At 43.2% G+C, this 288,358-nt stretch overlaps 1 protein-coding gene and 2 long non-coding RNA genes across 5 annotated transcripts; all 3 read left to right on the forward strand.

Annotated features, from left to right (window-relative positions):
* Positions 1–264: 264 nt before the first annotated feature.
* PLCL1 (phospholipase C like 1 (inactive)) lies at positions 265–202,713 on the forward strand. The gene is made up of 6 exons (XM_065670000.1): positions 265–794; positions 160,303–162,774; positions 164,926–165,129; positions 175,162–175,237; positions 178,977–179,086; positions 200,987–202,713. Exons 1-6 carry the CDS (start codon positions 522–524, stop codon positions 201,167–201,169), a joined length of 3,318 nt encoding a protein of 1,105 aa, XP_065526072.1. The 5' UTR covers positions 265–521; the 3' UTR covers positions 201,170–202,713.
* A 1,821-nt stretch (positions 202,714–204,534) lies between these two features.
* LOC136011070 (uncharacterized) lies at positions 204,535–206,405 on the forward strand. The gene is made up of 3 exons (XR_010611181.1): positions 204,535–204,815; positions 205,918–206,136; positions 206,240–206,405. It is a non-coding gene; the product is annotated as an uncharacterized LOC136011070 (long non-coding RNA).
* A 29,709-nt stretch (positions 206,406–236,114) lies between these two features.
* On the forward strand, positions 236,115–243,029 carry LOC136011071 (uncharacterized). 3 transcript variants are annotated; one of them, XR_010611183.1, is made up of 4 exons: positions 236,115–236,209; positions 239,204–239,341; positions 239,415–239,705; positions 240,221–243,029. It is a non-coding gene; the product is annotated as an uncharacterized LOC136011071 (long non-coding RNA). The 3 variants fall into 3 exon arrangements; XR_010611182.1 differs by having other exon boundaries at positions 239,415–243,029; XR_010611184.1 differs by having other exon boundaries at positions 239,438–243,029.
* Positions 243,030–288,358: the final 45,329 nt, after the last annotated feature.

A 288,358-nucleotide genomic window follows, 5' to 3' on the forward strand; every position in this document is an offset into this window, starting at 1 on the left:
CTCTCCCGCACCCTTCCGCACGGCGCCGCGGCGGATGCCATCAAGCCGCGCAGCTCGCCCTGCTCCCTCACCCCCAGCCCTACCTGCCCCTCAGACGCTCGCCGCCGCGCACCGCCCAGAACGCCCATCCAGGCGTCCCGCGGACACGCCCCCCGCGAAGCCCATTGGCCGGCACGGCGCCCCTCGGCGGGCCGCGGCAGCGCTGAGTGGCTCAGCGCCCCGTCCGTCACCGCCGCCTGTCAAAACACGCCCGGCCGCTGTCACAACACAGCGGTGCCGCCGCCGCGGCGGCATTTCCTGCGCTCGCCGCCCGCGTGGCGCTTCCCCGCGGCCGCCCCGCTCCCCGTGTCCCCTGCACTGGGGGTGCTGCGGAGTCTGTGGGGGACGGGCATGGCTCCACCGGAGAAAGTTGCCGCCGCTGTCGTGCCGTGAGGGGAGCGCCGCGGGACGCCGTCCGTGTGCGTGTCCTCCCACCCCGCCCTCTCAGCGCCCCGGAGAAGTTGACACCGCTCGGCGGGGCGATGGCAGAGGCTGCCGGCAGCAGAGAGCAAGCGGCTCCCGGCCGGGCTCTCCCCGACGCCGCTCATCGTGCCGAGGAGGAGTCCGAGTCCGCTTCGCTGGACGCCCCGGCGGCAGCCGCAGGCAGGAGGCGGGAGCGCCGCAGCGGTGTCTCGGCCGTCGGTACCGCCGAGCGCTTCCCCGGCGGCAGCCTGGGGCCGCCGGCAGCATCCGACCCCGATACCTCCCTGCTGGAAGCGGCCAAGGCCACCCCACGGAGGAGCAGCATCATCAAGGTGAGGGTGGGGCGCCCCGGCCGCGAAGTTTCCTCTGGTCCCGTCGCCTGGGCTGAGGTCGCTCTCCGGGCACCACGGTGCGGCTGTGGCCGGCAGGGCGGGAGCCGGGCTGGGCGGAGGTGTGGAGGGAGCCCGCCGGGGCGGGGCGGTGCGCAGCTGCCTTGCCGGCACAGAGCACGGGCGACGGGGCTGCGGCGTTGCCTCCTCGGAGCCCTTCGGGAGAAAGGGGCGTCTCCTGATCGAGTGGCTGCTGGAGGGGGTCGGGGAGTGGGTCCTGGAGGACACACTGTGGCGGGGACCTGCGCCTGCCGCCGCTGAGGGGTGCCGAGGTTCCTCCCGCATCTCTGATTGCCCCGTGAATTTCGCAGCGGGGCAGTTCCCCGCAGAGTTGTGAAGTTTTTGTGTAGCAGCTCGTAGCTGCTCTTACTTAAAATTCATGAGGCACCTGGAGGCAGAACGAATTGCTTCTACTGTGATGGTTTTCTTTGCTCTGGAGTTGCAAAATATGCAGTGTCACAAATTAACAGAAGGCGTGTTTGGAGGCTGACTGTAGTACAGATTGCTATGGAGCAGCACCGTGTGCTTAACACCCTTTATGTGAAATTAACAGGTCGGGCGTGATCTTAAAAGCCTGTGCCTTTGTTATAAACTGGTGAAGAAAATGGCCTTATGATTATATTTATCTGTGGGCTTTTTGTTTGTTTGCTTGTTTGTTGTTTGCTTGGTTCTTCCTCCAGTTTAATTTTTAAGAATAAACTATGTGGTTTACAATTAAATTGCATCTCCTTGCAAGTACCGTAGGCTAATTACTAGTATCTGGGGAGATGATGAATGAAGTCTCCTGGGCAAACTTGATTTAGCATATGGTCACACGTGATCCTCGTGTAGTGATTTGCACTTGGAAGGCACCGGGAGAGCTGTGGAAAAGAAGCCTTCACTTCTGCAAATGTGTGAAGGTACTGGGCAGAGCTCTAGCTCAAAGCAAAAAGCAAAGAACACACACTTACTTCCCAGAGCTTAGTATCTCCATTCAAAGGAGGAATAAATAAAATATTTGCGTTTTGCATTTTAAAGCTTTAACATTCAGAGGAGACCGAGGTAGTTAAGTGCAAAAGAGCCTTCAGGATCCTTCCTAAGTTTCACCTTGAGATATTAACCCGTTAAGCCCAACAAAGCATTGAATTGTCGTTTTAGTCTCCTAAGGGCATCCATTGGGTGTGATGGGAGTACTTCCAATCTGAAGTTACCTAAATGCATAAATGCTTTACTGAATCAGGACCAAAGTTCTGTAAGTGTCCTGGTACAGAATGGTATTTTTCTCTTGGAATTGTGTGAAGGTTTCAAAAATTGAAAATACACTATCTCGGATTTAAATTAAAGAACATTATTTTTGCAGATTATGCCAGTTTTAAGTTGTAATGACTGGGTAGCATTTTTACTGCAGGTTGATGATTTAGCAATACTGCTGAGAGTGATAATGATCTGTCTTACAAGTGGAGGAAATTTCTTGAGATGTTCTGGGATGGTGTTTCTCAGCAGAGAGATTTCTGATAGAGATAAGAAAGTATTTATGTTATATAAGGAACTGGCCTTATCTGAAATACTGGGTAAACTCAGTTTCCTGTGCTTAGGAATGGTGTATTCAAACTGGAGCGCATTCGAAGAAGGGTAACTAGGATGGGCTTGTAAGGTCAATGAATTGAATACTGTATGAGGGAAAATTTGATTTCTAGGACAGCATTGCCTTTAGAATTAAGGATGCCTATGAAGACATCCAGTCTGGAAACTAGAACATTATTCTGATCACTGTAAGGATCTAGAATGGTTTTATGATAGAAATGGAATGAAAAATACTATAATTCATCTTAAATCTAGTTGCTAAACTGATGAATTAGATTAGATAACATGGTTGTGTCTGATATCAGGTATCTAAACTTGAGGATTTGCAGGCTGCACATCTCTAAGACATGCTGTTGGGACCCCATGCAGAGCACTATGTTTATTTTCCCACAAGGTTGTCTGGGTGGTGTATAAAAGTCTTCTGAATCACAGTTCTCCTCTGGCATTATTCCAATGGAATGGAAATACTTTTAACTTGGAATAGGAATTAAATAATTTGTCTGCATTTTTCAGGAACTTCTGATGTCCTGGGAAATGTTCATCAGGAGTTGAATGCAAATTTCGGATGGAATTAAGGTTAACCCCCCCCCGCCCCCAACTTATTTTACCTTATTTTTTCCAGGACTTTTATGTTGCAGGAGTTCTGTTTAAGCGTTGTATGCTTTTCAGGGGAATGAATTTTACAGTGTTTATTTTACTGTAAAGGTCTATATGTTCATATAAATCTATAGTCAGAATAGTAGTCCATTGCTTTCTTTAAACTGATCTTAGCAGCTGAAACAGGGTGTTTGGAAAAGCAAATTAAGTTGTTCAGTGAGGGCAGGCTCTTATTCTGCAGGAATTGAGTGCTCTTGCCCTATTTTCCCATTTCTCTACCAGTTATTTAAAGGTGTCCTTTAAGCATGAGTGGTCTCACTGAATTAGCAAAAATCTAAAACTCTGTAGATTTGGATGTTCAAAGGAAACTTTTAACAGCATTTTTTCCTAGCTGTCTTCTAGAACTCTGCAAGTTTCAAGGTTAGCATCTGAGAAGGCAATTCCAGTGGAAGCCAGACTTGCTTACGTTGGAGTGTTTTGGCATTCACAGTATAACTGGGAAGTATAAAGGATTGAACAGGGACTTACTTTAAAAACCTTTCCTGCAGCAAATTACATTTGGCGTACACAGCAAGTAAAATATGAACCCTCCTAGATAATCTTCAGTGCATTCATGTGCTCTATATTTGGCTTTAGAAACAAGAGAACTCATTTATGTAAAAAGAACAAAATGTAGCTGGAATATTTTTATTCCCCTTTTGCTTTGCTAATGTTCCCAGCTTTGTAGATTGAGGTAAACTTGAAATAGCATTAATGAGAAATAGTTGTAGCTGCCTTTCTGCTTTACAGAATTCCTCTAATATGTGTGCTTTAGTTTTTAGGGGGTGTTTTGGTTTTGTTTTGTTTTATTGCTCTTTTTTTTTTTTAATGCAAGGGAAGAGCTAAGTTGTTTTACTAGAGAACTGGAGCAAGAAAAGGGTTTTGCCATGAGGAGCTTGAAGTCAGTGAAGTACAATGGCTGGGAGACAAAGTTAAAGGTCAAGAGAGTGTAGAACCTGACCCATTTTTGAAGGAGCCTAAAGGTAGACAATGCATTGGGTAAATTATTTGCCAAGTGTTTCCATTTTCTCTTCTTGTGAACAATCCAGGGCCAGTTGTTTGCAAATAAAGTGTTGATTCCAACCACTTTTAGGGCAGGAAAACTGAAGACAGTACTCAAAGAACTGGTTTTCCTTTTTTACATGTAGTGCAATTCAAGCCTTCCTGTGTGGCGTTCTAAACAGAGTTGACTGCTGTTGTCCTTCTGGCATGTTCCTTTTGACATTGCCGTGTAGAAGCGTTTTAATGAAGGGGTAGGAAGGCTGTGTAATTCGTTATGTAATGCCTACTGAAATATTTTGTAACTTTTAACCAGAATATTTCCCTGTCAGTTGTTCCCAGGCTCCTCTCTCTGCTTTGTTTGCATGTAATACAAACTTTTGGTACCATGTTGGCTTTTCCTTCCTGGATCTTTGTGTCAAGATACTGTAGCAGATGACACAGCTCTGCATTATGTCAGTAGGAGCAGGTCATGCCCATGAAGTGAACTTGAACTGCAGAGTCAGACTTTAACGTCAGTCACTGTAGAGCTGTGAGACCGTTCACTGAAGTTCTTGCAAAGACTGTTTGCTTCTGTTTCATGCACAGATTTTTATCTTTCAAAGCCAGCTGAGTTGTCCTCGCTTGTCATATACTACTAGTCTAAGAACTGCAAGAATTAGGGTTTTACAGTTGCATTCATCAGTGTAAGCGTATCAAGAGAGCCTGCTGTCTTGTTGCAGGAATTCATATTTATCCTACAGACATTTTTAGCTTTGAAAAACCCAGACCTACAATAAAAAAGAATGTGACTTAGTTTCTTTCAGCTTGTGTTCTGCAGTGTGGTGACAGAATTTAAGTGTTTTTAATAGATGATACATCTTTCTGTGCAACATGACTATTTAAGACTTTTTTTTTTTTCAGAAGACAATAGTTTTTCATGACTGTAATCATTCTTCAGTAACTCTTACTTAGCTTTTTCCTATGAAAGCTTGCATTTAGATACTTGCTGCTTAATAATCTAAACCTATGACTATCTAAGATTCATTAAAGCTGACTAGTTGTTAGCCTAATGGTGATTTTACCACAACTGCATTCTTTGGCATATTCATAAGTACCCTAGGAAAAGGAAAATATTTAGGTAGAGAAGACGTGAAAGAACACAATAGAGCCTAAAAAGTTATAGAGAAAGGCAAGAATTACATGCTTAGCTATGGAAAGACTGCTGCAACATGAGGTATCGTCACATTGGTCTGGAAAAAGGAATCTAGCAGGTGATATATTAATGTATGTAAATTCCAAACATTGTGGAGAGAGAAACAGGGAACTGATACTCTGTTTCACAGAGTGTGAAGTGGGAAAACCCAGGGATAGTTATATAGCAGCAGGTTTAAAATAAATGAAAGCATCTTCTTACGCAGCATGTGATTGAATCATGCACTTAAGAGCTACCGAAAGCTGTGGCAGTCAGAAATGCAAATGGGATCAAGCAGGTTCAAAATGACAGATTGGTGGAGGAGAGTTTCACAATGCACCGAAAGCATCTGGCTTAGAAAGCTGCTGAACTACAAGTGGTAGATCACTGGGAAACTACAGTGGAGGATTGATCGCTTTGTACTTTGCTGCTTATGTGCTCCCTGTGCATATATGCTCCTGTAGCTGGGATACCAGTGTAGGTTGGCCTTTATTTAACCTGGTATCTATCTGTTACGCAAAACTTAATACACTGTTAAGAGACAGAGCAGACTGTTCTCCATTCTTGCTAGTGTAAAAATTTCTCAGAAATGAGAACAATCTTCTGTGTTAGTTACCTAGATCATTTTTTTTTTGCCAACTTTACCTAAGAGAAGCATTTTAGATTGCTGTGGCATAGCTGTTTGTAGTCTTTATGATATTTTTGTCACACTGCAGGATATTCCATACACTGCTTTTGCAAATGAATTCTATCCAGTAGTTAGTATTGCTGAAGATGGACAGTTTTTCTATGGAACTGTTGTGTTTAGCACTAAGATACTTTCTCCTGGAGGGCAGTAAGCATTTTGGACTGGGGTTTCACCCCCATCTGCTCACTGAAAACAACTCTAACATTGGAAGGTCCAGTGTGGCTGTGTTTAAGATGATAACATTGTAGTGGGGAGGATTTAGGTCTTGTGGAATTTTTTGTGTCAAGCTATCAATAATAATAGTCTGTAGTAATGCAGACCACAATCCACTGAAGACCTGCGTGTATAAAATGGGATTCAGCTGCAGTTTTTAGGCATATAGATGCTATGAAGTTGTCCTGAAGGCTCGCCTAGCTTCTTACGCCTTTCAGAGATGTAAGTTTTGCTGGAAAAGCTTCTTACAGAGATTTTTCTCTTGTGCAGGTCCAGAGTCACTTACACTTGCTGCTGAGCATTCTAATATGCACGCCCCACACAAGTCAATCTATAAATAATAGGTGAAGGTTTTTCCCATTCATTTTCTTGGTATTTTTCATCTTTAATTTACACTTTTTGTTTTTGATGGTTGGATTTATCACAAAATACAGTAATTATGACTTCTAGCCATTGCTGCACTCAAGTAGAAGGTTTAAGTTAATATCTGCTCAAGGAGAACTTGAGGCCTGGCTGAAAGTGTCTTAAAAATCAGTGGGAGCCATTACACTGACTTCTGTAAACTTTAATTAGTACTTCCAAAAACCACCCCACCCCAAAGCAACAACCCCCAACAACCTATTTCCGGGACAAACCGCTTCTATTAAAGTTTATAGCAAATTTGTTTGCTATGCTGACTGCTAACTCTGGAGTAATTTTCTTGTCGATTGGTTCCATAGAGCATATAATGTAACACATGACTAGTGGTTTCATTATCCATCTCTACCCACAGGCTTAATAGCATTGTGTTTGTGGTATCTTTCCCTACAGGACCATAATTGTAAAGATTATTTGAATATATTCCACTGACATTACCTAAACGTGACCTCTTTCAAACTGGTGAGGCAATATCCTCTCTGTAGGTTACCAGCAAGCCCTGTCATCTGCAAACAAGTTCTGGCAGGTCTTTTCAGGAAGTTATTTGATGTTTTTTTAAGTAAGAGGTAGGAGCTGTTATGGTCAGTAATAAAGAGATGAAGTTGGTGATACAGGTTGATTTGTTCTTCAATTTGTTATGTGTACAAAGACTACTGTACAGAAGTACAAAACAATTAAAAATCATGTTCTTTTGGAGTGGTGGTGCTGTTGGGTGGAGCAGTGGTGGAGGAATGCTTTCTACTGTTTTCCACATATGTTAAGCAGCTGTTAATAAAACTTAAGTTTTCATATCTGTACAGAGCTGCAAATCTTGTTTCTTATGATACTATTTTATTAATATTGTAGTTCCACTGATATCAATGCCATCTGTAACAAAAATGTTTTATTTGAGTTACTACTATGGGCTGTTTTTTTTTCTGACCTTCCCCACAGTAGATGCGAAAATGCAGCAGTTACTGTAGAACTAGCAGTGCATCCTCTGTGGTGAAACTTTTAGTGATCATGCTGGTAAACCTTATCAGCATAGTCTTTTTTTCTTTCCAGGATGCACCTGGTAGGTGTACTTTTTAGTAATACCTTGGTGATTTCTCTAAGAAATTGGGAATGACGATTAAAGTAACTTTTCATTACCATGTATTCTAACCTATTTGTTTTTCCTTTAGCCAATGTAACTTGGAGTCTTTGACATATGTAACAGTTTAGGAGCTACTCAAACTTGATTAAAAAGTTCAGTTCTGCAAAAGGTGAAATGCCTTTGCCAAATACTAACAAAATTGATATCTTTGTATGTACTGGTGTAGAAGTGTATTTACAATCAAAGTTTTATTCTTAAATCCTTGTGTTATAAACATTTTTGGGTTTGAAGCCTATTTATATAGAATACTGTCTACTATGAGAATCTTTTTATGTCAAATTTGCAGGTTTAGTGATTATTGAGCCCCTTCATGAAGCACGTTTAAATTACTGAGATTATCTGGGTTGGAACTAGATGATCCTTTCCAACCCTAACTATTCTATGATTATTGTAATGACTGCATTTGGTCATGGTTCAATGTTAACATGAGTATTTATCAAGTTGGAAGAGTCTGACCATTAAGATTATGTGCAAGCCCTAATTTAAAAAAAAAAACCCAAACAACAAAACAAAAGTGGGATCAAACTGAGATAAAATATTCCTGTTCCAGAGCCACTGATCTCAACAAAATTGCTTTGGGGATTATTTTGGGCAGTATGTGTCAAGTAATGTCATTGTGACGTGCCTATTTAAAGGTACGTCAAAGTCTAAAAGGTAGCCGACACTAAAGTGTTACTGCTTTGCTACTGTACTGGGAGGATCTTGAAAAGCATCCCAGCTGGAAATGTGTACTGTAAAGGTTCGATTCTCCTCCTGAGTTGCAATACTCAGGGGAGTACTAACACTCACACCATGTCTTGGGTAATCCTAGCAAAAACAGCTACAGAAAATGTTAATTATATTAATACTGTTACCCTCAGAGGTTCTCCATCCTGCTGGACCTCACCCCTCCTGGTTGACCTATGTCATGCTGCTTTGGTACTTTTTCAAGTAGCAAAAGGAGTGTGTCTTTGCTGCCCAGTACTTTGTTCAGAGGTTCATACAAAGTGAGAATGAGTTTTACTACTGCAAAGTTGTTATGTATTGATTTACATGGGTGTAAATGACTACGGAAGCAGCAGGGTGGTGGATCATTAGAACTCCAAAATCGTCATTCTTCACTGGAAGTTTGTTTCGGTAACTTAGATACAGCTCGTGAATGGACAATAAGAATCTGTTTGATATCTATTCAGTATGAAGCAGGCTAATTAATTACATACCTCTCAAATAAGTCTATAACTGGATGAACAGTAATGCTTATGGTTTATTATTTTATAGACCCAAAGTCTTTTGGGTTATGTTGAGCACTGATCTTGCAGCACAACTTGGATCAAATTTCCTGTATTGCAGTACTGGTAAGCATAGAATGTTTTTAATGCATTAAACAGTTTTGATGGATTGCTGATCTGTTTTGGTTGTAAGCTACAAAAAGTTTTTATCTTGCTTAGCTTTTCAGATAGTTTGGGAGGCAAACACAACAAAAAAAAGGAGTTGCTTAAATAAAATGCGGGGTGCATTTGTGTTTTAAGAGAAGCCTGCTGCTTATGCAAGTGTGGCCATGTCCATCTTCTTTCTGTGCACACTGCTGCACAAAACACTGTTTTGTGGTGTTGTCCTAGAAAGCGTATCTGCTTAAAAAAACCCAAACCAGCCAAAACCAAAAGAGCAACCAACAAAAGAAAAACTTCTGCCAGGAGTATTGATGAGAGAGACCCCATGAATTTAAGAAATGCTTTAACAGTGGATACTACTGCAAAGTCATTACATTTGAAGGAGTATGCGTGCTTTAGTGACTGCACAAGAATGTGCTTGTGAGAAAAAGATAGGAAGTAAATAGCAATAAGAAGTAAAACTCCTTGATCAGGAATCAGATGCTGCAGCTCAAGTAATTGGGAAAGCCACGGGGTAGAGCAGGGTGAGAACATGTCTAGAAGCAAAAATGAAATTCAGAAAATTGGATTATCCATAACCCAAACACTGCTGTGAGGAGAGGCTGCCATGGGGAGCCGGTGAAGCTGAATAAAACCGGGGAGCCTGGCTGGGAGCAGCAGAATCAGGAGTCAGCTGAGAGTGCGCAGGCAGGATGGGGTCTTGGCAAAGGGCAGTGACCAGGGCTCATTAAGAGCATGGAGCACAGCCATGGGGGTCTATTTGCAGACCCAGAGCTGAGCTCCCTGATGGGAAAACTCCTTCGAAGCAGAAAAACAACAGGTTGTTGCAGGAGCTGAACTGCTGTGATAAAGTGGCCTTTTGGGCATGTACAGGCATAGAGGTGGGTGGGTATTTAAGGGGTGGGGAGGCTGAATGATAAAACATTTTGGGAAGGGGGAAGGTGCCTGCAGGAGGGTGCAGGGTGGCTGCTAGGAGGCAAACAGGTTGGTGGTTTTTTTTTGCCTCAAGCACTTACAGCAGCTCTGGTAGAAGGATCAAGAGGAAGATAAGTGAAGGCTGCCTTGGTCCTCCTCTTGCCAGCTTGGTGATTGACTCTTATTTCTTGCATCCCTCTCTTCCTGAGTGAAGCTTGCCACCCATTCTGGGGCAACTCCAAAGCCATTTGTGCATCTTCTACTGAGCTTTCCACATTCCCATGGTGTTTAGACAAATTTTACCATTTTAAGTTAATGTCAAACTGTTCTAATTACATTTTTACTGTGAGGATAGTTTTTTTCAGAGAATAGCTATTTGTGGTGGATTCTGTCAGTTTTAGCCTGCTATTGCTATTTGCATAACAGAATAAAAAGCCTTCCATTTTACTTAACATGAGATTTTTCTCTCAAGACACTTAAAAAATACAGTATGGGCAACTCACTGTAAATGTAGATGAGTTCTGGTTTCTTGCATTAAATTGTTTTATGAGCTGTACTTTGGTTTGGAAGAGCCATGTGATTTCATTTTTTTGTTCTTTTAATTTTATAACAGTTTTCATAAGTACCTGGTTAGAAATTGCCGTTTGCTCAGCTCAGGTGACTGCTGATCTCTTCAAGGCCAGGGCTATCAGAAGAGAGTGCTATGAATGATTTCCTGTAAGATCCATTTTTCCAAATGAGATTATGTAGGAGCTTATTAAATTAACAAATGTAATAGTTTAATAGAAGAATGATATTCTGTTGGAATATGACACATCTCCAGGCTACCTCATATAAATACTGCAATAAAAAATTCTATGAGCACTGGCTAAAAAATAGGCAGTGGAATTCATCCAAGATATGGAAAAAAGACTTTGTGGAAATGCTTTGTGTTCTGCAGTAGATGGAGCCCAGTCCAGAGACTACCTTCAGCGGGAATGCTGCGCATGAGATCTGAGGTCTGTCCTCACACCCAAGCCTTGACACTGGGCTAAAGACAGATTTGTTCCAGGAAATAATGTATGGATGTATCCTGAAGGAAGTCTTGTCTTCCAGTGTTATGTAAAATTCGTTGTACTTGCCTATGATTTGGACATGCAAGTCATAGTATTCCCATATCTTGTGAATTTCCTTCTCAGAGTGTTATAATTCACAATGGCAGTTGCTCCCTCAAGCAATGCAGATTTTGAGCGTAAACATAGTATCTGCAGCCTCTGAAATCAATGGCATTTCTCCCATTGCCATCAGTGGAGGAAGGGTTGGGTTGAACACAAATAGCCAATCACTGAACCCTGTTATTTTCCTTCAAGATTTTCTTTTCCAGGCTGCGGAAGACTTAAAATGTTGTTAATTTTGTTATGCTGATCCTACTTTGAGTTAGGTGAGGTTTGTTTGGCAAAAATGTATTGCTTTAAACCTGAACAGTAGTGATGAAGAATGAATTTTAGGGGATTGTTTTCAGATAACAGTTGCTTTTATTAAAAACACAAAAAGAGTAAGTTGCTATTAGGCCTGAGGGGGAAAATAAAAGATAGAGACATCTTAATAAACGATGCACTTTCTGTGAGTTATTTGCTTGGCAGTGCTGCCATGGGGTCTGTGTTCTGAATGTTTGTTAAAAGTTCTATTCAGATTCAATAGGTTTTATTTTTTGCTGCATCTTTACAGATGAGAGGGAAGCACCTTGATGCACAGTGGCAAGGTAAACAAATCTGATGGACAGGAATAGTGCTTTGAAGTAGTTAATTTCAATGGACTGATCCAAATCTCATTGAGATCAGAGCCTGTTCGTAGACTTGAGAACATTCTCCCAGTATCCTTGGTCACCATGGAGGAGTGTTCCCTGCAGCAATACCTCCTGACTTTGAAGTCTTGCCTTTTTTTTTAACCATTATAATTACTTACTTTATGGTATATTCTTGTTCTGAGCAAAATTACACAGAGCAGTCCAAGGACTGAGGAGTCTTTCTGAAGAGCAGCTAGGTTGCAGTAGTACAGAGGAGGGCAAGTAAGTTTTTTTTTGCCTGGGAGGCTGAAATGTGATTGTGTTAAGCAACATGCTTTGCCCAGGCTCAGTAGCTGGGCTGGGAAGGCATGGGGAGCAGGTAAAGTTTAAGTGATAGGGGAAAAACCCCACTTAATTTAATGAAAATTATTCAAGGCCAGGTTAGACAGAGCCTTGGGTGGCATGGTTTAGTGTGAGATGTCCCTGCCTATGGCAGGGGGTTGGAACTAGATGATCTTAAGGTCCTTTCCAACCTAAACCATTCTATGATTCTATGAAAGCTGGGGCTGTTCAGCCTGGAGAAGGGAAGGCTGCTTGGAGAGCTCAGAGCAGCCTTCCAGTATCTGAAGGGGTCTACAAGGATACCAGAGATGGGCTCTTCATCAGGGACGGGGTTAATGGGTTAAAACTTAAACAGGGGAAACTCAGGTTATATATAAGGAAGAAGTTATTTACTGTGAGAATGGTGAGGCCCTGGAACAGGCTGCCCAAAGAAGTGGTAAATGCTCCAACCCTGGCTATGTTCAGGGCCAGGCTGGACAGAGCCTTGGGTGGCATGGTCTAGTGTGAGACATTCCTGCCTGTAGCAGGGAGATTAGAACTAGGTTATCTTAAGGTCCTTTCCAACCCAAGCCATTCTGTGATTCTATGAAATGGGGTTAATACCCTCATTTGGTCAGTGTAAGGTTTGTAAGTATCTTTCACTGTAACAATGTCCCATGTGCTGTGAAATACTGACATACAAGCACTAGTGATGAAATCCCGTGGCTGTTGGAGAGTCAGTAGAAGGATTCCCCCTTTGCCTGAAGAACTCGCCTTCCTGAGGGCTAATGGCCAGGCTCCTGTTTGGACATGACCTGATGCTGGATGGATGATCCCATTTACCAAGAAGAGTATGACTGAAAGTGTGTTAAGCAGAGCAGCAGTGTTAAACAGGTGCTGGGAAGCTACACCTTTTTGGTGCATACTTGTGGCAATGCATATGATGTCTTGAGAAGAGGGCAATTTTGTTGCTTTTCAAAGAATCAGGAGTTATTTTGTATAAAGTAAAAACCCTGCAGCTTAAAAGTACACTCATATCCTGTAGCTTCCAAACAGGAGAGGATCACACGTTTTTCTTCACTTTCTTAAGAAAATTGGCATATAGCTGGTGCCTGGCTTCCATATATCACTTCTCTGCAAAGAAGGAATTGCGCATTTCCTTCAGACCAGCTTTTAACTTCTCCAAAGATACCCAGCTCTCAGCTCGAATAAGCTGTGCTGTATCCTCCTGCAAGTGCATTTGGCATCGTTTTTAGAAATTTGAGGGCTTGAAAGGAACAGTGTGGGCACATTGTTCCATTCACTGCGTGAGGATAGATCCGCTTTCTAACATCAAAAGGTTGCAGCATTTTCTGTCTTATTTGAAGAGTCACGAGGCAAAAGACATGACCCTGCTGAAATGTACCATTTAAGTAGTGTAGATCTGGTATAATCCAGACCTTACTTTGAAATGCCATTTACTTTGTTTATGTATCTGTACACCTACTCAGGGACTGCAGAAGGTCTCTGACTTGTGTTGTGGCATATTGGAGCCAGGAATCCATATTGCACAGTCCTCCAAATAACACTTGAGGAAAACACCAAAGTGTTTATAAGTCTGGATATCTGCATGTTCTAAAGAACATAGTGCTGCTTGCTCAGTTTATTATCTTCCCATCTATATACTCATGTATGTATCACACATACTTTGCATGCCAATAGAAATTTAAAGAACATGTTAAATAGACGTTTTAGGCTAAATCTTGTATTATTACACAATTTTAACAGTTGCAAATGGTGATGTTGTTTTCTTTAGTAAACCCAAGAGCTAAATTTGGTAATTATTGCAAAATACAACTTCTTTGCAAAAGGAAAAAAATACTATTTTAATTCAGCATTACAACAGAGATATATGTATAAGAAGGCAAAGTGTGGTTTATACTGCCACATAACTTGCCTACATTGCAAGTACTTTTTAGTTATCTCCTACTCTTTTTGGCCTTTTGTAAGTACAAGTTGCAATGGTTTATCCAAAAGAGTTTTTCTAAATAAATTATTTTTAGACAAGTCTTGATTTTTTTTAAAACTGACAGTCATGAGGAGTTACCTGAAACTCAAGCTGGTACTGGGTTGTTGGTGGCAATTTGCATTATTCTTAATTAAAATAAGTTTCTGTGTGAAGAAAGACCATCAAGACGGATGAAAACAAGTGTCAGAATGATCAGAGAATGCAAAAGAGCCAGCACTGCATCCAGGGGGTAGTGGGTTTGTTGGAAAACTGGTCTGCTTACCCTCAGCCTGAGCTGGGGGTGTCAGAAAAAAATCTGCTGTTTGCGTTTCTAAGGACAGAGATGTGAATTGTCTTGTGCTGCTGTGGCAAACTGCAATACAGAGCACTGCCTTGTGCCAACAGAATTGGTTGCACAGAGGTGTTGTAGGCTGGAGATTTCATTTGTTCTTATTTAGGTCTGTTGCATCAAAGTAGGATTTGATTCATACTGTAGTTGGGTAGAGAAGAATATTCACGAGCCTTTGGCAAAACTCTTGGTATCAGAAGTGAATGTTATCTTCATGAATGCTGAACATTGGCAGTTGTAGATAAATGGCACGTGTCAGGATAGGACCAGTGAGTGCACCTGCGGAAAAATATCTGTTCCTTGCAGTTTGGACAGTGGCAATTGTTGTTTAATCTTCTTGACTGTGTACATACAATGTCAACTATACTGCTGAATTAGTAAACCAGTGCATGACTCTTGGGGTGTGTGTGTGTGAATTTTGTTTGGTTTTAGTGGTTGCTTGTCATGCCTGTCTGAATTTTAATGGCTGTTCAAAGTGCATTTTCTCTTCAAGAACTTTATACCTTCCTAGTAATGAGTTGATATCTGACTCCATGGGCAGTGTTTGGGTATAACATTGCTTTACCCCTTTGGGTTTACTCCAATAAAGTACTTAATGGATGAATGCAAATATGGAGGTAAATGATACCTAAGAGTAATATTGTAGAAAAGATGTAAACATGCTGTGTGTTTGTATAACTTCATATCACCAGTTATATCTTAGTTAGGGGTCTTGCCTGCTCACAGATCTGTACACCAGATTTAGCTCTGTTATAAAACTTGAAAGTTTCCTCCCTCTTCCATGTTCTTGAAAATACTGTGGGGTTTGTTTGTTCTGAGTTTGTGTGGTTGGTTTTGTTGGTTGACTGTTTTTGTTAGGGTTTTGCCACTGAATGTATAATGTGTGCTTTGGTCGCTGTATGAAAAGTTTCACTACATCAAGAAAGTATTTGGGGCGCTCAGCTGTATTGGTACTGGCAGTTCAACTGCAATTATGATTTTAAATCCCTTCTAGAAAAGCTAACTTTATGAGCATTTAAGACTCCAGACATCAGGGAAGGGATTAAGCATCCTTCTGGAAGGACATGAGATGGCCAGACTATTACAGAGCTCTTAAATGAACTTCTAATGATGTTATATGAGCCACTAACAACCAAAGAATGACAAGCTTTTCCCTTTTCCTGTGATGATTTAGTGATCAATAGCAGTAAAATAATCCAAGCAATGCACTAGGGAGAACTGCTGTTCTTCTCAAGTGGTTGTTTAACTTTTAAGATAAGCTTAGTGGTGTTTCTACTGATAGTCATGATTAATGATTCCTTTGCTGTTGACTGCACTAGGGGTTTTTTCTTCCTAGTTCCTATACTACATGAGAAGTTTGCCACTGCCTTTTCCAGCCATGCTGAGCTGCTTAATTAAGTGACTCATTGTGATGATGGATTTGTATTCGGTTTTACAAATGTGCTTTCTTCCCTGAGGACTTTACTGTGTTTTGTTCTGAGAGGTGTGAAAAGCAAGAAGAAAAGTTGAACTGACAAATGACTGCACCTAGAAGCAAAGTGTTGAAGGAGAACCGCATAGGAAATAATGTCCTTCTCCTGCTCCTGTATGTTGTGTCATTGTGCGCTTTCTGTGGAAGGGCTGTTTGGCCAGAGAAGAAAGCAGGGCTTGCCCAGAGTTAGCTGCAGGGACCTTTCCCTTGTAATCCTATATAAACATTCTGCTAGAAAAGATGCTGCCTGTATAATTACTGTAATGTGTGCTTGGAGCCAAAACACAGGGAGATACAGGATACTATTAGAGTGTCTATTAATATAGACTACAGAGGTTGTGATGGACATGTAAAATCTTTCTCTTGGACTGGAGCACAGGAAGGGGGAAACATGTCATGGATCCAGTTCAAATTTTTTAATAACATTTCTTCTGTATTTTGCTTTTTATTGTATGCAAGGATAATCTGTGTGTGCAAGATCCAGCCTGTTTAGCCATGCTTTGTCCATTGTGTGAAGCCAATGTCTGGCGTTCAAAGTCAGGAATAGGTCACTGAATGTGTCTGCCAGCCCAGGGGAACAGGCTGGATGTGTAGGGCAGGGAAGCAGTGGAGAAACTTGCAGTGTGACTTAGTGGGGCCTTGACACTAAGTATTTCTAACCTTTGCCAGAGGTTGCCGGCCGTTTTAAAATAGCTGCTTCACCTCATTTTGTGGCCAAATACTTCTGCTCTTTCCTTTTTTTTTCAATCTTATCTTACCACTTAAAAATAGAACATTTTATTTTATTGCAAAGCAAATGGTCATCAGTTAGTGGTGAAGATCATTAATTGCATTGTCAAGTTAAAAAACAGACATCTGCAACCTTTTGCCCACATAATATTTTTTTTTTTGCCCCCGTATGTTAGAATTAAATCAGTGCCGCTTTGAAACTAATGGGAATGTGCTGCCTGTCTTCCAAATAGCTGATGAAGCCACAGCAGTGCTGATCAACCTGTGAATTTTGACTAGGATTCTTTTATTTCTTTTTTCATTCACTATCTACCATAACCTTGTTACTGCGAACTCTGCACCTTAATTTTGATCCACAGCCTTGCCTACACTGGGAAATACTTGGGAAATGGAACACAAATTGGCTAAAGGTGTAAAAACAACACATAAAAGTTCAGATTAAATTCTGTTTGATGACTGTCAGAAAAACCAGTGCTTTTAGTTTACCATTACTGCAGTCCTATGCTAGTGCAGGTTCAGTTCTCAGTAACGTCTGTTTTGACTTCATGCATTCAGCTGGTAGGTCTTATTTCTGTGCTGTGCCTGAGTAGTTCAAAGCTAAGTATTGTTCTTCCTAAGTATTGAACTCCTAAGTTCTTCCAGTGCTTTTGGGGTTCTGCCTGAGACCACCTTGCCCCACAGTTACAATATCAGGGTTTGCCAAAACTCATGGGAAGGATTCACTGTGGTGCTAGTGAGAGCAGCAATATTAGGTTGTCAACAGACTTGTTGCAGTATTGGTCTGGTTTGGGTTTTTTTAATCATACTATTTAAAATTTGTGTTTATTTGACAAAAGTAGGGAGCTATTATTACTCTTTCTGTAGTAGGCTCGCCCAGACCGATGTTCCCAAGATTTCAGAATATGGAATGATAGCTTCTGCATGAAAACCAACTGTGTCATCAATTCCTTTTACCCTCATAGTACTGTTTAAACCTGTATTATTTTTCTTGCCATAATAATGTAGTGTTGAGTCTTTAGTTCAAGTGTGTAACAATAATTTCAGAGATGTAAACCCCTTGCTCTGCCTTTTTGGGAAGAAATACCAGGTGTTGGACAAAGAAGGTAAAATGCTTTGTGTGCATTTAACTTTAAGATTGATGGTAAAAGAAATACAGGCAGACACTCTAATTTTAACATTTACAAGGCCATGAAGCAGCACAAAGAAAGTGTTTTGGTTTGGTTTTTTTTAATAAACTTCTTCCCAAAAGGCAGCATGGTTACAACACTGAAGAAGGTTGGAGAAAGAAATAAGAAGGCACAGAAAAGACAGCAAAGAGATTCTTTTATAGGATGAGAAAGGAGTGTCTGTGATGAAGGGGCATCACTCTCCAGAAGGATGAGACTTTTAAGCACCTGTATTAGAAGATAAATTGAATTCTCGTTTTCTTCTCCATCCAGCATCACATTTTTCTCTCTTGTATTTGCCAATAGTGAGGTTAAAGAGGATGCAGTGTCTCTTGTGCTGGCCTGCTTGGCTGCAGCCCCAGCCTGTAATGGCCAATCTCCCTGCCGGCCATGGCTGTCCAATCCGTGTGACTGGAGGGGGAAGTGCATTGCTCCCTTCAGAATTGCTTTTACTGAAACTGATGTTAACACCTTTGTCAGAAATATGACAAATATTGCTTGTGTGACACATTGTTACTCTTACAGCAAGAGTTGGTTTTAAATCTTAGTGTATTTAGTGTCTTGTATCTTTCTGTAAGTGATTCTTCCTCTCAGAATATAAGGGTGGTGGTTATATATCTATATCTGTCTATCTATCTATCTATCATCTATCTATATATCCACCTCTCTCCCAACTAACATGAAAAGCTGAGGAGTCTTGGATACTGATCCTCAATATTCATATTTTTCTGGTCTGTGTCCTGAAGCTATTTAGGTTTCTTACTTTTCCAGACTGAATCCCTTTAGCCCCAGAAGTTTCCTTTTTCAGTGGAATAATGACATTTTCTCAGCTTCTTTGTTCTCCACTGTTTCTGTGAAGTCAGTTACTGGAAATACCTTTGGCAAGGCTGAAGCAATTTCACCTTGGGATTTGGTCAGCTCTGCTGGAATCTGTATGTTCTTGCCAGGTTGGATACCTTCCCTTTGGGCTTCCTCCCTCACTTCTGGAGCTGCTGGCTACAGTGTGGCAGTGTGACAATCCAGGCAGGTCATAAATAACTCTTGACAGAGGCCTTGCTACAACCTTAATTTCTTGGCATTTTGGGAATCCTTTACATGGGGAACCAATCCTCTTCCTGTCCCATGGTTTTGATTCTTTCTCCAGTCTTAACTGCTGAGTTTGTTGCTTTTAAAGGAAGCCTCCCCCTCCTCTTTACTTTTTTAGTTATTATAATGCCAGTGTGAAATCCCCCTGTCTGTGATGGAAGACGGCTTCTGTGGATGTGCTTAAAACCACCCAAGGAAAGGATCGAACTGAGGGGAAAAAGACATTTCACACACACAGTCTTGACTGGCAGTTTCTTAAATGAAGACCTCCTGCTGCAGTGTAGGGAATCAGAAATGCAGCAGTTCCATTCTTTTCTGCTCTACCCTGTGGAGTAGTATCAAAGATGAATTTATCTTCCTCCGTTCCCTTTGGAATTTGCCAGCACTGTTACTACTCCATTATTTTGGAAAGAAGCCTCCAAATTGTGTTATATTTTATGGGTCCCATAAATTGTAATTTCTGGCTATTAAGAAAAATACTGGGTTGAAAATATTTTCAGATTTAAGTTACCCATACTTAAACAGATGAGGAGAATAAGAAGTGAAGGGTACAGGTAGTGTGATGCTCATGCGTTTTGTAGGAAAAACAGTGACAAGAGCTGCAGCGATTTGAACAGTGTAATGGGTTATTTGAATAATGTGTTTGACAAGTGATAAAAAAATCTCAACCCTCAGTTTTTAGGAGGAGAAGTAAACTTTCGTAAGAGGTTTGCTTTGGATACAGATTGAAAGGGATTTCAGAATGATCTCTTCTGCAGCCAAGCAAAAATAGTGTTCCTTAGAGGCTACTGTTACCAAAAGTCAGCAAGTTACTACTCTACTTAAAATTTGTGTAGTTCTGTTTCATTTTTCATATATATCTTGTTTTATAAGCTTACAATCATGGGAATGGAAATCTGCTGTCTATGACATAGCTGTTCCTGATGCTTTTACAAAATACTTTGACATATGTGCTTCTATAGAAAAGGTGGATTGCTTTCTCAAAACTCTTGAGACTTGCAGGGTGGTGAAACCTCCTTCTCCCATAAGAGACCATCAAGAGAAATATCCTTGGTGTATGGCAACAATCGGCTGTTATTGTGGATGCTGTGTATTATGTATTGGATATAAATTTATATATTGGCAGAATATACAGATTATGAATTGGTAACCTCTATGAGAGGACCTGATCAACTGAAAAACCTTTATTTTAGGGGGTTGTCACATCTAAGTAAGATCTCATTGAAAAATAATCTCATTAAAAGTTGTAATTGCCAGGTGTATGAAAAGCACTGGGAAGACTCTGGGTTAGTGTAGTCCAGGTTTCAGTGGGGTTTGAGTGCTGAAGTGACACTTCCATTGCATGAACTGCTTGATGAAATAAGTGTAGAAATAACTATGAATTGTATTATTTCATGGATGTAAGTTTACTTCAGACCCATTACTGCTGTGATCCTGTCAACCCACCATTTTCCTGCCATGTTACCAGCAAGACCCTTAATGATGGCAAGTGAAGCATACATGTAATTAATTACAGGACAGCGGTTGAACATTGCTATGAGCCAGATTGTGCATGGGCCTCCTGGAGAGAGGAAGGATTTAGTACAGTGTTTTCCCTTGTATTGCTCCTTCCCACAGCATATATGGGAGAAATACAGAGTCTGGCTGCTCTGCCTGAAGCCACTAGGACGTACAAAAGGGGGAATGAAGTGCCACACAATGCACTGTGCTTACCTTATCTTCTCATCTCTGGACTTGTTTGGAGCAGAAGCATTGATCAGGGCCAGTAGAACCAAGCACTGAAACATTTTTGCTTAACAACCTAATTATCTGTATTTATCACCTTGCTTTGCAGGTTTATTTCAGGTATAAATGGCCTTCAGTAGCAAGTCATCCTTTGTACGTAGGCAGTAAATCAGCACACAGAGATGTTTAAGCCTACATGCATTTGCAACACATGTTCTGTTTTCCTACATAAATCAAACCCCAGGTCTGGAGGCTATAGTTTGGTGTGACTAGTAGTGAGAATTGAAAATTCTGCAGTTGAGCCTGGTTTAATTTCTTTCTCACACTCATTCTCCTGAATGTTTTTGCATGTAAAAGCTCTGATTTCTTTTTTAAAAGGTGAAGAAATACCAGCAAAAATAGCTGCCTCCCCAAAACACTCCCCCAAGTCTATTCCAGTAGTGACATATAACTAGTAAAAATACAAGTAGATCTCCCAGTTCCTTTTTCCTTTGAAGATGCAAATGGTGTAGGTTTGAGTTTAGAGCATATAAAAAAGTTTTAGCTGCTAGTTTAATTTGACAGAGCCATAACTGTGTCACTTCTTATGAAGATGAGTTATTCATAACTAACTTCCTATTACTATTTTTTTGCCATCAGTGCATTCTTTAAGACCAAGAAATGTTCAAGTCCTCTATGTAATTTCTGATTACCAATTGATTATTTTTCTTTTTAGGTGGCCACTAAAACAATTCAGGCGATTTTTCTGGAGGCTTTCATTTTGGGAACTGTGTTTTCTCATTTCTAATTACTATACTTGGATCGTGTAAGGAAAAAGCTGTGCAAGATGTGTATTGCTTAACATTCTAAGCAGGACTTGCTTGCCAAAGTCCAGTTGCTAACGCTCTGACTGCCCTTGTGAACTCGCTGCTGATGCACAGAGGCGAATGCTGGGGAGCTTGTAACTTCTGGCAGAGTCCCTGTGGCTCCCCACTTGGGTGGGGATGCTGTCTAGGGAGCTGTGCTCTCCCTCCTGTAGCTGGGTAGTCAGCCCTGCTGGGTGGGAGGGGATGTGGCAGGGAGTTGAGGGTAACTGAGGAGCAAGTTGGGCTTCTCAGGCAAAGGCAGTTGCGGTTGTAAGCAAAGAAGGATGTGGACGCTGAGGATGTTGCTGTGGGGTATGAGACAAGGCATACAGGACACTCGGTGGTGTGCATTCCTCAAAGTTTTTGTTCTGCACAATGACTTAAGTGACTTCCACCTCTAATTTTTGGAGGATGTTTATTCAAAAGTGTCACTTCTTATCTTTCTCACACTAATTGTAGTGCCTGATAATGACCATCCCAATTGCCTTCATTTTTTTCTTGCTATGGAGTTGCTATGTTTGGCCTCTCCACAGTTTATGTGCTGAAGAGGCCTTTTACTCGCTGTCCCTTCAGATGCTCTGTTTTATGATAGCTATTTTCTGATGATCCAAGCCTTGTAATAGTTGAATCTGTAAATATTTTTATTACATCTTTGTTAAGCAACATATTACTGCAGAACATTTTATGACAGTCTTGGAATTCTAACTAAAGGAAGCTAGCATGCTTTCCCTTTTACCCTGGGAGCTACAAAATTTTGGATGTCAAATTTAATTCCTACTGTAAAGCAGTATCAGAAAGCAATGCACTGCTTTCCTGACTAGTGTGACCATTAAATTAACCAAGGGGGATGGTTCAGAATAAACATTGTCCCTTGGGTTAGTTTGTTGGTAATTCCTTTCCTGTCCAAGAGAAACCATTGGGTCATATTAAGTTTAGATGCAACTAATAGTTCTCTTATACAGTTACAATTTGGGTAAAATGTATTTTAGCTTAGTATTTCCTAATAAGATATTTTAAAAATCTGAGTAACTGAAAACACAGAATGTTTTATTTCCCTGTTTACCTTGTAAAAATCAGTGGAAACTAAGGGCTTCGTTTTATTCAGCTCTGCTTTTAGAGGGGTTGAAGAGGCGAGCTTTTCTTGTGCTGGGTGGGAGCTTCCTCTAAATGCTGTCACAGTGGTGATTCTTCCAAGGTCTAGAGAAGTCTCAAAGCTGATGGATGAATTATTATTTCCTTTTCCTGTCTTCATTTTGTCAATTTTATTCTGGAAGTAGGAAGTAGAGATAACAGCAGGCTTGGTTACAAATTAAATCCTTCAGGCTTTTCATAGGTGGTGTTAGTATTAAAATACTCATATTTAGCAAAACCTTGGTTTTGGGCTCTTAATCCAAGAAAGATGTTTAAATAATTAGTTGGGCCTTATGTGAGTGCTTTAACAAAATGTTTGTGTGCTTTGATCAAGATATAGTAGAGATTTGTTTTAAAGGATTAGTTTCTCTGGCATCAGTGAAGGATAACTTCTAACTATAATAACCTATAGCAGATCTATAGGTAACTAGCTGCGGGAGAAACTGCTGGAACCTCTTACTGTAATATACTTCTGATGGACTTTTAGTCTCCTTCTCACTCTCTCAATAATGATAAAGCTAACAGCTTAAAGGTGTGAAACGAGTAATATAAGGCAGCAAAGAACTCACTGCATTGCAGATAATTGTAGGCCCTTCTGTAGTAGCAATGTCTAGCCTTGGAAAGAAAGCTAAGCCTGGGCTATTAAATTGTGTTGTTATTACGTAAGTTTCTATAAGAGTCAATCTGAAGGATGAATTTGGACCAGATAAACCTTTTTGGGGAGGCAGCTATGTTATAAAAAGAAGGTGATACATTCTCCCAAATGGTACTTCTCTGCTGAAAAATGTTGGTCCCACATAGATGTAGAATTTGTCGCAGCTGTGCATGTGAAGAAGAAAACATTGTCATTGAGACACAGAGGTGTTTGTAAATACAAAAATAGCTCATAAATACTTTTATTCCTACCCAAGCAATTCATGTAACATAAACAGAAGCTTAGTGTGTTCTGATATGGAGTGATACAATACAGACTAGAGCACTTTGAGAAATGAGAGGCTTATCTCTTGGATTATTCATTCTAATCATGGCAATGGTCTTTAAAAGCACCACTTTTGTATGTGTGGGTCTGTTCTTTGCTCAGTGTCAACCAGACAACCTCCGACTGAATCTGTGATGTAAATTGCTTGGAAGAGGACTGAGCCAGATATTGCCTTCCTTTATCCACTGCAAACTTGTGCATGGGGCTTCACAGATATTAACAGAGGCAGCTTTTAAGATAACAGTGAGACAGGGCATTGGAACATGCCCACACGGACACTTAATGTCATCTTTAGGTTGCTTACATCTCAAATCTCTTTGGGCAGTTTGACTGATGGATTCTAATGTTGGATTAGAAACAGTTGGTAAGCCTGTGGCTCTTGTGTCATGATGGCTCTTGTTGAAAGGAGAGTCCTCTCTGTCAGTGTTGGAAAAAAAAAGGTCTTTGCAGAATCTGCACACTCAGTGGTGTTTGAATACAGATCTTATTCTTGTGTGCTGCATCCTCTGTTAACGTTTGCAAAGATTGTGTTTGCATATGTCACCTTGGAAAATCTTGTGTCACTGTTGCTAGAGGCTAGTGAAGTCAACTTTGATGTATGCCATCAGTAGTGAACACTATGGATTCAGTAAAGCTGGTTTATGCTGACCTGTTACAGCGTTCCCTGTGATTTAAAGCCTTTGTATATATAAAAAAGAAGTGAAAGGACTGCCCCTGTTGTGTGCAGTTCCTTTCGGAAAGGGGAAATAGACGAGATGGGACCAACTTCTTTTCTATTTGTCATAGTGGGAATGATAAATCTTTGCACTTTTTTTATAAAACTATATTGCAATTCTAATATATTATTACAGTATTATTACAGTCGGACTCGATGATCTTAAAGGTCTTGTCCAACCCAAGTGATTCTATGGCTCTATTTAGACGTATCTTTATGAAACTATTTTTTTGAGTTGGCAGTTTTCTTGATTGGTTGAAAAAGTAACTGTATGTGGAGAAATACGTACAGAAAATGCCATGGAAAGGATAAAGATATACATGCTTTCATGCAGGCTTATAATCTTGATCTTGCATGTATTTGGCAAGAAGCCTGTTTTTCTAGAGGTTAAAAGTACATTATATGCTCCATCAGATTATGAGTTATTCTCAGAATAAAAAACACAACACTTTGTGTGAATTTAGCTACATACAGCAGACATTCAGCAGCGAAGCCGTTCTGTAAGTGTGGTGAGTATTTGAGATGTGCAATAAGTAAAGAAAGGGTGTGAGGCTGATCTGCCCTACACAAACATTCATTTAAAGCCCAATGTATTTAGATGTAAACCCGAGCAGCTGCATTTGTTTAGCCCTTTCCTGATATTGACACAAACAAGTGATATAACAGAAAACAGAAATGTGAAATGTTGTATGATCTAAAATTGTCTTTGACATCACTTGGGTCAGGACTTTGCTTGGAGCCTCTGTGTTGCGAGCCCATGTGTAGCAGCTCATCTGTTTGTGATTCTTCACACATCTGAAGTCAAATGGCTCCTCAGTACGAGACTAAATGAATGAATGTGAAGAGACTTGATCAGCGCTGCAGAAATTATTGGTGCTCTGGGTACACAGACTGCATAAGTACCTTGGGCCCAGCTTTCAGGGTGTACTTGGGCCTCCTGCTCTTTCACTGAATGAAAGACAAGCAGAAGACATTCATTGTAATTTTGGGTGGCAGTGGAAGGGTGTGTTTTCTTTAGCCTTTTAATGAGGCTTTGCAACAGGCAAGAGATGTAAGAGAAGTAACTTTTTCTTTACAAATAAATGGAATTATTGCTTCAGTCTTAGCTGTTTTCCACTGAGTGTTAGTGGTCTGAAGTGTGGAATAGGGTTGGTAAGGATATTCAGGCTTATGAAAAGTTACTTTGCTCGTTGAAAAGAAAAAGTTTCTAAATCTGTTTCACGGCACACTCTGTAGCCTGCAGACATCTTTTAAGCTCACGATTTAGTATTGCATTTGAAAAATTCAGAGTCATTCATGGTAAAGGAGTGTAATTTTGTGGGCAATAACTTGATTTTGTGAAGAAGTGGTATAGCTTTTAACAATAAGCAGCAGGTTGGAATTTGAATTAAAGCAAAATCTATTTGAGGACTGAACTATTTTGCTCATCTCCATATCAATTGCCATTGCACGTCTTTGTCCAATTTTCATACAAATAGGATAAAAAGGGTGAAGTACTGCAAGAGCAGCAGTTCGGCAGCTCATCAGAAAATGGGAGTACTAGGCAGATGTGAGTGGTTTCACAAAGTAGACTTTTTCTTTAGTCTCAAATCTGGGGCTTCATCACAATACAGAAGCTGTACCTGAGTGCATGCTTCAGCACCTGACCTTCAGCATTGCTGAGGTCACCGACTAGCACAGGTGTCAAAACCTGAATGGTAACCCACCACAGCAGATGCACTGCTCATAAGGATATTGCAAAACACTTAGAGAAAACTATTTTCATCAATGTTAATAATTATGGTAATAGGAAAATTGTTGACTAGAGTTTAGCAGTAGCTGCCAGCAAACATGATTTGTAGCTTTCTCTCCATTTGTGGACACTGTAAAATAAACTGGCTTGTATGCAAGGCTTGTGGTTCAGCAGCTAACTTACTGTAGTGCTAGCAGGGAAGGCCTGCTAGAAACTGCCAGTAGCTCTTGAGAAAGTTCAAGGTTTTGCATACGTTGCGAAGCTAAGGAGAGATGCCCATAAAACTCTTATTTATGGAACACCCAGTTGATTCTAATACTTCTGTTCCTCAGGCTGTCCTCCAGCCATACCAGTAGGGGAGCAAATCATCCTTGTCTCTTACAGGGCAAGGAGAACGTGCTGGGCTGTACCCCGCTGAGAAGAATGGTGGCTTGACTTTCTGTTACCCTCCAGCTCAGTCTGTAATGCTCCAAGAGAGAAAAGTCAGTGGAGCTTAAGACTGCTCAGAAAGAGCCACGTCTGAATTTGAGAAGAATCTCTGGCTTTGCTCACATAGTTTCTGTGTTACCCTCCTGCTCTTTTTCGTGGACCTCCCAGCTCAGGAGGTGAGCCTGTGGCTGTCCTAATGCAGAGGAGTATTCTATGTGAACAGTTTCTGCCACAGCGCAAACCTGGTCTGGAATAAGACATGGAGTGACCACAGTATTGATAATAATTCCAGGCTTTGCCTGCCTGCTCGCTCCATGCACATTTGCAAATAGTTCACTTCTGCAGCAGGATTTGGATGGGTCCAAAGAGAGGCGATTTGTTTTTAACAACATAAACACAAAGAGCTGAACACCTTTTGCACTTATAACAGCTTTAAGTCTACAATCAATTATGGAAAGTTTATTTGCTACCTTTATGATGCTTCCGGAGAAAACTGACAATTAAAATTAAAGCTGACACAGTAAATCCTGCTCTGTGACAAGCTTGCAAAATTCCACTCTCCCACTCAGCAACAGTGAGTAATGGGTTTTGGTAGGTGTGTGATATATCATTAGGGATTTTTTTTCCCCCCTTTACTATCACTGTAGGGGTGTGCTCTGAGCTTGGATCAGTAAGGTTTTCTACCTTTCAGTAGATGTTGCTTTACTGTTAGTTATAATTCTTACTTAAGAGAACCTGCTTTTTTATGGCATTAATTACAGGAGTCGGGGCCCCTTTGTTTTGTGTTATTGATTTCCACTGGGAAAGACTTTATTTCCCTTGTCTGATCTTAGAGATGCTTTTTGCTATCACGGGTATATGAACCAGTTCAAAGTTACAGTCTCTGAAGAGTGCTTTGCTTTGCCTCTGGGTAAGTTAGTACAGGTGGTGCACAGCCTCAGACAACCTGTTCAGTGCTTCATCCTCAAGTATTAGGAAGCCCTATCTTTATCTTGTTTTGGATGAAAGGAAGAGTTCAGTGGCTGCCATGCCGGCCTGAACCTCTTGAAGCTTTGTTTGAAGAAAATGCCTAATGTATTGAACTTTTGCAGAGATCCTACTGCAGTGGGTGTGCAACTGTTCCTGTAGGCAGATATTTATGGTCTGCAGCTGTAGGACCAGATTGCAGCAGGCACCCTTGACTGCAGAGCTACCTCTTCATGTGGGAAATGTGCTGAGGTAGGCACCATGTATGCTGGGCACTATTTGGCAAAGTCTTGTGCTGTGTTCTTTCACTGAGTATGGTATGCCATGTTCTGCCCTACTCTTTTTCTTCTGGTCACCCAGGTGCAGATGCTTTCCCACACTTGATCCTGTTTTATTTGGTTAACCTAGTTGCTGTATATTGCTAATGTAGCCAGCAGTGGAGCTTGTGAGATGCTGCCATGGCAGGGGACAGAGCGAAGAGAACTTTTACAGACGCTCTCATTTGTTTTGGGGTTATGGGAAGTGATTTTTCATTGGGATTTTACAACAAGGAGCCCTTTTTGCAGTACTGTATGTTACAATGAAGGCTATCTCCAGAAAAGCATTTTCATTAATTCTATTGCATTTACAGCACATACCAAAGATTAAGTAACAGGAGTGGTGGAATGTGGTTATTCCAACATGATACTAGCCTTTAATGATAAGTCAGAAGGATATTATTATGATAGAGGCTACAGCTATGATTAAGAGTCCGTGGAAACCACTTCGATAACACTGTCAGCAGTTGCTGGTGCTGCTGGATGAGAGCTTGGTGCAGACTGCATAGTGAAGGAGAAATGGTAGGGGAGTTGCTTCTCATTTGCCATTAGATTCATTCAGCCGAAAAGCTCTTACCATTTTATTTTAGATCTGGAAGCAGATGTATCTGCAACAGATTTCATGCAAGGGCCCTTGCTTTCATTAGGCTTTTGTGCAATATTTCCTTTTACATGTGTATGTGCAGACTGTTTCGTTGAACATCATGGCAAGAGTTTAGGAATCAAAATTTATAGTACAAATTAAATACATTTTGGGAAGCTGACACTTGAAATGGAAATAGTGGAGGAAAATGAGCATATTGAACCGCCCACTTACTGCTTACTCACTCTGTTTCTTGACACACTCAGCTTCTGCTGGGTTTGCTACAGCTCAAGGATTAAGAGAGCTGATTCTTCCCTTCCTCGTCCCTTGCATTGCTGTTCGTGCTTGGAGAGAATATTGTTTCATGCTGATGATCTTGGAAGACTGCAGGGAAGGGTGATTGTTGGAGGTGGACTCTGCTTTGTGTTTTCTGGCCGTGGGTAGGTATCGGCTGTGTAACATAAACAACCAGGGAGTTCTTTAGCTCTTGGCTGTATGGCTAATAAACTTTTTTCCAATAGAAACAAATGCCAGAAAGAGAAGAAAGCTCCAGGGCCTGATTCTCACAAAGTTTGTATAAGTGTCTGCCCCCACGTCCACTAATTTGGGAAAAGACAACTTTCTAGAACAGCCACGTACACTTTTCACATTGAAACAAGTTGAGGTGAGCTAAACTGGTACATCACTCCCCATCTAATAGTACATTACACATAAAAACCTCTTTCAAATGCACTTTGGGTAAAGTTGCAAAGTCAGGCACTCGAAGTGTAGATCCTTGGGTGCAATTAGGTCTTTTAAAGATTCTCCTGGCCTCTCCTCAAATACTGGCAAGGCAACATTTTTTTCCCTAGCTTTGATCTTGGAGTTGCTGTATTATTTTGATACTTTCAAATTTTTCTCTTCTTTAAAGGCAGACACCTGATATGGAAAACTTGAGCTCAAAGAGTTGAGAGCTGGCAAGCAACTGAGAAAAGGCAGGCTCTTGTTGATGAGTAAAATTAGCAATAGAGGGTTTCATCAGTTTGGCCTTCGATGTGCATGACTTCTGAACATACAGCTCAAAGAGAGCTAAAAACATTTCCTCAACACTATATTTAGGCAGCATTTGCCTAACAGCAGTCTAATCTGCTAAAAAAATCTATATGACAGTTTCAAGAAAGTCAGCATCCGTTTGCTTTCTCTTTCATTTTGCTCACAGCCTGTGTAGGTCAGGCTGATACCCTTCGATTCTCACTTTCATGAGTAATGTAATTGCATTAATATCATAAAGCTTTTACATAATGAAAAGAGTAGGAAATAAAAGGCATCTAAATCCCACTGTGAAAAGCCCCTCCATCATCTCAGCATTAGGAAGTAACTGGCTCCATTCAGTCCTGTTTTCTCTGAAAAACTCTGTTTTCTACTGAAGTTTTAGGGGTGAGCAGTGTAGTAATTTGGCTTGCATGCATGTGTGATTTTGCTATTTGATTCCTATTCTGTCAGCAGCAAATTGGAGAAAACTTCTCTGTGTGAAAGAAAACCTGCTGTCACTGCTGTAAAGTCATCTTGGTCTTCTGGCCCTTTTCTGGGAACTGTGGCTCTGCCACCAACAAGCTCTAGTTTACTGGGTCAAATGAATGTAGGGCCGCAAAGGTAGCATCACTGAGAAGCTAGGTGGCTCTGGTGGCAGTGAGAATCAGAATGATACGTAGGCACAGTTAAGTTCTCTGTTCACAGCAGAGATTGTCACTCTGCGAATGGAATGGTCTTCCCCTTAAAGATAGAGTTGTTTCTTTTTATGGTTTGGTAGCAAAAATAAGACTCTTACACAGTTCCTCGTCCCTACACACTCAGCATACCCCGAGGGTAATGTATTTTCATAAGTACGTATTGTTCAGGTGAAAGAGGTAAAGTTCTTAGAGACTTTTTAGAACCTATAGCAAAGATAACTAACATGGAGACAATGCATCTTCTTTGCATTAACACCTTTCCACAAATTTAAGCAACTTGGAATAAAAAATAAAGGAGACTGCATTAACTTTTTCCCTTTTCTCAAAGTCCTAATGGTTTGGTTAAAAACCCTGACAACTTTGGCCAATATTTCTTCACACAGATAAATGTTGTGCTTTGTTGTACTTGCATGAAACAATTAACAGCTTCCTATGGGTGCATCAGTGTTAGCATTTCAGCTCAAGGCAGGAGTGAGTGTGCTCTTGAATATGGCCTTCTCATTGGCTGTGGCCTGTTACTGAGCCTTGGATCTCACTGCAGAGTGGTTTGAGGGAGTACCGCTTTGTCTGGAGAGGCTGGGGGTGCACAGGATGTTGTGCTCCCTGTTGAGTGTCCAGCCTGGGGCCAGGTTAGAGCTAGTCCCAGCAAAGCCCTTGCTGTGTGTATGTGGGGTGTGAGGTCAAGGCCTCAAAACCAGCTGTTTTGCTCTTCAGGCCCATTCCAGTTGGGCTGTGCTGCTTTGCTGATGTACAGACAGCTTATGTTTGCATGTTTAAAGGGTTTTAAAGATTGGCAGAACTAAGAGAGACTAGTGTGTATAATACATAAAGGAAAATGTTCAAATGATGCTTGTGGTAGTGTTTTGGTCTTATATGTATAATTATTTGCAAGAAGCTATTTTTGCTTTTCAGCATAGGTGCTTTGTAATAATCGCTGGTGTTTTAAAGAATTAAATTGCAGTTTTCTCTAGTAATAAAAATCAAGTAATTTTGCCAGAGTGCTGCCAAACAGCTCATTTTTCAGACTTAGTCATTTAAGTGTAATGTAGCTATTACTTCTTCAGTTATGTAGAAGTTTTATTAAGAAGCCCGAGTTATGCGGAGTTTTGTTTTAAAATGGTGTTTATTAATAGATTGGCTTGCTGTCTTTGGCTTAATGCAACTGATTAGGCTGGTTTTAGGCTGCTAACATAGAAGACAAAACTATCCTGGATTGCAGTACTGCTTGAGGAGATCTGAAATAAGTCATGCATACAAAGGTTAGGGTACCTTGGGGACTTCAGTGCTTTGCAGGATATGGCTGTTGTGTAGTAGTGTCTTGAAAAGAAACACCACCAGGAAACCCAAAATACTGGGAGCTTTACTCCATACTGAAGTTCAGTAGGGAAGGGATAATCAGGTTTTGAACTTTCCTGGCTTGGGAATTGGTCCCTGTGTCCTGGGCAGTCACCAAGGTCTGAGCTGGAGCAACTGTGTGAGCTTAGTTTGACTACGAAGACTTCCACATCAGAAGTGTTTTGTTTGCTGTCCTCACTGCAGGAGCTCTGGGGAAATACATGCCCCCCTCTCCTCTGCTGAGACATCAGTAGGATTTTGCATGGTCAGTTGTGTCAATATCAGACTGTCTTGCTGTAACTGAGGCCGGGCAGCCAGGTATGTCAAAGCAGCTGCTGAGACAGTGCTTCAGCATAAACCCTGTCCCTTTGCTGTACCTTGCAAGGCAGCTGGGAGCACTGAGAGCCTCTCTTTTACGGGCTGTAGTTCTGCCCACCCCAACAAGCCTTGAAGACAGAGTAGTAGGGTGTTGCCTTGTCTGGATATGTGCCTTCTCCACTGGCCTTTTCTTTCCTGATAAGAGGGGAAAAAAACCCCGATAATTCCACTCTTCTGCTGCTCTTCCTTTTAAAACTTAGTTATACTCCTACCTCCATGCTCCATGTCTTCAGACTGTTTCTTAGGTAGTGACTAGCTAACTGATTAAGAGATTCATGTGGTGGCTGCAATAATCTATTTTGTGGTATATAAGAAATGTATTTTCAGTGTCAGGGGACTCCTGCATGTCCCCAAGTCCATCTGCCAAAGGAGAAAGAGGTGGATGGTGAAGTGAGAAAAACTATCCCAAAAATCTAAATGAAGAGAGCTTGATTTTTCTTGTGTGTAAGGGGGAGGTAACTAACTGCTTTGTGCAGATAGCAGATGGTCTGTTAGATACTTTTGTTCATTCTGCAGTGCTTCATGATCACAGTAGATTTTAAATAAGAATTTGTTATAGTGGCTTAAGTGCTAATGTGGCATAAACCTGTCTTTTGGTAGTATTCATTCTGCGGAGTTACTCGCACATGCTGGCAAGAAAGCTTTATTGTCAAGTCCTTTCTGAGTGACCTTGATGGAGCAGAAAAGGAGCCTTTAAGAGACCTCTTTACTTTTATTATTCTTGGCCTGTCTTACTACTTTCTTACCCTTTAAAAGTGCTGGGATAGAAACAAATTGGCATATTGCAGTGTATTGTCAGGGGACGTACATAGCCAAAAAGAAATAAAAAGGTAAAACATCTAAGTTATTCCCTGTGATTCTTGTGGCTTTTCTTGCAATCACTTTATCTCATTTGAAAATATTTTTCCTGCCTGCAAGCTGTGTGAAAAATCCATACAGAGCAATGGAAATTGATTAATGCTCCTCAGGGGAGCAGTTCTGGCTACGAACCTACGAACTAACTATTGTCAAATGTAGAATGTAAACAAACTGCAAATTTAAGCTTTCCAACTGCCTAATCGTTCTTTGATGGTAGTATTGGAAGAAAATGTGATAATCACTGAGAGAGCATTCCCAAAAGAGGTAGGAGTTTCAAGTCGATACAGCACTATCTCCTATCAGTGCTGCGCTAGAATCCTGTTTTCTTACTCCGTGAGGTTATGTATTACACCTTGGTTATTATAAAGTTCATACAATGCTGCATGTCCTGGGAGAATTTACTGGGGTAGTGCTGCTGCTTTCTCCTGTGAACAGTGGAGTTCAGCTCTTCCTATCTTCCTACCATTTTCTTTCTCATAAGAAGAGTGTCCCCCACATCTCCATAAGGACTTGGTAGTGGTTAGTAGGCTGGGTGTACTCCAGGGATCTAAAATGTAATGTAGTTATACTTCAGTGGTGTTTGGAGGGAGAGTGATCTTTGCTCCATCCTTACGGCAATGTGGAGTTGTGGACAGGCCACCAGAGCTCTATGCAAATATGTTCCTTGTCTGGCACCAGCTCTGCCAGCTTTTGGACCTGGTGAGGGCTTCCTAACACAGCAGCACACCTGCTCTGGCTTGATTTCTGGATTCTTCTCAGCTGTGGAGGCTGAAGTATTAGTATTTTGTTTGTTTGCAGCCTGGCAGAGGGAGCGTGGATATTAAAGCATGGTGATTTAGGACTGGCTCCAAACCTGAGTGCAATAACTGTCTTTAATAGTTTTCTGTGGTTTTGTTCAGGATGTTGGAGGTAAGACCATGGTTAACCCCAGTCAAAGATCCATAGAAAGCATTTCCAGCTCCGTTTGTCAAATCAGTTCTGTTCCCTTTCAGTTCTAGTTTTGCTTCCTTTATTGAGGGCGGCAAACACAACAAAGAAGAATGATGAACAGTCCTTCCCTGGAGCTGCTATTTTCTTTCTTGGGTCATTTGGCAGAGAAGATGTATTGACCAAATGGTGGATACTTGCAGAAGTGCCTTGAAGCCAGTGGGGCTCAGGAAGCAGAGCAGCTGTGAGATGGTGTTGGCTTCTGAGCTTCTGCCTACCTGACTGTCTACTCCAGGTACTGTATTGGCTCTAGCACAAGGATTAAACTTCGAGTGGAGACTGTTGGGCTGATGGTGGAAGCACCACAGCGTTTGGATGTGCAGAAGCACTGCCACATGAAGATCCACAGCATGGTACTGATGTGCCCACTGGGTGAACCTGTATTGTCAGTTAAGTTGTTTACTGAAAATATCTGTTAAAGCAACTCTTAAGATAAAATCTCTTCCTCAGAAGAAGCATCTGGAGCTGTCATGTGTGTATTCCTAAGGAGCAAAGTAATCACTGTATGCTTATGAGGTGCTGTTTCTCTCTTCAATTGAACTTGAACTGTGAAGGACGAAGAAAGCTTTTGCTTGGGGTGTGATTGTTTTCTTTAGTGCTTTTTTCATCTTGGGTAAAGGAAATACCATTTGTAAACATTTCATTTTTGTTCCATTAAAAACTACAAATACAAAAGAAACAGCACGGCACTGTCACCTCTGCACTCGTGACTTCATCCCGTATGTGCAAAGGACGTTTATTGCTTCATTAATTACAGTGGAGGCAATCAGCAGGAACTGATCTGGACTGTTCTTAGTGGTGAGGAAGATGAATGGAAACTGAGAATCCTTCTGTGGTTTCTTTGCTCCTCAGAATTGTAGAGGCTGTTTGAATACTGCGTGCTTCCTAATGACTTCTGCCTTTCCCATTCCTCCTCCCCAACCCCTAGGATTTAAAATATTTAACTTGCTGAAAGACTTTGGTTTGAAATCCTCTAAGTGGGAAAGCACTGATTGTTGAGTGAGTTCAAGTGTAAAATTGGTTGTAAGTACTCGTGGGGGACCAGTGCAATGGAGCTGAACATTCACTGAAAATGAGAGTATTCAGAATACATTTGGTGTTTGATATTCACTGCTGGTTTCTAAGAGCACAGCCAGTAAATATTGAATCCAAAGGCCATTTAAGTCAATCAAAACGATCTCCTTGTGATTAATTTGGGCTGGATTTTGAATGAATTTCTTCTTCCAAGGTACTTTACCTGAAATTTCTATTGTAAGATGCAGATCACTTTTGCTTGGCTGTTTTATGAACATGATTGTATAGTGGTTTTACATGGCTGAGGTGAATCAGACTCAGATATGTATCTTAACCACTAATTAATATAAGCTATGAGAATCTGTAATTAAGTAATTTTGATTCTTAGGAAAGAACAGGTAAAAGTGCATTCTTTTTCTTTTTTTTTTCTTCATTTACACATATTTTAAATAACTTTCTAAGAAGCTTAAAAAGAGGGATTAAACCCAATGTTTTGGGAAAGCTAAAAGTAAAGTTAATATTGCTGCTTAGGGCTTGCTTTTGCCTGCTGAGGATTACCAGATGCTCAAAGTAATTTCATTTATTGCCTAAGCTTTGTCTGACCCCTCTTTAGAGGTGAGGGTTAATCCCCAGAAAAAATGACTCTCTTCTGTATTGTGTGCCATTAAAACTTGCAGAACTTGTTTGGGTCATTGGTTATATTCCATCATTCCTGTTACATTAATTAAAGAAAAGCAGTATTTGAGGTAGGTAGTGGAGCTGTCTGATGCTGTGCCCCACGTACATCATACTGTACAGCATCGAGGCATTTTGCTGTTTACTTAAGAGTTGTGCTGGGAGCGCTGTCTCACAGTGCTGGAAGCTTGTGCAAGTGCTGCTGCTTCGTCCACCCCATGAGCAGGTCCACTGCTTGGCCTGGCTTGGGGGGGATGCTGTGCTGGGCAGGGTCCTCCAGGGCTGGTGTATGGCTGCAGAGCAAGCACGATCATTGTTCCTGTTTGCTCAGGGAGGCAGTTAGCTTCAAGGAGGGCTTGGACGTGGGGAATTTTGCTGTGTGTGGTTATTTTCTTTAAAACTCTCCTAAAAAAATGAGGACTGATGTGTTTTCCTTAGTCTCATAAACATACAGCCTTCCCTGTTTCAAAAGACAATCAGTAGGGTGATAAAGTCAGCTTTCAAAAGAGAGAAAATAGCAGATTTAAGGTTGCCCAGGTAGTCACATTGTGGCTTACCATGTGCATACATTTTAATGCTCTCCTTTATGGTCACATTGCCCATGTGCAGTGTTTTCTCTGAGACTCTTACTTCTTCAGCATTCAGGAGGGACTATTTGCCTAATGATCAGCTCGTCACTATTTTGTTTTGTCGTTATTGTGCGTGTACCCCGGGCTATATTTACTACATGCAGTTGAAGTGATGCTTTCAGGAGAGGATTATTAACTAACTCATGAGCTTTTTCCTTGGTTCTCATTAGTATAATAGCTTGGCATTGCTCAGGCAATAATTACCTTGCTTTCCTCACCTGCAAACTGAGGGCGTATCTTTAATTTTATAGACAGACTGAGACATGGAGAAAAAAGTTACTAGGAATGTTACTAGGAATGCCTAATTTAACAGTCTTTTTTTTTTTTTTTTTTGCAGAGTCCTTAGTATTACTTATAAGTAATGATAGTATATATAATGTAAGTTATATATACATAATGTAAGTATATGATAATATATAAATGATAAATGTAAGATATATATTATGTATATATAACTTACATTATATATATATATATATAACTTACATTATATATATATAATGTATAACTTACAAGGACAGGGATTTTTTTCCTTCTAAAGTCATTCTTGTAAGTTGCAGACCTGTCTGATTTGAAATTCAGCTGGTGAAAGATGGTATTTAATTTAAAAAAGGTCAGTGTGGAGAGTGTTAAGTAACCTGAAAAATAATCCGTCTCATCAGCGATTAAGTCTTTGTTTTATCAGGAAGATGTCTGCCCTTTCTCTGCTGTTTGTCTGCTCTGAGCCAGTCATGTTCTGTGTGCTCACTTGAGGCTGTGGAAGGAGATCGTTGCTACCTCCTCTATGCTAACTCCGGCCAGTATTCCAGTCACTGCAGCAATGAAGTCCAAGAAGTGTCATCCCACCTTTCCCTCCTCCAGACTTTGTGGGAGCTCCTGTGGCTTTTTGGATGCACAGCACCAAGCAAGGCTGGCTCAGCCTGTGGTGTGGGAGTGGATGCCCAGGACACATCTTGGGCAGCCTGGGGCTCCCAGAGTGTGATGCAGGATGGCCCCATGAGCCGGTGTTCCTCTGAGCCGCACTGCAGCAGGAATTACATTACTGTCTTGTTCCATGAGATCTCATACTGATTTTTCGTCTTAGTCAATCAACATTAGTGGTTTTGCATTGTTTTCGTGGGACCTAAAGTAAAATGGTAATAGCTACATTTTAGTCTGGGGTTTTTCCTTATTTTATTTTATTTTAAAGGTCATAAGGACTCAGTGGTGTATGGCTGTCTTGGTCCAGCCTGGTGACTGTGATGCTGTCAAAATGGATGTTTACATATGGATATAAAGCAGTTAGTTGGGGACCAGTTAGATTTACAGTTGCTTTAATTTTTCTTTTTAGTGCCAGAAGAATGTAAAAGGCTTTAGTTTTAAGGAGAGCCAGGGCCAAAGTCATCTCTCTTGCCTGATTGTGAATGCTTTCTGACTACAGTACAATACCCATCCAATGCAGAAACATAAATCATGGTCCCCCTCAGTGAGCCATGTTGTGAAGGCCAGTGGATATATGACAGTATTAGTGTATGTCCTTGTGAGTAAATTGAGAGATGTTTGTTGCCATCATGTAAGGAATGACTTTTTGTGTGTTTTAATGTATTCATCTTTCATATTAATTGGGCAGGTAAGGAAGGCTGCTTGCAGGGCAAAACAAATAATGTATATTTGTTTTGTTCTTCAATTTCCTTGCCTATATTCTTGGTATTTGTGTCTTGTCAAGATTTCACAGCACCTGTATCTATGCAACTGTGTTGGATGTATACTTAGCATCTGTTTAGTCAGTGCCAGTTTTTGTAACTCTGACGTTTACTCTTTCTGTTCCTTTTTAAGCGATGAATATTGAAAAATAAATTGAAAGACTACAAATGTCAAGGAAAAGCACAAAACTCGAAGGAAAGAGGCTCTAAAGTAAAAATGGAAGCAAAAAAGAGGAATCAATGAAGAAAGGGAGTAATGAGTGATGTTTTTTCACTATACTATACTCTGTTATGGCCCATCCACTGTTTGAGAAGAAATAGCTTAAACCAAGTGTGAACTCGATGTATCTTGGTTTGTTGTCAGTGGCAAGGCTGGCCCTGATGGATATGTAGTAGTCTTTTAACACCATAGATTTGGATTTGTTGTTCTGTTATTCTGCTCCTGCCTGCATGGGTATCTCAGTGTCAGCTTCTAGTACAGGATACTGAAATTGGGGTATAGAGGAAAACCTTTATTGGAGCACAGTCGCATGGTAACTATTTCACATGGCAGAAAGTGGGAAAGACATGAACTACTTACCTACAGATTTCTGTATCAGCAAAACATGGTATTTCCTGTAAATGCATGATTTTTTGGCACAAAAAAATTACTTCTCAAGTGCTGTGGAGGGTGAGATACGGGTGTATTAAAGTATGACCTTGTCTGGTGTTTCCTCTAAGCTTTTTGTGCACTGTAAGTGGCCTTTCTATTCAGCGTTGCAAAAGTTATGCTGACCTTGACAAGGAAACCCAAGGAAAGAAAACCAAAATGTGTTAATGCAAAATGTAGGCTCTCTGGCCTGACAGGTAGAGTGAGTAACAGAATACAGGGAGTTTAAAAGATCATGAACGAGTCAGCTGTGCAGTGTTAGTGGGGCTTAAAAGAAAGGAAGTTTTCCTCTGGGTTTTAGTAGGAGTTGTGTATGTAGAATTCAGGTGTAGCTCTGTGTGTAGCATTTGTAAAACCTCACCAGAGAGCCATATTCAAGTTCTGCATAGGATGGGTTAAGAAAGAAGCAGATTGGTTGAAAAATGGATTCTTGAGAGGACTGGAAGACTGGATTGTGAGAAAAATGGGAAAATCACTGGGTTTGAGTTGTCTTTGTCTTGAGCCTGTTTGCTTTTGGCATCCAGTGACCTGGGAGCTGGAAGGCTGCTGCTTTGTCGCCAAGGGTTACATTTCCCTGGCCTTTGTAAAGATGCTTGTGGGAGGTCAAGCCACCTTTTCTGCCTGAGGAGCTGTCTGGAGAGCTGAGGCACTCCTCCACCTTTATACCTGGGAGGCCTCTCTGTGAGTCACTGAATTTTTAAGGTATTGAACCTTTGGTAAGAGCAGTGTTTCTGCAGTCACAGGCACCTTGCCGTGAAGCATTTAGGAGGCCCCGTTTGGTGTCTTTCTTCATGGCGCTGCTCAATGTCACTCACTGCAGTGTATCTTAGCAGGCAGGATTAAAGCTCTTCACTGAATCACATCACTCATCTGCATAAATGCATCTCCTCTTGGTGATCACAAAAGACAAATAAATTGCAAATCTAAGTACCAAAATGAAACAAAATTCATGAATACTCTCCTGTGGCTGCTGATCTTAATTGTAATTTACAATTGGTTTTTTAAGTTCCCACTCCACCTGCCCAGTCCTCAGGGTTACAGTTCCCTCGTGGCCCCAGCTCAAAAAAGCAGTTTAATATTGGTCTTAAGGATATTGTTATTCAAGACAAGCCTTTTAATATTTTCCTAGTGTTAAACCCCACGAGAACGGGACTTAATCCTCTGTTTGAACTTTAGCATGTCCTTTTCTATTCTGAATATGGATGCGCTTTAAATTGAAGCCTGACTGGATAACTGTCTGGGGCAAAAATACTTCTTTAGACCTCATCTGACATTTTCTTGTATAAAGAGGGGAAAAAGTAACCTTTAACAAGAAGGCCATTTTCCCCATTTCCCGATTTTACTGCTTTATTACTCACGATATTGATCTGTTGAGTACCGGAGATCTTTGCAGTACAGGCGGAGGTTCCAACGCTAAAAGCACAAAGCACACAGATGAGTATGCTTTATCCTTCTCCCAAGGAATCCCTTCTGATCCCCAGGTCTGGGCAGAGGTGGAAGGCAGCAGGGCCAGCTTGGTAGGTGCACAGGGGAGGCGGATGGCAGGAGCTGCTGCCCCACTCCAGCCATGCACCCCCAGCCAGTCCGTGCTCCCCCCAGCTCCCCAGGGCTTCCCTCTCCTTGGGGCAGGGGGGCTGCTGTAGGCCAAGATCACCACATTTCCCACCTTCTTTACATCTGCTCTGCCCTGTTAGTATTCAAGTCACTAGCTGCTCTGACTGGTTTTCTCATTTGAATAGAAGCCTTCTGTGAATTAAGTGGAGACCCTTGGTTTCCAGTGCAGCTTAAGCTAGGTCCTCTATTGGTTACTGGGAAGGATGCTCTGTTGTACCAACTGGCTCCCAAATAACTGTTTGTTAATTAGGTGGGTTAACAGCTGATCCTGTTGCAAATGCTCTCTGGTCCTTCTGCCTGCTCTGTGTTTTTTACAATGAAGATAGAAGTATTTGCAATACTTTTTCTTTTCCAAAGTTACTGATTATACAGTAGGGCTGCAGACAGTTCTGTTAGTTTGTGCACCCAATCAAGTGAACTAAAAGCATGTAGCTACACCATTTTGTTACTATTCATTGCCATTAGTGTCTAAAGATGTTGCACACCGGTAAGCAATTGCTGTGCAGTTGCTGGTATTTTGATTAATGTAGATATCTGGCTGGAATGATTTTGCTGCCTTGTTTTTGCACTGCTTCCCTTTTATGCTAGACTCAAATACCCAAATCACAGAAGATGCACTGGAGTTCCTGTGACTCCTGTGCCATGTGTTGTGTATTTCAAGTGTGGAAGAGTGATGAGGATAGACTATGTTTTACTCTGCTGCTGTCACCCCCTCAGGCATGCTGTGTGGGCAGAAGGAAACTGTCCCTGCAGATTTTAAGCACCCTTATGTTTCATTTGTAATTCTCATTGGTTCTATTTCTCAGAAGAAGGGGCAAGAAATATCAAGGAAGAGGTGAGAGGGTGTTGAAAACACAGGGGAAGGGGGGCAAACTGATGAAGCATTTGTTCTGTTAACATACTAAGAAGGCCTGTCAGAATGGCACATGGAGGTTTTGCTGAGGGTGGAGAGCTCCGTGTCTTACTGTAGGCATCCTGTCATCTGAAATAAGGAGGTGCTCAGCTGGGTGCTGGTAGCGTAAAACTGCTTGCAATATGGATAGAATCAGTGCGAGAGAGGAGCTTTGGAGAGAGATCTGAGTACAAAGGTGAAATAAGGCCAATATCCTGAAACCTAACTTGAGCTGCTGCTGTCCAAAGAAGAGAGGAGACTGTAGCAAGGAAGGGGTATGCAGAAAGGTACGTGACAGCGATAGACTGGAGGGATGAAAATAACATGGGAAATACAGCTATGGGAATTAGATCTTGGAGATTTGGTACGTGTGGGTGAAGGAAAGCATTACAAAAAGACTCAACTTGGATTTATGGATTGGCAAATTTTTGCCTCATGTCCCTTTAAGTTCTACAAGTCTTGCAAGAAGGAAATCTAGAGGCAAATTGACTTGTTGTAAGGAAGAGCATGAATGAACGCACCTCACCCTCTCAAAACAATTTGCTTTTCGAAGGGAAAAATGCAAGATGCATTTGATTTGTAATCTTCAGAGAAGGCGGTTGTCAGTGAAGACCTTGATAATGCTCTCACTAGTGTAATAGGCAAACTATGTATTCATCATCCAGGGAATCAATGCCTAGAATCTACACTAAATGAGGCTTTTGCTCACTTTAGAGACTACTAAGGCTGTGACAAACTGGCAATTAATGTCATTAATGATTAATGTTTGATTGTGTTAGAAGCTGTATTTAATGATTAATAGCAACATCAGTGTCTATTTATAAAAGAAGTTAATGGCTGTAGAACAATTTACTGGCTGAGGAGAAAATTGGTTGCTTCCTGTTAAATACCAAGTTAATGCTGCTTTAGTCAGAGATGCATTTGTAAGTAGGCAGCATTGTTTACTTGTAAGATCAACATAACTTTGAGAAATTGCCATAAACACATTTCACAAAGTTAAAGCCAGATAAATGGAGCTGAAAGAGAACCTGAAATTTTTGTATTGTTTCTCGGTATCTGTGAGTGAACTTTTTGTACTGATGTTTTTCTCATCCTTATCATGGCTCAATGAAAATGAGCATTAAACAGTTCAGTAAGAGGGGAAAACTGCTTTTAAGTCAAACACTCCCAAGTGTTTTGCTGATCTGTAGTGAAGACAAACACTCTGATCTGTGCTTTCTCAGCCCATGCAATTGCACACTAGTTTCTTTCACACAACTTAAACCATAGATATGCAACCCAGATTCTCTTTTATTCAGATAAAGTTTATTCACCTGAGTATTAGTCTTTGATTGTGCAATACAAAATGAATGAAGTCATCCATGTTTTGAGCTGATTTCCCAAAGCTGTCATTCCAATAATCAGAATAGGACTGCTGCCCAAGGGACCCTGAATTTTGTTTAAATGAAAATACCTAAGAAGCACAACTCTGTACAACAGCAGAAGGTCCCATGATGAAGACAATATTGTGTTTGCATATTTGTTTAGCTTTTCAATACACACTCTTATCCCAGACAAAAGTAGTGTCTCCAGACACGTCTGCCTTGTTTAGCTTGGAAGGACAGGGCTTGTATTACAGGCACTCTAAAAACTAGATGGAGAGATCCCCTTTTTGTTATTTAGCTTTAAGCAAGATGCAACAGTCTGTAAGACTTGAGTGTTATGATGGGTTTGAGACTGTATAGGAAGCTGCTGTCGGTACAGTGACTGCCTCTGGTTGTAATTATTCTGAGCTGCGTAAGAGCAGCTCTTCTCTGCATCACTCTCCCTTGTTGGCAACCGAATATTGCATTGCAGCAGTGCCAGTGGAAGGGGCCAGTTGATTTTTCTCTAAATTTATTGGATATAGTCTTAGCAGCTGACATATTTCTCCAGGAACAGCTTCCCAGGGAAGGCTTTTAGGCTCAACACAGGCTAGTGCATGGGAAGCACAATGCATAGTCTTTGTCTAGGGCTCTTCCAGTAAGTTCAGGTAACCCTGGATAAGTTCTTCAGTATCTTCATGCTTTTGTTTCTTCTCCTGCTCTTTGCTCTTGTTGTTTGTTTAGTTGGGATGATATCTTTTACTGAGCACAATGGAAAGCTCATGGTCATCAAAGTATTATCTTTATGCAAATGAAAAAGAGCAATTTTTTCCTCTTTAGTTGTAGAACATTGACCATGAAAGGCACTTGCATTTTTAGTTTTCCCTGTTAGTTTTTTATCTACTAATCTTTCTTTTGTTGGGGTTTTGTCTTTACTTTGGATCAGAAAGCATCTACTTTATGCAAATGCCTGATTATTTCCAGTCATTGATCAAACTGGGAGAAGGAAAAAGTGAGGCTGGGTTTCTCTGATTCATGTTCAAAGATAGTCTTTTACTGAAATGAAAGGAAGCAAAATTTTTCGTTTTAGGTTAAATGCAGCGTTTGTGATGTGTCAAAATAGTTTATTCTGATGTATCTGAAGCTAATTGTGTTAATGTGCAAAAATGCGTTGGTTTCTCTTTCCAAGGGAAAGTGAAGGTCTTGGAACAGGGCCAGGAGCTACGTTCTACTTTGCAAGAGGGCTGAGTTAGCTTCAGTTGAGGGCACTGTTTGGGGTTATCATTCCTGTTGCAGGGGCTGTAAAGCCAGCTCCCAGTGCTCAGGTGCAGCCCACTGAGCAGCCACCATCCTTATCTGTCTCAGAGCAGGATTTCAAAGATTCCTCATGTGGGAGGTGAGAGCAGTGTGAGCTGGACAGAGTGGATCCTCCACAGTTGGTGAGGGGCCACGGTCACTGTGTAAAAGGGAACAGTGGTTTGCAAATCTAACATGAATTTGGGGGTGGGCAGGTGTTTACTACAGCTTGAAACATTTATGTTGTGGAAATGTCAGTATAGTTTATTCTGGAACTGCTGGAATAAACTGTTTTAGTTTTTCTTTTGTAATGTTTTGCTGATCCTGAACCAAATAAGCCCAACGTTTTGGACACATTATTTCTTATGTTGCAGGCAAAGATGTTGGGCAGAATTCACTGGAATATACCTGTTGCTTCAGTTACCCGGTCAGTTAAAGTACCAGCCCTGACAAAATGAACTGTCTAAAAAGAAAGCTAAAAAATGTTGTCTGGTCTCATAGGCAAATGTCCTTTCTACAGGCTATGCATTTTATGAATAAATTCAGTGGTTACAGGAATTAAAAATAAGACTGACTGTTAGCATAAAGCTTGGCGATAATATAAAAACCACCTTTTCATCCTCATTGCATTTCTTTGGTTGTAGTACACACAGCACAGTAGTCATTGAACAGTAACCAGTAGTGTGCTGGTTATCATTCACAAAGTAGTTGAAACTGGAAAGTTAGAAATATGGAGTGGGAATGACATTTATAGTGTTGGCTGTGAAATGCATGGAAATCCAATTCTTTCATAAATATTAATTTGACATTGGTTTACCATTTAGTAAGAGGAATTGCTCAAGATGATAAAGATTCTTTATTACATCTGGGTAGCCTTAGGAAAGGCTTCTGTCTGCCATTTAAAAAAAAGGTATGAAAAAGATATGAAAAGGTTTTAAGTTATGAAAAGCAAAAGAGGGTTGAATGTCAAGTTAATTGGGGCTAGAGTCTATAGCGTAGGGCCAAATTCTTCTCTCCATTTACAAAAATGGAATCAAACCCCACTCTGAATGAAAAGGGAATGCAGCTTGATTGCTTTCTAAGTTTGTCAAATGTCTTCAAGGCATCATTGCCCTGAGTTTGAAAATGCCCATGTGGAAGTACAGGCTTTATTTTACTGTAGCACACATAAAAATATGTTAATTGAGAGACCAAAATGTTTTAGGGGTAACCTTTTCATTCCTTGACTGCTTTAAAGGCAAGTTACGGAATCATGCAATTGTCTAGGTTGGACAAGACCTTTAAGGTTATTGAGTCCCACCCTTAACCTAGCACTGCCAAGTCCACCACTAAACCATGTCTCTTAATTGCCCCATCTACACATCTTTTAAACACCTCCAGGGATGGTGACTCCACCACTTCCCTGTGCAGCCTGTTCCAATGCCTGATAACCCTTTTGGTGAAGAAACTTCTCCTAGTATCTAATCTAAACCTCCACTGGTACAGCTTGAGGCAATTTTTTCTTGTCTTATAGCTTGTTATCTGGGAGAAAAGACTGACCCCCCCCCACCTCACTACAGCCTCCCTTCAGGTAGCTGTAGAGAGCGGTAAGGTCCCCCATGAGCCTTCTTCTCCAGACTAAACAGCTCCAGTTCCCTCAGCTGTTCCTCACAAGACTTGTGCTCCAGACCCCTCACCAGCTTCCTGTCCCTTCTCTGGACACAGTCTATCACCTCAGTGTCTCTCTTTTAGTGAGGGGCCCAAAACTGAACACCGAATTCCAGGTGCAGCCTCACCAGTGCCGAGTAGAGGGGGATGATGGCTTCCCATGTCCCAATACAAGCCAGGATGCCACTGGCTTTCTTGGCTGCCTGGGCATAAGCTGGCTCATGTTCAATGGCTGTCAACCAACACCCTCATGTCTTTTTCTGCCAGGCAGCTTTCCAGCCACTCTTCCCCAAGCCTGGAGCATTGCATGGGGTTGTTGTGACCCAAGTTCAGGACCTGGCACTGAGCCTTGTGAACCTTATACAACTGTCCTCAACCCATCAATCCAGCATGTCCAGATCCCTCTGCGGAGCCTTCCTACCCTCAAGCAGTATCAACACTCTTGCTCATCTCCATATTGGATGCTGCAGTAAGCAGCCAAAACTGTTGGTTATTTGTGTTGCTGTTAACAGTTCTCATTATAAGGTAGACTACAATAGTAAGTGATACTATTTTGTTTTATGCTTAAGAGTGAAACAGTTACCACCACTAATGGGCTGCTGAGAGAGAGGGCCTAAGAGCATTTAAGAAATGTTAAACTGAGTTACGTGTGTGTCTTTAATCATTCTTGTGCGCAGAATAATCATAGTACATGAGTGGTGCAAGCATAAGGGTCTTAGGCCAAGAAAAAAGACAAAACCAAGAAAGAACATTAAGGGCAGAGTAATAATATATAACCTTATTACTGTAGTTTTCAATACTCACAGCATTCCAGAAACGTTGATCTTTGTAAGGTCCAGGGATACAGCTTGAAGTAATGCTTTCCCCGTTTTCAAAGGAAGGGGATATTTTGACTGACACTCTGTCCTACCTGATGGGTCCCTTGTTCTGAGCAGCAGCACAAAGTAGTGTGAGCTTCCTTTGGTGACTTATCTGCATACATGGCTTCCCTCCCTGTTCCAGCAGAATCAGAAGTGCTCTTTCAGAGGTTTTGCTTGCACTGTTGAGAAGTGCAAGCCTGGTCTGGGGTGAAGTCTTGGTCTGTACTTGGAGTCTCTCTGTGAACTTTAATGAAGTCTCTTCTTGTTTGTTTCCTTGTTAAGTGAATCTACAGATTTCCTGAAGAAGGAATATTTCCAGAGAGAGGAATGCTTCCAGAATAGTTCTTCATTGTTTCCTTTTGTTGTTCTTTCTTGCCACATTACTTTATGGTATTCTCCAGGTCATGGGTTTGTTGTCATAGTGATGATACTAATCTTTGTAAAATAATAAAATGATTTAATTTTTTGACAGCAGGAAGAGAAAATAGATCAAGTTGTTGATATGCAGTATCATGAACGTTCTTGGCAGGAAATCTGTACAGATGAGAGGTCTAACAAAAACCAGACTTTTATCTTCATGGGGAGATTTTAATCAAGTTTTTGACTAATAAAGGTTAAGGCTGTTTAAAGCTGTTTTTTATTTGTCTATCCTAAAGCCATGCCTCCTTTTTTAAGGCACATGGTACTACATTTCCTTCGAAGTAAAAAAGCCCAACAAATCAAACCACAGCAAACCAAACAAACAATCCTTAAAAATCAGAAGTTAAAAAATGTTCCTGCAGTGTTCCTCGGTTGCTATTTTGGTTTGACTTTTTAATGATAGCCCAAAGGCCTCAAGGTCACTTTAAACCTGGTACCTCTCTATAGTGGAGGATTGTCTTGACTCCCAAAAGCTTGTGGTTAAAGAAAACAAAGAAAATGCTTAAAGCAAAGGCTGGGGACCCTCCAGCTGAACCTGCACACTTAAAGCTCCAGTACTGGCTTGTTTCACAACTTCCTACTAGTGCAGGGTGCAGTTGGTCCTGTTACAGACACCGTGGTTTCATACGAGTAGTCTGTTCACTGTACAAGGCAGACAAAGCTGGCTCCACCAGGAGACAAATTTGTCTCAAAATTCATTACTTTCTTCTTGTCTTTTAGTTGTATAGATTTGCTTTTGTCTAAACTGTAACCTCTTGTGTTCAGTTTCTTCTTGCTGGGCTCATATTGAAGGCCAGAGACATTTAGGAAAAGAATTTACTAAAAGTCCCAAGTCAAATAGCTCAATCTTGTGAGAATGCACAGGAGAGGTAACAGCTGCAGATTGCTCCATGAGAAAGATCCTTCCAGCTATCCCAGGACACTTCTAGTAGGATGGGAATGCCTAGACAGGCATTCTACAAAGAGAGTCCTTTTTGGCTTGTTAATTTATAGTCCCCTGTCGCTTCTGACGTATAACAGCTGGAAAAGTTGATTTTCTGTAAAACCCTGGGGAGATTCCTCTAACAAGGTAAGAAATGTAATGATGGGAGCCTCACTGTGAAATTGCAATTAAAGGCAAACCATTTACATCACCATGGAAGGCAGCTACTAAGTTAGTCCTGAACACTCTCCTTAATCTACCTTGAAGTAAAACTAGCGTGATTTGTCTCCACAAACATCACCTTGCAGGAAAACATACATTTGTGGTCAGTGAGTAACAGCGGTCATTTCCTCTTCCACTGCAGAGCGAGGGTGTGCTGGAGTGCAACACCCAGGTCATTGCACTGACTTCTCCCTGAAAGCTTTTAACCAGTGAGTTCCAGTTGCTGTTGCCTCTTTACCCTTGAGGATAGTATTTATTGTTACTATAACAGTAGTTCTAGTTATAGGATAGGGGATTAGATGGTTTCTGTTTTATTCTGAAGTTTAATAATCTTTTATTTAAGGAAAAAAAGTTTTAGAATTAGCTGTATATATTCTTTGGTTGGTTGTGTTTTTTTGGTTTTTATTTTCCTGGTTTTCCTACCCCTTCTTCCTCACTGAAATATCGATTTAGATACATTTGAATTTAGCTATTTAGGTAACTTAATTCTCTCAGAACATTATCTTGGCATGAAAATGAAAGTAGAAGCTGTTTAGGGGTAAATGTGGCCAAACTATAGTTCAACTAAGCTTGATTATATGCCCTTGAAAAGATAAGAGTTGTCAACTACACATTCTTTTCATACCATTGCTATTCAAATGTTAATGTGCTACCATGATTTTGAGTGGGAGAGAAAATATTCATATTCCTCTCAGATTGTCAGAGACTGCTACATATAATTAATGGTTTTCTTTTGTTGGGTTGTGAACAGGAGGTGGCAACAGGTGGGTAATTCCTTGCTTGGGCAAGGTATAAAAATAACCACAACTGCTTGTTCTCCTGGTTTAAATACATTGTCAAATGATGTACTTATTGTCCTTTTCATGATCCACTTAAGATACGCACGACTGAATTATTTACAAGAGGAAGACCCCAGGGACAGTGTGGCTCAGAAGTAGGCCTTTTATCTCTAGGTTGAAAGTTTAAATTCAAACCAGTTTGGAAGGCTGTTTTAGCATATGGTAAACTGGATAGTTAATGCTCTTATATAGCTAAAGCTTAGACTTCCAGCAGGGTTCCCAGGCATCCAAGAGAGAGCTACGGGTGGTTGGGGCACTGAATGCTTTGCTTCTCTTTTTACTTCGGGTATATTTCCCTGGAAATGAGACTGGGATAGTATCTTGGACAATTCCATCTGCTGTAGCGGTGTGTATTGATTATCAGTCCAGTCAGAGCCCAGCAGCTGGAGGAGAAAGAGGGGATCTAGCTGTGATCACGTTCACCCAATCCTTGTTTTCATAAAGTAGCAAAAGGGTGCTTTAACCATAACTGAAGGTAGGTTTTGCATTCCCAGTTGTACTGCTCTACTTTCCAGGCTGCAGGTTAATCTTAAAAGTGAATATGAAAATCTTAAAAGTGAATCTTAAAATTGAATATGAAACTACCTTTCAAGGGCCTCCCTCTTCAGGTAACTTGGTTGAGTACTATGTTCATGCAGGATGCTTTTAGTTTTGTCCCAGATAAGGCTGCTTTGTTTGTTTGGGGTTTTTTGCTGGTGTGGTTGTCTTTGTGGAGGTAAAGTATATTGAGAGGTGGCAGAAAGTGACTGTTTAGTATTAATCTTCTGGTTAATAGCTAAAATAATAGGGAGAACCAGTTGAAATAAAAACTTACTTTTCTTCCAGTTATGACTAGATAAAACTTTCAGCAGTATCAAGCAGTAAACTACAGCATTCAGACCTTAACCACTCATCAAGATAAGGCTTTATTATTACTCATACTGATTTGCCATCTGCTAGATTTTAATCTCTAGGTGCTCACGAGCCATCAAAAATTTGGCAGTACACTTGTGATTACAGGGTTAGGTCTCTCTTTTCCCCTTTTTGTTGCAAATTTAGCTCCTTCAAAATAAAACCTAATTAAAGTAATGCTGGGGTGCTAATCCAGTAATATCTTGTGACACTTCACTATCAGATTAAAATATAGTAATGGATTAATTAAGTTATTTGGATTTTATAGTCAATAGAACACATACTGGTTTCCATTCATGCATGCTTTATGAATTTGATGCTGTGCTTGTTAATGGGTTCATATCATTGTCCCTCGTGTTCAGATCAGGAAAGCTAGGATTTTGCTACATTGGAAGGACAACTGACTTAAAATTAAGGCTCAATAAATCAACAATTTAATTAAAAAAAAAAAGACAAATGCATTATAATTGCATTTAAACTTTAAAAAATGTGAAGTGCCAGATTTTGATAAAAAGTGTTTTCTTCATTCTTCTTGTTCTGCTTTTAAAGGAAGTAGGCAAGAAAGTGGACTAAAACATTCACTCAGCTCTTAAAACAAACAAAACCCAACCAAACACATGCCCTTTGCCCCCTTTTCTCTTCTCCTCCAAACAAAGACCCCAAATCTTTTGCAGACTTTCTGGAGACTGCTGCTGTTTGTGGTTGGAGACCACAGAAGAGCTAAGTACCTGGTAACACATCTCAGACGACCCATATCTTGAACTTGAATTAAAATGTTAGTCTTGAGATCTTGTGCATTTTGAAATCACATTAGTGGAAAAAAGAAGTGCCCTGAGTCATGCACACAGTTTGTAGGCTTGTGTGATTTCAAATTCCATGTGCCTGTTAAAATAACTGAGAATGAAGAGGCAGGGATTTACACAGGCCAAAAGGGCCACTAAGTAGAAAAGCTCTGGCTTTCCTTACTGCAGAGCTGGAAAATGGTAGTTTAGAGTTAAAAGGAGTTTACCTACTGCTGGTTTTGCAATGGAAGGTTTATTGACTTTTCACAGACATCAAATAAGCATTCATTTGCTTTTTAATTTATTGTCCCGCTGGAGCTGAAGGGGCCTTTATGTCTCATTGTGGAGCTCAGGCAGCTGAGTGCCCAGCAGTGCTAGGCTGGGCTGATTCAAAGCCCAGCTATTCAAAATACAGCAATGGGCCTGTGCTCCAGAACCTGCAGACTGCTCCAGGAAGGGCAGTTAAGCTGGGGACAGGTCTCAGGTGGTCAGTGGAACTCTGGACTTGCGAAAGGGATTGGCATTTGTACTCACCACGTGTATGGGCTTTGAGATCAGTAAGCACTTGGATGCTTTTGCTATTGAAATATTTTTGCATTTCTCAATACCAGTAGATTACTAATGCTCTTAATCATAGAATCAACTAGGTTGTAAAAGACCTTTAAGAGCAAGTCCAACTGTTACACCAGGACTGCGAAGTCCACCACTAAACTGTGTCACTGAGGACCTCATCTACATGGTTTTTGAACACTTACAGTGATGGTGATTCCATGACTGTCCTGGGCAGCCTGTTCCAATGCCTGAGCACCCTCTCCATGAAGAAAGTTTTCCTAATATTCAATCTAAACCTCCTCTGGTGCAGCTTGAGGCTGTTACGTCTTGTCCTGTCACTTGTTACTTGGGAGAGGAGACCAGCCACCTCCTCTTGTTTTGTTTAGGAAGGTAATTCATTAACATCCCTTAGATAAGTCTGTCTAAGCAAAAAATGATATTAGGAAGGTATTGTTTCTAACAGTTCTTTTACCCATTTGAAAGGAGACCGAGGCAGTCTCCTTGGCACAATGATGGCCTTACTTTTGCAGCTACAGTGATCTGGTCCCATGAGCTACCTCTTTTGGTGAAGCCACACACTGTGCTGGCACTTGCCCAGCTTTTTGCATCTAGTATAAACCATGCATAGAGGAGGGCTTTAGACAGAAACATTGCAAGTAATCTTACTGCTGCTCTTTATCTGCAAACTTACCTTGTGTGGAACTGACCCTGATGGTTCTGGGAGAATGAAAAGCTGAGACATTTCTCAGAAATGTGTGTGCATTCACTTGTGTATATGGAGACTTCTATCAAATGGGTTTTCAATGTCTGGTGGTGGAGTTTCTGCCAGACCATTTGGCACACGTTTAATCAGGGATCTGAACAGAAAGGAGCTGTCCTTGAAAAAACTTAAGCAGTTAGAAAAGACTTTGAAGTTACATTGCTGTTGCTTTTCTTCTTTGATCTCCAGATGTACCAGTCATTTTTATTCCCATGCATGCAATTATTAATTGGTTTAATATTTAATGTTTTACAGGGGAACACTGTTTTACCTGTAATCAGCAATAAAAGTGCTGTGATCCCATCAGTTCGCTCTGGAGCAATAGAACTTACTCTGGTAATAAGATAATGAGCTTTAGGTTTTTCCTAGAGGATTGTGGCCCTTTAGCTGTCACTTGTAATAGTGAATCCTCAGCTTACGTCCTGTTCCTTTTCCAAGGTTTTAACCTTAAGATTGTACATTACACTACCTCACTGTAAAATATTACATTTGTATTTCTTTTATCTATGGCAGGGACTTTCCCACAGCAAAAGAAAGCTGTGGAAATGGCCAGATTATCCATGTACAGTTCAAAAGAGATGTGTATGCACAAGTTGTTATTCATGCCCTCTGCTACAGTGATTTGTTTCCTGGATCCATACTTGCAGTGTAATTCTAAAGTATTTGTCGTGTAAAAGGATTTACACAAAGAGTTTAGCACGAAGGCCCAGCGTTATAACCAGTTCTAGAAACCAGACCACCAAAGTGAAATCTAATTACTGTTTCAGTCTGAGCACTGTGTTCTGTAGAAACCAGCCCATCTGGAGAAGGAAATGGAGCTGCCATCCAACCCCGTAAAATCATTGAGAGGCTCATGTTTTGCAAGACTCCGCCACTGTCATCCAGAATACTGACTCAAGGAAATACTGATAGATACAAATACACAGTGCCCTTTACTCTACCTGGGAACCACTTTGGAGCGTTTGTGGACCCAGGCACATGTTGCTGTAGGGATTACACCTGGGTCACACCCGCAAATCTGCTAGTTTGGGGGCTACAACATCATTTTTATAACTAAACACTGAGATCTTTTTATCGTCTTTCAAGTCATCACATCACTTAATGAGCTGGGCTTAGATTTGGGCCTCTTCTTCTCAGTTTATACTCTTTGAAGTAATTCCTCTCCTATGTGGAATAAAAGTGAAGTGGTCTAAGAATATTTTTAGTAACATTTTTTATGCAAGCAATGCAATTCACTTTGGATGTGGAGCTTTAAAGCCAGTGGCTTTTCTTCATGACTGCAGAATGCAGCAGTCGGGGCTGTTTGCCCTGAATTATAACACAGACTGCATGACTCGATAAGAAGGCACCATGTGGGAGTAAGATAGAATTATATCCTTGGGATTATGCTAAAAATACATTTGTGAAAAGAAGTGGTTTTGTGGCACAATTTGATTTAACCTGTCCGTGAAGACAACACACCTCTTGTTGCCTGGTACTGGTTTATCTTGCTTCACAGACGGCATATGGGGAAAATAAAGCACAGTAATAATGGTCAGTGTCCTGTGTATCTGAAGCTTTGCAAGCAGCAGTTGCACACTGTGTTTATAACCTCAGGCGCTGCATGATTTTTATACTTATCCCTGCTTGTCAGACCAGCATTCCCACTGGTACAAGGGCTTGTTTGGGCTTCTCTCGTTGGAGCAGTAGAGGAAATTATGTCTGTTTTTCAGAGCGCCTTGCTGGAGCATTGCATCTGTATCTGCAGTCTAGAAATGCTCAAAATTAAGATAATGTTATGAAAGCAAACAGATACAGGAGCACTCCAAAATAAACATGGCTTTCGTTTTGCATTTAAAAAGTTTGAGAATATTTGCTGCTTGAAGCGTCATGTAAAAATATTAGTATGAAAGATTTGACTTCTTTTCTTCATAAATCAAGGTGCAAAGACTGTTTACTCTCTTGTATTCACCGTAATGCTCAGGCTGTTGAGTCCTGTGTATCTTAAGTTTTTCCCCGGGTCTTTGGGCTTCTGTGAATTTGCTTATGAACATGGAGCTATAAGATCCATCTAGTATGGGAGGGGGAGAAGTCAACACATGTTGCTCTGGTTTTACATCCCTGGAACATCTTGTATATCCAGATTGCATTGTTTTCCTTGGTTAGAAAGGAATCATATTCTTGTTTTAAAAGTATCCAAATTCAGTTCAGTGCCTGGAACTGACTTACTCTCAGTCGAGCAAAGGGCTCAGACCCCTAAATGTGGTTTGTCATTGCAGTCACAACCCAGACTACCTGAAAGCAGGAAAAAAGCACCAGAAATGGTTATGTTTCCAAGGGTGTGCTGAAGCGTGTTTGTGGTAAAGATGCTGCTGCTTCTGGTTATACTGTTGTTTCATGTTTGTCTCTTCAAGGCGTCATGTAACCCACTCTGTGAGCTGACAAACTGGGGACACTTCATGTTTTACTGCAAAACTCTCTTTTTGTAGGATGGTATTTGACTTTATTTTCTTGTCAGCTAATAACATTGTTTGCGTTTTTTGTGAGTGAAGCTCTGTTGCTGTTTAAATACTTCTGCAATGCGAATAGGAAAGAACAGGATTTGGTGGTGAATCCCTTTTCCAGTTTGATTTTCAGTTATTCCCTGTTTGTATTCATCATCCTTTCACTTCTGCCAGTAACCATGAAACAGTCTTCTATGAAATGAAAATTAAAGATTAGAGAGATCAGTAGGCAACAATTATTCAAAGCCTTTCTATGAGAGCTGTAATAAAACTGAAAGTCTTTTATGTAATGTTCTGTATCCACTGAAGTTATTCTTTTAAGTAAGGAAGTGGGGTATTACTGTCAGCATTTGTTGTGCATGATGAGATGCTGTGAATTTGGATGAGTCCAAATGGCAAGTCTGTGATGCACAGCTACTCTCAGGGCTATAAAACTCATGAGAATTGTGTAGAACAGATCCCTAAATGTTGTCCCAGAGTAAGTAGAGCACATATTCATTAGGTGGAGATGGAAACAGACCTTTCAAACATTTAGGGTAAACTATTTAAGAAGCAAATATTCGTGGCTTTGCCACCTCCAGAGTACCCTGGGTTGCAAGTTGTGGTGGCAGTAGCCATGTGGAATGAAGGGGCTGAGGGGCTGCAGTGATCAGGCTTGAGCAGGGCAAGGTGTTGGAGAGATAGTGGCAGGCTGGGAGCTACCTTCAGCTTTTCCAAAAGGGCAGAACAAATTTGGGGTAAGGGACAGTCCATCTTTTTGTTGCCTCCTTCCAGCTTTTTCTCTTTGCTGCTGTAGGTGAATGAGTTGCTTAGAGTGATGACCTGATTTCAGCCAGGACAGCTTATGGTTCATGGACTGCTTCTAAGGGACCTATTGAAAGGAAAAGCAAGTTTCCTACTTAGATATAAATACGCTTCAGAGCACTTCACACTGCCACTAGAAAAAGTCTAGGAGTGTAGACATTAAACAAAAGTTTGAAACCCACTGTTTATACACAGCTGTTTCACCTGGTGCTTTCCTATCAACATCCTACAAGTTCCCTTTTCCACTTCAATAAGATGCGTGTCTGGGGGAGAGGAGTGACTGTGCCATTTCTCATGTTCCCTGCTACTTGTCATCTGAATAAATCCATTCCTCTTGCTGAGGGGCTGAGTGAGGCACATGCCAAGCTGCAGTCTGATTTTGCTGCTTGGGAATAAAAGATCAATCTGACTCAGCATTTTTGTTTCTAATGATATGCTGGCTCTCTTCATTCCCCCCAGGCATCTGGTTTATGCTCTAAGGAATGTGATAGCTCATATTTAGGTTCAATTTTTGTGCTACTTAATACAGCATTTAAGATGTTTTTGAGCACCGATGCCAAACATGAACGTGTTCCACAGGCTAAAATTGACTGAATTGTGGATGTGGTTGTAGCTGCTGGCACTGCCTTTGCTTCCCTGCAGAAAGGTCATTCAAATGCTACAGTAAACGGTGAGAAGAGGCCTGAACTTTAATTCCTGATAGATTTGTTCCTCCTACATTCCATGCCTTTTGAGATTCCAGTTTTGCTAGAAGGTATGGTTGTTTAAAAGCTACTTGTATTCACACCAGGAAGCAGCAGGTGAACTGAAGTTGGAACGTGGTTGCATTCAGAGCTCTGCCCTGATCCTCCAGAGTCAGATCCTAGCACAGCTTGTCACGTTGGAGGCAGTACCTGGCTCCTCATGCTGCCAGATGGGAATCGCTCAGGAGCTCTGAAGTGTGCAGTGTTCCTGAGAAACAGGTTGCTTGCCCAGGATCCTATTTTAAGTTTTTAAAACATCCTCTCCTTATCCTAAATGATGTTACTGAATCCTGGGATGCAGGTGAATTTCCCTCAATATCTTCTCTGCACTGTAACAGAAGAGCCAAAGGCATTTGTAAGTGGCCAGCAGTTTTGTCTTTTGTTGGTATTGTTGGTTAACTTCAAGCAAGCTGAGCCTTTTCAGAGAAGGTTCAAAATTAATGTAGGTGGTTAGTTTATAGTGTGTGTATATATACACATATATATATGTGTGTATGTGTGTATATATATATACACAGTAGTTTACAGTGGTGCAACTTTTACTTTCTACTTGTCTGACTTCCTCATTGTCTTGCCGGGTTGGTTGTCATGTTTTTTGTAGTTTCACAATACAGGAACCTAGAATGATGCCATTCAATGTTTACTTGGTTATAACAACAGTTTGTCTTTCATTCCAAAATCCCCATTGTACCATAATATGCAACAGAGTGTCTGCAGAAGAATTAATCATGACAAGAGGGAGGCAAAACCAAAAGCCCTGGAGTACGCAACAGGCCTAATCAATCCATGGTGTGGGTTTTCTTTGCTAATTTTTTTTTTCTACATTTATTTCCTCTTTGCTTTCATTATTTTCTGCTTGTGGTTTGTCAGACGATGCTAGAATGGGAAGGATCCAGTTTTGACAGAGGTCTATTTAATAGCCTCCTCTGAATTGTTGCCAAGGCAGTTGTAAGGATAGTTGTGGCCAGCACTTGTGGTATACTTTACACAAACGCAGTACCAGCTGTGTCTTTGTTAGTGTACTAGCCCTTGGTTTTTGGTCTGCCTGCTTTCCTGGCACTGCTGATTTCATTTCACAGGCTTTATTAAAACCCTTTTTTGTTTAGAGATATCTTAAGGGCTTAAAATATTTCTGTGTTATAATTCTACTATACATCTTCTGAATAATGCATCTCTGACACAGGGTTGTCCAGATTTGTCTTTGGAAGCAATCAAAAAGCCACATTTCTTTTTTAAGAGCCCTTCTAGTCTAGTTTAAACAGCATACATAGCAATTTAGCATCTCACAGAATTATGTGCAATCATGTAGGTGAAGCTGTTTCTCTTGTGTGTATTTTCCACAGCCCTCTGGATTTTTTTTTCCTTAGAAAATCTGCCTCATTGTTCATTTGCAATTGCAAATAGCTCCACTGCAATAGCACCCAGAGGTGCTTTAATAAAACCAATAGCAGCTTATTAAAAGATGACCATAAATCAGTAGGTCTCCAGAGTAGATTTAGTGGTTTGGATATATTCCAACTGAAATTAAAATCACAGTATTGCCATTAAGTTTATTAGGAAAAGAAGGAAAAAAAAAAAAAGAAAAAGAGGAATACATAAAATGTAGCCGAGATATGAGAAACTGCTATTATTAAAACATAAATGCTTTTCATCCTACTTTGGTAAGTAATTATTCCCCAAAAATGAAGTGCCAGAGGCTTCTACTAAATGCATCTACTAAATGCACATAGGGGCTTTCCTAGTATTGATTTTTGCATGATACTCATCTGCTGCAGTAAGGAGTGACTGTAGGAAAGAGGGAGGAAAAGTAATGCAGGTATTGTGTGACGTGGATTGCTGAGCATTTGGGAGTATAATACAAGAGGCACCGCTGTTGGCAGCACTCTGCTTCAACCCAAGCCTTGGGTGCACATGCTGCTGGGCTGGACTAATAAATTTCCTTACCAATCTATTACCATTTTGAGGAGCAGATCCTCAGCTGCTTGGTCCACTGGCGTCTAGATAGGATTCTGAAAGAAGTGCAGGAATAGTGATGGTGGCAGACACAAGGTATTGTTCAGCACAGGCAGTGGAGACCTCTGTGTCCTGCGCCTTTGCAGTGATTAAATGTGGGTGCTCCCCTCAACAGTCTGAGCGAACACAGCTGTGTGCTGAGCAGCAATGAAACCCAGGCATCGTATATTCCTTGGTGCTAGCTTGCACTGGCAGAACTATGCAGAGTGATGCATGCTGCTGATGTGGGCTGAAATTCACAGCACTGGTAAACGAGGAAGTCTGGAAAAGCACAGCAAAATCATTGTGGAGGATTTAATGTTCTAGTGTTGTAAAGAATTCATCTACTTGCACTTCGGCAGCAGATGAATTCTACTGAGCTCACTGTAATAATACAAGTGCCTCAGGAGGAGGGCAGGAGAATCCAAATTGTTGGAACTATTGTCCTTGGGATATATCATACAGACACCACTGAGCAGGTGTTACTGTAGTACAGGACTTCTGCAGAAGTCAGGCTGGAGAAGAGGTGACCTACTGGTGGTGACAGCAAGAGGAATGTTCTAAGTTGAGAATGACTCCCAGCCTCCATATGTGATGCTTGATCTGTGCTGGAAGGAAATTAAGATATCTAGAGTGGGAAGAAGCTGTTGAGTACCTTCTCCAGGCCCTCAGTCTGGCTGAGGTTTCCCACAAAGTCTCAAGCATGGAGACTTGTCTTTCAGGCTGGTGCATGAGAAACAAGAGGGCTTGCAGACTGTAGCATATTGAGTTGCCAGTGTGTTTAAAGATGGATAAAACAGCAAAATAGGGCAGCTTGTGATATGAGAAACATGACTAAGAAACAATGAAATTCAGCCTCATATGTAAGCAAGCATATTGGGTGGAAATAAACCAAAGCAGACATTTAACTGGGGCAGGACACCTGGCAAGCAACGGGCATGAAGGAGACTTAGGTGGCAGTTAAATGAATCTGCCTGTAGGTTACAGACTGCTTTGTAACGCCGTGGTGCTTACATTTAAAATGCTGTTTTACTTCTGTGCTTTTTCAGTGTCAGAATGACACAGACTAACTGGAAGGACTTTAGATAAGACAGCAATAAATAAAATGCTGGAGGGGAGCCTGAAGAAAGAAGCAAGTAGAGATTAAGTTTGGCAAAGTGTAGACTATAGAAAGCTATAAATCTACACTCCTCTGAGAGTAATAGCAAGGAAGAGAGTACATTGCTGTTGGGTGTGAGTGGATTCTTCTGGCCGTTGGGTATGGTGAAGCTCTCTAAGCCTGGGTCTGCAGGGCTCTGCCTAAACAGGCCTAACCAGGGGCAAAGCTCAGGGGATACCAGCTGCTGGAGAGTAAAATGATTCCACTGGTTTAGCTTAGAATTAGGCTAGTTTGGAGCAAACTACAAACATTAAATCTTGAATCATGTGGAGGCGATGAAGATGAAATAGAAAAAACCCCTAGAAACCGGGAAATCCAGGAGGTGCACTGTAGCCTTCCTTTTTACTCTTCTGCTTGGAGACATGGCAGATATAGCCCCTGGTACTATAAGAAATGTTTTGGGGTATAAGGGATGTTTTGGCTTTTGTGGTTTTTTTTTTTTTTCTTTTGGTTTTCTGTTTTTTACAAGCTGGAAAATAGAGCTAGATTGAATGTACAGAGCTGCAGTTTCATTACTGAAATGTGTTGTGCTCCCGCAGATTGAATGGGCTTTTCCTTAGGAAAGTAATTAAGCAAAGAAGCAGACTTGATAAAATGGCACTGATTTAAGTCTGCTTTTAAAAACTATTATGTAGCAGTAAATCTTGATTGAAATTAGCAATGTAAGTAATTCTGATGTTAAAACTCATTCTGCTGTGGAGGCTCTGCGTCTCGAGGCAGTCTAAGAGGTTTCCTCTGTTTTGTATGAAGTTTGCCACTAGTAATGTTTTTACTTGTTTCCTAACAAAACAAAGAAATTAGAAATCCAGATCCAGAGCAAACAAGCTTCCCTGCCAGCTCCAAAGACGTGTGTTGGCTGCACTGATGCCTGCCTAGGGTAGAGCCAAAGGCTGCCTGTGCCTTGCCTGGGGAATCCTCAGGGCTCTGCCTGCAGCCAACTGCCTGCAGCCCCTGCCTTTCATGGAGCTGGGTGACAGCCACATCATGCCTCCTTCCTGCAAGGCATGGGGCTGGCAAGGTCCTGAACATGGTACTCACATGGCAAAGGCACTCACGGCTTCAGTAGGAGGGAAAGCAAGATCTCCTCCTCCATGATCTTCATTATAACCTCTGGTCGTTCATTGTGTGCATGGATGGTGCTACCCTGCTCTTACTTATTATCTGATTGTAAGGAGAAACAAAACCAATGCAATAATCTTTGGCGTGGTAATACCAAACAGGGCTTGAGTAATGCTGCCTCCCTGTAGACTCCTGCACAGCTTTCCAGAAGGATATCCTGAGCTCAAAGAACTCACCTCTCTCCTGCAGTCGGGGCTGTCCTAGGCTGGGATGGAGCTGGTGAAAGCAGGGCTTGAAGTGTGTTTTCTTACCTGAGGCACTGACCCTGGGCTGAGCTACCACACAAGATAAGGTTGAGCCAAATCCTGTCCATTTTTTGAGCAACTGCAACACTGGTCAGTCAGTGTGTCTGCCACAGCCCCTGTACTGTTAGCATCAATAAACAATAAAAGGAAACAGAAGAAGAAAGCATCATTTTGGTAAAACTGAGAGAAGCTGTGTGAATCTAAACACCCACACTGAGTGCTGTGCAGCCTGAGATTCTGTACCTACCTTCTGTCAGCTGTATGTAGAAATGAGACTTAATATTGTGTATTTACCACTTCAACTAAAAGGCGTGCAGTCACTGCTACTTGGGTACTTGGCTGGGTGAAGAAGGAGCAGAATTACTGACTTTGATCAGTGTCCCTTTGCTGAGGCTGTGAAGGAGGTGCTGGTTTTTCTAGTCTTGACCTATATGAACTGAAGTAGTATTACCACTGCCCTAGGGTAGCAGTGCTTTTGGGATTAATCTGGTGGCAGTGTGAATGGGATGTTTAAAACTGATGGTACCTCAACACCCACCCTCCTGGAAAGGCTTCCCAGGGAGTATCACGAACTAATACACCCCCTCTTCAGACCTAAAATGGGGCTGGCCCGAAAATGCTGCATTGTTTTAATGCTATTAGCCACTGGGGACTAATGTTCTGTGTGTTTTGGGTCTGGAGGGAGCCTGGTGGGAAACAACCTCTAGGTGACCCATGGATGTCTTCTGTGTCTGTGATGAGTGCAGTGAACGACAGGGTAAGAGTGAAGGGAAGGGCACCTTGAGCACAGTGGGACGCAGCTGCTGTAAATCTCAAGCACCTCAGCATATTTGTGGAAAGACTGGCAAAATCTGAAGAACATTTCTTGCTGCTAGTGATTCACAAGAGAGTCATTGCTTCTGAGTTAGGTTGAATCAGATCCTCATGACTTATAAACCAACACAACTCTTGGCTATAGCACAATATGCGAATCCAGTAGTCCACAAAGTTCACTTATCTTTTATGCATAGAGGAGAACTCCATTGTCCTTTTCTGAAAGTTGCTTGTTTTTCTGACCTCCAGATCTAACAGTTTTCCACTTTTCTTTGCTTATTTTGAAATACCAGTAGCAGTAATGATTGTGCACATAGAGATCCAACAATGGGGGTCTTACAGAACTGTGTATCATTTATGCTGATAAATGCTGCCTCATCAATGTCTTGGGTTAGAAGAGTTTGTGTTGCTGGTTTTTCCCACTTTTTAAGACAAGTAGCATGTGTGGTGTACTGGAGGTACTCCTGCTGTTTGTTCATACATTTTCTTCACATTCCTCAAAAATGGAGCAGTTACATGACCTCAGGATGTTATTTCACCCAGAAAAACTCAGCTGAGACTTACAAGTGTGTATTGCTATTTGGCAAGCTCTGACTTGTCTAGTGGGTGTAAAAAGTTCAAACTGATGAAACTGCCAAGAATAAACTCAAGATCCTGAACGTTTTTGTTTACTGTAACTTCCCATGTTGGGATCAGCTTTGTTCAATTTGGTTTGCTGCATATTGCCAAGGAGAAATCTAGGGATGTTGGAGTGTGTGTGCAATGTGTATTTGGAGGAGTTGTGTTCAGAAAGGTTAGGTATTTATAACAGATGCGTGTGTTTCAGAGCATAAAAGGATTACGATGCTTTTCATTTAAATACTTTCTTCAGTGGAAGCAAAATAACAAAGGAAGATAATGTTGGCATAGACCAGAAGTGGACAGGGTTGTATCACATCAGCTGGATTTGCTGCCTAAACAAATATTTGGAATGAAAAAAAATCTTGTGCCTTTTAGAACAGTGTCTGTTCAGGCCAATTTTGGATTTGCAAGGTGATTGGGGGGGAGCAGGAAGAAATGGTTGTGTGCTTGATTTTACAGTTGCTTCTGCAGTTATTGGAGAGCACAGGAAAAAAACTTCAATCAAAAGCTTAGGAATTTTGCCCGAAGCAAGTCCCACAGGAAATATTCCATGTGTGTAGAGGCATAGGCATAGATATTCATGCCTTGATCCAATAAACTGAGCATATGCAGAGTTTCAAAACTGTTGTAGAGTGTTTTAAAATCATGTGTATGCTGAAGGAATCTGCTGGACGGGGGATTTCTGCAAACACAGTATTGACGGAGGCCGCATGGAGTGCAGCCCACCCACTGCTCTGCATTTGTGTAAGGGGAGCCACAATCCAAATACTTGCATGTGTGGCTGCAGACCCCCCAAAAGTCTGAAGAAAAGGCTCTCTAATGAGAGCAAGTTATGAGAACAAGCTTGCCATGACATTTGCAGGATCCCAGTATATTGCACACAGCCAGGGCTGTTCACCGTGGCTGAATGCTCTGAAGCTGTTGGAGGCTGTCTCCTTGGAGAACAGCTCCAAGGCTTGCTCAAGGATTAGCCCTTTCTGTCCTTCAGCTAGGGCTGTTAGCATTAAAAATCACAGCAAATCTCTTGCTCATAGTGCCAGGTTGGAAAGGATAATTTATTAGCACTCATTATTCTTTAATAAATGGAATGTATTAGTTCACACTCTGAATTTGAATAATTCAAATTCTGCTTGTTGCTGAGATATTTCTTCTGATGTAGGTTTGTTTTAATTAGCGGTATTAAGTCAGGGCTCAATGGCCTGAAGGCAGGAGCAGTTACCGCATTTATTTGTTGCTTTGGAAATGTCAAGCAGAAATGATGGCTGTTTAACTTCATGAGTGTGGTTTGGGTTTTTCTTTTTTCTCTTCCTGAAGCAGTAAGATTTTGTAGTTGTTGTAGGAATTCATAGGGATGCATATGATTTCCTGTGAGTCTCTTAAAATAGTGTAGTCACCAGAATTTTTTATATAGGCACTTCTTCCCTTACAGTGGATGTAACTTTTAAGTGTAATGTTCAAGTTATCATTAACGGGCTACAGGGAAATGAGTAGTGATGCATTATTAAAAGAAACACAAGTGTTTCTTTGTAGGTGAACATATAATTAGTTAACTGCAAGCCCTTGCTTCAGTTACTTACTGCTGGAAAAGGTAATAAAGATGCTCATTAGCACTGAACCTTTAAAAAGATTCACGTGGCTGAAATTTATGTCTCTGGGATGGTTTACAGAGATGCTCTTCCTTGTTTGACCCTAGAGAAAAGCTATGCCGGGGGGTAGTAAAGCTGTCCCAAACACCACAGCTTAGGGGTCAGGATAACTCCTTCCACAAGACAGCTGTGAAATGTAAAATTATTGTTTCAAAAGGAAATGTGAGTGATTTCCATCACATAAAGGATCGGTGCTAAGTAAAAATACACAGGAGCCTTTACTCCCTCAGCTAACTATAACTCGGCAAACAAAAGTCCCTTTTCATCCAAGACAATGCTATGGGTAGATGTTACTTTGTTAATATTGTGGTTAAAATTAAGTCCTCTGTCTCGGAGAAATATTGGTTTTGTATAATAAGGCTTAATTTTTCTAGCCTAGCTTGCAGCTCCAAGCCTGGCTACTGGACAGTGACAGAGTAGATGCTTCAAGGTGGAATAAGGTGCAGCTGAACCCATGCGAGAGCTGTGGTTATGTTGCTGAAGCTGTGCAGGGAGCTGCAGTGCTGCACTGCAGGAGCACTGCTGGCTCATGGCTGCTTGGCCTCTGGGCGCTCCCTGCTCTGTTAGGCAACAGATATCCAGGTGAAGCAAAGCTGACAGAGGATCCGAATAGGTTTCAGCACAGAGTGTGATGTGTTAGCTGGATTTTCAGTCCCAAAATTAGCATGAAAGAAAGTAATGCATGGCAATGAAATAATTTTTTTCCCAGACTGCATAGGTTTGAGAAGGCATTTGACAGTTTCTATTGCAATTTGCTCTGGCACATTTCAATGTGTTAGGGTATGCCAAGAAAAAATAATTAACAACCTGAGGCTTTAAATCAGGTTGTAACTTCCCCATTTAAATAAGTCACTCAAATCTGTGTTTACTTTAACATAAACACTGGTGTCAAAAAATAAAAGAAGCAGCCTCCTTTCACCCTCCTGTTTAATACTGCTCTTGACTCTATTGTTGAAAATCCTAGACAGACACAGCACATTTGTCACATAGCTTAAAAACGGTGCTAGAAGATACCTGTTTTGCTGATGGCACAGTCCTCTTACGGGGCAACGCAAGCAGTGTGAAAGACACGCTTCCCAGTGGGCATGGGGAAGGGCAACAGCTCCTAGAGGTTAGAAGAAGTGTAAAGTAAGACATGTTTCTGTCTTCCTGCAGCATTGGGATTCTCTAAGCTAAACATTGTGTCTTCCCCATTGTGTTTGATATCTTCTGTGAATGTGTCTGAACACTTTTGAATCCTTTTATGCTTGGTGATCTAAAGCACCCAGGCAGGGTTACTGAAAAGCAGGGAGACAGGAGCTGACTCATGCTTTCCAAACGGCTTTTCAACAACAGGAGGTAGTTATAAGAAATGATACCACTGCCTGGCACTTACTGATTGGGCAGCAATCCATCTGTGATGCTGTTTTCATTCTAAGATATGAATGAGTGAAAAATGAAAGTCTCCCAAAAGGAGGAGGTAATGCTTAGATCTGTCAGAGCTGAGACCTCAGTTATACAAGGTAGAAGGTGAATTGGCTTATGTTTTTGGAAAGAAGAACGTTTCTAGGATGCTTGGGTAAAAGGTAGAATGTTATCTTAATAATAATCCTTCACATTTCCAAAGGTAAGTCTGCTCTTAAAAACAGAGGACACTGGACGAGATTTTAGGAAAATGCTGCTTTCCACACATACCCCCCTGCAACAGAACAGCTCAGCAGTGGTGAGGTATAGTAGGTATAGAAAGGTTTCTTCTAGAAGCTGATGGTGCTTACTTTTAGCTTTCTTGAACTTTGAAAAAGACATAAGTTACAAATGTTTTCAGGAAGTTAAAGAATCTTTAAAACCAATGGATGCTGAACGAATTTCATGCTGAAGCACAGAGCCACTGTGATGCTGCCTGTAGGGCAAACAGCTCATTCAATTTTAGAAGCTTTAGGTATGTATACAACTGTCTTGTTCATAGGATTTTCCCTATAACTTCTTGGCTGTGGAAACCTGATTATTGAAAAGTCTTTTTATGCATGTTTTCAGCTATTTTTAAACAGCTAAGCAACTGCATCCAAGTAGTTCCGTTTGTGGAAAAGTTTATACAAGTGAAGCTGTTGCTATTGTTATATGGTAAATCCAGTACAGGGCTTAACTTAAAAATGGGTTCTCTGGCCCTGAAGCCCCCAACATTGCCTTATGGTGACTGCAGAGGAGTTGCAGAGTGTGGAGTGGAGGTGTCTCCTCCTCACTGTGCCAGACCTGAAGGTGTACTCGTGCACTGAAAACCAAAGTGCACTGCTACCCCCTGGCCCAGGGATCAAGCCTGGGTCTCCTGGAGCACCACATGTCCTGCTGGCTGGGCTGCATTCCCTGGATTTGATGGGGTTAGCAAGCCGCCTTCTCTCCAATGCCCCATGCTGTTCAGTGGGCCCTCTGGGAGATGAGTAAAAAAACCAATTAGGCTTCAATAATGTCTAAGAGACCTGCTATCAATGCTGTTGCTTGCTGGATTAAAAAGCAAGTTAATAAATACAATAGCAAAACTGATGTGATTACCAAATATATTCTGCCCAGTTTATCTGATGAAGTATTTGAAATATTTGTTTAGTTATTCTTCCTTAGCAGTTATTTATGGCATACCGCATAGCGCCATAATAAAGGTTAGCTCATTCTTTGATAGCTTCAATAAAGCAGACAAACAAACTGTGAGAGTTTATCAAAGCTGTGAATGCAGCAAAGTGGCTGCTATCTCCATTTAGATGAATCCCAGAACAGAAAACCCTGCAGAACGAGGTCTCTGAGAGGTATTTTGTCGTCTTCTCCTTCCCCTAGTTCAGCCTTGCCCGGTGTCATTCCCGTGCTCGAATGGCTGAGAGTTGCCTCTCCTTTCTGCCAGCGCAGGGCTGTGCCAGCAACCCAGCTCTCTGTGACCTGTCTGGAAGGCCCATCACATAGAGCTGGATACCATGATAACCAGCTCAAAGTGGTAGCATGAGTTTAACACTGTGCCATGTGGACTGGCTTTTGAGACTCTCTTAGTTTCAGCATGCCCTGTAGACTTTATCTGTGAGTGCCTCTTAACTAGCAAAGCATGGGTTAATGCAATAGCTATTACTGAAATTCATGTTGTGATCTTGCTGAGGTTCTACAAGCATACACAGGTACTTGGCTATTCCTGCTCAAGAGCTTACTACTTTGTTCTCCTTTAAGCATTTATTATATAAAACACGGAGAAAGATGCTTACCTTGGTAGTAGTTTTCTGAACAGCGTTTGAATTGAAATGCCCCGAAGGCAAAACGATAAAGTTTGAAGAAGAAAATCCAGGTCAGCATATGTGCGCTGAATGCATCGCTAGAGCAGATTGGGCTCTTGTATGGTACACTCGACACTGTAAGCATAGACTATTCATGCAGTGCTGTTTCTGTATTTTAAAAAACGGAAAAAAGGAAATAGAATGCTGCTGTAGTGCCATAAATAACTTTGTATTTGTATTGACAGTATTTAAAAGTGCATTTGAAACTGAGCCTAACTGTTCACATTTTTGTTACTTTCTGATTTGTGGTCCTTATGGGTACTTGTTGATTTCTTCTCTGTGCTCCCAGTGATTTTGATTTATGCATGAAACTGCAATTACTTATGCTAGTGTTCACAGGGCAGAGCTTGGCTTACAGGAGAAGTGCAAAAATTAGCTCCATTTTATTTTTAAAGGCTTTCAGGTTCATTTCTTCTTCAAGTTGCAAGTGTTAAACATGGAATGCAGCCATTGAAATAAAGAAAAACAGTTTCTTCTAGCTTTGCCTTTACCCTACACATTTTACTTGTAGACTCCCCGAATAATTACTTATCCAATTGATATGTGGTATCTAATGCCAGTGACATTGTTTAAAGTTGTGAACTCTTGTTTATGGGCTATTTCATTCTGACAGGAGTTCACAGAGACTTCTTATAGATATTTGTCAGGAAATATTGACATACAGAGGTGAAACAGCTTCTGTCAGCAATTCTTTGCCCCACTGAGTATTATGCATTGTTCTAGTTGTTCCTTGCTTATAAAATTGCGTGCTGTACTGTATCAGAAGCGTGATGCATTTCTGGGGTCTGTGGTTTGGTGGCTGTTCCCCTGACAATAGGGTTTTTCATCATCCTCTTTTTGCCCCATTCCAGCAGGCTGTTTTATAAAGGATGAACTGGGGAGGAGAGGTTCTCCACACCCATGTGGCCCTTCCTTTTTTCCTTGCCTCCTGGGAAGATGACCCTATTGCCTCTGATGCACTAACAGCTAATGACAGGCCCTGACGCTGACAGAAGCAGCATGATTTCCAGACTGCAGTGCCAGCTGCTTTGGAGTTGGGAAAAAATCCAGTTGCTCAGAGCAGCCTGTTTTGCAACAGCAGCAGTAGTATGGGGTTATTTTGAGGTCTGTGTGCAATAGAGGCTCTACTTCTCTTCTGGAGAAGAGAAGGCTGCGTGGAGACCTCATAGCAGCCTTCCAGTATCTGAAGGGGGCCTATAGGGATGCTGGGGAGGGACTCTTAGTTAGGGACTGTAGTGACAGGACAAGGGGTAACGGGTTAAAACTTAAACAGGGGAAGTTTAAATTGGATATAAGGAGGAAATTCTTTCCTGTTAGGGTGGTGAGACACTGGAATGGGTTGCCCAGGGAGGTTGTGAATGTTCCATCCCAGGCAGTGTTCAAGGCCAGGTTGGACAAAGCCTTGGGTGGGGTGGTTTAGTGTGAGGTGTCCCTGCCCATGGCAGGGGGGTTGGAACTAGATGATCTTGAGGTCCTTTCCAACCCTAACTATTCTATGATTTTATTCTATGATTCTACTATGTTGTTGGGTTAATCTTAAATGTCTAGAGATAAGAGAGCCAACTTGTCCATTCCCATCTCTCTGGCTTGTCAGCGGTTGTTTGAATGTGGCAGGTGGTCTTAAGATAACTGGACATGGATAAAATTCAGTTTTCCACATTTCAGTTTCTAATTCAGAGCGCCCCAGAACTGCAGGTTGCTTATTCAACGTGCAGCCTTCAGAGGCAAACTGGCTCTCCAGTTCCTCCCAGGTGCACATGGAACCAGCTCTGGAAACCAGCATCCAAAGTAAGAAGGTATCAGGCTGGCATGCTGAAATGCTCTGCTCCTGTGTTGATGATGACTGTGGCTGAGGGGTTACTAAGTTAATGAAAAACTACCCAAGAATTGGGTGAGAATCAGGGGACCGTGTTCGTTAAGATTATTCGTGTGATCAGAAGTTTCCTGGCACACAGGTTGGATTCCTGCATTGTGTAGTGTCTATCACAGGGTAGTAGGCAAGAGACCCTCTTCACAGAGAAGCAGGGTAAGGGAAGGTTGCTCACAGCCTCTCAGTAGGGTTGTCAGGTGGCAAGGTGGTGACAAATTATGTTTTGTTACCTTGTGCTGACTCATGTCACGCATATCACATCATACTGCAATAGTGAAGGGCACAGAGGGGCATGCTGTACATCATTGCTTTGCCTTCTGTACTGAACTGGATGTGAGTTCACCTTTGGTAGTCCAAAAGGTTCTCTTAAAGGGGTCAAAAATGTTCCCTTTATTTGAGGGTGGTGAGAGCAGCTCTGTAGCTCGGTATGTGTTTGATAGCTGCGAGATGATGATGTAGCTTATGGGTGAGAAACAGAGGTAATAGGTTACGCATGGGGATGTCTGAATTCCACGTGGCTGTGATTGTAGGTTTTGTGTACCCCTAAACTGTCACCTCCACTGACTTTCATATTTTTCCAAGAGATGACATCATGTTATAATACATCTTACTGCCAAGTGAAACAGTTGAGACTAATGAAGTGATTGCATAATGTCATTGAGAATGTGCTGCACATACTTGGAAGACATGCCAAAAAATGAGCAGTCCATTGTGACTAACTCGTGGAGCAAGAGGATTGGTTATTTAAAACAAATCAACAAACCCACAAACCAAAAAGAAGGCAACCCCACATAACTTCCTTTGAGTTAATAAAAAATACACACAAAACAATAAGGAATCCAAACAACTAAAAGCTTAAGGGGCTTTTGAAAGCTGTTAAACTCCAGCAGCCTGCAGGAGGATAGAGTAATTGGAAAAGTGATGGTTGTAGCTCTGCCAAGAAGGGCATATACAAGTTTAGGTTTAAATCTATTTGAAAACATACATGATTGCCATGGTATTGGTTTTGAGGTGGAGAAGAGATTGTATCTTTCTCATCTTCAACTAGCTTTAACTGCAAACAACACACTTGAACAAGAGCTTCTGTTTCCTACCAGAACCCAGGTGCTTCTATGAAGATGAATTTAGATCATATGTCAGCTTGTGTCTGGAAGAGCAGCAGTGCTGAGTGCTTCTGGAGCAAGACAGAAAGGCAGAACCTGCAAGCAAATGATCGCTGAAGAGGAGTGGGTTTTGCTTTGCCACACTGCAGTGCTGTGTGTTTCAGCTTGCTTTGTGAACAGGCAGAAGCACTGCCTCAGGCTGGCATTTGTCAACATGGGGTTTATCCTCTAGCAGAGCTATGGGAAAGTTTAAAGGAGTTCACAAAGTGGTTAAATGGATGAGGACAGAGCAGATTGTTGTTAATTGGCTTCATCTGCTCCTTCTGGTCAGAGCTGGAGAGAACCTGCACTTGCAGCTCATAATTACAGGTGGCTTCTAGTTCCCTGCTCTGGAGGAACTGAGCTGCTGCCAGCTTTTCTGAGCCAAGGGAAAGGAAAAAGTGGTTGCACAGGGCAAGGAGTGGCTCAGGGGCAGAAGAGCATGTGATCACACAGTTATTTGGAGTGATGTTTAGTGTCGGGGCAGGCATTTACAACAACCATTGGATTGTAAGGGTTTTTTTGGGCTTGCCTCCGTAGTTGCATTTATCCCTTGGGGCAAAGGTGTATGTGCTTGGTTTGGTTCCTTCCTTTTAAAAGCTGTTCTTACTCCCTGTCAGTAAGCTTGTCTGACAAGATAAACAGATAGTAGGTGGAATGAATTTATGGATGGTTTACTGAGCATCTGAAGAGAGTAACTAGTCATGAGATCATTAGTAATTATACTGGCTTTGCTGAAATAATTCCTTTCCAAGTTAGCTACTATCAGCAGCCATAAATTGTTAGATTGAATCTTGTGATTCAGATAAGTGTGGATTAGAAAAAGTTAATATTCCAGGGAAAAGATGGAGCAACTGTATTTATATGGAAATGGCAGCATTTCATTTGATCCACTTCACTGTACAGCATAAGCCAACAAATGTAGTTTTCATATGTTTGTAGAAGAAAATGACCGTAACAGATGCTGTGAGTTAACTCTGAGAAAGCTATATGATCAATAGAGCTATGTGAGAGGATTGAGATGATTAGGACATGTGATTCATTTCAACAGTGATAACGCATTTCTCCATCCTGTTTTGGTGTGATTAATCCAAAGCAATACCCAGTAACAGCTAAAATATATAGCACAGCTAATGTGGGAATTCTAGGTGGAGTTGAGCTGTATAGCTCCATTGGTTTTTCCTGGGGATATGCCAGCTTTCTGCACTCGAGTGTGTGGCCAGTGATTTTCTCAGAAACAAAATAGAGCTCCCTAAAGACGACTTTTGTGAGGAAAATACATATTCTGTACTAGTTTTGGTCTGAAAGGTGCTACAAGGTAACCGTGGAAAATTGCCTGGCTATTTGTTGACTAGTAGTCCAGCTACTAGTTCAAAAAACTTTTGTTTGAAATTACATTATTGTTTACTTAAACTGATAAATGAGTCTTGGCAAGAGGAGACATTGAGGGCTGAGCTTAGAGACATGCAAACGGTTCTGGTTTTCAGCAGAGCCGCAACCGGCAAGGCAAGAATGGCATGGTGCAACCTGCGGTTAACACAAAGCATTACTGGCGTTGAGCAGTCTTTCATGACCTTGTTAATCAGGAAAGATGAAAATGTGACAGAGAGATCCTACTAGCCTCATACTGACCTGACGGAATGAGATACACTGAATTAGTATGCAAGTTTGGGGAGTATTTTGTGACATTACTGCTGGAATTGTCCTTTGCAGGGTTTGTAATTTCTCTTACTGGTTGAGTGTCTTTTTTGGCTTAGAGAACACTTTTAACCCTCTAAACAAGGTCGCTTTTCCTTTAACTACATGAACAATAGCACTCATTGTCCTCAGGAGGATTTATGTGCACACTGAGTATAAAAGTTTACATTTTAGAGTCTTTCCCACACACAAAGAAAGTTTTAACCAGCCTTAAAAAAGTAAAGCAAGAATCCCCAGCGCAGTGGAAAGTAGTAAAAGTCATCACTGTCTCCCAATGTAGTTACACTGTGAACTGAGCTCAGAAAAACTGTACCAGAAGGCCTTCTTTTGCCAACAGTATGAGCCAGGTTTTAAGTAATATGCACTATTTGGGAAGAAGGCTCTGGTCTATTTCACCAGCAACACAAAGGAAATTTGGCCTACCTATAGAAAATTACCTATAAAAATCATTAGCTTCCAGTGGTGCGCTGCCTGGAGGGACAGAGATGTTGTGTGAGGCAGATCCAGAGGTATCGTGTCCTCCCGGGAGGCATGGGTGTAGGGAACGGGGGAGTGCAGGCAGCTTTCATGAGCCCCAGTTTCCTACTGCTGGGCTGGGGTTGAAGAGCAGTCTTGAGGGAGGGCATAGCTCGGCAATGTCTTAGCAGTTAGCTCCAATGAGCTAGGGGTGACATCTATTTTCTCACTCTTCACACAGGCCAAGGGGCAGTTTTGTGCCTTAAATGCAGCAGCTTCAAAGCAGCTGTTAACAGGCCCTCGAATGATCTATAACCTGATAACATTAACAGACTGAAGAACCCCTCCTTTAAAAACATGGGAAAAATTGCATTAAGGAGCTATGTCTCAGAAATGAGGTTAAATGACACTTAATATGTAGATCCAGATGAGAGCTGGGTGAGAAGAAGGAAGAGATGCTCAGAAAGGAGGATCTTGGAAGGGGGAAATAAAATCAACAGGCCTCACAGTCATGGGATAACGTATAGCTCTGTAGCAGCGAGACGGTTTCTTGGCTCTGAGCTCGGAGGGGAAGTCTGGAGAAGATCAGGGAGCAATAAACAGGAACAGTTTATAAAGGACATATTCTGCCAGGCAGATTTAATCTAAAACTTTAGATCAAATTACACAAGTAAGCTTGAAGTACTTGCTCTCTCTTAGAAAAGGATGCAAGTGCATTGTAATGAAGGGATAGCCTTGCAGAAGCTCGTTGCTATAGCCTTCAGGTTGGGTTGTATGTGGGTGTATGTATTACCTCGAGCTGTGAGGTGAATGGGGCCAAGGGGCAGCTCAAGGGAAGGAGTGGGGAAGAGCAATAAGCAGGACTGGGAGGAGTGTTCCAGGAATCAGGTTTTACATAAGGGCTCAGCTGGGGAAAATAAAAGTTAATTCTGCAGTTGATTCTGCACTGAGGCTGTCAGACATGTAGACTGAGGATCCTCCTTCCCAGGGTGACCAGCCTGTGTTGTGTGCCAAGTCCTGACCTGGACTAATGGTGGTTTCATAAAATGCCATGTGCTGTTTAACACTGTCACTCTATGAAGGCAGAGGTGAGCTGCAGAGGTGCTTAAACTCAGCAGTGGAATTAATATGCTCACACTGCTTGGCAAGTCAGAGGAATAATGTAGATGGGAGAAAGTTTCTGGAGGACTTAAAAATACACTCGAGAAATAAAATGAGATTCAAAGTGGAAAAATAGAAGCTGGCACATTTTGGGGGGAAATAATCCAAAATGCAGATACTCCATGAACACAAAAGAGCCTTGGAAAGCAGCAGTGCTGGAAAGAACCTGGAGTTGATCATGGAGATTAATAGGAGTTTGTTGTGTGACAGGAAAGACAAGCCAGCATTGCTGTCACATTGCCTGCAGGACTCTGGATGACTCTGCTGTAAGCTGGACACCTTGCCCAAGGTTGGCAAAGAAGTATGATTTTAAAAATTAGGATTTTGCATATTTGAAACTGTTTTTTAATGAGTGGGCTGTTGGTAGAAAAGTTATATTGGCTCTGTTAAAAACACGTTTTATTAACAAGTTGGTTTGTTTTGTGGCTTTATTTATTTTTGTTTTTTAATGACAGCTTCTAGGCTGTAGAATCAGAATGTCAGGAGTGGAAGAGTAAGATTTTGCCTTAAAACTAGCCTAACTGAGGCAACTGAAATATACAGGTCTTAAGGCAGCTCTTTCGGTACTGTGGTTGGCGCGTGGCAGTCCAACCTCAGCATTCTTAAGTAGGCTGGTATGTGTGAGGAGCTGTGTGGGTAAAGGTCCCTAAAGTTCAGCTACTGATCCATTTGCAGACTAAGTAAAGAACGCTTTCTAAGTTCTTATTTTTATAATAGATCTTATTTCTTTTAGAGACGTGTCTGGTGTACAGTGTGTGCTGTCTTTGAGGAAAGGGCCTCAGCTATGTTAAGCATAGCAAAAAAAAAAAATAGTGGGTACTTAGTGTTTTTGCATCCAAATTGCATATTATGTGGTTAGCGTGAAACAGGCATTAAACTAAAAGCATCAAGTAGTTAAAAACTTCAGAAGCTTCCGCTTGAAAGACTTGTTATTTTTAAAGCTGTAGCAATTCTAATTAGCAGACTTGTCCTTCACAGAGAAGAATATATCCAAAGGGCATGGCTGCAATCCAGCTGTAATTGCAAATGTTTCTTATATTCAGCAATCACAACTGTTGCCATTGGGAAGCAGAGAATGCTTTCAACATTCAGGGAAGGGTAATTTCAGTGAACCTAGCCCTCTAATGAACACCTCTCTAAGTAAGTAATTTTACTACCCAGTGTTAAGCAACCTGTGCACATGCATTTCCAAGGATCGGGCCCTTAGCAGCAGGAGGCAGGGGTGGTCCTGACCTTCCCCCAGCATCTCTGTGCAGAAAACAGTGTTCTGCCTCAGTGGTCCCCCATATTCTAGTGAAGTTTATGAAGGAAGACGCATCATCGAATGACAATTATTGTACTTTATAGTGTTTGGGGGAATTCCCAGTGTAGTGGATTTCCTTCCCAACATACTGGTATGATTGTTTCAGCGTTGCAGTTGATCATGATGGGGACTTCTGTTCAGCAGCCCAAAGCCAAATATTTGCACCGGTAACTGCATGCTGTTTTTCTGCTGAGTGAGTGGAGGGTCTTCCACATGCAAATTGGGGAATGCCACTGCTGGATACAACAGCCTCCCAGAGACTGCTCTTGCTGAGCACAATCATTTGGGAATAGAGAGGGAAAGATAATCTGCATTTTCTTTTTCCACTGCTGTTGCTTTCTCACAGTGAAGAATGTCTGCTGCCCATGATCTGCTTTTGGAAATGAAGTGGCTCAGTCCAAGCAGGATAATCTCTGCATTTTTTTGGAGTGTCACTTAGAACAGTTTCATCATGTTCCAGCAGCTTTTATGAGTGTGCGTACAGTTGGAGAGTGTTTTCAGAGGAACATGATGCAAACATGCAACTCAAGGTATAAAACATCTTCAAGCCAAATTTTTAGACATGGCAATAAAAGAATGTAGTTTTTCTTTTTGGGGGCCTAAACGTGGCTTGAGAACACAGGACAGGAAAGTCTATCGTCAGTATGAACAGGTGTCTAAGTTTAGAAACCCAAACCGATGATCTGCAATATAGCAGGATGGGGGTTGCTGTATACTGAGGCAGGTGTTTCAACTACTTTCACTTTGGACTTGGTGCTGAGAGGAAGGAAATTGCTTTAAAGTATTGATGAAAGATGCTCTTGCCAGCCAGTGTGCTGATGCTGGAAATCTGTTGCGACTTTACTCCTTGTAGTGAACTTGCAGACTTACGTAACCGTGGAACTGAACTATACCCACAGTGCAGGTACTGCTGCAGTGTGTTTGCTGACTATCTTGAACTGTATTAGATAAAAGAGTTTGTGGAAATCACAGTATTAGGTCACCCAGAGCTCTCCTTTGGTATCTGTGTATTCGGCACACACAGGTTTTGTAGTGACGCTTCTGTTCCTAGAGGCCTGTAGCTCCTCTTGTTTTATATCCACAGATTTTAGATTCTAGTGTCTGCCTAGGCACTAGAAGGGCTTCACCTTGACACAGTTGGTGGACCCTAGTGTGATTAGAACAGGATAAATACAGGCAAAATATTTCAGGTTGGTACTTGTGATCAAGCTTAGTTCTGCAAGGCTTTTGAGCAAAGAAATTAATGATGATGGACTTGGTATGTACTACATGGAAAATGTTGATAATATTGAGATGGAGACTAACAATTCCCATAAGTATGGTAATAATCCTACCCAAGGTAACAACAACTCAAACGCCTGCTAAGGAGCCTCTCAAAATATGGAGGAAATATCTCAGGTTTTTCAGGTTTATACTTCTAATAAAATCAAAGAGAACATCCTGTATTTCTCTTCAATCCTCAAAACTCAGTCTGTGTTTTCCTGCTCACATGTATTACAAGTGATTGCCTTTTCAGGCAAATGTTTTACATCTGTCATCTAGGGCTGATGGTTTAAATTACATGAAATGGAAAAAGAATAATTCCATCTATTGACTCTGTGCAGCATTTTATCACACTCATTGGAACTGAATTCACCATCTGTGCCTTTTTGTCAGGGTCATTAATAGCGCTTCCTAAGCATTTAGTTGTTAGAGGGCTCTATCTTCTCAGCAAGGTAAGTAACCTTAATACATGTGCCAGTGTTCAGTTTGAGCAAAATTAGGGGGTAGTTGCTGTGTTTTTTAAAAGGCAGGTTTACTTTTTGTTTCTAGCTCTGTCTTTGCAAAGAAGTTAAACTGATTTTGTGAACGAGTGACTCTCATCTCATCTAACCATCTTTTCTTTGCTTCTGTGCTATCTGAGAGAGATTATTCCCTTGTGCATTGTGAGGTTTTCTTTAATAGACTTTGTTAAAACCAGTAAACCAGAAATGTCACTTACAAGTTAGATTGTGGGCTAGAGACACCTTTAATTGGAGCACCACGTCTCGTGTTTACATCAGAAATAGGATACAGCTCTCTTGTGGAGTACTAGAAAAGACAACTTCAGATTGTGTTGTGCATTAATTTACCCCTGCTTGAATTTTGCAGTCTTAAAAAAGGCATCAGCTACTTTTGGTCCCTACCAAAATAGCTCCCTCCGGCTTTGCGGGTAGCATTTAGCCCTAGCTGTACCTGTCAATGTTACACTTTCTCCTTCACTGCCTCTTTTAAAACTCTTCTTACTGTAATCTCTTTGATGGACTTCCCGCTGCCCCTTTCCTTCTCTTTCTCACAGTTTTGGGACAGATCTGGATCATCTTGAGGAGCAGATGCTTCTGATGAACTTCAGGAAAAAGAATTTCTCCGGTCAAGCTCCTCCTCCCCAGCTCCAGCCAGATCTGGCTGCTGCGCTTGCTCATTAGAGCAAGGATGCAAACAGCAGCAGATGCCTGTTGGTGGTAATTAGATAAAAGAAATGAGTACTGTGAATGCTGCAGTGAGAGGGGAGGTGCTTCCCAGACAGGTTGAAGAGAGATCATTCTGACTTTGAAAGGCTTTTGTTAGACTTCCCATAGCCCTGCTTTTCTGACTGCTTGGCTTATTAAACAAATGCACCTTCTATGTTGTCCTTCTAATTTCTTTCTGCCTCTTTCTGACTTTTACACGTCCTTCATTCTGTTTTCACTTCACATGGCTCTACTAGTTGTTAGTTTTGGTTATTGGTAATCTGTTAGTTTTGGTTATTGGTAATCTGCACTCCTGTGTAGTGACAGTCACTGGGAAACACTGATTTCTGCCTAGTTTTTATTTCCCAGAGTGTGGCCTCAGCTGCCTGGGGACACAGAGGAGTAAGTGACCTTTACTGCAGCTTGGGCTGCGGTAGCTGTGTATCAGAGTGGTTCAGCTGAAAGCTTGTGGACTGGCCCTGGCTTTACAGACAGGTTGTCTCTTCCTGTGACTGGAGGAGAGGTGGGAGATCACTGGACAGAGCAGCGTGGGGTAGAGAGCTAGGATGGGGAAGTTGCTGGTTAAGAAGCACCAGAGGATGAGCTGCTTTACAGTAGTTGCTGTGCTTGGCTCAGGGAGGGCAATGGGCCTGGGTATTCTCCTCTTTACATCCTCAGCCACAGAAAAGTCATACTTGGATGTAGAGGGGCAGTGGACAAGTGAACCTGGGAAGGAGAAGGTCATGATGACATCTTGTTTTCCAGGCCAGTGCTTTGAGCGACCTGGTAGGCTGAAAATAGGCAGGAAGACTGTTCCAGTAGGGCCCAGCAAGAGGTGCCACAAACACAGGGGAGCCTCAAAAGCATCCTCTTGTGCTTTATCCAAACTGCCACTTAAGGTGCTGGCAGGCTTCAACCCTACTGTATTCCTGTCTCAGGATGAGATGTGAATAGTTTGCAGTTAAGATGCTTTATGTCTTCGGGCTTTTTTAACAACAAGCTGCAAGTAAGTGCTCCATTGTGTATTAACACCCACAGTTCTTTGAAAACTGTGAATATGGTGCAAACTGCTTTTATGCTTAGCAGAGTGTGTGAACCTTCTAGCCAGCTGGCTTTGTGTTTCGCTATTACTTAGTGAGGTTCTTGGCTGGGAAGTGGACATTATCAGCAGCTATGTGTGATTGCAGTGTTTCATTCCAGGTGTGGCAAGCTCTCCTAGTAAGAATTTTTGCATGGTGTTCAATCTAGGGTTTTCCTCTCGTTCCCTCTTGCTGTACAGGTTGGACATCTACACAATCAGTTTCCTAGTCCAGTAGCCAGAAGGAAATATTTATGAAGTTTCAGGGGGACAACACTTTTAAAGGGAGGGATAAACAGAAATCAGAAAGTCTGCACAACAATCTTGTTACCTACTTTTCTATTTGGGTTAGCTCTCGGGGCTCCTCCTTGCAGCATGTTCGAGGCTTCCTGGTGGAGGCTTTTATGTTCCTTATTTTCATCCAGGCATTGTGCTTGCAGAAGGTGATCTGGATCAGGGGACCCTTGGCTCCTTTCTAGGCTTCCAGCCCAGATGCAAAACCTTCCCTCAGGAATGTCTTAATCCTTACTTTGATTGGGAAGATATTTTGGTGTGCCTCACATAGTTAATTGGTTGTCTTTCTTTGCTTTTGGAAATTAGGAAGTCCCTCGGACATGGCTGGATGAGATAAGAGACTGCCTAGACAGTTGAATTGAGTCCGTTCAGTGTTCAGCCAAGCAGAAGAGCCCTTCTTAGCAAATGAAGCAGAATGACAATAACTCTTTCTTTCCAGGCTGTATGGTGACCAACTCTCAGAGTATATTGGGTACGGTGACCAACTCTTAGAGTATATTGGGTACGGTGACCAATTCTCAGAGTATATTGGGTTTGTGTTATGAATCCTTTGGCCCCTGTAAACACTTCACCTGCTAATGACATTTTAGGCAGTTCTGGTAACTGAGCTGAACACGGGCAGCTTGCTCTTATCTGGGGAAAAAACAGTAGAAATCAGTATGTCGTGAGCTCTCAGAAAATCAGTTACATCTTTCAAGGAGACTAATTTAGAAACACTGTTAGGTGGTTGATTGGTCTGGTGTGTTTGATGTACAGTTTAGTAAAGAAAGATGCTAAGTAGGGTGGCGTATCATTTACAGTGATAATAATAAACCAGTCCAGTGAATTCTTTCTGTGCTCTAATGCTGTACTTGGTTTGCAATGCCCTTCCCTCATGTTATTTCCTTACTTTCCACAATAAAGCACAAAGCGCTGCTTATCATGGTGGAGTTAGATCTTCCCACAAACTGGCTTAGGGGAATGTTTTAATACATCTGTGGCTGTATCCTTGACTGGCTCTCCTGATGCTGTCATTTGAAAGCAGATGACAGCTGCAGATAAAACGTATGACATAGCGTATGATTCGCGTGGGAATGGAAGCAGAACCTCTGGGAAATATACTCCCTCTTCAGAGAGAAACATCAACATGTACAGTTGAGTATGTCACTTAATGAGCTTCCTTGGTCTGCAGGTCAGACCTGACATTAACCAAAGTGACTTGGAATAATTTTGCTCGGATGGCTTAAAAGGTCACATGTAAATTGAGTTTTGTGGTCGCAGATGACTTTCTAATGGATTACAAGCTTTATCATGAAAGCATCGGGTACAATCAGTTTATACTTACAAGGGGCTCTGACTAAGACTGATTAGGTAAAATTAAAAAGAGCAGAAAGCCAGGTTGAATTTCGCTTAGGGTTCACGGGGCTTGTTTCTTCTTAGACACTGAGACCCCCTCTGTTTGGGGATTATCTCCCAAGCAAAATAATCACATTCCATCTAGGGGCATCTGAAACTAAACTGGATGAAGTACTGGAAAAAAACCTGTCAAGAGCAATCCAGCACTAGTAGTAAAATGGGCTGAATAACCTCAGACTGTTTGAAAAGGCCATGTTTACCATGTCAGCAGAGAGTACACTGCAAAATCTGGCATATCATAATTATTTTGCTCCTAGTGTACAAAAATACTGCAATGCCTCAGATAGCTCCTGAGAAAAGCTGATAATGGCAGTCTACATTTCTGTCCCTTGGACTTCGTATTAATGTAGAGGGAGACCATTCTTGCCCTGTATTTTTACCTTCCAGCTACCTCAGCGCTAGTTGTACAGCCAGTTGTACAGCTGAGGAGGACATGGGGGCTTGTTTTCTTTGAGCAGAAAGCAACACTCTTTTTCATGTTTGAAACCCATTTTACTAGGATATGCACAAATCTCTTCCTTCTCACCACTAACACAATTAAGGGAAGTGTTTAGACAGACAAGTGCAGTATTGAAAGTGTAATAAAGGACATGCAATAAAATTCTGTGGAAGGGCTGCAGAACTTAATGGATGGTCATAAACATTTTATATGCATGTTAATCCCACAGATGCTGCTGGCTGGTTAGCTGCTCATATCTTTGAAACTGGATGCTTGTGGAGGGAGTGACTGTGGTGCTGTAGTGGATTTGCAGGCAGTTGTTTTATGAAAGCTCATATGTGGGAATGTAGCTGCTCTTGAGGATCCAGTTGATGTTTTCTTATAGACCATGGAATGAATGTAGCACCAACTTGAGTGGAAACTGTGTTCTTGAAAGTCAAACCCGAGTCTGGTTCCCTTTGAAGCTGTTGTAAATTTGTATTTTCAGATTCCAATGTTGACAGTCCTTGTTCAGTTGCCTTATTTGAGCCTGTAGATCCTCCTGGATTGGCAGGCTATGTAAAAGCGCAGATGTTCACTCAGAGTTTAGTCTGCAACTGCTGAAATAATTGCTCAATGTATGTATTTCATGTATTTATTCAGATATGGTGTTTTTATTTACTCTTCCTGCAGCATATAGATGTGAATTAAAATGACTTCATAATTGGCTTACATTACTAGACAGTGATGAGATGTGGGAACAGCTATGTTTCAATCTAGAGAATATTTGTGTAATGTCATTCTAAGAGCAAACATTTCTTATCTCTTTTGGAACAAAAGAGCTAACTCATGTTCATTTGAAAGTGATTTTCATTTCTAATGGTAGGTCATGATGAATAGTGTGACAGTATGACTCAAGGTTTTATAAATGACATCTATATGGCTGGCTTGTTTTGAGAAACAGTTTGAAAAATACTATGGGCCAAAGCATAAGTCTGTGTTGTTCCTTTTCTCATCTTATGCAGAGGAGAGAGCTTGTTTCTGGAATGCCTTTAATTGTAACTTAGAATCAAATGTGCAAAAGGCTGTGTGTTGTTTATGCATTGTAATGGGGGTGAGTATTGAGAAGTGTGAACCAGACACTGAAAGCAAGCTGTTTATGTAGAGGCTGATCATGGATGGTGAGCCTGCATTAAGAAACCCATTTGACCTTAGAGAATAATTGCAGGATAGTCAGTTAATGTTCCAGTCTTCCCATGTGGAGTACTCATAGGTCTGGCTGCTGGATATTTACTGAGAGTGTTGGGATAATAGAGCATAGCAAATGGGGAGATTAATTAGGCAGATGATCCAATGAAACTGTAAAAAAATTATGATGAGAAAAACAAACATCTTTCTAATACACTTTTCACACTCAATAGACATCTGCTTTTGACTCCCTGGACCACTGTTATCATAAAGCTGAGGAGCTGCAAAGCGCTGCCTGGGGCATGGGGTGGGGAAGATGGTTGGCAGTCTTTGGGTGAGCATCTTTGGAAGTAAAGTAACTTTTTGCTTGAGTAGATGTTCTTGGGTGGAAAAGCCCATCTGTGACAAAACACGGGGGATGTTCTTTGTTATGTTTTTATCACCACCAAGTTTATTTAAGAGATGAATTCTCTGTAGCCCGAGAGCCAGACTGTTAAGCATTTGGTCATCAAGGGCTGAAAAACTTTATCCATGAAAATCTGTGTGATTCTGCCAAGCAAGCATTCAGCATGAAAGATTCATTTCTAGATTCTTTGAAATTCACTACTCAGTAGTGAATGCATAGTGGATATAGTAGCTGTCCAGCCATACCTAGGCGTGAGCATGGAATAACATGTATGAACCTGGGGGGTGCTTTAACCACTGGAGAGACATGCTGAGGGAAGACCCATCAATGGCAGCTGTAAGCAGGAGATTGGGAATTGAGTGCCAGCCTTTGGGGCCTGGAGAGCAGCAGCCTTGCCATCCTAGGTCTGGACACTTGGCATGCTGCTACATAGAGTAAGGGTCTTAACCTAACTGCTTTGCTTTGGGCTTTGTGTTAGGGTTGAAATGTAGAACAGTTTGGCGCTTTCCTGTTGCATGTAACTCTTAAAAGCAGGCTTTAAGATCTTTTTACTGTTCTCTTTTAAAAGTAAAGGAGACTGCAGGAGATAGAATACAGCAGTACCAGAGCTTCCTATAGGCAAATATGTTTGCCAGTCTGACCTTCAGTCACAGGATTCATTTATCATGTTAGTGGGAGGGCTGGTTTCACATCACCTTGTGGGATCCTTCAGACATTCATCTTACTGCAGGTACTGCAAGCCATAATAAATGCTTCTGGGTTACAGGCCCAATAGTAATTGCTCATAATCTGCATATGGTATGAAAGTCAAGATGCCTTCCTGAGCTGACAAGCAGTGAGGGAGAAAACAAAGCACAGTAGCAAACAAAGGTTGAAGAGAGTCAGCAAGCACAGCCTGCAGATGGATCTGTACTGGTGACTCCCCTGTTGGGCTGCATGTCAGTTTGACCTGGTTTAGGGCTGGATCACAGCCGACCACGTGGAGAACGTATGACCATTTTCAGGTTGTGGTGTTGCCCATCTCCTGCTGTAGAAATCTCCTGTGTTAAAAAAGAGACAACACGAAAATAGCAGGGACATTATAATGAAATCGTTATAAAGATTGACAAGCAGACTTTCCATCAATTAGGTGACCTCTCTTACACACTTTAGCTTGTCTGTCCATTACCTTGCATTAGTTAGTCCATGGTCTGTTAGACTGGACTGTGGGGAAATTGAAATCTATGTTTATTACACTTGAAAACAGCTAAACTAGGCCAATAAGGTAGAGGCTGACTCCAGTAAAACCTGCAATTTTATGTGATGTCAGCAGTGGAAAACAATTCCCTTTTAATTGCAGACTAAAGAAACATTCTTATTTCTGTCTTTTCGAGTATGTGAAATAATGTCCCAATTTTCCGTGTCACAAATGTGACAAAGTGTGGGAACTTGGAATATTTTATGCATGTAGCAAGGTTGGTTTGTTTTACATGGAAAAAAATCACCATTTCTTTTATATTCCTGGAAGACTGCTGTTTAGATGAGGAATCACAGTTTTGCTTGGAAGTGGAAGCAGGGTCTTGAACTGCTGGAACATATTCTTTGTATTACTTTTATGTTTGATTTATCTGTAATACCACATTTAGGCGTTTAGGCACAATGTAGATCTAACAAGGGCTTCAGTAAGGATGTGGAGTCTAATCCATTAAGAGTTTCATATAAGGCTTCCATTATGTTTATGGTGTTTCCATATATAACAAGCAGAGGGGAACGAGGATGTAGGGATCTGGTCATTTGGCAGTTCAGTTGTATCCCCCCCAGGATGAGGCATTGAATCTCTGGGGAGCAATTTTGTTAGCCGAGGCTGGAGGCAACATGGGGAATGGGTCTTGGTCTTTTTCTGCCCCATTCCTTCCTGTGAAACAGGCAGGACTGAGATATTCAAGGCCCGCCTGGACAAGTTCCTGTGTGATGTACTGTAGGTTACCCTGCTCTTGCAGGGGGGTTGGACTAGATGATCTTTTGAGGTCCCTTCCAACCCTTGGGATTCTGTGATTCTGTGATTCTGTGACTTGTGAGTTCGGGCTTCTTGTGTGCCTCTTTGCCACGGCTGGGCTGGGGAGCTGAAGCGAAAAGGTGCTGAACGGATGGCTAATTTTGCTACTGCTAGGGGTGAGGGAGACATTAATGCCAGTTTTAATTCTTGAAAGGAGGGGTGTGCATCCAGGAACAAAAGCCTTCCTTGTGCAGGGCCGAGGTGGTACAACCAGGCTGTCTCCTGTAGTGCATTTGCTAAGTTTTTAAAGGATGTTATTTTCCTTCTAAAATAAAATTATCCAGAAAAACTTGTGTGAGGAAGAGGGACTCAAACTGCCTTTGCAGATATGACTCAGTAACCAATTTAAAGCCTAGTGCTGTCCCTCAACAACTGGATTTAGTATTAACAGAGAGAGAAAATATGGTTTCTGATTTACTGTGCTTTCAGCTGAGACTGAGCAGTAAGGGGGAGCTGATTTACAGTGGTGAATTTTGAGGAGAACTCTTATGCTGTGTAGGAGACAGCCCTTTGTGTGCAGAGAAAGTGCTGTGTGACTTGTGCTTGTTTGGGGGAGCAGCCGTAAATGGGGATGACATTTATAAAGATATATGAAAAGTGAATTGTTGTTTCAAATTAAACTGTGGGGGAAGGGAGTGAATGGCTGATTAAAATGATAGCTTAAAAAAGCTGGATTTGGGGAAACCAAATCCCCTTGAACTGAAATAAACACTGTTTTAGTAAAGAATCGTATTATAGTGGGAGGAAAAAAAATGACTTACCGTATGTAATTGTCCAATTAAGTCTCCTCACTTCATAATTCTTTAAGATTGGTTGGCCCACTAGGAAAACTCTTCTTCAATATTCTCTCTTTTGGATAGGCTGTTATGTCTTTCAAATAAGAGAAATGGGCAATTTAAGGTAGAAGTAAGAGAAATAAATTAGTGGTGTGAGTATATTAATCAGTCTCAGTACAGATGGCACAAAAAGGTATCATTAAATTGATCCCAGTGAGTAAACCACTTCTGTTTTAGCGCATCTTTCAATATCTGGCAATGTTGTGAGCACTGAGGCTGTATTGCTCTCTAGTTGCTGGTGTTTATTCATCCGTGTTGCTGCTGTTGGGTACATGAGGACTGTTGGGATACCTGCTGTTGCTGGAGGGCCTGGCTGTTGTTCAAGAGGGCGCTCAGTATGTGGCAAAATTTCAGATGCCAAATTGGAATTTGGCACCTGGAATTTGGAATAGGCTTCCAAATTCTCACCCCCCCCCCCCCCCCCGCCATCCCCAACCCCAGTGTTTTAAGGTAAGCAGCAAGTGCTCAGGTTTTGCCATTAAGTCCATGGAAAAATATTAAAGGGGTTAAAACCAGCCCTTTTTCTCCCTTGATAATACAGTCATGAGCAGGAAAAATAAAGATGAGACTGGTTCAAAGAAGTTCCTGACCTCTGTCCTTATGAGCATGCAAGGCCATTGTGTAACCTCTCTAAACAAGGTAACAGTCTAAACATCTGTTAGTGTGGTTAAGAGGCTAATGTGGTGGAAACATTTTGGAGCTACAGTTGTGTGCTGGAGGTTTACATCAGGATGTGTACAAAGGCAAACCTCATTTGAAGTAAGTGTTACTTCCTCCTTCAATTTAAAAGTGCTGTCTGTTGCAAAAATGCTCTTTTCTCAAAAAAAAAAACTCTTTTCCTTTAATGTTAGAGCATCTCCTTTCTGTTCTTCCTCGTTCCCCTCTCTCCCCCCTTTAGCTGTGCAGTGGGTTGCACAGCTGGCCAAGCGTAAGGAAGAAGGAAAATAAGGACGATGCTTTCTGGTGGATTTATTTGTATACCAGTCCCAGCGGACCTAAGTATTAAATTGCTTCCATGTTTTTTAAGTTGTCGTGAGTATCCAGAAGACTGGGCACACGTCACAAAAGCTGGATTTAGGGATTCTTTTAGTAGATAAAGTGGATTTTGGTCTTAAAGTGGATTTTAGTAGGTGCTTGTAAATGACTGAACTTGAGATTCTGATAAGTGTAACATATTGAGGGGGGAAAAAGCAAATGTTGGTCAAGTAGGAAATAACGTTTAAAAATAAATCTTGGAGCTGCCATTGAGACTAGCAGATACAAATTGTCTCTACCTATTAGTTTTTACACATAGAAGTGTTTGAACAGATGATACAAAGTACTGTTACCTATAAAACCTGCCTGTCTTGTGAACAAGTGAAAGTTGATGTACTAGATCCCTGATAGTTAATACCCCTCTGAAAATCATTTCTCTGCTAACCCTCCAGTATAAGCTTTGTCTGCTAAACGTCAGGAGGAACAGACTGGTCAGAAAGAGGTCAAAGAGGTCACCTCACACCAACATAGGTTTTTACACTTTGATTTTTCACTTCTTGTTTTGTTTCCATTGGTGGCAACTGCTCAGCTATTGTAGGGAGAGAGGAAGGTGTCTTCATCTCCAGTTGCTTACAGCTCCATTTAAAATGAAGTCACTGTTTATATGCATTCTAATACAAAGATGTCTCTGCTGAAAACTTGGCTGAAAGCAGTATGTTTGCATGCAGAACACTGGAGATGGGCCCTGAACCTTTAAATGTTAAGAGCTGCTCAGTATTTCTGGCATTTTTACAGTTAATGAATTACCTTTGTCAGTGAGTGACTGTTTAAGATGCTGTGAAATTGAAGCTACATGCGAGGAATGGCATGTGTTAGGTAAGCGTGGGTGCCCTGGGGTTGCAATTTAGGTGTTTTAACTTCCTCCTTCAGCTATTGGAGAAGAGGAGAAATGATCCCTCTTTTCTCTGCTTTTACTCATTGACCTTGTAGCCTCCATCCATAGTAACTTGTTGTGTGTTTGGGTTATTTCCTGCTCATTGTACAGTTACATAAATGCTTGTGCAGGGAGTGGGAACAGGTTGCTAGAGGGCTGGGAGCAAACCAGAGGTCCTTTCCTTCTTCCCCTCTTGGCAGCAGTGCCAACTTCAGTCAGAGTTGGTTTGAGTCCTAGAGTCTGGGAAAAGGTGCTACTCTTCCTGCTCTTCCTAACTTTTCCTTTTGGAGTGCTTCATCTGCCCTCATCTACTGCATGGTGTTCTTGCAAGCAGTGGGTTAAAGTTGATGGGTTCTCTGTTTATTTCTGTCTTCCCTGCCCTCCCCCCACCCCAGTATTGCTGGAACCTGACAAATCTGAATTGTAACCATCCCAATTTTAGTCTGTTGACAAGGTGACAGGCAGCACTGGAGGTACCAGACACACCAACCGTCACCGGAAGGATCCCAGTATTCATTAACATTTGGAAATTGTCTGCCTTTTGCCCACCAAAATTATTAGCTCATGTTTTGCAGAGAGAGTTTAGATTCTGCAGAAATAAACAAAGAGGCTGGCTTGCTAAAGGAAGCTTACCAGGCATAGGTAATTGAGAAAGTGGGTTTTTTCCATGCTTAAGGAATGCTTCTATTCAAAGGGAACTTCCTTGAAGATGTGGCCTTTCTTTGTAGTCCACTTTGTGTATTTTTCTGTGTGAGATACTTTTACAGTTTAATCTCAAACTGATGCTTGACAGAGTAAATTACTGTAATTGAAATCACCTGTCAGTAACTTAAAGAAGACACTGCAGTCTTGTCTTTCTGGGCATCTTCATGAACTGAGGCATGAAAGCATCATCTAGTGGTGTCTAAATATAGAAAATAACTTCTTTAGAACTGCAGATGCTGATATCCTCTGGAGATGCGCTTGGTTACTGTCAAGTTGTTCTACGCATGTACGAGCATATAGGCAACTTGGTTTCTGTATTGCATCTACAGTGTTCTCTCATATTCTTCTAGTTCAAAACAGAGGTGTATACACAGAGGAAACTGGAAACAATGGTAGATAGATTTTTGCCTTCTTGTGGCAGAAAAAGTCTGATTTGGAGCAGGGAGAATGAAAAGACTTCCTGAAAAATCAACAGGGCAGGTAGCATAGTATGCTATATGTGGGAAGTTAAAGTGCTTTGAACATAGAAGAGGAAGTGTTAAATTCCTGGTGATGCCCAGACGGAAAGGAATTGGTCCCGCAGGTTTGCAGGTGGGTTAATGTCTTTGGGCATCGATTCAAGGAAATTGCTCAGCCCTTTAAGAAATGGGGAATGAGCAGTGTGGTGGGACTGAAGGTGGAGTATGTGAGAGGCAAGTGACCAGCCCCAGCTCCAGAAAAGCATTGTGTGGATTCAGTGCCTGTGAGAATGAAGGTGGATTTTGTGGTCGCCTGAATAGCAAACTACAAAAAAACCCTGCAGGCCACTGAGGATGGAAAACGGTTGTAAAGGATGTGCTGATCTTTGTTTACAAATATATGCAAGTACATTCTATTCAAACTTTAATTTTAAGACATGCTGATAAAAATGAAATAAGTCATGAAATAATGTGGAAAATATTTCTATCTGTAACTGAATCTTCTTTTTATTATGTGTGTGTTTCCATATGTGTGCATGACACGTACTGGTAAGTATGATCTGTTTGCATGTATGCCTTATGCTGTTAAAAATCACAGCGATTTGTGACTTAAAGAAAAGTGATTCACTACATAAACGAGCCTTTTGTCCCGGGAACTACTGGTTTGAAGTTTAGAAGGGTTGTTTATTCTAACAGAGCATCTTGATTCAGAATGATCATTTTGCACAGCTAAAGTGTAAGTATGCTTAGACCTTGGCTACTAATTAGCTCCTCTTATTATCAGATAGGAAACTTGCCTGGGGACCCGGGGCACTAAATTGACATAATTGCCCTGTGGTATGGTAATAGATATGTATTTGTTTTTCCACAGACTTACCTTTCATGTTGTTTAAAATTATTGATCTATTTCCAGAGAAAGAACACTAGAAAGAGCAGAGAAATCAGACGGCATGGGCCTCTGCAACCAGATGATAAAAGGTCAGGTCAAGGAGTCTGAACTCTCAATACCGTTCATTTTCACTGAGTGACTCCCAGGGTCATGATGCAGGATAGTGGCAAGGCAAGAGGAAGAAAGAATAAGACACTATGTAGAAGTTGCAGTGATGTATGTTTGTATTTAGTGAAAGCAATTGAAGCCAACAGGGCTGTAAAGCTACAGTGTATGTGGCCTTTACGTTTTACTGAGAGACAGCAGCAGAGCTCCCATACAGAAGACTCTGAAATGATTAAAATTCTCACATGGTGGTTAATATGCTTGTCATTGGTGTCCTTATTTGAGCTTCATGACTGTTAATCACCAGAGGCTGCATCATGGTTAAGCCTACCGTATTGGTCATGAATGGCTCTCCTGCATGAAATGGGAGGAGACAAAAAGGCGTAAGAGGATAGCTGGCTGGAAAACATAGCCGGCAGAGTGATGAGGTGACAACTGAAGAGTCAAACTCTCGGTTAATCCAGGCAGGCACAGAATTAGATTGTAGTCCTGGGGAAAGTCAAGTGAATTGTTAGCATGGCTGAGTGCCAGGCTGCTTCTTTTCTCCTTGCTTCTAAAACCATGGTGAACTTGGAAACATGAGTGAAATGTTAAGACCCGTGAATAAAATCTCATTATTTCAGCCCCTATGTAGCTGGAATTTCTCATCTGGAATCAGAATGAATGGGTGAATGGTTATTAATATGTAATGAGATCTTATGGAAACAATAGCAATGCAAACTAAGGAAAAGAGGGATTTAGAGAAGGGAACCATTCATGCGAAAGTTAGTCTTGCCAGGCTGGCGTGTTAGTGATAGTAGGGCAGGCATGGTCCTGAAGGCTTGTGCCAGTGTTTTGAAAGATGGAAATAGCAGGATTCTTGGACCATGAAGGCAGCCACCCTCCTAACATTATGCTGTATCAATTCCCTTGTTCCACTTCCCTGACTTTACCATGTTTTCTCATTCCACTATAAACTGCTTGGGGCAGGGGTCATGTCTTTTATTTGTCTATAAAGTGCTGCTACTTGTGAGGAGCATGTTTAGTTGATTGCTGGAGGAACAAGAGCACCAATAACAGGTCCTTCCATGCAAGATTCTTTTAAGCCTCTGCAAAGATGCCTTTTTCCCAATCTGTGTGGGAGCCTGTAACCCCTCCATTTCTGAAAGCTGAGTACACTAGAGAAGGGTTCAGTCTATGTTCAGAGCTATGTAGCTGTGTCTGGGCTGGACGGGTGTTGCGTTTGACCCATTCACTGTCCTTGTGCTTTGTCACATTGTCACAGCAACCCCATTAGAGCTCGAGTTCCTCCTGAGTGAGAGAAATGCTCCTCACTCCATGGGACAGCACTTTTCAGTTATTACAGTGTTCTACTCTACATAGCTCCACAACTTTGGCTTGGCCACCAAGGAATTTAGAGGCTGGCTGTTTCCAATGGAGCTCACACTTACTGTAGCAACATGCACCTTGCGCTTCAGTGCACAGGTAACAGTACATTGTGGCTTTTCTTATTGGAAGATGGAGAATGAATATTTTGTAGTTTAACACCCTTTTTCCCAAGCTTTTATCAGAGGGACTGTACTGTGATGGAACCCGAACCTGCTGTGCCCAGTCTTAAAAGGGTACTGTTCCCTAACAGCAGCTGACCAAAATCAAAACAGCCATCAAAAGAAATAATAAATCAAGTGAGAAAATCTAAAAAGTGCATCATGTAAAAACAAATATTAGGCTATCAGTGCATGTAGTTCTAGGTTGGTATTTACACAGAGCAGCAAAACAATGCATCTGGTCACACTGGGTTTTCAAGTCAGGGTGAAAACAGTAGAGACACCACAGCAAGACATGGAGTGATATTGTGGGCCTGCCCTTACTGGGGTGTGAAGAGGTCCAGAGATGATGTTTTGTCACAAAACTGAGACTTTTGAGGCCCTCTCACTAGCCCTTGTGCAGGGATCCATAACAAGTCATGAGTAATGCTCTGAGGAAAACACCCAAGAGTTTTTGCAACCTCTTTTCATGTGTGTTGGCATTTGTTGGTGTGCCACAGTGCTGGCTTGACTTAGAGATTGTCCAAGTGAAAATCTTGTCTGAGGAAGATGCAAAGGGTAAGCAAATGGAGACAGGCAATTTAAGTTGTTAGGCATTAAGCTTAGGATATAAAATGGGTAGGGTCACTTCTTAGTTTGCCAGGCTTGCTTAGATGATTTTGCCATACAAGCTTTTTCAGTGCTATTTCATCAGCAGCATCAGGCATCATATGGGCTATTTGCAGACTGTGTTATATTTGGTTTCTAAACACCATTTGCTGGTCCAGTATGGACACAAATAACCAACTAGTATATACCTGGGAGAATATGTTGATGGTACTCTTAATTGCCTCGTACAATATGTTGCTGCTTTACGTGCAGGACACCTTTAATTCTTCCAACACCTTTCACGGTGTCTGCCTTGTTCCCAGTTTGCAGGGTGGCACTTGCCCACCCAAACCATGTGTGTGAGGGGGGTACTGGAGGCTGAGCAGAGCAGCAGGTAGCCAGGAGCTCTAAATCCATGTCCAAAGAGAAAGGGTAGAAAAAAGGCACAAATATGCACAAAACCAAGCATTTCTTTGATACAGCTCTTAGATTTCAGCTTCCCTGCCCTTCACCTATCAATGTGTTACCTTTCAAGTTTGCATGAGCTTCCAGGGTCATTTCTACTTCTAAGATCAAAAGACTTTTCATGGTTGCTGAGGTGAAGCTGTGGCGGATTTCAGGTATTTCAGGAAAGCTTTATGAAAGGAATTTCAAGAGCTGGATCATAAATATAACTGAACAGAACACATATGAAGGTTGTAGGCTGGCTCTTCAAAGTGTTGATGTGTGTGTCTCGCACCCAAAACGGCATGTGAAACAGATTCGTGAATTAAAATGCACAATGTATGCTCAGAAGTGGAGGAAATCTAGCTGTATAACTGTGTAATGAGGACTGCTTCATGGAAACCGTGCGGCATGAGGGCAGAGCTGCTAATTCAGCATGCAAATTGAATTTGCAAGGATTTCAGAGCAGGGAAGACCTGAAAGCATGATTTTTCAAGAAGATAACATGAATGACTTGCCTTTATTAGCTATCAGGATGCCTTTAGGAGTTTAGATTTAGGAGAGTTCAGAGTGTTTTAGGGTCAGAAGGGGATGTGCTAGAGGCAAAGTGACAGGCTGAACCCGGGACACAGGCTCTTAGTCCTTTCTGAAAGGGCAGATCTGTCCTACATACTCTTGAGTTTAAAAAAGCAAAAGCATTTTAAAAAACTCTGTTTTTTCGAATCTATTTTTTAATTCAAATGAAACACTTATGACTTAGTTGGTGATTGACCTTCTAGTTCTCACTCTGATCAGTGCTTTGCCAGACTGTTAAAGGATCTTTGCTCATCTGATAGTTCCTTGTGTGAAGCTGTAATTGTGAGCTCTAACTAAAGCCAGGGATGCTGACACACCCCACCTGTGTATTAAAGAAATCACAGCACTTACAGCTTTATGAAGGCTGTCGGCAAGTAGGAGAGTCTCAGCCACAGTGATCTGTCATTGCTGTTATCTTCCCATTGGTACAGAGCTGTGAGAGAGGGCTATTAATCATCCTGCCAAAGGCCTGGGAGCATGTGGAAATGCACTGAGAATTTCCATAGCTTCTAAACACTGGCAGGCTCTGACAGTTGCTCCCTGCTTTAGGTCTAAAGTAATGATGAATTCCTCAAAGTCTCTGTGTTTTCTTTCTCTGGCCCCTTTTTTTCCTTCTAGCCTGGTGTCAGAGCTGCCACATTTTTTCCCCTTGAGAAGATGACAATCAATTTCTTGCTGAATTCCCTCCAGGAGCACTTAGTGTGGCACCAGAGCTAGCTCTGGCAGGAGGGACTTCAGGGTATTAGGTTTGTTGTAGATGTGGGCATTGAGGCAGTGGTGGTGAGGAAGGAGCAGGTGGGATGAGAGCTGTTACTGAAGTGCCAGTTTACCTTCAGCATAGCTGCTGGTGATCTGAGTACCTTAAGGCTGGAGTTAGAGTTTGTTAAGGTTAAGTTTGGAAAACAGAAGAGTGAGATTTTGTGTTTCTTGCTACATTTTCTGTGGTTCTCATCTTTAGGTTACAGGTTGAATTAGGAAGAAGAAATGTGTTAAATTGTCTTAATGAAATAAGCAACAATTAGTGTTTTGGGCATTTATTACATTTGGCATTATTGCTAGTGCTAGGGCTTGTTAAAAGAGGATGAGCAAGTGTAAAAGTAGCAGATCTCAGAGCTGTGGTGTGGGCTGGCTTTGGCATATTCCAATAAGCTTTATTTCAGGGTGTTTTTTTTTTTTCAGGTAATAATCACTTGATTGTGTTTAATGTCAGAAGACTTTTTTGTACCATTTTGGGTGAGAGAATTGTTCGGTTTCTGTTCAAGTCTTACATTGTATGCTAGGGTGGGTGAGGCAGCCATCAATATCACCTATATATGTGAATGGCATTTGTTTTCTTATTCCAGACAAGATTTGGAGCTGTAGTTGAGAAGATGAGGGTTTGTAGGATATAAAAGGATAAGCAGTTCAGTGTAATTTTGAATCTTGTATGGATCACATTGGTAATGTGAACGCTGATGGCATCAAATAGAAATGCCTTAAGTATCGTTTTGCAGACGTATTGGTGATTTAAGTATAGTTAGGAGTAAGATTCACAATCAAGGAAAAGTTGTGATAAAAGAAGCAAGGTGAAGTTTATGGTTTGGGATAAACTTCTGATTTGCAGGGCCAGGTCTGGGGATGCTGTTGGCAGTGTTGAATTTGCTCGTGCACAGGCCTGATGTTGGGTGTGACCTGCACAGAGACAGCTGGGGTTAGGGTTAGGGTCAGGATTAGGATTGTATGAAAAGACAGGTTATCACAAAGTGCTGAGGGGGTGATGGAGTTGGGATGATTAAATCTAGTGCAGATCTCACTGAGATTATAGAATCATAGAATAGTTAGGGTTGGAGAGGACCTTAAGATCATCAAGTTCCAACCCTCTGCCATGGGCAGGGACACCTCACACTAGACTGTGTCACCCAAGGCTCTGTCCAACCTGGCCTTAAACACCACCAGGGATGGAGCATTCTCAACTTCTTTGGGCAACCCGTTACAGTGTCTCACCACCCTAACAGTAAAGAACTTCTTCCTTATATCTAACCTGAACTTCCCCTGTTTAGGAGAAGAGAGACATATGAGCCCATGTTCTTGATAAATCCTGAATTAAGAAAACCGCTTTTTGTTGTCAAAGACATGTAGATTACGATTAATTTTGTTGCGGGTTTTGTATCACCTATTTGATGGGAAGGCAATAAAGTCCATAGTGAAGTCCCAGTTTTTAAAACATAGAACTGCATACTGTCAGTTGCGCATTATGAACAGGATTTCACCAGCCTTGGAAGAATTGAAAAGATATAAACTACTATAAAACAGCAGAATCACAGAATCACAGAATCACAGAATCCCAAGGGTTGGAAGGGACCTCAAAAGATCATCTAGTCCAACCCCCCTGCAAGAGCAGGGTAACCTACAGTACATCACACAGGAACTGGTCCAGGCGGGCCTTGAATATCTCCAGTGTAGCAGAAACTGTAATACAAATATAAGCTTTACAAACTGTAGATTAAAGGTCCCAGGAATATGAGGAATTATTACTAAACTTCAGCATATTTATGTTTCTGTCTTTTCTGAATTGTTCATATGGTTGATATCATGAAGATCTATATTTCATATAAACTTTTGCTGTAAATTACTTTTTCATAAACAGTTTTCATTCCTGGCAACCAAGGATACATCAGAAGCTTTCTCATAAAACCAAATTTATTACTTCTCATACTGTAGTATTGGCTTAAAGAGATTAAAAGTGACTACATGACATGATTTCACAATTTAAGTGCGTGTTATAGGAAACCTGATGCTTTCTAGGTCCCAGCTTCATTTCTGCTTGTTCTTGTGCTTTACAGGCTTTTTAGTTAGTATTGTAAAGATCAAATCATACTATTGTTTCAGCAATATCCATTAATTTTGCTTGTATGAAAGCTTAAAAAAATGAAGTCTTAATGAATGTGTTGAAGTGAAATACCGTGGACTGCTTTTAGGTCAGTACTCAAAGAATTACTCATGCTGTTTTTTTAATATAGCAGACTTTTGCAGCATTAGTGCACAAGTATTTGTGCTTTGTTTATGTAGATATGGTATTTGTCTGTATGTGGTGTCTTACTTCCATCAGGCAGCATAGACAAATGTCTACTTTGAAGGCCATGACTTTAATATGTACAAATCGGAGGACAATATCCCTCTTGTGGTGCAGGGTTTCAGAAAAGGAATAACCAGACTTCGCCCTATCCTTTCATGTCCTTCAGAAAGTCTCCTTCAGTGCCAACTAGGCTCCTTCTCCAGTTTGCCTGAAAAATTCATGTTGATTTGCTGTTAATGAAATAAACTTTAAGCACTAGAAATTTTTGGAACACTTTTCCAACTTTTCTGTACCTGATGAGCTGGGAGCTCCAGTCTTCTTCCCTCATTTTAGGGAAGTCTGCTCCAGCATTAAACTGGGCTGCAATACCCAAACTTCCTCAGGGTGTTCAGTAAGCTGTTCTTAAACCCACAAATGTGAGAAACTACGTTTGAGCTAGGCTGTAGTGAAACCTGCCCATGCACATGCTTGGGCATTCTCGTGTGTTTTTCTGCAGGGAGGGACAGCATCGCACCTTGAGGTTGCTAGAACTACAGTTTTCTCTTTCTCACACAACATAATTTGGTGCGATTCAAGACCTTGGTCTGCTCTGTAATGTAAACATGTAAAATGACCTTTCTGGCATTTCTGTCTTACAGCATGATATACAGCACAGCACAGAATAAGAGAAGCTTTGTCTCTATAGAGCCTTTGGCCCTTTTCTGTAGTGTAACAGAATCTATGTGCTGAATGTGAAAACTGCTAAGAATTATGGCAGTTCTTCCTCTGGCTCTGAGCCATGCCTTTTGGCACCTTCATTGTTAAGGGATATGCAAGTGCTGGCTGGAAATGCAGAAAAATCATCACCACTTATCATCTTTACAAAATGTGTGAAGCCTTACACTTGGCTGGTTGATTCCAGCTGCAGAGTTGAAAGTTCACATATCCATGCAGGGTGCACAGGTAGTGCTGAAGGTATAAGTTCAGTGGTATGGGTTCCAGGTTTAAGGGGTGTGGGCCATAAGGCAACAGCACAGGAGGGGAGGTGGGTGTGTTGTACGTGTATTACTACAGCACACTGGATCATGACTGCAGAGAGGTAAGTTGGATTACTTTGCATCTTCCATTGAAGAAGCAGTTGATTTTATTCTCTTGAACACAAATATTTCATGGTGTTTCTGGTTGATATGTCCCAATTTTTGTCTTATGGGAGACGAAGGAACCCAAAAGGTATCTGCTTTGGTTACAGGCAAGGCAGAAAAGCTTTATTCTAACAAGACACTGGTTTTCACCATTGGAGATTTCTGGGCACAGTGAGCACGACCCTTCACACTCTGCTACCTACTAAAGCACTGATGGCAGATGAACATCTGCTGTTTGTTCAGCAGCCCTTGCAGGTTAGTGTGAGGCAGAGGGGGAAAGATAGTTATGGGTAAGTGTTTTCTTGAAAAGGCCTCAGCTTTCTCTAGTAAAAGGTGTTAGGTATTCAGCTCTGTGCATGCAGTACCCAGGGCTTCCGCAACACCTTCTGCAAAGCCTACTCATTACTTCCAGACAAGCGCTAACTGATATTTGGTCATTGCTAGTCTGCAAAACAGTAGTTGGCAGACAGAGCTTTTGAAAAGGAGGCTTTGGAAGGTCCTTTTCCTGTTAAACCAGCCTAGGTTCCAACGTGGGATCATGTTGAAATGCAGTGTGGTGTGAGTTGACACGTCTTTCTATGCTGTAGCTCTCTATAGCAAATCCTCCTCCACAGAGTGGCTTAAATGTTATGTTTGTGAGTCTGTTTTGTAAATCTGGTAGAGTATGGTATCTTTCTGGAGCTATTCTGCTCTGCTACTGTATGTATATTTTGGTTTTGTTTTTAATGAGGGTTGTGGATTTGGAAATCTATGGTGCCAGAGTAATTTCTACTTAACCGAAGTTAAGGCAGGGTATTGGTATATCTGATGATTTCCTTATAGCATTGCAAATACTAGGCTGCAATTGCTTTGTAAGATTTCTTCAGCTGGTGTCAGTCCTGATGGAAATGGTTGTCGTAGGTGTTCCTGACTTGTATTTTAGCTAAATCAAGGGGTAATGGGTTCAAACTTAAACAGGGGAAGTTTAGATTAGATATAAGGAAGAAGTTCCTTACTGTGAGGATCAGGAAAAGCACTGGAACAGATTGCCCAAGGAAGTGGCAAATGCTTCAAGACCAGGCTGGATGGAGTCCTGGGTGACACAGTTTAGTGTGAGGTGTTCCCTGCCCATGGAGGGGGGTTGGAACTAGATGATCTTAAGGTCCTTTCCAGCCCTAACTATTCTATGATTAAACCATAGGTTTAATCGAGGAAAACAGCTGTGTAAGTGTCCTGGGTTCAGTAAGCAACTGGAAATTGGAAGGGGTCTGAGCAGTTTGGAAAGTGAAAATATTTGAGTACTGGATTCTGCTTTGTTACAGGCAAATCATGTAATTTCGCTGGTATTTCCTAGCTTATGAAGACAAAATGCAGTGGAGGAGCTAATCGATATTTTCTGACTACCCACGTATAAGAATGTTTATTGAGTGAATGTGAGTGAAGTTACTGAGATGGAAACCGTATGGAAGTGACTGCGTTATTAGGGTTGTCATTATTAATCAGACTGCTGACTAGAACTGCCCTTTCTGATGATCTGCTCCTTATCCAAAGAGAAAGTTTTAACTGGGAAGCATGAAAAGAATTGGAATTTATATCCACAGAAGTGTAATACCAGCAACGTTGAAGAAATATTGTCAAATTCTGTGCAGGCAGCATTGTGTGTATACGCAGGCTGTTTGGGGAACATAAGGCCATTAAATTCTGCAATTACTCCAGAGATCGTGTTGTAGAGGCAATGTTCAGCCTCCACAAGGCATCTATCATGGTTACAATTGGAAAAAAAGCAAAAGAAGTCTTGCTGTCTCTGAGTTATTATGGAAATTAGGGAAGGGGAGGCACTGTTCTGCTGACAAGAGAGTACTAGCTCTTCCTGGACCAAATCCTGCAGTACTCAGGCAAAGATCCCTCCTAAAAAAGGATGAAATAATGATCCCATTGGAGTCAAGGGCAGATTTCCCACCAGAACATTGCGGGAGGCAAGATTTCACCTTGTGGCTGTAGAAATACTTGAAATGTCCGTAGGGAAATGTAGGAAGGAACAAGGGAAGGAGCAGTGCTTGTAATTAGGAAGTTGTACTGTATGGAAGATAGTAATACCTACCTTTTCTCTGTGCAGAAAGTCTGTATTACCAATAGATGTGACTGTAATGGAGGGCTTTTTCTTGCTGTTTTCTATGCTGGAGGACCTACCTTTTCCCAGGTAATGCGAGTGACAGTGTACTGGGCAGTATTATGCTGCTTCAGCTCTAGGTGACTTCATGGAGACACCCTAAAACATGAGACAGGTTCTCAATCCTTTTCAGTTTGCAGACATACAACATCTCTGCAGTGGAGAGGCAGATGTGGCTAGTGCTGATGAGCTCCCTGCAGGTTCACTTGTCCTGTAGCCTCTACCGGACTCACAAGAAGTAGCCCATGAGGTCTGTGGAGGATGCATGGAGAGGCACATTGAGCTTCCATGGCTAGTTCCTCATGTGCCAAGCATGCCCCTGAAATGGATTGTCAGACATGTTATGGCCCAAAGCTGTAACACCAAATCTAAATAAAGGAGCGTTAAATTATGTTAGCATTGCCACTTTTAAGACAGAATTATCAATTACTTCTATGCGGTTCCTCGATTCAGGTTTTCCTTCATTTGTGCAAGCAGGAAACTTTAAATAAACTGCTAAATTGGACATGTATGCTATTCAGTGTGTACATGATTTAGCCATGTTAGTATGCCATCAAGTAACTGAAGTGTAAAAGAATGATTTTTATGCCACTCTGAATATTTGCAGGTTGAACAGGAATATATTATTTTGAAAGAGAGAACCTTGTATCTTCCAAAACATAATAGCCTTTTGTAATAGCCTTACATAACTTGGCTATGAAAGAGGAAATAGGCTGGTGATAAAGTTACGTTCACAGTGCATGAACACACTAAGCAGTCGCCTGTCTTCCTAGTGTGTCTTCTTTTATCAGTAATAACGCAAAAGCCCCACAGAAATTATCATTTTAAGTGGTTCATCTCTGCTATGGAAGGCATGACTTAATTTTGGTTCTTAAATGGAGGGTTTTGTCAGTGTCAGTGCCTGGTGGAAGGTGACTAGACTGAGATTTTGATTGTGGATACTGTTACAGAAGTATTGGTGGTAGCCACGTGTCTTGCACATCACCATGTAAATGTTGTCTGCAGGGATAAGCAGGAATAATGCAAATGTAGCTCAGGTGGATTGGAGGAATCAAAGGTCCTTATTCAAGGACCTTGGTGTTTCATGCTTGGATGTGCAACTTCTTTTTCTGAACACAGTCACCATTCACAGGTCCTGCCAAGGAGAACTGCACACTTGAGGAGTGTTTTCCTTGGCCAGTTTTTCCAGCATGACACCTCATCACAGCATTGAATTTATCACATTATAATGGTTAGATCTGTTTTATCCAGTGGAAATTCCAAGGGAAAGCTAAGAACTGCAGTTGTTCCACCCCACAAACATCTGTTGTGAAGCCCGAAATGGTGGATTTGGCTGAGTTTTCTTTATGCTTGCTGGGTCAAATCCTCAGCTGTTGTTTAAATTTTAAACGCAGTTGTCTAAAACCAGAACTGTGCCTTCTGCGTAGGTGCCACCAGCTTTAATTCACTCCAAATGTGCTTTAATGTGCTCCAAGGTTCATTAGTATTAATTGCAGAACATTTACTACCCTGCAAGAGCTATTATAAAGCTCTTTATTATTTACTATTACAAAACTCCTGTTGATTTTCATGGGAATATCACTAGGCCCAGATGATTGAAGTCCTCATTCAAGACTCACACAGCAGAACTTCATGTATCTGGACCACTCTCCTCATCCTGAATATATCTGAAATGAGGAAGGCTATTGTCATGCGTACTTTTTTGTATATTGGTGTCTCAGTATTTTTTTGTTTTGTTTTAAATCCAGCAAAAACTCCCAGTGGATTGAAGTGAATGAGAATTACTGGGTGTTGCTCAAGAACGCCGGGGCACCACCCTGAGGAGGTGATAGGGATGGAGGTGGTTGGCTCCACAGGGTCAGGCTGCAACAGAACCCATTGTGTGTGTCGACAGGAGTTTCTGTTTTAAATCTGGTGGAAGGGTTTCACTTATGGGAATGAAATAGTGTTCTAAAAAGCTGCTTTAAAGCCTTCCAGTGTTTGATGGCTGACAGAGCAACACTCTCCATCGAGTGCAGTGCCGTAGAGCTCTGCTGGCTGGCTTAGGCTTTCTTTAAGCCTTTTTTAGAAGGCTGTCATGCACTGTTAAATTCTGTGGGGTTTTTCAGTTCTGGGAGGACTGCAAATTCTGATCCAGTCTTCATTAAAAGGAAGCGTGTTAGTTCATGACTTGGAACTGGTCTTGCATTTCCCCAGAAGTAATTTCAGTTGCGCGTTATTTGGATCCTTGTAAAAGCCATGGAAGGACAAGTTAAACAAACTTATTTTCCTGAACATATTTGGAAAGCAGAGAGAAGTGATCTATGAATTTTTGAATTTGAAACAATATGAAAAGAATCCTGAACTTTCAACAAATCAGGCATGTAATTAAGTTTCTCCCAGCTCCATAATTTTCTATTGTACACTTGTTACCTTTTTTGTCATATCTGTTTGCATCTTCACAAATCCAAAGTACCACCATTTGAATAAAACAGAAGCCTATTCATGCTTGTACTATTCATGTGGTTTAATTGGTTTACAAAATACAAATGTTCTTTGAAAGAAACTGATTTGATTTTGAGGGGCTCGTAGCTGTCCACAATATGTGGTCCTTCTGCTCACAAAAACAAAGGAACAGAACTTAGACATAAATGGGCTTGCTTGAACTCGCTTTGGTTTTACTCCTGTTTTGGCAGGGCTCTCACTGTTGCTCAGTGAATACAGTAGGAAAATATTCTTAAGGTTGTAGCTAATTGCACTAATGAAAATAGTTTTCCACATGTGGAGTTTTAAATGGAGAACTGAAAATACTTTTGAAATGCTCCACTTTCCCATTCTAGGTAATATCAGAATGACCTGAAGGACTGCAAAATTCATTATGCTCTTGGAACATCTGAGTGGACTGTATTAACAGCGGTAGAGGTAACAGTGACGTATACTGATGTCAGTTGGGGTTAAAATGAGGTTTCAGATTAGTTTGATGTTTGTGATATGTAAGAGAGAGCAAGTAGCTGGGAAAAGATAGTATGTTCTTGCATTCCATATTAATTACATTAATTAAATTTTATTTTAATTAGAAGTAAGAATTAGTTGAAAATAATTTCTGGTATGTTGTAAAGAATTATCTGTTAAGTAATGATTTGTAAATGTGGACCAAGATTTTTCACCCCACAGGTCTTAGTAAAGGCCATATGGAGCGGGTGATACAGGTGAGTAGTGGGAGGCACTCCTGTCTCCACAATGTGGTCTTGGAGTACTACAGTGCTTGAGCACAGAGGTAGGAGCTGTGCTGGGTGACTGGTGGAGTAGCAAAGACTTAGCAGGAATAAACTTCAATAGGGCTGATGGAAACTGAGTTTGAAAATCTGGCCAGATAATAACTCCTTGTCTAGGTGTAGGTTTCTGTTATGGAAAATCAGTATCTTGGTGTGTCTGAGTATCATCATTGTGATCATCGTTTAGTGATGCCGTTGCAGATGTGTTTCTGGTTGAGGGTAACACTTAGCCCTCAGGATACATTACTTGGCCAGCCCCAGGGCATCCTATCATATGGTGGTCCTGTAAGCAGGGCCTGAGCCTCTGCATCAGTTCCCAGGCGTTGTATCTGAACACTCAGCCTCCTCTGGAAGCTGGGAAGATATTCCTCTTACTGTGTTTGCCCTGGTTATTATCTGGCACAGATCTCTGCAGTATCATTTCTGCACATGCAGGAGGAACAGCCCTCATTGTCTTTCTGTAACTCCTCTTCCTCAGCCAGAAGAGGAAAATGTTCTTTCTCTTGATCTCCACTCCTAGCTGAACAGTCAGTCCTTGGGCACCTGGCAAAAGGAGGAAAGGGAGGCAGCCCAGCAGGCTTTTCCCTCAAGGGTGGCACCTTCTAGCAGTAGCTGTATACCAACAACAGGCTGAACACCTCAGTGTGCTGGATGTCTGGTACGATTAGCATACAAAAAACGGAGTTAATGTAGAAAAATATTAGTCAACTAATGAAATGGTCCAGGGGATTATCTGGAGAATTATATATTCTTCTGCAGGAAGAGCAGCATTTTATGGTATGACTAGTTACTAGTCCTTTTTACATCTGTTGTGTGTTCTCCAATGCAACCATGCAGGGACCGTCGGCTGAATAGTCTTCATATGGTACCTGGGGCTCATCTGAGAGTGTGGGAATATATGCAGAGTATTTCAGGAGGCTGCCTGCCACTGCAGCATCTTTAGTGGTGTCAGCTCCTCATCTGTGTGCCTTCATGAGACTACACCCAACATTCACAGGCTGAACTCAGGAAGGGAAACATGGGGAGCTGTCAGTCAAGTCTCTCTAGCTGTCAGTATAGTTTATGTTTAAGCACAGACCGAAAGGCACAGAAGGGGCATTACTGGCAAAATAAATCAAATCATGGTTGGCAACAGGTTGAAGTGGAGGAGAGAACAGAGAATGGATGGGCAAGGGAATTATAAAGCAGAGGGAAGCCTCTGAAGGATACAGAGATCATAAAAATGGAAAACACTGGTTACTGGCAGCGATAATCTGAACCCATACTGTGTTACTTCAATGGGAAAGTATTTACATGTCAAAAGGAAGTTTTATGTGCAGCCTAATGTGGTGATAATAGGAAAAAGAAGAAAAATATGGTTGCACTGTCAGTTGTTGCTCTGTATCTGCCTGAGTTCTGAGGCTGCTTTAAAGAAAATACTACCTCTCCTGAACGGCAGATTAATTAGTCAAGCTAATAAATAAACAAAGTCTTGAATTTACCCAAAAATCTTTACCATCTTCTCGGTTTAGATGCTTTGCTAATAGGAAAAGTGAAGACCAGCTTCTTGTTGCAATTTGAAGTTTTTCAAAGCAAAAGCCTCACTTTAGGCTTTGCTAAGATGAACTAGACCAGTAATTCATGGTAATGAATTTAGCAACCTGCTGAATAGGCAGCCATTTACCATGTAGTGCTTTTGTCGTACGAGAGATTCATTAGCTGAACCTCGTTTAAGTTGTTTATCTCTGGATTTTCACAGAAGAAAAAAGATGTAACAACAGTTATTTTTCACTTTTTCTTTCAGTTCTATTTGTCATGTAAAGCAGCTTACTTTATCTTTTCTCTTCTTATACAAAGCAGGAACCAGCCTGGAATACTTGATTAGTGTAGGTTATTTTACAGTGATAGAAGTAGAGTCACTTACTTGATATTTACTGATGGTAGGAAGAGCTGGTCAGCTGCCTTGGTGTAATAAATACTGCACATGCTGATGGAAGAAGTGGAAGGGAGCAGGTTTGCGCCCAACCGAGCCAGCTGAGAAGGCTCTGCATTACTCAGCTGCTGTCAGCTGCTGATAATCTCTGAGCACCTTTGTGTCTTTTTTCCCTTCACATGCTGCTAACTCACATGAGCGTAAGAGACAGTGAGTCAGGGGTTCGGTGCTTTCAGTGAGTCAGTGGCCTGTCTACCCTTGAGGGCTGACCTTGGGACATGTCCCTGTCCTTGATATATGTCCCGGTCAGCACACTTCAGTAGGTGGTGAAGAAGGGGCTCTAGGTCCTTTTCTTGTGGTTGTGAGTGAGGCTGCTATGCCTTTTGAGGGGAAAAAGAAATGGGCCAGCTAGGTGGGAAAAAAAGATCAGAATCAGCTCAAATACCCTGGCTGCTGAATAGCACATCTAGGGCTTTGTTGATCCATGGAGGCTTTGATGACTTGAACCTCTGGTTATCTTCTGAGAGAGGTAATGAGTGTAATCAGTAATTCATGCGATCAAATAATTCTGTCCCTGGACCATTTCTGTGCCATCTCTTCTGCAGAACGAGAAACCTCAGAGCTCACTGTGTGGCTGGACCCAGCTACTGCGCAAGTTTATCCTGCAATAGATGGAGATGGCTGGCACTGATCGGATTACTTTAAAGTATTGATCTGGAGGGTAAATCTTGCTTCTCAAAAGCTGGTAACCACGCTGGCGTCAATGATAACTTGGTGAGCACTGCTTTTTGGCGGGTGAGGAGAGGACTTTGGTGGATGGAATGGGCTGATGAAAAACTCTCTGCCACTTCTCTGAATGCAGCTTGTACAGAGTAGTGCTCTGCAGAGCAGAAAGGAGTTGGCTTTATACATCTGAATTGGGTTTGACCAGTGAAAAATGGTTAATAATAGTATCACTGCTCAGTCTTCTGTAAGACCATTCAGAGCCATCTTTCAGACATCTTCCAAAAGCCCTTTCCTGATGCAGGCAGATTTGCAGGAACATAAGATATTCTTGTTTCCTAGAGGTTTACCTCCACCTGCTTAGGTATAGTCCTCTGATGTTATACAGTTGCTATGGAAATAAATGACATCACTGTCTGGGGAACATGGCTTCATATGAGAAATCAATAAACTAGGGCAAATGAATTGTCAGACAGCTGTGTTTCCTCCCTGTCATATTAACATGGAAAAAGGGAGGTGGATGGATAATGAGAAAGTGATAAGCTTTTTTTTCCTGAGGAAGTATGTGTTTTCTAAGCCAAATATGTGTCAGTTCTTTCAGGCTTCAGAAGAGCTATCAGTAATCCCCTGAAAGATGTACAGGGATTTCAAGTCAGGGTGTTAGTAATTTCCCATAGTTACAGCATATCTTGTGTTCCGGATATTTCCATTTCATTTTCTGTTTTGGGTACTAGTTGAACAGTAGAATACCGTTAAAAGGAGCTGGGAGAGATGCAGTCAACTGACCATGCGAGATAATCGGGACTCCTGTAAATAGATCATCACCTCCATGTTTCAGCCTGCCTCCCATTCCCTTACTCGCTATCTTCCCCTCATTAGATGCCTCTGTCACTGCCTCTGCCATCAGAGTGCAGGCAACACGGGGAGGGTATGCACAGAACCTGCCTGCAGGAATCCAGGTACCACTGTGCTACCCTCTTAACCAGGGAATTCAGTACAGCCCCAACTGAACCTGGGGTGTGGGAGGTATGTGATGCTTGGCAGCCCCAAGAGAGCCCAGCTCAGTTATTGTGGTCGTTTTACACATGAGGTATCTCCTCCTAGAAATGAGTGGGCCTCGCCTGTTCCAGGAGTAATTATGAGTGGATTGCAGGATAGTCCTCAGGAAGAACACAACCAAGTGAAGGTCCTAACAAAAGCATGTGGCCTGAATAGCTATTTCTGACAAACTTCAAAAATTAAAGAAATTTAATTGCAAGTGCTTTAACTACCAGAAAAAAGCCTCTAGAGTAAATGTTGACTTCTGTAGTTAAAATAAAACTCCAAACTGCTTAAAATGCTAGAAAAATTCTTGTCTATGTGGTATATCAAAACAGCAGTTATCATCAGAAGTAAAGCAACTAACATTTTACCAGTGACATTTTTCATTGTAACGGCACTGGTCCTGACTAGCCAACATGTGGAGGAGAGTCTTAAAAGGATTAGCAGCAAATTCACTCCTTCCCAGGAAGGTTGAACAGGGCTGTTTAGTGGATTTGCTGTCACTTTCTGAGGAATTAGCCAGCTCTTGTGACTGGAGTGCATTTGAATCCTTGGATAATTTCTGAATGAATCAGCTGTGCAAGGACAGCACTTTAAGAGGTGGAGTATACCCATGTTGCATGTACCCATCTGTGCAGCAGTGGGCTGTTTTCCAATATTTACTTACACAAAAAAGCAGGTCTGAACTAAACCATAAGTAGAGAGGGAGCCCAGCTCCAACAGGATGTGGCATTTCAACTGAGTTGTCAGTGTTGTGGTTTATGGCTGAAAGGAGCAGTTCAGCACTGGCTATTCTGTGGTTAATCTCTTTGTAAGCATTAGGTTTATCACTTATCACTTGTACAAATGCAAAGGAAGCAGTAAGAATATTACCCAAGCACATCCATTGCGGCATCCTGAGCTGGCTGTAGAAAGGAGATGTTGCGTATATGTAGTTTTGAACTAAGACGTTTGAAAAACCGCCCTGTGTTACTTTTATGTATGAAGTCATGCGTGTGTGCAAGGCACAGTGGCAGGAGGGGTTGGTGTAAAACCTGTTTCTTGTAACACCCCTTAAGGGAGTGCATGTTTGACAGCTGGTGTGGTGAGGCTCACTTTGCAGTTACCCTTTTGCATTCACTTTCCACACAGTGTCCCAGCACAGCAATGACTGCTGTTCACTAGCCTCAAACTGGTAGCAGCAGCCCAACATGAGAAGGTTGAATTTGTAGTTTTCTCCTATTTTAAGCATTGGGAAGAAAAACAACATTGGAAGAAATTTATCCGCACAGAACAGGTGCTGATATGTGATAGAAGCATTTTGGTAAGAAAAAAGTCTTACTGTCTGTTCTCTTCTGGCTCTCTTTCTTTAGAGTTGTATAAGATAGGAGGAACAGGGGTTCTTTTACTGTCTTTCTGCTTACACTACTAGCACTTTGGTGCGTGAGATCACCAAAGTATCAAAAGCAGCCTGCAGGGACATGGCATGTAGTTATTGGCAGAGGTCAAGTCCTGTCTGCTTCACACAAATAGTTCTGTTGAAGCCAATAAAACTGTTTATGTGACCAAGGCAAGCAAGATTCGGCTCACTTGGGAGATAGCTTTTAATAGCAGATGTTCGCTTAAGAAGCAATGATCCTGTTGTCTACAGATGTCCGTAGTAATAAAGAAGAGAACAGAAGCAGAGGAAAGGTCTTGAGGCACAGAATGGCTCCCAAAGTATATGTTTTTAATGAAACATCAATTATTTATGAGGGTGTTTGTAGCATCCAGCTAGTCCAGATGAGGAGCACTCATGCAAATACGATCAGTGAGTTCAGAGAAACTGCCTAAATAAATAAAACAAGCACAGTTTTGTTTATTAAATGCTGTCTGGTTTTCAGCTTTACTCCAGCACATCAGGGAGTTGTAGTGTGAGAAGGAAAATAACAGATAAGGGTGGAAAGTGAGAAGTATCAGAAGCCACAGATTTAGCTAATGATAGCAGTAGGTGCAGGCTGCTTGCCATCTTGGAAATGACACATACAAATATCCCTATGTTTGCAGGCTAGTGCAATGATTTAGAGAGTTTGTGTTGCCACTCTTGAAATTTAATTGTATGCTCCTGGCTATTTTGGAGCGTGGAAGAGAGACTGGAAACTCTCTGGAACAAGAAAGGAGTCTTGTTACTTACATAATGCAAAAGATGGGTCTGAAGTATAATACATTATATACTGTATTTGTTCCTGGGCTTCTGTAAAACTAACAGGAAGTCATCTGTCGCCCCTTCTAGATGCCTTTTAATGCCTTTTAAACACTTTTTTTAGACCACAGATGACCATTAAAGACATCAGGCAACAACATCTGTGAGCATATATAGTCGTAGCTAGTGCAGCTGTACCCAGGGGAGGTGACAGAAGCAGCTCCAAATAGTTGGGCAGTCAGCTCCCACTTAGCTGGGCAAGGTCCCTCATCATCCAGGACAGATCAGTCCCCAGTCTTGTGCGGGGTCAGCTTTGCTGTGATACCCCAGCCAAGGCAAGCCAGCACAAAAAGACCTGGCAAAGGTGCAGTGATTGCAGTGCAGTGATTTGATGTCCTTTACTGAGTTACCTGATAATGCATGCAAATTCTTCTGTAGGGTACGTGTGTATATACACGCACACCCAGTTAGAGATTCAAGCTATCTTGTGCGGAGAGTAGCTTTTGGATGTGATGGCAAGAGGAAGTGATGTGTGGAAGGGATGTTAATTAAATGTCACGTTTTGGAAAAATTAGATGTCAGGTCATGGTGTTAAAATACTGGTGCTGTGCAAAACAGAAAACAGGAGTCTCAGTTATTTCTAGAAACATTATCTTTATAATTTGTTTATATTCTGGTAGTTTCTGGAAGCCCCAATCAGGATGCAAACTGCATTATGCTAAGTATGTTTGTAAGTACTTCAAAGCGGTCCCTTATTTAATGAGTGTTGAGTTAATCTCTCTTCCATATCCATATGTGAGAAGCCACAATTATGCGTTCATGTATGCATAGAACTATATATGCACTCACATATTTATGTGCCTACACAAGAAGATAATGTACCAGTACACAAGTAGCTGTTTCTGTGAGGTAGGGTTTATAAAAGTTACATATTGAAAACTATTTTGCCTGCTGCATATATAAGTGAACACAAGATGGAGATGAGGATTTGTTACAGGCCTCTCAATATCAGGTGAGAACAGGCTAAATGGCAATTTCCAGAAAGCTAACCAACATGTGGAGGGAGATGCTTGGTATAATTATACAATAATAGCGATGGTGCAGAAGCAGCAGTGATGTTCTGGGGCTGGGCACACATGCTGAGGAGAGGGATGTCTCCCCTTGTTGTGTGTGGAAAGGGAAGGTGGTTTTGTGTGGGAGCAGAGGTGGCGAGGCAGTATCTGCTCACGTGTTTTGAAGGCCTCCACTGCTGAGCAGTAGCTCCCAGGAGAGCTCAGGAAGCTGGCTGCAGCGCTCTCTGAAACAATAATGTTGGTTTTTAACAAAACTTGGAAAACGGGGTTGATTCTGTAAGGCTTCTTGGACTTTCAGCCCCTTCCAGTGTTTAAAAAAGGCCCAAAAAGCATAGCCCTAGTTAGTTGACCTGATGCCCTAGGTCAGGTTGTTTTGATGTTAGCTATAGGCTGACAGGGGACAATTTGTTTGGGGCTTTGTATTAAGTTAATACTTGAAAGTATTAAAGGCTAAAAATATAATTCCTACTTAGTATGGTTTAACCACTGGTAAATTTGTCAGCTTGGGCTTTTTGTTTTGATACGGTTATATGCTTTCATGATACGAAACCCCCCAACACCAACCCCCCAATTATATAATATGCTTGGATTTCTCTAAATCATTTGAACTAGTAATTTGTTTCTTTTTGATTAAAAGCAAAATCCAGAGAACTCGCATTGTAGTGAATTAACCTGCTAAGTGGATCTAAAATCTGACATTTTGAAATGAATTGGTTAACATGTACGTATGAACAATGAGACCTGTTCCTGTCTTCCCCTACCTATTGTTGATAGTGCAGGGTTTTGTTGGTAGAGTTTGCATATGGAAGTGCAGACAAGTAATGAGGATCTCAGCTTACAGAATGATGTAAATCACTTTTGTTTTTATTCAGCCAAAAGTAAGGTAATATTATAAGGAAGTAAGATCCCCACTTACATAAATAAGTCAAGAAACCCTGTAATTGTTCTGTAGTGATATTCACCAAGCAGGTTTTAGGTCTAGCTTGAGCTATTGTAGAAAATCTGCTCCAACCTATCCGGCAAGTGAAGCCAGAAGTGCAAACCTACATGGAGGGAGAGAGGTACTGAGGTACCATGTGGAAATGCAACAGTATAGAGAACTGTGCAAGCCAATCCTAATGTGTAAGGGGTTCAATTTTTATCCTCTCCTTAGAGCAGCAACTGAATCGTGAAGACCACAGCAGCACAAGCAGCATGGTCTCACACTGTGTAGAAAATAGCGGTTGGCAGTGCAGTAGTTAAGGATTGCTTCACCTCCCCACCATGGCTCCAAATGGATGCTGACCATCAGGCTGTGTTTTGTGAATAAAATAGCTGTGAGAAAGCACAAAACACATTGTTCTTTAGGTCAACAGACTCAGCTTCTGTGGGTTGAAATGCTTCACTTTGTGCACAAACTCTGGGGAAAGTGTTTTGGGGTGGATTTTGTAAATCTGCTGGCTGGGGACACATGTGAAGAGTGTGTGTCAGTGCCTGCTCCAGAACAGCTATGTGCACCAGTCAGCAGTGCAGTGAGGAGATGTTTGGGAGGCTCTTCCCATCCCATCCACCTGGTTTGGCAGCTGTATGACACCATGAACAGCAATGGGGTTTCAGTCTTGGGAAGCCACTTTAAGAGAATGCAGGGCACAGCATGGTGGGCCGTTTTGGATACAATTGCAGCTCAGGGGGTGCCTGGCTGTCAAATTGAATCTGCAATTCCTGGGCTCAGTGATATCAAAACTAAAAATTAAGTAGAGAGAGAGTGAAGAAAAAAGTGATCATTTCACCCTGTCATTACAACTGCATTGGGCACTGAAGTAATAAGATGTGCAAACGCTCTGATTCTGCACCCTCTTTGCAGGAATGAAGCTTTAGTCAGTAGCTCTCTAAGAAATCACTAAACAGATTTCAAAGGGTGGGTTATTGTGGGTGTCATTAATTGAGGGGAAACTTTAGATTGGAAGGGGAATGTGGCCCTCAGGTGCTGGTGGATGCTGATGACTTCCAGCTATTGGTAATGGCCATAAGGCATTTGCTAAATGTTGCTTTGAGGGATGTGAAGTGAGTTTTCAACCCTCATTGTGCTTTAAAGTCTTCATAAGCAGTGACTCAGCCTGTGCCCATAGCTGGCCACCTCATCTTAGCCAGGTTGGTCTTGTCTTAGTGGTTTTGGAAGGGCACAGTGTGAGGTGACAGAAACAGCCCCAGGTATGGGATGACTTCTAAACAACTACAGACTTACAAGGGGAAGGTTCTTCATCCTGGAAAAGAGACTACAAATGAGAAGCTCTACGTACTGTGAGCATCATGAACGAAGTACATTGGAAACAACCACTTACTTTTGCTCATAATAAAGCTAAGGTACCTCAGGTGGCAGTTTCAGGACCAAGGAGAATACTTTTTTATTCATACAAGAAGTATTTAAGCAATAATACATTGCCAAATATATTTTGGTAGGAGTTTCAAAAGTGGAGCTCATTCCAAAACAGCAAAATCCTATAAAAACTGATTTGGAGCTATTAAACACAAAAATGCTGCTGCTGCCCCAGCAGCAGAGTCTCTGTCACACGTATCTGTAAGTTGTCTAGAGAGCCTGTAGCAGAATGTCACTGGCCACTGCCTGATGCTCTCCTGTAAGTCTCCTGTGTTAGTTAGCAGCTATCAAAGAAAGCATAGCAGGTACATGGACCTTTTGTTTAACCTGCTTTGGCCACTGTGTTGTGATCATGCAGAGGTTTATGAGTACTTGAAAAGCTGAGGTAGGACTTCTTTTTCTTTGCTATTGACTTTTCCCTCCTGGATGTGCATTGTTATTAGAGAAGGACATATTCTATTTGCTTGTGTGGGCCTACACAGACATGAAAAACGAAATTCATCCTGAGGTGTAAGCATCCTGCTCTCTGGAGAAATCCTTCTCTCTTGTGAGGCCTCCCACTGACTTCAGTGTGATGATTGTCATGACTAATGACTTAAAAGCAAACTGAGCAATACACAGATATTGGAGGTTGAAGAGGATGCATCTGAACAAAGCACATTGTGTTTTTTGCCTTACCATTACAAATGTTTTGGTCACTATAAGTGGCCTGAAAAAAAAGACTCAATCCTGGGAGGGGAGCATTTAGTTCATTGAAGGGAGAAAACAGAAAGCGTGACACCGGAGAAACTTGGTATGGTGGTTCTTCTTTTAACATTGACTCAGGTTTGTTATGTTTTTTCCTGGCTGCATGCTTTTAGAGAGGAATATTTCCTCCCCTGTTGTGGAGCTGTATTAGTTTCTCAACAAAAGGCACAAGGGGCCTGACAGTGCGCAGATAAAATCATACTGAGCTGTGCTTCCTGGAATGTGGCTCATCAAACAGGGCTTTGCGGGGTGGTTGAAGAGCCTGTTTGGTTCGGATGCTATTTTAACAGAATGCATTGTTTTCAAAGACCCTGGGAATTATGCCCGTAAAATGCATTCAGCAGTTACATTTATGACGCTCAGTTCAGCATTGGTACGGATTTTGTCTGGGGACCTTTAAAGGCCAGACATGAAAGCAGCACCGTAATCCTGACATTGAATCTCATCTGTTGTACTGGGCTGTCTCTTTTGGTGCAGCACGTCCACTGCTGTGCATAGAGGCCTGGGGGTGGGCAGAGATGCAGGAAGCCCCCATCACCTGCCTCTTGCTGCTGAAGGGAGGGAGCCTGTGCTCTGTTTGGCAGGTTGGCTGGGAGCTGAGGGGTGGTGGGTTGTGCTGGACCCAGCCAGAGGAGAGGCTGCAGTGGTGGGGAGGGATAGAGTCTGCCCCCCCCCCGAACAGGGTAAGCTGACATTGTAAGGCACCAGCCAGCACTGCAGCCCCCTGTTTTAGCTGGTGCTCCAGGCACAGTGCCTGGAACCTGCAGCTAAAGGCAGTAGGTCTTTCTAAAGCTGTCAGCCAGTTAAAGACAGGTGGCTGTGTGTAGTGTTAGGGGGATGGTGGTAAACCAGATGAGCAGGGCCAGCTCCTGGGCAGAGAAGGGGAAGAAAGTCTTACATGTGATTCAGAGTAGGTTCTGCCTTTATGGATGGCATTTTCCATAGAAATCCTCTCTGCTGTCCTCACTGCCTTCTTCCCTAGCCTGTGATGGGGTTTGGTTGAGGGTACCAATGTAATGTTTCTATAGAGCACTTTATAACAATATTTATAATTAAGCCATATATAGTTGTGCAGCATGACATAACTATTATGTAGTGTTACACATGGTCTATGTTGTAACAATGCAGATCTTCTTCCTTTACTTTGCCTACAGGCTGTGGTGAAATGAAAGACACAGCTCCAAGTGCTGTGCAGAATCACTTTTCTAGTCCTTAGCACCATTCCTGAAAGATGACAATAACAATATTTGGCCGCTTTAGGGATGGAGTGTATTGATAAATACTGGCAATGTGTTTCGTGAGTCTGCATAAGCAGGAAGATAATTCAAATACAGATAAACAATTTGTGTAACTCCTAAAGCAGTTTTGTTGGTCTTTGGGGTAAAGTGTCCCCTGATACTTCTTCAGGGATGTTGCTGACTCTTATGTACAAGTTTGCAGCATCAATAATTACATATATTTTAGCACACACTAAACTGCCAAAGACGAACTTTCAGCTGGATCGGTCCCCTACTTCACTGTATTGCTGTAGGATTGCACTGGATCGGTTCCCTGCTTCACTGTATTGCTGTAGGATTGCACTGGTGACACAAGAGTGGGGCTGGGGAGATACAAGCATGCGAACACCCTATGCGGGAGGAGTTTGGGCTCAGTTCCAATTTAAGTTAGCCCTGGAATTGCACCCTCTGCCTCTATGCTGTGACCTCTCCTGTCAGGCATCACCATCTGTTCAGAGCTTGAGGAGAATAAAGCCTTTCCTTCTTCTCTCCCAGCATTTCAGAGCCTCCGAAATCTGGGGAAGCTCAGAACTGAAGAGTATTGCAGGCCTCTGAAATTAATTACAGTTTCCTGGGTTATGAGTGAAATAGAAAACTAGCAGTAGGTTCTAATGTATTTCTTACAACAGTTTGAGTATATGGGTCTGGTTGTGTAGTAAATGTACAAACCCTTGCTGTACTGAATTTGCTGTATTGCAGCTGTTGGTTACGTATGTAATAATTTTCTTTTTTATGTATTTTGACTGGTAAAACTAACAACTGAAAAGTTTAGCTAGAGTGGAGCTATGATTTCATGTTAAAAACAAAGTTATCTTGGTCCTGGCGTAGATTTCTTCATTACCTGAACTGATACAAGCCACACTAGCTTGCAGCTGACTGCTCCAGCCAGAAGTGCTTTAATGGTGCCCCTGCCCAAAGGTGTTTCCCTGGTGTACACAGCGTATAAGTTATCCTTATCTCTCTCTGTCTGTGCAGTCTGCCCACATGATTTGACTAAAGTACGTGTCTTCCTCCTTACATTTCTTATGACTGTTTTTGGAGGTGTTTATTGTAGGCAGGTGATGTAGTATAAAACCTTAGTGTTTCAAATCTATACAGTCAATTCCTTTAGCAGTGGTGAGAAGTATATTTTTGGGAGGGTGAGAGCTCTTTGAGCTCTGATACCTGGAGCTGCTCTGTGTCAGGGCGTAGTTTTCCTATGAGGTGTAGCTCATGTGAAAGGCTGCAGCAGCCTTTGGTGGATGCTAATTTAGTACCTGTGCTCAGCAAAAAGAGGAGGATAGCTCTCTGGATGCCACGCTCTAGAGCACAAGGTAGGCTTGTCGTATGGTACCTCAAGCTAGCTTCCATGCTCAGAACCACACAGTTGAGAAGGAAACAAGCTGATTGGGGTTTGAAGATGAGCACATGGTGCTTGGCATAGTGCATCCCATGCTCTCCAGTGTGACCCGCGGCTCTGGCTGGCTGTTTTGAGTCATGGCAGGAAGGGATCTCCTGGAGAGATGGAATGTCATGAAAATCAGGCCCACCCAGGGTGTGGCAGGGAGGGTATCTTAAAATGAACCCCAACTTGCCTGTTACTTTTGAAGTTAAGAAACTTTAATCAACTTATGTTAATTTGACCCACTTTTTTAAATGTGTAAGGATGTGCATAAGCACATTCTTATGAGAAGCCTTAAAGCTAAAACTAGGCACAGTGTCATGTAGTGCTAATTGGCGAATGGTACATGGAAGAGCTGTGTCTTGTCACATCTTAATTCTGGTTTTACAGTAGACTCTCCAGCCTTTTCTGCTGGTTGCCTTCCTATGGTGGGGGGGGAAATACTTCCTTCTCCCATTGGACTTTGTGGTCTGATGGATTTGACATCAAGCTTGAGATAGGCCAACTTTGGGTGTGAATCATGTCTGGGAGCTGCCTGGAGGTGCTAAGCACTGTTATAACTCTTGGCCTATCGTGACATGAACACAGGCTGAAATACTGAAGTCCTTCTAACTGGTTCCTCATGGCACTGTTGTTAGCACTACCACACTAAATGACATCTCTTACATAGGAATCTTGTAAAATAACTAGCTCCAAAATACTTGGAAACTTTACAGTCTCCTCACTGCCGGTGGCCCAACATGGTGCTTCTGTCTGTTTGTTTTGAGCTGGGAAGTAAAAAGCTATATAGTAAGATGGAATCCTGTAAACTATAGCAAGTAGGTGTTAGGGAGAATGAGTAAAGTCTGTAGAAATCCTGAATGAAAGCAGTGGAAGAGTGTATTTACCACTGAAACTGTACGGGGCCAAGTGGATTAAACATCAGGTTAATAACTTGCTTTCCAGAGGACCTTAGTCTCAGGGCTGTTTGTTCAGGGGTTTTGTTTCAGTGCTGTACTCAGGTTCAGTGTTGCTTCATGTTAAGTGTGTAATTTTAGACCTTCTCAGCAGTTTGTTCTGTCCTTTTGGCTAATAGAAACAAAATGAATCATCTTTATCTATTTTAGCGCTGCTTTCTCTATCTCAGCTAATGAGGTTTCCGGGTAGCTAATTCTTTAATTAGTTAGTAGTGTTTACAAACCACAGACCTGGGTTGGACACCTGAGAAGATAATGAGAGGAAAACGAGAAGACCAATGTACTGAAAGGGAGATTAAACAGCTCAGTATGTTTTGCAACACATGCATAAAATGGTCTTTACAGCAAAGCAACTTATGGGTGTAAGGAGGGCCTGTCACACAGGCCCTCTGCAGCTATACATTGTGGTACTGTCATTTTTTTCAGTAGAAATCTCACTTTTTCTTTCCTGCATCTTGTAGTTTTATGCTGATTCTTGTTGTTTTAATACTTTACTGTCTGCTGTGGTGCTAATGATGGTACAAGCAGTGATTATGTGACTTTAGATAAGCAAATTAATTTCTCTCTGGCACAGAGAAGTTAATCATGTTTCTCAGCAATGTGATGGAGTTTACTTGAAAGAGTGCTCTCGGAGGGATTGCCACAAGCGTACTGTCACCTGTGAGTGGAATGTGGACATCTGGAGCAGCATGAGGCACTAGTCTGTGCACTAAACCTCCCAGGTTTGCTGTGGAGAAGTGAGAGGTGGACCCTGGTCTGATTTGCTTTGCCGGAGGATCTTCAGTTGCATAAGGAGATGGTGGCGTCTTGTGCCTTGCATGCAACAGACTTTCTTAATTAGAAGTAGAATCTATTAGCATAGGGATGCCAGGAGAAAACAAAGTTATTTTTAAAGCTTCCTTCCATTCAGAAACTATTTTTGAAATGCTAATGGTGGTGTATTTGCCTTGTGCTGCTGTATCGTAAGCAACATTTGCAAATGCTTAAATGCTATCCCTATTTTGACACTTGGCAACTTCAGCTGAAATTCTGCTGACATGTTTTTACAGCTTGTTACTACACGCATTGAAGCTCCAGCCTGGTTAAATACTTAACATCATGAATGCACAGGCATTTAGTATATGAAGCGTCTTTTTAGAGCCCAACAGAATGGTTCAGTTGTCACTGATGCAAGATGCCTGTGGAGCATCTGTGGTTGGACTTTTAGCAGAGGACCACTGGGCTGTGCCCTGTGGTGTTTGTTCTGAGAGCAATTCAAAGGCCTTATGCTGAATTTTAGCCTGGAAGAAGACTTATAAAGATGCAGTGATTATTTTAAGAGGGTTTTGTGCATTGCTGAATTTGGGCTGAGTACAGAAGTCACTTTGAATTAGAACAACGAAAGTCTCTCTGGACTTATGCATGCTTTGAAGTGAGCACCTTTACCAAGGTGGTGACTTCTGCACCAGGGAGTGTGAAGAAGTCCTCAAAAGGGAAGTTCTGCTGCCTCTTTTAGTGTCTTTATTGGAGAATCTTTCCCTGATAAAACCAGGAAGTTTTTGGTCTCTGTGGAGGTGGGTGAACAGGAGATTTGCTCCCCCTTTGCTCTGGAAGTTAGAGGCTGTTTCTGGGGAAGCACTAACTTTTTAGGAGAGCAAGCAGCCTACTGAATTGCAGGATGTTAAGTGCACAAGTACTTTACTGAGTTTGGGCTTACAGAGCCCTGACTTGGAAACCAAAGTACATTGACTCTCTTACCTGCAGTTGCTACAGTCTGCTGATTTTGAATTTGCACAGTTGAGGCTTCCATATGAATGGCAAGAAAATGATGAGCTTTCAGCATCCTATTAACCTCTGAACACTGGCACATAAATACGTCTTTTGTTTTGAACTGTCCTGTGCTCAGTCCCTGGTACTTTTTATGACATTACTGCCAGCATTTAAGCTTTTTTCTCCAGGAAAATGCACAGACAGATGTGTTGTAAGCCACTTCATGTTATCCCAGCTCTCACAGCCTTCTCTATCACAGAGCTGAAGTCTTTGGAAGAGGATAAGCAGAAGAATAGCTAAAAATGATGGTAATCTGATGATAATAAGTCAGCCTGTAGTTCAATTTGTTTGTGCAAATCAGTTACCCCAAGGATGTATCTAGCCTGATCTGTCTAATATCAACAGGAAGCTTTAGCAGAGGAAAAAAAAATAGCATTTTTGCCATGTCTATCTGTTGTGAGTGGTGCAGGCACTTCCAGTGAACAGATACACATCTGGCCTGCAGTCTTACCTTTACCTGGCAACTCAGATACCTACCATCTTTGGCTATAGTTGGGTTCTGCCAGTTAATTCAATAACAGTAATGCAGTAAAAATTGCATGTGGAGTTGAGGGATGACATGGTGATGGGGAGCCCAAGTGATGGGAGATCCATCTCTTCATGGCTTAGCTGATAGAGCAGTGCTATAGTTACAGGGGCTTTTATTGTATAAATCAGTGGCGTTGTCTTCATGCTCTTTAAGGAGCAGCTGCTGAACGCCTTCTGTATCTGTCCCAGAGATCTGGGCCGTGAGGTGTTTGTATCCCATCCCTGGGTCTTTCCAGCTCCCCTCTCACTGTAGTAACAGCTTAAAACTCTGTGAAATTATAAAATCACAGAATGGTTTTGGTTGGAAGGGATCTTAAAGCTCATCCAGTTCCAACCCCCTGCCATGGGCAGGGACACCTTCCACTAGAGCAGGTTGCTCCAAGCCCCATCCAACCTGGCCTTGAGCACTGCCAGGGATGGGGCAGCCACAGCTTCTCTGGAAGTCGCACCATCCTTATAATAAGGAATTTCTTCCTAATGTCTGATCTGTAAATGTTTAACTGTGCAATGCTTATGCACATAAGCAATTGTTGAGCATTTTGCAGACATAAAAAACTCAAGTAGGTGGGGGAATGGTCTGAGCATTCCTGAGCTGAGGTTGAAAAGGGCCCACAGGAGATTTTGTATGCTAAACTGCAGTTAACTTTTGTGGAAACCTGGGAGGGCCAGGCTGTGTAGCTGTGTGCCAATGGAGGTGGGAAAGGCAGAGGAGTATCAAGTGGGCCGGGTAGAGGAACAAAGAGAATTAAATGCTTGCTGTATTTCCTAATGTGTGTAAGATCTAAGGAAAAGTGTGGTACAAATGAAGTGAAGGGGAGGCAAAGGAAGATACAAAAACCTCTCAAGCCTTTGTTGAGATGATAGCACTCTGTGGAAAACCAAAGGTTTCTTATCTTCTTAGTTAAAATATGTAATTGTTCAAAATTCAGACTGCCACTAGAAGGTGAGTCATAATTGCGGTTGATCCGTGGGGTAGCTAACATTTTAATATAAGCAAAGGATCCTGCCACCCTTTACTGCTTTCCAGTGCAGTGAAATGTACAACCTGTGCAGTCTGACCAGCCTTTCCAGCTGTAATAAGGAATACATACTTCTCATATGAACACCATTGAAAGGCAGGGGTCCTTTGGCATTGCATCTTCCCAGATACGCTCCCTGCGCTGTGCTCCCAAGGAGTGAGGGGCTCCTTCTGTCTGAGCAGCAGAGAGGAGCAAAATATCCTATAGTGTCTACTTGTTCTGAAAGCCTTTGCCTGCTTGCGTGCTGAAATAAAAATAGCTCTCACTTGTATGAGCACAGTAGCATCTGCCTGCCACAGACAGACAGAGCCAGCATCCGAATTGCTGTGAGCGCTCATTTGTTGGGCTGGAAGAATAACTTCAAATGCTCTTAATGTACGTAATGTAAATACAGAGGAAGGTTTGTGGATGGTCAAGAGAGCACAGGGCTGCTAGGGATGACAGTTTGAAAAATGGGGGTTTGGAGGAGTGGGGGTGTGAGGTTCTGGAGCCAAGTTCTGTTTGTAATAAACTGCAAAGTGAAAAGCTCAGGAAAAGATGAATGAGAAGGATTTAGCATCAGGATGCTTTGTCAGTGATTAATGGAACTTGGCTACTTTTGCTACTTGGCAGTTTTACCTCTGTGCAGTGCCTGTTTCCCTGTGGACCATCTATAATTGCATTGTCTGTAGCTGTTTGGACCCACAGCACAAACCAAGACAGAACAAACAATTCTGGTGTCCCGCTGGTTGGTCAACTTTCTAGTCAAGTACGTACTCGCATTTTTCAGGGTTTTTTTGACTTAAAAAGGCATCCTTTGGGAGGTACAGCATCCTTTTGGGCTGTTATTAATCACTTGTCATAATGTCATTATCTTGGATGAAATGAGTTTTGGAGTTCAGCTTCATCTCCCTGAAGGACACTGTTATCGTTACCCTGAAGCTTACCTCCAGTTTTAGCCTGGTGTCAGTCCTGGTTAAATAGTGGGGACTGCAATGGCTTCACTCAAGTTGGGCAAACTTCCAGAGAAGCATTTTGAAGAAGCCTGCAGCAGGATGTGTGAACCATCGGGGTACTTGTCATGGGCTCCAGTGTACCGGAGAGGCACTGTGGCTGGTGCCTGGGTGCAGGCTGAAAGTGCCAAGAAAACCTGAGGTGCCTGAAAGCTTGGTTGTAGCTTTCCCACAGCTTCCTTGTGGGAAGGGTGCAGACTGTCCATGCTGCTGGACCTGCCTGCTCTCACTTCTGCTAGGGGAGGAGTGGTGCTGGCTACCAGCTGGTTGGGGGAAGCTTGGGGTGTGATAGCATCAGCTATCAGAAGGAGCCACAGCAACATCATCTGCCAGAAATAATTTTCCTGGGACATAGGGATTCCCCAGTAATGATGATGGGGTAACCCCATGCTTCTGCATCCCCACCTGGTTGTGGGGCTTTCCTGAGTTTTGTTGTTCTCACTTAGTCCTTGCCAGTCATGACTGTTAAGTGTACAGACGAAGCCTGGTGTTGGCATCATTTCTTGACAAACTTTTCCAGGTCATAAAAGAATCACTCTTTTCTCAAGATTTCTGGCCTTAGCTACCAAAAGCAGTGGCAGCGTGTGAAGGAACAGTTGGATTTCGCCTGGTCTAAAACAAAAGCAGCATTTTTGCATGCGTGCATCTGTGGAACCAGCTATATTTGTGCTAGGAGAAAGCGTTTTTCCTCCTTGTCTGCTGCCCCCAGCAAAGCTCTCTGTAGTTCTGCCAGCCCTTGGCAGGCTGCTTCCAGAGGTTGCAGGTATGCTCCTGATACCTTGGTAGGGTGGCTGGAAACCAGACTGGGCATTGCTGGTTGTTCCTGGTATGTGCCAGAATAAGTCTCTCTGCAAGTTTGGGGGTTGCATGGTCTCCATGGCTTTAAAAATGTTACGGTTTCTGTGGACTACAGAAAATGTGTATCGTGAGGAAAACCAGAGGAGAAAAAAGTAACTGCCTGCCGTAGTGCCTTGCAGGGTGCTTCACAAGTCATGCTTATGTTAAGAGAGCGCCTGGAATTGGAGGGGATAAGCACCCACATCCGCCAACACACCTCAGCACCAGTCAGGAAACCAAAATGGATCAGCATTGCATTGTCCTTGCCATACACGAGTGTTTTGTCCAAACGCTGGAGCTGGTGTCTTAGGCATTGCAGTCCTTTAGGGGAAGTTTGTGTCTTTCACGATCCCTGTGTCTTATATGCCTGGGAGCTACATTTTGCATTCTCCTTATTCAACATGTATAATGACAGGGTTTAAACAGTGTATCAGATAATTAGCTCCAAATGCATAATTTAGCTCCACCACTCTGAGTATGGGAAAGTGCCTTGCCCTTGCTTAATTTAATAGGTGAAATGCAATGTGTTAAATTCAGCATGGTGAAATAGATGTCTTAGTTCAGGATCACACAAATGTTCCTTAGAGCTTGCTCTGCTGTTACTGCCAGTATGTACCATGCTGGTTAGAATAGATTTTGCTGCAAAAGGTGCTGTACAAAAGGAATAGCAGATCAAAGTCCTGGTCAGGGCTCAGTGGTTCCAGTTGCTGCCTGTAGTAGTCTGAATGGCAGTAATGGCAGTAGATCTATCAGCGTGCATGAATTACTAAGAGCCATCATGCAATATTGAATGGTTTGTCTAGGAGTGGGTGCTGGCATAGGGTCAAGTGTATGAGGTGTGTCTGTGCCTGAGGCACTGGTGTGGTGGAGCCTAAATGTGACGCTACCGGCTCTAGACAGGCTGAGGAGTAGCTTGGTGATAATTTCCTCCCATTGCCCTGGTGACTGAGTAGTTTCCTGTAACATCATTTGTTTCGGGATGAAAGTGCTACTGTTTGTTCAGTGATGCAAGACAGTGAGAAAATACTCCTCTGCTTTGTTTCTAAGCTTATTAAAGACATAGGGGAGAGGCTATTCCCGTCTGGTTTTGGCAGTTCCAGAAGTAACCCTGGTTGAAATCTGCATGACTTTCATGTTGACTCTTTGAGGTTGAGTTGAGAGAAATAAAAACGGTGCCAGGGAGTAAGCCTGGCTGAATATGAATAGCTGTTCTTCCTAGCCGTGGTGGCACACGTCTCCTTTCTGATGAGACATGCAGCTATCGTACAACATGGAGCTTCGCTCATGTTTTTTTCAAGCCAGGTTGATGTTTTTGGGGGGTTTCTTTTTACTCCTAAAGCTCTGGACACAACAGATCCTCTTGCCTGGTTTACCAGCTTAGAGGTGGCAGAGTTTAATTTGCTGCCATTTGAGTCAAAAGCTGTCCTGACCTCTGTGAGAAGAGGATCCTGTTCTATACAGCTTTGCACTTCAGTGAGATAAATACATCATTCAGGCACTTGCGGAACATACAAATCCTATCACTTTTCTTTGTGAATGAACAACATGCTGGTTCTTTGTTTCAGAGTAGCTAAAATAGCATTTATTGTATTTACAAAGGGGCTCTGCTATCTTCATCAGCAATGATAAGTTACCCTTTACTGCTCTAGGCAATTTTCTCATCCGGTGTTTTAATGAACACAGAGAGGTTTAAATTTATTCTTACTCCTAGCATTCTTGTGTTAAAAGCCGCTCCTAGATATAGAGGAACCATGGCTTCCAGAGCTGGTTTTGGTTTTGAATGTAGGCTGCATTAATGAGTATAGGAATTACAATACCAGACTCATCAGTTAAACTAAAATACCATGTACTAAATGGAAAAGGTCTTTATTTCTAAAGCTTCTTAAAACAAAACCAAATAAGAGTTGTGTATCTAAGGGATGTCATAGGGATTTGTGGTTAACAGGGTGATTACAGTATAGGAACAGGCTTGGCATCTGCTCTGCTGCCATGCTGAAAAAAGGCTGCTGCTTCCCTGTGCCTGGGGGACAGATCTTTAAGGGGTGTGCTTTGGGTTACAGGGAAGATCCCCTCCTATTGTTTTCTCAAATTAAGTTCCTTTCCATTAAAAGAAGGTTTTTGCTGTCTCCCATGTTTCTTTTTAAAACATGTTTCTTCTTTTCCCTGTTCAGTTATCCCCCATGTTCCGTATTGGAATTGGAACCAAAGTTTTCTGGGGCAAATGAATGGAAATCCCATAAATGTTGAGATTTTTCTGAGGAATAAATTGCTGTCTTCCAACCCCTTGGTGGTTTCCATGCCTCTGAGCCAAAGGAAAGAATTGAGATTCTCCAGATGACAACATCAGAAGGAGCTAATGGGAGGAACCTCCACAGCATTATCTCTTCGCCTGTGGTTTATTTTTTGTTTACAGGGAGATTATTGTGTCTTTTAATGCAATTAGTGTTTGGTTGTCCTTTCTCTGTGCTCACTCTCCTTCCATACACTCCTTTCGGTGTCCTCTAATGTCATTGCGATTCTTCTTCCACTCTTCCAGTTCTGCCTTCTCTGCTCTCACTGCTGCTCTTTCACTTCCCTCCCACTACTCTAGGACTTGCGCACTGCTGGGGTGGATGTGGGAAGGTGGAGGTGTTAGGGTTAAATACCCGGTGTCCTGATGTGTTGTAGCAGGGAATGGGATTTCATGACCCAAGAGAACCTGTCAAACCCTGTGTTCTTAGCTTCACCCAAGGTATGGGGAGAAACACTCAGGAAAGTGCCCTGAAGGTGAATTTCTTACACCATGTTAATGTGGGTTTTTTTTCAGGGAAAAACTAAGCTACATTGTGTTGGCTGGAAAGTAACTCTGATGTTTGGTACATGTTAGTCCTAGCGCAGTCTCCATTTGTGGTCTGTTCCAGTACTGTTGGCTGTGCTGCACTACACAATGGGACTAGTGGCGTTTAATCATGTTGGTTCTCCCAACTGAAACACAAGTGCTCTTTCTTAGTGTTCATTTAAACACCTCAGTGCCTAATGCAACTTACTGTTAAACACCTGGCTTCATTAATTTACTCTTAATCCAACTCAAATGCTTTTGAAGACTGCAATTTCACTTAATTTCTGCAGGAGATGAGCAGCTTGCTCTTACTTCTTGTCAGCTGGGTAAGCTGAAAAGATAGATCATGTCAACCCTCTGCACTCCACTGAGAGTTTCCTTGCCTTTCAGTACAGCATCAAACTTGGTCTGGTTTGTAAAGGTATGTGTGAGTTCGTTCTGTCCTACCCCTGCACTACCTTGTCTGCTCACTTACCTCCTTGGTGCTGCTGTCATCATCCACCAAAGCAAGAGCCATCCCTGTGCCACTTCTGCCAGCAGCAGAAGGGATTTCTGTTTCACAGACAACTTGATTGCGAACTGTGTTGTCCAAACAGCAGTGCTTCACCATAATGTGCTGACTTTGCTGCTGCACCAAGAATTGCCTGATCTGTCCCTGGGTGATGTCTGCTTGGCTGCATGGGCTGTGATCAGCCTTTGTCCTTGTGTGATCTTCACTGCTGAGACTAAAGTCAGCAGCAGTTTGGCAAAATTAGGTTTGGAACTTGATTGCTGAACCTCGTGCCTGGGCAAGGCTTTCTTTCAGTGCAGAGTGTCAGGGCATTGCAGGTTGATTGGGGAAGGGAATTGATTCTTCCTGCGTTTAGTGTCTTCAGTTTTTCATGTGTATCAGATGAAAGTTAAGGTTGCTGACAGTGAAGGGGGGTTGACCAGTAAAGAGGAGAATGATGTCTTTATTGCCATTTCTCATCCTTTCTTTTGCTGCATTCCTGATGGTGGAGAGAAGGGGAGGTTGCATGGCTCTATTTCTGCTGAAGAGTGATAACAACATTGCAGGTGATGGCTGCTAAACACAAAAGTTACATCTCAGAGATAAACTTGGTACTTTTGCATCACTAAGGATTTTCCTGTAGCAATTTCAACATACAATATATATAGAATTAGTAATGTATGTTCATTTCATCTTCATTTTAACAGAATATATTTCTGCTACTGTACTTCTGAAGTGGTAGGACAAGAGGAAATGGCCTCAAGTTGCACCAAAGATTTAGATCAGATATTAGGAAAAATTTCTGCCCCAAAAGGGTGGTCAGGCATTGGAAGAGGCTGCCCAGGGCAGTGGTGGAATCACCGTCCCTGGGAGTGTTCACAAACTGTGTAGACAAGGCCCTCAGTGACGTGGTTTAGTGGTGGACTTGGTAGCCCGAGGGTAAAGGTTGGACTTGATGATCTTAAAGGTTGTTTCCAACCTACTTAATTTCGTGATGATGATTTGAATACAGCACCATGAGAAGGTGTGGCTGTCCCTTCTGTTGTCACTTACAGTGTCTGGGGGATCACTTAATCAGCATTGCTTGGGCACTTCATGGTGTAATGAACCTTCAAGGCTCATATTATCATTATTTATTCTACCTTTTTGCGCTGTTTTTAGCAGGGGGAGGTGATGTTCAGTGAACAGGAGCCTCATTATGCCCCTGGTAATAAAGACACAGAGGTTTTTAGAAGAGATGCAGACAATGAGAGTTCACTTTTTTAAGACGCAACATCAGAAATAAAGTCAGTGCCCCCACTGTTGCCTCACAGGTCCTGTTGAAGAGTTACCTCCTGCACATCCTGGACTCCACTGCGAATCTTCCACTGGTTTCAGTGAGGTCAGAGCTGCACCTCAGTACTAATAGGAATTTCTGCCATAATCAGGCATGTGATGTGTGAGTCATCTGAAGGCCCAGTCTTAGCTTTTTGTCACACTTTCTGCCTTTGCTGTGATTGTAGAAGGTGGTTGGAGCAGAACTGAGCTCTATAGATTGAGGTGATTTCTGTTTCCAGCTTATTGGTCTTGTTAACGTAGTAAAAAAGTCTTTTCTTTAGGCCAGAAGAAACCATCAGGTACCTGTCAACTGCTGAATTACTTACTGGTAGCTCTTTCATGGCACACTTTCGTTTACCAAGTGGTGCTAAGAGTATATTGCTATAAAAAGTGAGTACATTTTAAATCATGGATCTCTATTGACAGGGGCTTTTGTTTCCTTCCACCACCAGAGGCTGGATGCCCAGCCTTGGTGGCTGGTTAGGACTGCAAATTTCAATTGTCTTCATGCCATCCCCATAAGAAATGGCTTTGCACGTTACTGTTGGGAGATACCTGAAAAGCCTCCTTACCATGAATGCGTAAGGTGCCACCCTGGTTTGTGGGCAGATGTGTGGCTTGAATGGGTTATTAAAAGTGGTTTAAAAGGCTTCCACTGAGGGAGGGAAAGGTAAAACATGAGAGCAACATCCTGAGGCTGGAGAGGTTGCTGGAGCATGATACCTTCCTGGTGGTGTGCAGAGGGCAAAGGGAATTGGCAACGTTAACCCTCCCTTTTTTTCCTTATGTAGCACTCCTTTAGCTGAATGTATTAACTGATGCTCCTATAGATAAAGCCTCTGTGAGGCTCTAATAAGTGAGGGTTTGCATAGGTAGCTGCAGGGAGGAGCAAAGATGTTTGTTACATGGTGAGCTTAAACTATGCAGTAAGCTGGGATAACAGCGAATACAGAACAAGAGGTATGAGCCTGGTGTGTCCCCATGCACCAAACTCTGTCTCTGCAACAAGGTTTATTTCAGGAGGGTCTTGCTGCTGCTGACAGTGAATACATAGCATAGTAGCCATTCATTTTCAGAAGATTTCTACGTTAAGTTCAATTTTCACTATGAACTTACATACTTGATGTACCTGAATTATGGTGTTTCTTGGCTCTTCTCAAAGGTTTTGTCAGGGTGTTTTTCTAGAACCTAAAACCACTTTTAAATACCTATATCTTTTTGTCCTATTTTACGATACCTATGCACTGCTTTCAACCTGTTCTTATGAACAGAACTTAAGAAGACAGTTCTTACGGCTCCTATGTAGCAGTCAGTTTAGGTATCAGAGAGGCTTGGGGATTGCTGTGCTGGAGGGGATGACTCCCACTATTTCAACACAGTGACATGAAAATTTAGGAATGCTGACGGAAGCAAAGAAATATTGTCTGTCTTTTCCCTGGAAAAATTAGAGATCAGTCAGCCGGCATTTTGGAAATGTCAGCTTCATGTTACAACTAGATTATTTCCTTTTGTGTATGTTGAAAATCAGGTATTTAACCTCAAATGAAATTTGGAAGAAATCCCTCACTAGAGCATCAATCACCGTGCTACCTCAGATAAGGCTCGTAAGTTGGCCTTACGTTTTATGCTAGAGTGTAATCATTCCATGCTTCTAGACGGATTGGCTATGGGATGGACAGAGTTTAAATTGTTCTCTATTAGGTTTGTGAGCAGAGATTGGAGTAAGATCTAATCTTGTCTGAAACAGTATTTTAAAACACTCTGAAGTGCTGTGCAGCTTTGGTAAACCACTTTAAAAGGGGGTTTATAACATGAAAATGTGAAAATTTAGCTGTGTGACTAAGTGACCTGATTTCTTAAGGCTCTTACTATTTGCAGCTCCAGTTGTAGACTGTGGTTTTAATATGGACATGCAGGGTGGACTAGAATGCATGGGTTTGGCTTTCAAATGTGAGAATGTCCATCTTAACTCTTTGTGCATTTGTGTAAAGGTCACATGAATGAGCAGGGGAGAACAGGCATTTTCTAGTCTTCCTTTTTTCCCTGTGTGTGTGTTAATCTGGTCTAGAAGCAGCCCAGTAACAGCCCATTTTAATTCTTACCTGCTCAAGATAGAAGCTGCAGATGTCCAGGAGGTCCCATTCACCCCAGTCAGGGTGGGGAGCCTGGTGCGGCCAGCAGCCTATCTGCGAGTGTGGCTGGCTGGATCCTGGTGACCCTGAAGACACGAATTTTACATACAAGAGCTGCATGTGCCTTGTGTTTAGTCTGTGTGCTGCCACATCTGCATTCGCCTGCATCCAAGCCCTCCATGGTGGCTGATGCTTGTGACCATTTGTCTATATTTTGTAGCAAATGCTTGGCTTATTTTATACAAATGTTTATTATGCATCCATTAACATATAGGAAGTTCCTACAGATCCAAAATAGGAAAAAAGATCATGCAGAATGAGCAGCATGTATCTAATCAAGGATTCTGTGCAGGGTTTTACAAAAAGCACATTTTTTCCCAAAATAATATATTTGCAAATAATGAAATTCTTGGGAGGAAATATTAACAGGGAAGCTCTGTGTATACGTGCTTTGCAGAAGTGAGAAAAGTCCTTCTAAATCTTCCTTTCCTTGGAAATCAAAACCATTTCAATGCCTCACAACTCGAGCTCAAGCAGAATTGAAGTAGGTGAATGTGTCTCAGAGTCAGCAGTTGTGAGAAGGAATAAAAGAGCAAGAGAGAGAAACCTGTGAAGTGTAGTTCTGAGCTAGTGCTGACGTGACGAAAGGATGCCAACCCCCAGCCCCCCCCTTCACATGAAGAAAAGCTTTTCTTTCTCTCTCCTACAGATGCATCCTGGAGGGTGCTTGCAGTGAGCAAGGGGAACCTGCAGCATTAATAGCACACAGGGAAACAATTCTGGCACACAGAAAATGCTAGGTGGTTGCTGTTTCCTGTAAAGATAAAAATGGAGGGATAATGTCCAAGAAGAGTAGGGAGGAAAACACCCAAACCACATTAAACCACATTTTGTGTGTTCACACACACACAAAAAAACTAGTTTTCATGGTTTGTGTTCAGGAGTGTTTTAATACTTCATATTCTCCTGTCTTTGAGAACTTGCTAGTGGAGCAAGTTCATTCTAATCAGCGAGCATCTGGAAAATGATCCTATGAATATATAGCTTAAGGGTAGTATGATGGCATCTTGCAGTGTAGATATTGGCAAGAATTAGATAAAATTATTCTAAAAGCTTACACTACTTGGAAGTATTAGGTGTCTTTGTCTGCCATATGGGTGTGCAGTAACAGGGCACAAATGTGGTACAAGATTCATACATCTGAGTGACCTTTGCCTTCATCCTACCATGGCAGCAGCACGAGAAGAAGGGGAGCAGCAGTAGCCCCTGAGGCCACGATGCAGTGCTTCCAAGGTGAGAGGGTGGGAGAAGGGGCCTCCTTCCAGGCAGCTGGAGCAGCAACATGAGCAAGCTCAGCTCTGACCGGAGCCACAGCTTCTTCTTTCTGGCTCTGAAGAAGGTTTCTTTGAGATGGGGGCTGAAGATAGGCATAGGAAAGGAAAACGTGATCCTAAGCAGAAATCCCTTGAATCTTGATTTTCTGTGAGATATTGAGTACAGGTCAGAGGTTCTGGGAAGAAATGTCCAGTGTTTGACCAGGGACTGAAATACAGTTTGTTTGTGGCTTTCGTTTCATTTCCTGTTTTTGAGATTACGAAGGGATTTGCAGTTAGGAGGTGCATGTTCCAGCTCACTGCGTGACTTTAGGCCCGTGGTGCTCGAGGTAGGCTGTTTACACAACTGCAGTTGACCTCTTTTGGATAAACTAAGAGGACTGGAAATATATTTCTGCCTTGCAGAGTTCGGGATGAACCCACCTATAACATGCAGTCACTTGAGCAGCCCAACAGCTGCGGCAATAGCCGTTGTTTTCCAGTAGACATGTTCTTTTGAACAGGGTTTTTGAGGGAAGTTGGACCTGCAGAACCTGCTCTTGCAACAAAAACCCAATGAAAACAGCAGCAAACCATTACTTCCAAAGTTTATGCCTCAAACCCAAGTGTCCCAAGTTTGAAGTGGTTGGGGACAGATGTCAGTTTTGTGTTCTCTTGTCAGCCTGTGTGCGTGTGTCCAGGACCTACAGGTCTCAGCTGTGGGCTGAGACCACCCTTCTTCTCACAAGGCTATAGAAGTGGGGTGGATGTAGCCAGCCTGCGTGTTTCATGTCTTACCCCTTTGCAAAATGAGGACCTAGAGTAAGGCCCTTGACAGCATGTGCTGCCTCTGCCTTGTGTGTTAAAAACTGCATCTAGAGATAGAGGCAGCCATGTCTCAGCAGAGTTTGCATGTGTGCGCTGTGAATGCTGAAGACGCCTGCTGTGTTTTGAGCTAAAGGGGCCACGGCAGAGAGGGAGATGTGTCCTAGAGCATCTCTGTGTGGTGAAAGCTTATGGTCGTGATAACCAAAGCAGACCCTTTGGCAGGTAGGGGAATGGCCCATGGGAAGCTGCAGGGTCACTGGTGGCATTTCAGTGGCTCCCATCCGCCTGCATGTGCTGCACAGGCTGTAGGAGGAATGCATTGAGCAGTGTTGAGGTGTGAGCCCCGTTTCACAGAGTGCCCTTAGGCCTCCTTTCCCCGGCCCAGGTGGAGCTTGAGGTAGCAGATCTTGTTTGATGTTGGCTCCATGGTTTTCCTTCTCTTTCAGTGAAATTCTTCGAATGAAGTTTCAATGAAGTCCTCCTTATTCTGTAGCTTTTCCTTTGTGAGTAGCCTGTGTCAGAAAGTAGCTTGTGGTTAAGGAAGCTTCCTGTTTTGCTTGATGTTGGCTTCCCAGGTCTCCCGTTCCCTCTGTGCTGGTCAGAGATGCAGAAAACATTAGATTTAAAAGAGCTTTCAGAGAATGGACTTTATTTTTCCATAACTGGTAGGAGTTACCTCTTTAGCAGACTATTAGGAAGTAGATGTGTAGTTTATTGAGGTAATTGTTGAGTGCCCCCTCCATTAAGTGTTTCCAGATGAAAAATGAATTTGTATAAAGTTGTAAAAATATTAGTAAGTCACCTGACAGGAATTACTTGTTAGAAAAATGTAAGTGGTGGGTTTTATTTTGCTAGAAGCAAACCGAATAACTCAATTTTGAGTGCCGTTGGCTTTCTGAGGCTGCTGCCACCCTTGCATCTTGGGGTTTGGGGTTATTTTTAGCAAAACCCCTGAGAGTTTGGTGCAAGAAGATTAAATCTGCCCCAAATCTTGAAATAAGAGACTTGAAGATGTATTTTTACCTGACTCCCACTGACAAGTGAAACATGAAACTTTTCCTGTGTGTTGGTCTGTTAAAAGCAGCAGAACTATGAAGATTCGCACCAGCTTAGAAACGGAGCATTTTCTCAGTGCCTTTTTAATTGCCAACTCTTATAATTGTATGTACTTTTTTATTGGAAGGGAACCTTTCATTTCAAGGTGTATGCAAAGACTTTGTGTGGACAGACAAATAATCTAAAGTCACCTTGTATTTCTCCTAGTGACATTTTACTTAACAGCTTCCTACATTAGAGAGAAAAATGGTGTGTTGCCTGCAGATGAACAATTTCTTTCCACTCCCATTAAATTCTGTGCAGAGGTGTGAATATATATAATTAGATACTTGGGACAGGCTATGAAACAGAATGAGAGAGGAAAACTTCTCCATTTCTGAAACCATTTCAATGTTACCCGCTAATTAAAGCGGCCTCCTTGTACATGGGATGCTTTGCAGCTGTGGAAGCGTGGCAGCAGCTCCACATAACCATGGAATAGAGTTTCTGCTTTTAGCTCTCACAGGAATGGAGTGCCGGAGGATGCACGATTCAGGAGTTGCTATGGCTGGTTTCCTATATTTAGTAAGTATATTAATAACATTATAGCTCTTCCCAGAGGGTGCAGCTGAGGTGAAGTGCATGCCAGAAGATGATGGTGTTAAGCAGCCCATTATTGTTGTGGGGTGAGGCTATATCTGTTGTGTCACACCTGTGCAGTTCAACAAATAGCTGATTACCTTTTATGAGAGTATATTTGTCTGCAAACTGTGTTGAGATCTTCCTTTCAAACCAGCAGAAATACGCTTAACAAACTAAATAAAACATGAACAGCTACCTGACAGCTAAGAAAGGCTCCTCTGCTCTGTGTTTAATTGTTATGTAGGCTTCTGGTGGAAGCTGATGCTTTCTGTTGTGCGTGATCTTGAAGTAAATTTACTAACCTGACTTTAGGGCTCAGATGTTGTACTTAACTGTCACGTGGCAGAAGTTTGAACCAGATTGAGAGGTTAAAGTTTCTATACAGGGAACAAAGTTAAGAATTAAGATCTGTAAAGAACTTGCAGTAGATGCAACCCCAGGTGTAAACATGTTGAGGCACCGCGCAGGGGTATACTGAGCAGCAATTACAGTACAGATGCTGTAGATAGGAGAACATAGATTATCTTGCTGTTCCCTTGAGACTCTTGGTGCAGTAACAGAAACCTCAGACTGTGCTAAAGGAAGTAGAGATTCTGGGGGACTATACAGCAGATATTTTCAATGCATTAGAGATGGTAACCTGACAGTTACTCAGCTTGGAAAGGCAAACTGAATGCTTTGGAAGAGAATCTTGTTTTTCATGATTACACTGCTTATCCCTAGAAATGTCAACTAACACCCACAAAATCTTAACTCATTAAGAAGCTGGTTAACTGGAGTGATAGTGTTTCTGTCCTGCTGTGGTTACTGGTATGAAGCACAACATGGATGTTAGGCACATGGGCATGAGAGCGGGTGTGTATGCTTTTGCAGACTTCTATCCTCTAAAAATTCTTCTGCAGATCCATACCTGGGGCTCAGTCAGTGGGTTCCCTTTGCCAGGCAGCCAAGTGCTTATTGTTGATGTAGGGTGGTTGGTTGGTGGTGCTCTGCAAATCTTAGGGAAAAGCACAGCCGGTATGGTCTTCGTGTACAGTAAGGAATCAGATAGCTGCTATACAGTGTTGCTTTATCACTTTGTTGTTCTCTTTTGTCTCTGAGGGAGAGGTTTAAGAGATATTGAGCCTTGGGGTGCTAGCTTTGCCCTTGTTTGAGAAGATGGGGATGCTGACATGATAGCTGACCATCCCTGGAGCTTGCGTGTGTCGTGGCTGTCCTTGGAGGAAAGGAGCATTATCTTGCAGAATCTCCATCTATTGTTCTCACATCTCAGCTGCATCTTCTGGCTTCCATGTTGCTTTATCAACAAAGTTTAAAGCACGTTGCTAATGCTTGTCTTATGCTCCCTCATCAAAGCCACTTTTGCAAGGAGCAGAGAGTATCTCCCGTTCTTATGGACCTCCACAATCAGCCTGGATAGATTCTCTAAATGCCATAGACATGATTGTTCAGTTGTGTGACAACTAAATGTTTTTTTTATTACCTTTGTAATCACTCATTTACATTTGCATTGCAGCCTATGTGTCTGTGTCTGCCTCAGCAGGAAACACACTCATCCAGTAGGAATGGTCCGGTGCCAGGAGGGTGAGCCCAGAGGAGGGATGCGTGGCCTCCCTGGCTGTGCCCTCTCCATTCTGTCTGCGGCTTTCCCATGCCTCCCAATAAGGCCAATTTACAGCCTCCTCCGGTGAGTGGAGGAAGGCAGAAATTAATCTGGAGGGGAAATTGTTCTGCCTGAGCGGGCAAATAGAAGGAAACTGTCTCATTGACTGTGTTGCTTTAATCTCTTTTTATGAGCTACCTGGAGCGCAGAGCTCTTTATCTGACCCACCATCAGAGCTGGCAGGAACCCAGCAGGATCTCAGCTAGCTCGAGCTGAAGGATTTACTAGCTCTTGCCAGCTGCCTTCCCCTTGGCAAATCTCCCCTTGAGCAGAACCAGGAGCAGGGTGTCTTGGTGCGTGCAGCAGCTGTGACCAGCATGCTGCACTGAGGCAGGATCCTGCTTTTCCTTCTGGTCTTGAAGACCCTGTGTGCTCCATGGCAGATGGGTGGGAGCGATGCCCACCTTTCCCAAAGGTGCGATCCTGCAGACCCTTCTGTGGGCCAGGTGCTGCCTTCCGCTTACTGCACACTGGCAACATGCCTGGTGGAACTGCTTTGCATGTGGGCTGTGTTTAATCCCATATGAGGGGAAATGATGCATCCTCATCTACATTTCACCTCCTTCTGTCCTCCTGAAATTGCTCCCTCATCACTGTTGACCTGCACAGCCCTTTGGCTGGGACTTGCCATTGGTCTAGCAGGGGGTGTACCTGCTGCAGCACAAGCTATCAAGGTCCTTCCCTTTCTTAGCCTCACTGGATTTGTAGGTTTCCTACTCCTTCCCTTGTCTTTTCAAGGCATGGGGAAGAGGCCTGGATGTCTTTTCTTAAAATAGCCACCTTATCATCCTTGACTATAACCACTGATTTATAGTGTGCGCCTAAGCTGTGCTGTTTAATGCACCTCCGTGTGTGCCTGGGTGAAGATTTTCTGACTACCTGAGAGACTGATTGGGCACACTTGGCTTGCTGAAGAGAATGAGTTTTAGTCTGTAATGTCTTCTCCTAAGAAGATAGACTGAGAGAGCTGGCTTCTTCAGCCTGGAGAAGGCTCAGGGGAGACCTAGTAACAGTCTTCCAGTTCATAAAGGAGGCCTACAATAAATCTGGAGAGGGACTTCTTACGAGGACTTGTAGGAGGAGGGAGAATGGTTTTAAACTGAAAGACGGGAGATTTAGATTAGATATTAGGAAGAAGCTCTTCCCTGTGAGGGTGGTGAGGCTGGCACAGGTTTCCCAGAGAAGCTGGGAGACGCACCCATCATGGAGTCCTGGTGGGTTTGTTACTCTTCCTGCTGAAACCTTGAACCTTTTGTTCAGAGTACATCAGTGGGAAGCTTAGAAGCACTTGAAACAGCTCCTTGCCCGCTTTCCATTTTTGTTGCTGGTGAGAATGACAGATGAAGGGAGCCTGATAAGATTAGTCGACTCAATGCATGTCTTGAGTCCATTTTGCAATTAAATGTACTTTCATTTTTCACAGGCTCTTTTCCAGTTCAGTTTAAAAATTACTCTTGGATAACATGGGAAATGTCTTAAACCTTTCACCCCACCCGACAAGCAGTGCATGTAGTAGTATGGACAAGAAAACCACTGCAATTATTAGGCTTTTTCTCGTGCAGTATAATTTACTATTATTGCTGTAAGTTTTATTTATTAATAAGATAGCATTTATTTTTAGTTGTTATTAACACAGTTATTCTGTGTTAATAGCCTAACTGACGAGACAATTTATTCTGAGTGCCCTTTGAAATCTCCTTCTGAGTAAAAAGTGAGAATAATACAAGCAATATTAACAGTCAACCTTTTAGGCCAGCTGTTGTCATTTGTTACATACCCAGTGCTGTCCAACATCCTGTTGTGGCATCTAGTTGCTGCTATCACACAAGTATTTACCAACCACTAATTGTAACAGTAAGCAATAGGAAAGGAAAGTGCTAAGTGTGCTGTGTTGGTGTTTTGAAGGGTAACTAGCTGGTTTTGTTTCCTTCTACTCCTGTAGTTGTATCTTTGCTAACTTGCACCCCAGTGTGTTCTGCCCAAGGTTGTTTATTTCTCCCATGCTGGTGTCTTGTCATGCTGTGGTTAATGTTATTTGTCTGAAGACAGGGCTGTAAATTCATTTGGAGTTGGACAGCTCTAGGAGACAAACCTCCCACATGTAAATAGTGGTCCATAAATAGATGAAGATTTGGGTTGGAACACCAACCATTATTTGATTGTGGTTTTGTTTTTGAACATGGAAATCAATGAAACTTTAGTTGTAAATTTTGCTACTGTCAGTTTTTGTAGCAGCCAAGAGCTCCTTAACAACAGAATGCTCCCTCCCCACACAGCATCCCCCAAATCCCTTGGGGGCTCAGTAACATAAAGATGGGATTTGCACTTGACTTGTTAAACATCAACTTGACTTACACAGTACAAAGAGATGTTCATGTGCTGGCACAGCTGATTTGGGAGTTGCTTGATAGGTGAGTTTTCCTTTCTGCCATATGTAAGCAGCCAAGATAATGTGTATCATGGAAATTGCAGAGGAGTTGTGCAGGTGCCTATACGAGTCCAGGTGTGAGTGCAGGACTTTCTGGTAGTGATCTGTTGATTGCTATCACACTGTTTACTGCATAAGCACATGCTGTGGTTAAAACATGCCTGTGAGGCAACAGCAACCCAGCTGTGAACCCCAGAGGAGTAGCAGATCAACCATGGTTTCTAGCAGTGGCAGCTACAACGATGTTAAGCTACATTGGTGCATCCAACCATGTAGCTGTAGACATGGAGTGAATCTTCCTGTGGAAGCTGAAGGGCACAGGACTGTGTTTACCAGGAGCCGTTTTGCTCCTTCTTAGTAACTGGTGCAAGCTCTGCGTTTTGACTTCCAGCCTGGGCAGAGAGCTGATAACACCGATTGGTTTTAATTGTTGTTAAGTAATGTTTATTCTGGCCAAGGACTTTGTGAGTCTCATGCTCTGCTGGGGATGAGGGGAGGCCGGGAGGAAGCAGAGACAGGACACCTGACCCAAACTAGCCACAGAGGTATTCCATACCACAGCACGTCATGCCCAGGATGTAACTGGGAGTTACCCAGAAGGGCTGGGAGGACTGCAGGGTTGCATGAGGTATCAGTCGGTGCTCAGCTGGGGGGAGTGGGGCGAGTTATTGGTCGGCTGGTGTTGAGGTGTTGTATTCTTTCCTCTTGTTATTTCCTTTAGCATTATTATTACTGGTGGTAGCAGTGGTGGTTTGTGTTATACCTTAGTTACTGCACTGTTCTTATCTCAACCCGTGGGAGTTGCATTCTTTTCGATTGTCCTCTCCGTCCCTCCAGGAGCAGGGAGAGGGCAAGAAAGGTGGGGGAGTGAGTGCACGAGCTGTGTGGATCGGTTTAAACCACAACACTTCCATCTTTCTTCTTAGTATTTTTATAGGAGAGAAGGACTTGCCAGAAACATTTTCCTTACAAAGAGGACTGATGAGAAACATCATGTGGTTTCAAATGGGCCATAAGATATACTCACTGATCAATTTTATGTCCTTATCAAGTCTCTCAGAGGTGAGTTAGAGGGGGGGGGAAAAGACGGAAAGACCTTGGAAACAAATTCTCTTTATTTACAACAACAAAAAACATAAGAATACTGAGAAAGGCTGAAACTCAGTGGCTTGAGAGGTGGAGGACAGGCTCATTTACCATAATGTTGTGCAGCTGCACTCCACATGTATTATTTTCACTTTACTGTCAGATATGTAATGTCTGTGGGTAGCCAGTGTTCTCTTTTCACTTGTTCTAAATATTTCATGTAATTGCAGTATAAGATGTAGTTCCTAGTTATTACAACAGAGCAGAGATTGATAGAGCTAAAAACCACCCATCAGTGTTTGCACACACTACAAATTTAATGACAGATGCAGACTAATGCTAGAAAATGTATTCCTGTGATAAAGAAAAGCAACCAAACTCGTACCTTGAAGCTGGAATTACAGTTTAAGAAAAAAAATAGCCTCATAATGGCAATCCACTTGAATTAATTAGTTGGCTGGACTTTTAGACCAAATTTGCATGAAATGCACAAGGTGAATCATTTGCTCTTGCTCCTGGATACACACAAGGTTATTTCTGTGTTGTTTCTTGAGATTACAGGGTGCCCAAAAAAGCATCTTTCTGGCTTGCAGCCAGCAAGTTCCTGGCTCTTCTTGTCTCCCAGAGGTTCAGAGATGAAGCTCTGAAACTCATTTTTTCACCATACAGGGTACTCTGGGGGGCCAGGGTATTGCATGAGTTTAGGAGCTTGAAGGGAGGTTCATCTATATTGCTCCCTGTTTGAGGTGAAGCTTGGTTTTCGGATTTGAGCTCATGGTGAGACAAGCAGAAAGAATGTCAATGCACAGCTGTATATTATCGGTATGTTTCCCATTTACCTGACAGATGAAGCTATGCTGGTGAAGTTTAATGAATGAATGAATTAATCATGCATTATCTGTGGTGTGATCCTAGTGAGAGAGAGAGGACATCAATCTACAAACTGCATCAAAGAGGGCGGGTGAAGGAAAGCACTCAGATACTTCTGCTGGTTTTCCACAGTGCTGTACTATTTGCTGTTTTATTCTTCCATAGTATTAAAGATACAACCTTTGTTAAAACATTTCTTTGTCTATCAGCAGTTTCTTATGTTTGCTGGTATCTCAGAAATCATGTAAGATAATGATAAATGTTGAGTTTAGGGAAGAACAGCTCGCTTTCCTGCAGTCTGTTTACCTGTATTTTGACAGACATAGCAGACATTCATTTCACTCCTCCTTCTTGTTAAGGATTTTCACAGAACAAGAGGGGAAAAACAAACAATGGGATAAAGCATCCTTTATAATGTTTGCTGTTAGGGAAGGATAAAAGGGTTCAGTATGAAAAGCCCCGATTAGATGCGCACTATTGCATGAGCTATTTAGTTTCAGTTGATTGTTTCCATCAGGAAGTACTTTCACTATTCTTAATTTGCAGTGTGAAGAGGCTTCTTGGGTTCTGCTGGAAGAAGGCAGCAGCCACACACCAGTCCTCCGGGCATGGGAAGCAGGACAGGAGGCCCATGCTCTGCTTTTCATCCAGTCTGCTGGCTGCACAGGCCTTTGGAGATGAATTTAGGTTGCCTGAGACTGTCTCAATCATGGCAGGGATGAGAACAAGCCCTGTCCATCTCTGGCACCCAGGAAGATGCGTTTAAGACCCATTTAGGAAGAAGCGCAGTCATCTTTGCTCATTTCTTTGCTTTTTATCAAGTTCAGGTCTCCCTAATCTTGACAATGGCACCTCAAAATACAGGTTACATGTTAGGCCCACTCAGTGATCATGTCAACAAGCTAAGGGGTAACCAGATTGATCCTTAGGCTCTACGTGCAGTGAAAGGTCTACACCTTCCCTTGTCTTCTTCCTCTCAGTAGGCCTGTGGAGATCAGTGACTATATCAGGGAGGAGTAGGACTTTCTGTGTCAGAAGAGTCGGTGGTGTTATAGCACAGTGGGAAGGTGAATGCCATCTTAACAGCTAGCTCCTTGCTGCATGTTCTTTGTTAGGAGCTAGCAGTTCGATCTGTGGGATGTTTACATGCAACTTACACATCTGAAGGTGCACACAGGAAGCCATTTGAATTGGGAAGACAAGTACAAGTTGAACACATTCATTTCTCCATGTGCTTCATTGTGCATATGCACAGAATAACACTGCTTTCAGATATGCTGCTTTTTGATTACAGTAAGTATCTCCATGTTTGTTGGAGCTCAGAAACAAGGTAATTCTAAACAGTGATTAAAATCAGAAATAGCTGAAGCAATTTAACATGTAGATTGTGATTTGGCTCTCTAGTCTCTGTCTTCTCACCCAGTTCTATCCATTGCAGCTGATAAGGGCTGTATGGTGCACTGTGCACTCTGTGTCTAGGCCCTGAAGATGCTGACTTCCTCCGTTTGTCATTAGTGCTGATGAAATTAGAGGTTTATAACTTCAGGTCCAAGTCATTATTCCTAATTTAATCAATGCATTTGAAAATCTTTCCTCTAATAAAATTGTAACGACTTTACGTGATTTGTCATGCTTATCAAAAACATGGTTTTAACATTTTCATATTTAAAGGCACTGAGCTTCTGGAGAGGAGTATACATTAATACATCATTGCTGGGCTTATTTCCTGCCTCTCCATCTCTCTAGCCAGTAAATCAGAATAACCCAGTCAGTGTAATCACAGTGATGTACAGCCAGCGCGGCACTGGAGTCAGGCTTTGCAAACATCTTACAGTCCTGGGAGAGGTCCCTTGTGCCAGCAGGATTGCTTCTCTGCCGCCACCTTCATCATTCAGCTGTGTGCTTTGCCTCTGTATGAAATAGACTATTAGCAGGCTTATGATAAAGGAGAAAATAACGCTCTATAATGTAGAGGTTTGACTGGAGAAATGGCTTTTATGTTGTAAAGGGAATAAGATAAATAGCCCCCCACAGTGGGAACTGATTTACTAAGGCGAGGCGAATGCAGCAGTGTAGCAGCAGAGCTGGGTGTTTGTTCAGAGGCTTTTGAATCAAATTAATCCAAATGTTTGGTTTTCAGGAATGTTCTTGAAATGTGTCAAGACTACTGTTTAGTTCAAATTAGCTCTGTTTTTAAACAGTCTGCTGTATGCATTCGGGTTCAGGCAGGTGAGGAAGGACCAGGGGACATGAATTTACTGGTACCAGGTGTATTTTGCCCCCTGTCTGAACACAGAGCCCCTGTCTGAGCACAGAGCTGATGCTGTTTCATGCGCTGCTCCCTCTGCTTGGCTTCTGCAGGGCTAAGCAGGGGTGGGAATCATGGGTGTGATTTTGATCTTGCAGGTGATGAACTGATGCAAGGAGGGAGAATTTGACTGTGCCTAAGATCAGATGGGTGGTCTGCAGGAGGACTGACATTTTTACTAGCTCACGGGGGCATTGCTTAGTGTCCAAAAAGCTGGGTGGAGGAGATGCAGGGGTGGATGCAGTGATGATGGAGGGGCTGGTGCCAGGCAGAGGGATGCCAACTCACTGGGATTCCCCACTTGGACTTTGTGGGGGGGGGGTGTTGGTGCTTCTCGTTGCTCCAAAGGGGAAGAACCTACCTATATGGCAGTGCTTGGGATATAAATGACTGAGTCCTCCTGCCCTCTGCCTCTAGCCCTAAGCCACTCGTTCCTCCTCAGGCAACAGCCCAAAACCCGTGTGGGTGAATACACCAAGAGGTTTTTGTCTGCATTATAGTAGCGCAGCGGCAGCAGCATGGTGGCTAGTGATACAGCAGCGTAACTGGCAAACTGCAGTAGGCAGATGGCAGGTCTCGCGCTAAAAGAGGATGTGTAAACGACCAAAGATAGGTTTTTACAGTCTTTCTCAAAGCCAGAAGTTTGTCACTGTGTGAGCTCTCAGTCTAAACATCCCTGTGAAATTTCAAGCCTGAAGTCTACTACTGGTTTATTAAATAATTCTGGCATCTGAAATGGATGCTGTGAATCACTGTGTGTGCCTGAGTGCGGGGTGTCTTGGATGTGTCACACATTTGCTGTGCAGCACAGGCCAGCCGGGCTCTGCTACCCTCTACACTGGCTGCTGGGCTCCCTTCAGCTGGCCAACCCGCGTTGCGTCTGCAAAGGATGAGTGGCAGGAGAACCAAGCTGGGAAACAGTCATATGCAACATGCTTGGATTTGTTGTCGGGTTAAGGCAGAGCCATTGCTTGCGAAGTAGTGGCATGTAGGGTGTCACTGTGCTGCCTGGCTGTGCTGTCAGGTCTCTGCCTTTGGGGGTCTGCTGGGACCACGTACCTCTGCCACTCCTGGAGGCATTGGTTCAGTTTGGCCTTTGGTCTCACTGGTGAGAACTGCTGGTGGCCTTCTGCATCCCCGATGTTAGATCCCTCATGTTACATCCCCTCAGGTTAGATATAAGGAAGAAGTTCTTTACTATGAGGGTGGTGAGACACTGGCACAGGTTGCCCAAAAAAGCTGTGGCTGCCCCATCTCTGGCAGTGTTCAAGGCCAGATTGGATGGGGCTTGGAGCAACCTGCTCTAGTGGAAGGTGTCCCTGCCCATGGCAGGGGGTTGGAACTGGATGAGCTTTAAGGTCTCTTCCAACCCAAACCATTCCATGATTCTGTCTTCGCTGAGCACAGTTGCATGGTGCATACCGCAGCCCACCGACTGGAGGGGTTAGTGGGCATGTGCAGGCACTCTGAAGACAGCTGAGAAGATCAGGCTGGCCTTCCTTCCACTCCAACCTTTCTTTTTGCTTGCTGATCTGTTTTAACAGGGAGACTCAGTTAAGGAGAACAGTATTTCCTGTGCAGCGCAAACTGTGTGCAAATAAGTAATGTAAGTCAGCTCTGTGGAACTGCCATATCCTGTGTGAACAGCATGCCAGAGTTGCCCATTAGTAATACCCATTTTCTTTTTTCAGCCTTTTTAATACTGAAGAGAGATAATTTTCAGTCCCCAGCACCTGGCAGATCGAGTAACGTCGGATACCTCAGCAGCGAGGAAAGGGAGATAAATGCAGTCACTGAGAACGCAGAGACAATTTATCAGAAAATGAGGCTCAAACCGTTAGCAGCTTGAGCAGTAGATCCTCATCATATCAGCGGCAGCCCAAAACTAGCTCTAATGATTAAACTACGCTCCTTTGTAGCCATCAGTAGTGCAACTCTCGGTAACATTTGTTGAGAAGTAAATGTGCTCCTTAGAGGATGGAGGTTTCCTTTTTCAGGTGTTCTTATAATGAAGATGGAAAGCTGAACTGAGCAAGGTCTCACAGAATCATAGAATAGTTAGGGTTGTAAATGACCTTAAGATCATCTAGCTCCAACCCCTCTGCCATGGGCAGGGACACCTCTCAAAAAAAGCTCTATAGCTTGGCGCCTTCTGAAGTGTGCTGCCCATGCCTGAGAGCCACTTCTGCATGGACCTCTGTTTATGACTTTTCCCTCGGTCTATAATTTCTTCACCCCGTCCATGTATCAGTATCCTTTCTCCTTTTTCTTAATCTGACTTGCTCTCTGTGACTCATGCTTTAATTTTTGTTTATGTTCCCACTCTGCCTAAGGGCTCCCCATTCACTGGAAGAGTACATTGCAGTATGCAACGTTTTATTGACTTGCTTATTTAATTTGTAGCCAGAAAATGAAGTTAAGCCATGGAATGGGCTTTATTTGTGGAATCAGAGAAAGTGTTTCTGCAAATGGCCAGGAGCATCAGCAGGCCAGGTTGCATATGATGCCGGGCCCAGCCAAACCACGTGTGATCTTTGAAATTCAGGAAGAACCTAGTTGGAGATGGATGAACAAAGTTTGTATCTATCATCTCAGCACTGTGTGGCTCTTCAGTTATCACTTTGCCCAGTGAAACTCACTGGCGAATGTTTCTGGAGAGGTGGAAGGCGGTGCTCACTGCATTTATATTTCACCTAGTTGCGGGTCTGCAGTGCCTCGGCTGGGGGGAAGCTGAGGCACAGCAGTGTGTGTCTGCTGGGGTGGTGTACCAGTGGTGGAGTGCAAGGATTTGGCTTTGCTAAGGGGCCTTCTTTTGTCTTATGAGCGAAGAAGTTTGGCATTTCCAAAGTCATGCATCAGATACATCCCGTGCTGATACGCTGCATTTAGGAACTATTTGCTTTTCTATTCCCCTGCTATTTAAATAATAGAGGTTAGCTGAGTAGTCCCTGATTCTGCAAGCATGTAACTGGGAGTATGAGGTATGTTTAGAAAGAAGATACAACCACCCTGGGACTTAATTCAGTGGTGCTCAGTCCCTGGTGCTGGCTGAGCAGAGTACCACTTGAAACTCTCACTCTCAGGTATTTCCTCATTTTTTAGTTTACTTTAGGGAGAAGATAAATCTCTTCAGCAACATCTGTGCATCACCACTGACATTTTAATTTTTGGATCAAAGATTTTAATTAAAATCTGACATAATTTGTGGTAAAAAATGAGAATGAATTGGAATTATATATGCAGACTGAACTAATGTCAATTTATGTATCAGTTTCAAGAATGGCTGTATCCGATTAATCCAAGCAGTAGCACTGTATGCTTGATGGGGCTTTTGTTGCTCCTTTTGTATAATACAGCCATTATTCTTCCAAGATAATGACAAGAAGAGAAGTTTTGTGCTGGTTTTCCCAGTTTCTCTCTGCTGGAGTTCCTCTCTCATTCTGCCTCTCTTCCCCTTCTGGATGCTGTGTGATCATCCTGGCAAGGCATGATTGCTCTCTGCACTTCATCTAGATATTTGTGAGGAAGAAAATGTTTGCTGTCATAATGGCTCAGAGTTTTACAGCTTGCACTTGGAAAGGGGGTGGTGAAATCCCTTCACAGCTCCATCTCAGGTGTGTGTCGGTGCTGCACGGCTGTTCCCATGCCTGTCCATGTGCTCATGCCCATGTGTCCTGTCTCAATTCACAGCTTAATGCAGCTTTATTCTCAATTCCCTTTTTATTCACAAGTGGAGTATAAACATGTCCAGGATGTGTATTTAAAATGCGGTTATTTGCCAGACATTGTCTGTCTCTCTGCATAGGCTTCAATGGGAAAACAAGGAAAGATTTTCCAGGCCTTCTAGTCTCATTCTTCCCTGTAGCATAAACACCTGCATATCATAGACTTAAGAGACATTTTCTGTCTCTGAGAATTCTAGTTAAACTGTAGGCAGTGTGTCATTTTCTTAGTGAGACTGTGCATATGGACTACTCATGACCCTGGTTTTGCTTTTGCATTGGACTGTCTCTGCACAAAACTCTGCTGAGGTAAACATTTTTCATGTCATCACTGTTTAAGTGTATAGAAAGGAAATGGCAGAGGTAATGGGGCACTTCTGTGTATTTTCTCTGCTATTGCATGAACAAGAACACTCAAACACGAAAGAAGAAAAACAATTATGCTATAATTTGTAAGACACCAACATTTGGTATTACCCAAACTGAGCCATTTATTGCATCTTGCTTAATTACTGGGGAACTCATGGTTAAAGTGATATGGCTTACATTAAGAGATTTCAAGTTCATTTCTCCTACCTGCCTTCCAATGCTGTTTATGGTCAGAAATAAGAAGGATTATCTTTCAGATTTGTAGTGTGTGTTTTCTGAAGATATCCCAGGCACTCTAGTTGAAAAAACATTCAGGGATGGTGCGCAGTGTCTTTTCTGCACTTACAAAGAAACACCTTAGTTAACTAAGACAACTCTTTAACTTATTTTTACTGCATGCTGATATATTCCTACCAAATGTGATTCATCAAACATGTAGGTTTAACACAGAGCAATGTCTGAAAGCAGAGGGGTAGTTTTGTGGCTCAGTATAACAGCCTGTCAGCAGTGTTCACAGCTCCTCTGTCCTCTCTTGCATGACTATGGGTGAGTCTGAGATCAGCCAAGCGCTGAAGTGTCTTTTAAGTTTCACTGAATACAGTAGATCTGTGTTTGAACATTTCACTGACTCAGCAGAAGCTGGGGATGTATCATCAGCTCTATGCTTCATGCAAAGCGAAGTAATGAACTTCTGCTTAAGTAAATGTTGCCCTGGAGTCAGATCTGTTCCTTCAGTGGTTGATATATAAGTACCTCTAACCAAACATAACAATGATATGTGATATCTGTACTTGAGCTTTTCAGAAATGTAAGGAAAGTCTTGTATGTTCTTCTACTTGGATTTCAGAATTCAGTTTCAAGCCCTGTGTTTTCAGGCAGTAGAGAAAGGAAAGACTCTCCAAGTTTAGCATCAAGGTACCCAGACTGAGTGTGCCACCAAAAGTAAGCTATAAACCCTGGAAGGTAACAGCCCAGCTCAGTTAATATTCTATGAACGTTCTACCCTTCAGTTCTTCACAGGGTTAGTTACTTCCCTTCTAACACTTCCAATAGCCATGTTGACCCTGAAACCTAAGGATTTATTTAGACCCGTCCCAAATGTATCCTTTGTGATTTAGTATCTTGGCTGATTTCTGGATGGTGTAGTTTTCATAGTTTCATATCCTTTCTGCTGTTGCATGTGAGTTTATTCTGGGGCATGCTGTTATTGATAGGAGAAAATTATGCTTTCTGTCAGGGTTTAGGAAGGAACCGATGCCTGAGGTTGGGTTGTGCCAGCCTTTTAACACAGAAACAGCACAACCAAAATCTCTCCATGTCAGTGTGGTAGTGCACAGTGCTTGCCAAATAACTGCACTTCACTTGGAGTGCTTAGGCTGGTGTTTGCATTTTCAGATCCCAGCAAATGGTTGCAGGATGAAGCATTCATTTTTCATGAGGGCAATAATGCCTTTGCAGTTTGCTGAGCTAAAACAGTGTGCTTTGATCAATAGAGAACATTTAGCCATTAGAATCTCTGACATGCCTCAATTTACCTAGGCACTGAAGAACTCATTGACAGATAATTTAATTGGCTTTGGAAAATGACTTAGAAACGTGTTATTTTCCAGAGGACATAGTTAAAATATGTTTGCCACTTTACAGCATATGGAGAGTTGATTATTTTTTCTTCTCTCAGTTAATAATGACCCCAGGTGAAAACTCCGCCTGGAAAAAAAACACTTTAATTCATTGTGTTCATATATAGGCAGAAAGAGGAAAATATAAGCTTCGATATTGATTCAGAATCAAAAAACAGCAGAGGCAAAACCCTATGAAATTAATGAGCTGTGGAGTTTGCTGTCTGTGGTGATTCGAATAGATTTCATCTGTTTTTAATCTTCCTGTAAATTATCTAGTGCTATTTACAGTGTTTTGTACTGTTCTCCTGACTCCAAATATTACCTTTAAAGAATGTAGCCAGAAAATATGGTACAATTAAGAATGGGATTTCCATGAACCTCATACATTGCTCCTGTGGGCTAGATTCTGCTTTCATTACATCCAGGTAAGTAAAGAACAGTTGTGTTGTGTGAACTAAGAGAATTAAATCTGATTCAGATTAATAATAGCATCAGGGCATTTGTATTTTACTGCTGTCCTCCTTGCTGAGCTACAAGACTGAAGCATGTGCATACAGTTCAGTCTATACAATGACATTGTCCAGACTGTTTTCCATGTTTTCTATATTTTTACTTTAAGAAGCATCATGATGGTGTTAGAAACTGCACTGAAAAGCAGTGTATGCCATATGCAATAAGTAGAGCTGTTATGCAATTACATAAGGTAGTTCAGATGAAAGAGTCACTATGTTCAGAGTCTGAGAGAGGAGACTTAATTAAGACAGACAAAGTCTCGTGGGTACAGCAAAGCAGTTCTCTGGATACAGCCCTGATTATACTGTAGTTCTTTTAAATGCATTACCAAAGTCTTAATTATTATAATTAAACAGATAGAAAATGTCTGTCCTTCATTGCATAAAGCTTTGCTTTAGGGTTAAAACTGAAAATTTCCCAAAGAGCTTTAAAATTGAAAGTTAACAGGCAAAGCAAATGAACTCTACAATTTTCTGGAAACTATCATTTTTAATTATCATTCTTTTTAGTCTTCCATTAAAAGGCAGACACATTGCAAATAAAAAAGCTAAATGGCATATTTACAGCAATGTGATTTCCCTGCAGCCACCAGCTAGAAAAAAAGTAGTGTTGGGTAAAAACAGAGCTCAAAAGTTGGCTTGTCCTAGATGTGCTGGATTTGGAGCAGTCGAGCCTGAGAATGACTGTGTCCCCTCTTCCCCTGGCTGTGGGGCACTCACTGCTGACAGCTCCTTGCCAGGGCACTTTCTAAATGAGGGTGTATTCTCTTACCTTAGAGCAACATGCTGGGGAGTGTTCATTGCTCATATGCCCACTTAAAGGAACTGATGAAAAATATCAAGAAAGAAGAAAAGAGGGAGCTAATTCCTTTAGAGCAAGAAAAAGGCTTTTCCTTAACAATTATCTTTTCATTATGTCTGCTTATGTAAAAACCACACTGATAAAAGTAGAATCTCTGTTTCCTTGGTGGGAGGGAATAGCTCTACAAGTCTTGGAATCATAGAACGGTTAAGGTTGGAAAGCCAAAAAGGCCTTGAGGAGATGCTGGATGAACAAATGCATGAGCACACCTGTGTTATGCTGAGTAGGATGAATGGTGTGATCGTGGGCACTAAATGGGTGTGTAAGTGTTCATAAGATTAAATCTTAAAATGCGCATCTGCTAAATCACACAGTTGTTGCAAATCATAATCTATTTCAAAGGGCCCATTGAATGGGCTGTGAGTTCTGAACTGATTTTTGTCCGTGGAAAAGTGGCTCCTAGCGGTTAGCAGCATTTTCCCATGAATACCTTTCTTTCAGGGTTTTTATTCTTCTTGTAAATAGCTTCCATCCTTGTTGTGACTCTGAAGTAATGTACAAAGTGTCATGTTTGCTTGGCAGGCATGGCTTCTGCTTAATTGTCCGCAGCATAATTGTAAATCACACATTTTTGCCCTGGCTTTTGAGCCATGGCTCACTTATGCCGTGCTCCTGCCACCATTTGTTTGTGCACACTTGTAAAATTAAACGTTGCCAGTATTTAACAGATGTTCTTTAGGTCCTTCTTGACTTCCTTTGGGGAGCATGCCTGCTGCTGCTAATGATAACTGTGCAAGATGATACAGGGAGCTTGTAGTTTAGCAATGGGGCCTGTTGCTTTCCATCCTCAAGAGGGTAGATACAAAACTTTGACTTCCCAAAACAAAAAGCTACCCAAAGCCAGTGGCCCATCTGATGCCGTCCCTGCTACTAGATTCCCCCTTTTCTGTCATGCATATGACCCCCAGGCGAGAGAAAAGATGGAGACCCTGGCAGTGGCTGTCTTGCATTTGAACGTACTGAGATTTGTGCTCCAGAAACGTGTTTGAGTCTTATGGAAATCATGAGTCCAAATCCAGAGCAGACAGGGTTTCCTAAGGGGCTTCTCCAGGGTCATGAGCAGAACTAGAATCCAGGGGGATTCTCACTTTTCTGGTTGCAAACCCAATGTTTTTCTACTTGCTCAGTGTTTTCTAAACATTGAAGTGTACTAATCTATTGGAGATTTGAGGTATGATTTTCTTCTCACAAAATACAAAGTTATATTGCAGTTACAGTATAATAGTACTGTGGTTAGATTGTTTATTTTTCTTTAATACCTCTGTTGCTGCTAATTCATAATGTTTAAATATTAGGTGGATGGAAGCAATTATACCAGGTTGGTGATACACTTACGCTGTAAAAATGCATGTGCCATATGAAATTCAGGAGACTGTAATATTCAGGCATGCAGCTGATTTAATTGTGAGAAAAAGGAATTATAATTATTTAGCAAAATACATGACCAGAATAAAATTGCATTACAATTGAAGCCATGCATTTATTAACAAACGACTGCTTTTCTCTCCCCAGAACTTGAGCTCTAGGAAGTAGAGGAGCTGTGCCCTTGAAGGTGAATAGTTTTGAAGAAATGTGATAAAAATTATCATCGCCATAGCAAGTCAGTTATTCCTTAAATAGGTTGTTTATGATGCTGCATTTTGTGACCTGCATCATTTACTCCTGATTTTGATGACTAATGCAAATACTCAGTGTCTGCATTGGTAAAAATTTGGCATATGCCTACTTATTAGATTCACATAATATGATTTAATGAGGGTTCTGCAGCTGTCTCTTGAGTACATATTTCCTTTGTATTAATGGGGAAATCTGTGTTTTGCTTTTAAAAGAGACATTGAGACATTTAATTTGTTGTACTGTTGCTAAGCAGACCGTTGAAATCAGTGTTTCACTTGTATGTTGCTTTTAGCCTTGTCAACTCCTTTATCAGTGCAGCAGCATGTTTCATGGCTTGATGCAGTCTGTTCTTATATCAGCATCGTAATTTATAGCTACAACCTAGTTTTTCAGCCTAAGAATGTTGAAGGTGGGTAGTTGAAGGTGAATACACTGTATGCACTGTGTGCATAGTTGCAAAGCTAAAAAGCTGTAGTTGGGAGTAAAATGCATCAGAAATTTCGGGTATGTGTACACATACAAACAGGCCTTGATACCCGTTTGTACACTTTGTAGAGGAGCAGTTGGAAAGCTTTCCCTCATCCTGTTTTTGTGATGAAACTTCTTGGCAAGGGACAGTAAAGCACAAATAGGTCAGCCCAAGTCCATGGGCACGCCACATGCGTAGGGAGGTGGACCGCACACCCACTGTGCCTGGGGAGTGCTGGGCTGCTGCATGGATGGCTTGTGGGTTCCCATGGAGGTGGTGCCTGTACCACTGCAGAGAGCCTGCACACCAGCTGTACAAACTCCTACTCCTCAAGGATGCTTTCCTAAACTGACAAACAACTTCCATGGAGGAGTGAATGTATTTGTTGGGTATGCTGAAAGTTGCTTTTCTCTCTGACACAAAGCTGTGGCCCTCAGAGAGCACGCTTGAGGCAAAATTTTACCCCAAGAGCTAAAACAATTCTGCTATCTTGCCCACATAGTTCGTATTTGGCTTTATGTATTCTATCTCAACCTATTTGATAATTCAATTATGTGAAAATCAGAATTCAAAAAATTTCCCATTAAACTAGTTTCACTGCTTCAATAATTTTCATAACTTCTCCCTAAATTTAAGGATTGGGGTTGATCTGAATGAGCATAAATGTGATTAATGAAGAAACAATTTGATTAAAAAGGGCTTAAGATAATGTGATTAGACTATGGAGATTTCAGTGGTTTATTGGATTACACACTGTATTCCTGGAGGATTGTTGAAAGATTCAGAATGAAATTAAACTGGTCATCCTATCTGGGGCCCAATGCTTGTAATCTCCAGTGCCATACAGGCCAAGGGCACAGTCATGTTCAGCGGTTTTCTCTGGCAAAATGTGGGATTGAATTTTTGAGCTAATACCTAAATAATCTGTCCAGAAAATACCTCTGGAATCTGGTCCACTCTCCATTACGTAAGGCTTGAATGAAATGACATTTGATCTCATAGGGCATCCTTTTGGAAGGAATGTGATGCTGCTTGAATGCCTTTTGTGATGGAGACTTCTCTGCCATTCTTGGGAGGTTGTGACCATTGTCAACTGGGCAGGTTTTGTTTTGGGGATTTTTTGGTGGGTTTTTAGGTTTTGTCTTTTTTTTTTTTTTGTTTGTTTTCTTAATGCCTTAGCTTTACTTTGACTTCCAGGTATTGAAAGTATCCAGCAGCTCTGATCTTTATATAATAATCTGTAACCTGTGACAGTGTCAGTCTGCATCTTGAGTTTCTGTGGGGTCCATAAGGAAACTTAATTTGAAGGACTTCTTAAAATACATTGATTTATTCCTTAATTAAACTACACAAGTGAAACCATTACATTCTGAATAAAAGTGCCCGGATATGCCTTTATTAGGGCATAAGAAGTCTCCTATAAAGGAGATTTATATTAATTTGGGCTTCTGCAATTGTTCATGGCCAGACTTTGTCTTCTAAAACCATCTGGAAACTATGAAATATGTTTTCCAAAATCTTCCAGATTCTCATGACTCTTGTGAACTCTCTCCAGTTTTCAAGGTAATTTCTAACCTGAGGTTGTCACACGATGGGTAAATATAAAGATATTTGAGCTTTTCTATCCTGGGTAGATCCTATGTTTATACGACCAAGAATTCTGCTGTAATCTTTTTGTTATATTCTATGCTGATCATCTGCGATGATAAAATTGGATTTTTTCCCAAAATGATTGTTTCCTGGATGAGAGTCCTGTAAATAAGGCCTCTCCTTTGTGTTTCTAGATTTATGACCTCATATTTTCGTCCTCATTGGAATATGTTTGGGAGTTTTTGAATGCATTGCTTGTCAGTCTTTGACTTTAATCATTGACCCCTATTCTTTGTTATTCATTGCTATTCATATCTTGGCTTTGTGTCATCTCCAGACTCCATGTATATTGATTTTATGCTTTCTTCCAGGTCACTCTAAAAATGCTAAATAGCATTGGACTATGAACGGGTCCCTGTAGGATCCAATTTGAAGCATATCTACATTATGAGTGTTTCATATTCACTGTTGCGTTTGAAACATATCATTTATCTTATGTTTGATCCATTTAATGTCTTCTGAGTTTCTTTTTATTGCTGTATCTTCTTAATCAAAATCTCATTCAGTGCCAAGTGAAATGCATTGCAGAAACCATAATATATTACAGCATCTTAAGTATATTTCATTGACTTTATTGTGCTTCAACTAAACTTTTAATCTCGTAAAAGAAGAGATACCAGGTTAGTCTGACAAGCTCTGTTTTCCACAAAGTTGGAAATCGTTAATGCTAGTCATCTTTTTATCCTTTCTTAATCAAACATCTTTTCAGCTTTTCCCTTATTTTGACAATGAAAAGTACCCACTCACGGGTATAATGCAAATCCAGCATTTAGAGATGTAATGAAGGGGAGTACCAGTGGGGCAAACTCTTTCCTTAGCCATGTCTTTCTAAACATAGTTTTTCCTCCTGAGTTACTGCTGGAATTCTCTTACTATCGTTTAGTCAATAAATGCTCTTTTGTACATTAACACCATCAGTTCTCCTGCTGGTGGGATTCACCCTCTGCCTTACATTTTCAGGCAACCTGTCTGAACCTTCTCTGCTGAGACTGAAACCTGAGACCAAGCCCTTCTCCTGCTTGTATGAACTCCTCTGCTTGCTGTTTCCTCCTCTGGCTATTTTCTTCTTTTACTAATTTTCTCATTTTATTTATAACATATACCAACAACTTATTTTCGGTTTGTAATGTATTGCTTTCTTGTGGCTCATTTTCTTTCCCATTTAAGAGACAATGTTTTTAACCAGCATAACCTTCTTTCTGGCTTGCCTGGCTCAGGTAGTGTATTCCATTCACTGATGAAAGCTTAGATTGTTTAACTACAGGTCATCCTCTTCTGTCAGGTTTTAAGGAGGACTTCCCACAGACAAAATGGAGGTCTCTTTAAAAAGACCCCAAACAGCAAAACAACCAAAAACCATCTGACCTTTCAAGTTCAGATAGGTCAGATTCTTGCAATTCCCTCTCAGTGAAATTCCTCAACCTTAATTGTGGGTTTAATTGTTTGTTTTGTTGTGTTTTTTTTTTTTTTCTCCAAACAAGGGATGCAGAGAAGGTCTTACTCTGATTTCATGTCTGTGTCTGAATAACTAATTTCTTCAGAATACTTAAAGTGTATGGTGTTTTGAAGACATGCAGAAGAAAACAAAATCATTGCTGCTGAAAGCCCATAGGAAGGTGTGTGTATAATGTGTTCGGGTTTGAATTCTTCTGTCATGGGATGTGGTGCATGATGCTGTTTACCCAGCAAATATGGAAATAGAAAGTTCATCTTCTATAGTTTAAAGGCTTCAAGCCCAGTAGGTTCTTTCTGTTTTGAATGCTAGCATCACTGGGGTTACTGCCATGGTTTATTCTGCAGAGGGAGTACAGCCGCAATCACACTGGCACCTGGGTATCATGAGGAGTGTGGCCATGGCAGCGTGCACAGCAAGCTAGGGTTTTCCTACTAGCAGGACCATGGGTGAGGACCCTGAAGCTGGGTCAGGTATCTCTGCCCTAGCTCTCAGGCGTAGGTGTGACTGCATGCTAATGTATGGAGCAGCTTCTAAATCTTGTTAAACTGGGGACAGTGGGAAGCTGCTCCAGTCTCTGTGTTTTGGAAGGATGTTGTAGCAGTGTCCTCTGCACTCGCTGCGGAGCTGTCATATCTCTAACCAGCAGAAGAGATGAACATTAATGTTATGCTGAGATGTGTAGATATTGCACTGCTCATTTTCCCATTCCCTGGGGCCATGGCAGCCCTTATGTCAGGGTAATGCTGTAACTCTCAGTGAGCCTGCACAGCATTTGATAGCAGTATTTTAGAGTCCTCTTGGTCACGGTGTTCAGAGCTGTCAGGAATATGCTGAGACACCAGATCTTTAGTTTTGTCAGCTCTTGATCCTGTATTTTCTTCATTTTTCTTCTACTGCAGGTTCAGGCTGGTTACATGACTTGTGCGTATGTAATGGCTTTGCAGCACGTCTGTATACAGAGCGGATGGAGCACGGCTTCCCGTCTATCCTTCTGTGTGGTATCTGGCTTTTTTCTCCAGATGTAGCTCTCCACCATGATCCGTGCCTTGGTCAGTACAAGGCCCAGTTGTTGCAGTCACCTTTGTAACCCTGAAATCAATGCAGAAGTTTTAAGTTTCAATAAATGAGGTGAATTCATGTTGCTTGAACTTCAATTGCTCTTAGTGCTGCCTTGTCTTGACGGTTGGATTTAAGGCACACATTTCATCTATTACGTCTAAGTAACTTGGGACTTTCCAACCTGAGAGACTCTTCTGCTGTGCCACATAGTAGGAGTGGTGATCAGCTCAAATACTCAAAACGGGTACATAGTAAAGACCCCTGGTTTGGTTACTTGCCTTTCCTCCCTGGGCTGAAACAGCACTATCTGCTGGACTCTTGTACAGGCTCCTCAGTACAGCTTCCTTATCTGCAGATGAGGGCTGACAGGAGCAGTGGTTGCTTTGCGTTGAAAGAAAGGCTGTGTACGGCAGGTCTGTGATTGCTGTAGGATTAGTTGCTTTAAGTACACACCTCTCTTAATTTGAGTGCTGCAGCCAAGATCTCATTTCCCCATGGCTTGCTGCTGCTTCTGCTTGAAGACACAAAGTGTCTTTCTCAGGTTTATATTCCCTAGAGTACAGGGATAAATTCAATCCGTGTCGAAGGTACCCTGGGAGACTCATAAGCGTTACAGCCTGCAGGCAACCAAGTACTTGGAAATAACAGAGCATTTGGGAGTAGCAGTGGTTGGAAACATTGGTGGGCTGTGAGTCCCTTCGAAACTAAAAGCCTTCTCCCAGCTGGAAGTAGATCTGGCACTTGGAGTGTCGTAAGTAAAGGTTTTGTTCCTCAGGAAGAGTTAAGAGGATCCATGAAAAATCTTATGCATTGATGAGGTCTTCCATAGGGTTATGTTGAGGTGCTGCATGTATGTGTTGAAATGTCAAACAGGAATTTATTTTTCACTGTAGATGGTGCTTAATAATAATAGGATTGTTTAATAATAAAATAATAATAGGTTGCTTAACAATAAAGGGATAGGTACTTGCACCTTTATTTAAGGACTGTTCTTGTGGAAACCAGTTGGATGTTGAAGTGTAAAGAGAAAAGGAACAATGATGGCAGAAGGAGCTGTGAAGTGGTAGCCTCATTACAGGCTTTCATGTTCTTGTGCTCTTGGAAGCTACTTGAATTTGGCTTCATGGCCCAAATTATAAAGCACAGTAGAAGCAGTGACTTCAGTTCTGTACCATGCCAGAAAATAAACCCTTATTGCATTGCGTGGTTTCCATTTCCAAAGTGTTTTCAGATGGAGTCTTTATGTGCTGCCACTTTTTATTTTTGCTCTTATTTGTCATTTGAACAGCAACGGTAAATTTTCTTCAAGGTATAATTGAATAAATTTGGCAATCCTAGTATTAAAAAAAGAAAAGAAAAAAGCAAACACACAACAAAGCATTCCTTGAGCAGCAAATCATTTTGGTTCAGATGCTTCTCTCAAAGATCTCCTCCAGACCTTCTTATCTATCTCTCTCCAGCCTTACACTAGTATTTGAAAGGGATTTTTACTACTGGAAGGAAAGAGGAAAGCAGACAAGCCATTGTAATCTTGCCTCCTGCTGAACTTCTCTAGTGGGGACTAGCAGTATCCTAGCATAATTAAGCCATTGTCTTCACTCTGTTTTCCTGCCCTTGGGGTGTCTATTTTGTGGGGTGACATTTTGATGAGAAGCTGACTGTCAAGTCATTCTTGTAGGTCTTGGTGACAGTCCCCTGCCCATACCTGATGTCTGGGAAATCCCATGGAGTTGATAAAAGCCCGCTATAAATGCTGATGTTACTGTTCCCCATGGCACTTTTCTTCCACCTGTGTCTGAGATCCCTTAGTCACTGCTTTCTCGTGAATGACAATAGTGCTTAGGCTTCTGAGTGAAGCTTGAGCCTGACTTAAACTGCTAGTTAGTGACAACTAACTGAATGTGCGGACATGCCGGCGTGACTATTTTGGTATTTGGAAAATTGCTGGACGCTGAGTTCTGAAGCTATTTCTTGTGTATCGTATCTGTCCATGTTGTATTTTTGGTCTGCCTTAATTTTTCTGTTTATTCCATTACGTGTGTATCCCAAGATCTTAAGAGCACATGTGTTAAACTTTGGATCCAGTCTTTATTCCACATGTGCTCAAATCCCTGAATTAGGAGGAGTTTTGCCTTGAAGGGGATACTGAGGTTGATTATATGCCATTAACATCTGCTCTCACAATCTGTTAGCTGTGTGGTTAGCCCAAGTGTGATGGGCAGCATCCCTGTGGCTACCTGCACCAGCGATGAGGTTCAGCCCCTGTGCAAAGGTAGCTGCCACGGGTTGTCAGCCTGGATGAATTTTGAGTAGGTAACCTTTCCCTTGTTGTTCTGTGGGTTGTCACAGTGGAGATCTGATACTTATACCCTGCAGGCCTTGCCAAGACACATTAGAGGGAGTTCAGCTCATTAATTTGTTGTGATAGCACAGGCTGTGAGAACCAATAAAATCCGCAAAATAGGCAGTCCTGGGATGCTCTCTGAGGATGGCCAAGAACATGGCTGAGATTCACAGAAGAAAGTTGTGTGCTTTTAGTAATCATATGCAGTCACTGTGGGTTCAAGCTTTGAGACACATCTCTGATCAGATGGACTAAGTGTGTAACATCTGGTTGCAGCCCTGGCCCCAGCATTGGCTTTCTGTATTCTCTTGGTTAGTTTACATAAACCTTCCCTGCTCTGACTTAATTTGTTAAAGAAAGATTCCACCATCATTTGTCAACCTGCTGCCTGGTGCTTTGAGTGCCACTAGTGACTCACTGACTTCTTTATTTAACGTTTAAAGGGACATCTTCCCACCACAAGTTCTGTAAAGCTCAAAGATTTTCAAGGATTGGGATTCTGTCTGTGTATAACTGAAATATTTAGAAGCATCGCAGAAAAACTCACCCACTAGAGCTAATTATTTTCTCTTGGAAAAAAATCTCAGGTAATCATTGGCCAATTAAGTGGATCATCTGGAGTTTCCAGAGCAGATAGCTTTTAGGATGTACTGTTTATCACAATCTATTTGTGAGGACAGACGAAGCTGCCTGCTATTGATTTCTTAGTGCTAGGTTCATGGAAATGGCAAAGATCAGAATAAAGCTTCTCTTTTAGCAACGGTGATGCTCACTGTTGAAAATGTGAATTGGTTTTGAGGAAATGGCTCTTAGCTGCGCTTAACAAGTTTAGCTCTCAGCATCGTTACTGAATTTGACATCCTTTCACAGAAGCCCTGCAGCTCTTTAAGGGCTTTTGGTGTCTTGGCATAGGTGATGCTTTTTGCCCTTCTTATCCTCCTTAGCAGAATCCTAGAAGACCGTCAATGCTTTAGAAGCCCTTCAGATAACTGTTTCAGACAAATAACTCCCGATCTTGGCCTCTGTGTGCAGGGCTGCTATACAATTCTTATTACTGCCCTGTTTCTTAACTTCAGATCAACAATCTATGTCCTGTAGTTTTGACTAAGGGGATGGGTTGAGGTGGAGAACATGTTTATTCGTACTCCTTTAATCCCATGTATTTATTTCTGTTAGCTCTTTGATTTAAACAGCAGAAGATGGAGTGGTCAAAGGTCAGGATGGATGGGGTGGAGTTTTCCCACAACTGCTGATGGCTTACTGATCCCACTGTTTACACATCCAGTCCCTCTGACGAGGATGATGTGTTCAACAGGAGAGCTTCTCCTATTTTGGGATCGTGCTTAGGCTGGCGTTCTGAATCCCTCCTTTAGAAACCTTTAGAAAATGTTAGGATGCAGTCAGACCAGCACTTTGTCTCCTCTGTGTTAACCGGTTTCAGAGCAGCTCTGTGTACACTGAAAGCTAAGCACTGAAAGCTAAGCACATGTTGGAGTGGTTTTCCGGTTAAGATCTCGAGGTATTTTTGCATAATGGATATTATTCAGGCTCAGGAGCAGGAGATGGAGTCAGCCAGTTACATCACCTTATAGGTGATGTCCAAAGAAATGAGGGGAAGCCATAGGCTGAGGCACTTTGAAAGAAGGGTCTTGCCTTGGAAAGCACAGGTTTTCCCATATAAGTAGGGATTTTCTTTTCGTACGTGCACACTGCAGGCAAACTGGTTGTGTTTGTTTCCAACAGCAGTGTTTGGTATAGAGCTAGGGGATCACTGGCAGAGAAGGTCTTAGGGTGGTAAGCCTCCAAGTTAGTTGCTTGTTTTCACATTGTTGTAGGGTTTTTTTTGGCAAACATCATCCTTCTTTCATTGCCGCAATAAATTCAGTGTCATCAGTACAAGTGACTGAGGACAAAGGGCAGTCCTGGGCCAGTTACTGTGTGGTAAGCTCAATTTTGATGGACCTAGTATCTTGGAGAAAGGTAGACTTTTCACCTCCAAGATTCACGGATACATCTCATTGTGCTTTGTGATTGCTTTGGCTAATGAAAGGGGGAACAAGTGCTATTGTGTGGGTGAATACCATAGAGAGGGTTTTTAATTTGTGTGCCTGTTTTTGGCAGGTAGCACAAGAGAGCAAGTTTGCTATTTATTCACAGAAGATGTTGGCAGCTTTTAGTTTGCTAGGTGACTGTAGTTTTTCCTGTTCTTAGTATCCATGTAAAGATAAAAGGGAGCAGGAATTTAGCCACTGGAGACACTGCAGCACAGAAGTATTTTTAGCTGGATGTCTTTTCTTCGGAGAACAATGTGTCACAATTGGATTAAGGTAGAGACTTAAAGAAAGACAATAGCTAAACTAAAATTAGCAACCTAAGTCTGTAGGCTCAGTTGAACTAAGCTCAGCATAAGATCAGTGAGGAGGCAAAGTGTATTTAAATCGTCTTCTCCAGGCTCTGATGTGAGTGGACCCCAGTGGAGGTAGGACACTTCTTCAGGAAAACACTGCTCTGCTCCCAGGATGATAGCTTGGACCTGGAAGTGTGTGGCATGGCTAAACCATGGTGTCAGGATCTAGAGATGCTTGTTCAAGCAAGGTAGAACAAAGACGAGTACCTGGCTTGTCAGGCTGGTAAGACAGCATTTGAGCTTACAGAAACACATTTGAGTTTTTTGCAACACTAGAATAAACAGCTTCTTGATACTTATGGATGAAAACTGTCATGTTAAATCTAAATTAGAAGCTCTCCCTTTGAGAGACTGAGATGTTTCTATTACGTAGAGACCGAGAGGGGAATAACTGATGCAGTTATAAGCTCAGGCAGCAATTGCAGTTTTGCTGGGTTTGTGTGTATTATACAGTAGATTGCGGAGACTGTTAGTTAACTAATCCTATTAATGTCAGTAATACTCAAATCTTGTTAGTTTTAGATAATTAGTCCATGGATTAGGCTTCCATTCAATTGATTAAAAGATGTGGGGAAATCCTATTCAGAGATGAAAAACTGCTGTGGTACAATTCCAATGTTCCTTACATACCACTAAGTATGAAACCAGAAGTATCCATCAAAAATAAAAGCAGGGAACTGTTGGAACAAGTCCAGAGGAGGGCCACGAGGATGATCAGGGGTCTGGAGCACCTCCTGTATGAAGACAGGCTGAGGAAGTTGGGGCTGTTCAGCCTGGAGAAGAGAAGGCTGCGTGGGGACCTCATAGCAGCCTTCCAGTATTTGAAGGGGGCCTATAGGGATGCTGGGGAGGGACTCTTCATTAGGGACTGCAATGACAGGACAAGGGGTAATGGGTTAAAACTTAAACAGGGGAAGTTTAGATTGGTTATAAGGAAGAAGTTCTTTACTGTAAGGGTGGTGAGGCACTGGAATGGGCTGCCCAGGGAGGCTGAGAATGCTCCATCCCTGGCAGTGTTCAAGGCCAGGGTGACATGGTTTAGTATGAGGTACCCCTGCCCATGGCAGGGGGGTTGGACCTAGATGATCTTAAGGTCCTTTCCAACCCTAGCTATTCTATGAGTATAATTCTATGAAAGAGGACACAGAGGATAACCTAATTCCCTCCAAATCCCTCAGAGGTTAAGACTTAAAAGACAACTTCATTGATTCTCCATGAGGCAAATTAGGGGTTTACCCACCTTAATACCCCCAAAGTGACTGATTAATTCTGTGGCTTATTTTCATCAAAAAGCACTGGCATCTTGGAACTAAAAATAAATGGCTTTTATTTTTCTGCAGAAAAAAATAGTCACAAAACAATTCCCACCTCCCTAGCAAAGACAAAATGGGGTAGACATGTAGCTAAATCAGTTATGCTGCTCTGATGAGCTTTCCAGGTCTGGCCCTGAGGAACCACTCACTGTGAATCAACGAATCACTGCAGATTCAAAGGCCATTAATACATCTTCCCATATGAGAAAAATAATCTTAATACATCATCAATCTTAAATCCAAATATTGCTGCTGTAAACCTAAAGAAATAAGATAAAGCTCTCCTAGAACCTATAGGGTGACCAGCTACATTCATTTGCATTCATTAGCATCTGTTGCTTGAAGATTTTCATGGCCATAGCTGTGTATTAAAACACAGGATCTTAATGTAGGAACAGAATATTTTAGCAGAAAATTAGTTTAAAACGTAGCTGACCAGAGGCACTTGCTTCATTGACTTTTTTCCTGTTTTTTTTCAAGACCAATTCTCATGTACTTATGTATTAGAATAAATGGCTAGAGTAATTATTCTTGTCAGTAGAAGTCTCTGTATCAGTTTAATGGGAAATCTTTAGCGTAAGAAGCTTAGGAGTTTATTTCTTTTCCAGCAGATCTCATGCCTTTAAACTCAGTTGTTGAGTAGCTGGGGTTTTGGAAGTACGTTGTACGTTATTGAATGGAGTGAATGACAATAGCAATTTTGTAGCAACATTTATACTAATTTGCTGAAAGTATATATGCAACCATGCAAACAGTGAGGGGAGATGTTCCTACAAGCACCAAGAGTCATGCTCTGTGTCTGGGACAGCTACACAGGGTCCTGCTCAAATACAGACAACACAGAGCAGGGGTTGCATTTAGGATTTTCAGGAAAATATGACTTGAGGAAGGATGGATAGCACAACACATGAATGGGCACTGCAGGGAATCAGCTCCTGGGGCAGTGGAGGGCAGTCCAAGCTGGAAAGGGTTTGGGAGTCAGGGGTTTTAGTGTCTCAAAAGAGGTCTCCAGGGGCTGCAGGGACGCTGGTCCCTGGTGCGCATCTCACGGCTGGGCCTGAGGGCAGCAGGGTGGGGGGATGTGTGCCTAAACCAAACATTTCCTCACCTTGGGACTCCTCTTCTACTCAAAAGCCAGGCAGCGAAAGTCCCTCCAACAGCAGAAGGCAAAGAAGTGGGAAAGTATTGCTGGTGGCTAGGGAAATAGGAGGGAAAGCAATTTCAACAGGTGTTCCACTATTAATTACAACCTTGAATGATGTTTTAAAACTATTTTTGATAGCTGATGGATAATTTATATACCAAGGGAGTAGGTGAAAATCGTGCAAAGCAAGAAGAATGATGTGCAATTTATAATTGTTGTGAAATGGTTTGAATTGATAATATGGGGGGAAAGATTTAAATTTAGTTGCTGTGCTAAAATTACAAAAAGCTTTGCAGGCAGCTGGGTTTACATCCAGCAGCAAGTAGGTAGTTGGTACTGAAAAGACAGTCACATGTCTGGCTTAGTATTTTCTGAAGAGAAGTTGAAATAGATGCCCTAAAGAAAAAGGCTTTGGGTTTCTTGGCTGGTTGTCCATTTTCCTCCAGTGCTTTGTGGTTCTGGTACACAGAAATTACCAGAATAGCTACTTTTCAAAGCAAATGGGGATGCAAGGGAGTGTAAAGTAGGTTAGGGTTGAGCAGAGGGATAGTTGGAGCTCCCACAAGAACAGCTATGAGGTTCATGCAGTTGTACATGCAATAGAGATGGCCTTCTCAGCCTAATGAGAATGTCCTTTGCCAAAGGACACTGGAACATACAAATAAGAAAGCCCAGACTCTCCTGGGTGTGTATCTCAGAGGTCTGACTCATTACTGTTGCTTGGTTTTGTTTTAGTTTTGCTTGAGGTGTCCAAGGTTGCAAAAAGAGGCAGAATTGAGGCAGGACACTCATCTGCTGAGCACCAAGCTGTCACGTGTGCCCCATGGGCATGCTGACCCATCCCAGGCTCTCCTCCCAGCGCTGCTTAGGAGACTTCTTTCCCTTCTCCTCCCACATAGGCTTACTCCTTTCTCATGCCTTTTTATCCCGAAGTTCTTCCTTTATTCTCTATCTTAAATCCTGGTGAGATCCTCTCCAGTTGTAATTTAGACAGACCTTAACCAGGTGCTGGAGCTTCCCATGAAACCCCTCTTCCACATATATCTGCTTTGAAAATGTACATTACACAACTGGATAGCACCTACTCACAGCTGGAGCGAGTTGCTCAAATCTGGAAGGCAGTTTAATAGCTGCAAATGTCACTCATGAAAACTTGGTATCTAGTGCTGCAATCAATCAAGTCGCTGTATATCTCAGTGTATTTTATAGCTCTGTAGGGAACTGAATTGTGGGAAGGGATAATATGTTTTATTTTGAAGAACATGGATTATCTTTACATAAACATATCTGTTCTATTATTTATGTGCTTGTGGGATGGCCAAAGAAAACTTACTCATTCTTTTTTTTTATGCAATTATTCCACAGGATCCTTCAAACCAAAAATGTGGAAGAAAGAAAACCGTGTCCTTCAGCAGCATGCCATCAGAGAAGAAAATAAGCAGCGCTAGCGACTGTATCAGCTTTATGCAGGCTGGGTGTGAATTGAAGAAAGTTCGTCCAAATTCCCGGATTTATAATCGTTTTTTTACTCTGGATCCTGACCTGCAGGCTCTTCGCTGGGAGCCTTCCAAGAAGGACCTTGAGAAAGCCAAGCTTGATATTTCTGCTATAAAAGAAATCAGACTAGGGAAGAACACAGAAACGTTCAGAAATAATGGGCTTGCAGACCAGATTTCTGAGGACTGTGCGCTGTCAATAATTCATGGTGAGAACTACGAGTCCCTTGACTTGGTTGCCAATTCAGCTGATGTGGCCAATATTTGGGTATCAGGATTAAGGTACTTGGTTTCTCGTAGCAAACAACCCCTGGATTTGATGGAAAGCAGCCATAATACCCCACGGTTTGCCTGGCTAAAAACTGTATTCGAAGCAGCAGATGTTGATGGTAACGGCATAATGTTAGAAGATACATCTGTGGAGCTAATAAAGAAACTCAACCCCACCTTAAAGGAATCAAAGATTAGATTAAAATTCAAGGAAATCCAGAAGAGCAAAGAGAAACTTACAACGCGTGTAACAAAAGAAGAATTTTGTGAAGCATTCAGTGAACTTTGCACAAGACCTGAAGTTTATTTCTTACTTGTGCAGATATCTAAAAATAAAGAGTATCTAGATGCCAATGACCTCATGCTGTTTTTAGAGGCTGAGCAAGGAGTGACCCACATAACAGAAGAAATGTGTCTGGATATCATACGCAGGTATGAGCTTTCTCAAGAAGGGCGGTTGAAAGGGTTTCTTGCAATTGATGGATTTACTCAATACTTGTTGTCCCCAGAATGTGATATTTTTGACCCAGAGCACAAAAAAATTGTCCAAGACATGACACAGCCTTTATCACATTACTACATCAATGCATCCCACAATACATATCTAATAGAAGACCAGCTGAGAGGGCCAGCTGATATCAATGGGTATGTCAGAGCTTTAAAGATGAGTTGTCGGAGTATTGAACTAGACGTCTGTGACGGCCCAGATAATGAACCCATTATTTGTAACCGTAACAACATGACATCCCCACTTGCCTTTCGAAATGTTATTGAGGTAATAAATAAATTGGCCTTCTTTGCTTCAGAATACCCCCTTATCCTCTGCTTGGGGAACCACTGCTCAGTCCAACAGCAGAAGGTAGTAGTACAACACATGAGAAGGATCTTTGGAAACAAGCTGTACACAGAGACACCCTTATCCTCAGAAGCCTACCTCCCATCACCGGAGAAACTGAAAATGAAGATCATCGTGAAGGGGAAGAAGCTGCCCTGTGACCAGGATATATTAGAAGGAGAAGTCACAGATGAAGATGAAGAGGCTGAAATATCCCGGAGACTGTCAGAGAATTTCTCAAGGGAACCAAAGCTGATCTGGCTCTGCAGGGAATTGTCTGACTTGGTGTCCCTGTGCAAATCTGTCCAGTACAAGGACTTTGAGACATCCATGAAAGCTCAAAATTACTGGGAAATGTGCTCCTTCAGTGAGGCAGAAGCCAGTCGAATTGCAAATGAATACCCTGAAGACTTTGTCAACTACAACAAAAAGTTCCTGTCCAGGGTGTACCCAAGTGCTATGAGAATAGACTCCAGTAACTTAAATCCTCAAGATTTTTGGAATTGTGGTTGCCAGATAGTGGCCATGAACTATCAGACCCCGGGGCCCATGATGGACCTACACACTGGCTGGTTTCTACAGAACGGGGGATGTGGGTATGTTCTCAGGCCTTCAGTGATGCGTGATGAAGTGTCTTACTTCAGTGCTAATACCAAGGGCATTGTTCCGGGGGTCTCTCCCCAAGTCCTCCATGTCAAAATAATAAGTGGTCAGAACTTTCCAAAGCCCAAGGGTGCATGTGCGAAGGGGGATGTCATAGACCCCTATGTCTGCATAGAAATACATGGGATTCCTGCAGACTGCACTGAGCAAAGAACTAAAACTGTGCAGCAAAACAGTGATAACCCCATTTTTGATGAAAGCTTTGAGTTCCAGATCAATCTACCGGAGCTGGCCATGATCCGTTTTGTTGTTTTGGATGATGACTACATTGGGGATGAGTTCATAGGGCAATACACCATCCCACTGGAGTGCTTACAGCCTGGATATAGGCACATACCACTGAGGTCTTTTGTTGGTGATATCATGGAGCATGTTACCCTCTTTGTTCACATTGCAATAACCAACCGAAGTGGAGGTGGGAAGGCCCAAAAGCGCAGCCTCTCGGTGAGGATAGGAAAGAAAGCAAGGGAGTACACCATGCTGAGGAACACCGGGCTCAAGACTATTGATGACATCTTTAAGCTGGCAGTGCATCCATTACGAGAAGCTACTGACATGAGAGAAAATATGCAGGTATGACACTTGTGTGTGTTGGTATGTCCTGAATGTGGAAGGGAAGGTCCTGATGTGAGCTGCTGGTAGGGCAAACGTGTTGTAGCCAGTGGAAGCTGGTGAAGTTTCAGGCTGCATGGCTGTTATTAACCTTTAACTGTGTATCAGAAGGCTGATAATTACAGGTGCTAACTAGAAAGTGAATGTGGGATTAGGCAGAAATGTTTTAAATATCACTGGGCCCTCTCCAGATGCATGCTTTACTGGTTGTCTTTGAGAAAGCAGAACTGAGGGTACAGTTGTGTCTCCAGGGCTCGCGTCTCAAAAACTTCATTTCCTCACTGGTCCTGAACAAGTCAGCAAGCTTTTGTTTTGCTAACTGAGCGAGGGTTATGCTCTTCACTTTCTTTGTTTGGGTGAGCATACCACACAGTGCATGTGTCATTGAAGTCTTGTCTACACCAGGAAAACCCGCTGTGCAAAGAGAGCACATTTCCCGGAGCGCGTGTTGCCACCATTCGCCCAAGGGTACATTCAGTGTCGGCACTGAATGCCGCTTGGATTGAAGCTTCCTCCCTGCTGAAGAGCAGCGTTGTCTCTGCTGGCTGAGTGCCTTTTGGCTCAGGGGGTCTCCTGGCAGCGTGGCCTTCTGCCCACGCTGCTCTGAAAGCAGCCGGAGCCCGCTGCGGCCGGTGGTACTGGTGCCCAGGTACCCAGCACCATCACAGCTGCCCATGTTGGACCTTCCTGGTTGGCAGGAGGTGAAGTGGCAGCAAGGGCAAACAAGAACCAGGCCGTCTGGTGCTCTTCTCTGCCGGCTGATTAAGAGGCAGCTCAATTCAGAGGTCCAAGCGCTGCCTAGAAACAAAACTGAGTAGCATTAAACAATGAGTTTTCTTTAACAGCTGAAATCAGCCATAGCTATCTCCTTGGTAAAGAGGCAGAAACAATTCATTTTTCTCTCTTGAAAACAGGAGAAAAACGCATAGCGCTTCATTGACCCTGCTCTGCTGGACAGAGTCTAAAGCAAATGAAATGTTGGCAGCTGGAAGTTTACAGAATGACATAAGTTTTAAATCACTCCCAAAGGAATAGTCTAAGCATATTTTTAAGAATGGGAAACTCTTCCCAGCCTTTCCTTTCCTGCAGGCCTTGAAAAAGTAGCTAAACTGCTGACTCCACCTTCTGTCTAGGTCAGGCACTATATGTGAGCTATGTAAAAGAAAATGCTCAGAACTTGACTCAGAAACAGCATTAAGGGGCCTTCCAAGCAAAATTTCAGTACAAGATCTTGTTTTGGAGAATGCTTTGTAAACACACGGTCGTTAGCTTTAACTGCATGCTAATGTATTTGATTAATGAGAAAAAGCCTCTTTTAATTAACTGGGCATTTTCTGATGACTGTTTTTTTCAGCAAGATGGGGAGGGGGGGGCGGAACATTCACAAGGTATGGATTGTTAAAATACTCTCTAAATTAAGTTTTGTGCATCTTGGTCACTATTGTGCAACTCAGGAAGCTAAATGGCGGGGGCATGTCAGCTGTACATCCCCTGACTCGATAAATAGATAAACCCTGACATGTCAGTTTGGGTTGACCTGTATATCCAGTATTGATTTTCTTACATGTGGCCTGTGAAGGGGAAAGAGTGTTTGGGCTTTTTTTTATGATGTGGTAATACAAGGCTGAAAACAAAGTGGATTTTTTCCTGCTTGCCTTTCCCATGGGAAATAACAGGTCTGTCGAACTTGTTCTTGTTGGAGGAGGATAATGATGGGAGAAGAGGTGATTACAGCATCAAAAGCAATTTGAGTCTGTGCAGTTGGGAAGAGAAATAGCATTTTAAGCTGATAGTTTAATATGCTGGGGACCAGAGCTTGTCCCTGTTGGGGCTTGATTTGCAATGCAAAGTAGCTGCAGAGCTGGCAACTGGGATACCTGGGCCTGGAGGAAAGCTGGAGCTGGCAGTAGGCTTGGGGAGTCAAGAACAGGGCTGGCTGGGAGCTCCTGTGCGCTGGCACCCCATGGGGTGCCCAGGGATGGCAAGCAGCAGGGTAGCACTGCCCTACATCAAGGAGGAGAAGCAGGCAGGAACTGACGAGGTGCTGGAAGGCAGGAGGGACCGAGTGGAAAGGGGCAACATGCACTCAAGTGTTTGTTTTCCTTCCTCCAGAATGCCATGGTGTCTGTCAAGGAGCTGTGCGGGCTGCCGCCCATCGCCAGCCTGAAGCAGTGCATTCTGACCCTGTCCTCGCGGCTCGTGAGCAGCGACAACGCACCCTCCGTCACCCTCTCCATAAAGGACGCGTTTCCTTACCTAGAGCCTCTGGGGACCATGCCGGATGTGCAGAAAAAGGTCTTGGCAGCATATGACCTGGTAGGTGCTTACCACTGCTACCTCTGTCTTTTCTCCCTATTGGGAACGCATCAGGCGATGCTCACTGTTCTTCACATGCCCAAACAGCTGAGTTAAATGAACAACGCTTTTCAAATGGCTCAGGCTTAGCAGAATTGCCCTTTAATCACCAAAATACACACTGGGCTTTTTGTTGTTGTTTCTTTCTTTTTAAGCACAGTTGTGACTATCACAGGTTGGCACTTGAAGAGGACTTTGTTTACAAAAATAGCAGAAATTCAGCATGTACTGGGGACTGTTAGTGTTGTCCTTGGGAAGGGGCAAGATTTGTGTGCTGCCCTTCGCTTGCCTCCCCACAGCACAGCGCAAGGCCATCAAAGAGGGAGCTGCGGAGTGAGAATTCCTAGGCAAAGCTGAGCCATCCCCTTCCCAACACCTTTCGGTAGCACTGTTAAATAGTGCCCATGTCCCTGCCAGACCAAGTCAGTGTTGGCTCCTGGGGGGAGGGCATGTCAGAGCTGGAAGTTTAAAAGTGCCCATTTTTCTCTTGTGTAGGGAAAGAAAGGTCAGTGTGGTACAGGAATGCTTATAGTACTTATAAAAAGGTAGAGAGACAAACTGAAGGTGTTCCAGGTGAATGCTGCTGCTCACCCTTGTATGGCGTATGTCACTGCTGTTGGTGACTTCCAGCAGCAGAAATTACACTGCATCTATGAAACTGTCCTTAGTAGATGTTCTGCAGCAACTCATAGCAAGCTGCATAGTTTTGCAAGCCTTAACTTAAATATTACACCATGGCAACCCAACTAAACCACAGTGCATGTTAAGTGCACGGCAGTTATTTCTGCAGCTTACATTCATAAGGAATGAAATGGTGAATAACTTTAGAGGTATCAAACGGCTTCCAGAGACCCTGAAGTGTTGTGGAGAGTGATCGCAGCTTTGACCAGCTGTTCAATGTGCCAAATGCTCTATTCCATTTCATCTCATTTTTTTTGCTGTTATAACACACTTTTCAGGAGAAAAATCAGCTTTGGGGGAAGAGGGAGACACTGATGCTGAATAAAAGAGAAATACTAAAAATACTCTCAAATAACCTTTGGGTTCCTTCCAAAGCAGTTTATATTACTTGGAGGTGATTAAGTTGTGGTAATAAACCACCAGCTGTAACAATACCAGAACAAGGATTTGCAAATCCAGTTGATTGCTGTATTTTAGGTTGGACATTTTTGCATAGATTTGTTGCGTGGTGTGGTGTCTGACTGAAAGAGCAAATACCACATAAATAAGAGATTTTTCTGTCTTTGGAGGCCTGCCTAATGGAGTCTTACCAAAATGAATGTGTCACCTCTTATCTCTGTAATTACATACTGAAGAGCACACATGGGACATTTCAAGGCCTCCTTGTGCTATGGAAACAGTTTTTCAATTTAAATAGGTGAAAGGCCTCTTTAGAAGGCAGACAAAAACAGTTGTATAACTGCTTTAAATAATGTTTGTTCTCACATTCATCTCTGATGGGGAGAGATGTACCTTGAATGTCAAGAGAAAGCGCAAAAGGTTTAAAATCTGAGAAAGAAGGGAATTCTTCCGTGCCTCTGTGAGGGTTGATTTGGGATGTAGTTCTGGTTAATGAGAACATGATATTTCATATTGTTTTTACCCATTTTGTCTGGCTGGGACTGCCTCTTACTTTGCTGAAACTTGCTTCTGAAAAAGCAAAAGCTGGGTTTAATGAATGTTTTTGCTGCATTTTGGATATTTGCCATTTGAGGCAATGCCAGCTGCAGAATATTGAAATCTATTTAGCCTTTTCTTTGTTTGAAAAAAAAATAAAAATAAATGAACTGTCTCTATCAATCTTGGTATTTGAAAATACAGTGTGGGGATGGGTTTGCAGTTTTGATGTTGAGAAAGGGCTCTTCCTTAATATGGTGTTTGTAATGACTTGGTATCATCCAGGGTGTATTTCTTTTTAGTAATACTTTTTTGTGCAAATAAGAACACAAGGAGCTGTTGGTGGAAAGCAAGATAAAATAATTTAGCTTTTTATTAATTTATTTTTATCCAAGTTATACTACAGTTCAGCCTTTTAAGATGTTGGTAAATATGGCTTCAAGGAACTGGATCCACAAGTGCTTGCTCCATGTCTTTGACTCCTCAGAAACGTCTCTTCACTTCAAAGCACTTTTTGGGTAAATAGGTCTGAGAGCAATTTTAAATGCATAAAATAAAAGCTGTTGATGTTGGCCTCTATCTTGTATGAATGGGCTGTACTTCTTAATGCCTTTCGTGGTTAAGCAGAAAACAGTTTGACACTAAACCTCTTGGTGTGACTGTGGGTCTGCCTCACTCACGGGCTCCACAGCACAGGTAGCGTGAGTGCTGGGCAAACCCTTCCTCGCCACCTCCAAACCTGCCACGTATCTCACATTCTTCTGAAAGTCTGCTTTGGGAATAAACTCTGATGAAAACAGCCCTAATGTGGTAGAATTTTTTTCCCTTACAGGAAATTGCCAACTGAACATACCTTTCTGTTTTTTATCACTGAAATTATACACTCTGTGTGTTAAATGGAGCATAGACAGGGCTGCCAGTCCAGGCAAATGGAGGTGCAAATGCTTGGAGACCTGCCACAATGATCTGGAAAACAATTAACTGTCTGTTCCCTCCTGCTCAGCCTTTGTCAGTAGGCTCCATAGACAAAGACTGGTTTGTGCAGTTTGTTTGTTTTTTTCCTGGGCAATTAATTTCACCATTGTGTTCCTCATTAAATATTTTCTTTTGAGAGAGGCCTTCTTGGAATAAAAAATTCATCTGCTTTGTGTAAGGAACTGGAATGAATTTCAGGATTCTATTTATATGTTTTCTTTTATGGTCACATTGCAGTGGTTTAGTGGAACTCGACTGTTGCTGTGCCTCACGGAGGAAGAGGCTTCACTGTTGATTCTGAGTTGTATGGGAGCTTCTGCAGAGGAGAGCAGGGAATGGGATTTGCCAAACACAGGAAAATACAGTTTAGAATTGTTTATTTCAACTTACAACTTTGGTTGATACCATATATAAGGGTACAATGAGTGGATTCTGGTAATGTTGTCATAGATTCCCACAGATACACCCTGCTATACCATATCACAGAGCTGTTCTTCAGTCGTTTCCTATGAGGAAAGACTCTCCCTCTCCCCTTCTACCCGTATGCACCCCTTTGCCAGTGGCTGAGCATAGGAAGATGCTCGCTCAGGTGGGCAGCACATGTAGTGTGCCCTGTAACCTGTCAAATAGATGTTGGTGTTCATTGATCACACCTAAAAAAAGGAGATATTCAATGCGCAGAGAAGGGATGGGGCCCAGCTGGACTTGACAGATGGTTGAATTATTCATTGCAAACAGTTTTCCTGTGAAGTTAGGATTTTTTTTGGTTGAGAATTGTTCAGAAACAGATTGTGGTTTCTCTGTCTGCATGATATATTCATGTGCTGAAGCAAGCATGCATGAACTCAGGGACACTTGTGCACTTTGCTTTTCAGCTATTGGTTCAGCATTATTCTTTTCCTCCAAGATCAAATTTTTGAATACTTTTCAAATCAAAAGCAATAAACAAGTGATAATAAATGTTCTTGGTTTTACCCAAGAAGCTCCCCAACTATCTTTACATGTTTTCAAATCCTGAGCAATACAAAGTGTAAAAAATGTTGAACAGAGAAGCTTTTTGTAATATAAACTCGTGCTGACACTTATGTTTTGTTCTGTATTCAAGCCTTTTTAGTGGCGCTCATCTTGTTATTTTGGAACAGGCAGGTAGGGGAGGACAGCATGTCTTTACATACTGTTGAGAGGTGGCAAGTTAGTTAAGAATGTCTCTGCCAACACATAGTCGGATTGAATATTTATGAGAAGTAATATTTGTGATGCTGCTGGGGAATAAGTTGATGTGTTTAATGGCAGTGTTTTTGTTGACACTGGTGTTGGTTCATGCACACTAGTAGAAGTCTGCTGAGGTGTCTGTGGAGATGAACTGCTTTTTGTCTGCTGTTCATTCAAATTCAGTCTTTTTAGGTTTCTTTGTGTTGATGCAGGTGTGACAGCTCTGTATTCCCCAGGAGAAAGTCCATTTTCCCAGTTCATGTAAATGCAAAATGACCGAATAGATTTTTCGTGAGCTTTTCCAGTGAAATTCATACTTCAGCAGGGACAGAGTCATCCCCAAAGGAACGTTCTTCACAATTCTCTGAGCAGATGAAGACAAGGGATATTGCAGAGCAAAGCATTCACTGCCAAGAAAGTGTCATAACGCATTGACGTCAAACACAGTCCAGTACATGGACATTGTCTGAAATTTGTATCTGTTTTAAAGAGTTTTCTGTCCAAAATTGGACACAGACTGGGAAAGCGATTATGCTGTTTCTTTCTCCACTTCTTTCAACTCTCTCATTTACCCACCACTCACAGTTTCACTCCCTGGTACCCCATGTCCCTTAGTCCCTTCTAAAATAGGACCTGAAAATGATCAGATCAGAACTCTTCTTGAAGAATGAAGTTCCATTTGAGTACTTCTGTTTTAGATAACCATATTGAAAGATGATGCCTCCCTCTGTTCCTCCACTGCCTCTGTTGTTTTATAGAGGAGACTGGTCTACATGCACCGGATCACATCCTGTAACACTCCTGACACCTCATTTCCACAGAAATATTTGTAAGCAAAAACACGAGATCAGAATTTAAGGTGAATTTTATTCAGTTCCTTCTGCAGTTTGTGTCAGTAATGTATTTCAGATGTTTCCAGCTGATGTAACCATCCCTGATATCTGTTCCTCTTACTGGGCTGTTGCAGGTAAAGCCTCAGATACAGAAACCTGGCTTGGAGCATAATGGGACAGCGACAGGGTGGACTGATAGCCAGTGTTCCCTTCCATGCCCTGGCACCACATGCCCATCCTTCCTGGTTTGCAAGACTTGCTGGCACACAATTGATTGCTCAGCTGTTTCTTGTCCCAAATGTCTACAAGAAATGCTCAGTGCTAAAGCAGGAAGCCTGTTCAAATGGTTGCGAGTTCAATTTGTACTTCAGCTGTTTTTCCAAATCAGTTGTATTTTTGTAGCCCTTTTTGCCTGTTTGGTGGTGGGTTTGCAGGGAGGGGTTGTGTGCATTGCTTGGAGCTCTTTTAGCAGCAGAGGCACGATACGGTACTCCTTACCCAGGCAAAACTTTTCATTGTCAAAGAAAGGCATAGGAGAGTGGAGGAATGGCCATGAGGAGACACCTTTTTCATTTGATGTTCAGGCAGTTTCTATTCTAAACTTTGGAATATTTATGAGAGGATTCTTTGAACTGTCCCTTTTGTATCATTTATCTTCCCAGCGGGAGCAGTGCTTTAATTTGCCACCAGGAGTTTTTCCTTTCTTTTTTTGTCTTGGTGAGACTGCTGTGTTAATTTCCTCTCCCCTTTTCAGTCTGTAGAATAGTTGGTAATGAAAAGAAGAAATTGGTTCCTAGCACAGGAGTTCATTAAAGTAAAAAGAAATAACATGATTTTTCAGTTTGTACTAATCCTCTGATTAAACTGCCTTTAGTACAGACAATAAATAAGCCTGTTAATTTCTTATGAATAGAAATATGCTGTCCTCGGTGTAAAGGTATTTTAAATTTTACTTAAAATTTATTTATCTTTGTAATGAACACATAATATATGTGGCAAAAGAAAGAGTCGTTCTTTCCATGAAGCAATGGGATTTTAGATATTGCATGCTATCACTTTAGTGCTACAGGTCAGTTATGTTTTCAGCACGTGGTCTGCTCCACTTTCCTGGGTCTCATATACAGCACAAGAGAGAGTGGCCAGGTTTGTGCCAGCTCTTTCTGGCATGACTGTAACAGGGTGCTTCAGGTAGGCCGAGATGAATCAAGTTCAGGCTTCTTGCTTTAAGCATTACATAAGAATATTTAAATTAAATGAGCTATTTTCCAGAAAACCCCCTAACCTATGCAGATGAGCCTTTGTATTCCTCATTCCTATTAGTTTATTAAATGTGACATGTACTTCTGGGACTCGTGCCATATGCATCTTTTGTCAGTGTGAACGACCCCTCATTCACTTGTGAGAGCATTTGTGGTGCTGCAGCCTCTCCAGGAGGGTTAGCACCTCCAGGACTTGCAAAAGTCTTTGTGTCCCTGCTCCCATGGAAACGTGGCAGGGATCCCCGAGGGGAGGAGCAGGGCCATCCTTTGTTCCTGCAGAGCTCTACACAGCTGCAGCATCTGCCATGTGAGTGCAGAAGGGACCCTGCACCCTCCCCATGGGTCTCAGCCCTCGGGACACAGAGAGCAATGCTGAAATTAGCAGCATCCCAAGTGATGTCAAGGTGTGTGGTAGTTTATCCGATTCACCCTTTTTCCTTTCTGTTTAATTAGTATACACTGTTGGTCAGCAAGGTAGCTTTTTTAAGTCCCTCCCTAAATCAGAATCGGGTTTTGATTGCTTTCATTCCTATTTTTGTCCCGTTTTTTCCCTTGTAGCTATGTTAAAGCACACTAATGAATATAGCTTATCACCTTTCTGGCATAGGAAATACAAGTTGTACTGAGCAACCCTGCTAGATACAGCAGCTGCTAAAAATTTCCTCACTGACTCCAAGTGGACCCAGATACCAGCATCCATCCTCCAAAGACTGCTTTTCAGTATACATTGCTTGGAGGTTAATCTCTTGAATCTCAGTGTTCAGGAGTTAACACTCTGGTGGAACAAGTTTCCTGAGGGAGTAGGACGTCTCTTGCTCTTTGAGTCACTCACCGAAGCGAGTCACCTTTGGGAACTGACATTAAACAGCAGCCTGATGGGCATCCTGGCAGATGCCTGAGACTTACACAACTGCCTGAGAGTGCTGCTCAGTACAGGTCTGACCAGAGTAAAGATGCATGGAAATTCACATTGTAAACAGCATAAGCTCACTCTTAATGCTTGAGACAGGCTGGTGGATTTTGAAACATTACTGGCAAAATTGGGATTGAACATCTCGGTCTCTCATGTAATAGCCCAAGCACAAATATAGGCTGGGTGGATAATGGAGTGAGATGAGCCCTGAGGAGAAGGACTTGGGGGTGTTAGTTGACCAGAAGCACACCATGACCCAGCAATGTGTGCTTCCAGCCCAGACACTAACCATGTCCTGGGCTGCATCAAAAGGAGTGTGGGCAGCAGGCCAAGGGAGGTGATTCCCCCCCTCCCTACTGCACTGCGGTGAGACCCCACCAGTGCAATTCTGGTATCCTCAACGTAAGAAGGACATGGAGCTGATGGAACAAGTCCAGAGGAGGGCCATGAGGATGATCAGAGGGCTGAAGGACCCCTTCCACTAGACCAGGTTTGCTCAAAGCCCCATCCAACCTGGCCGTGGACACTTCCAGGGATGTGGCAACCACAACTTCTCTGGGCAACCTGTGCCAGTGCCTCACCACCCTCACAGGAAAGAACTTCTTCCTCATATCTAATCTAGATCTACACTCTTTCAGTTTAAAAGGCACTCCCTAACCCCAGTCACTGAGCTGAGGAACTCTGAATCCACTCTCGGGATTTGTCATGGGACATAAGTTGCTTATCTTTGTCAAGATTACTGCTGAGCATTAAGATGGGAATAGGTTAAATTCTGCTATATAACTGTTTTTAATTGTTCTTGCTGAGCTGGGAGCAGTGAGACTTTGATGTCAGCATCAAAGGAGCGGAGGGCTGCTCTACCTGCTCTGCAGAAAGGGAAAATTGACATCCTATTGCCACTTCTCTCTTAAAAAATGAATGTAATACCTTCATATCTGAGAATGCTAAAACAAGCCTGCCAGGAACTCCTGGGAGCGGGCCCAGTAGCTGAAGGATGATATGGTCAAATTTAGATTACTAAATTGCATCATTCTCAAGCTTGCTTTTTTGTGTGTGTGGTAGGATGATTTCCTGTGGCCATATATATATGTGTGTGTGTGTGCGTATATATGTATATAAAAAAAAAAAAATATATATATATATATATATATATATATATATATATAAACTCTCACAAGTTAAGTTCCATTTCAGAGATCTGAGCACAGCAGAGTCAGACACTTTGGGTATCCTGTCCCAGCTTAGCTGCATTGACCTTGCTGGGCCAAACCTTGCTGCTGGGTAGCAAGTACAGACACAGACCCAAGGAGGGGTAAGCTCAGGGTGATGGGTGCATGGGATGCAGCAGCCATGGAGATGGTGGCAGCACCTGGCTGGACCAGGTGGTATGGTTCATAGGTCGTGTGTCTGCATGTGGAAGAGATGCACATTTGTCTTCTGGCTGCCTCTGTAGTGACTTGCAGGTTTTGTCAGGACTTCCCTTTACTGCTCAGACCATCTTTAGCATTTGCAGTTGGCATCTAAACGGCTCCTTCAGCACAAAATGACTGTGTGCTGTGGTACAGAGAAGCCAGACGGTGCGTAGATATGGTAATTTCTTTCTAGATGACAAGCAAAGATATCAAAGACGAAAAAATCAACATGATGCATGAACAAGCAAGTAATAAGAATGAAAGGCAAATGATACTATTGAAAGTAATTTCAATCTCAGCCATATGCACTGGGCATGTTCTGCTAAAAGAACAATTTTGCACCTTGTCAATGTATCAGGCTTTTTTCTCTCTGCCTGTGTAGCTGGTAATGGATTTTGTTTTTCTCATGCTTTTGTTCTTACCAAAGCAAAGGCATAGGTATTCTTATTAAGTGCCATCTTAACAGGTTTAGTTAGAAATGAAGATGGCATGAGGAGCAAAATTTGGATCAGAATTTCTCCAGAATTTGGAAGTTCGGGTGTGACAAGTGGCAGCATCTCCTCCTCCCTAGTATCTAATTAAAAAACAATAAGATATGCTAATTTACAGATGTTAATTTATTACCGTCTTCCAATAAATCATTAAAATCTACTAGTTGTGTTTTCATATTTAGTGTGTTTGAAATAGGAAGGCTTTTAGCAGTTGTAGCATTTTGGCAGAGCTTTCAGATGGCGGCTTCTGCAGTTTCAGGATGTAACATTAGGCAGTATTCAGTTTCCTTCATTTCTAATTGGCACTGCTCTCATGCTGCTTGGATTTGATTGGGGTTTGTAGTGTGTGTCCCAGGAGAGTGAGATTATTCTCAGGCATTGTTTGTTATACAGCATATTCGTGCCTTCTGGAATGTGCCACCTTTTGCAGTTTTGCAGAATATAGCATTGGAACAAGTTGCTTGCAGGCCTGGGCTTCTGAAGGGTTTTGGAAGGCTTGTTATCACCGAAGGAGAATGGCATTTGCAAGCAGGAAGGCTCAAGAAACTTGTCATGTAATGGACCCTTCATCCGTTTGCTGTTAATCATAGAATAGAATCACAGAATTGCTGGGGTTGGAAAGCAGCTTAAGATCATCAGGTTCCAACCCCCTTGGCATGGGCTACTCTAGGAAGATGCATAAGTAGGGATACCTCTTGAAACTTGTTAGTAGGCCTGGTTTGGTTTTAGTTTTTCTTTCTTTTAAATTTCAACAAATGTTGAAGACAGGCTAGGATTGGATCTGAGTTTCCCCAAAGGGAAACTCCTGTAGCTGACTGAACTGCTGTAGTGCATGGAGTCCAGCACAGGCTTAGGTATGCCTTGAAATCAGTGCTGTTCATAACTTAGTTACATTTTTGATAACCATTTATGTAAAGAACTGTGCTTATTTCTCCTTTTGTTTCCAGAAAGGTACTAACTAGAGCTCAGTTTCACATAGAATGAGTTTTGTTTGTCTGCTGTAACTCTGCTTTCCTCTGAAATCATGTGTGTTTCCTTTGTGTTATTTGCAGCGGTGTCTCACTGATGTAAACCAGCTGTTCTTTAGCTTCTGGGGCAAAACATGAAACATTTCCTGAGCAACTGTCACTTAGCTTGATACAGATCTGGGAGCCCTGATATGAAGGGATGATCTGATCTTTATAGTGTTGCTTGCAGTTTGAATCATTGTACTTTTCTGTGAAGTAGATGTTGCAGAAAACCCGAGTAATGCTGCTTTTTTCCCCTTTTATTTTGTGACAGATGATTCAAGAGAGCAGGGTTCTCATTGAGATGGCAGACATCACTCACGACAAGATTGTTCAGTGCCAGAAAGCAGGTAATCCTTCTTTACTGTTTAGTTATGGATGGGAGATGGGAAATGATGTGCTGGAATTTACTTGAAGCTTGTGACTAATGCAGCATCTTTCACCTGGTATTTCAGAAAGCATCCCAGACTTTCTGTGGCAGAATCCACCCTGCTGAAGGCTCACCCTCTGGTAGCAGTGCAGGCATGGGATCAGGAAAGAATCCTAAGCTTTCACCTTAAAAGCTATTTGCTCCATTTGCTCTACAGCTCTGAAATGTCTGACAGCATTTAAATTAGTCTAATGAACTAAAAAGGTGTTCAATTAAGAGGGAGTGAGAAAGCATGCTGCCTTTACTGAGATATGTTCTCTATCACAATCATTTTCTTAGACATGGACAAGGCAACAGGTTTTGAAGCCCACAAGACCAAGCTTGTTTGCCTACCTTTACGTTTGCTGTTTAGGTTTGTTTTAGGCCTTGGAAATTTATGCAAATATAATTCCATTGTATCACAGTGAATCTGTGTGGCTATACAATAATGTACATCAGGTGTATGGGCATAAACCACTGTAAGTAGGCTCAAAGTAGATGATATGTTGCTCGTGTATTGTACTGGATATCTTTATCAGGACAGCAGGCTAGACTCAGAACTGGGACATGTCTTCTGTAGTTTCCACTGACACACAAGAGTAAGCCCTGCTAGAGAGATGAGTCCACATTTGGTGATGGAAATCCTCTACAATTGTATCCATTGGCTTTCAAGTATCAGAAACATGCTGAATCATAGAATCATACAATAGTTAGGGTTGGAAAGGACTTGTGATTATCTAGTTCCAACCCCCCTGACATGGGCAGGGACACCTCACACTAACCATGTCACCCAAGGCTCTGTTAAATAAACGCAGTGTGTTTCTACTAGGGTTTTACACTGCGTAAATTAAATCTGTTTTCAGTTCATTTGGCTGTACAGCTGCACCTTTCCTATCCTGAAGCAAGCCTTGAAGGTCAGTAATGCAAACGCTGTATTTGATTTGCATTCTTAGCCATAGTCTTCTGGGACCACAACAATCATAAATACTATTGTTTCTGATGGGTGTTTTTGGATTTGGCAAGTGATGTGGGCTGCAACCATTTGCTTCTATAAATGTTAATAATGAATGAAGCTGATGTTTTGTAGTAAATCCTTTAATTCAGCTTTTTCATTAGAGGAAATTTGGAAATGGTTTCCACAACAGCATTGAACTGATTTTTATGTGGTGCAAGAGCAGGGTGGAACCTAGTCCTTGCCCTTTGAGATTCAGAGCTCTGGAGCCATGCTGGCACTGTGGTAGCAAAGAGAGGAGAGGCAAGCAGTTATGTCTTGGTGGCTTTCACGGGCCTCATCTTGTGTTATGCCTTGGCTTTTGTGTATCTGCATAAGCAGCATAAACATCCTCAGCCAAAGCCTTCATCAGGTGCAGAGGGTTTAGGAATGGGACAGTGACAGGAAAAAGCAGTACCAGGGGCTCTTTCTAGAGGGTATGATTTAAAAGCATCACTTTGCACTAAACGATGCAGACCCTCAGCAGCATCAGCCATCTTTCTGCCCACCCTGCTCTGTGCCTGCAGAAAAGAACCCATAACACTTGCCTGGCACAGTTATCCTTGCGAGCAGGGGGCTGGAGATGAGTGGGGAGAGCATGATGCAGGACCATGCCACCATGCTGATGTCCAGAGTTCCATGCAGTTCCCCTCCCCTTCCTTCCCTGGCAGAAAGATTGACTTCTCAAGTTTGTTCTCTTTGCTGTTGCATCTACTTGTATTTTCATTTATTTTGCTTTCTTAGCCTTCAAATATTTCTGGCTAAGAAGATGTGAAGTGCTCTTCTGAAGCCTCAGGATTTAGACAGAGGAAAAGAGTAGTAGAGAGAGGATCCCTCACCATGCTCAATTGCCAGTTAGTTTGCTGCAAATATTACTCAGGCAAATTAACTATCGTTTTCACTGTGGCAAGATGAAGCACTCAACATTAAGAGGTTTCAGAGGTGCTATTGTCTGTGACATTGTCGTTCACCTCGCCCGAGTCCTGCTCCCTTTGGACATGTGTTCCCATCAGATCTCTGCTTCACATCACAGCCAATTTTGATACAGGTTCCCTGTGCCACAGGGTCCTGTCATCACTCAGATGGCTTCTTGGATGGCTGGTTTTGCTGGGTTCTTTTCATGTGCAGTCTCAGCCCAATGCAGAGTGATCAGCAGCAGCTTGGAGGATGTTTTCATTGGCGCTCCTACCTACAGACTAACGAATGTTTGTGGCTCCTCTTTCCGGGGCAGCGCTGTCTCCAACTTACAGCTCAGGTAAAGAGGTCCAGAGGGAAAGATAACTAAAAGGATGCTGCGTGAAGACGGTGTTCACCACATGGAGCTGCGCACCACGAGCCTTCCCATTTTTTTGCAGGCCAAAATGAGTCATTTGGAAGTTTTCTTTCACTTACTAAAGTGAAATGATTTGTAAGTCAGTTGGCATGAGGAACACCTGCGTGGGAATCTTGTTTGGTCTGCAGTTATTTAGGCTGTTTCCCAAAGGAAGTTCTGCGGGAACTCTGTTACCCTTGACAGGCAAAACCTGCAGAACAATAGAGAAATCCTGCCTTGTGTGGGGTAGAACTGCCTCAGTGTTACCGAGCTCCTGGAGCTGTTGCAAGGCAAGAAAGAAGATAGCTATTGTTAATCTTCCAGGAGTGCTTTGGGCAAGCTACGCTGAGTGCAAGCCTGCCTTGGGCTGCTGAAGGACTGACTCCTTCAACGATGCACTACAGAGCCCTCTGTGTCTGCTCCGAGCAGGTGTTCTCTCGATGGGTATTTCTCCAATGTCATTTCAATGAAGCTCAAATTTGCAAGTGACATTTGCCTTAAAATGTTAAGGGAAAGCTGTGAAACAACTGGAGATGGAGTTGGTTTGCTCAGCCAGGATGGGCTTCAGATGTTTTGGAGTGATTTAGTGCCAATATGACTTCCATAAGGTACAAATTGAGGGACAAGAAGCTCTCTCTCCATTTTATCTCTTAATCCATCCCAGACTCGGAGAAACGTTTGCATACACTGCAAATCTTGTGGAATTGGTGAGCTAATTGGGCTCATTAGGTTTTTAATCTGCTCCCAGATTTCCTGAATCCTTGTATCCAGCAACAGATTTGCAGATATTTGCCAGAGAAATTAGCAAGGAAATGTAACAATTCCCAGGGCTGCGGCTGGAAGTCTCAGTTCTTGAGGCTGCAGGAATAGCAATCCAGTGATTAGCGGTGTGCGTTCCCGACATAATTTATCAGCATGAAATACAAGAACTTTTCTGTATGACTGTGATTAAGATTAATGAGGAGCTCTGCATTTGAGTCTGTATTTGCTGTGCTGAACAGGTACCCTCCTTGTCTGTCAAGCTGCCTTCTGAGGTACAAAATCATCTGTTCAAGGAGAGGGATGGCGGTTGCCTTTTGTTGCAGTATTGCCAGCAATGCAGACTGCAAGCAGAAGTGCTGGATTAGTGCCTGTGTGGGACTCCAGCAGTGGAAAGGAGACGTACATACAAAGTGGAAGCACAGCCACAAGGCTGTATGACCTTCTTATTCTGGATTATGCTCTCCAGGATGGAGTCATAACAGGGAATGGGTTGAAACATGGAACAAGGTTATGGGAAGTACCAGCTGCAAGACTGAAATGCTCACTGAACACTACTGAACACTATATAGGGAAAATCAATCATGCACTGGGTGACATAACAATCTGTGATTTTAGGAATGGAATTCCACGAAGAGCTACATAACCTCGGGACAAAGGAAGGTTTGAAAGGAAGAAAATTAAGCAAAGCCATTGAGAGTTTTGCATGGAATATCACAGTACTGAAGGTAAGCACAGAAAGCACCACCTTGTGTTCTGTTAACTTTATAAGCAAACCTTTGCTCTTTCAGCTTATCTATTTGTACTCTTTTACTAATACTGAAGCAACATTATTTTTTTTTTTAATGGGATGTATATGCCATTACAGACATTACCCCCAATTACTGAAATTTATCAAATATAGATGTAATTAGATATACTGGTTTGGAAGCTGTTGAAGGGTATTTATCTAAGACTAATCAAAAGATGGGTTGTGGTTTCCATGCTTAGAGACATGATTTTGGTTGTCTGTTCTGCCCCATTCACCCTGAACATGACCTGTCTGTGGTTGTGGTGTCTCAGATACTTGTTCTGTAAAATGAGAACTAGAGCATCAACTTGGGAAGGGAATGGACGTGGGGTGCTGTCGTGGAAAACAATGAGGAGTATTGTAGATCCTGCAGGAATGTCAGGGTTATGTTTCAAAAATGGGGCATTATCCAAACAGCTAAAAAAACGATTTTCATCCTTCCATCCTGTCTGTGCAGTGATACACTGCACAGTGATCACATTACTCCCCAGGCTTTGCGTAGTGGTTCAGCACTAACCAGCCACGAATTGTCATGGGAGCTGGATAACTAAGCCTGGGTGAAGTTACCCAGGGACAGCTGAAGATGGAAAGAGGAGAGGATCTGGTGCAGCCACAGCAGGCAGCACGTAGAGGACCTGAGCCAAGCATTCAGGTTGTTAGCATTCAGCTCACGCCTTCTTTCACAGCCTCGTTTCCCACCTTGCTCTGACAGATCACACTTTGATTTCCTCCCTTTCTCTCTCTGCTGCTCCTTCCCTTCAGCTCCCATTGAGCAGGTTTCCCTGTCTGACAGCATCTTCCTATGACCCTGCAGTGACTTTCCTTTAGCTGGCATCCCAGGACAAGTCAGCTGATGAGAAGGAATTTTTACAAAGCTCCTCATCAAGTGCACACCTAAATGTAACATGCAGCAATGGTAGCAAGAGTCATAGGGGGTGCGTGCTTCAGTGTCATGGAGCTGGAAGCAGTACTAACAGGTCCTGTTACTGAGCAGGAGAGGGGAAAAGGTGTTAGGAACAGAGAGGCTGAAGGGTAAAAATGGGTGGGAGAGGTTGTTGGCAGCAGAGAAGGTTTAGAAAAGACCTGGGGGGCACCTGAGGTTCCCTGTGTACCTTGGCTCACTGTGAGAGAGGGAAAGTGAGTAATGGAGTCAATGTAGGCTCAGTTAATAGGACCTCTGAAAAGGCAACCAATTCAAATGTAATGGAAGGGACTGACCTATTCCATGCAGCATAATTGAGGCAAGTAGCTAAAGAGGACAAAAAAAACCAACCCCCAAACCCAAAGCACTAGGCAGTTCTGAACATGAATCTGAACAACTTTAGCTGTGTTAGGTAAAAGAAATGCCTCACGCTCAGAGTTGCTCTTAAACACAGTCAGGGTTGCTCTGAACTTTTCCATTTTTACAGGTTCATCAAAGGAGATGTTCGCACCTCTGAGTGTAACCCATGATTAATGAAGGCATAAGTAGGGTATTAGAGAAATATTTTCCTTGAGAAATAATTGCTGCCTAGCACAGATTGTCAACATATTCAAGAGCATTTCAAACATCTAGCCAAGGTCAAGGAATAACTGACATGTTTCATTTCTAAGCCACAACTTCTTTTTTACCTTTCTCACATCATAAAATATCAACAGAGTTTGTGGCAACTACCCATGGGTGTAAATGCAAATGAAACACTTTTTCATTCTGACTGAAGGCCAGCTGAGTAATGACATTAGAAAACTGGGAATATGGTTATTCAGGTGTCTGATATGAGACCATCAGTCATAGCTACATCTCATGTTTGGCATTGACTCTCTCCTCTGTGCTGGTGAGAGCTCCCCAGAAGGATCTGGTGAGGTGAGACCAACTACCCTACCCTACTCAGGCCATTGGTGTGCTTTGTATGTATAGTGTCAGGGTGGTCACTACAAATGTGTTTTACTAGATGCTGGTGTAGTGATGTAAGACAAGAAGAAAATTGCCCATTAACAAATGCAAATGCATCAGCTCCTTTACAGTACCTGAGGTGAATGAATGGCACCGCACCAACAGAAGAAAAGCTCTTTGTGTGCTCCAGGTTGTTGGAGGCAATTATATCATGCAGCAGTAGTCAGTTTGTATGAGGTGCCCATGAGCAATAACAGGTATTATATCAATGCTTGTGCCTGCGAGATGATTAATAGTCTTTTCCCAGGCTAGCAAAGCCAAGGCATATTTAATTAATGTATTTCTTTATAAAGACTCACTGCAGTAGGCAAGCTTTGAATACAAAAAGAAGATGCAGTAAGAAATTGCTACTGGCAAAATCATTAATTACTTACAGATTGCAAGATTAAAGTATATTTTATAAAAACCATAACTGTGGGCATTCTTCATATTTAAAAATGCCCGGGGGTACTTTTAAGAGGTACTTAGTGAGAATGAATCAAAATAATACATCATTTTCTTCTTTGGTTTGTAGAAACTTAATTACATATTAGTAATACCCACTTTAAGGACAAATTGTTTGCCAGAACATAAAAATGTTATTAAGGATGCCGTCGTTCTAACTTGGGAACAGTTTAACAAGTCAGCTTTGATATTGGTGCTTATTTTTGTCATGTCACATCCTCCTATTTGGTCCCGTGTCATGTAAAATACTGGTCCCCTGTACAGTGATGCAGTAATATTGTGGGGCGCAACATAAGTACCCAGGACAGAAGAATCGTGTTCTCACAGTGACATGATGCTTAATGATCCCAAATATAGTCTTACTTTCATTTTTATTTCCACACAGCACCTTCTCTGTGCCTCTGTTTTCCTGTCTGTATTAAGAGTAATTGCAAAGAGAGCAAAAGAAATTCTGTGTTTACCACTTCCCAGGGACCACAGTGTTAGGAGCCATTCATTTAATTCTAATGGGCATGTGGAATTTCTTGGCTTAGCCAAGGTAACCGTTCTGGTCTGACCCTTTCTTTTGCTGCAGAAGTTCATGATTCAATGGCATGAGATACTTCTTGTTTTGAAAATAGGTAACTAAGGTCTCAGAGGGGTGCATGTGCTGGTGCTTGTTTCTCCCCACATGCTGGTGTTCCTCCTGCCTTTCCCTGTTGAGGTCACCTCCTCTCTGGCACGAGTGGCTGATCTTGTAGGCAGGCACGAGCTGCTCCTTCCTGTGCTTGGAGAGAGCAGGGCACCAGGATGAGTGAGGTAGAAGCTGAGAAGCCTCATTAGGACAGTTCTGGCCTTGAGCTAGCAAGTTCTTCAGAGACCTGGGGCATAACCACTGGTACTCAGTGCCACCATAGTGCACTAGATGGCTTTTGGGTCAGGTATGCTCACTTATGTATGAGTGATGTGTAAGCAGAGCCAGCTTGGGTCCGCTCCCAGCCCTCTCGGCATGCGACAGTGCAGGCTCTGACTCTTCTTGGGCTCTTCTGTCTGCTCCATGTACCTCTCCCACAGCACCTAGTACCAAGTATTTTCTAGTAACTGAGGCACTCTCAGCATCTATCGTGTGCAACCACTGATTTAATGACTGCTTTATGAGGTTTTGAGAATGTTTGGGGCAAAAAAAGTTATTGCTTGCAAAACTGCTCTCCTTGCTGAGGCAAAACTGTCATGGACTATCAGGAGGTGTTTACTCAGGCAAAGAAGTTGGGATTCGCCTGTGTCCCACGAGCCTGGCAAGTAAGCCAAGCAAAGTCTGAGTGTGTTAACTGTAGTTTAGACTTACTGCTCTCCCATGGACATGCTTTGTCTGTCTGCATACATATTTTCCTGGGCTGTCTGTGCTTTGGTGGATCAGCCCATACAATGTCTAGGAGTAGTACCACCAGGTACTTGCCTGCATGTTGACAGTAAATACATAAATAATTAATATACCAACATGCTGACTTATTTATAGACAAAACATGGGAAGACAAAGATAAAGCAGCATTTACTGGTTTAGTCTTCTGCTGGTTTCTGCTAGACTCAGACACCCAAGTGCTGGAATCTAATCTGTGTTCATGGGGCGGGGGGGGAGGGTGTTGAATGTTTTTTATGGTGCCCATGATAAGATTTCACCTCTGCTACCATGTGTTGTGTCTTATTAGAACTCCAACTGCTAGTGCACACTACAAGACATCAAGTAGTTAAATTTTCAGGGATCATTTCAGCACCCATCCATGAGTGCATCTGCTAATTATCCTGCATTTAAATTAATGCTGATTAGATTTAGAAAGAGAGAGGTTTTTGAATACAGAAGGCACACAATTAATAAATTGCTAATGCAGTTCACTCTTTGGGGGAGAAATCCACAATTTTATGATGTAGGTGGGATCAGTGCTAGCTCTGGTAGAAGTGGGTTTATGCAGCAAAACTGTGCACAAAGAGAGCTTTTGGAGGATGGCTGCCACAGACGACCTATTTCTTCATCACAGTCGTTTGTGACAAACCGCCTTCAGTCACTGGGGAGACCTGCAAGATCCAGACCTCTCACCTGGGTGGCAGAGCCCCATATGCACACTTCAAGGCTATTTGGAGAGATAAAAGCCAGTTTTGTGAAAGGTGTACATACAGACTCTCTGGCTTCACCTCAACTGAGATGAATTTGGCATCGCTACAAGGTATTTGTTTTCTCTAGGAAGGAAAGCAGCACATTATCATGTTGGGACGCCACACTTGTGAGCTTGGAGCAGGTGACCCTTGAACAGTGACTTATTCTAAAGCACCTTATGTGCAGTGGTGCCACACAGACTTTCCACTGATCTTTGGAAGAACTAAGTCCATTCACAGCCTTAAGTTAAGGATTATTGTAGTGGGATTATTATATATGGGAATGACTTTAATGGACACTCTACAATACTCTTAAAACCATCCTGTAAGTAAGATTTATTTGGGTCCTTTCACATCAATCCTTTTTCCTGCAGTTAGGCAAGAACCATAGCTTTGCACCTTTGCATGCTACAAAGTGGACAACAGAGCAGCATGGCAGAATCTTAGGGATATTTCATGTAATTAAGCACAACAGTAACAACATATTCTACCGCATGGCATATAATTGCTGCTAAAGGATTTGCATCTCTAGATCTTAAGTGAGAGCATGGTGAATCCTCAATCCCCTGTAAAGCTGCAGCGCTCCATGTACCATTTATTTCTTTCCATGTAAGTGTTAGTTAGGCTTCCCATGCTCCCCAGAAAAATTTCTCATATATTATGTCCCTCCTTTTCCTAGCATATCTCTACTGACATATGCACATCGGTGCTCCATTCGTGAAACTGCAAAAATGGATGAAATATAAGCCATAGTGCCTTAGCAACAAATTCTTGTGATTTGCTGTCATCTCCTGACAGTAATAGTCCAGCAAGAGCAGTAGGTAGGAGTGGTTTATGAGACACGGACACTTCATGCTTGCCTTTAAATCCAGGGCTCCCTGTATTATTCCATGTCTACTTGTTTCCAGGTCTCCCTAGATAAATGTTTTAAATGTGGCTACCCCAAAGGCTCTTTTTCCTGAGAGGCTAAATGTCTCTCCTGGTGTGTAGTTCCCACACTGTTTGCATTTCCTTTGTTGGTGCAGTTCAGAGTGGTGTTTCTCACTTCTAAACCTCTCCAGACTGTGTTCCTTAGTGGCTTTTGAAGGCTCTGCTGCCTTACTTCCAGACCACTTCAGCTACAGTGGAAATTGGCTGAGCCAGTCAGTCTGCAATTGAGGGACAGGTTTTACAAGCATATGGGGAAATGCAGAGCTTCTCTAATTACTCACCTAGTTATTTGATCAGGTTGGTCTCATACACATGAACTGAAGGACAAAAAGCTAAAACATAACAGGAAGCTGCTGGCTTTCTGAGAGAACGCTAAAGAGCAGGTGAAATGGTTCAGCAAGGTCAACATCCCCTTAGTCTTGTAAATACCAACCTGCTTAGCTTGAAGCAGTTTATTTAGAAGTAGAGGGAAAGGTGAGGAAGGAGATAGGTTTAGATTGTTTCTTATTGAGCATGTGAAGAGTCTGGAGGAGACGCATGGGAGTGCAACTTGTTCCTGGGCTCTTGGCATACTCTGAATGCAGTAGTGAGTGTGATGAAGGCTCCCAACTTCTGAGCTCCTTTGGAGGGCAAAGTTGTGCTCCTGGCTTTCAGGCTGTGCCACGGAGCTTTGTGTCTGACTATGGGCCTGCATTTCATGATTTTTCTGAGATAGGGGGATTTAGAGTCCTTCAAATGATATTGAGTTACAAGATAAGGAGGTAAAAGCATGTGATTCACATGCAAAGCTGTTTTGGTTAGTGTATTTTGTAAACCAAGGGAACAAAAACATGTAAGTATTGGGTAGGTGGATCCTTCTTGTGCATGCTTATTGCAGGGGTTGGACTAAATGACAATGGACCAGATGACCTTTGAAAATCTCTTCCAGCCCAAACTATCCTATGATTCTATAGCAGAGCGCTGTTTTCTGCTAATTTGGTTGGCAGATGCTTCCTGGAACTCTGCCCCATACTGCTCATTGCCTTTCTTGTCCAAGCCCGCAGGCAGGAATCAGAGGTCTTTAAAAGACACCTAGCCTTGGTGGATTTTGCCAGTTGTATCTGGTGATGGGAACTTCTCAAGTTACTTCAACGGCGTGTATCAGGGTAAAAAGAGTGTAATCCCAGTCTCTCAGCAGTACTAGTTAATCAACTGGAATATCCTGTTCTTCTTGGCTGTCAGCCATGCTGCCAGAGCATTGCTCCAGGGAGGGTGTAGTGAGCAGTCTCAAACAAGTACAGCACGGCCTCAGTGGGTACCTGGCTGTTCTTTACGAGTGGTTTTGAAGCCCTAATGGTGTTCCTGACAAGGTCTCTGTTTTCTTGGCCAAGGAAAATTTCAAGACATGAGTTGGATTTAGAGCAAATTAAATATTCATGTGTGTTTAAAATATACATGAAGGCCACCCAGGCAATCTTAAATCTGCAAATAACAAATGCTACAGGGGTGGCTACTGGGGGAAGGGAGAGCAGTGACTGCCAGGGTTCACAGCTCTTGCTACTCCATGATACTGTGAGTTTCTGAAGAGATGTGTTAAGGCATGGACTTGATGATTTTAAAGGTCTTTCCCAACCTAGCTGATTCCATGATTCTAAGGAGTCCTAGGATGGCCTGGCAAAGAGGAGAGGCTTTGTCCCATGTTAGTTATCCATGGGGCTTTGTCCAGTAATGTCACAGCAGGAGTGTTTCATTGACTAGCCAGAAGCACTTGTCCGGCGCTTTCGGATCAGGCAGATCTGGTGCTTTAATCATCCAGGCACAGGGATCCACCTGCACTTGCCTGCCTGCAGCGCTGGCTCTTGTGATGAGCAGCACTTCCCTCCCCACCTCAAGCAGCCCCTGCAGGACCAAGCCCAGTTAATAGTATCTGTTCATTCAGGGAGCATGCACCTTTTTCTGACTTTCCTCCAGCCTTTAACAGCTATTTCAGTGCATAGAAAACAGGACTGAAAGGGCCTGTTGAGAGGCTTCATTGGGGTTCCTCCTGCTGCCCTAATGCAAGATCCAAATAACATTTAGCTGCTGTGGATCTGAGGCCTGCTCAGATATTTGTCATGAGAAGTGCTTGGTATGAGGCTGTGGTGTTGTCCATGCTGACACCCAGTGTCCAGGGTGACAAGTGACCCAGGGATCTGGAGTCACTTAGCACCTGGGGAAAGAGCTGATAGCCAGAGTCATCTGAGCAGAAATGTGCCATTTTCATCACTTCTCTCTTCCTCCTTCACTACCAGGGCTCTGCTCCCACAGGTGTTTCACAACAATGGGTTTAGGGACAAGACCCTCTCGCAGTCAGTGTGGGACCCAAGCGTAGCACGGACTGAAAATGGAGGGTCACCAAAGTTCACCCAGAATACAAGTGCTGTGAGCTGCCTTTCTCTGGCGTAAACCTTTCAGCATTTTCCTGCAATCCAAAGGTCTGCATTTCAGATCTAAATATTATTTCTTCAGTTTCACTGGCATGGGTTTTTATGTCTGCGCACATACATGCATGTGTGTATATATATATATATATATATAGGAGGAGAGACAGGCCATTGAATATGCAGAACAGTAACTTTGGGACAAAAAGAACAGATTGGAGAAATGAAAGATTGTATGAAAAACCTCGAGAGATATCTTGCTTATCCCATTTTCCTTGTATTTGACTAAAATGAGCCAGAGGTAGATGGCAAGCAATCTTGTGATGTGCCTTTTGAGTGATGTGACAAATTGCCAAAAGCCATGGGTCCAATGCCAAGCCAACAGCGTGCATGCAGGGTGAGGTACACTGCATTGCAGCAATGGTGGTGTGAGACAGGGCCAGGAGCATGTGGGGTCACTGTGCCTGGCACTTCATGTGCCAAGGCCACCTTGGCAGCATGGGCCTTGAGCCCAGTAGAGGGTTGGCATGCTGAGGTGCTGTGTGTAAGAAACCAATTTTAGCGTCACTTCACAAATTGAGGCTTGTCAAGATGTTTAAATAGAGCTAGTCTGCCAAAATAGATGTCTAACTCTCTCCTTGTGCAGGCTGGCAGCTCAGTGAAGCCCCTGCTTGGCTGGCTGTTCTGCCTCAGCTACCCCTCTGTGCCTCACTGTCACTTCTCTTGTCCCCAGCCTAAAATCCCTCTTCACTCTGTGTCGCCCCAGTTGTATGTATCATCTCAATCATGCTGGAGCAGTGGGAGAACCACCAGGCTCTTTGTCTTACACGTGTATCCAATTCACCCCATCCTTGATCCTGCACATACGTGTGCCTGTGCAGAACTGAGCTGGAAGATGGGGAGTGCTGTGGGGAGTGTGTTGGGGAGCAGAAAGATGACTGAATGGAATAATATTTGTAGATGGTTCCCCACTAAAGGAAGAGTTCTTTGATGTGGAAACTGGGTCAGTGTCATTTCCCATCCCTTGAAGGAGGAGACAGTGAAGGCAGGAACTAAAAGTGGCATAGGAACTTCAGCAACTTCTGCCACCATCCCCTCTCCTGCAACGGTGACGTTTCATCTGAGACACGGATATCAAAGACTGCCATACCCAGCAGTGGAGTTAATTAACACAACCTGGAAGACGTGGAAGTTGGGAATCTTGTTTGCGCCAGTCTGACAACATGACCTCATTCAGAGGAACTAAAAGGGCTGTAATGAAAGTATAAGTTTCAGCAGAATTTCACACATTTCTTGCTTTTATCTGTCAGTGGCTGTACTAACAAAGAAAGAAAATGAGCAGCTGCCTCTGTGAGGTGTTAAAGATTGCATTATAACCCAAGCCGAGCTGCCAGCCCTGCTCACGCAGTGAGGCAGTGTGCCAGAGGGGTGGGAGCCATTCCTTTCCAAACTTATGGGGTGGTACTGGGCTTGTGCCCCAGCAGCACTCCAGCCCCAATGTCTGCCACTAGTGAGGGGTTTGGGGAGACCTTTTCCTTCCCAGATTGACAGCATCCTGTGGTACCTCACACAGAGCATTATTCACAACACTGGAGACTTCGGTGGTCTTTTCTGTTGCTCCGTTGCGCTCACTGTTGATGTTGTTCCAGGGTGGTCAGTTGAACGGTGTGGTATTTCTTATGTGCTGAGACACGCAAAATGGATGTATTTTTTTTGGACTCAGGGACTGACTATGGCTTAGAGAGCTCCAGTTATCTCTTTATGCAGCTTGGAGGATTGTCCCTTAAATAATACATAAGCAGAGAGATTCAGTTGCATGGTTATTTATTATTGAAAAGACATTACATTTTTAAATCATTTCAGTTGTATTTTAATCTCTATTATTTAACAAATTCACTTTACAACCTAGAATTTGCTTTCGCTGTGCTCATCTCATCCCTCCCCAGCTAGCACATGCTGCTGCTTCTGACCCATGTAGAGATGATGCTGATGGTTCCTGCCAGGGTGTTTTGTCTTCCTCCTGTTTTAAACTGTTGAATAGTGCGGTTGTGAATCAATGTCCTGTATCCTGGTAAAGATCTGGCGGAGCTGTGATTGCTTCAGGGCTAACGAAATACGGTGGAGAAAACTCCCTTTGTTTTCCTCCAAACGTGAAGCTCTGTGTGTCAGCTCAGCACCCTGCCCGAGTCAGGGTAACCCACAGCCTTTGGCAGGAGTTGTACCCAAAGCAGCCGTGTTCCTACGCTGTTAAATTCCCCGGTTCATTCAGACACAGGTCTTTGTGCCACTGGGAGCTTCTCCTTTCCTGCCTGCGCATCGCTGTTGTATGAGGGAGCGTGAGTCTGAGTGAAGGGCTCCATTTCTGGGTGGTCAGTGGCAGGAGAGAGCAAGGGGAGTTTCTGCCCAAAGCCTTCCTCCACAGGCATACTTTTCTGGATTTGTGTAGAGCTGTTGAGTGTCAGGAAGAGACCAGGATACTGATCAGTGCATGGTGGGACGTTAAGAGAGAATTGCTTGTACGTTGTTTTTTCTCCTGTGTTTGCTTATTGTTCAGTCTGAATTGTGCTGTTCTCTGGGAGCCGTAAACTGATGCTAGTCTGAAATGGTTATGTTTGAATGTCAGCTTTGGTGTGTGCCAAGAGGATTAACGTCCTCTAAAAATTACCTTTGTGGTATATTTTGAGCTCGTTACAGCTACTGTCAGTGGATCACATACAGTTTCCCAGCACTTATAAATGATGGAGTTTGACTGCCCCTTTTGTTATGTGTATTATGCGCCAGCAGCTATGAAACCTCACTGCCTGTGGGGAAACAGGTGTCTAATTTAAGCTAACTCCCTGGGGGAGCTCAGGAGGTGATGAAAGCTGCCGGTTGCTCCGTTGAAACTTCCTCCTCTGCCGTTGCTGAAGATGGTGTTTGGGTTTTCCCTGGCCTCAGTCAAATAGAATCATAGAATAGTTAGGGTTGGAAAGGACCTTAAGATCGTCTAGTTCCAACCCCCCTGCCATGGAAATCCGGTAACAGACTTTATAACTGAGTTTTCTGAAGCTTAGGGGCATATCTCTTTATGAGTGCCAAGTCCTTCACCTTTTCCTCCTGAGCATAGATAGGAATTCTCTCTCCATGTGTCGGGATGTGCATAACACCATTGCTAGCCAGGACCTTTGATGACTTCTGCACTTGTGTGAGTACAGAAGTCAGGGGAGCTGACTTCTGAATCCAGTGGGCAGCAATTTGCTGGTGTGGCCTTCCCTGTTTCATTCTGCCAGTCTGGCTTCCATTGCTGCCTTCTGACACTGAAAAGCCAAAGTGTTCACCTACACTGCTTACTTATTCCGAGGGCTGCAGTTTAAATAAAAGACTATTTAACTCAATGGTGGTATTGATTCATTTTTGTAGTCTTGGGCCACCAGCAAGAGAGGGCTGCGGAGTAAAGACTTCAGTGTTAATATGTATGATTATTGGCAATATGGATCTGCAGGGAGGGCTTGGACAGTTAGTCGAAAGCCACAAATGGCGTTAAGCAAAAGTTGCATGTGTTCAGTGAGACCAGGCGTTTCCTTTGCAGTTATTCTTTCCCAGCAACCCTGCTGGATCCCAGAAGCCCTAAATGTGGCAGGTGTTCCCAAAGGTCTACGCAGGAGCTAGGGAAATTTGAGGCCCAAGTGCTTGTAGGTATGAACAACAGAATGGGAAACTACATTGTATCCTTGACAGCTATAGTCTTCTTTTACCTGGGTCTGTTGAAATCCAGTGCAAGGTAATGAACCCTGCAGGAGGCAAAGGACCCTTTCCTATGGGTCATTTCCCCAGGTACAGGTAGGATGTGTTTGGGGAGGAATGTTGAACCAAAAGTAGCAATTCTGTTGCTTGTGGCAGCTGCTGTTTATTTTCATATCACAAAGGAAAAAGATGGCCTTGCTTGTGTCAGGCTGTGAACACAAGAGAGCAGAATAATAAGACACATTCATAGCTTTTCATCCTTTCCAACACTCACCAGTAACTGTGGAGGTATTACTACCTCCACAGCCTCTAATTCTTAAGCCGTCTATCAGGCTTAAGCACACAGCCTCTAATTCTTAAGCCCTCTATCAGGCTTAAGAATTTAGTTCAGTTTTGCCAAAAGGCCTCTTACTATCTGTGGCATGGCATCATAATGAGCTGGAAATTGTGCTCGTTCTGTTTCCCTCATTGACGTTTTGGGGCAGTGAATGTGTAAATGAATATTACATTCAGTTCTCCATCCTGCGCCACTTACTTTTGTGCTTGGCTCACTCTGTTTGCTTTGTGTCTCCATTCCCATCCTTCATGGAGAGTTCTCACATCCAGCCATGCCTGTTTCTGACCCCTCCCAATTTTATTCTCTGCTCCCAGTAGCTTTGTTTTGGTAGCTCCCTGTCTGCTGGGTCAGTGTGCTGGTTATGGCAATAACCATACCTGGCTCGTGGTTGTATTTGGCTTCTCATCTGTACAGGGAAGGCAAGGGTGGGATTCTCCGAAGGGCCCTGTTAGCATGTGGGGTCCATGGCTGCTGTGCCTACAGGACCCTCTTTGACCTCTGACTGGGGGAATACAAGCAGAGAACATGGCTTAGCTCTGCTTTTACTCAGTTTGCTGGCCAGTCTCACTAGCAAGCACGCCTTTGATTGCACGTCCCTGCACAGGGAATGTCCCATCCAACAGGGATGAGGTGGGTAAGCATTTGCTTAGGGATCTTCTAAAAGCCTGTTCCCTCCTGGCAGTTATACAGCAGTTTGTGTCATTTTGTTCTTTCTTCACTTAACCTTTCATGGGATTTGGAGTTTTTGCTCTCATCTTAAAGCTTTCTGTTTCAGCATAAAGTTCTTTCTGATATGTGCTGCTTGTGAGCAGGTTGGAAACTGACTGCCCTTAGCACCTTGCACAAGGGGAGGAGAGCAGCCAAACCAGAGGGGTGCCATGTCCCCTCTTGGGGAGTAGGCATGGGGAGCTCGGGGTTTTCTGCAGATGCCTGCACCCCCATCAGCTGGTGATGTTTGCCAGAGCCACTGCAGCAGGAGGATTTGACAACCATAGAGTTGCTAAGATATATTAGTGTCTGTGCCAGATGGTTACTCAGAGGCAAGGAGAGCGCAAGGAGCTGTAGGCAGAAACAAGCACTGCATGAGTATGCTCTGTTACCTGTCCAGAAACGCAGTGCTCTGACAGGTGTAATTTCATTTCGTCCTGATTAGATTATCTCAGCTAGCATTAAGCACAGCTGCAGGTATTATTTTTAGCTGTTGTCCTAAGCAGCAGTCTGAGGAGAGCCATGAGTGTTTGTGCTGCATCAACTCTAGCACTCCCTTCCCACCAAAAACACCAAACCAGCACAGGTGCCTGTTGGCTTCAGTCAAACCAGAATCAGCTCAGGGATGGTCTAGAAACCCTTCCCTGTTTCTGTTGAGTTTAAGGGGCATTTTGCTGTCAACACTCATGATGAAGGACATGATTTTGATGTTAGCTGGGCAGCTGTGAGTCAGTGCAAAGGGCACTGGGAAGTGGGGAGATGGGGAGGTGCCAGCTATTCCCAGACAAGTGTTCTGCTCAGGGCTTGCTTTGCACAGTGTTTTGTTAGCTGCAGAACATTGCTTTTCCTGCAGCTGGGCCTTTCACTTGGAAAAATGAAATGCAAGAAAATTGTGTGCTTTCTGCCTCATTTTTCTTCCCCTTGTTTTGTTTTTCTGGGGCTCTCTGGACTTCATTGGACTTACCAGCTCGTACATGCGGGGAACTGGGCTTTGTGAGCAAAGGAGGACTAAGAAATGAATGCCTGGACATACAGCTTTGACTTCCATCTCACGGCTGTGTACCAGAAATAAATAGTGCCCCAATCTCTCCAGTGGTACTGGGTTTTCTTAGTATTGATTGTGCACTCCTGGGCTCCCAGCCAACCCTTTGATTTCAAACTTATCACCAGAAATAAAGGCTGGCTCCTAGTGTGGAGGGGTTGACAGCAAGAGTCTGTACGTTTGTGGCTGTGCTTGCAAACTGCTAGGTGTAGTGCCTGAGAGACACACACAAGCAGCTGAACTGCTCAGCACATGGCTAACATCAAATTAATGCCATTATTTCTGAAAGCAAATTCCTGCTGCAACACAGTTGCAGACAATCGATGTTCACATTCGTTCCTTTTGACAGCCTGATATAAGGTAATTTGATGTAAACGTCCAGATGAGAGAAGCAAGAGGCACTTCTTAAAAAATGAAAATAAAAGCCCACTCTCTTCATACATAAAATGCCTGCTTGAAGGAACAGATTAGCAGCCATACAGTGCAATTGATTCGCAAGAGCCCGCGGATTTCAGTGGAGAGCTCTGTTTAAAGATCAGCAGGGAACGTTACAGCATGAGTGCTTTTGCCACTTAGGTATTCAAGCAAATGCTTGATGTTAATTCCTTCTCAGGCTTTGGTCTAGGGCCAGTAGGGTTTGGAAGTGCCTTTGACTGAGTTTCTGAGAGCAAGCTGGCCATGTATGACTTTGCCTTTACTTCATTAGGGAAGTTCTGTAAGAGAATGACAAATACAGACCCTCTTTCCAAAGTTGCCATGGCTGCAAAGGCAGCAATGTACTTGCACTGGCAAGGCCAGCAGCCAGAATCAGAAGTTTTACTAAGTCTTTGCTTCTTTGCTAATTGCATGACCTTTTTGAGGTTCTCTTTGTATGATGGAAGTGTTTGTTCATTTCCACCTCCCAGGCTGCCCTCGAGGTCTGTGTTTAGCTGTGTTGCAGGATTTGGGAATGTACAAGTGCTGTGCTGGCACTGGTGAGAATTGCCCAGTGCGGAGTCTCTCAGTATCCAGCACTGCCATTTACATTTTAACTGCACCTGTCCAGCAGCTGGAAAAGAAGGCAAAACATGCCATGGGTGTTTTTCAGTGGAGTGCCATACTGGCAGAGGGCTGGTGTTCTGTCTTCCTGACCGTTTACATCACTGCTTGTGTTTTGGGATTGACTGTGCAAGTGTCACTAGCCTCCTAGAAAACAAACCAGGCTAACATGGAACACCAGTGTAGATCCCTTTTTAATCATCCTCTACAGTGCAGACTTTTGGGGTGAGACCCAAATGGCAGATGAAATGAGTTTAAAAGCTTTGGGCTTTGCATGGGGCAATATTGTTCTTAATATACCACAGTTACAATTTTGGCATCAGGCTCCACCCTGGGTACCCACCAGCAGTCACAAAACCCTTAGGTGTCTTAAAGGAGTAGTTTAGCCCATGGCCATGATCACACTAGAGCCGCCAATGAGGTTAGGATTTGATCTATGTTACAAGTTAGAGCCGTTCTGAATCTTACTTTGATATTTATTTATTCTATTTCTTATAATTTATTTATTTTTATTAACTTCTTCTATGTCCCTTTACTATGGTATTTGAGCAACTCCTATGGTTGCAGAGATCTGTGCCTCAAAGAGGACTGGACTAATACACTGGAACCTGCTGGGTGCTCCGGGCAAGCCAGTACTGAATGGGTTCTGTGGAGTGGGTGTAATCCAGATTCCTGCCTGCTTTCCCTTGAACTGCCGAGAATCCCTTCTACTTTTGTACAAGGAAACCCTGGCCGGGTTGCTTTGGAGTTGCTGTGTAAATTTTACCAACCACCTGGGGTAATGCTGGGCTTGTTCTGTTGCTCGTACAACTGACTGCAGTGGAAAAGAGACTGCATTGCAGACAGTATTTGCAGAGGTGGTTACCCCTTAGCTCTTGACCCAGCAGTTGTCCTAAGCTAGGTGCTTGCTGGCAGCAGGCTGCTCACCGGAACATACCACCTTAGGGCTGTTGTAGCTTGGCAAGTTGATGAGTGGCTGCCAGTGTTCCTTGAAGACTCCATTTCAAGACTTGTACACATATCAAGTGCAAACAGGATATTTTTCCTGCATAAGTGGTAAAGCAGCTGGGAAACAGAGTGCAGCCAAGTCTTGTTCTGTGCTCCCAGTGCTTTTCCTGGTGCTGCCTGAACCCGCTCAGCCCCTTGTTTAACAGAGGCAGGTAGAAAAGCCAGCATCTGTTCATGAAAGAAATGGAGAAAGGATGAAATGAAGAGTAATCTGGGTTAGTTACAGAGTACTTGGAATTGTTTCTTTGAATTTTCCTCCTCCTCTCTATCATTTTCCTCCTCCTTGCTGTCTTAGGTGTCCCAGCTGCTGGCAATGATGCATTGAGCAGATCAGCCCTAGAGCTTCTGACCTCGTTGTGGCATAACCTTTGATTTGCTTTTAACCAGCATCTGAAACCTCATGCTTATCTTGTTTTTAATCATGTAACCTTGTGTTAAAGCTGCACACAACAATCTGTTCCACTATAGTTTCTCTTTCCTGCTCTTGCTTACTGCAATTGAATGCCTCATAATGGTGGCTGCCTTTCCCTGGGTGGATATTTTCTTTCTCATACATCTCTGTGTGATATAATTGATTCTCAGCTGTGTTTCCTTCTTGCAAATTTTTGCTAGACCCCGCTTTGGGAAATGGGAGGGAAGGTCTCTGGCTGTCACTAACACACTGATACACCAAAACGAGATGCTCACTTTGAAGTCTGAAAATTACTAGTGACTACTGAGAAACATGGCGACTCAGGCCCCAGTGAGGTCTTGGTTGGATTGCCCAATTTACTCAGTGGCAAAGCTGTTGCTGGTTTCAGCCAGGTAGAAACAAGCCTTTGCATTTGGTTCAGAATTGGGTATGTGGGAAGCTACCCCAAAACCCAGGCCTTAAATGATACCCAGTAGCCCTGTAAGTGCCATCTTATATATGCATGGCCATTTTATCTTCCTGACAGGAAGGGTGTAAAATAAACTGGCAAGTAACATTTGGCCCCTGCTTTTCCTCTGGGTAACTCACGTTTTGCAATCCTTTGTTTTCCAGTAAGAAATGATTATACGCTTTGTGTATAGTCTTTCTGTACAGTAATTTTTCATGATGACATGTGCATTATGGTCTCTATCACAGAGAATAAAGCAAAGCTCTTGACATCTGCGGTAATAATGAAAAGGGTGGGTTTTTAAAGTCTGCGTTGATACAGAAATAGTCTATGTTTTTGGAGTACACAGTTCTGAAATGCGGATGTATCATAATCAAATTCATATCAATTGTTCCCACATTTAGCTTTGAAGGAGGCATGGAAAAATATCTGCTTTTTGTAATAAGTTTAACATAGCAGTCTAATCATTTCATTAATGATTTCCTCCTCAGGATCACATTTTCAAAGCCATGTACAATCATTTAATTGTGTGCCTCCTTATTAATATTAAACACAATTAAAATCCCACTATGGCACTTTGAAAATGCACCCCTTGTGGGAAGTGCAGCTTCCATGCAGAGTATCCCAATGCCACAGCAGCTCTTCAACATTTCTGCTTTCCGAGTCCTGGGGCATGGACTGTCAGTGCCGTTACCTTACCCGTGTTACCTCTGAAATGCAGAATGACACGATACTTGTGGTTGTTTTATTTGGCTGTGTCTGGCTTTTTCAGCCAACCACTGTCAGCCACTGGAGGTTTTTCTTTGTGATTAAATAATAATCCAAGAGGTTGTTTGTTTGAGAAGAAGTTAAAAAATAACAGCAATATCATGAGCATGATGTGGTACGGGCGGTAAGACCTCTGTTATTTATCATTTGTTTATTCATCCCTCGAGGAGCGGAGAGGAAAGCTCCCATAATGTGCTGTCAGAGAATGTGTCTGCCAGGAGATAAGCAACCGTCTGCTTTAGCAAGCAGCAGATTACAAAATGGCCTTTGCAGCCACCGTTTCAGCCTCCCTGAAAACACAGCCAGTTTTGATCTCCAGGAAAGCCCTATTGCACAACATACGATTTTCTACTTCACCAGCAGTAAAGGAAGGTGCTTGTGTGGGGCAGCGTGCCAGTGCAGTTCACTTCTGCACAGGCTGAGTGGTGGCCTTTCAGCATCTTCCTGCAGCCCCTTAATGCTGGTGTAGGCAACTGCCAACGTGGGGGCTATGGGTCCTGCCTGTGCATTAGCTGGGGTCCCAGTACTGATGGATGCCCAGAATGAGCAGTGTGCCATGACCTGCATGTCACAGGGTGTTCCCTAGAAAGCAAAGGAATAGAAAATAGTAATTATCAGTGTACATACCTATGCCCATATATTTATATTTATGTAGAAATACACATGCAATGTATATGAAAAGGTAATACCATGGAGTTGAGCACAAAATGGTGCCACTAGACTAACCCACCTTCTCTTCCCATTTCCTCAACCTCAGAGTCTGGGTTGTTGTTGGATATAATGAGCTGTCATCTTGGCTCTGTAGAAACTTAGGAGTTCGATTTGACACCCACCCCCCCCCCCCCCAAATTAATAAAACAACATACAGAATTCATCCCATCTGTGGCCATTGCAAGTGCCTGTCTAGAACTGCTTGTGCAGTTCTTTCATGGCTTGTCACTGAAATTGTGCAATATGTAAAGCCATGTCAGATTATCCCTGTTTTCTAAGTAGTATTAAGCTGTCAAGGTAAAGGCATATAATCTTACAGTTGCCTGACAAGCTGCATTACTTGTACTGTAATTTTAATTTGTGCTGAGGCTCCCTGGCTAGTTGTAGCTAGGTGTGTGCAACCTGACAATGTTCCGTAACTCCAAATAAAAACAGGCTCCTTGATCAGTTTTTCACATAGAACACTTGATTCATCTCTTCCAACTTAATTAAGTGACAAATGCTGAGTTTAACCTTCTCACAAGTATTTGTTTTCAGGAAGGCTGATGATACCAATAGCAGAAGGGAGATGGATGGGTAGATGCTGAAGTGGACTGTCATGATTTCTCTTTGTCTGGATGAGAGATGCTTTGTTTGTAAGGGCAAAGAGGATTATTCTGTGGGCAGAGATGATCACAATGACTGGTTTATGAAGGCTGTTTCAAGGCAATCATACTTACAGAGTTTACTCCAGCTTCGATCCAGTATTTAGTTCGTTAAGGTGTTGACACAATTTTGCTGGCGCTTTTCTTAAGTGGATTCTGCTCACAGCCAGTTTTTCAAAGCAAACAGATGGCTTTTCAAACAGAGCATGCCCACAGATTGTTTTTCCTGTGGTCTCTACAAGTATGGCAGTTCTGTCAGAGGGGGCTGGTTTGTCCTTAATTTTCTTGTGACAGATGATCCAAAATAATTGTTGTTCCTTAAACCAGCTGTTTAAAAAGAAAGAATACGAGTTGTCTAAGATATAGATCAGTTGGTCTGTACATGAATGGAGCTGCACTGTTTGGATACGTCCATTTCTGTTTTTAGATCACTGTAAAATAAGAATGTCTTCAGAATACTGGAAGTGTGCTCAGGAGGAGTGTTTTTTCTTCTTGGAACCCAAAGACACGTTGTGCATTTCCGCAGCTGAAATCTGTACTCTGAATTGCCTGGTTACTTGAATGTGAAATCTGAATATGCATAAGGGAGGGCGGGTGGCTCAGCACCCTCACAGGGGGTGTGAAGTCCCTTGGCTTCTGGGGACTTCAGATACAGACTGGCAGAGCAGACTCAGGCTGTTATCCTTCAAGTGAGGATGTATCAAATCCCCAGTAGCTTCCCTTAAATGAGTGTCTCGGAGAGTCCCCTAGGCAAAGACACAGTTGGTGGGCTACTCTGAGAGAGATTCCTGCGCTTTGCCCTCCCCCTGAGAAGGACAAGGAGATATGAAGTCAGCGACATAGACTCAGCTGAAGCTCCTTTTGTGTCAGCTTATGGAGCTGTATTCATCTTGTGCTGCTGCATGGGAAATCCTCTGTGCATGGTGTGAGTGAGATAGTGAGAATAGTGAGTTGTGACCATGCCAGAGCAGAAGCCTTTTCCCATACACCACAACTGAGGGGAGACAAGGTGCTTCGGGGTTCTGTGCTTTCACTGTCATCATTCTACCTCCCTGTTGCACTGGCTCTCCCAGGTTTTGGGTTTAGTTTTTCTTAGTGCTGTAGGGATGTCTGCTTTCAGTTGCTTCTTGTGCCAAGGGGATTTTTCTGTCCTTCTGCATGAGTACATAGTGCCAGGGTTTGACTTGGAGAAGTTAAGGCTGCAAAGCATCATCACATCGATTTTGTCTGCTTGTTGGTGCAGCCTTTGCTGTCTTCAGTCCCATGTGCATGATAAGAAATAAGTAGCAGCCCACTGCAGCCAGGTCTATTTCATCCTAAAACCAAACTAAAGCTGCGTTCATGTATCTACCACCCTTTCTGATAACATTGTCACTTCATTCTTGATACTCCTGTTGGATCTCTTTGGTTATGCTGCAGTGTGTTGTCCCTGTCACTACAGCACTAATGGCACAATTCCTCTGCTATTTGCCGTGAAGGAGACAGGAGCATGCCGGGTGCTTGGGGCAGCTATGGGACTCTTGAATTCCTGCCTTTAGTCATAAGCTGAACCACTGTCTTAAAAGCAGGATCACAGCTATGTGCAATATATGCTGTGTAAATTATTCTTGTTTTGCTTTTTTTTCAAACCATGTCTCCTCACTGGATCCCAAGCTATTTGTCTGTGTATTCCCATGACTCTCACGCTGCCAAGATACAAATCTCTTCAAAAGAGCTTCATACCAAATAGCACTGAGGCACTCATGCGGTCCCAGTGCTTTTTGTTATTCTCACATTGGGTTGGATTCGCAGCATCTGGGTAGTGATTTGCATTGTTCAGCAGGGGCAGATTCATGTCACCAGGAGGTGAGGCAATCACGCTCTCAGGCACAGGCTGCCATCCCTGGCTGACGTGGTTTCCCACGTGGTGTTTACCAGTGCAGCAGGACTTGCAAGCCATCATTGTTTCTTTGTTGTGAACGCTGTTTGTGGGGGCTCAGGCAGTTGTGAGTCCAGTGCCAGGCACTGGTGAACAGGGAGCTGTGCTCATCCTTCCTCTTAGCTCTGGGGAAAAAGAGAGCAGAGAGATGCCACCACTGCTGGAAGGTGTTGTGCTGTGACTCGTGCAACACATCTGGTCAGTGATCAGTCACCCCTCCAGCGTGTCCCAGGTCCTCCTGTAGTACCTGTTGTCTCCCCCGTGACCCTGTGAAGTGTCTGTGGTTTGCAGGAGGCCAGGTTAGGTTGCAGGGATGCAAATGTGACATTTTGCTCAGTGGAGGTATTCCTTCTCGGTACGCATATAACCAGCTGCAGTGGGTGGTGTACTTCAAGCTGTACTTGGGGTGATATTAGAAGAAGAGCAGCTCAGGTTCTTAGTGATATTGAATTTTAATAACCAGATGCATCTCCTGGCTCTTATTTGTATCTTCTAGTACCAGAATCTTGTCACTTCGTGGCACTTGAGGTATCAATATTGCATAAATATTCATTTTGGCATTTCTGAACACCAACTCCTTAATACAAATTTCATATAACATGTTTTTCCTGATAGTTACATCCTGTCAGTCACCTCACCTTTGTGTGCTCTGAGAAGATACAGAAGGAGACCTCTGCTCATAAAGTCTCTCACTCCCATTCGCCTGCTCAAAGGTCCCAAACAAAACGGTTCAGTTGACTTTAATGCTACAAGATGCTGTGTTTCATACAGGTGTGCAGCATGGCCTGCCTCTGCTAAAGGAGGGCCCAAGGCAAATTTGGGTGCAATGAGGTGTAGGTAGCAAGCTCATATGGGACCCTCAGCTTGGGACACACAGCAATTGCCATGTGGGTTCTGATGCCAGGACACAAGGATGGAGCAGGGTCTCCCATGGGCCATCACTGCCCTGTCCCTGGCCGGTCCTCACTGTTGACTGTGGAAGGGGAAATGCCTTCACCCACAGGCTCCTTGTCCTGCTCACCCCGCCCACTGTGCTGGCTGCTGCTTTACTCAGTGTGCTTGGTGTTGGGCCGGAGAAGGAGCTTCAGTCCCTTCCCAGCGACAGGCATTCTTGGTGGAAAGAGGGAATTTGAGACAGGACCTGGGACAACAGCAGGGCAGAGACACAAGAGCAGTATTGCTGCCTTCGGTTCTCAGTGTGTGTGTGACCCCTGACTCTCTCCTGCATGTCTGTCTGTGCATCCTTAGGGCCAAGGAGATCTCCTGAAGAATGCCAAGAACGAAGCCCTGGAGAACATGAAGCAGATCCAGCTGGCGTGCCTGTCGTGTGGACTGAGCAAAGCTGGGAGTGGGCACACGGACGCCAAGTCCAAACGGTGCCTGGAGGCAATACAGGAGAAGGATATGGGAGATGAGAACGGGAGGCTGTGAGGGGAGGCAGAGCTGTTGCATTTGTCATAGATTTCAATAACTAAACTATTTTTTTAAAGCATTTAAAACTTCACACAGGAGTGCCCTCTACAGGGTGTCGATAGTATTAAAATCCTCACAGCGTCAGTATTTTAATGCAGTTAATTTATCTAAGTTAAACTCTGGTAGTAAGATTTCTAATGAAGCCGAGCTGTCTGCAAGTGCACGCATGTGTGTGCACATGCAAATCCTGTAGACGCCCTTTCATGCATTACATTAGCCATTTGCTAGTTTATTCCTTTGTCATCTTTGAGTAGGCTTGTTCATTCTGAAGATCAAAACAAATAGGGAGTACTTGTATCAGTTTTGTGCTTTATTTTACTCTCCAGTTTTTATCATTGAACTTATTAAAGGTTACATTACTGTTAGGCTGTTCAAACAAGCAAATGCAACCAATGTCACCGACAGCTGTTTCTGTGAGGGCAAAACCAGTGGTTTGCTGCAGACCCTGAACATGATTTTTAGTGAATGGTTCAAACGAAGTAAATGAGATATTAAATGCTCAGAGTTGCTGGATATATTATGGTTAGATTTGAAGCGTATATTTCACTGAGGTTTAGCAAGCTGCTCTGCAGGATACACCCAGATAGCACATACTAATGTAAGAACTAGCTGATTTATTTCATTCCGGTAAATCATTGCTACCTTGTAGATCTGCAAGACAGCTACAGCCTTTGCTGATAGGCGCTAACTCGTTTAGTAAAGAGCATAGCTAGGCAGACCTGTAGTTACGAGCAGAGCTGTGAACGTCCTTCGGCGATCAAGAACTCTGAAGGTGAGCTTCAGGCTGACCTGAAACACCCAATGGTGCCAGTATTGGAAAGAAGGTTTTATAGATTTCACAAACTGTGAGCTTTACTGACAGAGGTGCAAGAGGCCAGACCCTGCTTGCTGCCTTTTGCTGAAGATACTGAAGTCAGTTGGATGAAGCAAGTAGGATCTTGCCTTATTTTGCCCTAGAAATTTGAAGCAAGGCTGCAGGACTGCTGCAGATGTAGTGAAGAGAAATAGCTTGGGGGAAAAAACAGGGTACCAACATTTTTGTGCAGCGGCTACAAATATCCTGACACGTTGTATGTTGAGGGTCATTCTAAGGTTGGATGCCTCTTTGTGCCGCTATAGAAAGGAGACAGAGAATGTCATGAAGCAATGCATCCTCATCCCTCCCAGTGTCCTGCTCATGTATTCTCACAACATTCATTTCAATCGTTTTAAGTACTGTGCCCGAGTGTAGTATTTGTGTTACCTTTAACAGGAGTAAGTGTTTTATGGTTATAAAAAAAGACTATATTTATTTAAAGCATTGCTTTTATTTTGAAAAGCTACTTTTTAAATTAATTTGATTAACAAATATGCTAATTTTTCTGAACTTAACAAAAAGTAATTGCTGAAAGTTTGACCGTTGGAGAATCTTATATAGCTATTGTGTTAAGTTATTTTTGACTTCTTAATAACACTATTATGTTCATGTTGCACATTACTGAGAGAGTAAAGCTATGAAACAACTTTGACCCATGTTTTTGAAGTGATTTAACACCGAAGGTAGCAAGTGAGACTTGGATAAAGGTGGGTTAGAGTGGGTAACTTGCTTGGGAGACCGTCCTGCTCTAAGAGGAACTGTATTATTGCGAAGGTTAACTCAGGTGCCGTAAATACCATTCAGTAAAACTTGCCATACTTGTTCAGATCCAGCCCTAAATCCTCTGTTTATGCGTGTGTCTTCAGCCTTCACTGAGGTCTGGAGAGGGGTGTCTCTTGTGTTTCAGGCAGGGCATGAAGCCCAGATCAATGGTCTAAATGTGCATGTTCATGTTTTTCCCTCCTCATTTACCTTCCTGATTTCATCATGGGCTGTGTTTATATGAAAACCAGCACATGGTCTGCAGTATTTGCAGTTACGGAGGCTGGAAACTGTTAACTTCACACCACCAAATGTGAAGGATCAGAGTTTGGAAAGCATCTCTCCTGGGAGAGGTTGCTTCAGGAAGGGTGAGTGGCTTTACCTGGTGCTTCATTTTAACATAGAGATAGCTTGTTTCTTCTCAATTTAAAAGGCTAGATACCTTCTAGTCCCCCTTCCTTCCTTGATGTTATAAACAAATTAATGTAAAATTACACAGAGAAAGGCTTGCTTGCTTTCTGTGCTTACATGGAAAGTGGCACCACATAGCTCTCACTCTATATGTATCTGCAGAACCAGAAGAAAGCAGCTGGACAGGAGCCCCATAGCACACATGCACACATCTTTCATGCCATGTTTAGTATTCATCTTGTATCCAGTGTCAGGGTTGTGCTGCAAGGCTTTGTGTGTCAAAATACAGGGAATATAAGGCCTCAGGCACTCTGGATTGCCCTAAGGAGCTGGGGTTGCTCCAGGCACAGGTGCCCATGCAGCCAGAGCAGCTTCACCCTCCCTTCTGCCTGAAGAGAGGGCTGGCAGCAAAAGCTCATCTCACCTTCTTCTGTGCCCCTTTGAAGTCACTGGGAGTGGAAGCGGATGATAAAGCGGCAGTCAGTGCAATAAAAATTCAGCCTTGAAGGAGAACACATGGGAAAAGTCATATCCAGCATCAGCACCGAGAGCAGCCCTGCGGGAAGGGCTGGGGGTGTTGATTGAAGAGAAGCTCGACGTAACCTGGCAGCGTGCGCTTGCAGCCCAGAAACCAACCTGTGTCACGGGCTGCATCAAAAGGAGCGTGGCCAGCAGGCCAAGGGAGGTGATTCTGCTGCTCTGCTCTTGTGAGACCGCACCTGAAGTACTGCGTTCAGCGCTGGAGCCCTGAACACAAGAGTGATGTGGAGCTGTTGGAATGAGTCCAGAGGGTCACAAAAGAGGTCCAAGAGCTGGGGGCACCTCTGCTATGAGAGCTGGGCTTGTTCAGCCTGGAGAAAAGAAGGCTTCAGGGAGACCTTAGAGCAGCTTCCAGTGCTAAAGGGGACCTACAGGAAACCTAGAGAGGGACTTTCTACAAAGGCCTGTAGAGCCTAAGGGGGAATGGTTTTAAACTGACAGAGGGTTAATTTAGATATAAGGCAGAAGCTTTTCCGTGTGAGGGTGCTGAGGTGCTGGCACAGGTTGCTCTGAGAAGCTGTGGCTGCCCCATCCCTGGCAGTGCTCAGGGCCAAGTTGGATGGGACTTGGAGCAACCTGATCTAGCGGAAGGTGTCTCTGGAGATGGCAGGGGGGTTTGCAACTGGATGAGCTTTAAGGTCCCTTCCAACCCAAACCCTTCTGTGACCACCAGCACACGAGGGACTGATGCCTGGCCTTTCAGGAAGTGTTTTGTGATATGGCCAGCTTCTTGCAGAGCCTCAACAACCTTTTCCAGGCCCTGTGCTGGTACCATTTGCCTGATGTTCCATCTGAATGGGTGAATATTATTACACCACTTCTGGGGAAATTATGTCAGGAAAGGGTTACAGGTATTTGCCGTTGTTTACAGTGTGCTTTAGGAACTAGAAATCAGAGAAGCTTTCGGGGACGTGGGGAAGTGTCTGCCAGTGGGAGTACAGGAGCAAATCTACCCAGGTTCTCGTTCCAGCTCTGCCACCGAGTCCTACATCTCTGCAGTGTTTCTTTTCCCTGTGTCAGCCTCTCACCTGTAAGGTAAGAATGATGTTTTCCTTCCCAAGCAGAGGTCAGGTTACCCATTTCTGGAGCCCCTTTTGTACTGGTGCTCTCTCAGAAGAACACCCAGGCACTGTGTTAGGCCTGTCCTGTAACAGCAGTGTTTGCTGGTGAGCGCAGGTGAGCCAGCATACCCAAGGAGGGCTGAGCTATCTATCACCTGCTTCCCTATCCCGAGGGCACCACTTCTTCTAGTGCTCAGGGATACGTTGTCCATGTGCTTGTGTGCCTGGGTCCTACCAAACTGCACTTTTGGTCAGGCATGGCAGAGGTACAGCCACCTCAAAGGTGGTAAGATCCTGCAGAATTCCTAAGCAAAGACAGGGAGCATGGCTCAGAGAGGTCGTGGCAGCACCTTCCTTAGGGCACGAGGCTGCAGCATGACCTCTATCTGTGTGTAAAGGAAATATGGATACAAAGGTCTCACTTGCGTTTAGTGTCCTGTGTGCATGAAGGAATGCATGAGGTACAGGAAGAGGCTGAGTTAGTCCAGCTGTTCAGACCTGTTAAGACCTGATTAGTCTTAAATCAACAGGAATAGTTCTTACCAAATTTCACATGCTGGCATGACAGCAGGACTGACTCCTTCCCCCTCCTTCTCCTGAGCTCAGCATGAGTTAAAACACCACACTGTTCAGCTGCTTTCTCTATTACTTTTCATACATTCTCTTCCCTGTTTTTAAGGGGATGATGCAGCTTCCCACTGCAAACAAGGTGACAGTTTTGCATGTTCCTCCTTCTGAGAGTCATCTCCCAGAATAGATCATTATCAGGTAATTGCATGCACAGAGGGAGCTTTCCTGTATAATAATGCTTCTCTTCCATCTATTAGTTTAGACTAAAACATTAGGTCATAGCCTCCTTGGCCTCTGTCCCACTTCTTTAGCCATAGGCAGCAGCCTTGTATGGAGGGCTAATTCAGGAAGCTTCAGAAAAGATGGTGAGAGGGTCACAGGAGCAGTCCCTTCTTGCCTCCAGTGCTTGCTGTGGGACCAAGAGTGGTGGCCCTAGCTCATATTGCAGCAGCAGCAGGTGATGTACAGGCTCAATAAACCAGGTCTTTCCTTCTTGTAATGTGCAGTGCTTGGCAGCGGAAAGGTGATGGTGAAGGATGAAAGCATATGGGCACAGTGAATATGCACTTGGGAATGAACATCCAGCCATGGACATCTGGCACCTAAACACCCTCTCGCTTCCCTGGGCAAGCATGAAAAATCCAAAGGTTTCCATGACACTGCAGCTGTACAGTTGTCTTCAAATCGCCACACCAAGCACAAGGCCATGTTTGCCCAGGCAGCTGGTGAGTACTGCTGGGACGCATTTCCCAGGTCCAGAGCGTGACTGCAGTTTGAGGCTGTTGTGGCGTGTCCCTGGCTGAGCAGCCTTCCATTTGCTTTCCACAGCTGTTCCCTGGAAAAATGTTTCCTTTCTAAAACGCCATTGAGGAATATGTGAGTTCAGTGACCAAGATGTGAGTGACCAGGCCAGAAATGTGATGCAAGCACTGTCCCACCAGCTGTTCCTGTGCAACGGAGAGTCCTACGTGACCCTGCCCCAGGTCCTGATTTAATGAGCATTTTGTACTCTCTTTGATTGGTTGAAGCAGTTTATGAATAAATTGCTCTTTCAGAAAATATTCATGGAGTAATTTCAAGAAAATGTGCAGAAATCCAAATCTCGGCAGGCAACTCGTGCGCAAGAGGCAGTGTTATGTTTGACAGCTGCTTGCTGTCCACAGTCCACACCACCCTGCTCTGGAAACTGAAGAAAAAAGAATGATTCCAAAGGTGGGTATGAGCTGTTGGTGGTGTTGGAAGTATTTTCCCTGTTAAACTGCACAGCGGGGACTCCTTCATTTATTAACACATGAATATAGTAGAGGTAGGAAGTAAATGTTGTATTTGAGGCCGAATGAAAGTAAGCGTGAAGAGGAGGTTGCGTGACAGCATGTCGTGTGTGGGGAGGGATGCTGGGCTGTGGGGGTCTGTGTGGGTGAGTGAGTGTTATGGCTGAGTGTGCCCAGGAGAAACCGCTGCCCTCCCTGCAGTGTGAGGGGCTGTTTGGGCAGGTTGGTAACCGGTGTGGCTGGTTTCCACCAGCAGAAGTTTGCACAGACCTCAGCGAGGGCTGGGGGCACGGTAGCAGTGGTGACTTGTCCTATCTCTGATTCGTGCATTTGTGTGGCTGCAGGGTGGCTGTGGGAGTGCATGGGAGAGTCCATGGCTGTGTCCCTGGGACCAAGCAGCATTCCCACAACTGGAGTCCTGCTGAAGCTGGGTGGGTTTGCAGTGGCTGGGGCTGCAGCACTGATGGGCTGGGTGCGAGCAGCTTGTCGCTGTGGCCTGGTGGGTAGGAGTGCTGTTCAGTGTGGTTTCTAGCTGCAGATGTCAATCAGTTTTAAGTGACATCTCATTAAATCACCTCATTTGACTCTGGCATGCAAATACAGAATTGCTGTACTTCAGTGATATGATGTGTCACCAACCGCATCGTAGATATTTCTGCTTGCTGTAATGGATCAGGTGTTATTATTTTATAAGTCAAAACTGGTCATCTTTTTTTGACCCAAAAATATTAGTCCTCAAAGTTAGCCTGACTGAATACCTATAGTTCATCCTCAATCTCTGAAGTGTATTCAATCAAGAGTTTAGAATATGGGAAAGGATTGGATATGCCAGGTGAAGCATTTATTTTGGATGGCAGCTGAAAATGCAGCTAAATAAAATACAAGGTGCACAGGATGGAGATTAGAAGTAGGCAAAGACCGGTTGTAATCCAACTTGTCTGGGAGCATGTATGGGGAGAATGGAAGAATACAGATGAATTATTTGCATGCTGCTTCAGATAGGGTCTGGTGGGCCAGTTAAACAGAATACAATTAGAAGTGAGACACAAACTATGATTCAGAGAGTGGGAGCCGCTGGGATTGTTTATCATGCTGAGGGATGGAGAAGGGTACTGGCAGCCTCAGCGTTAGCGTGCTTGCACAGGGGAGAGGGTGAGGAGCGCTGCAGCTCCTTGTAAAACGAATAGGCTGAAGTATTGAGTGTGGCGGTGCTTTGTAGCTGAGCTCTCCCATAGTGAAAAATGAAGAAACAGAGTGTGCTGGAGAGCCAGAAGCAAAGTATTGAAGAACACACTGATATTGGCAAATCCATTGCTTGCTGGAGTTGGTTTGGAGACAGTCTGAGGTAACAGACGGATTGGCTGAGAAAACAGTGTGGAGGTATACAGCAACGGCATACAGCTAATGACACGGCAGGGTACCCCCTTCTCAGGCTAGCCAGAACATTTTGGAACTGATTGAGTGTGGAGTTTGGAACTATCATCAGAGTAAACCCAAAACACCAAGTCTGTGAAACTGGCTCAGGTGTGGATGCTCTGAGGTTGTTGGGGCTTGCTCCAAGGCAAACGTGTCCCTTACAGTAAGCAGGAGCTGATCCTGTGTTTCTGGAAAGCCTGTTTCACTATTTAGGGTCTGAGCAGAGGCAGGATGTGTGCAAGCAATGCAGCAGGCTGGGGGGGGTCAGCAAACCTAGGTGTATCTGTGGGTCAGGAGCCATCCAAACTTTGAGCATTGCCACACTCTTCTCCTCCCTGGCGTTTCAGACCCATGCCTTGTTGACCGTCTTGCAGAGGAAAGCTTTCCCCTGGCCAACGTTGTCTGCAGAGCTCAGCCTCTTTGTGTCTTGCCAGCCAGCACACTGGGATGGAGCTGTTACCTGGAGCTGTTTTGTCAGCGAGCTGGGTGCCGTCTGTTGTCACAGTTGACCACTGAGATATGGAAAACCACACATAGACTTGCATCTAAATTGTTTGCTATTTGATATTTGCATTTCTCGGCATGGCCTGGTTGGCCCCTGCCACTGGGTGCTTAGAAAACATGGTGACTCTTATTTCAGCAACGTTCTCCCATCATGGGATGTGTTAGAAGAGCTACAATGAGTGCAGAGAATTAATGCCATTGAATGGTCCTACTGAGAGTGATGGTTCTGCTTGTGCTGCAGTGTGTCAGTTCCATAGAAAAGATCTTTTTGTTGTTTTGGATATTGATTCTAACTTGATATTTCCTGGCAGGGTGATTGCAATGAACCTGTACCTGTGATTCAGCTGGGATTGTCTCTCCTGGGTCTTGAGGAGACGTGCTATGTGAAAACTGACACCGTGGTCTGTCACATTCGCTTTGTGCAGAGGAGCTGTTGCCAAGGGATTTTTTTTTTTGTTAATGCTTAAAGGTCATAATTAACATCAAATGAACACAAATGTCCTCAGGAAAAATGTGTCTACCAGGCATCAAATTAAGGACAGATGAAAGTCACCCAAGTCAGACAATAGCATTAATGAAGACAGAATGGCACCAGTTTTGATTTCTCCCATTATTTATATGAATTGGATGTGAAAATTGACTAGATAGTATTTAATAATTTGTGCATAGGAAAGAGCCTTAGGCCTGGTGAGGAATTTTTATTGCTGTAGTCTCGCAGCTGTCCAGCAAGAAAAAACAGCTCATGTGTCCCTAAACCCTCTCCATTGTCAGTGCTGAAACTGGTATTTTTGGGCAGTGGTTTGTCTCACCTGTTTTAGCTGTGTGCTTTAGGAGACGATTAGCTTATGCTAACAGTGCCTTCTTTGCACCATACCTTACAAGTATTTGTGGTAGAAACCCTTGAATACAAACCAAGCCTCTATCAGCTGGCTGTGACAGCCCATCACAAGGTATATGCTTGTACAAGGCCAAGTAATGTCTCTCTTTGGTCATTGTTGCATTCTTGAGTAATAAAATCCAAGAAAGAAGACGGTGGGGTTGTGGGGATTCAGGTTCTGTCTTTGCTATACAGAGGGGAGGATGCTGCTGTTTTTGCTATGAACAGTTTTGTGATACTAAATGATTTGAACTCTCACATCTGCAAAACCCAAAGGATGAGGAGAAAGGGTAGATTTCAGGCAGATTCCACAGACCTTGTGCTCACTGCCTGAGGCACTGGGACCTATGGTGGACTATGGCCCTGCCACTGTGTGACCCCACAGGAGAATCCCCTGTAGCAAACACCAGACACTCCTGTCCTGAGCAGAGCAGTGTTTCTGGCAGGAGCAAAGCCACAGGGAGGAAATGGAGACCTGTGAGGAAGGCAAAGCACCACCGCTTGTTTCAGGTGGTACTAACATTGGAACCTGATGGGAACATGAAGGTGAACTTCAGGAGACTGAAGCAGACACAAGGACAGAAATCGTGAAATCTGGAAGCAGCATCAGGGATCCTAGGGTGTCTCTGCTGTTCCCACATAACTGAGAGTTTCAGCCCTCTCAGTGAGGCAAATCAACCTTTTCTCCGAGACTGGTTTGCCATCATGAATCCTCTGTTTCCTCCTGCACTGAAAACAGTTGCCTTTCCCTTCTTTCCCTTCTCCTGGGAAAGGCAAATTGATTGTAGGGAGTTCAAAGAACGAAAGCTGAGCAGGTGGCTTTCTGGATTATGCACTTTCCTTGGCAAGAACTACTTCTCTGAGCAACGTGCCTGCCTGCAGGAGAGAAACACAGAGCACTTTAATTCCCTGGAATGGGAGCAGCGGCGGCTGGAGAGTGAAAGCTCTGCAGAGTGAAGCTGAAAGGGTGAATCTGTTTAACTGCACATGCTATTAAAACAGGCGGCTGGACAGAAAATTGCCTCTAATGGCATCCAGAACGGCTGAGATGTCAGATGGGGATTTAGTGCCATTGCCTGTGTGGTTATGTCTGCCTGAGAGACGCAGTGCAAGGCACAGCCGTGCCCCTGCCTTCTGCTGTGGTGGAACACCAGCCTCTGGGCATGGGCAGAGCGGGGCAGAGGGGCCTGGCACATGCCCTGCTCAGCACAGGCTGCAAGGACACAGGGTGATGGGGAGGAAGGTGTGAAGCCTCTGCTCTCATGCTGTATTATAGGAGGTGAACATCTTCCTCTCAGAGAGGGCACCTCAGTCCTGTGAGGTCCCTGCTGAGTGCCTGGTTTATGCCAGATGGCAGGGAAATAGGCCATGAAGCCATCATAATTTTTAATGCCCATTCAAGGAGTGGTGATGTTCATCTTTTCCCGGAAGGGCTCCCGTGGGATTTCTGGTCTCCTGGGGCTGTGACTGTCATTATCTTAACAGTACTGCACCCTGCGATATTTCTGCTATCCATGTCCATCAGGAAAGGTGGTGTACCCTCAATGGACACACGAGGGACATAGAGACAGAAAGTGTAGGGGATTGGCTAATGGGGACCTAAGCTCCATGGTGGAGCAGGGAACCAAACTGCTCCCTAGGATTGCAATGTAACCCTCACCCTCCCCGTGCAAGCCACAACTCCACAAACTCTGTGTACCACAAAGTCCAAGGAAAACTTGAAACTGGGGGTTTAAGCTTTTCTTCCAGACAGATGAATGAGAAATGATGACGGATAAAGGTAATTAAAGGCATCAGATGTCTTTCGTATGTAGGTTGTTTTGTAAGTGATTGAACGGAAACTTTTGAAAGCAGAGTTTAAGCAGGCATGAGATTAGCCAAGATTAGTAGGGATTTCTGCCTGGTAGCCTAACTCTAATGTCTGTCAGTCAGTAATCCTTCTTTCAGGTCAGTGAATCTTCATGTAAAAAAGAATAAAATATAGGTTATATGAGAGAGTTCAGGGGTTTTACTTATCATGTGAAAGGGATTTAGAGCTGTTTACAACACCCGAACTGCACCCAACATTTAAGGGTGGTTGGACTCTCAGAGGAAGGCGCAAAAACACCTTCTCTTGTGGTATGTTGAAAATTAAATGGAGAGTTGTCCAAAATGCTCCCAACACAGAATTTTACTGGTCCCTTCATATAATGATGTCTGAGCCCATCATTTAGGACAAGAGATACTTTTTCTTCCCCAGAGATTGTTTTACTTGGAAACCATGGTCTGCATAGCGTGAGCACAGGCTTCAATTGGGTAAAATCTGTGAGGGCCACGCGACCCCTTTGCTTCAGTGAAACTACCCATGTATCACACTGATGGTGAGACCTTTGTGCTGAAGGGGAGCCCAGAAAACCCGAGGTTTCCTGCACCTGAAACACTTTCCCTCTCCCACCACAGGCAGGACTTCCCTGTGCAGGGATCTGCACTGGAAACAGCGAGCTGTGAGCTGGGCTACACCCACTGCATTCACACCTTGGTGTGGGCCGAGGTCTCTGTGCTGTGCCTGGCTGCAAGATGTACAGCACGGTCCTCGCTGCGAGGCTGCATCTCACCAGCCCTGTTGGTTTTGTTTAACCACCTTCTTCCTTCTCATGAGTTGCAATGGGGTTTGAGCAGTCAAACCTCTTTTGGCCATGTTGGTGCAGGCTTGCCCTCAGCTGTTTCTTTCAGCTAGGATGAGCAGAGGCCTCCCCAGGGAACCTCATGCTGCTTGTTGCTGTTTGTGCCACAATCTTCTACCTTGTTTCTGGTTCTTCCAGCGAGCAGTAACCACTGCAAAAACCAAAGGACATCAGCAAACGCTGAGCAAAGTGATCATGGGAAGATTACGAATGAGCAAGTCGGATCTCTTTAGGGGGCTCAGCTATCTCTGCTTGTGCTTGGATTGGCTTGAAGGCCAAAGGCATTTTACATCTCTTCTGTTCTGTCATTAACTTCAGACACCACAGTGCCCCTGGTCACTGCGTTAAAAATCCTTTAAAATGCTGTATGAGGGGGAAAACAAAGCCTTTGCTGTAACAACTGCAGGTGCTGCAGCAGCAGGACAGCTAAACTGGTTAGATAAAGCAGATAGCCCCTGCTTTGCTGGTCTGTCCTTTTCAGGTGAGTTTGTGCTAAAACTGCTCCCTTTGGCTGCACAGCCTGAGCAGAGGGTGAGACCTGTGCCCATCCCTGCAGGCAGGGCCGGTGTGTCTGAGAAAGTGATGAAGGCTTTTCCTCTAATGCCTGGGGCACCTTTGAGTGCCTGTGTGTGTGAGAGACCACTTACAAGCCCCCACACCTGCATTTAATCATTGTCATGCCGAGGCTGAGAATGTCTCCATGTGATAAATCCGTGAGGTCCCATGTGTGGGGCTGTGGTGGTACCACAGAGTGGCCCCTTCCTGGAGGAGGAGGTGAGCCAAAGCCTGATATCACATGGACACTGGCTGCATGGAGAAGAGGTTTGTTTGATGTAGATAAAGTGATCCCAGGCTGACTTTGCTTGGCTGAGACATGAGTGTCCTTTCCATGGAGCGTACATGTTATTTCATCATGTAGGCTTTTACTAGGGCCATTTCTCTATTCATCCTACATTTCTCTATTCATCAAATTCAGCTATTTCCAAGAGCTGAGCTGATGCTGAAGGTGCTCCTGCCCCACAGCAGCCATGAGTCAAAGCCTTTATTTAAACCTCAGGGGGAAACATTTGTGTTAACATGCCAGATGTCATGTTTGTGAAGGGTTACAGTGTGAGCACGACTGTAGCAGTGTGACTCAGCTGGTATGCTGTAACTTGGTTGTACCCATAGAAAAGATCTGATTCAGTTTCCCAGTGGTTGAATGGTGTTAAACATACATGAACAGCTAAAACGGCCTAGATTTAAAAGTTAATTAAGATCAAGCAAATTTGCCTTAAATTCAGACTATTAGTTAATGTACACTAAATTTCTTGTTTGACAAGCACTGAGCTGCAGGGCTACCCATGGATTCAGGGCAGCTCCCAGTGGGTTAATGTATGGCTGCTGCTCCGTGCTTGAAAACTAGCCATGAGGTGAGAAAACAGGCACTTAACCAAGAAGCTCTGAGGTGAAGAAACCCCATCCTGTGAGGCCATGTTCTGTCATTATAATCCCTCCTGCTTTAGCTGAGCCATATGGCAGTAGTTCTTTCACAGCTCATCCCTGGGGAGCAGGCGATGCCAGTCTTCTGCTTGTAGATTAGCTGGTGCATTGTTAAACTGGACAGCAATGTGGGCTCCAGCAGATCATTGCACTCCCCAGCAGTCGGTGTGGTACCGAGCTTCCATCACTCCTACCTTGCCAAACAGAAGGGAGCGCAGAGGTGCTGGCTGTGGTCAGGACTGTCTATGTTCACCCTGCTGCTGCTCTCTGAGGAGACCCTGCCCAAGCCTGGCTCCCACTGAAAGGCAGCATCTCGCCCTCACAGCAAGGTGTAACCACTGAAAAGGTTTCAGCAGCAAGGATGCAGCCTGGGACTTGATTCAGCCCATGGTCACGTCAAGGCATGTGACTACCTTGGCCCCTTCACCTCCAAGATGGCACCAAGGTGAGGGCACTATCTTCCATGCCTATGTCAAGGGAAAAGCTTTTCTTGCCTTTTTCTTGCCTTCCTTGTCTTGGAGGGAGGTTGGGGGTAGTATAGACGCACCATAGCCTCGGAAACCTCTAGGTTTCGGGGGAATCACATTGTTCAGCCTGGAGTTCTAGGTTTCATGTGTTTTTCAGCCTGGAGGAAGTCTCTGACCCACTGCTAACCTGGCAGTCTGTCCTCTGTATGAACAGCTGAGATTTTCTGTGCTGAGTGAATGCCCTCCTAGCTTGGAAGGGGCTGTACTGTTAATTCCTCTGCTTGGCTAGGCTTCTCCACTTGTGTCTTCTGAAATCACAGAGTTCAGTGGTGCAAACCACTCTGTCACTGTAACTGGAACTTGGGCAAGCTAGAGAGCCCACACCACATCCACAGGTAAGGTTTTAAAATGAGCCCTATTATCTGTGTGCAGAGAAGTCCCTAGGAATCATCTTCTACTCTTCCTTTCAAATCATTAGGGCACATAAAAGACTGCTGACTAACAGAGAGGAGATAAGTAGGGACAGGAGTCTCCTGGAGGCCTGGAGCAAGCACACTATGTTTCCATTTTTGCGGGGAATAACTTCTTGTGCTGTGACTGTGTGGGAAACAAGAACTGTTCGTCTTGACCTCCAGATTGTATGGAATGAAGCCTTCCTGGATGAGGGAAAGCTGAACAAACGTGCCTACTTTGGATCAAAGCTGGCTTTCTGCTGTGCTTTGCAAACGTGAAACAAGTTGCACAGCTTTGGTATGATCCTCGGCCTGCTGGTTTTCAATATTGATATAACATTGCTTCAGATGTATATTTATAAATGTATTTTATTCACTTGGCATTTTATTTGAGCTTAATATTCATCTGGGGCGTGAGTAAAATGAATATTTCTAGCCTTACATTACGTATGTGAGCACTGCTGGCATCTCGATCTTAAAGACCTTGGTGCGGTTATTGGAGCCTCACACATGTTTTTGGTGTCTCCTAGCAGAAGATGTAGAAGTTCAGCTGGAGAGCAGTGCCTGGCTGCAGCACACCCTGTGCCGCAGGGTACGGCTGGGGAGCCTGGTGGAGCTGCCCCCACGCTGGGAGCTTAAGAATGTCCTTCTTGGACACCAGCCGAGAGCCCTTTGCTTTTGCCCTTCAGCAGCAGTGACTGCGCTTCTCCTCTTCCACCTCTGCTTCTCCCTTTGTTGTGCTTTTCTTCCTGCTAAGTCTTTCCACCATCCCCACCATCTCTGCCCTTCCACCCCCCCCACCCAGGGTGAGCAAGGTGCAGCTCCCTGGCAGTTGCCATAGAGATAACAGAGCCTTATCTCCACCTGTGCTTTTCTCTCCCACTGTGAAAAGGTGCTCCTGCCCCTCTGTAGCTTGGCTGGCTGAGCCAGCTGCATCATCCCAAATTGAGTCAGCCTGCCCTGCTCCCTGCCGCATGACTCCTGCAGACTGGTGAGCTGCGTACCCCTGTCCTGGGGGGGGATGGATGAGCCATTATACTGTGCTTCAGGCTCCCAGTAGGAGGCACTGATCTTTGCACAGGAATGGAGGATGCTGAATATCCAAGTAGCCCCATGGAGCAACTGGACCCGATGATTCTGCTGGTGCTTCTTAGCTCTTGCCCCTAAATCTCAATCCACCTTCTACTTTCAAGCTGCCAGGGACCCTGGTCCTCTCTGTTTGCAACAGCCAGAGCAATGAGAGTGTCAGTGCCTATGAACACCAGGATGCCATGAACCCCTGCTCCCCTGGCTGGGATGTGTAGGAGAGAGGCAGGTGGACAAAGAAGGGACTTCACCGCAGTCAGTCCTTTCATTTCCCTCCCTCTGTGCCCTGGGTGTGACTTCAGGTTGCTGCAATCTAACTCAGTAACAGTACAGTGATATTCATTGCTGATGACTGGCTGGGAGATGAGAGGTAACTGGTTCTTTTCCTGATCTAATCTTAAACCCCAGGGGAACAAGATCATGTGGAAACTAAGCAAAGTGCTGAGCGTTAGTGTCCTCTGTTGACCTCATGAATATGATTATCTGAAAGGGTGAACTTTTACTTGGCAGCTTTGTACACGCTGTTCCAGAGCTATTATCTCGTACGTTGATTCAATATGATCAATATGCCTTCAAGAAGCTTGTCCTACATCCATCTGACAAATTATTAATAGAAGTCATTTGAGCAGTTGGACTATTCAGAAAACTGAGACTCCTTACTTGTTCAGAAGCGTGGCTGCTGGGAATGCAGGATGCAAAATGCTAATTGTGCTTTGCACTTTCCTAAGGAGAATTTCTGACAGAAGAGGAGCCTCGCTCTTCCGAAGTGCAGCAGAAATAGCAACACAACTGCTGCGAACTCAGACGCTACATTTGATCAGATGCAGACAGAGGTACCCTGAGCCTGTATTTTCCTCCCATGTTTGCAGACATTTAGAGGAGCTGTTGTGTCTTTATATGGAAAAAAAAAAATGAACAGAACAGCAGAGAACTTAGGAAAGTTTAGAAAAGAGAGTATATTTGAACAGTTTCTGAAGCACTGCAGGATGAAACCTGTCCTGCTTCCACCTAAACTGGAGCAGAGAGATTACGAACTGGATGATACTCCTAATGTACAGTACCAGTTAATTGTTGGATGATACAGAAAATACTGTCTTCATCATCTTCAGCAGGACACAGGGGATTTGGCTAGAGGTGGAACCACAGAGAGATGGCTCTGTCTTCCCCACAGAGACTCAGATGGAAAGATGCTTTGATGGGATAAATCAGAGGCAGGACAAAGACTTTCTGACAGCAGCTGGTTTCAGTGGGCTTATTTTAATGGGAAAACTCTGAGCTGAGGGCAAAACCCACTGATGGCTCAGAGCTGAACAATAAAGGAGTTGTAGGGGTTTTATTTTCAATACTTTTGAGATTTCCTGTTCCCTATTGACACCACTACTAAAACGTTAAAAGATGTGAAGGGATGGGGAACTTGTAGTGTTTGCTTTCCTGCTGAGTGGCCACTAGCAGGGATATTCTTCCAATAGGTCAGAACCCACAGAAAATTGCTGCAACTTCTAGAAATCTGCTTCTGTCATTCAAAATAGGAAGATTTGGCTGTAAAGAAGGTGCTGACTTGGCTCTCTGAAGCTGAGTTTGAGACATCCCGAGTTGTTTTGGGAAAGTGCCTAATCCTTGTACGCTTCTTTCCTAGTAAGACTGGACTCTTCCTGTTGCAAGCTGTTCCTGGCAGTGACAATACTGTTTATTCAAGGTCCTGCCACCGCAGGATCCCGATCTTGTCTGGAGGCAGATAGTTATCCAACTGAAGGATAGCTGTAAAAGTCAAAATGCAGGATGTGGAAAGTGCAAAACTAGATCATATAAAATCAGATTCTGTCATCACATTTTACTCACCAGTGCATTGGATTGTGGGCCAAGGTTATTCAGCCATGTGCCAACTGACGCTACCTCTAGATTTCAGGCTTTTACTGCTTTTGACATTTCCTGCTTGTCTAATGGCTCAGGGATGAGTGTTTTGGGCCTCAAAACTGTCCCAGTAACACTTTAGAGCCACTGGGATTATAACTATGAAATAGTAAAATGAAAAAAATCACTACTTTCTTGCCATGCTGGCTTGAGAAAATAGATCAAACAGATGATGGGTTTGAGACAGCACAGCTGTCTGGAGCCTTCATATGTTTATGATTGCAACAGCTGTACGTGTGCATGCCCCTCTAGCGTGCCCAGCCTGTTGTCCGGCAGAAGCAGCCACTGACTCAAGCAGCCTGCCTGGCACCCAGTGCACCGGCTGCTGTAGCAACACCTGGGGAGGGAGTGACAGGTTTAATATTGTTATAGCTCTGCTCAGTGATGTTGCTGGAGCTGCAATAAAGCTGCAGCAGCTGAAGCCAGGGCTCTGCTGGCCAGGTGAGGGTTGTTCTGGCTGTACCAGTCACTGCGGGGTTTCCAGAAATACATCTGCGTTTCTTCTCCTGAAGTGTTCTGAAGGAAGCTGCAGGGCAGCAGCAAGGGACACAGGTGGCCAATGGCTCCAACACAGCCTCAGGCACTGTCCTAAGGAGAAAACTAGCCTAAACATGTGAAAGTCTGTCTGTGTGCATCTGTGTGAGGAGCACACTGAGTTTTTCATTTCTTCCTCATGCTGCTGAGCCAGAGAGGAGCTGCCTGCTTGCCTGCCTCACCATGAGCACCAGGCAAGCCTCTGGGCAGCCTGAACACCAGCTTCTTGAGGGCTCGTTTGGGAGGCTTGTGGTGACCTTGCCTTTGCAGGTTGCCTGGTTATTTGTGCCCGTGGTGTCTTCATTGCCTCCACCTTGTAGTGCTCATGGATATAGCCCAGCACAGCTGTCTGTGGTACTGTTACACTGGCTGGATGAGGATGCACAGTATCTGCTTCTTCCAGAGACAATTCAAGCAAACAAGATAAATATGTCCCGTGTTAACACATCATCAGTAACTGAGTGTACAAAGGAAGATGATGGTAGCCTCAATGGAAATCATCTGTGCAAAGCCAAAGGTGCTTCTAAATTTCCATTACTTCTTGCCAAGATATTCTCTGCAAAAAAAAAAAAAGTTATATTTTGAGCATAAACTCTGCCTTGCTTTAGGGTTGTAGAATCCCAGGATTGGTTTTCGTTTGTTTGTTTGCTTCTTTTTCCACTGATTTCCTGGCTGTTCCTGCTTGAAAGCTTTACTGGACAATGACTGAATCCTTTTGTCTTCCCTGCCAAACAAAGCAGTTCGTCACAAGTGAAGCGTTTCATACATCAGGTTTTGCAGACAAACCGGAAAAGAACTTGGATACTTCACTTCCTCTGAACATGATGCCAGATCTCATGGGCTGTCATATTCAAGCTATATGACAAAAGCCTGCTTTGTAATAACCCCACAGGAGCCTGACTGAACTATCTCTGATAGAGACCGGGCCATTCTCTGAGCAGTAACCTGAGTTGTGCTGCCTTTGTGCACAAGGTTGTGGTGGTTCTCTTTCATGAAAGACCCCACAGAGTTCAGAGGGATTATCTGGTGAGTAGACAGGTTTGTGTGACTGGGTTATCACAGTTTCAAGGGGAACCTGCTTTAAGTACAATGATCCGTACAATCTTCACGTTTGTTAGTAGGCATTGCCGTGCTGTCAGTTAGGTCACCACAATGTCTAAACCTGCTCTCTCAGGCAGCCTTGATCACTGCCTTCCTAGAGCAGAGGAGGTCTTCTCCTGAGGTCTAGGCCTCTCTGGAGCCCTGAATGTGTTTAAAATCAGCCAGGTTTAGTTTTGTCTATGGCTGGGCAGGGATGTGGTCTGGGCAGTCCCATCTGCTGGCAAGTATCCTCAGCTCAGCTCTTGCTAAATGGAGTGTGTCCTTGTGCCCACAGGAGAGCTGGGCTACTAGCCATTGGTGTGGGTAGAAAGCAGGTGAGCTCTAAGGCTCAGTGAGCTCAGATATGCTTTTGAGACCACTCTTCGTCCCAGAGCATATGCAAGGCATCACGTGGGTGTTACAAAGGCCTGCTGCGCCTGCCTCCACACTCCGTGCAGGGTGGAGGTGTTTGAGTTTTGAGACCACTGGAATTTGAGGCTGGTTCTTCAAAGGTGACGTCTTTTCTTAGCTGGAGTTCAAAGCTTTTGTGCAAATTCTCTAGGTAAAATTTCATGAGGAAAGTCTAAGTGCAGGTCAGCAGAGGCGGTAAAAGGGACTGGGGAGTAAAGAAACTTGCTCTGCTTGAAACAGTCTGTTTTAATTATAAGTTGTGAAACAAGGGGGCTCTAAGTATGCCAGCCAAGTATTCTCAGAAGCATAGAACTATCTGCATGTTGTATCTTCACTAAGACCAGGCTTTTGTTTCAGGGTGGGTTTTTTGCTTTATCTTTCCTTCTTTCTTTTTCTTTAATTTCTATAGGGAATTAAGCTGCCTGTGTTCCCTGTAGTGGATTAAGGTGGTGTGTGCCTGTGTCCCAGATTCTCACTGGAGGGGAGTAGTTACGTAACTGGCAGATCAAAATTCCCACTATGTCGGGCTCACTCAGTAAAAACAGTATCAGGGGAATAGACATGCCAAAGTAGGCTTAAATAAATAGAGCAGAGGCAATGGACTTGAATGATATATGGGAAGGTTATGGAGAAAGAGGCAGTAGTTTTAGTTGTGATTTAGGAGTTTAAAGTGGCAATGGCAGATTGAGGGTAAAACCGGTTTTCATCTGTATGAAGCAGCTGATTATTTTCACTGAAAAGTGTTTTTCCTTGACTTTTGTTTTTCAATCCAGTCTTAGCTGTCCTGTGTGAAATCTGGCAGTCTGTGTAGGATCAGAGCCCATTCCCACTGAAACCAGTGTAAGGGCTTCCACAGGCTTGTCAGCTCTCCAGGGTCATGTCAGCTTTGCAGATATTTCATCAACTATATACACTTTTACAGCAACTGATTCTAAAGCATTGAAGTTCTCTTTTGGAACATATAAGATTTGTTACCAGATAGCACTCTGATGACCACCAGCCTGTTAAATACCAAGTGTAAAGGAAAGAACAAAGTGGTGTTTGATTTTGAGTGCTAAGAAACTAGCTAAGAACAAAAAATATTGCCTGTTTGGTTTGAAATGGAGCCATGCACATGCTTGTGGAGTCCTGTGTATCCTTTGCAGCTCTGCAGTGCTTTCCCACCATGCATGCAGCCTTTGTACTGGCAATGTGTGTATGTGCGCATGTGTGTATCTATTTATATATGTATACATTTGCTTCCCACAGGGGTTCACATTGCTCACCTTCCACCTCCCCCCAGTCCTGATGTAAATATAGATGGGTTGTAGCTCCTTTCTAACAAAATATGTTTAGTTTTAAGGCATTTAAAGAGTTTTTTTCTGGAAGACAAAAGAGGGAAACTACAGCCTCAACTATTATTGTTCACATATTATTGCTCACTCATGTGCACTCTGCTTCCTTGCTTTCTCAGAACGTGGTGTAACAGAGCCACATTTTCATTGCTCATATGCCCCTTTCTTCCTTAAGCTTAATAAAAGCCAGCTATAAAGCAGCCATATAGTGCTTTCACAGTGCTAGGGCATACCCAGAGAGGAGGTCTGATGGGCAAGTTGGTAAAAGCCAGACTAACTTGGAGGAATTCCAAGTTTAATAAGGACCCTTCAACAAATTTCAGTTGGGCTCTGAAGAGGTTAGAGCAGGGTGTGTGAAGGACAAAATCATCTCTCAGCACTCAATAAGAGCAGAAGGTCTATAAATCCTGGAGGATCATTGACATTTCTTGCTCTTTGCCTGTTATTTCTGATCTGAAAATCATCAAAGCCCCAGTCTCTTCAGAGCTTTATCACTGTAAATGGTGATCTCCCCTGACAGCCTCAGTTGGCTTTGGAGTGGAAAGATCCACTGGAAATGCCCCTTGTGCACCTCAGTGGTGATACATTATTACACACTGATCCCAATTTCTTTATATCCCTTGCAAAAATGAGAAAACACTCAGCTTCATTAGATGTGAATGTTTTCAGAGAGACAGAAAGAGATACCAAAGGAAGGGGGAAGATGGAAATGAGAATGTCGCTCACTTTTCCTCTTGGGATTGGCATAGCTGAGTCTCACAGAGCTCTTCTGACTCCTGCCTCTCTGCTTGGTAATGAAAACAGGGCTGGAAATGATGGCTTAGCACGGCAGCTGGGATCTGCTCATTACAAACAGCCTGTGCCAATATGGAGTTGTGGAAAATCTCTTCAGTTCCTCTACTACCTTTCAAGTGCTCCTTTTTTTCCTTCCCTCTCTTCTGCACACACTTGCAGCCTGCTGCTAGCAGTTCCTGTGTGTACTGCTTTGTGTTTGGCTTCCTACTCCTGGCCCTTGGCTGTTCCATCAGCTGTTTTCAAGCAACCTTTTGTGCCAATCTAATAAACACTGGACATCTCATTTTTAGAGAAAGAACAATCCTAGATGTTTTTCTGACTAGTACTGTAATACGTATTTCTTAAACAGAAGTTTTGTTCTTAATCTCCCAAAAATGATATAGCGCTTGGAGAACCAGCCGTGTCTGGGCCTCCCTTACCTGCTGTTTCTCATTTCCGTGAAGACAATTATAAGTAAAATTACATGACAAGGTCTTTAATCATACTATGAAGGTTAATACAAGGGCTTTTGCTGAGCATTTCCCTCAAACCTTAGCAGAAATTCTTGATTTCTGTGCATGTTACAATTGATATACCAGCTATTGCCAGGTTATTATTGGCTTTATAGTAAAGAATCATAGGGTTGGAGATAAAGTTGAACTATGCTGTGGCAATACATCACTGTGGAGTTGCGTAGGAGGAGCCTTATAGAAAGCCCTGTTAAATTATGTATATATTCTCAAAATTCACTTCAGGAGATGTTCCTGTTTTCTTATGAGGAATTTGCACAGTAACTGGTTCTCAGCTTCATAAATATTTGCATCTCAAGTAAAAGGAAACTGGCAATTGGCTGAGGGGTTGCATATGGCAGGAACAGAGCCGTGTGATGTGCCTGGTTAATGGTGTAAGAGTGGGACAATTCAGCTCTGCAAGGCTTTCAGTTCAGCTGGGTAAGTGCTTTCAAGCAGCAATGGTCTTTAGTTCTTTTATGCCTCACTAAGCACAAAGTTATCCCAGACCTAGGGATGCTAGTGCGATAGCAATAGATGTTGTGACTGCGAGCCACAGTTAAACCAAAGGCTTTTAATGTATTTGTTGTGCGATTGTCTGGCTTTGCTTCTAGGGTCTACATGAGCACAAGTCCTAACCCAGTGCTATGTTGTTTGAAAACAGCCACCAGAGGCTCTTTTGTGTGGACATGAAGAAAGTAAAGAATGTGATGCCATGACGCGAAGGTATGATGCAAGTGTTGTTTTGGTACTGTGCATGTGTCTGATAATGAATGCTGGGGGTTTGCCTGCTTAACCATAGGCTAAAGTGGAGTTCACCTCATCAGAACTTGATAAACCTTGTTCAAAGTCTTCCTTGTTGTTCCCTCTGAACACCAACATGCAGTGGTGGTGCAACACTATGAAGTTTTAACTCCTCTGTACAGCAGTTTTTACTCCTCTGTACAGCAGTTTTTACTCCACATCAGTAAAAATTTTAGAGCCACCACCAAACAGAGCACACCACTTTCATGTTCAATGAGGCGAAAGATTTCAGCAGCTGGGAAAAGCACACCTGGTTGACACTTCATGTGTAGTGTGAAATAGTGCTAACTGCTGCGATAGCCAATGCAATAGTGATAACATGGAGGAATGGGTTACAATAAGCAGAAATTAATTGGCTTTTTTGATGGTTGCACACATGCACCATCTGTTGGGTGTAAAGGATTAGTTGCCGGTAACTGCTGAACATCTAACTTCTACCTGTGCCTGAGGTAACAAGACTTTCTGTAACAACTAACCCTCAACAGGGTGGAGAATGCAATTTGAAGCTTGTCGGGTCACAGCTATTTGTGTTCATTCTTGTCAGACAGAAATGTGAAGCTAAAATCTCTCAAGAGCGATGACTTCATCCTTTGGATATCAAAGCTGAATATTCCAATTTTTGGGGACCCCCCGCCACCCGAAATTACACCATTTTATAGCTGCGTGGCATGTAATTGGTACTTCTTTGTCTCCTACCTGAACTCATGCACCTAAGGATTGCATTTTTATCGTTGACTCCTTTTTCTCAGCTGAACTTAGATCATCTGTGCTGAGCCCTCATGGCTTGATCCAAAACCAGCACAAAAACATAAAATATTTTTAGGGGACTTCTTTATTTTAATGTCTGCGGTGTCTTTTCACAGAAAATTTGCCATGATTCAGTAGCATTCTTGTACCTAGCATGATCTAGTTAGCTTTGTAGAGTAACAAAAAGACAAAATTGCATAGTCTTGGGGAAAAAAAACAAAGAGAGGCTCTCAAACACACAAGAAGGCTGGGAAAAATCTGTTGCTTCCCCACTATATCAGCTGGTTTAATAAGACACATAGCTTCTCTACAACCTCTGTCTTGAATATAATCACTGCAACTTTACAGAAGACGACATATGTTCTAGTAGGATGTCTTGGAGCATCCCTGTTTGTGTTTCTTTCCAGAACTAGAATTTCTCATTCCTTTGATCACAGGCAGTATCCTTGGGAAAGAAGCCAGACCTTCATTTACAAACTAACCATAGATGAAGTGTCTGAGCAATAGTTTAAATAAAGGAATAGAAAAAGGCCCAGTGCATATTTTGATGGCCAGTCAAACAGCAAATCCAAAAGAGTCTCTCTTGCGAGGTATGTGTCACTCTAACCTCACTCTGCTGTCACTCCAAAGAATCAGTTGTGTTTGCAAACATACACATGTATCAGGCAGTGACAGACTCTCTTACAACATACAGCCCCTCTAATCTTTTTGTTCTCAGTACCTGCCAGCCAGGATCAGCAGGGCACAACAAGCCCTTTCATTGCCTTCATTTTTCTCTGCCATTTCAGGGTCCTCTTTTTAAGCCTTTTTTGGCGTTGCTGTAATGTGAAGCTAATTCTATTATAACTCAAAATGTTGACAGGCGTATGCTTCCTCTGTAGGTTTAGAGTTGTGGGTGAATAGCATGTCTGTGCCACATTTAGCTTTGCGCTTTGCTGAAACATGCTGTTCCAACACATCAATTTTCTCTCCCCTAGACCTCACCTTTCTGCCCATATGAAATGCAAGCTGCTTGCTATTTTGTATCTTGCTCCTGTATAATGAACTAACTCTCCTACACTGTCTTCCTTCTACTGTCATATCTTTTCTACGTCACACTGATCCTTCTTCAAGTAGGAAATGGCTCTCACAGTCAAGTGCTGTGATTTATTGCTGCTGTGTGTTTAGGGTAACAATGGCGCTCTACTGCCCTGGGGTCTCTGGAGAAGACCATGGAAGGAGTGGTCATAGTTCCCAGGGAACTGAGAGGCACTGGATCTACATCTTATGTTTTGATGCCAAACTATGGAAGGAGATTCTAGACGTTTCCTAATGTCACTGTTTTCTTGTAAGCAGGAGCTACAGTTACTATGGATATGTGTTGTGATCTGAAACGGAAGGGGAAGTGGATGAGAAGGCACGTGCCATGGTGCAGTCTGTGCATTTAGACAGCAGTCATTCCAGTCTGTTGTAGCCAGTTTGACGCGAACTCAGCAATGTGAAGTCCAGACACATCTGCTACCTGGACAAACAGAAAACAAGGACTGGCTGAGCGTGATTCATGAGTGCCAGCCAGCAGTGAACACGGCTCAGTGAACAGTGGGCCTGCTGCTCAGCAGCAACAGGCAGAGCTACTTCCATAACAGTTCTGTGCAGACTGGGAGCGGACCCCAGTCAAACACTTTGAATCTCACCCAGTATGTGCTGCTGCTGAAACAGAGCACGGGGTAAAGTGAAACAGCACAGCTGAATTTCCTCTCCCTATTTATAGTGTTGCTCTGAGGGACAGAACATTTTTCCTGGAAGAGGACCATCTTGAAGGTATTGGGTGGAATACGAAAAGTGCGCATGCACTTTCCAAACTGACATCCAGTGCTGATGTCGGAAGTGTGTTTGCACTAAAAACACCCAGGAATTTAATTTTTGGCTAGCAAAAGGCAGCCACCTGATTGAAAATATAGCTAGGTAGGGCTTTTGAAGGAGTGTCTGCAGACTTGATTGAGAGGAGGTTTGTGCAGCTGGCTGAACTATCAGAGGTCTATATGTTGCTTCAGTTTCACCAGTAGCACAAGACTTTTCAGTGCTTAGTGCTCTTTTGTAACTGTGTTTATAGCTGATGTTCTTGGCATAAAAAGTGTTCTTTGAAGAGTAAGACCTGCACATCTTTAGGTATGTTTTCAGGTATTGAAGGAGTGCTTGTGTAAATAGTCATGATTCTTTTCTTAACAAGTGTATTGACGTGCTAAGAGTTGAAGAGTTTTCCTGTTTTCTCCACAGAATGCATCTCTTTGTCTAATTTATTGTCCAAGTACCTGCCTTGCCTGTTCTCTTTGTGCTCTGAATTGGAACACACATCTGCAGGAAGCACAGTTTTATACAGAGGAAGTAATTGACGCAGGTGTTTTCTGAGAACTAGGTTCATATTCATGTTCTTAAAACTAAGAGATAAAGGCTTTGGGGTTTTTATCTTCCTAAGCATTAAATGAAGCATTTACTTCTCACATTTCTTTCTTTCCTGAAGAGCAAAATGTCCATAGGATTTGCAGTCGTCCTCTTCTTTCAATAGTGTTTGATACCCTGTGAGAAATTTTGGCTTTGATAAGATCAGTGATGGTCTCCCAGGCTTCAATGACAGGGGGATTTACTGTGTTGGGACTTTCAGATGCTCTCTTGATAAACACATTGTGTAATTCTGAGTTGCCCACACTCTTGCTACTAAAGAAATACAGCTTCGTGTCCTGACAGTTGTGCCTTTTCCTTCTCTGGACTCCTGTGGATGAATATTGAGACCTGGCAGGAACATCCCATGGCGACTGGTCTGGCTCCAGCTTCCTAACACAGCCTTCAAAGCTGGGGCAGTTGCCTGGAAAGCCTGTCCTCAGTGTCTTGGTGAGATCTGTTTTTCAAGTGAGTGGATACTGTTTCACCTCTGAGGTGCCCCAGTGCCAATGAGGACTCCTTCATTTGGAGGGTGTTGGCTGTGAGCACTGGTTTCAGGTCAGTCCAGCAGACTTCTCTATTTTAATTTGGAATGGTGCCTCCTTTGGCACCAGGCATTACAAAAGACAATTTTCTGTTAAGACACAAGCTGTCCCTAGTACACTCTCCTACAACTGTGCTCTCAACATGCTGATCTTTCTTCTCCTCTTCCATTACCTCGGATATTTAGCAGTCCCTTGAAACCTCTGGGCACTCACTCATCAGCCTCTCCTGGAACACTACTTCTTTTAGGGTTGTGGTGATTTGGAAAGGACCAAAGCACCCAGGGATCCTATAGACACCATGTGTCCCTATCCCTTTCCATCTCCCCAGTGTCCTCCCAACCTCACCATGTCCCTGTGCTCATCTTGGCCATGCAAAGATGATGTTGAGGCAGGGCTCATCCTGCAACAGCGAGTGCAGCCACAGCTGGGTCAGTACCTCCGGCATCACCACCATGTCCTGGAGACAAGGACCCTGATGTCTGGGGAAGCTGAGGGCCCTGGCAACTGGGTACTGCTGTGACACATGGAGAGTCCCAGGACTGAGGCATTTGGAGTTGCCAGGGACCCTACCTGCTGAGGCACTCATAAACCCATAGGGACCCCATCATCTGTGGCACTCTTCCCACCCCTGGGACTCAGGTGTGCAGCTCATCTTTAACAGTGTGTCTTGTTATAGAAAAACTTGATATTGCAAAGAAAGAAGGGATATTAGTAAATACTGAGTTGAGTAATGCCTGTGTGCCACATACAGTGTGTATTTAAATTGACTCACTGCATTCAGTAACAAGTTTTGCCAGCAAATGGACAAAATCTGTATGAAATAGGTCAGTTCTGATAGTTAAAGTTCCGTCAGATTTCTATCAGATCAATAGTTATTAAACTAGGATATATGGACTGAACTATTTAATATAGAATGAAACTTGTTTGATGAATACAATGAGATTAAAGCTGCTAATTTAATCACTGTCAACAGAGTCTCTGTTGTCTCTGTATACATTCCATACATACGTCTTCTGTTCCTAGAAACAGAAACGAAACTGCAAGTGGATTAGAGGCAGTTGGGCAGAGAGACGCGGGTCTGACTGTGCTGACCGATAAAAGTGATTTTGGAGGGAAGCAGCCTGTGACTTTCTATTGGAAAGATCAGTCAGGTGGAAAACCTTGATCAGTCATTCCCGGTGGAATTGCCTCAATCGGTTCTGACCATCTTATTTCCCAACTCCCAGTACCAGCCTCAGGTGTTTGGGGGAGAACCCCAGTTCCTTGATAGAAAACGAATGACTGCCATGGTGCTGCTGGCTGGTCCTCCACCCCCAGCACACTGAAAGCTTCTTAAGATCACTGCTGGTTCCTCTGGAGCAGGTTGTATGGGTTCATATGAATACTGCATCTGCTGAATGTTAAATAAATGTTGCGTGCACCAGTGTCAGGAGATAATAAATAGTCCCTAAGCAGACAGGAGGCTATATTTAGGTCTAGGCCGAGTATGCCCTCTGCCTGCCAAGTGCAAAAAAAAAAAACCCAAACCAGAATGCCTCTTCATTTCCTGCTGGAGAGTTATGTGTATTCTTTCTTCATTGTGTTTTAAAACTTTCCAATATGAATACAGTCAAGTGTCCGGCAGCTGCATGGTCCTTCCTCTGACAGCCCCAGCAGCATATGGTGTCACTTTTTGTCAGGACCATGGGCACTAATATGGGCCCTCAACTGTCCCTGCCCAGCCTCTCCTCGCCCCTGCCCATGGCACAGGACCCCTCTTCAGCCCCAGTGGTGCCATAGGAGGCTGATCTCCAGCTCTGCCGCAGCCATGCCTTGCCTGGCCATGGCTCTACCAAGCCTGTGCTGATCTGCATGCTGACATCCTGGCCTGGCCTCAACACATTTCCATCCCTAAGGTCCTGCCTGGCCAGCCCTGGGCTGTGTCTGATCCTGGTTCTCTGCACCAGGCTTGAACCTGACCCCCACCCATGGGGTTATGTCCTGTACTGGCCTATTCCACCCCCATTCCCAGGGAGTTGCCTGATGTCTGGGAATGCCCCCAGGCTCTCCTGGCCCCTGGTTGGGGAGTTAGGAGAGGCCTTGGCTGTGCAGCCCTTTTCTGCTCTCCCTGGGAAGCCCCTGCTCTTCCTGGCCTTCAGGGTGCCCCGATGTGCATGTGGTGTCCAGTTTTCCAAACACCACCACTGTAATACCCATTTCAGCTACTATGAAAGATTAATGCACTAAAGTCTCGGTCTGCAGGGAACACAAAGGACTGCTATGACTCCTGTTTTATGACCTTTTTGTCAAAAGCACAAGACTCCCCTTTAAAGAGGCATTGTGCATTTGGTACAAAGCCTGGTGAGTGTGCCTGTATTGCAGTGGAGGTTCCTGAGCTAGTTTTAAATGAAGTGTGCTGGATATCACAGAGCAATCCAGCCGTGGGACTCAGCATGGGCTAAATTTACACTGCTTCTCTGCACTGCGGCCGTACTCTGGTTTAGAGATTTGACAAATGGTCTGCAGGTCTGAAAACTTCAGGAACAGCCTGGCATTCATCCCGGGTTCAAATAGGAAGCAAAGAGTGCCAAGAGACTTCGGAAAAAGAGCTGCTTGTCACCAGCACTTAGAAGACTTTAGCCCTTCAAGAGGAGATTCTGAGCTCCTGATGAGAGCAGACAGTCATAAACTGCTTTCCAGTTTTACAGTTGTACAGCCAGGCTGGACCTTTTGTTCCCAGCACTTCTGAAGTTGCTAAAAAAAACCCAAGACAGTGATTGAAAGTCTCTTTTTCTCCTCCATTTTTGCTAGACTGACTCTCATAAGTAATGCTGGGCCTGTGCTCACTGTTCTGTCTGGAATGAAACAGCCCCTTATCATGCAATGGAAAATCACAGTGAACACCTTTTGGGGAAGGTGGTTGGATTGATAGGAGAGCAAATCTTATTTTCTGCTAAAGCTTTTTTAGATCAGACTGCCATCCCTGATTTTCCCTTCTACATACTGCTTTGTTCCATGTGCTGTCTATGCATAGATATGAGTGGAGAACCACCAGCTCCATGAGCCCAGACTGTTTTGGAACACACGCTTGCATGAAAGTCAGGTTACTCAGGTCCCACTTAAAGCCCAACACAAATTAATGCTTCATGACCTGCTGTTTCGGGAAATGATAGTTCTATTTTAAACCTTTTAGAACATGGTTATGACTCACTGGGTCATCTATGTTTTGAATGTAGCAGCTTCTGTTGTGTGGGTACATGTATGTGTGATGTACATACCAGTTAGAAAAAGCTAGAGTTGACTACCTAACTACTTCTACTTCTCATTTCTATTAACCACAGATCTTTATAGTTGCTTAACCTGAAGCTAAGAATGCAAGAAATCCTGGATGGTGGGATTAGCAGCTTTCTGTGCAACCCACTGAAGAAGTAACAAGGAGATTTTGCACAACCAAATGCTTATTTCTGGTACCCAGCAGAACACAAGTCTCATTGCTGAACCGTGAATTCAAAATGGACCATGAATGACCAAGGGAATGATAAAATTTCTCTAGCCAGCCAGGTAAAACATTCAAGTCTTTGATCCTGGTCTGCAGTAAAAATGCTGTTCTGATTAAATTGCCACTTAAATGGGTAAAAATCAGGAATAGCTCATGTAACTCTTACATCTGTACTTTGCATTCTGGTAAGTCTCATGGGCTCGACATTGATGTGATCTAATTGAAAGTGTCATTGAGTATTTATTCAGAATGAGTTTTACAAGAGTACTCTGTGACACTTCTTTATTTGAAAGGAGAAAGTATGTTAAAAGAAAGGTAATTTACAAGGAAAAGTCAAGGCAACAATAGCCAGTATGAGGGCCTGGTTCGACACCTGGCAACGTTTAAGCCTTACTGTTCCTAATCCTTCAAGCCAGGCTTGCAACACTGGGAGATTTTCTGTTCTTGCTCTTGGATATACTGACTGCTTAGAGGACAAAACAGTCCCTATCTCTTCATTTTGTGTTGGCTTAATAGGAATAGTGTAAAGGACAATATGCAGCATATGTTAAAAGTATATGCCTGTGGGCTACATACGTCATGGAGCTGGAAGGCTGCTGACTTATAAAAGTAACAAGTAATATGGCCAAGAGACAACCATTATAATCAGGCATGTGGGCAGCCAAGTGAATGGTGCTGCCAGGGGAAATGCCTACAGTGCAGCAGTTGGGAAATGCTGATTAAAAAGTCCTAAAGTGGTTGCTTGCCCCTGACGAGTCATTTCTGCTGAAGCAGGCATCTTTCCAGGCTGATAGTTTCTAAATGCACTTTCAGGCTTGTGCGTTTTGGATGTGCTTAGCTGAAGCTGGTTTGTTCTTCCTATCTGTATCTGCAGTGTCTCCTATCATAGCCATCATTTCAGCTTATCATCACCCTCCTGGGAATCTTCAGTTCCTCAACAGAACTGGCTGGAAACCTCCCCTCATGCATCATTTCCTGAAGAATTCAATCAGCTTAGCAAGAGAGGCTGAAAGCCAAAAGCTACAAATAAATAAGCTAAGCTTTATGTTGGTAAAGGGAACACTAAATGTACCTGCTGCTTTCCTTCTCTTTTTCTTCCTTTGACTTTTTTTCCTCCTCAACCTCATTGTATGTGAAACGTGAGGATGAAATTTGCCTCTGTCAGACACGGGATGCTGTCATAATTAGACATATCTCTAGTAAGACGTTTTGGTGTGTGTGCGATGAGGGGTTTTTATATTATAGTTAAGAATATATTAATGTCAAATTGCTGGCAATCTGATCAAAGCTATCACTCTGCAATCTTTCAATCTCCTGCTCTGCTTTGGGGTTTTTTTCATTACAGGATTACATTGTTGCTCAGACATTTTATTTCTTATTTTAAATAGACTCTTCTACAGTAGTACCAGCAACCTAAAAATAAAGCAAGAGTCAACAATGAATATATTATCAATTTATTTCATTTGGCCAGTGTTACAGATTTATCACAGATCTTGACTGTATCTCATTCAGCACAATCATATCCTTGAGGCATAATATTCCTGTGGGCTCCTGAGAGATGTTTTGTTGCACACAAAAGTACTGGTGCTAGTTCTGCCCACAGTCTGCTCAGCCCCTCACTACCAGAAGTGTCTGTGAGACTTATTTTGGCACATGTGTGGCCTTTTGAGGTCTCCAGTTAAAAGAAGTGTTAAATCTACCTGATATTCTTAGCTGTTGATGGCGACATTTTCCTAATCAAAAGAGGCAAGAATATGGTTGTTATTGATGCTGTTCTTTTTTAAACTTCCTTATGATTTAAAGAAGGTGAAGGAGCTGATGAAGTTAAATTCTGAGATTGCGAGGGAAAATGTATACCAGCACTTAAAAATGAAATAGCTGAGAGGTGGCTTCTCCTCGCAGAGACTTAAGGCTGGAAGTTAGCGCCAATTAGTGCTGAAAGCCACTCTTCCCCCAAGCAGCAACAGTGCCCTGCTTTACTTTATGTCTTTACTGACATTTCCCTATTTGGCTTTGTCAAGTGTCTCTTCTGGAGTCTGAATAACACTACAGCAGACAACTGCTAATATATTCTACTCTGTGCAAAAAGCTCTTCTTGTTCCACTCTTGAGGTTTCAGATTGGAGATTTTCTAAGCTAAGAGTACCAAGTTTTAAAGTAATGAATATATGTTACTGTGTATATCAATACACCCACACACATAGATTTATATACACATATAAACACAGAGTCATGTTTATTAATGTTCTTGTGGCTGTGAATGCTTGATGATTCAGGAAGGCTTAATATGACCTTATAAAAATCATTTATTAGTGCATGGTAAAGTACAAGCTCCCATTGCAACTCATTTATTTGATAGTTAACAAATTTAAGTTTCCCAGACACAGGAGAATTAGTGAGGTTTAACTGTACTTTGATTTTGGTTGTTTAAAGATTTCCCTCATTAATATCTTCATTATAAGCATCAGATGTTCTTCAAGGTTAGCTTCTGTAACATAGCACTGAGAGCAACTGAATCTGATCACTGGAGCCAAAGACCCTAGACTTCCTGCACATCTTCAGCACGTATCTAACTGCTTTGGAGCATAGGTACCTGCAATTGTGTGGCTTTCACTGAAAGGTATATAACAAATCAGATGGGGTTTTTAATGTTATGGGTTCAGTTTCTGTCAGGGGGATTTACAGTGTTGATCCCAGCAGAGTTTATACAATATTGGACAGAAATGAGAAGTATGCTGACTCTCAGATCCAGCTGTCAACTGCTCTGAAAGCTATTCTGCTGGATGTGGATACCACTGCTGGGAGCACAATAAAGAAGAAATGTTTGTGCTAAGAACTACGCAATCTTTAGTCAGCCTTTTTTTGTAACTACATCATGATCTAGAGCCTGCTCAGTTGCTGTGTAAGCTCATGAACGGGTTGGCATTGTAGTAGGAAGGCTTTTTTTGAGGTCAAAACATTACAGTGTACTCTAGAGTTGCCCCTGGCTAAAGCCATTTCAAATGAGAGAGAGTATGAACGAGATTTACAGCAAAGGTCCTTTATAGATCACTGAAGGATGGAGAGCCTCATCCTGCCTGCCTGTGTGAGCTTGGCTATTGATCTACATAGCAGCAAGATCTGGGGTTACTTGCAAGGTAAGAGCTTTGAAGCTCTTTAAGCTGTTGAATGCACATGCTTGTCCACAGACGAGGGGGTAATTGTATGTCTGACAGAATAGTCTCGGCATCAAGAACCATGATATATGACAGATAAAAGATGGGAGAAAGGGAAAATAGAGACAGGCCCATTAAAGAGTGATCACAAAGTCTCTTTTGAGTAAAGGTCTTGTGATGATATGAGGCTTCCAATCGGAATGGTGAAACTTCAACCTCTGCCTCTTCAGGAACGGATTTCCATTCATATCCCAGCATTTGATTGTGCTAATGGGACTTCTTTGTATGGAATAGGTGCTTCTGGAGAGCAGGATATTTTGTCACAGGCACAAGGCGTGAAAAGAACCAATTTATGCTAGCAGTGCAAAGAGTTAAGTCCTGGATTACAATGACAGGGACACTGTTTACTGAAGAAAAACACACAAATGAGGAAACTCGAACTTTAAGCGCATCTGGCACTTATCTCTTGGTTTAGAGAATATCTGAAGCATCTCTCACTTCAGAAATCTCACGAGACCAATTCAGAACTTCTCCAAGATGGTATTTTTCAGTGGGCTTCCATCCACTTCTCACCATTCTTTGGGACAGAACAATGTTCTCCTTTTTGTTGAGTACCAGTGAAGCTTTAAAATTCCTAATTCAGAACAGTAAAAAATAAGTGGCCACCAAAGTAGAAATGCTACTGACAGCTCTGTGGCCATTGGAGAGCACGTTTGTATTCTGCACATTCTGCAAATGTTTTAGCTGAGAAGAAAGATGGACCCTCTTTTTTCAGCCCTATCTATCAAGCCGTTACCTGTTACATAAAGGTAAAGGCAGCACAGTTTAATATCTGGGGTGTGTGTGTGTGTGTGTGTTTATATAGGCTTGTCCTTCTAAAAAGCCATGATATCAGTTGCCATTATTAGTGGAAATCTTGCCTTTTGCACAAGAAAAGCCACGGGGTTTAAGCTTATACAAAAATCATGCAAGTATTCTGTGTGATCTCCTGAAGGGTAATACTCTCAACTGTCTTATAATTAAAATCTCCTGTGCTTGGTGGAAGCAAGAAGGATAAACTGGTTACAGAGATCCTACAAAAATAGCTTGTCTTCCCTGTAAACTGTTAGGCATGCCAGAATCATCTTCAAATCATAAAATACACATATGTGCTTGTAGATTGTATGCATTGCTTACACATCTTATGCTACAACTAATATGCCTTAGTTATTTGATGTTATGTGACTCCTTATTCTTGCACTCAGTGCCACCAATATCAGACTGTTAAAGATTAACTTGGCAACTATTTTGATAAACACAACCTGACTTCATTAACCTCTTGCAAGGACACTTGATGTTAAAATATGCCATTATTTAGTTCTAAGCATAGCATGGGATGCACTTCATGCTTTATTGCTCTTAATGCTCTATTAACAGATATAATTCACTCTTGCTTATAGTAAATGAAATCATTATATATTTATTTGACTCTTGGGCCTGAGGTCCAGGTACTCTGATGTTTATTATAGAAGCTAACAAAATGTTTTGGTGGGCCTTTAAAACCTTAATTGCTTTCTGTTTAGAGATGGCCATTAGCCATTGCTGCTGAAAATGCTAAAATACCAACAATACTTCCATATCCCCAGGAGACCAAAGCTGGGCAGTTCCCTGTGTTTCTTTCTAATATTCAGAAGAGGCCCCCTCTCCCATAGTATGTTTTCCTGAATAATTGGCCTCAGCCGCCCAGTTTGGCCTCTTAATGATTTCAAAGGTTTTGTGATTTAATAACAGAAATTAATAAAATAAGCTTAATACCAATTTCAGCCTAGAGCTTTCTTTTCCTCACCGTGCATCAGTAGTGAAGATGATTGCTTTTTTAGCAGTAATATTCTTCCCAGGCATCTTCTGTAGGGAGTGCTGTAGAGTATATCACTGTGCTCTGAATTCCTCTTATTTGTCTAGGGACTTTGGGTTTTGTGGGGTTTTTTGTTTTGTTTTGTTTTTCTTCTGGTTCATGCAAGACCTTTGCTCTAGGCTAAAGCCATATTAAAAAGAAAGGGAAATTACTGGGGTCCTAGCTCTCAAAGTAATTTTACTTTATTAATTTTTGGTTCTGATGGAATTCCAAGCAAATTTATTATTTGGTCAGTTGAGGGGAAGAAGGAAGAGGTAAAGAAGAGGCACCCGCTGTCAGATGGAGAGCCTTTCCAAAAATCCTTAGACCAACTTAAAGGAATAGGCAATGCAGACAAGGTGCTGTTCTTTGATCTTCCCTGAGATGTTTCCTATGACAAGAGTTTGTGAGAAATTATTCTGCTGTCAGTTGTCAAAACTGGATCTGAACAATGAAATGGAGAGGGAAAACTCTCATTATCTTGCTGCTTATCTTTATCTTTTTCTTTTTCCTGCAACTCTTGCGATCCGGCTGTGTCAAGAAGGATCTTGCTTTGAAATCATTAGATAAATCAGATTCAAATCATGCTGATAGCTCTGTAACATACATAATTCTTTCTCTTCCCTTGGCCTCTTCCTCAAAGGGAAATGTCCTGAATTAGAATAATAGCTTTTTGCTTAAGCTGGAATAATAATACACAGACCTATTTCTTTTCAGTGTAGTTGTGAGACGTTAACTCTGGACTGGAACACCAGTTCCATTGCCTGATATGCTAGGACTTGAATGACTGCAGCACACAAACAATAGATGTTTTTATGAATCTAATTCCATGATTGTTTATTTTATCTTCTAGTATTTAATGATGGGAAAGCTTTTATTCTTTCATGCATATGCTATAATGTTTGCAGGTCACTGATGTGAAACAGAGTGAAACTTCCAGTGGTGTAGTACATTTGTGTGTCTGGATTCTCCTGGGAATGTGCATGTTTTCTGGATATCATTCTACAGGTAAGAAATCAGGGCATTACACCTGCCCTCTTTGTTCACCCATGTCCCAACATATTCCAGTATGACGTAGCACAGGACAAAGTAGCCCAGGCTGATCATGAGCCAGTTGCCAACCTCTGGTATGGACCTTCAGAGGAGCTCACCAGTCTCTGCTAGCAGCAGTGATGTGTGTGGAAGCAGAGCTTGTTGCCAGTTCTGAGCAGGTTGACAGCTATGTCGGTGACAAACAGAAATCTCAGAGTGCCACTTCAGATACAAACCTTGCTTAGGAAACTATTCTCAGCATACTGAGCTCACAAACCATTCAAGATTGAGACAGTAGAAATAACATGTACACCTCCTGCTCCCATTGCCAAGAAGGATTCCAGCTTTCTGAGGAACTCTCAGAACTGATCCAGATCCAGATCTGGGCAAGCAGAGAAGGTGAATGGTGTTGGCAGCCAGGCAGAGAGCCAGCGAGCTGTTCTCTTGCAGGCTTGCACGGCTGCACAGAGCATAACGTCTCCCTCTACCACTTAGTAAATTTATGACATCACCAGCTGTTACCAGGGAAACACAGAAACTACAGATTTGGATCTTGGCAGCTAGGTGTATAGAGGAAATATCTTGCTCTTTTGTGGGTCAGAAAGGAAAGCTGAAACAAACTCCAGGACAGCTTTGAACTGGAACGAAGTAGGGGTAGGTTAATAATGCCAAACCAAATAATTATAGCTGCTAAAGTGCCAGTGTGGTCCCCATTATGTCACTTACAGAAAACAAACAAGGGAGATCAAGTGAAGGACTTCTAACTTCATAGAATCATAGAATAGTTAGGGTTGGAAAGGACCTTAAGTTCATCTAGGTCCAACCCCCCTGCCATGGGCAGGGACACCTCACACTAAACCATGTCACCCAAGGTTTTGTCCAACCTGGGCATGAACACTGCCAGGGATGGAGCATTCACAACCTCCCTGGGCAACCCATTCCTGTGCCTCACCACCCTGACAGGAAAGATTTTCTTCCTTGTATCCAATCTAAACTTCCCCTGTTTAAGTTTTAACCAGTTACCCGTTGTCCTGTCACTACAATCCCTGATGAAGAGTCCCTCCCCAGCATCCCTATAGCCCCCCTTCAGATTCTGGAAGGCTGCTATGAGGTCTCCACTCAGCCTTCTCTTCTCCAGGCTTAATAGCCCCAACTTCCTCAGCCTGTCTTCATACGGGAGGTGCTCCAGTCCCCTGATCATCCTCGTGGCCCTCCTCTGGACTTGTTCCAACAGTTCCATGTCCTTTTTATGTTGAGGACACCAGAACTGCACACAATGCTCCAGGTGAGGTCTCACAAGAGCAGAGTAGAGGCGCAGGATCACCTCCTTCGACCTGCTGGTCACGCTCCTTTTGATGCACCCCAGGATACGGTTGGCTTTCTGGGCTGCGAGTGCACACTGCCGGCTCATGTTCATTTTCTCATCGACCAGCACCCCCAAGTCCTTCTCTGCAGGGCCGCTCTGAATCTCTTCTCTGCCCAACCTGTAGCTGTGCCTGGGATTGCTCCGACCCAGGTGTAGGACCTTGCACTTGTCGTGGTTGAACTTCATAAGGTTGGCATCAGCCCACCTCACAAGCGTGTCAAGGTCCCTCTGGATGGCATCCCTTCCCTCCAGGGTATCAACCGAACCACACAGCTTGGTGTCATCGGCAAACTTGCTGAGGGCGCACTCAATCCCACTGTCCATGTCAGCAACATGATCATCATCAGAAGATGTTAAACAAGACTGGTCCCAACACCGATCCCTGAGGGACACCATTCATTACTGGTCTCCAGCCAGACATTGAGCCATTGAGCACAGCTCCTTGCATGCAGCCATTCAGCCAGTTCTTTATCCACCAAGCTTCACAAAGCTTAAACATATCCTTCAGACATAAGACTGTTACCACTGACTTATAACTTCAGTTCTGACCAGTTGATTTTAGAGATGTGATATCTTCTGACCGGTGATTTTTCAGAAAGTGCTAATAGTTGCTGCTTCTTGAGAAAGAGTTTACTTGTGTTTCACAGCAAAGGAAATATGTAGCATTGAGTTTTGATAGAATTGTGTGCAAATACCATTGCTGTTGTGATGAAATATGTGCTTTTTATAGCTTTTAAAAATGTGCGGGGTTTGTGAGAACTGAGGGCTTTAGACATGTATTTTATGGCTTTAAAGTGCTTGAGATTTTTGAAGTTACAGAAATCACATTTTTGTCATTTAGTAACATTAGCTGACATTCTATTTATGTTGCATGTTTAAATGAAAACACTGCCTGTTAAATGGATTATTATTAAAGTATTGGGTAGTTGAGAGCCAGCTAATATTAGCTCTTGCCCGGTCCCGTTTAATTTCATTCACATTGCACAAGATTTATAGGTTCGGTACATGAGTTATAACAAATGCATACACCTTCCCTGCAAGGGTAGATGGAGCAAGGCTGAGTGAATACTCAAGCTGAGCTCAGATGTGGAATTGTAACAGCTACCCCATTCATGCCTGCAAGGCTGTGGGCTGTGTGTGGCTGTACTTCCACCTGGAGATCCCAAGTCAGAAAGGTAGAGGTTGTTACGCTCACCAGATGTGGGAGAGATCTGAGACAATCTGTATGGAGTCTTAGAGAGCTGAGGACTCGCCCTATTTGACTGTGTCTCCACTAAGGAGCAAAATTCTGTATTAAAAGTCCCTATGCTGCTAGTCTGATGTCAAATGTATCCATGATGGAGGTTCTTACATGGACACTGAACAGCATTTCTAGCACTGCTCTATAACTGTCGTAAACAGCACAGGAACATGTTTAATCTGATTTGTATTCTCCATATTAAAGCCCAGACAAGTTCTGCTTGCCAAACAATCAGTCTGTCTTTTCCCCATTCTGTTGGTGGCCTTGGATCCTGGGATTTCTCTGCCACAAGAGTAGTTTGCGTACCGTCTGGGTCTTGTTATCTGGAACATGGTTCAATGTTCCCTGTTGTGCCTCGTTTCAGTGGGATAATGACCAAGGAAACTGCTGAGCCATGGACGGATTGCAGGGATATGTCATGAGAAAGCCGCCCAGAATTGTCTGCCCACATACTGTGATGCTGGCTCGCATTTCCAAAGCAGAGTTGCAGACAGAGGAGATCGTAAGTGCTCCAAAGGACTTAGCTATCTATGCAAGCTCCATTTTTTATCCTTTGTACTAAGTCACTTTGAAAGGCCCCTTTTTTTGTTCTCTTTAGTTAGACTGCTGGTTCCATCACAGACCTGAGACTTGTGACTGGGGCTGCAACAGCTATTGGGTCTGTTGTCATGTTTTTTCTCTCTGGAACGGTGGAAATGGCATCCTTCCCCACTTCTCTTCAAGGATATGAAAGATGCTTCTGAAGAGGAAGGAATTTACTTCTTGTGAAAAGTCACGTACAACCAGGATGGGTCCCCCATGCAGAGTTCCAGCTTGGAGATATGCTCTGGAATTCCCGTGGGGAGGAGGACATTTTCATTTGTGTGGTGAATTCATGGTGTTTGCAATCTTTGCCATGGTTTTAGAACTAGTTGCACTCCTGTGGCCTGAGCATCCATCCCAAGTACACTCTCCAAATGTCTAAATGCTGGTTTCTCTGGAGCTGCTCTGAAGTACCCAGAGGGGATCAGAAGGAAATACTGTGTCACTGCATGAGCCCCACACTGGCCTTTAGGAAAATATATGGTTATGTCAAAGCATGCATTAATCAGACCAATGTATGCCATTTATTATTTCATATACATTGGCACTTGTAATCGTAAATTCCTACAGGACACCTTCACATTTGTGTCCATGTTCTTATGCGTGGTGAGGTGGAATAAGAGGGGCAGTTTAATAGGGTGTACAGGGACAGGAAGAAAAGGAGCTCCTATATGATGTTCTCTTCAGCATAACCATATTGACTCCTGGATTCAGAGAAAGGGGAGTGAAGGGAACTCAGTGAAGAATACCTTTAGACACTAAACTGTCTTTCTTGTGTTTTCATCCTCCTTTTTCTCAGGAGGCAAATGGAAAGAGTTTTCCACACCTACACCTGAGTCATTTGTACTCCACATGTATTTATTGAATTCAACTGGATGGTGCCCTGTCCCCTGAAAGAACACAGATGTGAAGAGCCAGAAAATAGATCATTACATCTGGTAACAGCATTAATGTGAGCTGGTAACAGAAATGGATGCAGAGCGATTCTGTCTAGTCCTGCATTGCTCTGTGATGGGAAGGATGATAGAGAATTCTGCTATGCCGATTGTCATTATGATAGATGAAAGCCCCTCTAAAGAAGATAATTTCTTGTTCTCTTTCTTGACCTTCACACACATGTTGAGTCTTAGTTGCTGACTAAAGGTGGCAATACATATAATCAAATGTTTAAAGGCCCTAATTCATAAATCTATTAACAACATGAAGGGAAGCTGAGGTGTGTTCTTTTTGTACGAGCTCATCACTAATGGAACTGGTATGTTTTTCCTGTTAAACAGCTAATTCTGCAGTAGGGCTGAAAAAAGGATCTGGGATGACTTTCAGGCTCCAGTGGACTCACCATTACAAAGAAAGCCTTCCTACTATCTTCATTAGGAAGAAAGGGACATGGTGTGAGAGACACCTCATCTTCAGCTCTGTGTTGAGGGATTTGGCAGCCTGCAGATAGAGATACTTAATTGTATCATTTGGAAACGGGATGCACTGTCTGAGACCTGGCACAGGCCGGTTTTGAGTTGCTACACTACCCAAAAGAGACTTTACCAAAAAAGGAGAAAAAATCGTCACCTATTAGAGCATATTTTGGCTGTACTATGAAAGCAATTTTAATAGTCTCTCTCTATGAGTACTGGCAGTCTTTGAGACAAAAGAAGTAGGGTTGTTTTGTGTGCACTGAAGAAGTTGTGCTTTTGACTTCACTGGAGCCATGATTCTTCACCAGATCCATAACCTGAAGGTCTAAAGTGCCCATAAAAGGGCTACTGCAAAACTGTAATCATCACAGTCCTCAGCTGACCTGACAACCAACACCATTCCTGCTTAGGGTCTAACCCTGCAGACCTGTAACCCTCTGTGTGTGCCACAGTCAGTACTCACTCATGAGACTGCTTTGTCCCCACCTTTTATTTTACCGGGACTTTTTTGACAAGAAAGAGCATCTTTTTTAAGAAAAAGAAGTTTGAAGGCGAATTATCCTCCTGGGAACTTGGTGCTCCAGTGTTTGGGCTTTAAACGTTTTGGAACATGCTGATTTGTTTAATAGCTACAGTCCTTGCTGGAATGTTTTAAAATTGTGTAAACATTCCTACTAGTTTTATGGGTTTATAAACTGGGGTTTTTTTATGTGGGTACAAATTCAAGTTGACAGTGTACTTTCCAAGCTTCCATTAAATAGGGACAACTTGGTATTGATAGAGGAATATCTCTGAAATAACTTTATGATGTCTTGCCATGGAAGACTTTCCATGAACTCCGGATAGAAAAACAACCTACCATGTATTCGTACAGCTTTTACCAGTTCTTACTGTGCCCTAATGTCTGCGAGACTCCTGCTGGTGGGAAGTGAAAAAGTCCAAGGATAATTGAACGGAGAAAGGAATGTATTTTCACTGTACATTGTGTTTGCCAGTTACTGTTATCATGCAGCCATCAAAGCACTCAGTGCTTTGAAACTTCACCCTTAAAGGTAGCAGTATGGTGGTGCTTTCCTTACATACACTGTTTTACCTCTCTTCAAGTGTGTCTGTGCTGCTTTAAAAGATCGGTATAGAAAACTTCTCCAACTACACCATCTGGTTTCAGTTTACCTTAATTTGGTGTCAGCCAAGCTCCTGCAGTCCACATGATTAAAAGGGACAGAGCTAAACCTGCTGCATTTTGGGGATTTAAGCCTACCTTTTCCCCCTGTAAATTTCGACCTTATCAAAATAAACTTCTCCAACCTCCCATGAAACTGGAAGATAAAGCAAATGTTTGCTACTATTATTGGAAATTAGTGGATGTTTGGGATTGTTGTTAAACCTCCTGACCGGAGCATTTTCCTGTTGAGGAACGTTGTGCTTGTGTTACACCCCATCGTGAGGCTCTCTAGCTTGCCCCATGCTGAGCCTGCTTCTTGAAGGCTCTAAAGAGGGAGCAGGGGCAGCTTCCATCCCTTCTGCTGAGGAGCAACATGGGGACAGAGGATGTATTGTGCATGAAAAATGGTGTAACCATTGCCTGATGGTGTGCCTGACTCTGGGACTGAAGGGAGTTGGGGCCGGTACTGGTGTATGCCATGTGTACTGGTATACCATGTTTACTTGTTCCCAGAAGCATGGCTCAGCCTTGGGAACAGCTCCTTAGTGAGGTGGTTGGGACGCTTGATGAGCTGCTGGGTTCCTCCTTGTCTAGTTTCCCCCGTCCAGCTTGCCTCAGATAATCACTGAGCTTTATTATTTCTACACACCACGTTTAAAACCATACAGATGACACTTCTCACTCTGCAAATGCACTTACACACTGCTCAGGCTTTGCAGCTGGTTGAGCACCAATGAAACAAATTAACTTGGTAACTGAGCTGCGAAAGCGCTTGGAAATACAGTTTCTAATGCTTTCTTACAGATATTCCCATTGGACCATGCGGAGAACTCTTCCCATCTACATTGTGAAAGAAACACCAGCATATAACTTTTTTTTTTTTTTAAAAAAGCCTTTTAAAATTAAAACCTTTGAGAACTTAAATTAAATGCACTGTGAGAAAAATGTGCAGTTCGCTTACGGCTATTGACTTGAGGTTTATATGTTATTGCCAAGTCCTGGAATGAATAAAGCTTTAATGTTGAAATCAGGAACAATTGTTTTGTGCATTTTTTCATGTTGAGGCAATAAGAAAAAATATATGCTTAGATTCCATGTAGTATATACTGGAAAGGAGGGGGTTGGATTGCAAGCAGTGAAGCTGACTTGTTTAAAACTTCCAGTCCCCTTAGGAGACATTTTCCAATCGGTCCCTTGAAAATTCAGGAATTTTCCAGGATCGTGGGGGATGAGCATAAAGAGAGAAAAATCTTCTTAAATCTACATTTTGGTTGGAATCCTGAAACACGCAGTTGAGGTGTGGGCATTTCGGCCTCGCTTGTGCTGGATGCTGCCTTTCTGTTCTGCAGAATACATGCCTATCCTGGCCACTGGATTGTGCAGGAGGCAGACTGTAGATGCTTTAGTGGAACTTCGGTGCCTCATAACGTGCATCTTTCCTCTCATTTCTAACTGTAGCACTCCTGCTTGTCCACTCACTTTTATCTGTTTGCTTTGTTCCTGGCCATCCTAAGCGCTCTTTCTGAGGAGGAAGCCCCTCTCCACTGGTCACTTGCACGTTCTTAGCAGCGTGTTTCCCCATGGGATTCATACGCTAATCCGACATTAAGAGGGAACCCCCTCCCTCCCCAGGGCAGCTCCCTGCTCCGCCAGGCGACCGCAGGTCCTTGCCTCGCCTGCCCTCTGGCGGCAGCGGCGAGTAACAGCAGAGTGCGGGCAGCGGGGCCGCGGCCCGGCCGGTGCCCCGCGGTGCGGGATCCGCACGGCAGCAGCGGGGAAGCGCTGGGCGCACACGGACACACACAGAGCTGCGCCGGGGCTGCGAGCTGCGTCCCACGCCTCTTCCCTGCCCCAGCTGGGATGTGTCCAGTGTCACCGAGTCAGGATCAGAGGCAGGACCTGACCCCCCGCCTGCAGGCAACTGGCTGAGATAGGTAATGGTTGTGCGGTAAATACCTGCGCTCCTGCCACGGGTGCTGGGAGAGATCTGTGCATATCTTGAGTTCTGAGCTTCGGGCGTGTGTGCAAGGCTGAGCTGACCTGGAGTTACCGCTCTGGCAGGTAAGAAACAAGCGGTGATGGCCGATTTGGACAGACTCATCTATGCTGTGGATACCTGAAGTTAGACGAGGTGGAAGCCAGCAGTGGTTTGCGAGTTGCACCTTGTAAGGGTCTTGATGGAGCCACTCATGTTTGAGGGCAGAAGAGAGTAGGGAAGTCTGATAACTCATTTCTCATGTGCAACAGTGTGTTTGCTATTCTTTTGTGACCAGCACAGGTTCTTTTCCTGACAAATGTAGTTTTACTACGACACGCAGTGTTACCCCCAGGAGCACCACACCTCCAGCAGCTGGTACATGGGCCTTCACAGAACATCCTGTTGGCTGGGAGTAGCAAAGAACTGAGTACATGCAAAAAGGAGCTGCAGAGGGGCAGCACGCAGAAATGCAGGTGCTGCTGCTGTCATGCAGGCAGAGAAGACATGAAGTAGATGGGAACCAGAAATACTTCAAAGAACAAAACTACTGGTGAACTCTCCTGCAGCTCCAGACAGGGGGAGATATTTTCAAAGCAAGGAGGGAGTTGGGGGCATAAGAAGAAAGCTGAGCACTCTAGTTCCAAGATGTGGCTCAGGGAACATTACACAATAGCCCCAGACTGAGACAGAAGATATATTATTGCATGTAATGAGAGGGACTGGGAGGAAAAACTGAACAAAGACAGAAAAGCATAGCCAGAGAGCTAGGACAAACAAAAATCTCCAGGGAGAGCGTCACAAAAGCTGACCTCATGGTGGCCTTTGGTAGAACTCAGAGCTGGGAAGATCTGGCAAAACCATTTCTTTTTGAACTCTGAGGCTCTGTATGTAACCGTTGTATTGGGAATGTTGTATTTTTGCTTAAACCAAAATTAATTATAAACACTGCTTTGATTAACACTTGAAATGATTGCTACTGTGCTTCCATTTTCCAGGAAATTATGTCTATTTCAGAGCACAGGTTTTGGTGCCTGTATTTCACGTGGGTTGTAGATAGATGTGCACATTCCGGGCATGCACATTGTAGGTCCTTAACCCATCCTGTGTTAACTTCATTATAAAGATGCACGCAGAGGTACTACATTCATGACCTACTCTTGTTCCTTAGGAATGTGCCTGTTTGTTCGTCACTAATAAAAGCTGGTGTCTTTCTCTGAGCACGGAGCTCTATGCATACATGTTACTGATATAGATGCTTTGGATTTTCAACATTACTTTCCCTATTTTAGAGCTATACCTCTATGAGGAGAAATACACGTGAGTGCTCAGCATCACTAGTGCTAGTTCTCTTTGTCGTTACTTGAGAGAGAAGAATGTGTAGGTATGTATGCTGGGTACATTCCCAGCAGCACTTTCTGTGAGGAACCGAACTGGAAGGAATATGTATGTCTCTTTCTGAAGAAAACGTAGCTTCTGTCACAAGTATGCCACCGGTTTGTCCTTTCCAGTTCCTTTTTCTGTGCCTGTTTGTCTTGGATGTCTTAAAATTTTCCAGTGATTTTAAAACTCTAGCAAAGAGATTTGGGCAAAGCTGATGTAGGAGAGCTGATCTCAGCAAGCTAGCGACACCAAGGTGAGCAGACAAAGGTGGAGAGAGGAAGAGCTGTTCTCTAGGCCACGGGGCCTTGCTTTGGTAAGTCTCTTCCCAAAAGCTGTCTGCCACAGGCGACTTCAGTGCTTTGGGCTAGTGCCCCTTGGTGTATGATGGCAGGAAGCTCTCAGGAGTGGAGGGTCAGTGGGTGGGATGGTACTGATCTCAATTTTACAAGGGATACAGGAGTGTCGAACAGCTCCTGGTGCCTTTAGGAATGAAGAGCAACCAGTGCCTGGGAAAATCTATTTTGCTGGTCTCTGTTCCTTGCTACTGTGGACTAAATCTTCAGATACTTATCTTGAAATTGACCTATTTTAGCTGACTTTGTTACATTTTCTGTTTTAAGCATTCCAGTTCTTTGAATTCATGGTTCACCTAAAAGGACAGATTACCGCACAGAGAATGTGAACTGCCTGGCTTCCTCTCAGGGGACGAAAGAAGTGGAGAGCACAAGAACTGTGCTTGAACAAGTAGCGTGGGGATCATGCAGGCTGTGTTACACAAATGACAAGGTCTCACAACGTAGGCACCTTTGGGCAGGCTCTTGGAGTTTGTAAGGCTCCAGAGCGCAGCTTCCCAGAGGACGCCTTGAAGCGGGAATGTCATTCAGGAGTCCAAGGTCCCGAAACATTTCACCGAGACTTTCCCACTGCTAACCCTGCAAACCACTGACGTTGTTCTCCAAATATTCCTTTGTAGGCATAAAGGCATTTGTGATTCCTTTGTTTTGCTCATTCTCTGCTCAGTGCAGGAGGATTCCATGTCAAGCAAGTCATCTTCTGACCTGGTGCTGTGGGGCTCTGTGCACCTGTAATAAATACGCTGAGCACCTTCAGTTTCTATTGACGTCTCTGAGAGCTTCAGGCTGTCAGAAATGTTAGGGCTCAGAGCCCACCCAAGTCCTCATTTGAAGGCAGTGCAGGATCCCTCAGTTTCTCTCTCAGCAAAGCAGCATGTGTTATGCCAACAAGAGCTACTGCATTTGTTCCATGGACATCATCAGGGAGACATTCTTCCTTTATCATTTACTTACCATTAATTGAAATTTCAATCACAAAGGGAGAAGTTCCCTTCCTGGGAAAAGTTCTCAGCTAGCCTGCAGTCTGTCTGCTAAACTGTGCTACATTTTTCTGCTTCTCCCCATGTTGTGACTTTCTATGGCCAGTTTTGGCTAGAATTATACTATGCAAGATGAAGAAGAGCTCTGTTATTCCCAACCTCCAGCTCACACCCTCTCAACATCTGTTTTTCCGGGTGTTTATGGTAAGGCTTTGCTTCGCTGCCTGCTGCAGAGTGTCATGATTCCTAGCACTGCACAACACTTGCGTTTTCCTGCTCACAGAGTTCTCTGCTTAGACTGAATTTTAATCACACCTGTGTGCTTGTGTGTTCATGTGTACGCACACATGCATGCAAGTGTGGGCACATGTGTATGCACGCATGTGCTCCTACCCGGGTGCCTATGTGTGTTTTAAATTAGTCACACTAGCTTCAAAGCCATATGAAACACTTTTCCATGGATAAAGGGGTTTTGATCACCGTGAAGGGGAGAAGAGAAAACAGTAAGAATCGGGTAGCAGGGTTGGGCACAAAACTGGAATGAAAAGAAAAGATATCTATAAAGACAGGATTTCCCCTGGTAGAGGGGGAATAAGTTAACATCATGATTCAATAAATCTGGGAAAAGGTTCCAGTATGGGATCAATTTCTAAGGTCCATGTCGATATGGCTTTTAATTGATGGGCTAACTTGATGGTGTTCGTGGTTTTCAGCATGAATTCACCTCCAAACACAAGAAAAATAGCAGGAACGAGAGTGACATAAAATACAGATTGATTTGTCCAACCTGGGCAACTGGACTTTTGAAAAAGACTTCATCTTTGTAGGAAAAAATGTCTCCTGTAGCGTAGCTCCATTAGATGGAGGGATTCTGGCAAGGAGGAGTTTGACTATTCGTTTCTGCAGACTGACCTTGCATCAGGGAATCAAATCTACTCCATTTGTGTCTTCTGAATACCTAAGGAGAGGTACCCAGCTCTCATAGGGTCCACCAAAGCTCTGACTACAGCTGCTGGCGCCTGTGGAAAGTCCCTACTTTCAGGTACTGCAGGGATTTTAGCTGAGAGGAGCACCAACTGCTATGGAAGGTGTGAGAGGCAGACAGGAGGCATCCTGAGAGCTCACCACAGGGACATAAACCCATATGAGCAGAGACTCTTACAGGGAACAGCAGCTTGAGCCAGTGTGTCTGAGAGGACTGGCATGTAACAGGGTGACATGAAGTAGCCTTATTTGCTACCTGGAGGTGAGGCCTAGGGAAAGACCCAACAAGGTTGTTAAGGCAGGCTCCCAAAAGTGATCAGAATCTGAATTCCCTACCGACTACTACAGTGCAAGCCTTTGTGTTGTTACACCTCGTTGCAGCCAGTATGAACCAAGGGCTTAGCATTTTTGAGGTGAAGGCTGGGCAAGTTTGTGGAGATGTCACTTCCTGCCTTAGAGCCTTGGGAAAGCGATGAGATCTGCCAGGTATGTTTTGATCTATTGGATGCACTGGATCTACTGCTAGTAGCCCTCTGCCAGGAAATCCAGAGATGTACTGGTACAGGTTGCACCCAAGGCTAGGCTATTCTGTTGGCAGACAGGAGCCAAGGCTGGTTGGGCGTGAGTGAGTGAGAGACAGCCTGCCTCCAAGCTGCAATCAGTGGAGAGGTCATGATAGCTTAGATCCCTCCAGTGATGACAAGCTGTGCAGAGGAGACATAGGAGTACTTCACATCCCTAGGGATCACAGCTTAGAGAGGGTGTATTGGGGTTTTTGGGTCTCTGATTTTCAGGGACTTGACTAGGTCGTGGCAGTGAAGCTGAGTGGAGTCTGAGCACCCATCTGCTGATGTGCTACATGGTGAACTCACAAATCATTAAAGTGACTCAGGTTCCCTGCGGAAGGATTCTGTTCAGTGTATAAATTATAAGTTAATTTGTCATGCTCTTCCCAGACATGAAGACTTTGTGTCCAGACTGGTCAGTGTAGGGAGGTCACTTTGCTAGCCTGCAATTAGTCCATATTTATGATCCCTGTGCTTCCTGGGTTCCTGGAGTAGGAAAGCCAGCACTGCAGAAGCGTGCATATCAGTGAATACCAGAAGTACCATGAAGACCTTTCAGCATGGCAGTTTTCTGCAATGGAAAACACTGTATTTCTAAGGTTGCTGTGACTCAATTTGATTACAGAAATGATACACTTATGTGCATCAGTGCATGCCATGTTCAAGTGAGCTGCTGCTGCAGGGAGCCTGGGCATGCCTAGCTGGAGCTCCAGACAACCACAGCTACCTCACTGTAGCACCTGGGCCGTGATGGTGCACAGGCGAGCACTGAAATCAGCCCCATCCTGAAGCAGAAATAAACGGAATGCCCTCAAGTTCTACACTAACCAAATGAGTAAACACAGGCAGGGCAAAAAATTGTAACAAACCAGCACCAGTTCTTACAATGCAATGTTTATTGCCATAGTCCTAGCTCATGGCAGAAGTGGATGAGATTTAGATTCTAAGATATAAGGTGTTCTTCTTGTTCCTTCAAGCCATAAAATCATACAGTTGTGCTTTGTCACTTGGGGGTGAACGCTCACAGGGTAAGAGCAGGCATTAGACCAGGCAGGAGCAGTAGCAAATTTCACCATACTAAAAAAATGGAATAAAATAAGCTAGAAACACTCAGTGTGTCCAGTGCTGGGCTACAGCTGGAGACAGTCGTAGGAAGTAACGCCACAGTTTCATTAAACAACACTTAGGCAATTTCACTTCTACTGCCTGTAACAGTGCTCCAAGCCCACTGTGTATCCATGTGGAAAACCCACAGTAGAGTGGCAGAGCTGTGTGATTCACTTCTGGTGGGTTTACCTGTGTAAAGGATGGCTCATGTGCTGTCATTCGACATCACAGATTTGGACAGTGATGTTTAAGAAGAAGGATTTTCAGGCTTTTCCACCAGTTAGAGTGAAAATCATTGTAAACTTAGTCCGTTTTTGGATTGTTTTGTTTCTTGGTAACTCTACCTGTTGCCTAGGTGTAGTTGGCATAAATGATGCTGAATTTTTAGCTGTACCGCACAGTTATTGGGTAATGTCTTTCACTACACGGAGTAGCAAATAATGATGAATTTATCAGTATCTGGCTGTATTGGCAATGGTGCAACGCTCTGTAAAAATATGCTTGCAATGTGAGTACTCAACAGTGTCACCCGTACAATGAAACCTTGAAGAGGTCACTTCTACCCCGATTATCCTCACCTGAGAGCGAGCAGTTCTACTGCTGCTGCCCGGCAGGGGGCACCAAACCCCTTCGGGAGCGCAGCGGGCCGGGCGCTGCTGCGGGCACCGGGTGCGGAGGCTGCTGCGGACGCTCCCGCACCCCCGAGCCGTCAGCGCCGGAGTTCGGGCTCTTGCCCTGCGCTCCCTCCTGCCCCCCACATAACCCCGGCCCGCACCGTGCTTGTGTAGCGGGGGGAGCAAACTGCCCAGGCAGGAGCGCCGGGGCTGTCCCTCGCCCTTCCTTCCCCCTTGTAAATCAGCGCTGCTGCCCTGTCAGTGAGACCCATGCTGGGAAAGTGCGGGCCGGGGCTTTGCAGGCCGGGACGCCGCGGTGCTGAGGCTGCGGGCTAGGGGAGGTGAGAGGGGCGATGAGCACACGGCTGCTCCTCCATTTCCCGGTGCTACAACACGCCGGGATGGGGTGGGACGGGAGCAGAGCAGTGCGGGACCAGACCCCCTCCGCACACCTGAAACGTGCCTCTGAACCACGCTGCCCAGGAATCGCGTTTTCCCTAGCTCCAGGCCTTGTCCCCCGCCGGTCAGAGCTGGTTTGAGGAGGGAGGCCGGAAGGTGGCAGCCTTGGCCGGCGGCTGCGAGGGCTGAGCGCCCGCTGGCGCTCCTCGGCTTCCGCGCTGCCGTCCCGGGACCGGTAACCCCGGCCCCCCGGCCCTTGTGCTCCCGTGTGTGCCAGCATTGACAGCGGGCTGCCAACACTCTGGGTTTCGGCTGGCTCCACAACACGTTGTAAAGACTTTGTGTAGGTTTAAACTCTGGCGGTAAAACAGTATCCTATGGGAAAATGCTCTTCCTGCCGGGCAGTGTTGCCCTACTGCCCCCAGTTAAATGCGCAGCAATCGGCTGATAACGTGCCCATAATTTGGCATTTTTGTTTCTTGACAAGCTCCTATGTCTTTTTAGTAGGTTTTGGTTTTAGAGGTATTTATTGTCTCTTCTAACCCAAGTACGACGTGTAATGTTGTGTAATGCATATTGTGAGTAAGCAGAACTTGTTAGCTTGTTAAAATGAAACGATCCCTAGTTAGCCCGGGATATAATCCCATTCGTAGGGTTCTGTCTCTCATTTATTTGGCAGCACAACTTATTATCTTGGACGCACATTTTCAGTGCAGCAAATTAATCTTTGAGGTGAGACACCGCGTTGCTGCTGGCAGAGAAACCTTGCTTTTGTAGTAGTAGTGACTAATTTACACGCCTGCCCCCGCTCTCTTTCTAGCCTTCTATTCATAAGCAATATATCAAGGGTGGACGAATGCCAGCAGAACAGCCTGTCTTCAGGAAAGATACTAGCTTTTTTTTCACCCTTGCTTGACTCTCTACTTGTGCTGGCACTGAAAGCCTGTCAGTACAACCTCCATCGTTACCTTATTTTTCCTTGTTTCCTTTCCTCCTACTCCAGGTCCCTCCAACCCTTCAACTTCTTCCTGATAAATATCTTGGCGGTTGAGGAAGGTGCTAACAGGAGTTTGTGTGTGTTTTAATTTAGGAGCCATGCTTTCTGAGCTGGGTTTCGAGGAAGCAAAAGTCTCTTTGTAGCTGTCACCTGAATATTTCACATCTGATACAACTGCCTCGTCTGTTTTGCTCAGGTTCCTTACAAGCTGCCCTATAGCCACCAAAGCTTCTTGCTGAAATTGCACCCAGCCATCACTTTCCGCAAGGGGAGGGAGAAGGAGGTCTGCAAGAGTTCATGTTAATAATGACTCCAAGTGTCCGTTTCCCACACTTCTTCGCTAGCACAAACAACGAAAATAGTCCACTTGCAGAGAATCTGATTCAGCTTTCTTGCATTCCGCAATAACAGATGGATTGCTAGACTGTTTACTGTTGCTTCCCACAAACTTCCTGTTAGTAAACTCCTGTATTATTTATGAAACAGAAAAATTACAAAGAAGTATCCGAGCTGATTGCTGCCTGCTGGTGAACCGCTGCCAGGGAAACTTTTTAAACAAATATGTATATGGGAGCAAAGATCACCCCCGCTGAGAGCTTCTTTCGGTATTGTTTTTACGATTGTTTGTTTCACAATATACCGTGACCCTGTCGTGAGCAGGTATTTCCTGCACCCAGACATCTACAGTTGAGTGAAGGTATCTGTGAACGTGTGAAGGAGTGAGGGGGATTACAAACAAAAGCATGCGTGCACATTACAGAGATCAGCTACGACTAAGAAACGTTTAAAGCCTTTTTGTTTTACAGTGCCAATGATGAATGCGATGTCACTAATGTGATATTAATCTCTGCTGACCTAGCTTAGGAAGCTGGCTATCATGGAGCTGCTGGCAGAAGATAGAGAGAATAGTGCTGTATCAATCACCTTCATGCTACTTCTGAAGTGAGTAGACAGAAAATGTGGAGAAACTTTGTTTTCCTCTCAGTTTGACTGTTCAGCTCCACAGAACAAACAAGCTGAGAAGTGCACTTTGTTTGCACTGCATACCGTAGGTTAGGCTGAGTTCTGACTCTCAGTGGTGTGAGAAGCGGCCAGTGTAAAATCTGTTCGTACAATTATATCAGCAGAGCCAGCGAAGTTTGCAAATAGTCTGTAATTAAAATGAGCAAAATCTAATGCAGAAATATGAATCTAGTGTATTCCCAACAGCACTTCTAGTGATCTCAGAAATAATGCTTGACCCAGCATAGTCATTCTGTTTTATAAATAGTTGTTATTGTATTTCCCTGAGTTTCTATTCTATTTATGTATTTTGTATGAACGAATTGGCTGTTCCACCTGACATTAAATGTGCATTGTACCTACACACAGAACCAGAATGAAGATTTTCCTGCTCTGAGCCACAGATAAATCTTCCTGGAGATTTTTGTATTTGATTCCCTAAACTGAAATCAAACCTCAAAACAGCACTGCAGATTGAGCACTTTCTAATGTTAGCCCTGCTGCCGCGGATCAGTCATTGCATGAAGTTTTACACAAAAAGCTGCTGTGCATTGTAGGCAACTGCAGGATGCTGATTAAATCATCATTTACCTTTGTAAGATCTGTATTTGCAAAGAACTGATATCAGATGGAACAGGGCATTTGCTGATCCTGGGGCAGAGCCCATTTCTGAGAGTTTGTGTGAGACAGCATCATGTAACCAATAAGTCATTTCAAGTAATAGTAAGGATATGTCTTCTCTGATCGAATTCTCGCTTTTCTTTGCCTCCTTAAACACCCTCACTCAGAGCTCCTATTGACAGCAAGAGTTCTGTATTATTAAGGGCAGACGGCAGATCAGCGGCAGTATCTCCTGATGCTTCAATCCACCGACAAGAATCTTGTGACAGATGTTTCTGCGCTTTATGCAAATAGGAACTTCATGGATCAGTTTTCCCTTCCTCCGCGGAATATATGCAGCTGGAAAATAGAAATCCAGCTCTACGGCATGAAGCGGGGGGAATAGAAATCATGCTACTGACCAAATAGGCAGCCGAGAGAAAGGAAGCCGTAGATATGGAATCAAAATACACTGCTGGTTCTTAGGATCACTTCTAGGCATCTTAATTGAGCAGCGTACATGGTGATATAGGTGTTGTGGGCTTTCTCTGTGACAGCACTGTTGCTCACAAGACGTTTCTGAAAGGGGGAAAAAAATCTTTCATGGGTTGGGTATAATGTTTCTTCACAAACAGGGTTTTTTTCCCCATTTCTGGTGCGCTGCTTTCATTCTCACACTAGTTGTGGATATCTGTATTAGATACAATACAGAGTGTGTTAAAAATAGTGCAGGTGAGTTTGCACAAGAAGAAAGGATTCCAGCTTTGTATATGGAATAAATAGGGTATTGACATTTACACAAACTCTATTGGTTTAGTTCTGTTCTAATAGCACAGAAAGCTGTATATAAAAAAGACTGATAAAATAAGATGGAAAATTTCCTTTCTATTTATTAAAAGAAAAAAATCCTCAACCTTTAAACTTAGTGAATTATTGGAAGTTGAAAAGATAGTTTTACAAATAATTGTATAGTATATAAAAGAACATGTTTACTTAATAATTTCTATTAAGTAAATTATAGCATGCAATAAGGATGAGTTGTGTAATCTCATTCATTATTACCCTAGAAAATCGTGACAGGTGGTGATACTAAATATGATTATGTTTAAAATGCAATTTTATTACTATCATTAAATAAAATTAATTCTGTTATTTATAATTCTATATGCTCCTTTTAAGATTTCTGTGCAAGTATTTTTTATCATCAGACATCAGAACATGAATTGTTAGTCAGCATAGCTGCATCTTATTTTCTTGGTGAGGCTTTTGTTAATCTTTCCTATTTCAGCTGTTCCATAAACCATTGTGGGTCACAATTCCTCCCCCCTCCCCCCCAATATTTTAATTTAGAATTTAATTCAAAGCCTGTACTGGTACTATGCAAGCATTCAGTCAGGAACTATGATACATTTTCTTTATATAAACAGAAAGCACAGTTTTGTATCATGGTATTGTGTAGAATCTTGTCTCCATTTCATGGCAAGTCAAATGCTGGGAAGAGATCTTTATTCAATTCAGATATACCGCATAATTTTGTTCGAAAGTCCCTTTCTGTACTTCTTTTTTCCTAGTTAATTTTACAATAAGTGTTACTGACTTTATGTAGATTTATTTTAATTGAGATCATTAAAAAAAAACCAACACCCAAAGGTATAGTGCTAGTACAAGAAAAAGTGGAAAGAAAGGGGCTACACGTGTAAATGACTATCATACTATATTGAACCTAATTCAGATGAACAGCGAATAATTGGCAATATATTTGTACATCTTATGTTATGTCTGCTTTTGCAACTAGCCCTTCAGCTAGCGATGTTCTGTGGGTAAGGTACAGTTTCAGAGAAGACCTGTGTCTGAAGAGTCAAATACAATTCTAGAATCAAGTATTAATAGAATAAACTTAATTTTAGGGTTTTTTTTTTTTATAAGTGCAGCTGCATTTTCTATTTAATTACAGGTTCCCACAGTAGTAATTTTTCCATGACCTGCTCAATCTCAAAAGTCAGAAAATTGCTTCTTTTTTAAAGCTGACAATAGCACGGTATGTTTCCAAAAGAAAAAGACAAATTATAGAAAATCATTACTTTAAGCATATTTAAATAGCCAGGAAGAAATCCTAATTGAAAAGTTTGCTAAAATGTGAAAAAGTTGGCAGTCCTTTTTTTTCCTTTTTTCTTTTCTTTTTTTAAAAAAAGAAGATTATTGTCATATTGTTTGTAGCTTTACAAGCTGCTTACGATACGATGCCTTCACTTTCCCTGCTGCCTTCTACCCCGCTCTTTCCTGTCTGATAAGACCAGACGAAACATATTTTAGGAAGCAAAGATTTTAACTGGAATGTACTTAATTTTGTAGGTGTGTTCAATAATCTAAATTGATTATTCCTTGGGAAGCTGATACAAAGGTAATGGGAATCTGTATTTCTTTGCATGGGCTTCAGAGCAGTTTGTGAGCCTTCATTTACCAGTAGCAGCTAGTTTTCCTAGTATTTTAGAAGAATTTTGTAACCTTATAATTATTGTAATACAAGTATAGGGGATGTGGTAGTATATTTATGTTAAAATTTAACGTGATTCAAGTCAATAATTGACCTAGAAATTAGCAATGTTAAAGTAATGCCTAAACAAGTATGTGTTTAACGAAGTTGCTTGGCTCACAGGGTAGAGCGTGAGACCTGATGGAGGCATGCAGCGGAGCTCTCCTTCCGCGTGCCATCCTGCTGTGTTTGTGGGACGCCATGGGATCTATGAACACTGTTTGAAGGGGAGTTAGGCACTGCTGTGAGGAACCCAGTGCTGCCGTTTGCAGTCCCAGGATGGGGCTGTGGGGTGACTGCAGCTGTTGGCTGCCAGTCCCTGTTTAGGCCCTGAAAAGGGGGTGTTTAGGCAAAGCCACCCAGCACATGGCACGGGGCGCACCCTGGGGTGGGCAGGGCAAGGAGCACCACCGTGCGCTCTTGTCCCTCACTGTCCTGGCCAGCTGCCCATGTAGTTGCCAGTTACTAGTCTTTAATTGCATTACTGCCAATTAGGGCATTTCTAACTGCAGTTGTTCAGAAAGAAAAAAAAGAGGCATCAAAATGCACTTGACCACAACAAAGTGCACCCCATTCCGTCTGGATGCCTCCTCCCCAGTAAACCTGTGCTCTTCTCCCATTCCCACTGGTCCTTCTCCGGCTGTTTCCCACCTCCAAGCTTTCCCCTGCTGCAGGAGGGCCCAGTCCCTTCCCCTGACAGCCCCCCAAGGCTGTGGCGGGGTTTTTGGTAGCTCATCTCTGGGGTTTCAGTGTAGAGCAGCTCCCAGGGAGCAGAGGCCCTGCAGTCCCAGGTCCATAGTGGATTTTGGAGCCCTTCCAAAAGTGAGTGCAGACCCAGTGGGAGGAGGTGGGCTGGCTAGCATCTCCTCATGGAAGAGAGAAGAAAGTCTTCAATGGGGTCCCTTCTGCTACCACAAACTATCTGGGAAAAAAAGGTTGTCTGCCAAGGTAGGTAGCCATGGTAATGTGTCTTCAGTTTCCCCAAGGGAGCGTACAGATTGAGATGCTCTCCTTTATCTGCTGAAGCACTCAAGCTCTTTCACATCCCTGTGTTCTCTGTTTCCCATGTCCCAGTGACTGTACCTCTTATAATTGGGCCCAGACCACAGTCCTGTGGGAGAAAGCAGTGTCCCACAGCTGTTCAGAGCAGGGATCCCTTCATTGGTCTGTTCTCCATCCAGTCTGGTTTGCATGTCAAAGGAGCTGTGTGCAAAAGCAATTGGCATCCAAGGATTGCTTTGGTCAGTGGTGCTTTTCATTTGAAGTCAAATGAAGAAAGGTAAAGTTTGTGATACTTTCCTGATACTTTTGCTTTCTGCCTCTTTGCTTCTGTCTTCACTGGTGTGAACAAATGGGAGTTTATGTATGAGGGTGTGTGTGTGTGTCTATCTGCCTTTCTTACTTTCTTTTTTGTTGGCCTAATTTTTCAGTCATTTATCAGGCTATGCTGCTGTGTTTCCTGACCCAACAGGCAGTTGGGGGACTCAATGTAAGGACCTTGACGCCCCAGCCAGCATCTCTTGGGGGATTCTCTTTATTGGGTGCTTTCAGGCTGTGGCCTCCCCCAAAGACAAAGGTGATTTCTATTTGCCAAAGTGGGGAGACAACAGGAGGAAGAATAAAGACAAACATGTAAGCAGCCAGCTGAACTTGTTCAGGGTGATACCAGCCAGCGGTATTCAGACGGACAACAGGAGGAAGAATAAAGACAAACATGTAAGCAGTCAGCTGAACTTGTTCAGGGTGATACCAGCCAGCGGTATTCAGACGGCAGCAAACCCAAGGTTTCCCTAACCTTGGCAGAAGTGAGGGAAACAGTTGCAGGAGGATGAAGTGTTCTTGAACTGTTTCTCCACGGTATCAAGCACAAGCAGGCTTTGCTTCAGTATTAAGCACGTGCCTCTCTTTTCTTCCCCTTTAAGGAAACTTTTTATTGTAGATCATAAAGGGGGAGGCAGAAAATTAATCTCTCTCTGTGTGTGGACCCCTGTGCTGCCTCTACACTATCCAAGGACAAAGATGCAAATCAGGACCTCCCCTGTATAATAGCATTAATAAGGCAAATTTCTTGCTCAAGTCTTACACTAAAAGCAGAAGGTTAAAAGAAATAGCTGTGCTCGAGTGTCATTTTAAACAAAAAAGAGAAAAATAATTAACCACATTCTTAAAAGCATCAGCCAGAGCTTCCCTGGAAGCATCAAAAACAGCATTCCAGATAAAAGCAGCATGATGTGAAAAGACCTGATCAGCAACAGATTGATGTCTGGGCTTGGGGACTAATGTAAGAACTTAAAGACTTGGCTAGAGAATATATCTTGAGAAGCATAAACATATAAGAGGATGCCAAACCATGAAAGGCTTCCTTTGCACTGAGAATTCAGAAATCAGCGTGTTGACAAGCAGGGAAGCCAATGCTGCAAGCAAAGCACATAGGGTGATGAATAAACTCAGCCTTTGGGAACTAGGATGAGATCTAGGAAGGGCCAACCTATTTAACCACAATTTTGAGTCTCTACACGCCGCATTTAGGTGCTGTCAAGCCTCAGACCTCCCCACCCAGCTGTCAATGCTGACGTCCTATGGGTTGGGGCAGCCAGGTCAGATTCAGAAAGTGTGTGCTTGTGTTACGTTTTAAGAGGGGATGGAGAGACTTCCAAGGGACTGACTTTATAGCAGGCTGGTTGAGCCATTTGTTGGGGCAATGAGAGAGTCAGGTTTAATTTCCTGCTCAAATGTGCTGCGTTTTTTGGCCGTCGACTTAGCAGTAGGCTCCTGGAGTGCTTCCCCGGAGGCCAGATACACCTCCTCCTGTGTACCGGGTGAGAGCCTGGAGGCTGTGTGGGGTCTGAGCTGTTCTTCGGCTGGCACAGCACGTCGGAGACAGATGTATTCCTCTGTAACTGTGATCTCCACAGTTAGCTTTAAACACTTGAGCAACGGGCAAAGCAAGGGAACAGATACTTCTCATGCGGTTCTTCAACGTGAGATCTGGTCACCCTTCATTGAGTGGGGAGTCTCTCTGGAATGCTAGAAGTGAAGCAGTATTCTTCTCTAGCTGTACTACAAATTGGATAGTTCAACAACTAGCCTTGAAATAACAGATTTACATATGAAGCAAGAAGGCTATGAAAAAGCAGTTATTAAGGAATTAAATAGGTCCTAGCTAGTATGCAGTCTGTGGTGTTGGTGGATAAGCCCAATTTTAAAGCTGTATTCTAAGGAAAATAGACATACCTGCAAAAGTATGGGAGGTGCCTATGGAAAGGAAAAGAATAAACTCTTTACCTATAAGAGCACTTTGAGAGGGCAACCCATAGGAGAAAATGCCAACGGCTTAATTTTTTGCATTTAGCAAAACCCTACCATGCGGCCACCCAGGCTAAACCCTGCCTTTCTCTGGTTTGGAACGGATCTTGAAAGTCCTTTAAACTTGTTGACTTGCTCCACTTTTGCTGGGCCTTCCTGCATAAGCACACTGATCCAAGCACTATCATCCCTAGAGATGTACTCGTGTTATTGTCAGGTATCTCCTGGAGACTGAACACCTACCCAGGGAGGATGCTGGTAAGCACTGCAGGCATCTCTTCTTTCAGCAAAGAGATTAATGACTATGTTGCTGATGGCTCTCACTCTTGTTCAGTTGGCAGGGATGGTATCACTAAACTTGAGCTCACTTGTCACAATGGCAATAGAGTTGGAATTCAATTATCTGCTGGAGAGAAGCCCTGACAGCTGTGGCGTAGGTTTTTCAATGTGGATGTTGCCTGGATCGCAAGAAAAATATCAAGGGCTGGTGAGAACAGCCATGTTCTAAAAGAATCTCTGCCTGGGTTAGACCACTGCCTACCAAAGAGGTATGTGCGATTATCTTCAAGCTATTTATTGACTGTTGTGTCAGATTGTGGTTAAAGTTTATCTTTACCGAAAGTTGTCCTCAGGAATCCTTTTACTTCATGAAAAGTTACTTTTCTTTTCCAGGGTTTAGGTTGGAAGCACAGTGTTTGTTCACCACATTACCCCTGGGTTTGCCTCTGGCTTGTGCTTGCTGGAGGAAAGGTCTGCTGCTGGTTCCTAAAACAGTGCCAGTCTGTGATGGCCTTCTGGTGGTGAAACCAGTTTACTAGCAGCAGCACCAGGTAAGACTTCATCATTTTTTTAGGGTTATCACTGATAAACTAAGGAAATGTTAGCTGGAAAAGAAGGGCAACTGTTCTGGGGGAAGGGGTGTTTTTTATGTAACATTCCCTTAGCTTGTTATGATGCCCTCTCCTGGGTATCAGAACCAGGCCACCGGGAGTTTGCTTTTGTCTTGTTGCCAAACAATTCCTCGTACCAGTAGCCTTCTGAAGTCACTGATGTGCTCTGAGATGCTGAAGGCACTTCTATAATGATTTCTATTATTTTTCACAAGTAAAGGGCTCATACTGTGGATAGGAAGTTTCCTCATTTGTCATTTGGTTACCCCGCTGCCAGTCTTGGAGGAGCACTCTGTTGCTCGGATGAGCATACCTTTGGGAGCTCTAAAAGCAGACTAAGATTTGCCTCCTGACTTGCATCTCTGAATCTGCTTACCTCCCATCATCCAGAAATGTCATCCCGCAAAGACTGGAGAAGGAGCCCCTTTTCTATGGGTCTACACCCATGGCCCTGCTTTCCTTCTCACACCCCAGAGCTACCATGCATGCCTCCTGCGATCCCCGGGCCACATCCCCCCGGCTGCAGGAGAGCTCACCCTGAATCCTGGAGTACGTGGCTGTAGTCATTTCCTTCCCCTCCTGGGACCTAAGCAGAAAGCACACTTCAGTGGTGGAAGAGAGGCACTTTCTAACCTCCATTTAAATAAGGGTGAGGCCTTCTTCGGCTCCAAAGATGTTTTTCTGCTACAGACTTTTCTGTTTGAAGCCTTTCTCTGTATTTAAAGTTTAGATGAATCAGGGAGTTGCTTGTGCACTCTTCAGGCCACTGTCACATTAAACCATGTTTAACACAAGCCATGGTTTCTTGTGCCTGTCACCCTGGAGCTTCCTGGGCTAAACCTGGAGGTTAGACCACATTGCTTGGGTACCACGTGGGGCAGGGATACTGCCCGCCTGCGCCCTGCCAGGCGAGGGGTAAACTGGTGAGGTGCCTCTGTAAGGCTCTGTGCTGCTAAATGGAGGACCTGCCTCAACCAGAGCTTTGGGAAGGACTTCATTCTCCAACAAGCATGTGTGTTGTAATCTGTTTATGTTACACACTGGCAGTTCTTGCTGACTGCTATTAGGATTAGAAAAAACCTGGGAATTCTGGAGTTAAAACTTTATAAGCTGCATGAAGATGATACTTAATAAACACGGATACATGGTAGGGCTTTTTTTTTTTCCATCATCTTTATATGACTTTTAGACTTACAAGCTTTTATCTTATTTTATGAGGCCATGTGAAATAAATTAGATGTAACACAAGATGCTGTTAAAAAAGATTTTATGACATCAAGAACTGGTTCTATATTAGGACCAGACCCTACATAGGCTCATGGATGTGAGTAATTTCGCTCCCATAGATAAGCTATTGAATCAACCATGGCTAACCGTTTAAATGTTCAAGATCAGGCCCTCATTTTGGATGCACTTTTCATTGTTAAATCAATGTGAAAGTGAAATCTGTCTCCTCTCAAAAGGAAATTGCCAAGACTTTCTACGCTGAGATTTGGGATCTGTAGAAAATGAAGCCTTTTTATTTTTTCTTCCCTCCAATAATCTGTTCAGTGAACAAGCTGTGAAAAATAGTTCTATATTTTTTCCATGTGATGCAGCAGACGGTAAATTTCCATTTAAAAGAATGATCAGAGTAGCTGCTGGCACTGAACTCTGTTGTCTTAGTCAAATCTACTTACAAAGAGTTTACAGCAATACAATAGTTTATTATTTCACTCAACCAGAAATCAGATGAAAAAGGCAAAGGGGAAGCCTGAAGTAGGTTCATGGTCAGAATTCTTTTCTTTCTTACCATCTTGGTTTTTTACACGCAGGAGTTGAGATCAGTAGTTTTATGTGTAAGGAGGAGAGTATTTCTTTTCACCTCTACTTTTGTGTGCTGTGAAATAATCAGACTTCACACTTCTATAGTGCCTTTCTTCTGGGGATCTGAAAGCACTTTACAAACATTAATTAAAGTCTCACAACACGCATGTGGAGGTAAAGAAGCATTGTTTGTGCATCTAATGCAGAATGATTAACCTGATTCTTTAAGTACTATACAAGGACTACAGTAAAATAGTGGAATAGCCAAAGCAAATTAATCTAACTGAACTGCTAGGAGTGTGTATGTGTATATGTGTGTATGCATTGGAGAATCCTAGAATCACAGAATCACAGAATGGTTTGGCTTGGAAAGGACCTCAAAGCTCATCCAGTTCCAACCCCCTGCCACGGACAGGGACACCTTCCACTAGAGCAGGTTGCTCCAAGCCCCATCCAACCTGGCCTTGAACACTGCCAGGGATGGGGCAGCCACAGCTTCTCTATGCAACCTGTGCCAGAGTCGCACCACCCTCAATAGTGAAGAACTTCTTCCTAATGTCTAATCTAAATCTGCCTTCTTCCAGTTTAATACCATTCTGCCTTGTCCTATCACTACCTACCCTTGTAAAATGTGTTCATGTGTGTTTGTGCATGCATGCACATGTCTGCAGATCTATATATTGCTATATGCCTTAGGCTACACTTCATATACCCTGTGCATCCTGCCCAATTGTTGTCTCAGGTTATATGATGGGTGTTGGTGCCCTCTGCATGATGCTCAGGTCTATCTACAGATAGCATTTCTTCTAGGAAGCATGGGGATGCGTCTCATCATCATTGATTAGGTTATGATTAGTTTAAAAAAATTTAAAAGAAGAAATAATCGTTTTCTTGATCACCAGGTTTGTGAAGGACAATAATAGGTGGTTGGTGGGGACCCAAAAGGGGTCTCTGCTCCCTGAGCTGAGGCCCAGAGCCCCTCTGGTAGAGGAACCAGTATCTCCCCTCTACATCTGCCTCTTGTTGTCCCCAAGCCTTAGTGGCCTTGCCCTTGTTACTGCCACATTCACAGTCCTACCCCATCCCTGGGGGCTTTGGGTACGGGCTGTGTGGCACTGTAGCAGGCTCCCTCCATATCCAGGAGAAAGGTGTTCTCCTACAGCAGCTTAACATTGGGCTTGACTACCCAAGATGTTAACAAGGTCTGCATAAAGATATGTTAAATTATTTCACAGGCTTTATAGCAAGGGTGTTATCCTTCACAAGGCTGGGGAGGGGGGGCGGGTGGGGGGGTGGTTAAGCATCATTTATGCAGAGGTGTATTCCCTGTACTTTGCAGGTAGGAGCCTGCCCCATGCCTGAGCAGGTAGGGTTGAGCTGGGTATCTCCATTTCTCCACTTTTGCTGCTTTGTTTTCCTGTGGCTGTGGTGCTTCACCCAACAGCTGAAGGCCAGAGCTGGCTCAATCATGCGTGTGTATCTGACAGGCTCTCTCGTCATTGTGGCTCTCTAGTTGTGCCATCAGAAATGGAAATCAAGTGAGGTAACTATGTAAAATGGAAGGAAGCGAGGCTGATGGCCAGAGCAACTTTCATTTCTGTTTCCAGCTGTGTTGTATTGGCCTTTCTTGTGCAGCCTGGAAAAATGCATGGCTGAACTGCTGCAACCCAACTTCTCTTTTCCCAGACAAGTCAGGTAAAAAATTGTTGTTCTAGGGGTTACAGGATGCCATTATTTATTTGGGTTAAAGCTGTGGAGAAATATGTCCACACGAGTGAGTTTGAAAGGTGGTTGGCTGGTTACTAAAAGTGAAATGGGCCCTGATGCTGCTAGCATTCCCCAGCCCTAGTCCCATGCTCTGTTACAGTTAAAAAATGCTTTTGGGTCACCACATTAGATCTATTTCCTAATCTTCATCGTGTCTTCTTTCTTCTAACTTTGCTTTCTTTGTGTGATGTAGGCTGTAAGATCTTCAGTGCAAAGAGAGCATCTTTTATCTCTGTAAAGTGTCATGAAAACTTAGGGTGGTATGTAAATATTTAATAATAATATTAGTGATGGAGATCAGAGTCCTGGAGGAGCGTATCTCCTCCTGTGCAGCTGCAGAACATAGAATGGGGATCTTTCTGTACTCTTTCATTTCCTTGGTGAGAGTTTCTCTGCTCATCCACTTTCCACTTGTCCCTGTCATCGTCTTGGTAAGGCCATTGGGACACACTAATCTTGACTGTGAATGGCTTGATTAGAACTGGGCAAATAACTGCTGTTTCATCTGAGATTTGAAAGAAACTCCCCTAAAATACAGGTTTCCTTCTTCTTTTTTTTTTTTTTTTTCCCTGTTAGCAGAATGGAAACCTGGGGAAAAGAACACCCCTTCTGATGTCTGTCTTATGGGTTTAACTACTGGGCAAAGGACATGCAGCGTGACTACAAGTGATCTCCGAATCATATTTCAGGACAGGAAATGGAAAATTTTAACTTACAAAACATGAGTAAAAAACATGTTGGCTTTTCTGAAATGCTTGGTTTTGGACAGTACCCCTTGTCTCACTCAGTCCCTGCCCTTCACTAATTCTAACATCTTGAAACCACCCCAAGAAGACCCTACAGTGCCTGACAACAGGCAGCGGTGTTCTTGCACAGCCTGCTGCTGGTGGTGCATAGGCTGATGGCATGCTGCCCTGCTGTGGGGCTGTGAGCAGCCAGCCTGGTCTGGGGAGGAAAATGTACAGAGATGCCCAAAGAGGGGACATCTGTGAGCTCTGATGCTGCTGGAGCTGGTGGGAGGGAGGGCTGCTTGGGGAATCTGTGCTGCCTGCCAGCAGCAGAGGGGCTTCAGGGCACTCAAGCCTTAGGCAGCATTGCAGGAGACAGGCTGTGAGGAGGTCAGAGCCAGCCCCAGCACTCTGCTCATCAACCCTTCTTACCTCTTTCTTTTTGTTAGCCTAAAGAATTGAAACAATGGTTTGGCTACCTAACTAGATTCATTTTACAGGAGGGGGTTTATGCTGTACCTAACTTAAATTTTCTAATGACTATAGCCAATAGAAATTAATTTAAATTAATTAAGACAAATTGCCAAGCACAGCATTTTTCTCATTCATTTATGACTTAATAGACTTTAATGTATATGTTCAGTCTTTACTAATTGCACAGTTGATAATTCTTTATGACTTCGAGGAGTTCAACGTTTTCTATCTTTGCTGGCTGCATCCTCTTAGCATAACCATAGTCTTAATTTCGTTTAACTTATGTTAAAGCAAAATATGAATCTAAACCACAGGAGGCAAATAAAACACGTCATTGTACAGTTCTCTACATTTTATAAAACCATTTTACAACACGAACCATCCACCCGTTCTGTTCGATGGAGTAAATGGGATCCAACCATGCTTTAAGAACTGTGCTCATCTTTAAACTGATTAGTTTCTATCCTTATTACAAAATGCAGGCATCTATACCAGGTCTGACATCTAATTTTATATACAATTAAATGGGCAAGCCCTGCTGCTTCCAGCATAATCATTGTTGTTATTTACCTTGAGGTTCCCTGAGCAGGATCACAGATGCTTTTTGCCCATTGCCATGCAGCGCAGGAAAAGCCTCAGTGCAGAGGGGGACCTTATGATCCTGTCTGCCATGGGCAGGATGGGGTGGAGACACAGAGAGAGACCAAGCTCATGGCCTGGGTCAGTGGGAGAGCAAGGAAGACTGAGCCTCATGCCTGTTGCTGGTTGGGCAGCAAGGATGGGGTGGGATGGCGGAGGCAGGGGCTGGCATGGTGTAGGGTAGGTGGGCAGACCATTGCTGATTTGGGATGCTGTAGCAGGCTGTGCCCACAACCCTATTGTGCCATCTTTGGGATATGGTGCCTGTGCTGGACCTGACTAAATGCTGTGTGGATGGGGTAGCAAACTGGGGCTAGGTGCTCACGGAGTAGCTCTGGAGGCTGGTCTGGTGGGTCTGAGCACTTCAGGGCATGCTGTGAGGATGCAGCACTGTTGCCACAGGCAGGAGCATTCTCCTGCCCACGGCACCTACATGGCAATGCATCTTCCCTGCTCTGCACCAGGCACCAGGGAAAGCAAAGAGCACCTTACCCAAAAGATAATGCTTAAAAAAAGCCCCAGACTCTCACAGCTCTTTTTTCCCCGGAGGGGAGTGCCCAGCATTACTTCCTGAGCCAGTATCCTGCCTGGGTCCCCTTGCCCCAAAGCCTCCAGGGCAGGGAGGAGATGACCAGGGCTGGCATTCAGCTCAGCAACTGGGAGCCAAAGGATGGCTGGGAGCCCACTTGCTAATAGCAGCGCCTGGTTAAAACCCCCAGCCAGCGCTTGGCTTTAACCAAGCAAGGCGAGGGAGAGGGGCTGCCTTTGGCACGAGGGCTCTGCTCGGCCCCGTGGCTGGGAGAGGGAAGCTGTGATTTCCACTGGCGGCCAGGTTTCTTCCTCTTTCTCTTGCTCGCTTTCTCTGCTTTTATTTTTTTCTTTTTTTGCCTTTTTTTTTCATGAAATCCTGTTTAACACTTGCACAATTTGGTGAAATTACAAGCCCAAGAGGACAGAGGGAGAAGCCAGTCTGTTTAAAAAATAAAAGAGGACATGATTACTTTGCCGAAGCCGTACTTTCTATTTTCTCTTCCAAAAGAGACAAAGGGAATAAATACTTAAAACCCAGTGGTGACGACAGTGAAGCAATCATGCAGTCGCTGGATACCTTTGTCTCTGGGAGGCATGTAGTCATTTTTACATGTCTGCCACTGGGTGTCAAACCTTTCTTTTCTTCCCCTTTCCATTTTGGATGGCCAAACTGATTATCTAAAATAGAAAATTAGCACACAATGGCTTTACTCTGTGATACCCCTTATGCAACTAATGGGCAAAGCTTGTTAATTGGTTGTAAATGCCAGCAGGTTGCCAAGATAATACTTCAGAAATAAGCGGGTATTCTGATAATTACAGCAATCTTCATCTATAAAAGCTTAAGTAGATGAAGTACTGGCTGGCTTAAAACCAAGATTTATCCCGCTGCACTCGCATTAAAAGAAAAAATAAGATGAAAACAATAATGTAGCAAAACAATTATATAGCAGGAAGCGTTGTAGGTTTTAGAGATTGTGAAAACTCAGAAAGTAAAACAGTGCTGTAATAACCAGTTATGGAAAAATAGGCCATTTACATTTGTGTATAATTAAATAGTAGGCTATGCAATTTCACTTTTTAAAGTAAACTGCCTTTTCCTTTTTTTATAGGGCAACGTAGCCATAATTGCTGCATTAAAGCTTTAATGAAAGAAAAAAGCAGCAGATCAAGATGACATGTAACATCCACATTTGTACTGTGGCGTTCTGCTTGTTTAGTAATGGGAAGCTACTGAGGAGATTAAAATTGCAGAATTCTTCATAGTTTTTTTCCCCGAAAATTGCTATAGGAAGATGATTCAAAGTCTAAAATACATACAATTTATTTTTCTACCTTCAATCCACAAGGATTTAATGGCTTTCCCAACTCTCAGAGTGTCTGAAGAAGTACTTTCTTGCAGAAGGGGGATATTATTTCAGCTCATCGAAATTATCAAAAGTAAGCAGCTCAAACCTGAAGTGTAGAGGTCTCACCTCGTGTTTAGACTATTACTGCAAATGCTGAACAGTCTTTTTTAACTCAGTGCTGCTTTTCAGCTTTCCCGTTTTTGCCTAAAATTATCAACAGGTTGATATATAATCTTGTTATTTGGCATTTTGATATGTTCCTTTTTACATGTCACAAATTGTGAAGTGCAGTAAAACCAGGCTCGGCTGTGTTAAAGCTTCAAAATAAGGGTGCAAGCTTTCAAAACAAATTTTGCCTATGGTAGTATAATACGAGAGTTGACATTGGTAGAGGAGACAGCCTTTGTTTTCTGTTCTTAATGATCTCAGGTGCGTACCATAGTCTGTGTTTAATCATCAGTGCCTCCTGTGAGCGAGCAAGGGCACATTTTGGCATGTTTAGGCAGGAGCAGGGGCATGGGGCTGCGCTGGGGGGCTGCTCCACTCCAGATTAAAGGGGAAAGCAGTGACAATCCATGACACCCTTCCTGCTGGGTGGCTGGACAGCCCGAGTTCCAGGCTTGCACATAACAAGACTCCACACCTGGTTTAGTGCTGCCCTGCATGGAGCATTTGTCCATCCTTGCTGCAGTGGGGTCAGACTATGCAAAGGTGCAGGGGCTGAACTGGAGCCTTTCATGGTGGCTGAATGCATGTGCCCAGAATGGCGCTGGGTGCAAGGCATCGGCACAGGAGCAGGTTGAAAAGGTGGTGAATGTGCCATCCCAGGAAACATTCAAGGCCAGGGTGGATGTGGTTCTGGGCAACCTGCTCTAGTTGAAGATGTCCCTGCTCATTGCAGGGGGGTTGGACTAGGTGACCTTTGAAGGTCCCTTCCAACCCAAACCATTCTATGATTTTTCTACTCATAGGAAAAATGGACTGTGACGTGCCATGCAGTAGGGTCAGTCTGATGGGATGCGGGTGGATATGCTGACAACAAGGCTCAATCACACCATGATTGAGGCTAGATGTGGATGTGTGCATTGTCTCATGACAGTCTGCTTACCAAATATTTGATGAAGATGCCTTTCCCGTGTGTGGCCATGCAACATCAACCTGAAATCTTTTCTCACACATTATCCATTAAAAATAAAAGGAGCCCATTGGGCAAAAGGGGAGAACTTGCTGTGCTAACTAACCTCTTCAATTTGGGCAAATAAAGAGGTGCTTCACATCACCTAAAACCCTCCAGGGAAACAAGGTGTGAGAGAATAGGGGCTGCCTGGGGAGAGGAATGTGAGGCCAGCCCATGGCCCCGCGCTATGTAATGGACTTTCCTAGTTAGTACATAATATATGGCACTTGTCCGAAGTGTGGCTGCAGGAACCAGCGGAGGAAGAAATAACTTGATGAGATCCTCTAATGGATCTGCCTCCCTTGTCTTCCAGGAACAAAATAAATAGGAGACTTTTTCAACTGGCGTGTATTTCCATTTATGCTTTAAAAATTCATGAGCATAGGTTTCATAGGATGGTGTAGTTACTATGGTAATTGTTTATTAATCTGGAGGAGCTTGGTAATTACCACAGCTCAGTTTATATAACTCAAACCCCGAGTTAAAGTACGGCCATGATTTCTTTACGCATCCGTCTTTTAGACACTTTTTTCAACTTTTTTTTTTTTTTCTATTTAACAGAATATGCATTTCCCTTTCAGTTCTACTTTTATCCAAGTGCGTACATTTCTGGAAGTGTAGAGAGAGTGTAAAAATGAGAGAAAAAAGCTTGCTCGGAGTTGGCAGGCCGGGACAGCCAGGAAGAAAATGCGCAGAGTTAAGTAGCAGGTGCAACTGGGATATTATTTTTAATTAAAAAACTAAATTCTTTCTATTTTTTCCTGGAAGATGGCTCATTTGTGGGAGGGCAGTAAGGGGACATTGCAGGAGCCCCAATGCCTGGTCTTGTCAGATCACGGGGCTGAGGGCCCCACAGCTTCAGTGTTTGTGGATGGCAAGAGGAAAAACACAAGAGCTGGGTTAAGGACAAACATCTGTCTGGCTTTGTCATTTGCTTCTTTTTAGGGGTTAGGTGTGGTTTTGCTGATGGAAGAGGCAGGAAGGGCAAGATGCCTGCCAGGTACAGCACGGCCCCTCAGGAAACCATGCTGTCAGCTTTCCTGAGCCCTGCCTGCCGTCAGAGGTGTGTGCTCACCTTTCCTGGAGAAACTTCATCTAGAGACTGAGTTTGCTTGTTCAAAGCCTAGTTACTTTTTGCTTTTCCAGGTGGGCACCACCAATCCTATTGCAAGGCAGTTTCTTTTACACCAGACACTGCAATGATGCTCTTCAGAAACCCAGGAGGCACAAAATAACATGAGTATATTTCAGTAATTTTTTTTTCTTTATCTAAATGCCCCTTTCTCCAAGAGAATGAAAAATTTTGCCCACTGTGGATCTTTTTCTGGTGCTTATTCTAGTTTAGAGACAATTAATTGCCATCTGTTCTGTAATGACCCATAGGAAACCTGAAGCTGCCCTGCTTGAGGGTGACCCCTTCTCACACATCCCCACTTTGCTTCCTGCCAGTTCACGCGGCTGGCGGGCAGGAGAAACTCCCTGCTCAGCCTGGCTTCCATTGCCGAGAGATTCACATTATTTATATGGAAAAAGTGCAGGATGCCATCTCCCCACTCGCTCTGCCTGCATAAATTGTGCGTGTTTATTATTCATCGTAACACAGCACATTCGCTGTTTCTGTGTCACTTGTCACTAATCACTTATGCATCTGATGTGCGGATCCAGAGCAGGTTCTTAAGCATTCTTGGCTTCGAAACATAAGATATGCATGGGTAAGAGTTTATGCCACCCCCAAAATAACAACTTTGATACATTTTCAAAAGGGAAAGTGCATATGTTACAGTACTCAGGAGCAGCAATAACCAAACTAGCTGAGAAGTGACATGGACTTGGGTTATTTTCTTGTTGTTTTTTTTTCTTCTTTTTTCCTGGTTTTCTTTTTTTTTTTTTTTTTTTTTTTGTTTCTCTTTAGTATTTCATGAAAGTGTGTAAAAATCTTAACATTTGAATGCCACACGCTTCATTCCGCCTGCGAGATAAAGGACATTTCTCTAAAAGAAACATACGCTCCTTGTTCCTTGTTTTGATTCCCCGTACAGCTTGTCACAATGCATTTACATTTTGTCCATACATTTGGATCTGCAGCCCGAGCTGTGCTTTTGAGGAAGGGATGCAAACTCTTTTCTTCAACTTTCTTGGAGGCGGTTGGGCGCTGCCTGCAGCCCGCTGTGCGCGGGGGAACGCACGCTGCAAGCTCGCCCCTGACAGCTTCTCCTGTGACCCACTGCCTCTTGCCCCAGCGGCTCCTTCTTGAGCTTAGGCCATCAGCTGGGGAAAGGCTTTTTCCTTGTGCTTTTCCATGCTGTCCCATCTCATTCCCTTCCCAGCCTGCCTCCTGGTTGCTAAACTTCAGGCAATGGCAGCTTTGCCTCTACCCCAGCTTTTTCCCTGCATCTTTTCGTCCTCTTGTACACTCTAGGAAATGCCAGAAATTGTTCTTACCTTGCCTGGAGCTGCTCTGGGAAGCACTGAGGAAATGCTGGCAGCCCTGGAAACCTTGTGTTTAAGATACTGCCTTTTCTTTCCCCCTTTTCATGGCAGTGGATGAGCAGCAGTAATAGTGGTAATAAAGAGATAGCTGGTGATGGAGAACCCACACAGCCCCAGCAGGGATAGCTTCTGTGTGGAGAGAGCTGGCCTTGTGGAGTCTGGGTGTAATGGTCATTGTGAATAATGGTCATTCAGCTGGGCAAATCCTACCTATCAAACTGAGAACATGAAAATCATTCCTGGATTTTCTGGTAATTGATCTAATCCCTCTGCAATGCTGCAAACCTGCCATCCAAAGCCAGTGACAGATCCATCCACAGGTCTAAAGAGTGCGAATTCCTCGGCTGGACATCTGCAATAGATGGCTATGCCATATGTTGTTACTCACCTGCCCCACATTAACCTGCAGCAGACCTGTGATACTGGCCTGGCCTTGTGGGAGAACAAAGTGCAGAGCAGCTTGCAGAGCAGTAGCCTGGATGACCTATATTTACCAAAATATTTCAATTGTTTTTTGCACCACGCATCCTCAGGGCAAAAGAGAATTTACTGAAAAAGTCACAAAACCAGTCAAATTGTGGGATGTAAATGTTTTCTCCTCCAAGGCTGCTGCAATAGAGGACTGTTTACTGATCTCCCCAGCTGGAAACACTGGGAGTTCATCAAAGGAGATGATTTTAATTGTTTCTTGTTCTGCTGGTATCTGATGGGAACAACTTTGCTAGCGACCTCTAATTGCAAGTCCCCCTTCTTGAGTGAAGTCAGCCTTAGGATAACACCAGAGAGGCAGCTTGAAATTAGGATACAGAAAACTGATGCCAAAAATATGTCAGCTTGGAAGGTCATTAAGGATTATCCATTTGTGCATGTTCACATGCCAGGAGTACCTTAAGTGATTACCTTAGAGGGACAGATTTGTCTAATGAACATATGAATTAACAATATAAAATTGTGATTGATAAATCAAATAAGAATTTACAATTTGGCAATGAATCTGACTGGAAGGGGGAATGGAGTTTCACTGGATGAGAATGTGAGAGGAGCTGTTGGTGTTCTTAGCTAAAAATGACTCTGGGTGGTATTTTTCCACTTCATGACACCACAGTTGTAGGTGACTGATCTAAAAACCAGCCTGCCTGTACCTCAGGCAGAGACAAGTTGTTCTGAAGATCTTGGCTCACCATTTCCAGTAGTTATTTTTTAAACTTCCCCACCTACATTTTTATTGATCTTCTTTTTTAAGCTCACCTTAGAAATTAACCTAGGCTGGTACGGGCATGCAAACAATCACCTTTTAAACTGCGCAACACTTGGTATTGCTCTGGTTAAGTATTTTTAATTTAGGCACCCAGATGAAAGCAGCTGATGTTTAACTCGGCTCTTCTGCACTGACGGAGCTCAGGAGGGAGTTTTGATTTTGTCTCTGGAAGATAGATTGCATCAGTAGTTTCTTGAGGCGTGGATTGTATCTTCTTCGCAAAGAGTTTTGAAAGCCTAAAAAGAGCAAGATTTGAGGTTTAAAAAATGTCTTGTACAGGTGGGCTCACTCTTCCCTCTCTCCTTCCACTCTTCTCCCCCAAGGCTTTGCCCTCTTAGTGGCTAAGATCAATGCAATATACACATTTTTTTTAAACTAAGCTCTTGCTGGCAGATGTACTTCATTTAACATTTATGATAAACTCTTAGTGATTCCTTGCTGCTTCTTCGTCTTTTTGGCTTGTGTCTTTTTCGGTTTGGGGAACTCCTAGTGCCAAGTGAGCTCTACAAAATCCTGTCAGAGCTGCTACAGTCTAGCTCTTGTCAAACTGCATATTAAAGACCCAGATAATAAGAAAGTACCAAAGGAGCTCTTACATTTCATTACTCTGTGTGATTAACGCCTTCCTATGTGCTAATGAACCAAAGTTAGCTTATAATGGCTTTGAAGTATAAGATTATTGAGGGTTTCTTTGACTTGATATAAAGGGGCAACTTTAGCCTGTTGGGTCTGTAGTGCACTGAGTACCACTTCTGCTGCAAATTTAATATTGCCGTAGTAAACTCTGCTGTTTAGTTGAGGTGGAAATTTCAAGGGGTGTTTATGCTGGATCTTGCTGTTATAATGTTTTGGGTAGTCACAAAATGGGCAAAATCAGTTACCCTGCACATCACGAGACCAGAGAGAAATGGTGTTGATCTGGGACTCCCTGGTGTGTTCCTGGCCGTGAAGTGCTGCACAAGGACATCTCCAGTGCTGAGGCACACGCGCCGGGGGAGTCAGCCCTGATTCTGCAGCACCTATCGAACAAAACTCATCAGTGTCTCTGTTGGTAATGTTGCACAATGTCCCAGAAAGCTTCCAAAGGGGATGCTGTATGGAAAAGTGCCTTCTGACTCACAGCAGTCCTTTCTGTTTTCTTCTGTATCTGAAAAGCTGTTGAGTCAATTTTTCTGCACCTTTTTTTTTTGTCCCAGATCTGTAGCACTTTGTGTAATTTATCACATGAAATTATTAAAGTGAGAAAATGACCTGAACGTAAAAATCATGGTAAGAATGTGAAGGCAAAAGAATCATTGAATCAACTCAGTTGGAAAAGACCTTTAAGATCATCAAGTCCAAACATTACCACAGGACTGCCAAGACCACCACTAAACTGTGTCACTGAGGGCCTCATCTACACAGTTTGTGAACACTTCCAGGGACAGTGATTCCACCGCTGCCCTGGGCAGCCTGTTCCAATGCCTCATCACCTTTTCAGTGAAGAAATTGTTCCTAATATCAAATCTAAACCTTCCCTGGTGCAGCTTGAGGCTGTTACCTCTTGTCCTACCACTTGTTACTTGGGAGAAGAGACCAACCCCACCTCACTACAACCTCCTTTCAGGAAGCTATAGAGAGCGATAAGGTCCCCCCGACCCTTCTGCAGACTAAACCTACCCAGGTCCCTCAGCCATTCCTCGTAAAACTTGTCCTGCAAATCCTTCACCAGCTCCATTGCCCTTCTCTGGACCTGCCCCAGCACCTCAGTGTCTCTCTTGCAGTGAGGCTCGCACAGCTGAACACAGGATTCAAGGTGCAGCCTCAGCAGTGCCCGGTACAGAGGGATGATCACTGCCCTGCCCCTGCTGGCCACACTGTTGCTGGTACAGGCCAGGATGCCATTGGCCTTCTTGGCTACATGGGCACAAGCTGTCTATGTTCACCTCCATCAACCAGCACCCCCAGTTCCTTTCCTGCTGAGTAGCTTTCCAGCCACTCTTCTACAAGACTGGAGCGTTGCAGGGGATTGTTGTGACCCAAATACAGGACTCAGCACTTTGGCTTGTTGAACCTCATACAGTTGGTCATAGTCCATAGATCCAGCCTGTCCAGGTCCCTCTGCAGGGCCTCCCTGTCCTTCAGCAGATCAACACTCCAACCCAACTTGGTGTCATCTGCAAATTTACTGAGGGTGCACTCAATCCCCTCATCCATATCATTAATGAAGATGTTGAATGACACTGGCTCTAACACTGAGCACTGAGGGTCACTACCAGTGACTGGTTGCAAACTAGATGCGACACCATTTACCACCACCCTTTGGGCTTGGCCATCCAGCCAGTTTCCAACACAGTGAAGAATGCACCTGTCCAGGCCACAAGCAGCCAACTTCTCCAGGAGGACACTGTGGGAGACAGTGTCAAATACTTTACTGAAGTCCAAATAGACAATGTCTGCAGCTCATCAACCAGGCGGTTCACCTTATCGTAGAAGGAGATCGGTTGGTCAGGCAGGAGCTGCCCTTCATGAACACACTGTCACTAGGCCTGATTCCTCTGTTTTCCCACATGTGATTTATGATCTCGCTTAGGATCATCTGCTCCATGATGTTCTCTGGCACTGAGGTCAGGCTGACAGGCCTGCTGTTCCCAGGGTCTTCTTTCCTGCTCTTTTTGTAGAGTGGTGTCACTTTGGTCAACCTCCAATCCTCTAGGACCTGCCCGCTAGACTAGTACTGCTGATAGATAATGGAGAGTGGCTTAGCAAGCTCCTCTGCTAGCTCCTTCAGCACTCTTGGGTGTAACCCATCCGGCCCCATAGACTTTTACAGGTCTAAGTGGAGCAGGAAGTCCCTAACCATTTTTTCCTCAATTATGGGGACTTCAGTCAGCTCCCCATCTCTGCCATCCAACTCAGGGAGTTGAGTACCCTCAGTATGGCTGGTGTGACTATTAAAGACTGAGGCAAAGGCAGCATTAAGTACCTCAGCCTTCTCCTCATTCTCAGTCAGTAGGTTTCCTCTAATATCCAGTAAAGGATAGAGGCTTTCCTTGGCTCTCCTTTTATTGCTAATATACTTGTAAGAGTACTCTTTATTATCTCTTATGGCAGTAGCCACGTTTAGTTCCATCTGTGCCTTCGCCTTTCTAACTTTCTCTCTATATAACCTAACAACATCCTTGTACTTTTCAAAGAACTGATGTTTGCCCTGCAACTAGAAAATAGAGCAGTAACAGAGCAGTAAGACTCACTGTACACTTAATGGATATCATTGTGCTTATGGATGTTATGGATAACATAGCAAAGCTGTATTGTACAGCAGGCTTTGCAATGCGTAGGCTCCCAAAGGGTGAAAAGGGGAGAAGGAACCTGTCAGAACTGCTCTATCACAGCCAGCTCCTGAAGGTCCACACGGTCATGGGCTGCAACCATATCCTCTGTCCTTGGAAAAGGCAAGATTTGGAGCATACTGTGTAAGTTAGGAAAGCCAGGAGTATGACTGAGAGTTGCTGTGTGTTGGAGTGGTGCAGCCTTCCTCACACGAGAGGGGAGCCTGGGGAGGCGGGTTGCACGGGGCTGCAGCCCTGTGTCTCAGAACATCCCGGGGAAGCTGCGCAGAAAAGCATGACACAAGCCTTGAAACATTTAGGGAGGGGGCATGTTATTTTAATATCCTTTTTTGTGCTTAATAGAAAAGGGGTTTGTGGTTAATTCTTTATTATCTCCGACAGCAGTTCTCGCTTCGGCTCCTCTTTCTTTAACTGCCAAGCTAGCATTTTCCTTTTTTATTGCTCCTTTCTTCGAGGTTTGCTTTGGAGTAGTGCCAGTTATCATTTCCCATTAGGGCAAATATTGCATCAAACTCATGATTAGGGATTTGAGGGCTTGGGAATATCATTCTCTAACATTTGTCTTTCATTTTCTGAGAGTCTTTTTCTTTCTCTTTGCACACACACATACGCACACATGCCTGTATATCTGTGGATATACATATGTGTATATATATTTATAGAGAAGGACAAGGAGTGCGCTACATGTGTCTGATTAACACGGGTAGGTTTACATGCATGCATGCGTCTTTTTGTATGTAAAGTTTAAACTTCTTTGCATAGACAAAGGAAAAGGGAAGAGCTTTCTCGTGTGAGATTTCAGAGGACTCGGAAGGTTAATAAAGGAGGAGAATAACAGATTTGTTTGTATGTTTTGGGTTAAATACTTCAGTTTTGCAGTGAGGGAAGGTGTTAAGAACACACACTGCGAGTGTGGAGATGAAGCCATTGCTAAGGAGCTGCTACCAGTTTTACCGACCTTACAGAACCAGGGAACAACGCTGCCTATTTTTGAGTGTGCCTTTTACTATATCTTTTTGTTACCTACCTGCATGTATACAGCTACTTCAAGCCTAGAACATTCATATAATAAAGCAGCAATAAATATTGCATTTGTAGAAATTAACTATTCTGCTCTATTAACATATGCTGCTCCTCCTACACTGAAGGACTATACTTAGGCTCTGATTTGGGCATCCCGAACTGCTCTTAAAAGGTGGCCATTTTGGCTGGTCAAAAAAACAGACCTAAATGTCTTAAGCAGATGAGAGGCCGTGCCGGGCAGGTACACTTATGTGGGCTTCGATGCATCTGGATTTTGGCTTAATCTACTTCTTCATTTGTTTACCTCCAACATTTCGCTGCTGCTGAGATGTTAAAAAGTCTTTACAGCTGCCACCCCTATTTCTGACGCTGGCTCACACAACCAATGCTCGCTTTCAGTACCTAATTTTGGGGGGATTTTTGAAGACTGTGTTTTTTTGCCAGTGAAACTTTGCTTACGCCTGGTCTGGGGGTAGGCTCATTGCAGGTGATTTCCCCCATTAGCTGCCCTTGCGGGGATGGGGACAGGGAGGAGACGGGAGGCTGGGGTTGGTGGTGATGCCCCCATGGGGCTGCCTACTCACCCCACACTGCTCCCACCACCACAGAAACAGAGTCCTGAGAGCCCTGCACCATCCTTCTTCACACCCGGCAAATCACTTAACCTCTCAGCGCATCGGCTTTCGCAGCTGTTAACACGGGGAACGGTTTTATTTCGCCTCCTCTCGTAAAGAGCATTGCAGCTACGATCGACCGGGGCCCACAGCGTTATTTCCATTTACAGATAAGTTGGATTTTGGCAGCCAGTGAGAGGGAGGCAAGCACATTCATCTGGGTAAAATCCCCTAGCTGGAGAAATAGCCAGCGGGGAAGTTTTATAAGGCAGGCACAAAGCAATATCAGCAATATCCAGAGCAAATCTTGTATTGGAGTTGTCATTTTTGCTCCAGCCTGGCGGTGGCCGGCTGGGGATCTGGGGGGTCTGCGGGGAGATTGGAGTGGGTGAGATGCATAGCAGTGCTGGCCACCTCAGCTGGGGTGGTGCTGACACTCACAGCCACCCGACAGGTTCCTAAATACATAGATTTCCGGGCAGCCAATTTGTCTGCCTCCAAAGAATTTATTCTTCAAGGCCTGTTCCCATCTGCTGAAAGAAAACATGTCATTTAAAACAAAACAACATTGACAGGCAGGAGTGCATTGTTGAGCTAAAGCTCTCTGCTTTTACCTGAGCCAGGTGCCGACACTGCTTAGTGAGTCAGCCCTGTCACCCACGTGCTTTATTAACAGTCAACTTTTAATCGCGCTTCTCCCTGGCAAACCAGCAAATATTTTTCCATTTTCTTATAGTTCACCCTTTCTTTTCTCCAACAAATACCATGCTTACTTCATTTAAACTTCTGCCAAAATGAGCCCGGGCAAAGTGACTTGGTCATTGTGGAGACTAAATGCAATATCGCCTCTTTTCCTGCTTGCAGTACAATGGCTGTGAATTAAAGTTATTACAGGAATTTCAGTACTTTATGCTGTGATTTCTACTGATAAACCTGTGTGTTTCTACCTCTGTCTCCTTCTTTTGCCCCTCCTTAAAATAGAGTCATGGTCCCCATATGTGGAAGCTTCATGTTGAGGGAAGGGACAGTAAGCTCCTAGTTATTTTAGAAATCTTAAAGTGATTAAGGCAAAAGGATAGTTCATTAAAATATGCTAGAAACACAGCTGCTAAATAAAATAGTTTCAAGCAGCCATCACCAACTCGTTAGTATTTTGTCATCAACTTATGACATACTTATGACATATGGGAAAAATACAAGATTAAATCTCTGTCCCCAAACTTCCCCTGCAGCTATGTGGTCCTGGGACCAGCAACATCTTCTGGAAGAAGGAGGCTTGGTCTGCCCCTCTGCTGGTGAGTGCAGCGGTAGCTTCCAGCCCTGCGTTCACTTTCAGAGCCTTGAAAGCTGAACCTTCTGGTGAGTTTGCAAAGCATCAGCTGGGAAAACTGTGGCTAAAGCAAGAGCAACCACAGTTTGCCAGGAAACAAATAACCCCAGCTTTGGCCCTGCTAGTGTTTTCCTGAACTCCTGCTCATGTTTTCATTTCTCACACACCAAGGAGTTAAAAAAGTCATTGCTGGTATTGCCAGTGGGGATGAATTATAGAGCCCCATAAACATTTTCATACTGCCTCAGTAAAGAGTGGCAGCATTCTCCCTGTGCCCTCATTTTTGAGGCTGCCTCAGAAATAAATCTGCCTACAAGAGGAAACCACAGTATTTTTCCCAGAGGCAGCCAGTGTTTTGCAAGGGGGAAATGTCTTACATTGCCAGTCCATCCATGCGCCGAGGCCAGAGTAAGGAGCCCCTCCGTGTTGTTGCACCTGGGGAGCCAGGCAACTTATTGTTGTAGTATTGTTTATGCTGATGTCCTTTAAAAAATCCCCAAACCCCACCTGATTTAAAAAAAAACTAGAGATCAAACAGGATGGCTTCTAACTAAGGATCAAGGTAGAGACTGCAGGGGAAACTAAAGGCACTCAAATTAAAAGTAGATGATACTGCAGAGATTAACCAGAAGCTGTTGCTGCATCAGTGGGCACAGCAATGTCTGCAGTGACCTGGTGAGGAGAGTGAGCTTTTTATGCCTAAGGTCTGACTATCCCCTTGTTATAATCAAGCCAACTGGTTCTCATGACACCCTGAAATCTGTGATGTGCCTGCGCATGCCTTTCTCCCAGCTGTTGCTTCCTCCATTCTCCGGTCACCGCGGGCTGTGAGCTCCCAAATAAAGAGCTGACAGGGCTTGTCACTGAGATGCGCAGGTGGGGTTTTAGGGACTAAATGGAAGTTTGGGCACCCGGGATGTTACACCCATCCTGAATCTAAACATCTGCAAATACTTCCGATGGGCACATAGCAGAGACCCATGGGCTGCTGTTCATGGGTGCGTACACAACCCTACTCTCTGCCAACTGCTTGTGTCACAAAAATTAAGCGGCAAGGTGGCTTCAGCAGCAGAACTGGAGGGTGCTTCACCCCAAACGTGCTCAGGCTAGTGGAGATCATCTCACTGATTCTGGAGGCACTGGGACAGGCAGAGAACAGCAATGGCACCACTACAATATTCCCATGGGCTCACAGGGGTGCAGCTCCCATCAGCTGCCATTTTCGGTCCCACACCAGCACAAGGGAAGGTGCGCCGTCTTTATGCTCCTGTGAAAATACATTCATGAGGTTTTCCCACTATTTACCCTGAAAGGCTTATCTGAATACCTTTACCATCACATTAGCTTGCCTTAACTTGGTATAACACAGACCAGCTTAACTTTATAGTGCTGCTTTTTTTATAGAGGAGCATTTATTTCTTGAACCAACTCTCAAGGATGTTTTATCTGTTTTATATCCCATTGAATCCTCCGTGAAACTGCACTAGTTTACAATAATTTTATTACTTTATTAATTAAACGTTTTCCAACAAGCTAGCTATGGCATTTCTTATCATCAAGGGTTCCATTAGTTTTTAATGGTGTGAGACAAAATTACCATTTACCCACATGCAATTTAAGAAGCATCATTAACACAGAGAAAGCACCAGGTGGGATTTCTAATAGTTACTGTTTCTCATTTTTGTTTTTATTTAAAAGGAATAACTGGTTTTGAGGTTTTTGCTGCGAGGTTGCCAAATCCTCACTTTGTCTTTTATGTTCCAGATAATTTAAAATAATGTTCCTCTGTCTCCTAAGGCTCTTCTCAACACTATTCCACTTATCAGCACATCGCTCGCTTCGTACGCAGTGTCTCGGTGCAGCCGGGTGAGTGTGTTGTCTGCACAGTAATCACCAAGAACAAAGACTCATCTGCACGGTCAGTGAGCAGGGGGGGTGTGAGTGTGTGCCTGAGACACTGACCTGAGTTTGCAGGGGTGTGGGTGGGAGATAGCTGAGCCTGAGCAAGCCCCAAACCACATGCAGCTACCTCCTTGTGTGGCTCAGGGCCTGGAGGCACGGGCTGCAGGGTCCCAGGAGATGCGGTGATGCTCCTCAGTCACGCTCACCGATGGCATCGGGACCAGCATTGTGAGCGCAGGAGGAGGCAACCTGCCTTTTAAAAGTTCTTGAGAAACTTTAACACAGACCCTCTGCACAGATACTGGCTTTCCATGCAAAAGACTATGGAAAACCCATGATTGTAGTAAATATTTACCTTAAACAAAATGGGAATAATTAAATGGCAACTTAATTACTATATTCTATTCAATTATGCTGGCTGTTGACTAATTGCTGACTCAGTCCATTTACATGTTAATAAATGTCTGCGTTTAAGGTCCTCCTTGGTTAATTTTCCTGGTTTAACAATATGAAGTGGAGTTGCTGGGCTTTATTTCCCCCCGCTGTGAACTCATTTCTCTCGCTGAGCTGCGTGACCTGCTGCTGCCATGCAGGGATGCAGGCAGTGCAGACCCACTGCCAGCCATCGCAGACCCGCCAGTGGCCCTGGCATAGCGTAGTGGGTCCGAGCCGGGGCCTCACCACTGAGACGTAGTGCGAGGGTCCAGATGGTGCACGATCCCGCGAACCGCCGAGCGCGAAGCACGCGGGAGGGTGTTAGGGATATTTAGTGGGATGTGTTTGACAAGGTGTTTCCTTATTTAAAGGGGAGGGGAGGAAAAGGCAGATGGTGTGGCTGTTTCTAATGACATTCCCTGGCTGGGTTTTTTAACGGCAGACATAAGAGGGGCACAGGCACCTGACGCGCCTGTCTGCTCAGCTGCTGGGAGGGAAGGGGACGCTGACAAAACAGGTCCCACCGCCGTCCCCACTACCTGTTCTACCTACTTATGGCTTGTGGGAAACAGTTCTCTTTCCCAGAAACCCACATCATTACTTTCCTTCCCTGCACTCTCTCCCTCTGGTTTCATCCTGTCTTATTTTCCTGTTGTCTCAGCCCTCTGCTCACCCAGGATGACTGCGCTGTCACCGCCAGCGCTGTGCCGGTGCAGGCTGGAGCTGCTGCCTCCCCCATGGCCTCTCATATACACCGAGGGCGATGTTCTGGGTAGAAGGAGGGGGGTTACGGGTGATGTTTTCCTCTCAGAGGTTTTTAAGCATGCTACAATCATTTATTTTTTTTTTATGGTTAGGAGCATCTATTAAAATAGAAACAAATTTTGCATTTCCTAAATGGGCAGATAATTGTTCCATGACGAAGAGAGCAAATACGTGCGCAGGGATGGCCTCTGCCTGGAACACATGCTGAACTGAACTTCTGGTCAGATAAATTTCTAATTAATTTGCTTGTGCAAGCCACGGAACAAAAGCTCTGATTATATATTAGAGCAAGAGGTGCAAAAATGTCTCCTTGCATGCTTCCACGTTATTCTGCTTCTTGCCTGCAAACGGGGCTCAGGAGTGATGCCACTGGTGGGAGCCACCAAAGTATCTTGTTCCTCAGAGCATCCCCCCATGCTGGGACAGACCCTGCCACCCTTATGCCAGCCTGTGGCCAGGGACCCCCACGCCTGGCTTGGCAGGGTGGGTTTGGAAGTGGTGCCAGGCAGGCGGGTGCCGGCGGGCAGCACAGAACTGAGCTGTGGCTGGCACTTTATGCTAATGGCTCAGTCATTATTTATTCCTTTGGAATTCATTACAATCGCATTATTTGGGATCGGCTCATTTAGCGTCACGAGTGCATCCATAGGATTTTTTTTATTGTGACCTAATTAATAATGAATGATTCTATTTTAAAGTGCCGCTGTACGCTGGGGTTTAAGGCAGACTTTGGAGTTACAACAAATCTCAGTTGCCTGTGCTTGCGGACAGCAATCCTAAGCACAGGCACCTTGCACAGCTCCAGATTTCTCTCTATTCAGAGTGAATGTTTTTTGCAATGGCAGCTTGGAGCATCCTCTGCCAAACCCAAAATTCAGCACTGACCTTGTCTAAAGCAAGAAACAACTTCAGTGGTGTTTTAGGAAAATTCTCTCTCAGCTTTCATTGATCAACAATATCTTTGGGTACTGCAAAGCTGTGCAGGAGGAGAAAATCTTCACTGACAGCAATCTTGCTTTACTTAGAAGTAAATATTTTCTTTGAATGTGGCACTTTCTAAAAAAGAAAAAAAACCTTATAATTTTTTACATGAAATTCCCAAAATACTTAGAAAGTAATTTTAATTTGAAAGCACTGAAATGACTTTGACTTTTCTCTTTTTTTCCCTTATTTGCAGAAGAAAATTGGCAATACCTAAAATAATATAGTGGCTTTTACGCTTCCCCATGCTGTCCAGCTGACAGGCATCAGCTCCATTTCACACTGACTCCTAGCCTCCTAGTGTGGCACCACAGCATGGAAATGGCTTCTCCTTTCCCTACTCAATATCTCCTCACTGAAAGTGGTTCAGTTCAGCATCAGGGATCTCAGTTCACACCGATGTCTGAGTTAGATCTGTTCCTGAAGGGGCAGTGCAGGGAAGTCCCTCTCCCCAGCAAACCTGTCCCAGCTGAGCAGGTTGATCCACGCTGTATTTTTGGAACTGGATTTTCACAAAGTCACATAATTTCAAATCTCCCTGCGGACCATTGAGCACATTTTACAAACGTTTGTGAAAGCCTATAAATTGTTATAATGACATAAATAGTATTTCTGTGCATACAGAACTACTGTTCTCTGTCCTGAAAGCACAACCATTTACATTACAAGACTGTAAAAGTACAACGTGGCAACTTTGGATTCCAAAACATGGGGACATTTACCAGAAGCAACAGCTTCTGCCCTTCCTCCCATCTGGGGTACTCCTGTGCCCCTCTGCAGCATTCAAGGGGGCTTGTCTCCCTGTGGGGTGGCAGGAGCTGGGCATGGTGGAGGCTGTGGTTGCCACCTCGGTTTGCTGCTCCCAGCAGATCCCAGCAGGCTATGGCTCCGCATCCCTAAGGGTCAGCACTCAGACCCTCACTGCAGGGCAGGACTGGCTGCAGGCAGGGCAGGGGAAGTGCTGGGTGGGTGCAGCTGGTTTCTATGGAAAGAGGTGTGGGGGCCATTCACAGGTTAAAACTGATCACTAAACCCAGGAGAAAACCATAGCTTCTCTCCCTGTGTCTCCCTGTGGCCACGAATCCAAAGCAAAACTCATCCAAGGTTCATACCTTTGACACAAGTGCTGTAGACAACTTCATTTCAGGTTTCTAAGGCTGACCCAATGACCTTCTTTCATTTTATTATAATTTAGTTCTAGTTCAGGTAATGAATGTGAACATCTGACAGCAAAAACTGTATCTATCTGGGTGTGGAATATTTTATATATATAGCTGGTGTTGCAACACATTATGATTTTTCCTTTATGTAGTCATCGTTGGCATTGTGTATGGGAGAACGAGTCTCCTGCTAGTCTCTGCCAAGAGTTTCAGGTCAGCGTAAGTCCTTAAATTCTTTTTGAATGGCTGCAAGAAAAGCACATGAAGGACTCGATAACATGAAGTCACAGAACACATTGCACTAATGCTTCAGTACCAAATTTCCTAAAAAGAAAACAAAAAGTTACAACAAAGAAGGCCTGTTAGAAATCTGTTCACATTCTTAATAGTAAGAAGAGCTCCTCACCCATTCCCTTTGCAAAACCTCCGGATGGAGAGTGCCATGGCACTGCCAGGTGGGAAGTCCTCCCGGATGAGCAGGACCTGCTGCCTGTGGCCACTCTGGTGCATGCTGCTGCAGGGAGTTAGCCCACAGCTGGACTTCTCCCACACATTGTTACTGGCTTTAGGTCCTTGCAGAGCAAATTAATGAAGCAAAAGCTCTCTTTAAGTCTACAAGTAAAAGCCTTTTGTGTTGAGGTGGAAAACTCATGCCTATACTGTTTCCTATGTTTGGCCATACAATACCTCTTTTCAGGTATAATCCACTTAGGACAGTCCCACAGGAATATTTATGTGTAGAAGGTGTTACTGCCCTTGTGGCATGGTGATTTCCAGGGAAAAAGGAATTAACTGAAAGCCGGAACCCTTCCTTTAGCACACAAGAAGGTAAAATAAATCATTAGGAACATCACTGTCCTGCTGGTGCGCACATGAGCTGCCTGTTCCCACACAGGAGACAGCCGTGAGATGTGTTGTACCACCTACCTCTCAGGGATGTTACAAAGCTAAACGCATGTTCACAGGGTGCCTTCAATGCCCCAGGGGGAAACCAAAACCACAGCCACTGTGACTGCTATCACTCTGAGAACATACTGTGATATATGTCAGAAGCTCGTGAGGTCCTCTCCAGCATGGCCACCTGAGGGGCTGCACATCACTTGTCCATTTGACTTTTTCTACATAAACATATTCTAAATAAACCTAAACAAGCTACTCTAGCTAGTATATAAAACCACATAACACACACATTTGTTAGTAGACAAGTCAGGCTATAGTATTTGTTGTATATATATGTACACACATATAAACTATACACCCACGATTCATTATTTTAAGGGAGAGTTACATGAAGTCGGTGTGCGGGGAGTACATGTGTGTTTTGTTCACTTGCGTGATCACTGCAGCAAAATCCACATTAAACAGGGAATTGGAGACTGTGTTTCTCTATATGAAATCCAGCTTGATTTCAGAGCAAATACTGCTACAGGAAGCACTGCCAGAGTCTGCGTTGCACAACTCCAGACAGCATCTTTCATAAAACAATTATATTTTTCCTAGATGTAGTGAAAGCCTTGGAAAAAGTTTACTTGATGTCTAACCAAGCAATGCTGCATCTTCAAATTTGAAGGAGAGCTCAGAAAGTTAGTTTTTTATTATTCTTCATTTAAGTATTATTTTTTAATTGCAGCGTATTAAACATAAAATCTGGTACAATCTTTAAAAATAAATAGGACCTAACTATAAATGGGCCCTGTTGTGTTTTTATCTTTGACAAGCAAGTAATTGCTTCTCAAATTTATCAGTTTGTTTATGCAAAAACCATTTACCAAGCCTAGCTCAAAAGCATCAATTTCATCATTATCATCTTATTAATTTAGCCAAGCTATAACACAGCTGATTATTCCTGAGTAATATCCTCTGCAGCACATCATGTGTGGCAAAACCATCTGTACAGTACCTATTTAATAAATAAACCCTCGGCTAAATGTCTCTGTTTATTGAGAACTAATGTTTATAGAAAATATAATGGAACTCAATAAATAACTCAGCTTCATCAACCTGCATATGAATCAGTATGAAGAACGCTGACATCATCACCTTTCAAGTACCAGAGAAAGCAAAATTACCCAAAAGAGCTATAGAGTCAATATTAAGGCATTAAAACTGCAATGAAGGCATATTAATGCTTAAAACTTCATTGTTGGCAGTAGAATTGCCACCACGGACATATTTTATAACTCTAAGAATACTTAGGCTTTATGACTGTTTCTTTGTTGAGTGCCTTGCACTTAATGTAGTTTTCCACTTTAAATAAAAAAAACCCTCAAGATCTTAAAAAAAAAATAAAATAAAAAAAAAAGGAAAAAGGAAATTGCTGATTCCAAGCTTTCATTTTTAAAATAATGCAAACTGCTGATTCCGATTGTTTGGATGGAGGAAAAGGAAAACTTATTTAACTCCATGTATCCTGAGCTCCTAGCAGCAGGCACAGGGTGGGCCGAGGTGAAGAACACTCAGCAGCATCGCACAAAGATTCCAGAGCAGCCCATGTACAGCTAAAAATGTTATTAATATAATGCCCAGGTTTGGGGGGAAGAACAATGAATTGAGTCACCGCAGACATTGGGATACTTATTGACTGTTGGTTGTTCTTACAAAGGCAGCTCTCACTGGTTTATTTGAGTCGGTGATTTACAGCGGCTTCTCTGCCACAAGTCAGGCAATTAAAATATGCCTCTTATGCCGTCAGCAAATATTGATAGGGTAATTTCTTGAAACTCTTTTTGTGAGGCTCTCTGAGAATTCTTCCCAGTTTATTCAAAGTTTGCTGACTTTATTTCTGAGGAATGATGCTCTGTATACGTAATTTAAGCAAAGGCACTGCCTGGCAGCATCTCTGGACAGACATCCAAACAGCATCACCTTCTGTAGCCCCACTTGAGATACTTCTAACAGGTCACAATCTCATAGGAGATAGCTTTTCCCTTGAGAATCACAAAGTCCCATGACATAGCATCAGTAACGCGGTCCCTCCAGCTCTCAGTAGGGATCAAGTGCACAGTGAACTTTCTGAAGGCTTCTCATAGCCTTTCCCTACCTGTGGACACTTCCACCCTCCTCTGGGGACCTTTCTAGTGGGAGTAAGCAAATCAGAAGGACCAAGTGTTAAGGCACAGAAAACATATTTCATGATCCACTCATTAGTGCGCATGTGATGGGAAACACTTCAGGGTATGAATATTTTTAACACCGTATGTGTTTACATAAAAAATGTGATTCACACAAATCTTCATTCTCTACCCTGTATAAACTTGCCTCCTGGTTTAAAAACAGTCCGTCACGCTTTCGAGAGAGACAAAAAGGAGACACCAAGGTCTGAAGAACGTTCTCCACCAGCTTCTTCATCAGAACAAACTGCAGGTATTTAAGTGATGTGGGGAGTTGGATCTAGCCTTAAGACAAAAAGTGTTGATACCTACTGATTGGTTTTAAAGGCCATGCATGGAACAGCGGGGAGCCGTGCTGGCTGAGGGGAGCTGGGATGCTGCTCACGCACAGCTTGTCATGCTGCTTTGCTTCCAGTGTCCAGAATGGTCCGAAGCCAATGAGAAAATGTGAATGCTTATGCTTCTAAGTTATCAAAAAAATATGCATTTCCAATACTTGAACCATTTTGACCAACTAACCAGAGAAACACAAGCAATAAGCAAGAAATCACTAAAAACTATAAACGGAAAAATTTGGGAGAGATTTTTCCAAATTTTCTCCAAATGGGAGAAAATCTGGGGGAATCCCAGCCATCTCTCTCCGCCTGTGGACTCCTGCATCACCCTGAGACCCAGCTGTCCCCAGTACAGGACATAGACTCGGTCTGTCTTCACCCCGCACCCCATAGGCAGCAGCAGTCAGTGCCACTTCCCTCTGCAGCTGCCTTTTGTAAACCTTGCACAGAAAGGGTCACTCTTTTCAGGCAACCCATCTAACTTCCCTGTCAAAGCAGGTCACCTGCAGCACACAAATCCACCTTTCTGAAGGGCTTTCGGGCTGGCTGAGGATAGGAGCTTCACTAGCCCGAGCAAGCCCATCTCTACTAGCATCAAGGCTGATGGAAATGAGCTGGGAGCAATCCCACATTAAATCAGCCTGTCCGAGCATCTTGGGCACACTGCAAGTGCCTTGAGTTTTTCCCATTCTCCTCAACTTATGTTGCACATATGCAGCTCTTGTTTGCCTTCCTGAATAAAATAGCAGATCCACAGCGCTTCGCCGCCTAATGAAACTGAACATATTTAGAACATATGTGAGCCCGCTCGTCGCGAAAAGAACCATTTGTGGTTAACGAAGAAAGTATTCATGGTTTTGCTGCTAATTGCAGGGCGGGCTGCGTTTTCTTTCTGAGAAAAGAAAAAGGTAGCTGCAGTTGTAAGCACACAATAGAAGCATGGCGCCTTTTTTGTGCTGAGTTTTGGTGCCGTTGGATAAGCAAATCAATCCGTGGGGCAAGAGTACAGACAGGGAGAAAGATACCATTGATAATCCTTATGTGGCTGTACATCAGCTGAAAACCCATATGTATCTTTTAATTATTACTCACACTGCACATGAAAAGATGGGATATTTTCCTCACTTGAAGTCGATGAGAGGTTTGCCATTTATTTTAATCTAGCGGGATCTTCCCGCTGCCAGAGGTGAGGACTGGCGGCCCCCAGTGACTGCCATACAGCAGCACTGCCCACCACAGCCTCATGACCAGAGCTGTGCCGCGGCTCTGGGGCTAGCAGAGCTCTCTTTCCCTCCCTTTTCCTTTCGTGGCCTCCCCGAAGCTATTTCTTGGCCTTTAAGGTTTGCAGGAAAGTTGAACTCCTCGCTGGAAATCTCATGAAGGCACTATATTAGGTGACATAGTGAAAATAAGAGGCTTTAATTTTAACCACCCCGTTTCAACCTACTGTTCTGTGGCAGGCATC

This window comes from Lathamus discolor, chromosome 3 (assembly GCF_037157495.1).
Source record: "Lathamus discolor isolate bLatDis1 chromosome 3, bLatDis1.hap1, whole genome shotgun sequence".
NCBI classification, from domain to species: domain Eukaryota; kingdom Metazoa; phylum Chordata; class Aves; order Psittaciformes; family Psittacidae; genus Lathamus; species Lathamus discolor.

Excerpts from the sequence above, each read along its gene's own strand:
- PLCL1 (XM_065670000.1), top strand. The coding sequence starts at position 522 with ATGGCAGAGGCTGCCGGCAGCAGAGAGCAAGCGGCTCCCGGCCGGGCT. Across the intron at positions 162,775-164,925 it reads ACATGAGAGAAAATATGCAG|AATGCCATGGTGTCTGTCAA; the intron begins GTATGACACTTG and ends TCCTTCCTCCAG. Across the intron at positions 179,087-200,986 it reads GGAATATCACAGTACTGAAG|GGCCAAGGAGATCTCCTGAA; the intron begins GTAAGCACAGAA and ends GTGCATCCTTAG.